At 53.9% G+C, this 233,929-nt stretch overlaps 12 protein-coding genes and 2 long non-coding RNA genes across 40 annotated transcripts; 8 read left to right on the plus strand and 6 right to left on the minus strand.

The window, feature by feature from the left end:
* The first annotated feature begins 990 nt into the window (after positions 1–990).
* On the plus strand, positions 991–46,223 carry SHANK1 (SH3 and multiple ankyrin repeat domains 1). Of its 7 annotated transcripts, none has more exons than XR_012490388.1 (26): positions 991–1,453; positions 3,924–4,221; positions 4,420–4,623; positions 5,085–5,156; positions 6,216–6,324; positions 6,409–6,560; positions 8,195–8,362; positions 8,807–8,923; positions 13,163–13,240; positions 13,467–13,533; positions 13,816–14,146; positions 15,105–15,298; positions 18,917–19,030; positions 19,213–19,288; positions 19,756–19,785; positions 27,233–27,315; positions 27,522–27,646; positions 28,154–28,289; positions 28,547–28,627; positions 29,154–29,177; positions 29,370–29,438; positions 29,828–29,946; positions 36,166–36,262; positions 37,918–40,987; positions 42,396–42,472; positions 42,873–42,944. XR_012490388.1 is itself a non-coding variant. In XM_074315439.1 (26 exons), exons 2-25 carry the CDS (start codon positions 3,967–3,969, stop codon positions 42,435–42,437), a joined length of 5,817 nt encoding a protein of 1,938 aa, XP_074171540.1. In that variant the 5' UTR covers positions 991–1,453; positions 3,924–3,966; the 3' UTR covers positions 42,438–42,472; positions 42,873–43,010. The 7 variants fall into 7 exon arrangements, 6 of the variants coding, with proteins under 6 accessions (XP_074171540.1, XP_074171539.1, XP_074171536.1 ...); XM_074315439.1 differs by having other exon boundaries at positions 42,392–42,472; positions 42,873–43,010; XM_074315438.1 differs by lacking the exon at positions 42,396–42,472 and having other exon boundaries at positions 993–1,453; positions 37,918–40,329; positions 40,591–40,987; positions 42,873–46,223.
* On the plus strand, positions 19,802–20,521 carry LOC141567616 (uncharacterized). The gene is made up of 2 exons (XR_012490419.1): positions 19,802–20,220; positions 20,471–20,521. It is a non-coding gene; the product is annotated as an uncharacterized LOC141567616 (long non-coding RNA).
* Positions 46,224–46,328: 105 nt separating the features above from the next.
* LG11H19orf81 (linkage group 11 C19orf81 homolog) lies at positions 46,329–54,227 on the minus strand. Its single transcript, XM_074315594.1, has 5 exons — positions 53,711–54,227; positions 48,988–49,060; positions 48,766–48,886; positions 47,417–47,556; positions 46,329–46,529 (listed from the first exon to the last, which is right to left on the minus strand). The coding sequence occupies exons 1-5, from the start codon at positions 54,225–54,227 to the stop codon at positions 46,334–46,336; spliced, it is 1,047 nt and encodes a 348-aa protein (XP_074171695.1). The 3' UTR covers positions 46,329–46,333.
* Positions 51,407–59,112, plus strand: LOC109452597 (uncharacterized). Of its 2 annotated transcripts, none has more exons than XR_012490415.1 (5): positions 51,407–51,713; positions 52,521–52,653; positions 53,887–54,507; positions 57,019–57,168; positions 57,873–59,112. It is a non-coding gene; the product is annotated as an uncharacterized LOC109452597 (long non-coding RNA). The 2 variants fall into 2 exon arrangements; XR_012490416.1 differs by lacking the exon at positions 51,407–51,713 and adding an exon at positions 51,804–52,011.
* A 371-nt stretch (positions 59,113–59,483) lies between these two features.
* SYT3 (synaptotagmin 3) lies at positions 59,484–71,970 on the plus strand. Of its 3 annotated transcripts, none has more exons than XM_074315516.1 (11): positions 59,484–59,570; positions 60,206–60,333; positions 61,816–61,986; positions 65,112–65,637; positions 66,830–67,223; positions 67,584–67,802; positions 70,094–70,214; positions 70,382–70,553; positions 70,658–70,790; positions 71,216–71,284; positions 71,472–71,970. In XM_074315516.1, exons 3-10 carry the CDS (start codon positions 61,836–61,838, stop codon positions 71,279–71,281), a joined length of 1,782 nt encoding a protein of 593 aa, XP_074171617.1. In that variant the 5' UTR covers positions 59,484–59,570; positions 60,206–60,333; positions 61,816–61,835; the 3' UTR covers positions 71,282–71,284; positions 71,472–71,970. The 3 variants fall into 3 exon arrangements, with proteins under 3 accessions (XP_074171617.1, XP_074171616.1, XP_019597220.1); XM_074315515.1 differs by having other exon boundaries at positions 61,821–61,986; XM_019741661.2 differs by lacking the exon at positions 59,484–59,570 and having other exon boundaries at positions 60,045–60,333.
* A 26,460-nt stretch (positions 71,971–98,430) lies between these two features.
* LRRC4B (leucine rich repeat containing 4B) lies at positions 98,431–133,007 on the plus strand. Of its 3 annotated transcripts, XM_074315506.1 has the most exons (4): positions 98,431–98,837; positions 112,123–112,240; positions 114,283–114,613; positions 130,514–132,992. In XM_074315506.1, the coding sequence occupies exons 3-4, from the start codon at positions 114,317–114,319 to the stop codon at positions 132,353–132,355; spliced, it is 2,139 nt and encodes a 712-aa protein (XP_074171607.1). In that variant the 5' UTR covers positions 98,431–98,837; positions 112,123–112,240; positions 114,283–114,316; the 3' UTR covers positions 132,356–132,992. The 3 variants fall into 3 exon arrangements, with proteins under 3 accessions (XP_074171607.1, XP_074171606.1, XP_019597139.1); XM_074315505.1 differs by lacking the exon at positions 112,123–112,240 and having other exon boundaries at positions 130,514–133,007; XM_019741580.2 differs by lacking the exon at positions 98,431–98,837 and having other exon boundaries at positions 111,998–112,240.
* Positions 133,008–133,684: 677 nt separating this feature from the next.
* ASPDH (aspartate dehydrogenase domain containing) lies at positions 133,685–137,749 on the plus strand. Of its 3 annotated transcripts, none has more exons than XM_074315540.1 (7): positions 133,685–133,786; positions 135,977–136,121; positions 136,381–136,465; positions 136,559–136,708; positions 136,792–137,012; positions 137,082–137,236; positions 137,580–137,749. In XM_074315540.1, the coding sequence occupies exons 2-7, from the start codon at positions 136,063–136,065 to the stop codon at positions 137,621–137,623; spliced, it is 714 nt and encodes a 237-aa protein (XP_074171641.1). In that variant the 5' UTR covers positions 133,685–133,786; positions 135,977–136,062; the 3' UTR covers positions 137,624–137,749. The 3 variants fall into 3 exon arrangements, with proteins under 3 accessions (XP_074171641.1, XP_019597141.2, XP_019597140.1); XM_019741581.2 differs by lacking the exon at positions 133,685–133,786 and adding an exon at positions 134,966–135,760; XM_019741582.2 differs by lacking the exons at positions 133,685–133,786; positions 137,082–137,236 and adding an exon at positions 134,955–135,760.
* Positions 137,750–137,894: 145 nt separating this feature from the next.
* Positions 137,895–142,017, plus strand: JOSD2 (Josephin domain containing 2). 5 transcript variants are annotated; one of them, XM_019741587.2, is made up of 5 exons: positions 137,895–138,264; positions 138,762–138,924; positions 140,473–140,598; positions 141,487–141,681; positions 141,764–142,017. In XM_019741587.2, the coding sequence occupies exons 2-5, from the start codon at positions 138,779–138,781 to the stop codon at positions 141,861–141,863; spliced, it is 567 nt and encodes a 188-aa protein (XP_019597146.1). In that variant the 5' UTR covers positions 137,895–138,264; positions 138,762–138,778; the 3' UTR covers positions 141,864–142,017. The 5 variants fall into 5 exon arrangements, with proteins under 5 accessions (XP_019597146.1, XP_019597143.1, XP_019597144.1 ...); XM_019741584.2 differs by having other exon boundaries at positions 138,765–138,924; XM_019741585.2 differs by having other exon boundaries at positions 137,895–138,222.
* Positions 142,018–156,393: 14,376 nt separating this feature from the next.
* On the minus strand, positions 156,394–162,752 carry EMC10 (ER membrane protein complex subunit 10). 3 transcript variants are annotated; one of them, XM_019741553.2, is made up of 8 exons: positions 162,621–162,752; positions 161,545–161,617; positions 160,500–160,609; positions 159,401–159,505; positions 158,878–159,059; positions 158,664–158,757; positions 157,732–157,818; positions 156,394–157,507 (listed from the first exon to the last, which is right to left on the minus strand). In XM_019741553.2, exons 1-7 carry the CDS (start codon positions 162,732–162,734, stop codon positions 157,732–157,734), a joined length of 765 nt encoding a protein of 254 aa, XP_019597112.1. In that variant the 5' UTR covers positions 162,735–162,752; the 3' UTR covers positions 156,394–157,507. The 3 variants fall into 3 exon arrangements, with proteins under 3 accessions (XP_019597112.1, XP_019597110.1, XP_019597111.1); XM_019741551.2 differs by having other exon boundaries at positions 157,732–157,866; XM_019741552.2 differs by lacking the exon at positions 157,732–157,818.
* Positions 162,753–162,851: 99 nt separating this feature from the next.
* GARIN5A (golgi associated RAB2 interactor 5A) lies at positions 162,852–168,221 on the plus strand. Of its 2 annotated transcripts, none has more exons than XM_019741554.2 (5): positions 162,852–163,048; positions 163,259–163,374; positions 163,768–163,898; positions 166,929–167,187; positions 167,687–168,221. In XM_019741554.2, exons 1-5 carry the CDS (start codon positions 163,006–163,008, stop codon positions 167,741–167,743), a joined length of 606 nt encoding a protein of 201 aa, XP_019597113.1. In that variant the 5' UTR covers positions 162,852–163,005; the 3' UTR covers positions 167,744–168,221. The 2 variants fall into 2 exon arrangements, with proteins under 2 accessions (XP_019597113.1, XP_019597114.1); XM_019741555.2 differs by having other exon boundaries at positions 163,277–163,374.
* Positions 168,222–168,371: 150 nt separating this feature from the next.
* MYBPC2 (myosin binding protein C2) lies at positions 168,372–189,877 on the minus strand. Of its 4 annotated transcripts, none has more exons than XM_019741549.2 (28): positions 189,298–189,877; positions 188,098–188,202; positions 187,505–187,591; positions 187,218–187,366; positions 186,676–186,793; positions 185,900–185,948; positions 185,684–185,743; positions 184,771–184,964; positions 184,368–184,500; positions 182,843–182,967; positions 182,647–182,752; positions 181,294–181,466; positions 179,499–179,664; positions 178,371–178,477; positions 178,022–178,051; positions 177,689–177,828; positions 176,531–176,690; positions 176,337–176,441; positions 175,723–175,911; positions 175,132–175,266; positions 173,485–173,652; positions 173,221–173,309; positions 172,929–173,124; positions 172,540–172,679; positions 171,605–171,764; positions 171,309–171,445; positions 169,845–170,031; positions 168,372–168,493 (listed from the first exon to the last, which is right to left on the minus strand). In XM_019741549.2, the coding sequence occupies exons 1-28, from the start codon at positions 189,314–189,316 to the stop codon at positions 168,483–168,485; spliced, it is 3,438 nt and encodes a 1,145-aa protein (XP_019597108.2). In that variant the 5' UTR covers positions 189,317–189,877; the 3' UTR covers positions 168,372–168,482. The 4 variants fall into 4 exon arrangements, with proteins under 4 accessions (XP_019597108.2, XP_019597107.2, XP_074171546.1 ...); XM_019741548.2 differs by having other exon boundaries at positions 187,505–187,594; positions 189,298–189,491; XM_074315445.1 differs by having other exon boundaries at positions 188,098–188,199; positions 189,298–189,490.
* Positions 189,878–190,922: 1,045 nt separating this feature from the next.
* SPIB (Spi-B transcription factor) lies at positions 190,923–197,935 on the minus strand. 2 transcript variants are annotated; one of them, XM_019741479.2, is made up of 6 exons: positions 197,858–197,935; positions 196,903–196,930; positions 195,333–195,405; positions 194,839–195,053; positions 194,300–194,450; positions 190,923–193,082 (listed from the first exon to the last, which is right to left on the minus strand). In XM_019741479.2, the coding sequence occupies exons 1-6, from the start codon at positions 197,878–197,880 to the stop codon at positions 192,784–192,786; spliced, it is 789 nt and encodes a 262-aa protein (XP_019597038.1). In that variant the 5' UTR covers positions 197,881–197,935; the 3' UTR covers positions 190,923–192,783. The 2 variants fall into 2 exon arrangements, with proteins under 2 accessions (XP_019597038.1, XP_019597037.1); XM_019741478.2 differs by lacking the exon at positions 197,858–197,935 and having other exon boundaries at positions 196,903–197,098.
* Positions 197,936–198,644: 709 nt separating this feature from the next.
* Positions 198,645–218,810, minus strand: POLD1 (DNA polymerase delta 1, catalytic subunit). The gene is made up of 27 exons (XM_019741472.2): positions 218,686–218,810; positions 211,579–211,790; positions 211,130–211,243; positions 210,429–210,575; positions 210,218–210,343; positions 209,978–210,146; positions 209,815–209,896; positions 209,613–209,742; positions 209,181–209,347; positions 208,754–208,858; positions 207,263–207,403; positions 207,066–207,176; positions 206,477–206,668; positions 206,264–206,352; positions 206,072–206,188; positions 205,796–205,909; positions 205,326–205,473; positions 202,720–202,815; positions 202,486–202,623; positions 201,647–201,822; positions 201,051–201,203; positions 200,863–200,965; positions 200,177–200,309; positions 199,977–200,090; positions 199,579–199,631; positions 199,408–199,505; positions 198,645–198,831 (listed from the first exon to the last, which is right to left on the minus strand). The coding sequence occupies exons 2-27, from the start codon at positions 211,787–211,789 to the stop codon at positions 198,726–198,728; spliced, it is 3,333 nt and encodes a 1,110-aa protein (XP_019597031.2). The 5' UTR covers position 211,790; positions 218,686–218,810; the 3' UTR covers positions 198,645–198,725.
* A 1,217-nt stretch (positions 218,811–220,027) lies between these two features.
* NR1H2 (nuclear receptor subfamily 1 group H member 2) lies at positions 220,028–225,218 on the minus strand. Of its 3 annotated transcripts, none has more exons than XM_019741474.2 (10): positions 225,078–225,218; positions 224,836–224,966; positions 224,164–224,226; positions 223,951–224,082; positions 223,369–223,659; positions 223,022–223,287; positions 222,660–222,839; positions 221,909–222,008; positions 220,913–221,121; positions 220,028–220,623 (listed from the first exon to the last, which is right to left on the minus strand). In XM_019741474.2, exons 3-10 carry the CDS (start codon positions 224,204–224,206, stop codon positions 220,477–220,479), a joined length of 1,368 nt encoding a protein of 455 aa, XP_019597033.1. In that variant the 5' UTR covers positions 224,207–224,226; positions 224,836–224,966; positions 225,078–225,218; the 3' UTR covers positions 220,028–220,476. The 3 variants fall into 3 exon arrangements, with proteins under 3 accessions (XP_019597033.1, XP_019597034.1, XP_019597032.1); XM_019741475.2 differs by having other exon boundaries at positions 225,066–225,207; XM_019741473.2 differs by having other exon boundaries at positions 225,082–225,203.
* Positions 225,219–233,929: the final 8,711 nt, after the last annotated feature.

The following is a 233,929-nucleotide window of genomic DNA, read 5'->3' on the forward strand; positions in this document are numbered from 1 at the left end:
GCCAATCTACCTGCCCCTGATCTCTGGCACCACCTCTTTAAAGCTGGTGATCTTGGGTAAGTTGCTTAGCCTCTCTGTGCCTCAGTTTACCCCTCTGGAAAGTGGGAATGGTGAATGTCCCTAGCCTATGTGATTGGTGGGAGAAGTTGATGGGTAAATCCAGAACAGAGCCTGGCACACAGGAAGTACTCGAAATGCCAGCAATAATTATCATGGAGGGGAGCAATGGCCTGGCACTGTGCATCTAAATGGGCGTGTGCACACCTGTGTGATGGATGGTGAGGTGGGTGAGTGTGATGGGGACGTGTGCACACATCTCGCTACAGTGTGTGTCTGTTTCTGGGTTGCTTGTGAGCTGGTGAGTGCGTACTGGGATGCATGCCATGTGTGGGGTACATAAAGTGCACGCTGTGCGCATGTACACTCTGGTGCACCGGTGTGATATGTGCATGTTGTAGCTGAGTGTGTTTGTGGAAATGTATGCCCAGGTAGGTCGGGTCTGGAGAGTATGTGTATGTGGGGATATCTGCACCTGCAGAGCCAGCTAGAGACTCTATGCACCTGTGCCTTGGGGGAAGGTGTGTGTGTGTGTGTGTGTGTGTGTGTGTGTGTTGGGTGGGGGGACAGCACAGGAATCTATAGCTCTCACAATTCAATTTGAGGGTTTAGAGTCCAGCAACAAATATTTATTGAGCCCTGCTGCATGTAGAGAGGGTGGGGAGTGCTCTGAGAAGGGGCAGTCCAGGGGTGTGTGGAGGGGTATTCTTAGGGGGGCGGGGCCCCATCATCAGGGTATGGGGTCAAGCACACCCCGGTGCTTGAGTCCGGGGTCGAGGATCTGGTGGCGGTGAGAAGCAGTGGGGGACGACAGGGGGAGGGGGCGGAGCCGATTGTGGGGGGGGATGGGCGAGGTTTGGGGGCGCGGGGAGGGGCGATGTCTCCTCCGCCGGCTCCCGGAGGGAGGGGAGAGGGCGGAGGGAGGGGAGGGAGGGAGAGAGGGAGAGAGGGAGGGAGAGAGAGAGACAGGGTGAGGGAGAGACAGCGAGAGCCAGAGAGCGAGAAGGGAGGCAGAGGAGGCGCGGAGCCCGCGGAGCCCGCGGCGGCGGCGGCGGCGGCGGCGGTCTGAGGAAGAGAAGGAGGAAGAGCCGGCGGAGCCGGGCGCCCGGAGCTGGCCGGACCAAGCCGGGGGCGGGCTAGCCAGGAGGGGCGCGGCGGCCGCGGCGGAAGGGGGGGCGCTCTGCGGATGGCCAGGCACGGCCCGCGGGGGGGGTGAGGTCCTCGGGCCCCCCGCCCTCCCCCCCGGCCCCCGCCCGCCCCCTCCCTGGGCCCGCTCGCCCTCCCGGGCGGTGGGGCATGGCCTGAGGGTCCCCCGTCTCCGGGGGGGTGGGGGGTGGGGGGAGGGGGGAGGGGCCGCGGGCGCCGCCGACCGGGACTCAGCAGCCCCGCCAGGCAGGTAAGAGGGCCGAGAAGCAGAGGGTTTGGGGACGCCGCGGGGCGGGGGCCGCGGGAGGGGGCGGGGGCGCCCGGATGTCCTTGGCCATGCTCCGGGCTCCCGGCCCGGGTGTGCGCTGGGGGGGGGGACCAGGAGCGGAGCGTTGCCCCGGGCGACGCCAAATTGGATTACGCCCGGGTCCCCGGTGCCCCGTCCCAGATCGAAGACTTGATGGGTAGATGCGCCCCCCAACCCCGTCAGCAGAGCCCCCATTCCGAACCCGCCTCCCAGCCCTCCAAGACCAAGGGCTCGGTCGCTGTACCCGCCTCCTGGCCCTGCCCGGCCACTCCCCCGCCTCACCCACCCTGGCCCAAGGAGGCCGGTGGACTCCTCCTGCTGCCCCACCTTGCGAGGCCCCTCCCCCAGGTCACCCTGGTGCCCACCGCCTTCCAGCAGTGTTTGGGCCTTGGCCTCTTCCACCCCCTGCGACCCCCTTCTGGCTCCTGCTTCTCCTTCCAGCCTCCTCCAATCCGCACCCACCCCCTTCACAAGCTCCCCCTATCCCCACCCCGTCGCCTCTCCCTTCTTCACCGGCCGGCGCGCCCCCTCGGCTCCCGCCCCCGAGTGCCATTCCCGGGTGCCCCCGCCCCCTTTCCCCGGCCCAGGGCTCTCCCCTACCAGCTGCTCAGCCCCAGCCCTGGCTCCCTCTCCCGCCTCTCTCCGCCTCCATTCATTCTCCCGGGTCCCGCTCTTGGCCACGCCAGCCGCCCCTCCGTCACCCCGCAGCCTCCCAGGGCACCCCCTCTCTCCCATTCTCCAACCCCCCCCCTCCGATTCCTCAGCCGGTCTCGGTACCAGCTGCGTGCCAGCTATTCTTAGCCGCGGAGCGTTTGATTCATGCCGCCCCGGCTGAGTGTGCCGGCTCCCTCCTTCGGGGCCGGAGGGGGAGGGGCCGGAGCTGGTCCTGGGGGTTGGGGGCAGCTGCACGCACTGGGGGCCGGAGCCAGGTTTGCTTTCATCCCACTGGCCACCTCTTTAGTGTCGGGTGGAAGGTGGGGGTCAGCCAGGGTCAGCCGAGGGGGAGTGGCTGCGGGCCTCAGGTCGGGAGGTGGGGTGTGGAATCGCGCGAAGTGCAGGAGACCCAAGGCTCTGCTAGGGCTAGGCGGGGCAGCAATGCCCAGTACCTGGGGCGGGGTGTGGGGGGGTGTCTTCGAAGTCCTGGGCACTCGTGGGGGAGGGGTTGGCCGGCCGATGGTGATGTTGGCTCGCCCACAGCTCTTGGAACTCTTCTCCCCACACACACATTTTGTCCTCCCTCCCCCAACCCCCCAGCCCATCCCCACTCTCCCAAAGTCAGCAATACCCTCCACTGCTTCCCATCGCCATGGCAACGGTGCAGGAGCCGGGCCTGGTTGGGGGGGGGGAGGGACCAAACCAGACATTCTGGTTTCCGGTGCTGGGGTGGAAGCCAGGGGATAAGATGAGCCAGGTGGACCCCATTGGGGACCCACTCTCCTAAGGCCACTTCAGGGGAGAAGAATAGGGATTCGGAGATGACCTCTCACCCTAGTCCCCCAGACCCTCTCCCCACTCCTTAGTTTCCTTCCCAGCCCCCTCCATCTCCCTCAGAGTGGGGCCACCAGTACTGGGCAATGCTGATCCACCCACCCTGCAGTGCCAGTCCTGAAACACGCTCACAGGTCATCTGCAGCCACCCCACATTGACCCAGGCCACCTGGACAGCCCTCCCAGGGCCAGCCTCCTCAGCCACCTACACACCCTCTTAAGATGCCCCTAACAACCTGCATAGGCCGCTTCTTGTGGTTCCCTCGGGTATACCCCATGCATGATTCTTTGCCCTGTGACACCCCCATTCGGTGCCCTGGCTCCCTGGGCCACCCATTCCCCAGCCCTCTGCACAGGTTGTCAGCCACACTTCAGTGAAGTCATGGGCTCCACCCGCTCCAGGTACCACGAGGGCTCCTGCTGCCCCAGGCTCATGGCACCTCCCTCTCCCTCTTACAATATCTCAGTGCCCCCACCCAGCTATCTAGGAGGAAGATGGGAGGGCCTCAGGTGAGGGGCCAGGCTGGGGCCAGGAGGGCAGGATGCCGGTGAGTCGTCCACCTGTCTGTCCTCAGCTAATTTTAGCTGCATTTTCCCTGGCCTGGCAAAGTGGGCCAGTAGCTCCCGCGGTGATTCTGCGGTTTCTGGGACACTGCCACGCTGGGTCAGCGGCAAAGTGGGGCGCAGGAGGGGCGGGGGCTCGAGCAGGGCCAAGGGCAGGGAAGGAGACATGTGCTGGCAGCATGGCAGGGATGGGGTTGTTTGTGCAGGTGGCAGCAGGAGTGTCTGGGGGTGTGTCCAGCCTCCTTCCTGCCTGTCTCAGGCGGTGTGGGGCTGCTGCCCCTGTCCTCTGGGCCACTGAGTATGCCTGTGACCTCTGAGGGGTTGGGGCTCCTAATCTGACAGCCGCCCTTGGCCCCAGCAGCTGCCTGTGATGCTGCCGTCCCCCGTCGCCCCGTGGCCCCACGATGACCCACAGCCCCGCCTCAAGCGAGGACGAGGAACGCCACAGTGCCAGCGAGTGTCCCGAGGGGGGCTCAGAGTCCGACAGCTCCCCAGACGGGCCTGGGAAAGGCCTCGGGGGGATCCGGGGCCAGGGCAGCGGGGCACCTGGTAGCCTGGCCTCGGTCAGAGGCCTCCAGGGCCGCTCCATGTCTGTCCCGGACGACGCCCACTTCAGCATGATGGTCTTCAGGATTGGCATTCCGGACCTGCATCAGACAGTGAGTGACCCTGTCACTGGGCAACATGGGGACGGGTGCAAGCCCACACCAGGAGGCCCCTGGTGCTGGGTGTCCTCCCACTTGGCCCCCATTTCCAGACCCCCACATACTTACTCAAATCCCCCACCTGTCACCAGAATCACCCTCCAATCCCTCCCCAAACCACTTCAGGCTCCTCCCTGTCACCTCCCCCACTAGAAATGCCTGCGCTTCAACCCTGATGCCACCATCTGGACAGCCAAGCAGCAGGTACTCTGTGCCCTGAGCGAGAGCCTACAGGATGTGCTCAACTACGGCCTGTTCCAGCCGGCCACCTCGGGCCGGGATGCCAACTTCCTGGAGGAGGAGCGGCTGCTGCGCGAGTACCCCCAGTCCTTCGAGAAGGGGGTACCCTACCTGGAGGTGAGGCCCACAGCTTTCCCAGATGAGAGAAGGCGTGTCCCACCATCTGTCCTCTCCCCATTTTTCTCCCAAGACTGTAGCAAGGGAAAAACCCAAGGGGCCCTTCCAGATCTCCAGGCACCTAAGAGTCACCAAGAGTCAGAGTCAGAGACACCTGAGTTCACATTACAGTCCATGCTCTGACCAGGGGAGTGCCCCGAGCTTGTCCTCCACCTGTCAAATTGGGGAAAGATTCCCAATTACAGTAGGTATTCCAGAACATTCCCTATGGGGTCCATGCTCCTACTCCTTCCTGTTAAGGATTGCAGTTTGCACACCCCAGAGTGGCCCTACACCCCTCTGCCCACCCAGCGGACTGGGGCTGTTTCCACCCTAACCCTGAGCTCATAAGTGAGTCCAGCCTCCTCCCCAGGCCCCTGACTGAGTCTCTGTCTCTCCCCTCACCCCACCCCTGGCCTCAGTTCCGGTACAAGACCCGAGTTTACAAACAGACCAACCTGGATGAGAAGCAGCTAGCCAAGTTACACACGAAGGTGAGAGAATCCTGCTGGCATCTACCTGCTCTCTATAGCACTCCCCACCACCCGGAACCCCTTCCCCCAACCACTTCCTCTACCACCTTTTCCCAATAGCCCACCACATTTCCCAACCCTTTGTTCCTCTGCCAGGGTCCCCATTTGGAGATAATTTGGGGTAGCCCCAAAAGCTCCCCTATTTCTCCCATCATAACCCCTTCTTAACTTCCTTTTTTATCCCTTATTCTTCTGCCCAGACCCACACCACTTCCACTTGACTCCCACTTTCTTCATTCTTGAACTTGCCCGTCTCATCTCCTGGATCCCCCATGTCCACACAGGACCCCTCACACCTCGTAGCCTGAACTCTGACATCCAGTGTCCCTCTGCCTGGGGCTGTTTCATAGATACCTTGCAGCTTCCCCAACCGCATGGCCTAAATCTCTACTAGATCCAAGGGTGTCCCCGTCCCCAGCCACATCTCTTCTCCAGTCCTTGGATCATCTGTCCCTGTGTCTGTCTTGGTTCCCTAGGAGCCAGAAGGAAGCCAGGGAGCTGTTCTGGTCAGCAGTAAAGTGAAGGATTCTGGACACTTGGGAAAAATCCCCCTGGTTCCTCCTCACCACCTCTGCCATACGTTGGTCCTGCCCTCCCCAAGTATTCCATTCCTCCAGACCTGCATTACCCACTGTGGGAGCCACCAGCCACGTATAGCTTCTGAGTACTTGCAGTGTGGCCAGTTTCCAAGCTGAGCACACTGGGCGTGTGAAATGCAGGCCAGATTTCAAAGACTCAGTACCCTGCCCCCCTCCAAAGGTGAAATATCTCCTTAATAAATTTCATATGGATTACCTATTGAAATGGTGGACATAGTAGGTAAAAAAGAGATATGTCATTAAAGTGAATTTCAACACTATTGACAGTTCCCCTTTCTTTTTTACAAAAGTGGCTACTAGGGACTTTTTGATGTCATACGTGGCTCACTGTGCATTTGCATGGGACAGCAGGGCTTGAGACCCCAGCCTTCGGCCCCTGTTCCCTGATATGCCTGTCTTCTCTCCCTTGTCCACTGCTCAGACGGGGCTGAAGAAATTCCTGGAGTATGTGCAACTGGGGACCTCCGACAAGGTGGCACGGCTGCTGGACAAGGGGCTGGACCCCAATTACCACGACTCAGATTCAGGAGGTAGGGAAGGGGCTGGGGACCTTGGTGGCAGCACCCAGCGTGAGGCCTGGGAGCTGCATGTGACTGGCCTGTCCCGCCCCTCAGAGACCCCCCTGACGCTGGCTGCCCAGACTGAAGGCTCCGTAGAGGTGATTCGAACCTTGTGCCTGGGTGGAGCTCACATCGACTTCCGGGCCCGGGATGGCATGACAGCACTGCACAAGGCTGCGTGTGCCCGGCACTGCCTCGCTCTTACGGTGAGGTGCCACCTCCCCCAGGACCCTCCCCTAGATCTGAGACGCCCTCTAATTGCCATGTTTCCCACACAGACTACAGTATGTGAATTGCCCCAGACCCTCCCTCTTCCTCTCCTCCACTGTCACTCCGACTGAATCTGAGGCACTTTCCCCGGCTCACAAACAGCTATAGCTGATAGTCACACAGCCCTTTCCCCTACGCCCAGGTAAATGATATTACTCTCCCCACACCCAGACACTTGGTGTCCTCCATTCCCTCTGACCCAGCTCAATGTGAACCCCTACCTCTGTCTCGCTGAGGTGCAGACCTTCCTAGTGTCCCTTAAAATGCAGCTAGAGACCCTCCTCCATACATATCCCGCAAACACAGCCCCACGGCCTGCATCCCCAGACACTGGCCCGCGTGTTTCCCAACACAGCCCCTTGCCTACCCTTCCCAACCTAGTGTTCACTCCTCCAAACACATGCCCCCTTCTCTAATGCAAATACCGCCCTCTCCTCCCCAATGGATAAACCTCATATACCTACAAAATACATACACGAAGTTGGCTTGCCTAGTTTCATTTTAAAATACTCTTCCTTTGTCCCCACCGCCCCAGCTAAGGGCACTTGATCCCTCCTCACATACAGATCAGGATAAACTGCCTCATAGCTGTGGATAAACACCCTGATTCACAGATGCCCCAGCTGAATGGACCCTCCTTCCCCTTCTCCAACCCTTTCTTGAAAGACCCTAAATGCAGTCAGGCACCAGCCACAGAGACCTGCTTTATGCCCTGGAATCGGCAGACTCTCTTTATGGACCCCCAATGCGCTGCCCTGGCCCAGATCTAGATCTTGCTCACACCCCACCTCAGGCCTCCAGAATTATGTTGTCCAATCCAGTAGCCACTAGTCACATGGGGCTGTTTACATTTGAATTTATTAAAATGAGCTAAAATCAGAACTTCTGTTTCTTGGCCTCACTAGCTACATTCAAGAGCTCAGCAGCCCACATGTGGCTGCCATGTTGGATGGTGAAGTTATAGACTGTTTCCATCACAGTGGAATGTTCTGTTGGACAGCACTGCTGTAGGCTGTCCTCACACAAGGCCACCGCCAACACTCTCTCCTAATAATACTCGAGGCCACCAGCCTTCTGTGCACAGAGCTGTTCTTTAAGTGGGATCGCTCCTTGCCCCCAAGCCCCCGGCCCCAGTGAGGCTAGCCCAACTTGCCTTAACCCAAGCTTGCCCTTTCCCAGGCCTCCTTCTGTGCCCCATCTTTGGGATCTTGGTCCTAATAACACCTCCCACTTGACCAGGAGCCTCCTGCGTCCAGACTCGGTTCTCTTATTTGTCCCTACAACCATCCCACTGGGTAGATGGGCACTGAGGTACTGAGCTCCTTCAATGGCTCATCTAATGTCAACCTTGGGGGAAGGGTGGGCAGGATGTCAGAGTGGGAGGGTCCTCTGGAGGCCTCTTCCCAATTCCCTCCTTGTTCACGGGGGGGATGGGAGAGGCTTAGAGAGACCCAGGGAGCGGAAGGGCCAGGCTCAAGGTCACACAATGGCATCATGGCATTGGCTAGTTTGCCCCATCAGCTCTTCAGAAAGAGATGGTGCTCTTGTGACTGTCATCTGCTTTGTCTAGGCACTCCTGGACCTTGGGGGCTCCCCCAACTACAAGGACCGCCGGGGGCTGACCCCTCTGTTTCATACGGCTATGGTGGGGGGCGACCCCCGCTGCTGCGAGCTGCTTCTGTACAACAGGGCCCAGCTGGGCATAGCTGACGAGAACGGCTGGCAGGAAATCCACCAGGTGCTCCCCACTCGGCCAGGAGGGGCTTGGGGCTGGGTGGGGGTGCCTAGATTCCAAGGGGTACAGGGATCAGGGACCTTGGTCATAAGGGCTGGGGTTCCAGATGGTGGGTGCCTCACAGAGGGTGGCTGTGAGAGTTCATGGTCCCCAAAAAAGATGGGAATGTCAACACTGGAAGCTTAAGGGGCATGGACTGGGGGATGGGACAACTTGGTCCCTGAGACGGGTGGGGATAGCCTCTTAGGCCTTTCTAGGGGCCACACCAGACACCCAGGCCTTGGAATGACTTGTGAAGCTGACAACCTGGGTCTCTAAACAGGAGCAGGGGCTGAAAGGAGAAGGGGAGGTGGATACAAGGCTTCCTGACCTCGAGGCGAAGGATGTAGACAGACGCCGTGGTCAGGAGGGTCTGACCCAGCCTCCTTGGCTCCTTGTCGTCCCCAGGCCTGCCAGCGGGGTCATTCTCAGCACCTGGAGCACCTTCTCTTCTACGGGGCTGAACCTGGAGCCCAGAATGCCTCGGGGAACACGGCCCTGCACATCTGTGCCCTCTACAATAAGGTCTGCCTGGCCCTGCTCCTGACTCCAGCCTCCCAGCCTCCCTGTGCCCTCTGCTCCCTTACTGTTTCATTCATTCATGCATTCATTCATTCATTCATTCATTCATTCAACAAATATTGACTGGACATCTTCCCTGTGTCAGGCTCAGGCTCAGGGTGCTGAGGACCAAGTAGCAAGCAAGAAGGACAGACCCTCCAGCAGGGGACATACCTGCCATTACAATCCAGTGTTCAGAGGGAGGTCACAGGGAATCCAGGTCCCTGTGGGAGCCCAAATCTGGGCTTGGGCTTGGGGCTGGGGTGGAGGTGGCTCTGGAGGAATGCCACCTGTGCTAAGATGAGCAGCAGTCAGCTGAGTAGAAAGAGAGGAGGAAAGGTGTTCCAGGCAGGAGGCACGGCCTGGGCGAAAAACCTGAGGGGAGACAGTTGGGACCATTACCAGAAGGGGGAAAGGAACTCCAGGGTCCTATTTCCCTGCAAGTCATTGTTCAGGCGCCAGGGGAGCACCTGCTGAGCGCCACTGCAAAGGACAGAGAAAGGCCCAACCACAGCCCCCTGAAGGGGACAAGAGTGTGTTGCAAATTGTAGCAATTCAGGACTGGGGGGACGGTCCACACTTCAGGAGTGGAGGGGAGCAGGAAAGAGCTTGCAGGGAGTCTCACATGCCTGTTCCTGTGTTCTGTCATGGCTGGTTGGGTTGGCAAGGCCTGTGGCTTTCAGCCTGATGACCCTGGCCCCTTGCTACCTGTATGACAGACGATTCTAAGCAGGTCAGCCCCCTCAGAGCCTCAGTCTCCCCACCCACTTCCCACAGCTCCCTGTCCTTAGAGAGTTGTGGTGGGGACTTGGGAGGACAGGACCTGGCCCACTGCTGCTCGTTCATCAGCCCCTTCTACCCTCTTCCAGGAAGGCTTCCAGAATAGCCCCAGCCCCTTCTGCCTCATCAGAACTTGCAGTGCGGGGGATGTGGCAGGTAGCCACATGCCGCCTTGTGGCAGCAAGCAGTCTGCTTGGCGCCTGCAGAGGGAGAACTCAGTGTTTGTCAAACTCAACCAATGCGGTGCCTGTCACTTCCCCTCCCGGTGCTTCTGTCTTTCCTGCTCCCTGACTCTACCTCCTGTGTGCATGGCCTGTGGGCAGCCTAGGGACCCCAAACTCGCCCTGCCCCCTCTCTAAGGCTCCATTCTCTCTCTGAAATGGAAATGACATCAGCTGATTGAAGGGATGAAAGATCATGTATATTAAGTGCTCATCCCTAGAAGGCAGCTGTAATAATAATTATTATTATCATTATCATAACTATTATCAGTCAGGAGATGGAAACCATACCATTAATTTGAACAGGGAAAATTTACTGTGAAGAATTAGACAGCAGGAACGATTACTCTTGGTGAGACAGATGAGCCGGTTGTTTCCCCTCCTTTCACCCCCTTTCTCATCTGTAAAATGTGTCCATAACAAGTGGGTGAGGGGTGGCTGATTAGCTCAGTTGGTTAGAGCGTGGTGCTAATAACACCAAGGTTGCCGGTTCAATCCCTGCATGAGCCACTGTGAGCCACGCCCTCCTTTAAAAAAAAAAACAACAAGTGGGTGAATGTTTGCCTGCTCTCTGCAAGGTGCTTAACAAATAGATGCTTGGCTCACGTGAGGTCTTTTTCTACTTCTCTTCCCTTGTCTTTCCTCCCAGACTTTAAGCTTCCCAAGGCCCAGAACTGGGTCTGAGAGTTTTCCTCACTCTCTGCCCACCTGGCATGCCTGTCTGTCCCTGCTGCTGATGGTCTAGTCTGTCAGTTCATCAAGGCTGGGGCTAAGTCTGATCAACCACTCTTTCCCAAGGCCCCAGCACATAGTAGGCCTAGATGCATCTTTATGGAATGAGTGAGTGAGTGAGTGAGTGAGTGAATGAATGAATGAATAATGGGTCAGCCACTTGGATTTCCCCCAAGACTTCACAGCACCCAACTCAGAACATTCAACAAGTTTGCTTCAAGATGGATTGAATGACTCAACCAATGAATGAATGACTTGAGCAAATGACTTTCGAATGACTCAGCAGCACATCCTCCATCCTCATCCTCTCCGTGCATATTTCTTGAGCACCTACTGTGTGCCAGATGTGAGATGAATCAGATGCAGTGTGGCACCTGCCCTAGGGAGGGGAGAGGGAGTTCACAGTCTAGTGAAGAGGCAGATGTGTAAATAAATCATTGCAGTACCGTGAGATAAATGCTAGGACACCAGGAAGTACAGGGTTCTCGAGGAGGAGAGTGAAGAGCTGGTGTTGATGCTCTGGCCATGTGCTGGGCAAGATGGTGGCGGGGGTGTGCAGGCATGAAAAACACACCTGGCAGAGGTTAACAGTCTAGTTGGGGGGATGGCATGTGCACACACGGACACGCACACTCAGGAAACTCACTGGGCTGACTTTGCTGTCCAGTGAACTGACTTGTGCAATTGGAGTTGTGTATTCACAGGAGATAGATGAGCATAGGATTAGAATGCCCAGTTGGAGTTCTAGCTGTTCCACTAACTGGCTGTGTGACCTTGGGTACAGATTTGCCCTCTCTGAGCGTGTTGTGTGGGATAAGCATCCTTGGTGGGTTTGTTGTTTGGAGAAGGTGAGACCAAGAAGTTGCTTGGTGAATGCTAGTTCGGTTAGTATCAGGAGAGGTGAAGAGGAGTTGAGCTAGGGGCCAGGTTGGGTTTGGCCAGGCCAAGACAAAAGGCAGAGGACCATCTCTCATTCAGCACCTGTGATTGGACAGCTCCCATCGGCCAGGCACTATTCCAGGCCGTGGGTGCCACAGACAGAATTATGCTCCTATGACACAAACAGTGTCGTGAGAGGGATGCTCAAGAGACAAATAAAATAGAAATGTCATTTCAGGAAGACAGTGTTATGAAGAAAATGAGCTAATACTGGCTTATGCCTGGGACATAGCAGGTGTCATAAATAAAATAAAGTGGGGAACAGAACAGGGGGTTATTTCTGACAGGGTGGTCAGAGAGCCCTCTTTGAAGAGGTAGCATTTGAGCAAAAACCTAAGTGAAGTGAGAAAGCGAGCCACGTGAATATGGCAGGGCAAAGAATTCCAAGTAGAGGGAGCAGCAAGTGCAAAGGCCCTGGGGCAGGAGCATGCCTGTCGAAGGAGGCCAGTGTGGCTGGAGCAAGGCGAGATGGTAGAAGATGCAGCTAGTGGGGCTGGGGGTGGCGGGGCAGGCAGATCATGTCAGATGGTGCTTCTTAGGCTATGGCAAGGATGTTGGGTTTGATCCAAAGAGAGAGTGTCATGTGAGTGACATGGGTAAGGAATTGATCTGATGTGGATGCCATCCCTGCCAAACTGCCCCCGTCCTCTGGATCTAGCAGAGTGTGTGACTAAGAGCCTAGGCGCTGGAAGCAGGCAGACCTGGGTTTGAATGTGAGCACTGACGCACCAGCCCTGTGAGCTTGAACTCCTTTTGAGGGCTTAGTTTCCTCATCTGAAAAATAGGGACGATAATTTCCATCTCATGGAATTTTGGGGTGATTCAGTGAGCTTTTGCCTCTGAAGTGCTGAGCAGCTGGCATGCAGTAAGCCCTCTGTGAGGTTTACATAGGGGGCCTCAGCTGTGAGGTTTCTGCCCTCCAGCGGGGACATCTGTCACTGTCTGCAGCCATTCTTGGTTGTCACCATCGGGGAAGGGAGTGCTACTGGCATCTAGTGGTAGAGTCCAGGGAGGCTACTAAAATCCTATGGTGCATGAGATGCCCGGATACAAGGAATTACCCCGCCCCAAATGTCAGTAGTGCAGAGGCTGAGATGAGAAACCCTGGTTTAGGTGGATGTCATCCCATAAGGACAACACCAGTCACATGTGAAATTTTAAATGTCCCAGGAAGTCACATTTTTTTTAAGAGGAAAAAGGAAACTGGTGACATGAATTTTAGTACCATGTTTTATTTAACCTATTGTATGCAAAATAGTGTCATTTTAACATATAACCAATATAAACATTATTAGAGATATTTAATGTTTTTTCATGCTGAATCGGGTATGTCTTTTACTCGCACAGCACATCTCAGTTTGGCCACATTGAAAGGGCTCAGGAGTCACACACGTGGTGAGTGGCTGCTGTCCTTGGCAGGAGAGGTTGAGATCAGATTGTTCTGAGGTTCTTAGCACAGCGCTTGTCTGCTTGTGGTGACCTTAATTGGTTTCTTTCCCCTTCACGCTCTGCCACCGACCATGGCCCTCAGGAGACTTGTGCTAGGATCCTCCTCTATCGGGGGGCCAACAAGGATGTGAAGAATAACAATGGACAGACCCCCTTCCAGGTCTGGGGCTGTTGGGGCTGGTGTGGGGGTAGGAGGAACAGAGAGGGTCAAGGAAGGTGGGACAATTAGGAATGCTGGGAGAGAGGGAAGGTGGAGTTGCTGGGGTGAAGGCTCGGGTTTGGGGGCAGAGGGGTGGAGGGAGCAGCCAGCGAGGTACTTCACAGTGCTTCCTGCCCACTTTCCCGGGTGCCTGGGCCACCCCACCTCCTATCACCCCTCCTTCCAGGTGGCAGTGATCGCTGGGAATTTTGAGCTGGGGGAGCTGATCCGAAACCATCGAGAACAGGATGTAGGTGAGTGGGGCTGGGGCTGAGGGAGAGCCTAGGGTACTGCGGGGTGCGTGGCAGGATCAAGGAATCAGAAGACCTGATTTGTGGGCCAGGACGGGATCAAAAAAACCTTGAGAGACCTCAAAAGTCTGAGTAGTGGCAGGGGCATGATTCCAGGCCCCTCACTCTTGCTCATCTCGATCTTTCTCCCCTCATGCCTCTCCCCACCGTGTCTTGCCCACATGCCCCCCACACCTGCCTCTGTCTCCCCTGCCACTTCTGCCCCCTGCCGCTGTGCCCTCTCAGTGCCCTTCCAGGAGTCCCCCAAGTACGCGGCCCGTCGACGGGGACCCCCAAACGCCGGGCTCACGGTGCCCCCCGCGCTGCTGCGGGCCAACAGTGACACCAGCATGGCCCTGCCTGACTGGATGGTGTTCGCTGCCCCGGGAACCTCGTCCTCCGGGGCCGCTGGCCCTACCTCAGGGCCCCAGGGCCAGTCGCAGCCCTCAGCCCCCAGCACCAAGCTCAGCAGTGGGACCCTCCGGAGTGCCAGCAGCCCCCGGGGTGCCCGGGCCCGCTCCCCGTCTCGAGGGAGGCACCCTGAGGAGGCCAAGAGGCAGCCCCGTGGACGGCCCAGGTAGGGGGGGGTTCAGCCCTGGTCCCACAGACAGACCCCAGTCCAGCTGAATCCCCTCTTCAGAGCCACATCATCCCCAGGCCAGCCCAGTTACCTCCCTTCTGTCCCACATATGACTGGTCTTCCATCCATCCAACTTCTTGGTCCCTCTCTCAGGCCTCCAAATCTCTCTCCTGACCCTTGACTAAAGTGGGATATTGTGAGCCACAGTTTTGCACCCATCCCGAAATGCATTAAACTTTAGCTGAGAACCTGCTCCATGCCAGGGGCCTTGGGGTGGACCCCAAAAGAAATGTTGGTTCTAGTTCCTGAAGACAGACAGAATGACAGGGTGAGGGGAGAGGAGGACGAACAGGGCAAAAGCTGTTGAGGGACTTAGGGAGAGGAGTCCAAGCTTGGACATGAAGCTGGAGGAGAGGAGGGTGGCAGGGGAGCAGAGAGACCATTTAGGGCAGATGGGAGGATGGGAGAAGGCATTCTGGGGTAAAGAGGCCAGGCAGGCCGGGGGTGGGGGGGAGGGGGCTGTGGCTGAGCAACGTGTCCTAACGATGTGGGGGAGAGGAAGCTCATGGCGGACTGGGAATGGCAGGCAGGGGAATGAGACCCGACCCAGGAGGAAGCTGGGAGTCACTGAAGGTTCTTGAGCAGAGGGATGACACAGCTCAGCGTCAAGAGGCTAAATCAGGTGGAGCAAGCAGGAGCAGGACCCTGGGAGAGCGCTGAGCCAGAAGCCAGGAAACTTAGAAGGAGCCTCGGGGGCAGCAGTGGGCAGAGATAGGGAACCCCCCCCAGATGCCCTCTTCCCCTGCCCTCAGGATGCCAGAGCTGGGAACCCACTCAAACCCCCTCCCCCACCCTGATGCTCCATCTCCTCCCCGCCCCTCCAAGGACCCCTGTTCTCCCGGAGGTGCCCCCTCCTTCCACTCTCCCCTGCCTCTCATACCCTCTGTGTATGCAGCTCCAGTGGGACGCCCCGGGAAGGGCCGACTGGGGGCACCGGGGGCTCAGGGGGGCCTGGGGGCTCCCTGGGCAGCCGTGGGAGGCGCAGGAAGCTTTACTCAGCAGTGCCCGGACGATCCTTCATGGCTGTGAAGTCCTACCAGGCCCAAGCCGAGGGGGAGATCTCCCTGAGCAAGGGCGAGAAGATCAAAGGTAAGGGGGCAGGCAGGGTGGGCTGAGGGCAAGGAGAGCGGCAAGTGAGCTGATCATTCAGGGAGAGACAGTCAGGACAAACAGCAGTGTACTCTGGAGGCCTCAGAGAGCCCCGAGGTGCCCCCTCCTGCCTGGAGGAGCACAAAGTATAACTGTGATGATGCCATCAGGAGAGTGGGATCCTGAAACTACTCCAGTCACTGGAGCACTTCCGGGTGCGTGGTCTCAGCCCACTCACAACTAACAGCCCTTGTGGGAGGGTGTCATGAGCCCATCTTGCAGCTGGAGGACCAGAGCCTCAGGCAGGTCAGGTCCCCTGTCCACACCCGCAGCCTTTCTCTGCCTTGTGCTGCGGGCCAGGTCAAGCCGATTGCCTCTGCCAGGTGTTCTCATCAGAGAGGAGGTGGTACCTAACTTACGGGGCTCTGACGCAATGGCTGGTGTGCGAAGCCGGGTCCCTACTGAGGGCTCCCCACATGGGAGCCGCTGTTATAGGGGTTCACCTTACTTTGGTTTTCCTGTCTTCATCTGGAAAACAGTGCTCCTCTAGCTCCTCCAGTAGCTCCTCTGTGCAGACTTGGCGGGACAGGATGGTGTTGGAGACGGGAAGTACGCTGCAGGTCCGGTAGCTAACACAAGGCGGGTGAGCGATTCTTTGCCTGTCTCTAGGCTACAGAGCAGTTGAGAGCCAGGCTGCCTGGGTTCAAATCCTGGCTCCACTCCATCTTAGCTGGGTGACCGCAGGCAACTGATTTCTCTGTAAAATGGGGCCCTTGAGAGGATGAAAATAATTGGCTCACGTGAAGCACTTAGAACAGTACTTTGCACATAAGTACAGTCATCCTTATCATAAGCAGCCCCCCACAGCAGGTACTTAGAGAAGAGAGACCCCGGCCTCCTGGGGAAGCCGGGAGTGTCCTCACATAGGAGACAGAGTTTAAGTGGGGCAGGGATCAGAGAATTGGGTGGTTGTATAATTGCATCTGTTTTGTAATCTGTCTCCCCATTGCCTAAGTTCCTGACATTGGTCTCTGGGTCGCTAGGGTCCAGTTTAATGACTGCACACAGGAGACCTCAATGCACATTTGCGGAGCGGGTGACTGAATGAGTGAATGAATGATCAAATTCAGGACTTAACAGTGGGAACAAGGCAGTATGCCTGGGGGGAGAGAGAAGGAGGGAAGGAGGAAGGAAGGGTGGGAGAGAGGGAGAGAAGGTGTGTGTGTGTGAGAGAGAGAGAGAGAGAGAGAGAGAGAGAGAGAGAGAGAGAATGTATGGGTCAGGGGTTGCTCTATGATTTGGAGGGTGAGAAAGAAGAAATGGAAACTGAGGCCAAGGGTGAGGGACCTTCTGGGCAGGCCGAGGGCCATGGGCAGTATCTTCTGTGTGTCTTTCTGAACTCTGAGCCCACTACTTCTATGCAGGGGAAGGACACACTGCCCTGTTTTTAGATCCTTCCCTTCTATTTAGAGACACTTCATTGCCTCAAAGCATGCCCACATCTATGATGTCACTAAGTTTCACCACAGCCAGAGAAGGCAGCGGGTTCCCTTTGCTCTCAGGACACAAACTCAGTGCCTTAGACTGGCCTGCAAAGCCCTCCCCTGCCCATATACCCACCTCATCTGATGCCACTCTTTCTTCACTCACAGGGTTCCTGGGACCCCGTCCTTTTTCCCAGTACTCAAATGCCCCAAGCCCTTTTCCACATCAAGCTCTTTGCATATGCTGTTCCTTCTGCCTGGATAACCTTTCTTCCCTTTCTTTGCCTCCTCAACTCCTAGGATCCTTCAGGTCTCAGCCTATGGGTCACATCTTCTGGGACACTTTCCTGGTCCCCCTTTGCCATCCAATTTATATGCTCCCATCTGGCCTCTCTCCAGACACCCTGTGTTTTTCCCTTGAACGCTGATCTTGATTTCCAATCATGAGGTCACTTGTAGAGTTACGCCTCTAATGGGCACCAATGTGAGAGCACGAATCACATTTGTTGTGTCCAGCAGCTTTACCCAGTGTTTAGCCTGTCTCATGATGGGCACTCAATAAATATTTGTTCAGCGAATGAATGACTGAGTCCAGGACCACCCAGCCAGGCATGGCAGAGTCAGCCAAGAGCCCAGACCCTTTGTCACCCTATCTCCTGCTCTTCCTTGACCTTGAGCATCTTCTCCATTTTATTCCCCAGCTCCTCTCAAGATACGTGGTTTTGCAGGGCAAAGCATCAGATGGCCCATCTCAAATCCTAGCATGACTCGAACCATCTCTGAGCAAGAGACTTCGCTGCTGTAGCTTTAGTTTCTTCATCTCTAAAACGGGAAATCAGTTGTTACCTGTCAGGGTGGGCTGAGGATTGAGCGAGGGAGGTACGTGAAGGGCCGAGTGGGGACAGAGTCGTGAAAATGCAGGAGAGATGGAAGACTTTGTGTTGAGCCAAGTGCTTGAACAGAGAGGTAGCAAACATGAGTGACTAAAAGCATTCACTCTGGAAATGGCCAGAGCTATGTTCAAATCCAGGCTCTGTCCATTACAAACCATATAACTTTGAGCAAATGACCTTGGATCTCCAAGCCTCAGTTTCCCAATCAGCAAAATGGGGATAATAAAAGGACCCCCCACCACCCCATGAGGGCTTTGGTCCGGAGGAAGAGTTGGATAAAAATTAGCTGTCTCTGCCGTCCACATTTGAATGGCAGTGATAGCACAGCAGCACTGAGCACGTGGCAGGCTATCAGTAAGGTGGAGACAGCAGGAAGGGGCTTCCAGTTATGGGTGGCGGAGAAACAGAAACAGGTGATTCTAATCTCTTCTCCCTTCTAGAAGCAGGGAGGCAGAGAGGGGTCTCGGAGCAAATTACAGAAGATTAAGTGGCAAGGAGACTTGGGAGATGGCAGGGGCAGGGACACAGAGGCTGGGGGGAGGGGGGTCTGCCTAGGAGGGTTGAGGGAAATTACAGAACTGAGCTGTGACTGGTTACCAGGGGAGATGAGGGCCAGTTGTGGATGTGTCCCTAACCTATGGGGACCATGTCACGGGACATGGCCCTTTTCCCCAGTGCCTCTTTTTTTTTTTTTAATTTTTTTTTTTTTAATTGGGGAAGGGGAACAGGACTTTATTGGGGAACAATGTGTACTTCTAGGACTTTTTTTTTTCCCCCCCAAGTCAAGTTGTTGTCCTTTCAGTCTTAGTTGTAGAGGGCGCAGCTCAGCTCCAGGTCCAGTTGCCGTTGCTAGTTGCAGGGGGCGCTGCCCACCATCCCTTGCAGAACTCGAGGAATTGAACTGGCAACCTTGTGGTTGAGAGCCCACTGGCCCATGTGGGAATCGAACCGGCAGCCTTCGGAGTTAGGAGCATGGAGCTCTAACTGCCTGAGCCACCGGGCTGGCCCTCCCCAGTGCCTCTTGATGTCCCCCATTGGATTAAAAAAGCTAGAATGCAAGAGTAACATGATTTGCTTCTCCCCCCACCCCTTTGCCCCTTCCTGGGATATTTACTAAGGATGCCCTTGGGCCAGGCCCTGTGACAAGTGCAGGAATTGTGAAAAGGCATAAATCAAGTGTGGTGGGGGTGGGGGCAGCCTGGAAATGTAGAAATGTTTCTATGTTCCTGCTCCCCACCTAGTGCTTAGCATCGGGGAAGGAGGCTTCTGGGAAGGTCAGGTCAAAGGTCGCATCGGCTGGTTCCCCTCTGACTGCCTGGAAGAGGTGGCGAACCGCTCCCAGGAGGGAAAGCAAGGTAATGAGGAACCTCTGCCTATCCCCAATTTACCCTAGGGTACTCATATCCCTTCCTTTCCCCCCCCCCAGGGGGGTGGACTGCTGGGAGGCAGATGGGAAGGCATGGGCCAGGAGGAGCCCTGGGCGTGGGCTTGTGGTTTCCAGGGTGAGGGTCCAAGGTCATCCCTTGTCCCCCTACAGAAAGCCGCAGTGACAAGGCAAAGAGACTCTTCCGGCACTATACTGTGGGCTCCTACGACAGCTTTGATGCCCCAAGGTAAATGTCCTGACACTCTTGGGTATCCCCCACCTCCCTTCACACTCCACCTTTTAAATAGTTCCACCACCTCCAAGCCCCCTTTCTAGCATCTGCTCCCTCTAAAGTTTGATCCAGGGGTGGGGGAAGGCAGAGCTAGCTAGCTTCAGGCCACACAACCCAATCCCAAATCTGCCTTGGCAGCCACTGGACTGCCCAGCTCTGGGGTGACCAGAAACCAGCAGGGTAGATGCTGCGGGGGGGGGGGGGGGGGAGGTGTTGATGCCCGGGGAGCTCGGTGTGTATGGCTGGCTGGAGGCCCTCATCTCCTTCATGTGCCCCATCTCTGTGCAGTCATGTGCAGTGGAAGTGTATGTATCCCATACCTCAAACTGGGAGTGGGCAGAGCCCTGCCAGGTGGGGTGGGGGCAGGGAGAAGGGCACACTGACACCTTTCCCCTCCCTGGCTGCTGGCTGACTTGCTTCAGAAGCTTGATGGATGGGATTGGCCCAGGGAGGTGAGATGGGAGGGGGAGGGAGGGGATGCTTCAATAATGGGAAGGAAGGGGTGCCTGGGGGTGTATGGATGTGTACGTGTGCACGACTAGAGCTGGTTTCCCATGAGTGAACGTCTTACACAGGCGAGCACCTTGTCCGATTTCCCCGAGTGTGTTCTTGCCTGGGTGTCTCGTAGGTGCGCATGACACGTGTCTATGTGCATGTGTGGCTGGAGGCCCCTAGATGTATAGCCCTGTGCATATACCCGTGACAGCGAGAGGGTCTGTCCCGCTCTGTAGAGATGTGTGCATCTGTGGCTGTCATTTATGGCTGCACGATTGGGGCACATTCTGTGCCTGGCTCTGCACATCTGTGTTTCCTTGAATCAGTACGTCTGAATATGAGGGCAAGGGTTTCTAGAGATGGCAGTGTGTCTGCTTACCGCATACGGACAGGTGGGTCTTTGCACAAGTCTGTCCCTCTCTATGCATGTCACTGTGTGTGCACATTAGCACATAACATTGGGTGCATGCATTTGCATCTGTCTGATTGATCTGGAATTCAGTACCTGGGGTGTTGGGGGATAGGGGCACAAGAAGGGAGGGCTTTAGGGCTTGGGCTTCCAGAAGGGCAAGGCTGTGGTGGCGGGATGGTCCTAACCGAGCATCAAAGATGATACCTTCCCCTGCTATTCCCCCCATCCAGGGAAACGTCTCCTTGTTCGTAGCATCCTTCCATTAAATGTGTCCAAACCTGTGTCTGTGTTCTGGCCAGTGGGGATGGGTTGCGGGTGGAGAGAAAGAGAAAGGACAATGTGGGGAGAGAGGGTGGGGTTGGGGTGCCACCCCGCGCCCTGAATGTCTGAGGCGCTTGACCATTGTGCGTGTTTGCCTGGCACGTCTCCGGCTCTGGGCACCGGGTGAGTACGGAAGTCAACCCCACCTGAGTCTCCCCATCAGCCTCCATTTCTTGTCTTTGTCACTGTCTCTGTGGGTCTCACTTTGGCCTTGGTCTGGGGGTCACTTGCTCTACCAGCTGTATGGGGGTGGCCTCTCTCCCCCTCACCTTCTTCTTTCTCCCCCAGTTCCGTCCTGTCAAGTGCATTTCCTCCCCTTCTTTTCCACTTCTTGTGCCCGCTGGCATGTGCTGCTATGTGTGTGGTATGTGTGAGCCTCTCCTCCTCCTGCCTCCCCCATGCTCTACGGGACCCTTTTTGTGGTGGCCTGGCCTCTCCTGTGTTGTGCTCCTGCATCCCTGCTGGAGCTGTGTGGTCCTGCCATGCGTAGCCCCTGATGGCCTGTGCGGCCCCGCTCCTCTCCTGGGGGCTCTCATGTGACCTGTGGTATGTGTATGTCCCTCTGCCTGGGCTTCTTTGGGGGGAGGGGTGTCTCTCACTGCCTTGGTGCCCAGTCTGAATGACCTGGCCTTCCCTTTCCGGGCCTTCCAGACTGTGTTGGGGTGCGTTTTATGTCAGTCTGCGGTGGTGGGCTGTGTGTCCCCCCCGGGGCCTCTCTCACCATGGTGTCTCCGCGCTGGAAGCGGGGCTCGGTCAGCGCGTCCCAGCACGCGGTTGCAAGGCATCGTGTGTGATGTGCGTCCCTCTCCGCGCTCTCTCGCTCTGCACCTGCGCGGGAGGGCTCTGGATGCGGGAGGGGGGTTAAGGGGGGGCCCAGACCGGAAGTGCCTCCCCCTTCTCCTCCCCCCTAGCCTCGCCCCTCCCCCTTCTCCCGCCAAGGGGGGGCCCTGCGTTCCCCTCCCGGCCCCCTCCCCTCTGCCCGGCCCCCTCCGCCGCCCGGCGCAGGACGCCAAGGGGTTAAGCCTCGCGTCCGCCGCCCGCCGCCCGCCGCCCGCCTCTGGAGCTGTCCGCGGTGCTGAAGCCGGCGCTGTCCGCGGTCCTCGCGCTCCCGCGGCGGCCCGACCCCGCGCCCCGCGCCCCCGCGCCCCCCGGCATGTGAGCCCCCGGCCCTGCCCTCCCTCCCACGGGAGGGTGCGCGCCCCCTCCCCCTCCCCCCTCCCGGCGCGGGTCAGCATGAGGCGGGGCCTGGGGGCCCGGACACGGGGGTTCGGCCGAGCGGGGACGGGGACGCGGCGGCGGCGGCGGCGGCGGGGGCGGCCGGCACCGGGACCCGGGCCGGGGCCGCGGCGGCGATGGCTTTGTCTGCGGTCGGCGGCGGCCCCAGTGGGGGCTCCCTGCCGCAGCCGCCCCCCGCGCTCTCCTCCAGCTGGCCGGCCCTGGGGCCCCGGCGGCGCAGCGTCTGGTACATCTACAGGTAACGGAGCGGGCCGCCCCTTTTCCCCGCGGCGCGGCCCGCGGTGACGACCCTTCCCCGCCGCTGGTCCCCGACCCTCTCCCCTAACCTCTGAGCGCTAAAATCTTTCCGGGCCCTCTTCTCAACCCTTCTTCTCATCCCTCTCCTTGGGCCTTGCTTTCCGAGGCCCCCCCAGCCCCGGAATCGGCCCTTCTAGGCCCCCCTCAGTTCTTCCTCCAAGACCTTGCCCTCCGCCTCCCGCCCCCCCCCACCCGTCAGGCCCTACGCGCGGACCCTACTCTAGGGTTCAGACCCCATCCTCCCTTTCTACTGCCCTCACCGCCCCCTCTGTGGAGCCCTCCCCTTGGGGGAGCCACAGTGGTTCTCCCTCAGGCACCTACACCCCAGGCCCCTGCTCCCCATATCCCCACACCCCTCCTCGGGCTTGGCAAGTCCCCCCATTCATACCCCTTTCTCCCATTCACAGTCATCCCCCCATTACACACGCATCCCGCCCCCGGGCTCCCCTCCCCTCCTCTTTTTCCGCTGCGTGTCACTGTGCATGTGTCAGTGTGGCTCTGTCGATATGCGTGCGTGTGTGTGACTGCCTGCAGCCGCGCGCGCGTGTGTGCGTGTGTGCGCGGGAGAGACAGAAACACGGGATGGAGAGGTGCTGGGCTCCCAGCCCACCCCCCAGCTGCGTCCATCTGTGTATCCCTGTTTGACGGCGTCTGTCTCTGTGTGTGACTTGGAGTGATACAGAGGCTGTCTGGGGAGTGTGCGTGTGTGTGCGTGTGCGTGTGCGTGTGTGTGTGTGTGTGTGATGGAGTGGGTCTGTCCCAGGCACTGCGGCTGTTTCCCCACACCCACCTTTTTGTGCCAGGCTGGCCCCCTCTCCCACAGTCCCCCTTCACCAGTCCCTCTGTGTGTCTCTGTCCCCATGTGCCACTGTCCCTGCCCCCAGGGGCTCTGTGCCTGTGTGGGGGCACGTGTGCGGAGCCATGGCTGAGCTTCTGCACGGGGAGCTGCATCTGCTATGTGTGCCACTTCTCAGCATGGGAGGGGGCTGGCTTCCCTGCGTGGGGGCCTCTGTGCCAGCCGTGAGGATGGGTACATAGGGAAGGGCTGAGTACTGGAGGGGGTGCCAAGCACAGCAGCAGGCTCTGGGCTGTGGGATCCTGGGTGTGTGAGAAGGACCTTCAGCGTGGGGGTGGGGGGAGTGGACACTGCTGCAGTCTCGGCGTGTGGGATCCAGGGAACAAGAGCTGGCCGCTGAGCGCCAGAGGCTTCTCAGGGTCGCTGAGGGGTGGCCTGGGGGAGAGCATTGTGTGTGCTCCTGCAGGGCAGGCAGTCAGCAGTACAGAGCATGAATGGGGTGCTGCGTGGGTCGTGAAGACTGGAGCAGGGGGTGGGGTTAGAGGGTCTGGGTGGGAGGGTGTCAGGATGAGAATGGAACAGGGGAGAGTGGGGGATACGGAAGTCTGGGGAAATGGGGAATACCTGAGTGTGGAGTGTGCAGAGAAATGGGGTAAGGAGGGGATGCAGGAAAAAAGGGGAAGATTTGGGGGTGGGGATTTAGGCAGTGTAGAGAGAGGGTGCAGGAAATGGAAATGAAATGCAGTTGCAAGTAACAGGAGGTGGAAAGGTGTGTGGTGGAGTGAATGGAGGATGCTGAAGGAGGACGAGGCTTTACACCGGTGAGAGTGGGGGGGTGACTGGGGAGTATAAAAGGAACACAGGGTACTGTAGGTCACACAGTGGGGTTCCATGCAGAAGTGCAGGAGGATATGGGGGGGATGAGGGCAAGGGAGGGGGAGAGGGGACATGAGAGGAGGGAGACATCACAGAAGTCTGAGGAGGGCACTTTGGTTTGCAAGGGGATGTGGATGTGAGCAAGATCAAAGTGGGGGGTGGAGGGATGGCCCGTGGGTGTGATAAGGGGCTTTTGGAAGTGAGGGCTGACAGTGGGTTAGGGGGACATGCAGCTTTCAGATGACATGGAGGAGTGGGGGGCAAGGTGCAGAGAGGGGTGGGGGCACACACAGGAGTGAGGGAGAGGGAGTATAGAGTCACAGGAAGCTGTGGGGTCAAGAGGGCTGTTGGGAAGTTCAAGGAGAACGTAGTGGGATGAAGGAAACACCACATACAGCTGGGGGTTAGGTGAGAAAGTCACAAGAGTGGGGAGGAGACAGGAGCGTGTACCTGATGGGGACATTGGGGAGGGAGGGACAGAGGGGCGTGCTGTGATGATCTAGGTGTTTGGACATTATTGGGGGCTAAGGGTCGTCTATCGGGATTCAGTCTTGGCTTTGACACTTCTCTAGCCTGGTGTGATCTTGAGCAAGTTAGTTTTCTGTGCCTCAGTTTCCTCATATATAAAATAGGAACAATAATAGTCAATCCCTATCCCCCAGGGATGTTGGGAGGACTAAGTGAATAAATAAATGTAAAGTACTTGGAACTGTGTCAGGCATTCAGCGGTGGTTCAATAAATGTCACCCGTTGTTATTGTGCTATGGCACAGCCTGAGCCAAATTTCAGGCACTGGAGGGGTGCTCGTGGTGGTGAATTTGGGGCAGATGTATCTGTGCTGGGGCATTTGGGTGCTGTGGAGTGAGTGGAGGGTATTACTTCTGCAGTTGCCCAGCTATTTTCTTGGAGATTGTTGAAGGATGTTATTCACTGTATGACCTCAAGCAAATTGCTTAAGTTTTGTGGGCCTCTGTTTCCTCACTTGCAAAGTGGAAATAGTACTCATATCTACTTCAGAGACTGGCTGTGGGGGACAGTTGAGTTATTTAGCTGTGAAGGCTTCAAATACTGCCTCACACATAGCAAGTGCTTCTTCTTGGCTTTTAGTGGATATGGGAGTTTTATTGAATTATAACTGGAGGACGGGGTATTTGGGGAGGGCCTATGTATGGGGTGTCAGGATAATGTGGGGGTAAAAGAGAGATTCCAGGGGCAGGGGAAAGATGTGGGAAACGTAGGGGTTTGTGTCATGAATGAAGGAAAGTGAAACTGCTGTAAATGAGAAATAAAGGAGAACTGAAGGGCACTGCTGGCCGCTGGGGGTGGGGGCTGGAAGTCTGGAAGGGACATGGGGGTAGCAAGGACATGAGTGCTTAGAGGAGGTTGTCCGGGTATGTGTGGGGGGACAAAGGCGGGACAAGGGCATCACAGAGTGCGCGGTCAGGAGCAGGGAGCTCTGACTTCTCCACCAATTTCTGTTAGCCTCGTCCATTCGTTGTTTGGGTCTTCTTGGCCTCCTTCCTCCCCTCTTCTCTCTTTCCCTTCCCTCCCTCCCTCCTTTCAACCCCTTCCCTACTCTTCTCACACCCCCTCCACCCAGCTACCAAGGTGGCCCATCCCTGGGTTGAATATATGACCAGGAGGATATGGGTGTGGTGTGGACCTGTTTGCGGGACCATGGTGAGCTTGGAGCAGGGGCAGTGGCTGGGGTGAGACTATGTGTCCCCGTGCACTGTTGAGCAAACCGAGTTACAGTGAGGGGGGCTGGGCAGAGCTGGCATAAGGGTGCATGTGCAGAACACTGGCTGCGGTACAAAGTATGGGATTTGACAGTGGAAGTCGTGGGGGTGTCATGGGAGTACACAGGGGTGCTTGTGTGGTGTTGGTGGGGTGCCGAAATGCAGTGAGAGCACATTAGCGACCATTGGTGTGTGCTGGGATGTGTTCAGGGGGCAGTTATGGTGATATACTGAGATCCGAGTAGGGGGGAGCTACTGGAGCATACTGGGAAGTGTGGGGGTGTTACTGAAATATACTGGAGTATTCCTGGAGGGCTGTTCTGCCGAACCTGTGGTGGTAGCTAATTGGAGTGCACAGGGAGCATGCTGGGCTATTCCTGGAGTGTGGTGGGGCTGGTGGAGGTTATTGGAATATACTAAGGGGCTCTGCCTCTCCACTGGGAGGGCTACAGACGTGACTGCAGGATACTGGGGTGCAGCCGGCCATGCATTCTGCTGGATCTTGGTGTTCTGGGATATTCCAAAGGAAGTGGGGCTGGAGCCAGGGTGTTTGGGTATCCCTACTGTACATGGGGTGACTGGAATGGAGGAGACGTGTGGTCTTCAGGTACCATGGTGATATCCAGGTTTGGGGACAAAATCGGAGGGAGCACGCAGGTGTGGACGTGCACGGGTTACGTTTGTGCTCCCTGGGTGTGCGAGCATTACCTGGGTGTGTTGGCGGGCTTTGGAGGCCTTCCTGGTGGTCATCCCCATCTGCACAGGGGTTTGCATTTTACTACAATCTACCCACTGCATGGAGATACATTTGAGACACACTGGGGAGTACAGAAGTCATTGCGGTCCACTAGAAATGTCTGTGGTGATGGAAATGTTCCGTACCTGCACTGTTCAGCATGGCAGCCACCAGCTTCACGTGGCTACTAGGCACTTTGAAATGTGGCGAGTGAGACTGAGGGAATGAATTGTTTTCAATTTCATCTTTAACTAATTTGCATATAAATAGCCACATGCAGCTAGTGGCCACCATGTTGGACCTTGCAGAATAAGCAATGTTACAATATGCGTGGGGACCTGGGGAGGTGTTACTGTAGTACATTCCCATAGTGTACATATAGTCAAGGACTTGGGAGGGGGATCATCAAAATACATGTGTCCTCTTGACTTAACTTGACCAGAGACAGCGAAGGAGTTCTACTGAGCGCATAGGATGTGGCGGGCACTGTGCTGAACGCTACGTGTGCTAAGCTACTATGGTAATTCTGTCGGGTAGAGCCTTCCATTGCCCCCACCCGCCCCCATTCTAGATGCGGAAACTGAGACCCAAGAGGTTAAAGTCTGGGCTCAAGTTCACAGACAGGAAGTGGCTAGCAGGGCTCCCAGCCAGGCTGTCTGGTGATGTGGTGGTGTCCCTCCCCATCTCTCGCACTGTGCCTGGCGCACAGTGGGCTTGGTAACTGCTTGCTGAATGGATGGGTGGATGGGTGCACGGATGGATGAATGAGGAAAGAGTGAGTGGGAGAGCAGGCACTCTGGGCTTGCGGGGGAGGCCTGTCAGGGCTGCTGTGAGCAAACGTTCATTCCCAGAGTGGGTGAGGAAGCTCCTAGGAGGCGGGGTGAATGGTCCTGGAGCAGGGGATCAGGTCACTGGGTTGCGGGCTGGCTCAGTGTCTCATGATCCCTTCTCCACCTGCCCCACCCCCACCCCTCCCTCCCCTCCCCTCCAGCGATTACATCATTAAGGAGAAGACGGTATTGCTGCAGAAGAAGGATAGTGAGGGGTTTGGGTTCGTGCTCCGGGGGGCCAAGGGTGAGTGCCGGCCGGGAGGGGATGGGAGAAGGGCAGTCTGACCCAGGGGGATGGATAGGGGAAGGGACCCCAGCCTGCCCACCACCCCACCTCCGGGTGCTGGTCCCTCAGCTACCGTGAAGCCTCTGTGACTTGGGTCTGAGCCCCATCCCCTGCTCGGCCTCTCCACCCCCGCCCCCGACCCCGCCGGCTCCTCCCATCTGCAGCGCAGACCCCCATCGAGGAGTTCACCCCCACCCCGGCCTTCCCGGCACTGCAGTACCTGGAGTCTGTGGACGAGGGTGGTGTGGCATGGCGCGCCGGACTGCGAATGGGAGACTTCCTCATCGAGGTGAGGCCTGGGCCCCAGCCCCAGCCTCCAGCCCGCCCTCCACAGACTCTCCTCTCTCCCCTGGGACCCTGGTGACAAATCCCAAGGCCCCTTGTAATCCACATCAGGATATGGCTGCCCAAGTCCAGATTCTCCTCTGGCACCAGGCTTCCCAGCCTCTACTTTCTTCACAGATTTTAATCCAAAGGCCTTTCTGAAGTATCTCAAAAGATGACAGAGCTGTCCCCAGCATGCACTCACACACACACACACTCTCAATGCAAGGGGGTCAAGGAGGGAGAGAGGGGTGAATAGGGTGAGCCTAACCCCTTGCCCCACCCTGAGGCCAGGAGAGTTACAAGAACAGAGAGGTGGGGCTTTGCAAGAGAAGGGGGTGGTGGGAAGGGTCAGAGGGTGGGACAAGTGGCCTACAGTACAAGGCAGGAGGCCACTCTGCTGGGGACTCTGAAGCTGAACGCACCCCTCCCTCACCTACTGGGTGTGGTTTGGGGGGTGTCTGTGCCACAGGTGAATGGGCAGAATGTGGTGAAGGTTGGCCACCGACAGGTGGTGAACATGATTCGCCAAGGGGGCAACACGCTGATGGTCAAGGTGGTGATGGTCACCAGGCACCCGGACATGGATGAGGCTGTCCACAAGAAAGGTGCTCCTCCCCCACGTGTGCGGCCAGGCCTGGCACTCCACTGCCACCAGACTAAGACCCTCAGAAACCCTGATGGCGGGTGTTCCCTTCCCCAAGGCTGCTTGTTCATGACCCTTATGGGGAGAAACTGAGGCAGGGAGGGTTCAGCATGCTGGTGGTGGCTATTCTCTGAGCTCTGGGAGCACTTTGGTGGTGGGGAGGGGTGATGGGGTTCTATCCAAGGTACTGATGCCTGCCCCCCGCTGTCACCTTTTCAGCACCGCAGCAGGCTAAGCGGCTCCCGCCCCCAGCCATCTCCCTGCGTTCCAAGTCCATGACCTCAGAGCTGGAGGAGATGGGTGAGCCTGTGGGGCTGCTGGGCCCAGGTGCCGGGAGGGAGAGGAGCAGGGGGGCGGGACCGTCCCTTGAGTTTGTTAGTGTTGTTAGTGACCAGGGGTCCTGTCCTCATCCTGTCCCCGTCCATGGGCCAGACTCTCTGGCCTGCGTGTGTGTTGCTGGGAAAAGGCGTCCGAGAGTCGATTTACCTCTGTCCTCTTGTATCTGTTTCTCTGTCGGGGTCTCTCTGGGTCTGTATGTCCCACTCTGCGGGTCCCTGTTTCTTTTCTAGCCCCTATCTGTTCCTCCACCCCATTCTCCATTATCCACCACCAGCTCCCCCAACCCCCACTAACAGGAAGGAAGGCGAGCCCCTCCCTCCAGACAGAGTGGACCTGGAGGGTCCGGTTTCCCCTGACAGGGGCGGGTCGGGCAGCTGACTGCCCCAGCCCAGGGCCCTGAGGGAGGCGGGCGTTCCAGACAGGGGGCCCCTCGCCTCCCCCTGAAGTCCTAACTCTTGACTCCTCTACTGCCTCTCCCCCGGGCTAGTCTCCCCCTGGAAGAAGAAGAGTGGTGAGTGGGCACAGGACTGGCGGGAGGGGACCCCGTCCCGATTCCGCCGGCGGACTCGCCCCTCCCCGCCCCCGGCCCCTCACTGCCCCACTCGCGCTTGCGCACGCACGCTGGCCACGCCCACGGGCCGAGCCCGCTCCGCCCCGCCCTCCGGGAATGCCCCTGGGTTTCAGCCGCATCCTTTGCCCACAGAGTATGAGCAGCAGCCTGCGCCAGTGCCCAGCATGGAGAAAAAGCGGACCGTGTATCAGATGGCGCTCAGTAAGATAGCCCAGCCTTGCTCCCCGCGCTGCCCAGGGCCCCGGACCCCACGCTGCCTGGGGTGCCGCTACTACTCTGTCCCTCTTCCCGCCAGCTGATCGCCCCTTACCCCACCATGCCCCAGCCCGCAAGTCTGAGCGCCCACCTCTGTCTTCTATCCTCCCTGCCATGATGGCTGTCCTGTTCGCCACTCTCACCCCTTCCCATCACTGGGTCCTGCCTCCTCGGCTGGAGATTCTCAGGGCTGCCCATCCACGGGGTGGACACAGGGGTGTCCTTTTCTTCTGGTTCTTACAAGACACTATGTGGGCTCCGGGCAGCTCTGTCTCTGCGCATGGCCAAAGCAATTTTAATTTCACTGTCTCCACCCCTTTTCTGCCTCCCCCTAGACAAACTGGATGAAATTCTGGCAGCAGCTCAGCAGACCATCAGTGCAAGCGAGAGTCCTGGACCTGGTGGCCTGGCATCTCTGGGGAAACACCGGCCCAAAGGCTTCTTTGCCACTGAGGTAGGCGGCCTGGTCTGGGGAATTGCGGTCTTGGGGGTAGGAAGCTTGATGGGTGCATAGATCAACCTGGAGCCTCCATCCCTGTCTTTGCAAACCCTTCCTGACCCCCTGTGTTTAATGCCACCCCTGAAGGGCCACCACCCTTCCTGCGGTCCACTCTGGGGCCTCCTTTCCTCTCTGCCCAATCGTCTTCCCTCTTATTCTACCCCCAGATCCCGTCTCCTCACTCCACTCTCCAGTCCTGCTCCTCACACTCACTCCCTCTCTTGTCCCACCTCTTCCTGTCCACCTCTGTCCCACCTCAAGAGTCTCAGGGAAGGTAAAATGATGTCATGATGGATATTCGTGGCACAGACCCAGCACATAGTAATAGGTGTTCAACAAGTGGTAGTTATTAAAATATTAATCATATCTCTGCCTTGCCTCTGCCTGCTTTTTCCTATGACAGAGGCTAACCCATAGTGGGTGTTGATCATATTTTGGACACTACGTTTTACATGGATTATCTCATTCATTTCTTAGAACCTGTGAGTTATGTATAATAGCCCATTTACAGAGAGCAAACTGAGGCTCAGAGAGGAAGCTGGGATTTCAACCCCGGCAGTCAGGCAACTGGGTCCATGATCCAGCCACAGCCCTGGCTCTTCTGGTGGGGCCCCGTTGGACCCTCCCTGGATGTTGTCCCCATTGGGCTGTGCCCCTTTACGGGAACACATCCTCCACCAGACCTGCCAGCTCTTCCCTCCCCCCTCCAGAGGTCACCTCTGTCCTACTTCTCTCTTAGCACTTCCTTCTCTGCCCAGGCCCTGCTTTCTGACCCTGCCCTCCAAACCCCTCTTCTCACAGGCCACACCTACCACCTGGTGACCAAGGGGCCATTTATTCTAAAACTACGTTCTTTGGCTCTTGGGGGCTGTGGTCCCCCTTGGTGGGCTGGCATAGAGCTGAGAATTATGCTTATAAAAGCATAAAGTAAAATACACAAGGTAACAAAAGAAGCCAGTTACACTGAAATGCAGTTATCAAAATATTTTTAAAAACCAAATTTGTGATATAAGAATATGGGTGCCTTTTTGTCAACACACTAGCCAGCAAGATCTCGTGGTGGATGGATCTTAACTACTCTTAACTTCAAAGACATGAGGCGCATAAACACTATTTTGAGAAACTGCAGCCAGTGAGATGGGATATGGAAATATCTAATTTCTATTGGGAGTACAGTCACACACAGGTCTTGCTAACACTAGCATGCTTTGTGGCTACATTTTTAATTGAGGAAATGTTGCACTTTAAACAATAAAGATGTGATTTTTCTCCCATCCAAGTGCATATGCCCCCTGAAGTCTGTCCGCAGCCCCCCTAAAGGTTTGACTACCTACTCTAGAGGGTCTGGTAATTTTACGAGAAGCAAATGCAGGTGGCACATTTTGTTCCTGGACTCCTAGAATTTCTTTCTGATTTAGAGGCTGAGGGTCATTGGCTATTTTTCAGGGCTTGGCAGAGTGCCCTGCAGGCAGTAGGTCCTCATTTCACACCTGTCCTTGGTTTCACAAGGAATTGGAGGTCCCTGGGGCTGTGAGGGTCATCTTCTGTGTCCACTTCCCCCAACCCCTAAGGTCAGTGTAAGAATTACAAGTGCGTGGGCCGCCACAGAACCAGGCAGACCTGCCTTCAAATCCTGACTTCTAACTTACTGTGTCACTTGGACTGTACTACTTAGTTTCTCTGCATCTCAGTTTCCTGTTTTGTAAAATGGGACTAAAGCAAGTATTGCTGGTTCTTAAGAGGATTGAATGATAGCAGCTTCTAGCACAGCAAGCTCTCGACAGATGCTCAGCCCCCCTAGGCCATAAAATAATAAACTGGAGACCCCATTGGGACTCAGGCACCCCAGAGGCCCCACAATAGCATGTCAGCCTCAGTGCAGAGTCTCCAATACACATTAGGGCATTTATTCTATGAATGTCTGGAGCTCCCACGATGTGCCAGGCAGCCCCAAGGTGCCAGCCCTTCCCTGTGTTACAGGACAGACATGATCCCAACCCTTACAGAATTCACTATCTGAGCTCCAAAGACACCCCCAGATGGGCCCAGACAGCGGCCAATACTAACACCAGCTGCCTGCCTGCCCCCACTCACCTGAGGTTTTCTATGGGGCCTCCCTTCCCTCCAGGTCCTGGTGGCAGTGGTCTTTTTCCCTGTTGGACCTCCCCTTTTCTTGTCTCCCTCCTGGGCCTGTCCCTGGGCCTTCCCGAAGCCCTCCCTCTCATGTTGGGGGCTCTCTCTTCCCCTTCCCACCAGCTATCCTGACCTTTCTCACTCTTAGTCAACACAGGGACCCCGTCTTGATGTTCCGTGTCTCCTCTTCCTGGGTGGTCTCGCCCTCCTCTCCCATTTGTTTCAGTTTCTGTCCCCTCTTTGCTCTCCCGCTTGAATCCCTCTGCACCTAGACCAGAGGGGGCAAGCACGCAGTGTGGGGCCCAGTGGGACCCCAAGGCCTCATTTATTGGACCTGCACAACAGTGAGCAAGAGCAAACGATTACCCAAGACTACTGAAAAACTTAAGAATTGGGAGATGCCAGCCCTCCCTGAAAGACACACTTCTGCATACAACTTAAGGGGGTGGGGAAGAGCCGCAGATGCCAGCAGTGGGGGTGCAGACCCCAGGCTGGTCCACTGTAAGTCAGGGTGCCTCTTGGGCCTATCTCCTCCCAGGGCTCTGCTGTCCATGTTTCTGTCCTCCCCAAAGTGTGGCTTTGGCTTTCTCAGTTACTGACTGCTGCCTGGTCACTGACCCCCAAGGGGTCCCCTTCCTCCCCCTCCCCAGTCTCTGTATGGGTGCAGGTTTCAGCCTTTCTCTGGACTCTTTTTCTCCCTCTGATTATTTTTATCACACCCTCTCTGCTGCGTTCTCTGCCTCTGTCTTGCCCCTCTGGGACAGCTCCAGCCATCTCCATGTTAGGACCTCTCAGGAACGACTTTCTCTCCCTTCTTTGGACCTGCATCTCTGTCTCTTGTCTCCCTCATCTATGTCTTTGTCTACCTGTGTCTTTCCATCTGTCACCCCCTCTACTCTCTCTCCCCTGACCCCTTTCAGGGGCTGTCTCCCTGGCACATTTCCTAGCCCATCGTCGCCTCCAGCCCGTGCTCAGCAGCAGGCACACACTCTGCTACTGAGGCACCAGACCCAGGGCTGACCCAGGATGGGGACGGACCTCTGGCTAACTCGCTGGGGAGGAGTCTGCTGGGCAGTTGGTGACGTCATGTGCACCTGGTGCGCTGATTGGCTGCCTCCCCGAGGGAGAGGATGCTCCCCGTTTGTTGATGGAGGTCAGCCTGTCCCACCTTGAATCAGTCTGCCCCTTAGGCAGTCAGTTCCACGCCTCTTCAGATGCTTTTATGGCTCCTGGGTCAGTCTGACATCTCCTCTGCTATTCAGACCCCTGTTACAACATCAAGATAACCCATTGTTTGATCCCTCCTTCCAATTCAAAGTGTCTTCTGTCAGTTTGCAAATCTGGTGCCTCTCCCTTCATTCTGCACCCTCTTCAGTTAGGGGCACCATTCCTCTATCACTCTGAATCCTCCTCTCTCTTTGACCCCTCTCCTGTCACTCTGACCCATCCCTCATCACTCTGACCACCACCCATGCCTCATGCAGGATGTTTCCTCCACCTTCCTTCCCTTCTCCCAGTTATCCCCTTGCCTGCCCTCCCCAGCCTGGATGCTACTCAGTATCTCTCCAGCCTGTTTCTGCCCCTCAGTGGTCCTTGCAGCCTTTCGGACTGGCCACACCCCTTTTCTTCACTCTTCGTAACCCTTTCTTCTTCCCTCTTATTTAATCTGAGGATTTTCTAACCACTCCAGTTTGTTTTCTCTAATGGCTCTATAACCTCCTCCTTACTCACCCGCTGACCTAGGACACGACTTTTCTCCTTTGGTCTACAGCCTCTTTCGCAATCATTAAAATGGGTATAATCAACCTAACGCCCAAGTTGAGGATTCAGTGAGGACTTGGACGTAAAGCAGATGGCAAAGTGGTTTGCACAAAAATGGCTCCCTTCATTTTTCATGACTCTCTCTCTCTCTGCACCGCCACACAATCTCTATCTTTTGCGGGGTTCGGCTTCTTGATACCACACAGATCATTACGAACTGCAGGACAGGATGGAAAACCAAGCGGGGTGGGTGTTTGGCTGAGGCTTAGGGAGAAAGGGCTTAAGGAGAATGTTTGAGAAAAACATTTGGCAAAGTCAGGAAGGGTTGGCAGGCTGAGAAGCCTGCTCCGAGAAGAGCAGAATGGGAGGAAAGCAGTGAAATGGGGGTGTGTTCAGGAGACACTTCCTGACTCCTTCTTGGGGCCAACCCTGTGCTGTTTCATGGGGATGTTCAGGAACAGGACCGGGGTTTTGCCTTCAGGATGCTCCCTCCATCTTTGCAGGGTGTCTGTATCGCTTCCAATCAGTCCTTCATGCTACAAATATTTATTCAACACCTACTATGTGCTAGACCTGCTGCTGGGCTCTGGGGGTGTAGGAGTGAACCAGTCAGACAAGGTCACTTCCCTCAGAAAAGTTACATTTTAGGGGGATTTTGCAGAATTGGGTTCTGCTGTATGTAAGAGAAACCTCCAAATAACAGTGCCTGACGTTGGCTCTTTCTTAGTCACTTGTTCACTTGACAAGAACTTGCAGAGCATTAGGCCCTGTTTAGGGACTGGGGACTCAGCAGGGAACAAGACCAACAAAGTCGCCACCCACAGGCAGGCTGCGTTATGCCTTCCTTGGACCTTTGGCAATTTTGCCTGCGTGAGCATCCCCTTCCGGAAAAAAAAAAAAAAAAAAAATTTCAAAATCTATATTTTATGACTGTGTTGAAACAAAGATGAATATTATTCAGGTCTTTTCTTTTTCCCTTCCAATTTTAAAAGAAATGAAAACATTTCCCCAAAAAGTATTGTGGGCCCTAGGCACTGTCCCCTTGCTGCTTGGGATAATATATGCTGCCTTCAGGGAGCTGACATTCTAGGTGAGAGACAGACAATAAACAAGCAAACCAGATCATTTCCAATGGAGAGAAGAGCCAGAAAGAAAACTGGACAAGGACATGCAGTAGACAGTGATGGAGGGGAGAGTGGAGTGGAGAACTTAAAGATGGAAAGAATCTGGACAATTAGGGGGAAACCATTGTAGAGAGAAGATCCGGGGCTTGCAAGTGTTCTGCAGGACCTTGGGGCATTGGAGGAGCAGGGAAAGGGGGGACGTGGTGAGACCAGACTGAGCAAAAAGGAGATGCAGGCGGGACTACATCGTCCGGGACGTCTGAGTCTGGGTCTCATACAATCAGAGCCAGACAAAGGGATTCTTGTGCGAACAGTTCTCTGAGGAGGAACCTATCACAGAGTGAGGGAGACAGGATAGGCTGTGGAGAAGGACGGCAGACCTGGTTCCTGCTGGAGTCCCCCTTCAGTCTGATCCCTCAGGGAGCTCTGGAGAGTGAATTGCACGAGGGAGTTGATCCTGCATCGCACCTTCACGTCCCTCAGTCTTTGGCTGTGGGCGGCTCCCAGAAATGGGGGCATGTCACTGTTTGGGCACATCAGATCCTTTGGGAGAGGGTGATTCTCCAGAGCAAGCGGCAGGTGACACTCACAGCAGCTGGGGATGGGCACAGCATCCCGGCCAACGGGATCTGAGTGGCTACCAGCAGAGGGGCTTGAAGACCAGCGTTCAAATCCCGTTAATGGTGGTGTGATATAACTGTAGGATTTTAAGCGGGCAATAGCATGACCTGAATTTATTTTTGAAGATTCCTCTGACTTTGTGTGGGAAGCAGACCATAAAGGGGTGGAGGAACAAGGGTGACACCAGGGAGACAAGGGAAGAGGCTACTGCAGCCATCAAGCCAGTGATGGCGGTGACTTGGACCTGGGAAATGACAGCAAGAATGGAGCAAAGTACCCAGATGAGTGATCAATATGGGAAGTAGAGCAAACGGAGTTGACTGAAAATATGCTTTTTCTTTCTTTCTCCCTGCTGCCTGGACTCAGAAAGCCATCCCCACCCCACATTCCTTTCTACCTCCTCTACGCCCCTCTCCCTTCCTGCAGAGGCTTGGAGGAGGAATGGGGCGGCCTTGTGAGGAAGCCTTGACTCTCCATGCCCTGACTGATCTCTCTGCTGTCTTCTCTCTCTCCTCCCCTGACTGCCACCCTGAAGTCGAGCTTCGATCCCCACCACCGCTCACAGCCAAGTTACGAACGTCCTTCTTACCTGCCTCCAGGACCTGGGTTTATGCTCCGACAAAAATCTATCGGTATGTCACTAAAGGGTGGGTATAAGGGATGCCAGTGGGGAATGGGAGGCTGGGAGGGTGACAGTGTGCAGTGGGGGAAAGAGGGGCCTGGAAATGTTCTCTTCTACTTCCATACGTGACCACATTTCCACCAAGTCAGAGAACTCAGGCTTTGCTGTTGGGCAAACCTGGGTTTGAATCCTGGCTCCTGTCCATCCCAGCTGTATAACCTCTCTGGGCCTCAGGTTCTTCATCATGAAGATGAGGAGATTATTGGCCCTCTCTGGATGCAACGAGTCAAAGGCCCCACCACAAACCCTGGTTCCTTCTCTCTTATACCTGACTCCATTCATTTACTCATTTATTCCACAAATGTTTAATGAGTACTACCATATTCCAGGCTAGACTTCAGGTGATATGTCAGTGAACAAAGCAGAGTAAACAGTCCTGCCCTCATGGAGCTTACATGAGGGGAAGACAGACAACAGATTATAAGGATAAGAAACAAGAACATTACATAGTATGTTAACTGTGGTAAATGCTATGGAAAAATAGAAAAAGTAGAGCAGGATAAGAGAGGTCAGGACTGCTGGCGGGGGCAGGTTTGAGTTGAAAATGGGAGATGAAGCAGGGAGCCTTGGGGATGTACAAACATAAGGTGTTCCAGGCAGAAGGAGCAGCCAGTGCAAAGGTCCTGAGGTAGGATTGAGTTACCGTTTGCTCCACTGGAAGATACCGTGGAGTGGGAGGAGATCAGGAGCTCACATGGGGGCCTGCTGGGTTTGAGATGCCAGTGAGACATCAAGTGGATGCAGCATTTGGATCTAGGAGCCTGGAGCTCAGGGGTAAAGATAGGGCCCAAGGCAGAGGTCTTCAGCAGAGAAGTAGTGAATGAAACCATGATACTGGTTGTAATTGTCAAGGGAAAGAGTAGTCAGAAGCGAGAAGAGGCTCCAAGACTGAGCCCTGACAGTTGATAAGCAGGCGAAAGACTTCATTCCACACTCTTCTCTGAGTCATCTTGATGATTGGATACAGCTTTTCCTCAGCTTCCAGAGTCCACAGTCCGTCAGTGTGCATCTTGCCTCTGTGAGATTCATTTACTTAATATCGTCATTTACTTAATATCGGCCACCTGTAAATCTACCTAACTTCACTTTCTTATCAGTCAGCTCCTCTTTTGAACATTAGCCTCATCCTAAGCAGTTCCGTCAGTGAAATCACAGATTTGACGTGCTAACTGCATTCTGTTTTGCCTATCCATGAAAAGTAATCGATAACTACGCACATAAACGTGGTGTCTCTTCCCAGCTCAAGGCGCTTTTGCTCACCCCAAACCATCACTAGCGTATACTTTGCCTTTGTGTGAATTAGAAAAGGCCCCCCCCCCTGGCCTGGGGAGGAAGTTCAGCTGAATTTTGCTGCAACCTCCCCACCCCCACTTGCTCCCTCTGCTGTTTGCTGTTGTGCAGTGCACAACCTGTATTACTGTATCAAGCAAATTAGGATTTACTTGAGCTGTGAAGGTTCTGGACTAATCCATGTGAAGCTCTTCTTACATATAGTGGGTGCTATTATTATTATTATTATTATTTATTGTATTTAGTTCAATGGGATAGGGGAGAAGGGAGACCCCCACCCCAGGCCCTGCTCCTGGATCCTCTGTGTCTTCCCAGGGGCTGCAGAAGATGATAGACCCTACCTGGCACCCCCAACCATGAAGTTCAGCCGCAGCCTGTCTGTGCCTGGTTCCGAGGACATCCCCCCGCCTCCCACCACGTCCCCTCCGGAGCCTCCCTACAGCACACCTCCAGCCCCCTCCTCCTCCGGCCGCCTCACCCCCTCCCACCGGGGAGGGCCCTTCAACCCCGGCTCTGGTGGCCCCCTCCCCGCCTCTTCCCCGGCATCCTTTGATGGGCCCTCCCCTCCTGACACCCGTATAGGGGGCCGGGAGAAGAGCCTGTACCACAGCGGGCCCCTGCCCCCCGCCCACCACCACCCACCCCACCATCACCACCATCACGCTCCGCCCCCCCAGCCCCACCACCACCACGCGCACCCCCCTCACCCCCCGGAGATGGAGACGGGTGGCTCCCCCGACGACCCCCCACCCCGACTGGCTCTGGGGCCCCAGCCCAGCCTGCGCGGCTGGCGGGGCGGTGGGCCCAGCCCGACCCCAGGAGCCCCGTCCCCATCGCACCACGGCAGCGGGGGCGGCGGCCCCTCCCAGGCCCCTGCCCTGCGCTACTTCCAGCTGCCCCCGCGGGCGGCCAGCGCGGCCATGTACGTGCCCGCTCGCTCGGGCCGCGGGCGCAAGGGCCCTCTGGTCAAGCAGACCAAAGTGGAAGGCGAGCCGCAGAAGGGCGGTGGTCTCCCACCCGCGCCCTCGCCCACGTCCCCGGCGTCCCCGCAGCCGCCGTCGGCTGCGGCCGCCCCGTCGGAAAAGAACTCCATCCCCATCCCCACCATCATCATCAAGGCTCCGTCCACCAGTAGCAGCGGCCGCAGCAGCCAGGGCAGCAGCACCGAGGCCGAGCCCCCGGCCCAGCCGGAGGCTGCGGGAGGCTCCTCCGCGCCGAGCCCCGCCCCGGCCATGTCGCCGGTGCCGCCGTCCCCGTCCCCCGTGCCCACCCCCGCCTCGCCCAGCGGCCCGGCCACGCTCGATTTCACCAGCCAATTCGGAGCGGCCCTGGTTGGGGCGGCTCGGAGAGAAGGGGGCTGGCAGAACGAAGCCCGCCGGCGGTCCACGCTCTTCCTCTCCACCGATGCGGGGGACGAGGAGGGCGGCGACAGCGTGCTGAGTGCAGGGGCGCCCCCCGGCCCCAGGCTGCGCCACTCCAAATCCATCGACGAAGGCATGTTCTCTGCGGAGCCCTACCTCCGGCTGGAGTCTGCAGGCGCGGGGAGCGTCGGCTACGGGGGCTACGGGGCCGCCAGCCGCGCCTACGGGGGCAGCAGCGCCTTCACCAGCTTCCTGCCGCCGCGACCCCTGGTCCACCCGCTGACTGGCAAGGCCCTGGACCCAGCCTCCCCGCTCGGGCTGGCCCTGGCGGCCCGCGAGCGGGCGCTGAAGGAGTCCTCGGAGGGCGGTGGGACTCCCCAGCCCCCTCCCAGGCCCCCATCGCCCCGCTACGAGGCCCCGCCGCCCACCCCGCACCACCACTCGCCTCATGCCCACCATGAGCCCGTGCTGCGTCTCTGGGGGGCTTCCCCCCCCGACGCCGCGCGCCGGGAGCTGGGGTACCGGGCAGGGCTGGGCAGCCAGGAGAAGTCCCTTCCGGCCAGCCCACCAGCTGCCCGACGCTCCTTGCTACACCGCTTGCCCCCCACAGCTCCCGGGGTCGGGCCCCTCCTGCTGCAGCTGGGGCCCGAGCCCCCCGCCCCGCACCCAGGGGTGAGCAAGGCCTGGCGGCCCGGAGCCCCGGAGGAGCCTGAGCGGCTGCCCCTGCACGTGCGGTTCCTTGAGAACTGCCAGCCCCGGGCCAGTGGGGCGGGCGGAAGGGGGCCCTCCTCGGAGGACGGGCCGGGGGTCCCGCCGCCCAGCCCACGCCGGTCTGTGCCCCCTTCGCCGACCTCCCCGCGGGGCAGTGAAGAGAATGGGCTCCCCTTGCTAGTCCTGCCGCCCCCAGCCCCCTCGGTGGACGTGGAAGACGGCGAATTCCTCTTTGTGGAACCGCTGCCCCCGCCCCTGGAGTTCTCAAACAGCTTCGAGAAGCCAGAGTCGCCCCTCACGCCTGGGCCACCTCACCCGCTGCCTGACCCACCCACCCCGACCACCCCCTTGCCCCCTGTGACACCCCCTGCCATCACTGCTGCCCCTCCCCCCCTGGACTCCACAGCATCCAGCCTGACTTCTTATGACAGTGAGGTGGCAACGCTGACCCAGGGGGCCCCCGCGGCTCCTGGGGATGCCCCTCCGCCAGGCCCACCGGCCCCAGCGGCCCCTGCCCCTCCAGCCCCGCAGCCTGGCCCAGACCCTCCACCTGGCACGGATTCTGGTATCGAAGAGGTGGACAGTCGGAGCAGCAGTGACCACCCTCTGGAGACCATCAGCAGCGCATCCACGCTGAGCAGCCTGTCTGCCGAAGGTGGTGGCAGTGCAGGGGGTGGCGGTGGTAGTGGGGCCAGTGTGGCCAGTGGGCCGGAGCTTCTGGATACATATGTGGCCTACCTGGACGGCCAGGCCTTTGGGGGGAGCGGTACTTCTGGCCCACCATACCCTCCGCAGCTCATGACTCCCTCTAAGCTCCGGGGCCGGGCGCTGGGGGCCAGTGGAGGCCTGCGACCTGGCCCCAGTGGGGGACTCCGAGACCCTGTTACTCCCACCAGCCCCACTGTCTCTGTGACAGGGGCTGGAACCGATGGGCTGCTGACCCTGAGTGGTTGCTCAGGACCCTCGGCAGCAGGTGTGGCTGGGGGTCCAGTGGCTGTAGAGCCAGAAGGCCCACCGGTGCCCTTGCCATCTGCTGCCTCCCTGCCTCGGAAGCTGCTGCCCTGGGAGGAGGGCCCGGGCCCACCACCACCACCCCTGCCTGGGCCCCTGGCCCAGCCTCAGGCCTCAGCCTTGGCCACAGTAAAAGCCAGCATCATCAGTGAACTCAGCTCCAAGCTTCAGCAGTTTGGGGGCTCCTCGGCAGCTGGTGGCGCTCTGCCCTGGGCCCGGGGAGGCAGCGGGGGAAGCGGGGACAGCCACCACGGGGGAGCCAGCTATGTCCCCGAGAGGACATCCTCCTTGCAGCGGCAGAGGTGAGCAGGGTCTGGTGGTTGGTAGTCAAGGTCAGAGGGACCGATGCTGTGGGTATCAGAGTCACCTTCCCCATAGCTGTGTCCCTTTAGGGTCCCAGGTGGTAGAAGGAAAACAGAAATCATGCTGGCTTGGCGAAGTTTGCCATCAAAGAAGCATGCTTTCACAGATGCTTTAAACTTCCCTTTATCAGTGGCTTCTGTGGCATCACCATGAGAACCCACATCCCATAATGAACAAAAAGAGTTATTAACAAAGAAGATTGGAACACAACTTGCCGATGTCTGTTTCCTTGGTGGATTGTCAGTTCTGACAATCCCTGAAATCTGCAAGTCCCTTGAGCCCAGTGTGGCTCAAAACAAGATGCTTTAGGGCACAGTGGTTACATATGCATTCTGGAGCTGGGTTTCTTGGGTACTGGTCCCAGTCCTGCACTTTCTAACTGGGTGACCTTAGGCAAAGGAATCCACCTCTGTTGAAAGGAGACAGCATAGTATCCACCTCAAAGGGTTTTTGAGGCCATTGTTATAACATGAGATGGGGGAGGGGAGAGGGCCTTTTCCTAAAGCCCAGCAAGTATAGATGGAAATATGATACGATGCAGTTTTCCAAAGCAGCTAGCAAGCTGGAATCGCCACAAAGTTCAAGTTCATTCAAGATCTAGGAAAAGTAGAGTCACAGTCCTGGTTCAAACACAGAGAGTAGAGAGAGGTTTTTTAATCCCCTTGTCCATCTGCAGAGCCCACTCTAATTCTATTTGATGGTCTGATGTCCTTATAGTTGATATTCGAGTATGGTTTTATCACACCTTTGAAATCTTAAGGCAAATCACTGATCATTCTTCAGTATTCTGGATAGAGAAAAGGATGCTGAATTTAGGTGACAGCTGATCCAATTGTTGATTTACCACCTACTATGTACTAGGAGTCCTTCTGGGTGAGAGAGGCCCCCACAGTGGACAAGACAGGCAAAGCAATGCCCTCATAGCCCAATGAGGCAGAAGTGGAGGGCAGATGACAAAATAATTGCAATTATCCTAGGGAAAAAAAATACAATAATGGATGGTTAGAGAAGGTCTCTCAAATAACGGGCAAGATGAGCAGAGACTGGAGGAGGGGAGGAAGCAAATCACAAGGTCGCTTTCGGGAAGAGTGAGCTAGGCAGAGGGAACAGCCAGTTCAAAGGCCCTGAGACTGGACTGTTCTGGAGGGAGCTAAAGGGATGAGGGGAACCTTTTTCTCCCCTTGTTTCTTCTCTCTTTCATCTCCCTCTCCTCATCTCTCTCTCTCTTTCTCTCTGTCCCCTGTCCCCTTCCATCTCTCTCCCCTGAATGCTCACCCTCTTTTTGTTCCTCTCTCACCGTCTCCCTGTCTTCCACTCTGCTGTGACTGGCCATAACCCGAAAGGCAGTATAGAATAGTGGTTAAGAGCTCAGACTTTGGTGCCATGTAACCGGGCTCTGCCACTTCCTGGCTGTGTGTCCTTAGGCAAGTTGTTTAACCTCTCTGTGCTGCTGATAATAATAGTAACCTGCATCAGGGCTGTCATGGGGATTAAATCGAGATGCGGTCTGTAAAGAGCACTTAGAACAATGCCTGGCACACGTGAGCATCAGTAAGTGGTGGCGATTATTACTATTATCACTTAATGTCTCTTTTTCTTTCATCTCTCTTGACTGTCACCCTCTCCCTGTCCTCTCATTTCTCTTTCCCTTCATTTCTGTCCTGACATCCATCTTACCCCTCGCTCCTTCTATCTCTTCCCATCTCTACCCCGCCCCTATGTCTCTCTTCCTTTCTCCCTATATCTTGACCTCTTCCTCTTTCTCACCCTGCCCTTACCCCCCAAACCCCTCTCCTCCACCCCTGCCCACTTGTCACATTCCAGACTCTCGGATGATTCCCAGTCCTCGCTCCTCTCCAAACCCGTCAGCAGCCTGTTTCAGAACTGGCCTAAAACACCTCTGCCGCCACTCCCCACAGGAACCGGGGTCCCCCCTTCAGCTGCTGCGGCCCCAGGGGCCACCTCACCCTCAGCCTCCTCTTCCACGTCCACCCGTCACCTCCAGAGTGTGGAGTTTGAGATGCGGCCCCCTCTGCTCCGCCGGGCGCCCAGCCCCTCGCTGCTGCCCGCCTCGGAGCATAAGGTCAGCCCTGCACCCCGGCCTTCCTCCCTGCCCATCCTGCCTTCTGGACCCCTCTATCCGGGCCTTTTTGACATCCGCAGCTCCCCCACTGGAGGGGCAGGAGGCTCGGCTGACCCCTTTGCCCCAGTCTTTGTGCCACCGCACCCAGGGATGTCCGGGGGGCTTGGTGGTGCCTTGTCAGGGGCTTCCCGCTCCCTCTCACCAACCCGCCTGCTTTCGCTGCCCCCGGACAAGCCGTTCGGCGCTAAACCTCTGGGGTTCTGGACCAAGTTCGACGTGGCTGATTGGCTTGAGTGGCTGGGCTTGGCTGAGCACCGAGCCCGCTTCCTGGACCACGAGATTGATGGCTCCCACCTGCCCGCCTTGACCAAGGAGGATTACGTGGACCTGGGCGTGACCAGGGTGGGCCACCGCATGAACATCGACCGGGCTCTCAAGGTTTTCTTGGAGAGGTGATGGCTGGCTTGGACGGACCAGCCCGTCCACAGAACCCTTGAGCGCACTGGCCTCTTGACCTCTGACCGTCATTCTCTCCCGGGGCCAGGGACTCTGCTAAAACTGCACCCTGCCATCATCTCCCAAGGCTGGAGGTCACCAGGTGGCCTGATTCCTGCCAGACATTTGCACCTCACTGGAGGGGGCAGCTGACACAAGACTGTGTGTGGAGCGGAGGGGGTGGGAATTGAAATCACAGAAGGGGATGCAGAAGGAGAGAAGGGTCGATTCTGGGGAGGAGACAGACAGAGCCATAGAGGGCCAGCCCTGAGCCTGACTGGATGGGGGTCGCCCCCAGGCCGCAGGGGAAGGGGGTGCCCTCAGATTCCACCACCTGCCACCCCTCTAACAACCCTTTCCCCCTCTCCAGGCCCCTCTGTTTTTCCTGCCTTCCCCTCTCCCTAGCACACACAGCAGCCCCCAGCCTCTTGCACGCTCCTTTGCACGCCTGCTTGCCTCTCCCCTCCCTGGGCTACAATTTTGCACAAATTTGCCCTCTCGCTGTCTTGCACACTCCACCTTCGCTCCAGCTTGCCAGCCCTCTCAGCTCTGTTTCCCTTGCACACATTGCATTTCTTTTCTCACGCTCCATGCCCTGTTCTCTCCGACTCTTGCTTGCACACTCTTCCCTTGGCACCCTCCCTTACACACCTCACTTCTGAAAATTTCTGGGCCCTTGCTGCAGACACACTTGGGACACCCTTTTCCCTCACCAACTCACAGGCTCTGTGCACACGTATTTATTCTCTGGAATACCCTTCTCTTTGTTCAACCCTTGCACATTCACTATCCTGTGCACCTCTCCTGAGGTGCCTCCATTTTCTTTAAGCACTTTCTCCTCTCATTCTTGAACCCCCACATTCTTACTTTACCCACCTGTCTGTCACAGTGACTCTCTGATGCCCCTCCTTCTCCTCCTCTTGCACCGTCACTGCTTATGGCACAGCTTGCACACTTGCTTCCCAGGAACTGTTTCTCAAATGCTCATTCCTCTCCTCTTCACCAGACTCCCACTCCTTTGCCCTCTTCATTTCCTAATCTTTGTCCATCACCGTCCTTAACCCTTGTGGACTTTCTTGCACACTCACTCTTGCACACACCTCCTCGCTGGCACGTCCACTGCTCTCTTGAAGCCTTTTTTCTTTTCCTTAACAATGTTCTTACACACCATGGCTTTGCTGCCCATTCATTCTTGAATCCCTACTTGTTCTTGTCAGCTCCTGGGTGACTTTCTCCAGCTCCCTTGGGGAACACTACCACCTCGCTCCTACCTTTTGCACATGCAGCCTACTTCACACACTCTTGGGCTGTATTAGCATTTCTTTCCCTGGCACCTTTAGTTTTTGTCCCTGTGAAGGAACAGCTTTTTGCAGCCATTCTCTACCTGTTCTCATGTCTTTATGCTCTTTTCTCGTTCTGGCAAGAGAAGACCCGAGGCACACTCACTTCTTGCTCACCACGCTTCCTCCTCTTCCTGCTCCAGTCTTTGCCCTCTCGCACATCCTCCCTCCTTTCACTCTTCCCAGTCCTTCCTGGGCCATCTGTCCATCCATTTTGCTCGAAGATGCCCTCCCTCCCCCCCCAACCCTTCCATCTCCCCAAGAAATTCCTCCCTCTGGCATGGCTGTTCCTTCCCGCACGCTTCACCCCTCCCTTTATTCCTGGGGCTTGGGAATTTTAAGCCACCCCTTCCCCTGGGAAGCCCCCTCCCCTACTGTGGGTAAAGGGGGGAGGGCATCGCCCTCAGGTCCCCCCATGTTCAGCTGCCAAAGAAGGGAGCTCCCCCTCCTCCCCCCAAACCCATTCCCCCTCTGCTGCCCCCACCTCCAAGGGGGGGCTCCGTCCATGGGGGGAGGGTGCTTGCAGCCCTCTCCCCTCACCATGTCAGGGATCTGCGGGGAACCTTGTGGGAGGGCCATGGGAGGGGGGAGGGGTGGCGAGGAGGGGGGCGGAGGTCGCGCTGGGCCCCTACCCGCCCCCTCCCCCTTGTCGGCTGCCCCCCGTCCGCAGGGGGGCCTGCGCGGCGCCCGTCTATCAAGGGCTTGTTCATTCTGGATGGGTGCCGCGGGGTTGGGGAGGGTGTAGGGGGTGGGGAGGGGGGAGGAGAGGTTGGGGTGGGGAGGGGAAAGGGACTGGATGGGGGGCAGCGTGGGGCGGAGAGGAGAGACAAAGCAAAAAGAGGAACAATAACAAAAGAAAATACAAAAAAAAAAAAAAAAAACCTAGAACACAAAAAAATCCAGAAAAAAACCTGAAATAAAAGCCCGGAGAATTGTCTTCCAAGGGGGGGCAGGGAGGAGGAAGAAGGGGGGAGGATGAGGACGTCTGGTTCTCTCTGAGACAGTGGGCGGCGCGCGTTGAAAGCCCGGACGCCCGGGTCTTCCCTCTCGCGGGCCTCAGTTCATCCCTTAAGGGATTGGGACCCAGGCGTCCATTTGTCGGGACTGGGGAAAGATTAGGGAGGCGGGATTATATTATGGGGGCTCGTCCCTACCTCCCATCACCTCCCCTGACTCCCCACCAAGATTTTGCAGAGAGAAATGGCTTTTGTACCAGGTCATTCTTTATAATTAAACTCACAGTATCCACCCCCTCGAGCCGGCCCCGCCTCCTTCCTGGGGAGGCAGCGCCCCCTTCGGATTTCCGGGTGGGTAGCCCGAGCCAGTTTGGGCGGTACGCAAGTGCACCCGGCGTCTGCCCTCACGCGTCAGTCTTCCTCGGTTGGCTCCGCCCCCAGAGCTTCAAGCATGCGCCGTCGGACGAGGGAGCGGCGCAGGTGCAGGCGGTAATCTCCCAGCAGCAGTTCGTCGTGGCGCACGAGCGGGTGCGTGAGTCCGCGAAGGCGGATACCGGAGCGCAGCAGGCGCGAGCGAGTCTGGAAGTCTGTGACCGTGATCAGCCACCTGCAAGGGGGCGGAGCCAAGAGGAGAGAGAGGGGCGGAGACGGGAGGGGAATCGCCGGTAATACTAGCCCCGCCTTTGAGTGTCGAAATATCCCTGCCTGGTCCCTATTCGTTTACCGACTCTGGTCCCTCACCTGTCACCCCATGCCTAAACCCGTCCCCAACCCTGCCTTCTCGCCTAGGTCAACCTGTACTTCGGCCTTCACCTGGGTCATTCTAGGCCCCATCTTCTCTCTCAGTCTAGTTCTGCCCCCTAATCGGGGTCTATCGAGGCTCTAACCTTCAAACCGCCGCTCCAGGGCCAGACCCTCATCCAGTAGCTCTAGGCCCCGCCGCTTCTTCGTCCAGCCTTGCCCCTTAAGAGTGCCTCTGAGGCTTCTCCCCAGTTGTCGATACCTCCTGCACCCGGCCCCAATTAGACACTCCAGGCCCCACGCCCTCCAATTACTGCGGGCCCCCCCATAATAAGAAAATTCCAGGCTCCGCCCCCTCAGCTGCCTGCGGTGTCTCCGACCCCACACGCACCCCTGTCACTTCCTCGGTCACTCTAGGTACTGTTACTCCAGATCCCACCTTCTCTCGGATCTCACCTGGGCCTGCACCCTCACCGCACTCACACTTGGTTCCTCCCCTTCCTCATTCTTATCCCCGTCGCCCCGCCCTTAACATCAACCAAGCTCTTTTTGGGTCTCTCCATTCCTTGCCCCACCACTACCTTAACTTCCAGGCCCCGCCCAGTCAGCTCCTTCGCCCCGACTCCGCCCCCTCCCCTATGCTCACTAGACCCCCTCTCTCACCGCCCTCACTCCTAGCCCCGACCTCTCGCCGCGCCCACCATCGCCTCGCCCCTCCCGGTCGCTCCAGGCCCGCCCCCGTCGCGGGCTCACCGGTCCCTGCGTCCCGCTGTCCCACAGATGACATTCAGGTTCTCAAAGCGGATGCTGCTGACGCGGCCGCTGTCCATGGTCCCGGGCAATTGGGCCTCCAGCGCCTCCAGCACCTCCAGGTGGGTTAGGTCCTCCTCGGGCTGGGGGAATCAGAGAGCTTCAGATCGTGACACCCGAGTTCAGTACGGATTCAGAAGTCCCCACCCTAAACCCCACCTGCAGAACCTCAGTGGTGGCATTTGAGGATCAAGGATCACTTTTGATCACAGGGTCCTGGCCCTGTCTCAGGCAGAAAAGCATCTACTGACTCATTCAAGGTCATTCTCCAAAAAATCAATTCTCACAAGCTGATTTGTCAAAAGTCAACGAACAGTTGGCTGAATGATTCACCCATTTGGCCAACTCGACCAATCCACTGAAAACTTTTCCAGCAACCTGCATAGAATGGCAAGTTTTTAGCAGCTCTTGAAGATTTCCTCAAGGATTTAAGTGGTACACTTTTACTTTTATAGTCATATTAGCATTTTAAAGAACGTTTACTTGTCAAAAACTAAGAGTCATAGGGGGTTTTGACTTCTTGTCAATCTATTTAACATTCAGAGACATATATTAATCACTACCATGTCAAAGATGATATGCCATTGTTATAGCATATAAAATTGCTGAGGTCATGAAATTGGTCACCGCCAAGAAGGCAAGTCTTGGCTGTGTGTGTGTATGGGATAGGGGGGAAGTCTCATGTTCAAAGTCATAAAGAAGAGCAGCGATGGGGTGGGGATTTGTCCTTAAAACAAGGACAGCAATCCTTGTGTTGGGCTAAAGTCACCCAGGTCAGCTGAGGGAGAGCCTCTGAGCCATGTGCCTGGCACACAGTAAGCGTCCCATTAATGTCTCCTCTTCTCATTTAACTCCTGCATGAGTGAGACTCTAATAAATACATCCTCTGACTGAGGGCAGGGAATACCAATGGATTCATACATTAAATGACCAGTTCACTGAATCTATCAAAAACATGGGTTTTTTCTTATGCTTTTGCTATATTTGTAAACTTTACAGAATTTCATAGTAGATGGATTAGCAGGACTCCCTTTGTCCTCAGTCTTTCCCTTTCAATCTCTGCCCTTCTCTACCTCTCGTTCTTCCCCTCTCTCTGCCCCTCTGGGATCTGCAGTGATAAGTTTGACAATTGACTCCTTGACAAATTCACAGTCAATTTTCAGCAACCTGTCCAGGTGCCAAGCCTACAGCTGGTAAGCCCAGAGCCTGGATTTAGAGTCTGTCTGCTTGGCTCTATGCCTGAGCCCTTTCCACCACCCCAGCCAATGCCACAAGGGCTGGGGGCCACTCACCGAGGTCTCCACGCACAGGCAGAGGGGCTGGGCAGTGGGCGGCGTGGGGAACTTCCTGATGCATGGGAGCTCTCGGTCCAGTGCCTCGTATTCTGCAACAACCTGGCGCAGGTGCTGCTTCCTGGGGAGAGAGCGATCGGGCAGGGACCTCTGAGGTCGGAGGTCACTGCCATCGCCTTCCAGAGAGCTGAGGTCAGAAGTTATGGCGCCAGGGTCACTCACGAGGATTTGGTGGACCTGCCCAGGCTCCAAGCCTGTGTCTCCTCTGGGGTCTTGAGGTCCATATGGAGGGCTCCTAGGGACATAGAACTCAATGTCAGCTGCCCTGAGCACTCCTCACACATTATTCTGCTTAAATGGGCATCACCAAGTGCTATCAATGCCACCCCCAGAATAGATCTTGTGCCAGTTTATTAAGCTACTGTCTCTGAGCTCCAAATTCCACCCTTCTACACCCGGCTCTGTGATAGCAGGAGGACGACTCTACCAACCTCATTTCCGTTCTGAAACTCCTATGAGGTTCCTATTAGGCTCTGCCTAAAGGTGGTACTAGGGGGAGACAGCAAGGCAGGAGAAAGACTTGCCCCTTTTTGCTTCCTATTCCAGTCATCCCAGCCTCCCTTCTTCCCCACAGCAGTACCAGTTTGCTCCAGCAGCAGCATTTGAATCCAAGTGTGGTTTTTCCAACACTCAGAATCAGCTTCCTGATTAGAACTTGACTGATAACAGCTCTCAGATCTAGGCCCTTCTAGACAACCCCTCCACTGGCTAACTGGTCTTTTATGGCCAGCTCCTAGTTGTCCCACATAATCCATCTTCCCCTTCCTCTGCAATCATAAAGTTTTAGCTGCACTTGGCCACCCAGCTAGAGACAACAGTTCCCAGCCTCCCTTGCAGCTAGGTGTGGCCCCATGACCAAGTTCTCACCCACTGTGTTAGTGGGAGTGGAGATGCATCTTTGGAGTAATTTGCTTAAAAGAGATTGTTTGTCTTAGACTTGTTGTCCCTTCCCTTAGACCATAATGTGGATGTGGCAATAAGCCAGCTTCAACCATACTAGAGGTAACAGAGCCACAATACAGAGAGAACCTGGGTCCCTGAGATCTCAGGGGCTGAGATCTCCCACTGACCTAGACCACCTGTCTCCCATTACATAAGAAATAAACTGTCTTCTTAATGCCATTGTGTTTGGGGATCTCTTTGTTACAGCCCCTGAACAAAGCAGCCCCTGACCCCTGACAGCCAGGAGCTGGCCTGGCCCTCCTAACCAGGCGCTGGTGCTCTCCTGTTGACATAAACAATTTCACGGGACACCAGCATCAGCCAAGGCCACACTGTGGATCATGATGAACCAAGGTAAAAATAAGATTACTCTGGAATCATGTCTCAATACAGCAAACTGTGAACATTGCCCAAATCATAGAATGACCAAACATCCCCATCTTGGCTGAGAGCTGATTCTTTTCCAATCATAGCATTAGCTCCATTCATTCTTCCTGCTCAGAGGTTGCCTCCACTTCCTGCCGGCACCTGATCCAGAGCAAAGCCCCACTTACCTGAGTCCTCCCAAAGTCACCTAACACAGCCCAGTTCCTATAAAAAGTTCTGACACCCTTTCACTCAGACTTTGCAGGTGTTAATTACGGTCTCCCTCATTACAAGTCAATAAACCCAGTAGTGTGTTTCTCTCTCTCTCTCTCCCCCACCCTGTGCATGTACGTGCTTGCACACACACACAGATTGCAGCATTTGCCAGTTTTCATGGTATCAATACCCCCACCATGACCAATTGCACGCTACCCACAGTTTTAACAACCAGTTAAACTCATGGGCTCTTGTGAGCAGGTACAGGCTGTTACCAGCACACAGCTATGTCACAGCTATGCTCCTGGTGGTCTGTGACTTCAGGGAATCAACATAGCTTAGCTTGTAACATAGTAAGCCCCCCTCTCTTGTCCCTGTCCTCCCACCTCCCATATGTTCCTGCAGGGCAGCTGGGGTAATCTTTTCATCTCAGCACCCCATGCTTACAAACCATCAGAAACTTCCTTTACCTTCAGGACCAAGTCCCCTTGTTTGAAACACAACATTTCAGGGTCCCACCCGAGATCTACTAGATCAGAATCTGCATTTTAACAAGATACCCTTTGAGAAGCACCTACCCTGCATGTGCTCACCCCTGTTGACCTCTCTGATCATTTTCCTCCAGCCATACTGGCCTCCCCTCCATTCTTCCAACACAATGATCTAGTTCTCAACTCTGTCCACTTAACAACAATAATAACTACATGTTTACAGTCCCTTTTTAAAAGCCAAGCACTTTTAAAAGTGCTTTCCAGTGCATCCTCATAACACCTTTCTGAGATAGTGTAGTTTAACAAATAATGAAACAGAAGCACAGAAAGATTAAGTGACTTGCCCAACGTCACACAGTCCAAAGTGATGGAATCAGGATGAAAGTCTAGGTGTCTGGATCCAGAGCCTGTTCTCAATCTCCCCAGTCTGTTGCCTCTCACCTCACTCTTGTCTGAACAACAGCCTCCTAACTCCTCTTAAGTTCTCTCTCTCTCTCTCTCTCTCTCTCTCTCTCTCTCTCTCTCTCATCACCCCATCAGAATAGCATTTGGAAATAAGAATCTGATCACATCTTCCTCTTCCTCAAAAACCTCTGAAGACATCTCATTATCATTGGGATAAATTAAGCCCAAAGTTCTCCCTGTGGCTCACAAGCCCACACATGATCAGACCCTGCTGATGTCTTAAGTCTGTTCAGGCATCGTTGTGGTCCTGATTTGCTGCATTCTGGAAACTGTCCTTCTGTGACTGGAACTCTCCATGCTCCCTCCTGCCTCAGGACCTTTGTCTTTCAGCAAAAGAGAATATGGCCATCTGCAGAAACGTCCCAGAATTCTCTTCGGCCTCAAGACTAAGGAGCACTTATGGCCATTGTAAGTTATTAATTATTTGTGAGATGGTGTGTCTTATGTCTGCCCTCCCTGCATGAGAACCGGCTGCGTCATTCCGTTCATTAGGCTCTACAGGTGAAGTATTTGGGACTCATGGACTTCCTAATAGCCTATGCCAAAGTTTGCAACCTGATAAGCTAAAAATGGTATTAGTTCCAAAATACCACAAAGAAAGCAGCAAAACTGAAAGTGAACAAAATATTGATCTACAAAACCGGCCAACTGGTCAACTCAATTCCACTCAACTTTTCTGGAGCTAGACACAAATTATGTTGATCAGGTGGGTGCCTCAGTCTAGATTAAAGGTGGTGTGGGGTGGGGTTTCCAAAAGATAGAGGCCTTCAAAGACACTAAAAGAAAACTAAGGGCAGAGAAACAGTGTGTGTTTTGCCACCAGGACATTTGCTATGCCTAGCATAGCACCTGGTACACAGTAGGTTCTTACAGCGGACACCTAGGAAGGAGACATCTTGAGCCATTCCCATCGTTTTTCCTCCATTTGATGGGGGTCCATTCCTCATCCATGTGGCTCAGAGGAGGCTTACCAATCTCCAGTTCCGTCAGGAACATCCCCTCCAGTTTAAACCAGTGCCTTCCAACCCTTACTATTCATCATAATTACCTGGCAAACATTAGAAAAATATAGATGGTAGAATCCCAGACCTAGAGATTCAGGTTAAATTGGATCTGAGGTGGGATTAGATATAAATCTTAAAAAATCCTCCCACCTGATGTGTAGCCAGAATGAGGACCACTGACTAAAATAATCAATTTAATTCCTTTTCCCAGCAATTAAAATAAGAGTGAGCAGGTGACTTAGTGGTGGCCAGTGAAATGTGAGGAAAGATCATTTGGGAGTTCTTAAGATGAAGACCCTTGGAAGTGATACCTGGAACTATGGCAGCCAACATATGACCATGAGGTAAGAAAGCTGGTGTGAAAAGAGAATATATCCCAGACCAAAAAGCAAGGAAATAGAGACTGGGTTCTTAATGACATCATTAAACTGCTGGCTCAACCAAACCCAAATCCCACCCCACCTGTGGGCTCCTTTTGGGGTGGAAAATGACTTTCCTATTCTTTACACAAGTCTAGTTTTCTATTACCTGCTAGCCAAATGTATCCTTACAGAGATATTACTCAACATATATTGAATGAATGAACGAATGAATGAATGGACTGTGCTAAAGTAGAGTGCAGGTAGGGAGCCCTGGAACATGAGCCTGAAGTTGTCAGCTGTTGTCACGCCACACAAGGCCTTGAACACCAGGCTGAGGGGCTGGGACTCTATCCTGGAAGTGATGAAGTAGGAAGGAAGCTGTGAGGAGGGGAGAGACAGAGTCAGCGATGGGTGTCAGAATGAACCCTCTGGAGCCATGTGGGGAATGGGTGGAGGGGAGAAACTGGAGACCGGGGAGTTATGTGGAGAAAGGGTCCATATGGAAGAGGACAAGAACTGTGCTGGGGCTGTGGGGATGGAGAGGCAGAAAAAGTGGGTAGGAAGATGGGGTTAGGGACTGATGGCTGTGGGAGCGAATGGGGAAAGCAGCACATGGGGTGTAACCCAGTGACGGGGTTGGTGGTGGAGCCATTAGAAGATGGGAAGCAGGGAGGAAGAGTGGCTTTGGGGGAAGACGCTGAGCTAAGAGTGGCAGTCAAGAAGAGGGTGAGGGACCAGGGTGGGGCGTCTAGGGGAAATAATGGCCTCAGAAGAGTAGTTGAGACCCCAGAGGTTCATGGGAAATGTAGTTCTGGGTCCAGAGCATTGGCCAGGGAACTGCAGAGGCTCACTGGAAATGTAGTGAGTTTCAAAGGGTACTGCCCAGGAATCTGGTCGACCTGAGTCTGGAGTGGGTGGTGGCTCTCTTTTTGGAAGGCCAGTGACTTGCTTAAGAGCACACTGCAGGTCAGGACTATGACGCAATGCATGAAAAAAACCCTTCCCCCGCCCTACACAAACACACAGACAAGGCTCATACCTGCCTCCCTGTGCATGCTGGGTGTGCCCAAGGTAGAGGAGCACAGGGTCTCCACCTCTTGCTGCATCCTGGGAAGGTGGGTGGGGGATGTCTCAGGAGAGTGGAGAGAAGAGCTCTGACTAGGCCACCCACCCCAGCTCCTTCTCCCTGCTGCTGTCTCCTCCTTTTCTTTGAAGCCCCAGGGAACAAATATGGAAGAACTGGAAGGTTGAGAAGACCACCTTGAGATCCTGGTTCCCCTAACCTCTGGGAGTCTCTGTGTGCCCCAGTTCCTTCTTTCGCACTTTCCTGTGTCTTCCTCTACCTCTCCCTGTCTCCTTGAGTCTCTTCCCCCAACCCTCTCTCTCCCTCTCTCTTTCGCATTCTCTTTCCATGTCTCTGCCCCCCTTCCCCTCTCCCTCTCTCCCCCTTGGGTTCCCCTGATTTCTCCTAATCTCTCTCCCCATCTCTCTCTAACACGTTTCCTTGATTTCTCTGTTCCTTTTCTCTCCACTTCTCTCCCCCTCCCTTGTTCCATCTCCCCAGTCTCCTCCTATATCAGTTTCCCCAACATCTCCCCAGCCCCCTGTCGCTCCCTCTCTTTAGTTGTCTGCCTCTGTCTGACCCTATCACCCTCTCTCTGTCTCCCCACCTCTCTTCCCATCTCTCCCCAGTCTCCTTTTTCCATCTCTCCCCATCTCTCTTTTCTCAGCGCTGCCTCTGCCCCGCTCCTTGGCTCTCCTCCCCTCTGTCATCCCCTTTCTATTCCCACTTGCCCTCTGCTCATCCCTGTCTCACGAGGAACTGGTTAGACACAGGTGAGATTCAAACAGAAACTGGATTCTGTATGGGGGAGGGAAAGGTGGGCAGAGGGCCTGGTTGCCGTGGTACCTCCAGAGGGAGGGGGAGGGGCTGGGGGGCTCAGACTCCAGGATCTGAGGGGAGGGGGCTGGGGTCCTGAATTCCTGGGTCTGCAGGGGAAGGGTCTGGGGCCTCCTGGGCCCCAAGTGCAGGAGTGAAGTGGTCTAGCCCCATGAGTGCCCATTAGGCCTCCCTTTCTTTGTGTCTACAGAACAGTGGAAGAGGAGGCTGGGCTTTCTCAGTTACTTTGTCTGCCCTCCCAGTCTGCCTCTGCACCTGTATCTCTAGTCTTCTTCTGTCCACTTCCAGATGGTCTCTATCTTGACTGTCCATTACTCTTGCTTGATAAGCATCAATTTCCTGCTTCCTAGGGAACCTTGATTTTCTGAGTGATTTTTTTCAGGGGTGAGCTCAAAAATCAACCAAAGAGGGGTGGCCAGCTGGCTCAGTTGGTTAGGGCAAGAGCTCTGAACGACAGGGTTGCCAGTGCGATTCCCACATGGACCAGTGAGCTGCGCCCTCTACAACTAGATTGAAGACAACGAGCTGCCGCTGAGCTTCCAGAGGGGTGGCTGGATGGCTCAGTTGGTTAGAGCGTGAGCTTTCAACGACAAGGTTACCGGTTCAATTCCCTCATGCCTAAAGCCCTTATCCACGCAATTAATTTTCCCTTATGTTTAGGTCATTTGAGTTTCTGTCATTGGCAATGAAAACAGTCCAGACTTAAATAGATTCATTTCCAGACTCAGTTCCTCTGTGGCCAACACATCCTCATGTTTCTTTGTCTCCCATCAGGCTGTCCTCCATTTCCAGTTGCCAAGTCCATCCCTATGGGAAAGGGGACATCTTTCATCCCCATGACCAGGCACCTATCCCCCAGAGCCCATCAGACTTCAGGCTCCATCGCTTCTGGCTCCTGACTTGCTGCTTCCTCTCCTCTTCATTCCCATTCAGGACACCACTCAGGCTTCATTCTCTCCTGCCAGGGCCCTCACCCTGGCCTCATTCCTTTTCCCACAGGGTTCCAGAGGGGTCTTGCTGCACCCAGAGCTGCCACTGCCCCTCCCCTGCTCACAGCTTTCCCATGGCTCCCCAGAACCTCTGACAACATTTCATCCCCTCAGCCAGGCGTTTGTGATCCTCATGATCTGGTCCCACCCTCCTCTCTCACCTCACCCCTTCAAACATTCTCCAGTCACCTTTTATTATAATAATTATTTTATTTAACGAATCCCTCCAAGCCCATTCTTGTCTCCATTCCCCACATGCTATGCCTTCTGCCTGGAATGCCTTTCCAGACTCCCCTTTTCCTGATGGCCAAATGCCACCATCCTTTATTAAGAAACTCAAATGCCCCCTCCTCCAGGAAGACGTCTTTGACTCCAACTCCTCCCAGTTGTGTTTTATGTCTCCTTCCTCTGCACATTCTTTATCTGCTCCTTTTCCAGACCTCTGAACACTGTCCACTTCATCTGTCTTATTCAGGGATTTGAACCTGTGTCTACCTCCCTTGCCAGACCAGCAGCTCCTAACTCATCTCTGGGAATCTGGCATCACCTCACTCATGGAAGTGCAGGACGTGTATGCTGAGTGAATAAACAAGTGACTATTTCTCTCTATTGCTATAGACCACACTTAACAGCCTCAACCCCATCTGCCCTCTCCCTCTTGGTCCTCCCAAAGCAACACAGGGTGAAGAAGAGAACATGGACTCTGGAGTTCAACAGAGCAGTATTGAATGCCATATCCAGGCTGTGCAACCTTGGGCAAATGTCTTCCCCTTTCTGAGCCTAGCTTTAGTTGCCCCTTCTGGAGCTTCCTCTTTCTTCCCTCCTTGGAGGTCTCTCTCTTTCTCTCCTTCCTTCGAAAGTCAGGGTCACTATATTCCCATCTCTGTGTCTCCATTTCTCTCTATATCTTTATTTTTCTTCCTCTCTCTGTCTGTCTCTGGAACCCGGTCTTATTTTAATATACTGTAAGACCTCGTCTTGTATAATATAATATAAGACCGGGTATAATATAATATAGTATAATATAATATAATATAATATAGTAAATACTGGGTCTTGTATTAATTTTTGCTCCAAAAGACGCACTAGAGCTGATAGTCCAGCTAGGTCTTATTTTTGGAGAAACAGTATATCTATGTCTTTCTGTATCAGTCTCTCATTCTGTGTCTCTCTCTCTCTCTCTCTCTCTCTCTCTCTCTCTCTCTTTCTCTTCCTCCCTCACTCCCTCCCGCCCCCTCCCTCTCTGTGTGTCTTTGTCTCCATTGCTCTATTTCTCTATCTGTTTCTCTGTGTCTCTCTATTTATCTCTCTGTCTCCTTCCCTGTCTCTCTGCCTTAGCTGCACTGGCCTCCCTCTGCCACTCACCCCATCTCCTTCAGGCCATATCTGTCCCACTCCCTCGCCTGGCACACAGCTTCAGACACAAATTCCTTTATCAGCATTTTCTTCCTATTCTAGAAATCATGGCAGTGCTGCAGTGGGGCTGGGGCTGCATATATCCCTGGTCAAAGGGTTTCCCTCCCTACAGCCTCATCCACACAGACCCTGGCCAGCTTGGCCTACCACTCTTCTCAGTATTTGTTCTCTCCAGGGGGAGCGCCAGAAGAGGTAAATTTGTCTTTACACACGTGTGCATTTACTTCCAGGCATATTTGTGTGCAAATCAGTAGGTATTTGTGCAAACTCATCCATTCCCTCATCTATCCATCCATTCATCCATCCATCAGTCCATCCATCCACTCTTTCATCCATCAGTCCATCCATCCGTCCATCCACCCATCCATCCATCCATCCACTCACCAATCCATCCATCCATCCATCCATCCATCCATCCATCCATCCATCCATCCATTTACCCATCTACTTGTTTATTCATTCAACCAATGAATATTTATTGAGTGCCAGATAAACAAAACGAAGTGCTGCCTCCATGAAGCTTATGTGCTCGGCGGTGCCCTCAATGAGCCAAATCTCCTCCTGCCCCAACCCTTGCACAGGCTGTTTCTTCTCCCTGGAGCAGTTCCCCTTACCACCCCATCTTCACCCGCCTCATGCCTACTCACCCTTCTGAGCTCAGTATAAACATCATTTGCTCAGTGACCTCCTTCTCACACACACAGGACCCTGGGCTTTCCGTCATGTCCCCTGTCCCAAGGCTGGGATTTTTGTCTGCTTTGTTCCCAACTGCATCCCTGATGCCTAGAACAGTGCCTGGCACACAGTAGATATTCAGTAAGTATCTATCAAATGGCTGCATGGATTGAATTGAATGAATACAGAAAACTCTCTCTGTCTCCTGGTTCCCTGTCCAGGGCTCTGTGCTATTCTACACTCCCGGTGGCTATGAGAGGCAAGGTCCTCAAACTTCCTGGATGCAAACAAGGTAGTGGATGAATGCAAGGGCTCTAGATTCAGACCCATATGGCTTTGAATCTCAGCTCTGACACTTCCCAGCTGTGTGACCTTGGGCAGAGTACTTCCCCTCTCTGAGCCTCAATTTTCTCACTTGTAAAATGCAGTTAAAGAGTACAGAAGCAGATGCATGTAATTGCTAATTAAGACAATACTACTAAATACTAACCATTTATCACCTCATATGAATTTAGTCCTCAAAATACCTTAATGACAGAGAATCTGGGTTTTTAAAAAATTATACTCGTTTACAAATAGGGAAACTGAAGCATTGAGAATATAAGTAATTCACCCAAGGTCACACAGCAACGACAGAGCAGAGCTGAGATTTGAACTTCAGTGCTTTGCCCCCAAAGTCACACACATCGACCAGAGCATGAGAGCTGCCTCTCGATGCTTGGGCAGCCTCAGAATCTGAGTGTCTCTAGGAACATGTCACATGGAATCTGGTATTTCCATCTGTGCAAATACCTGTGAATATGTGCATTATGGCGTACTTCCTTCTGTGTAGCTCTCCCTGTAGACGGAAACTGCCTGTGAACCCTTGGCAGGCCCCAGCTAGGTGTGAGGGTCGGGGCTGTGAAAGTGGGCTTTGGGGTGCCTGGACCTGTGTACATACGTCTTTGACAATGTAGCTCTGGACGTTCTCCAAGGGATTTAATTCCATGGGCCTCAGTTGTCTCCTCTGTGAAATGGGGATAACATAATTGTACCCATCTCCTAGGGCCAAAGTGAAGACTAAATAAGAAAACTCTTTCAGAGCACTAAGCCAAGTGCCCAGAGTCAGTGGCAAGTATCATTAACTGCTATTAATATACCAGTAACTATTTCTTGCTGCTTTTAATAAATATTCATTAAGCACCTACTTGGTGCCAATGCTTTATCTATATTGGCTGTTTTTTCAAACCTCTGCACCCCTTAGGAAACAGATTTATTGCCTATATTTTGTTGATGAGGAAACCGGAGCTCAGAGTAAAGAGTGCAAGATGACAAAGGCAGGAGCGGTTTAGGCAGGATTCAAACCCAGGTTCCTGCTGGCACCCCCACACGGGGCTGAGACTCTGACTGCTGGCTCTGAGGCTCTGCTTCTCCTCCCACTGCCAACCCTAAAAGCTCACCAGATGCAGGACTTGAAGTCCCGGGTCCTGCTTGAAGGGTGCTGGGGGGACTGAGACTCCTGGTCCCGGAGGAGGAGGGGGTGGGAAGGGGTGGATTCCTGGATCTGAGCATGGAGGTGGGTGGGAGCTCGGCACCCTGGGACCTGGGAGAAGAGGTGACTGGGGTCCCCGGCTTCTCCGTCTGAGAGAAGAGGGGCTGGGGGCCAGAACCCCTGGATTCTGGGGGGAAGAAGGTCACGATCTCAGATCTCTGGATCCTCTAAGGAAGCGCTCTGGGTCTCTGTCTCGTCAGTCCGGGGAAGTCTCCCTTCTTCCTTGATGTGGCCGCGCGATTTCGGCTTCCAAGCCTCAGGTTTGGAGGGGAGGAAGGGGGGGGGGTGCAGGGGGAGGAGCCGCGGACCTGCGCCAGGGGTGAGGGGAGGAGCCGAGCGGGCACCGCGGCGGGCGTGCGGGGCTGCTGCGGCTGCGGCGGCGGCTCCGGTGAGTCCGCTCCTCCCCTCCCCCTGCCACAGCCCCCGCCCCAGCTCGATCCTGGGGGGCGGCCGCGGCGCGTGAGGGCGGCGGTAGGTGCAGAGGCGCGCAGATCCCCGGCCCCGGAGTGGGAGTGCTGCAGAGCTCGCTGGCCGCCCCGGGAGAGGGGCATGTGTCCCTGGAACTGGGGGACCCGAAACACCTGGGTATACCCCAACCTCGCCCACCGATCCTTTGGGCGTGGAGATCGTTTACCCATTTCACGGCCCCTAAAGACTTAGGACTCTGCCACTTGTCGCGGTCCCAGACTTCATTCCTGTCCCCTGCAGTGCCTTGGGACCCCGGCATCTCATAACCCCCACCACCACCACCACCACCTCCAAAAAAATCACCATCCTCTCTGCAGCCGGTAGAGGCATTAAGGACTTCAACTCCCAGTAGTCTTTGCAGGGCCGGATCTGTAAAGCCGCAGCAGCGCGAACGCAAGGCCCGCCGGGAATTGTAGTCTCTAAACTCGAGCTGGGGGCCCGGAGGTGGGAGGGGGTAGCTGTACCTCCCGGGTCGCCTGGGGTCGAGCAGCCGGCCCAAATAGGACAAGATGTGAGACTCGGGCTAAGGTTTTTTTTTCCCGGCCACGACCTCAGATCCGGCACCCCGTCTCACCACCTGGCGCGTGGGGACGGGTCTGCAGCCCCTTGTCCTCCCTGCAACCCCCATGGGCTGCCGCCAGCCGCCTCGCCTGCCACCCAGGACACGGCAGGGATAAGCGCAGGTGAGTCTGACCATTTCTATCGCGGAGTCCTTGCTTCTGCAGCACCCCCACGACACCTGTCTATCTGTGAGCCCTGATCTGTCTGTTCCCAGGCTCCCCGTCAATGTCTTTCCAGTCCATCTCTGATGTCTGGCTCCAAACCATGTGTCGCTAAATCCTCCTTCCTCGTATCCACCTTTCTCCTGGTCCTGTCTCATTTATGCTCTCCCCATTCAATGCCAACCTTCCTTCTGGACTCATGTCTGTCTGCCCAGCCCTCCTCCGTATCCTTTTGTCCAACCGTGATCTCTGGCATTATCTGTCTCTCCTTTATTTGTGCACTCCTACATCCATTCTCCTGTCCACTGTTTCTCTCTCAAAGATATTTTTGTCTACACTCTTACCTGGCCCTCATCATTGCCCCTCTGCCCACCCATCTTTCACACTCCTGTGAATTACACACCAGCCCATTCTTTACCGCTGTCCATCCCAAGTCTCAGTCTCTGACTTCTGTCCGTCCATTCATCGTCCCTCTCTTTTGAGCCCCAGTTTGCCCTTCCATTACTTCTGTCTTTCCTCCCCTCAGCTCTCTGTCCCTCAACTTAGTCCCCATCTCCGCGTACTGCATCTACATCCCTCCCCAGCTACCACCACACATAACCATCTCATCTCTACTGCCATCCATCGCTCTCTCTTGGTCCTCTCCCTGTCAAGTCCAATCTGGCCTCCTTTCCTTCCCTTGGACCCGCCAAGTCCTTTCCCCTCCTAGGCCGTTGCTCATGCTGTTCCTGTTGCTTTGAGTGCTTTTCCCACTCCAGACTCACTGGTCAGCTCCGTCTCTTCCTTCAGGTCTCAGAGAGCACCCTCCGCAATACACACCCCCGCCCTACCTCCTGGTTCCTTTGTGGCCCATCCCCCCACTATTTTTTTAGAGCACTTCTCACAGTCTGAGAGTGTCTTGTTTGTTTATGTGTGTTTGTTGATTTGTTTACTCTTTGTCACCTCTCAGTGGTTGTGACTCCAGGAAGTTAGGGAATGCGTGGATCGTTCCTTGCTGGATCTGCAGCAGCTGGCACAGTGCCTGGCATGTAGTTGGCTCTCAATGACTATTTGTTGAATTCATGAGTGATGAATGGCTGTCCCCTTGTCTGTCCATCTCTAAATTTTGTCCCTTCACATCTGCACCCCTAATCTTTGTCTCCTTGTCAATCACCCCTTTACTGGTTCCTCCTAATCTCTGCCCCTTGACTGGCCTTCTCAGTCTCTTCTTCCTGGTCCATTTGTCCCTATTCTCTGTCCTCTTGTCTATCCATGCCCATATCTGTCTCCTTGTTGTCCATCTTTTTGCCTGTCCACCCCTAATCTCCATCCCCGTGTCTAACTGTCCCCAATCTCTGTCCCCGTTGCCCATCCTTCCTTTCCTCTCTCTCTCTTTCCACCCTTTTTCCACTCTCTCTCCCCCAACCCATTCCCCATCTACACACTTGCCTGGCCCCTCCCAAGCACAGGACCCACCGGCCACCATGTCAGGAGACTACGAAGACGACCTCTGCCGGCGGGCACTCATCCTGGTCTCGGACCTCTGTGCGCGGGTCCGAGATGCTGACACCAGCGACAGGTGCCAGGAGTTCAACGACTTGCGAATCCGAGGCTACCCCCGGGGCCCAGATGCAGGTCAGCACCCCCGCTGTCTCGGCCAGGGCCCTGCTTCCACTACAGCCAGGATGTTCAGAGATTCAGAGCAGACCTGCACGGTTTTCTGTTCCCTGTGGGCCTAGCTCCTCTTAGAGTCTTGCCTCCATCCTGCCTACTGCTGTTCCCGAAATCTCTGATCTAAGGAGAAGGAGCTGTGTGATCCATTTGGCCCCTGACCTTTTGGGTTTTGCCCCATGGGCCTCCCCCACCCCCACGCCCCCTCCACACTCCTGCCACATGCACCCTTCAGACATCTTTGTACATCTCACACAGTGCTTAAAAGCTGAGGCTCTTGAGTCAGACTGACTTGCCTGGTTTCAAATCCCACCTCCCCTATCTACAAACTTATGGCTTTAGGCAAGTGACTCTTCTGTGTCTGTTTCCTCATCTGAACAATGGGATAATGAAAGTGACTACCTCATGGGACACCTGAGAGATTCAAATGATGTAACATATGTGAAGCACTTAGAACAACCTGGGCATACAGTGGCCATTTAATAAATGTTGGGATGTACTTATTAAGCACCAACTGTCCCAAGCAGCATGCGAGGTCCTTCCCCTATCTCATCGATGACTCACAGTGACCATTTGTGGTACATATAATCCCCATTTTCGGTGGGAGAAGCTGAGGCTCAGAAGGGTGAAGTGACTTGCCCAAGGTCACCCAGCCAGGAAGCAGCAGGGTTCTAAGAGCTAGGAAGTATTTTGAGTGCCATTGTCGATGAGGACTCCTGCAGAAGCATGTGTTGGGAGGTTTAATGATGGTCACCCTTGCTGAGTGCCAGGGCAGGGCTTGGCACCTAAGTGCAGGATGTCCAGGAGACAGGGATGGGAGGCCCAGAGAGCTGCAGGTGTTTGCTCAGAGTGTCACAACCTATAAGCAGAAGAGCCAGAACTTATCCTGGGAAGTCTAGTACACTACTGCAACTTGGGGTGTTCCCAAGACCACACTGAAGTTCAGTGATTTCCTAGAAGGACTCACGGAACTCAAAAAAGCTGCTATACTCACAGTTACAGTTTATTACAGCAAAACGATGGAGATTAAAATTAGCAAAGAGAACAGACACATCAGGTAGGGTCCCGGGGAGACCACACAGGAGCTTCCATTGTCTCTCCCAGTGGAGTCATACATACAGTGGCCAACGATGTGTGAGAACACACACAGAGTACGACCCACCAGGGAAGCTCATCGGAGCCTTAGTGTCCAGGATTTTTATTGGAGGTTGGTCACGTAGGCATGGCTGACTGCCCATGTGACTGACCTTGGTCTCCAGCCCCTTCAGAGGTCAACTGATAGCACGTGTCCCAAGGCCCCACCATCAATCACATTGTTACACAGACACCTGGTGTGGCCCAAGGTCTCTCAGGTGAACAAAAGCACTCTTTCAGACAGGACATTTCAAAGGCTTAGATGTTCCCTCAAGGGCCAGGCCTTTCTTTGGGCAAGGTGAATCTTTTACTGCATGACTCCGTTGCCTCGCCAAGCCTAGTGGCTTCCTAGTCCTGGCCGACAGGAAGCAGAATTTTGTTAGCGATCTGAAAATTGATGTTTTTACTTGGAGAGGGTCTGGGTCAGGCTGACAGTGCGGGGAAGCATCTGTTCAGTTTTCTCCTGTCTTCTCTGTCTTGTCCTCCCAAACAACCCCTTTTTCTCAGTTCTTCCCATGTTCAGGAGGCTGAAAAGTCCTTGCTCTGGTACCTAACAGACCTCCAGAATTCAGCAGATGTTGGTCGCTTAGAAAGGAACATCCTAACGGAGACAGGAAACTCAGAGCTCTGCCCCTGCCTGCTGTGTGGCCCGCGGGGTCACTTCCTCTCTCTCAGAGCATCAGTTTCCTCATCTGTAAAATGGAATGTTATCTCTAGGGTACACAGTGCCATGAGGATTAACACTGGGCCACTGACTTATGTAGATTTCCTGGGCAATTCAGGACTGGAAGGCATTCCCTTGCTGCCCAGCATACCCTGAAGTGACAGGACATAGCCATTCTTAGCTGTCCTTGCTGCCAATGGCTAGTTACCTGCTCCCCTGTCCCGTAATCCAAGGTCAATATGGAGCAAGAATTTTCCCTCTATTCTATCTTGAAGAGACGCAGGTGTCAATCCCCAAACAAATTCACATTTCCTTGAAGGTCTTTTCTGAAAAACCCCACTCCTGGTACCAATTACAGAATGAACCAGAACCTTTGGTTCAAGAACTAGGCTGTACCTGGGTTTCTCTGAAGGGCACACCAGTACACAGTAGGCATTCAGAATGTCTTGGCTGTGGTGGTGGTGGTGGTGGTGGTGGTGGTGGTGGTGGTGGTGGATACACATGACGGTAGCGATAAGTTTTAGTATTCTAATAAAAGGTCACGTTTGAACTACCATTTATTGGGACCTATTGAGGTGTGGTAGCATAATTGTAAAGACCATGGACTCTGGAGCCAGGCACACCAGAGAGGCAGGACTGATTTCTCCTATCTGGACAATGGGGAATATACGGCTCAGAGTGCTTAAGATATCGTCCCCAGGCCACAGAGCAAGCTAGGATTTGAACCCCGACCTGCCTAACTGTGCTATGAACTCTTCTCTCTGATCATCGCTGAGCATTTTGGGAGACCTTGGTCCTACTTCAGACGGTGTATCCTCTTATAGAGAAGCAGTGTGGGCTAGCTATTAAGAAAATAAAATCTGAAGACAGACTGCTAGTTCAAGTGCCAGATCTGTCATTTGCTACCTGTGCAGCCCAATACAAGTCACTCAGCTTCTCTGCCTGTTTCCTCATCTTTAAAATGGTTATATGGAAATAAGCACTGCCTCATGGGGTTATGGAGTTTAAACTAAACAATATATGTAAAGTGCTTAGGACAATGCATGGCAAATACCAAAATTTATTTTTTTAATTTATTTTTTAAAAATTAGCTCTTTGGGGCAGCTGGTTAGCTCAGTTGGTTAGAGCGCGGCGCTCTTAACAAGGTTGCCGGTTAGATCCCCGCTTGAGCCACTGTGAGCTGCGCCCTCCTTAAAAAAAAAAAAAAAAAAAATAGCTCTTTGGGGACAGCAGGGGGAGGATAAACTCTGACCCCACCCTGACCCCTGACCTCTGTCCTCACTCTCTTCAGACATCTCCGTGAGCCTGCTGTCGGTCATCGTGACGTTCTGTGGCATCGTCCTTCTGGGCGTCTCCCTCTTCGTGTCTTGGAAGTTGTGCTGGGTGCCCTGGCGGGACAAGGGAGGCTCTGCAGTGGGCGGTGGCCCCCTGCGCAAAGAGCTAGGCCCTGGGGTCGGGCTGGCAGGCCTGGTAGGCGGTGGTGGGCACCACCTGGGGGCTGGCCTGGGTGGCCATCCTCTACTCGGGGGCCCACACCACCATGCCCACACCGCCCACCATCCACCCTTCGCTGAGCTGCTGGAGCCAGGCAGCCTAGGGGGCTCTGACCCCCCTGAGCCCTCTTACTTGGACATGGACTCATACCCAGAGGCAGCGGCTGCTGCAGTAGCCGCTGGGGTCAAACCCAGCCAGACATCTCCTGAGCTGCCCTCTGAGGGCGGGGCGGGCTCTGGGCTGCTCCTGCTGCCCCCCAGTGGTGGGGGTTTGCCCAGTGCCCAGTCGCACCAGCAGGTCACAAGCCTGGCACCCACCACCAGGTGAGACAGGGGACTGCGCTGGGGATCCACTCTGAACTTCTGCTCTTCCTCTGTGTCTGTTTCCTATCTATGGCTCTCCTGAGTCCGGGAGGAGGAGAGGCCTGGAGGACCAGAGCTCTGAGTCCTGGGACAGTAGTGGGCTTGGCGTATGGACTCCCGGATTCTAGAGATAAGGGAGACTCAGGCTCCAGACTGCTGGGTTGGGGCTGAGGGGTGGGAGCCTAAGTACCTGAATCTAAAGGAGGAGGGGCTGGGAGCCTGGAGTCCTTGGACCTGAGGGCTGGGGGCCTGTACTCCTGGATCCAGATGGAGGAAGAAGCTGGAGACAGGACTCCAGAGCCAGAAAGGTGGAGAAAATGAGGGTTAGACCCCTGAGTTCCTGTTGCGCAAGGCAGTTCCTCCCTTTCACCTTAAGCCAGGACTGGTGGTGGGACCTGGGGGCTCTGCTCATTAGTCCTCATTCTGCTCATGTGTGTTGAGCACCTAATATGAACCAGGCCTAAATGTCGGAACCACAGAGGGGAGCAGGCAGACAGACTGCGCTCTCAGGTCACTCGCAGTTCAGGGGAAGTGGGTTCCTAAATCAGCTGTCTTGGTCCCCCCAGGCCAGAACTGCAGTAAAGCAGCTTAGGAGACTACAGCTGTGGGATATGATGTATCACGTTTCTTGATTTCTGGGTGCTGAACCATCCTTGTGTCCCTGGGGTGAATCCCACTTGGTCATGGTATATAATCCTTTTAACATACTGTTCAATGCAGTTTGCTAATATTTTGAGAATTTTTGCATCTATGTTCATCTGGCCTGTAATTTTCTTTTTTCAACAAAGAAGAGAGGACAGATTGGGAAGACCTGGAGAAGGGTGGATGAGGGTCGAGGGGTTTTGGCCTGTGTGGGGTCCATAGGGAAGTTATTCTGGGTCACCAGCTTTAGGTCCAGGAGGAGGCTTCTGGAGGCTGCTGCCCTCACAGGTCTGGGCTGGAGCTAGCTTACAGAAGGGGATAACCCCCAATACGGATAGGGAAACAGACTCAGGGAGTGCAAGTGGCTTGCTCCAGGTCACAGTAAGCAAAAGTGGGGATTTGTGGCCCCCAGGCTGTGGGGTCTGGGGAAGGGATGGGGGGAGTCTCCCATGTCTTAAGATGCAAAGATTGGAGCCACCCACCCCACCTTGGTCTCCCCGCCCCCCCGCAGGTACCCGGCCCTGCCCCGGCCCCTCACCCAGCAGACCTTGACCTCGACCTCCCAGCCAGACCCGGGCAGTGAGGAGCGGCCACCTGCTCTACCTTTACCCCTGCCAGGCGGCGAGGAAAAAGCCAAGCTTATCGGGCAAATCAAGCCGGAGCTCTACCAGGGGACAGGACCCGGTGGCTGGCGGGGTGGCGGGGCCCCAGGCTCCGGAGAGGCCGGCACAGGGGCACCCTGTGGCCGCATCAGCTTCGCCCTGCGATACCTCTATGGCTCAGACCAGCTGGTGGTTCGTATCCTGCAGGCCTTGGACCTCCCGGCCAAGGACTCCAATGGCTTCTCAGACCCCTACGTCAAGATTTACCTGCTTCCTGACCGAAAGAAAAAGTTTCAGACCAAGGTCTGGGGTGACAGGCTGGACATGGGGTCCCACAGAGGTGGGGCTGAGGGTCTGGACCCCTGGGTCTGAGGGAGGAAGGGCTTAGGGGTCTCATGAAAGTAGCAGCTGGGGTCAGGGAATGAGGGGGCTGAAGGAACGGGGCTAAGTGTTGAGGGGACCTGTGGTTGGAGAAAGCCGGGGCCAGGGTTTTTGTGTCTGAGAGAGGAGGGGCTGGGAACCTGGACCCCTGGGTCTGAGGGAAGAAGTGGGGGCCTAGACTCTTGGGTCTGAGGTAGGAGGGGCTGGAGGCTGGGAATCCTGGGTCCTGGGGAGGAGGGGCTCATGGGCATGGTGTCTGTCTCCCTCACCACCCCCTGCTAGGTGCACAGGAAGACCCTGAACCCTGTATTCAATGAGACATTTCAGTTCTCCGTGCCCCTGGCTGAGCTGGCCCAGCGCAAACTGCACTTCAGTGTCTATGACTTTGATCGCTTCTCGCGGCACGACCTCATCGGCCAGGTGGTGCTGGACAACCTCTTGGAGCTGGCTGAGCAGCCTCCCGACCGCCCGCTGTGGAGGGACATCGTGGAGGGTGGCTCGGTCAGTGGCCCCTGCGTCCTCTTGCCCTGCAACCCAGCACCCGTCCGTTGGTGACCTCCTTCCACTTGGGCTTCATAGCCTTCTAACTTCTTGACCCTGGAGTTTTCTTTTAAAATTTAATTTTATTACAAAATATTGCAAGTGTACAAACAAGAATAGAGAATGATATAATGGGCCCCCATTCCCCCCACATTTTGTCAAATAGTAACATCAGATTTCCCAACTTTTGACCCCCACTGACATCTGGTGGTAACAATCAAAAAAACTGTCATAGACACCCATGTACCCACCAGCCAGCTTTATCCAAACTTCATGCCATGATCCTGTGACTTCTGCTCTCTGACCCAACTTCCTGACCCAAGAGTTCCCAGCTTTTGTTTTTCCAACTTCCTTCCCCTTCCAACCTCCTGATGTTCCACTTCCCAGGTTTCCTGAAAGCCCAAACTCTCTGATCTCCAAATGTTTTACATTTCCAACCCTTGACCTCCAAACTCTTTGATCTAATCCTGTTTCTTCAGTTTCCACCAAAGTCCTAATAGCCTGATCCCCCAGGCCTCAGACATTCTGGGATCCCAATAGCTGACACCCCCAATTCCCCAACATCCCGATTATAAGACCCGTCACCCTGACACCCCCACCGGCCTCCTTCCTCATCTGTTGTGATCCTTGCTTTCTGGACTCTCATTCTCCTGTGTGCCCCCTCCTTCTCCAGCCTGCTCCTAGGTCCTTGTTGGGTGCTGCGACCCCTTCCTCCCCCAAGCCTCAGACCCCCAGCTCCTCGGCCCTCTTGATTCCAGTCTCGGGTAGCTATGTGTGTTGGATGGGGGTGTCAGCCCTATCCTCATGTCAGGAAAGAGCTGGCTGCCCACCAATGGCTACGCTCAAGGTCCTTCCTTTCTCTGAGCCTCAGTTTCCCCATATGTACACTGATATAGTTGAACCGGGTGCTTGTGACTCTTCCTGCAGTCCCCTTCAGGGGACTCCATAGCCCGCTTGCTCAGTGCCCCAAGCCCAGCTTCTGAGAACCAAGGGCCTAGTTCCAGAGTCCCTGTCGCCAGGGCCCTAATCGGTCCCACCAAACCCCACTCCCTGTCATAACCTGAGGCAATCCCACGCGATGGCCCTCTATCTACATCCATCTTTGTTTTTTGTACCTGTCACTTGTTATTTTCTCTACCCCTCATTATCACTCAAGGTCTTTATTCATTCATGTTTTCATTCATTCCTTCAACAACTGGTTTTGTTTTTTTCAGGATCAGGATCCGGGGACCCCAGACAGTTCTTGGGAGCTCCGGGTCTAGGTTGTCACAGTTTGCTCTCAGGGACCAGCAATGTGGGGGACAGGAGAAGCATCTGCTCGGGGCTGCAGGGGCTTTGGGAGCTTGTGGGAGGAGGTGACTGCTGAGCTGAAGCTTGGAGATTGAGAGGAGGGAACAGCCTGGGCCAAGGCCTGGAAGGGAGTGAGTAGGGGGGTCAGGGACCCAGGCCTAGGTCAGTGAGGTCGGGAGGCCTGGGGCCCGGATGAGGCTGCAGGGCTGGGTGGGGGGTTGTAGTCCCTGGCTGGTTCTGGCCACCGCTCTGGGTCTGTCTTCTTGTAGCCTCATGCTGGGTCTGGGGGTGTCTCCTTCCCTCCCTCAGACTGACTTCTCTGTGTGTCTCTTCTCAGTCTCTGTCTCACTGTCTCTGGACTCTGTCCTTCTATCTGGGTAGGTCTCTGTTTTCCTGTCTCTCTGGGTCTTTGCATGTCCCCTCCCATTCTGCTCTCTGGGTCTCCGTACTTCCACCAAGTCTCTTTCCCCCTTTCCCTGGATGTCTGATCTTGCCCCTTGGGACTCCGCCCACCCCCAGGACTCTGCACTCTCCCCTCTTTGGAGTCTCTGCTCCCCCTTTCTTGTTCTGGGCCTCTGACACTCTCTCTGGATCTCCATATTTCTGCATCTCTGTTTTTCCTACTTTAGAACTCTGTGGGTCTGTCTTTCTAACTACATTTCTTAGTGTTTTGGCCTCAGTCTGTTTCTCACTGCATCCTTCTCTCTGTGTGTCTGTCTCTCACTTCTCCCCCCACTTATGCCTCTTCCCATCTACCCTGCAGAACAAATAGGCTTTGACGGTGGCGGGCAGCTGTGGCCGGGGAGTTACCAGGTTTGGCCCAGAGTCAGATTGTTAAGTGGATCGGAAACGTGAGTCCTGGATATCAGGGAGGAGAGCTGGAGCTCGAGATGAAAGAGGAAGTCAGGGAGAGACGGGGAGACTGAGGCAGGGCATTGCTGAACCCCTTTCCCAAACTGCAGGAAAAGGCGGATCTTGGGGAGCTCAACTTCTCACTGTGCTACCTCCCCACGGCGGGGCGCCTCACGGTGACCATCATCAAAGCCTCTAACCTCAAAGCGATGGACCTCACTGGCTTCTCTGGTGCGTTCCGAGGAGGCGCGGCTTTGGGATCTGAGGGGGGGGGTGTCGGCTAGATCCTGGGTCTGAGGGAGGAGGGACTAGGGGAGAAAAGGATGGGGACCCCGACCTGGGGGAGAAGTCCGAGGGAGGAGGTTGACGTTCAGTGCCGTCCCTGCCCCCCTCTCCAGACCCCTACGTGAAGGCCTCTCTGATCAGCGAGGGGCGGCGTCTCAAGAAGCGGAAAACCTCCATCAAGAAGAACACGCTGAATCCCACGTACAACGAGGCGCTGGTGTTCGATGTGGCCCCTGAGAGCGTGGAGAACGTGGGGCTCAGCATCGCGGTGGTAGACTATGATTGGTGAGGGGCGCTGCCCGGCACAAGCAGCAGGGCGGGGGTAGGGGGCCGGACCGCCACCCCCTCCCTGCCTGGATGCTGATTGCCCACCCCACCCCCGCCTCCAGCATCGGGCACAACGAGGTGATTGGCGTGTGCCGCGTGGGCCCAGACGCTGCGGACCCCCATGGCCGCGAGCACTGGGCCGAGATGCTGGCCAACCCCCGCAAGCCGGTGGAGCACTGGCATCAGCTGGTGGAGGTGAGTGGGCAGCCAGCCAATGCCACTCCCCACGGCATTCACCTGTTCGCCTCTGCACCCCTTCATTCACCCAACCCATTGCATCTTTAGGGGCTGTGGAATCAGACCAATCCCTCTCTGCTCACAGCCCTCCAGAGACTCCCCAGCACCCCCAGGGCAGAGTCTTAGCCCCCCTGAGGCCCTGCACGGTCTGCCCCACTCACCTCTGAGGCCTCATCACTCCTCACGTTTTGATTGACTTCTTTGTGCCTCAGTTTCTCCATTTGTAGAACAGGACTGTAATACCACGGGTCCCATCACTTCAGAGTCAAGTGAAAAAGAGCACTGTGAATGAGGAAAACAGGATTGCTGTCTTATTATGTGATTATTAATCATTGTTTTGCCTTTGTCCCCCATTCCTGAACCTTTTGGATTTTCCACTTCAGGAAAAGACTTTGACCAGCTTCACAAAAGGCAGCAAAGGGTTGTCAGAGAAAGAGAACTCAGAGTGAGGGGTAAGGAACCCAGACTAGAGGGAGGGAAATGGGGGCCTGGACTCCCGGGTCTGAGGGAGGAGGGGCTGGGGGCCTGGACTCCTGGGTCCCTGGGGTGGCGATGGAGCTACAGGAGGTCATGGAGATACAGGAGGTCGTGGGTCTGTTCTCTGCCATCACTGACATCTTCTCCTTGCTGATTCTACAGGTCTGGCCTAGGGCCAGGATCGGACCAGGCTCTCTCTGGACCCCATCCCTTCCTGCCCGGACTGTGAATTCATCTCTTCAAAGCCATAACGTCCGAGCTGCGTGGTGCGGGGCAGCCCTGGGCTTGCCCATCCTTTTACCCCCAGAAGTGTGAGGGTGGGAGGCAGGTGGGCCCAGCTCCCTGCTTCAGGGTGGGGGGCATTCAGTTTCCACTGCGTCTGTCTGTCCTTTCCTGGGGCTCCCCTTCCAGGTGAGGGGCCGTGCATGTCTGGGGGACCCCAGCCCCCCAAACCCTCCGTCTCTCTGTCTCTTTGCTGTTTGTTCAAGATTTGGTGCCCTGACCCTCATTCTCACCGTGAATGTCAACAGACCAATCCACCGTGTCCTCCTAGACACACATACCTGTGTCTGTCCCTTCTGTTCACCACACCCCGCGTCTGGCCGATCCCCCAACTGCTGCTGCTATCAACACCCGAATAAACACACGTGGGTCTCACTCAGCCTGGGACTCCTGTCCTCTCTGGGAGTGGGGAGCTGGGCTCGGTTCAGACAAGTGTTGCTCGGTTCAGACAAGGTCACTGGCTGGGTGACCTTTGCCATACTTGATGTCTAAGCCTTAGTTTGTAAATGTTACATTGGCCAGGACCACTATGATTCTAGGACTCAGAATGCAACCCAAACTACCGTAAGCCACAAGCAGAATTGAAAGACCTCTGTATAGGGCAAGTAAGAGACTACAGAAGGACTTCAGGCATGGTTGGATTCAGGTGTTCAAGTGACTACTTCACTCTTTATTGGCTTCATTCTCAAGCATATCTTTGCAATAGTACTAAGATGGCCATGTGGAGCTCCAGGCTTATAATGCTGCATCTGTTATGATGCCTTCAGCTGCATAAAACAGGATTCCAGTGGAAGGAGTTGAAATGATAGACTTCTTTTGCTCGTATAACATAACTTTCAAAGACACACAGTCCTAGGGTTAGTTCAGCCGCTCAGCAACATCAGGTGGTGGGTTGGCATCTCTGAGACTCGGTTTGCCTTCCCGTCATGAGTACAAACTGTCTGCGGTAGCACCACACGTTATGTCCTTACACGGTGGCATCTAAAGCAGGAAATGTGGACACAGGCCTCCGCTTATGTGTGCATCTTTTTTCTCCCCGGAAGAGTTCTACTTACTTCTCATTGCCAGAACTGGGTTCTGTGGCTACCCTGAGTTGGAAAGCAGTCTGGGAACGTGAACATCTGTCATTTCTAGTCTCCAGCTTAAGGTGCGGGCTTGTCAGCAAGGCAGCACAGAGGGGGGTGACTGTCAGAAATTAACAGGACCTGCTGTAATCACCCTCAGAGCAGATAATTTCAGAGGAAACAAAAACTCTCTCTCTCTCTCTCTCTCTCTCTCTCTCTCTCTCTCTCTCTCTCACACACACACACACACACACACACACACACACACACTCAGGAAAAGGATTCTGATCGGTCACCTCAGGCCAATCGTGCGTTCAATTGGCAAGCGTGCTCTTGGTCCCGCCCCTGCCATGACTGACTCCTCCTCCCCTGCCCATCTCACCGGGGATTGGCTCAGGATCCCTCAGGACCTCATCCTTTCTTGTCCAGCTGTGAATTCATCTCCTGAAGTCGTAACAGTTTTTTAGTAGAGAACATAGGAGTCCCTTGATTGACACCCCAACAGACTCCATGGCACTGGGCGGGGAAAAGTCCTTCAAAGTAGTAGATGTCCAGTGCATTCTACCCTTGGCTACTTGGCGTTAATTCACATCCACTTGCCCATAACCACCACTTGAAAACAATTCTACCATGAAAAATGGTACAACTCCCATTGTTCATACAACTGGTATTAGTCTGCTAGGACTGCGTACCAAATAACCACAAACTGTCCAGCTGAAAACAACAGAAATTTATTCTTTCATAGGTCTGGAGGCCAGAAGGCTGAAGTCACGATATCAGCAGGGTTGGTTGTGGACTCTGGGAGAGGCTCTCCCAACTCCCGGTGGCTGCCGGCACTCCTTGGCATTCCTTGGCTTGTAGACGCATCACTCCAATCTCTGCTCCCGTCTTCACATCGCCTTGCCCCCTGTGTTTTTCTGCCTCAACTCTCACTCTGCCTTTCTCTTTTTATGCACATATAACACTGCTTTTTTTTTTTATTGCCCTCTAACTAGGAGTATATTTACTCTCTTTTCTCAAGGAGTGAGCAGCACTTTTCAAACCCTAATAAATGTGAAGCTTATAAAGGTTGTAAAGTTCAGCTTTAAGATAAACAGGGCAGTCTATTAGCATCCACAAGAAATGCAAGTAAATTTTAACCTAATAAATATCTTGAAAATACCCATAAGAAGACAGTCTGGCATGTCAAAGAGACTTATCCTTTAAACCAATGTCATACTCTATTGCTTTCTTGGGCAGGCTGCTAGTTTACTCTTTGCAATCTTTGATGATACCACTATCGTCAGCAAGTGTTTATCTGGTACACAAGTGAGCATTGAAGTCAGACAGCCTAGATTCAAATTCTTTCTCCCCATGTATTAGCTCTGTGACTGGGCAAAGTATATAACTTCTCTGTGCCCTAATTTCTTTAACAGTAACATAGAGAAAATAATAATGCCCACTTCATAACAATGTATTGCAGGTTAAGTGAAATAATGTATGTGAGACACAGCACAATATTTGGCATGTATTTGGCAGCTCAAATGTTAGCTATTAATATTGATAATAACAGTGATTATAATTGCTAATGATTATCATGTATTTTTAGAATGTATTTGTGTATTAGGAATCTTTGTAACCACTTCAATACTGACTGACCTAATATATAAGTATCAGCTGTTCCAGAAAGGAGCAAGATGTAGGGAAACCTAAACAGGATAATTTTTTATCACCAGTTTGCTTTGAATAGGCATAGTTGGTTATAATAATTCCTACATAACTTATTTTTTTCTGCCTTTCTCTATAAGGACACCTGTCATTGGATTTAGGTACCACACTAAATCCAGGATGATTTCATCTGGAGATCCTTAATTTAATTACATGTGCAAAGACCCTTTTTCCAGATCAAGTCACATTCACAGGTTCTGGGGGGTTAGGTCATATCTTTTTGAGGCCACCATTCAACCCACTAAAGCTACCTTGAAAAAAAAACAGTTTATCAATTTCTTATAAAGTGAAACCTGAATTTACCATGTGACTCAGTAATCCCACTCCTAAGTATTTACCCATGAGAAATAATAACATAGGTCCATGCAAATATTTATAGCAAACTTGTTCATAATAGTCCCAAGCTGGAAAACTGGAAACAGTTGACATGTCCATCAACAGGAATGGATAAACAAATTGTGGTATGTCCATAGAATGGAATACTACTCAGCAATAAAAAGAACTACATACTGATAAGTGTAGCTCCATGGCTAAACCTCAGAAAAAAATGTGTCTTGTGAAGGAAGCCAGACACTAAAAAATACCAACTGTATGACTCCATTTATGTGAAATTGTTGACAAGGGAACACTACACTATAGGGACAGAAATCAAATCAGGGCTGCCTTGAGCTGAAGGAGAGGGGATAAGGAGTGACACGCAGGCAGGAAGGAGCATGGCATCATGGGACCATTCTTTCTCTTGATCGTGGAGGTGGTCACACACTGTACACAATTGTCAAAACTCATTGAAAAGTACACTTAAAATCGGTATATTTAAAAAAAATTTAATTGTAAATTTAAAGATACACAACATAAAATTTGCCATCTTAACCCTTTTTAAGTATACAGTTCAGTGGTGGTAAATACATTCGCATTGTTGTGCAGCCAGTCTCCAGAACTCTTTTCATGTTGCGCAATGGGAACTTCATACCCATTAAACAATTCCCTGTTCTCCCCTCCGCCCTGCCCCTGGCAACCATCATTCTACTTTCTGTCTCTATGAATTTGACTGCTCTAGGTACCTCATATAAGTGGAATCATACAGTATTGTCCTTTAATTGTAACAAAGGCACCACACTAATGCAAGATGTTAATAATGGGGGAATTGGGGTTCAGGGTTCTATTATACCATATTCTCACTAGGGTATATGGGAACTCTCTATACTTTTTGCTTAATTTTTGTATAAACCTAAAACTGCTAAGTCTATAAATTAAAAAAAAAAAATCATGGGGCTGGCCCGGTGGCTCAGGCGGTTGGGGCTTTGTGACCCTAGTGCCGAGGGCTGCCGGTTCGATTCCCACATGGGCCAGTGGGCTCTCAACCACAAGGATGCCTGTTCGATTCCCTGACTCTCTCAAGGGATGGTGGGCTGCGCCCCCTGTAACTAACAACGGCAACTGGACCTGGAGTGGAGCTGTGCCCTCCACAATTAAGATTGAAAGGACAACTTGACTTGGAAAAAGTCCTGGAAATACACACTGTTCCCCAATAAAGTCCTGTTCCCCTTCCCCAATAAAATCTTAAGAAAAAAAATGATAACAGATGTCAGTCAGGCAAAAACAACAGGTGTCCATTACACGGGTCCATAGCTGCAGTAGGTGTCCATTCTAATAATAGTTTGCACGACTAGGGGTGATTATGGGATAATAAAGGTGAATGCCCTTTGAATATTTAAGGTTTGAGACCAAGGTCATACATTGTTCTTGGGCACACAGTTTCTTCCCTTCTATGATACAATTTTCTAGGCCTCCCTTGTGACTTTGCTATTGCAGAGAGACGGAGCCAATCAAGAGTAGATCACCAGTGACGGCTACAGTCACCATGGCCTCCAAGGGCCCGGCACACTGTGGTGCCCTCTGGCGGGGAAAGGGAGGCTGTATCTGTGAGAGCCCCACTAGTCCCCTGACTCCGGCAGAGTTCCAGTGCCCTGTGCAACACCCCTCACGCCCCCTGGCGACTCAAGTCACTTTCCATAGCCACTTTGCCAGTGCTTGTGGGAGAGACCCCAAGAGAGAGAAATGCTGAGAAGCAGGGAAGATCAAAATTCCCTGGCATCCAATCAGATACAGACATAGACTCGACAAGCGTCCAGTGAGATGAGCGGATCCAACCAAATAGTAGCTCAGGTATCCAATTGGATAGGGTAGAGTTGCCATGACGACACGAGTCTCTGTAAGGTTTACAGGGTCCAAGAGCTCAGACGCTGAGTGCCACCTGGTGCTTGGCAACGATTGGCCACCTACTCCACATGCTGATCAAAGGCAGCCAATAAAGCGGGATAGAGCCTCCGTGACGTCACCAGTTGCTGAGCCGACCATCCGGAGCGTGTGAGCTCCAGCGAGCCTGCAGGCAGGTCGTGAGCACTTTCTCCAATGCGCCAGTTCATGCGCATGTGCTCGTGGTTTTCTTTTTTTTGCTTTGTTTTGCTCGAGGGAGCGGTAAAGGGCGGGAAAGGGCATAAGACGAGGCGTGAAGCGAGAGGAGTTACGGAGACAGCCACGCTGACTGAGAGATGGACCTAGGTGGGCCGCTCTGTCCCAGGAAAGGCCTGGGAGAAGACGTAGCCCCATAAAATTCTTGTGGAGGGACAGAACCCTGACGAGAAACATCCAGAGACAGACTTGGAGAAACAGAGCTCCAAAGGGACAGAGACCTCCCCGCCCCCACCCCCCACATACGTAAACCCACAGGAACAGAAGATGATTCCGTGATGGAAGAAAAGCCACAGCGAAGGAGAAGCAGGAAGTGACAGGGGAAGAGAATGAAGCGGCAAAGGGAAGGGCCCAGAGGGAGACAGGACTGATGGTGGTCATGTTATAGAGATGGAGGGGACAGAAGAAGAGCCCATGGTCACAGACAGAGGGCCCGAAGGCACAGGGGGTACAGAGGTGAGGGTAGTGAGGATAGTAACAGAGAAAGAGTTAGAGAAGACAATAGAGGGGACCATGTCAGAAGTGCAATTGACTACGTTGAAGAGGATTGTCAGAGGCAAAAGGAAAAGTAGCAAAGACAGAGAAGACAGTGAGTTAGGTAGAGGTGAAAGTTCCAGAGGAGATGGAGGGAGATCAACAGAGACCGAGGGGACTGAGACAAAGACCCCAGGATTTCTGGACAGAGTCCTAGGGGTCTTAAAAAGAAGGGCAAAAGATCAAGAGGCTAGTAATAGAGACAGAGAGAACAGTGTGGTGGAGAGAGAGAGGACAGTGACAGAAGGGACAACTACCAAGGGGACAGTGATAGAGGGGGAAGAGATAAGGGGGACAATGGCAGATATATAGAAGGTGACAATCATAGAGCAGAGAAGACCAGAGAATCAGAGGTGACAAAGATTGAGGACAGTGAGGGAGGGACGGGGGGGGAGAGAGAGAGAGAGAGAGAGAGAGAGAGAGAATAGAAAACAGAAGTAATATAGGGGAAAGTGACAAAAATAAAGGAAAAGGTACCAGAGACAAAATTGGAGGCAACAGTGGCAGAGGCAAAGAGAACAACTGCAGACAGAGGGGGCAGCAATAAAGGTAACAATGTTAGAAACACAGAAAACAATATTAGATAAGGAGTGGAACAATATACAGAGGAGACAGAATGGAAACAGAGCAATGGAGGGAACAGAAATAGTGGGGACAGAGACAGAGCTAGAAAGTTCAAAGAGAGGGGACCATGACAGAAACGGAGGAAAAGAAGAACAGAGGACAGAGATGGAGGATTCAGAGTTGGAGGAGACAGAAGAGACAGAGACAGAAGAGGGAAGGGCAGTAATGCACAAACTTAGAGTGGAAAGCAATAGTGGTGACATCCAGAATGGGAGTAACGGCACATGCAATGACACAGCAACAGATGAAGACATAAAAGCAAGAGGGATGGTGACAGAAAGGACAGTGATGGAGACATGTGGAAACATAACAGGCATAGAGACAAGAAAGGGGAGTGGGGCAGAGACAGAGGCATTGGTGACCAGGAGAGAGGTTAGCTTGGCAGATATATTGGAGATAAAGTTAGGGAGTATGGGTGCGGACAGAGTCAGAACAGTGGGAATTGTGTCTTATACAGGGAGTTAGAGACAGAAGGACAACTTTACCAAGACACAACAGAGAAAGACAGGGACACAAAGACAGAGATCAAGTCAGAGAGATGAATAGAAAGACAAGAGCAAAGAGAAAGGAAATGGGAGAGTCAGAGTTACCTGAGACCCAGTGAGAGGTAAGGTGACAGACAAAAGCAAAAATTGGTGGGGAAGTGAACAAAGTCCCAGAAAGACTAAAAGGGACATACCAATCCATGAATACCAACTGTGACCCACTATCCAGCTTAATACCTGACCCTGGAGAGTACTGAAAACCAGGGAGGCTCGAGCTTACCTCTTTACGCCACTCTGGTAAGTTGTGACCTTGATTTGGGATTGTGCTTTTAAAAGTCTCCACACAGATTCTAGATTTATAACTGTGTGTCTGAATCTCCCAGTTGTCTTGCTTTGGCCCATTGTAGCCTCAGCAAAAAGAGATTGCATAATTGCTCTTTTTTTCATTCATACATTCAACAAATGTTGAGTACTCACAATGTGTCAGGCCGTAACTGAAGGGAAATTTAGAACCCAGAGAGGTAATCAGAGTATTTCAGCCCTGAGGGAATGTTACACTCCTGGCAAATTTGAACTTTTATTTTGATGGTTTCTTAGATGAGAATGAAAAAACTCAGGGCTCACCCAAGGTTGGGAGTCCACAGTAATCTGGGAAAGCAATGGCTATACCTTCAAGGTAAGGGAAACTAGAAGTAAATTAACCCTCATTTGTGAATTTCCAGTCCATTACATGGGTGGTCCAAAAGACCTCAGGTTGTGAATTTAGTTTAGTCTCAGACCAGTAGTGTTTCTAAGCTTTGATAATAACACACACAAAAAGTGTTCTCTGGTGAAAAGATACTTCATTAAAGGCCTCAAATCATTCTTGTAAACATATTTTCCAAGGAACACAGGTCAAAAGAAATTATTCACAATGCATCATGAAGAGACAGGTCAGAATACGTAGAAAAGAAGTTAAGAGACGTGAAGAATAAAGTGAGAGAGTATTATCTATATTTATTCCAAGACCCCAAAAGAAAGAAGAGTGAAAATATGGCCAAAGGAATATTTAAAGAAGTAATAGTGGAATTTTCAAATTTTCTAAAATTGATGAGAAACTAATCTGAAGATTCTAGAAACCCAATGAATTACAAGCAGGATAAATATAAAGAAATTCACACCTAGAAACATCGTTGTATATTTGAAGAATACCAGAAGCAAAAAGATCTCAGTGGAGAAAACAGATGTTCTTCAAAAGACCAATAGTTAGATAACAACTGACTTCTCAACAATAACAATGGAAACCATGATAAGATCAATATGCGGATAGAAAATAACTGCCAATTTTATACCCAGTGAAAAATAAATTTCAAGAATAAGGTCAAGATACATTTTTGGTTTTAAAAAATTGAGGAGAGTTTACCACTAGGAGCAGATCCTTAGCAAAAGATATTCTAAAGGATATAATTTAGGCAGAAAAAAAAGTGGATCCCAGATGGAATATCTGAGATGCAAGAAGAAATAAAAAAAACAAAGAAAGTGAAAAATATGTAAATAAATCTGAACAAATTTTGTCTGTGTAAAATAATAATAACAATAATAATGATGTCTTGTATATTAAAGAAAGATAAAATGTAAACACATAACAAAAACACGTTACGAGGGGTTATATGTTGTCTAAGAAACAAGTAAAGGTGTTGATTACTTTTAAGATTGTTAAGTTAGTTTGTCAGTTTTGATTTCTAGGATAAACACTAAAAGAAATAGAATTTATTACTTAAAAACTAGTATCTGGGGTAATGAAATGATAGAAATTAATGAATTTGAAAGGAAAGACATGAGAAAAAAAAAAGAGCAGATAGAAAAATAGCAAGTGCAAAAATATTAGATTGTAAATTTCAACTTAGATATAACAGTAATTTCATTATATGTATATGGACTAAATACTCCTGTTAAAAGATTGGCAGATAACCATCAGTTATTGCCAGATGGGAGGGGGTTAAGAGGCTGGATGAAAAAGGTGAAGGGATTAAGAAGTACAAATTGGTAGTTTAAAAATAGTCACGGGGATGTAAAATATAACATAGAGAATATAGTCAATAATATGGTGATAACTATGTATGGTGTCAGGTGGGTACTAGACTAGTCACAGGGATTATTTATTAAATTATATAAATGTCTAACCATTATGCTGTAAACTAATATAAAATAATATTGAATGTCAACTGTAGTTTAAAAAATAAAATTAAGGACATAAAAAATAAATATATTAATATAAAAAAATGATTGGCAGATGGGATTTTTAAAAATCCAACTCTGGATATTTACAAGATACATTTAAGACACAAGAATATAGAAAAACTGAAAGTAAAACCATAGAAAGGGATATATTGTACAAATATCAAAATAAAGCTACTGTGCTATAATTATCACATGAAATATAATTTAAGGCAAAAAAATTACTAGAGGTAAAAAGATATTTTAATGACAAAAGGTTCAATTCACCAGAAAGTTTCAAAAATTTTAAAGTTGTATGCACCTAACAATACAGCCTCAAAACATATAAAGTAAAAATTGACAAAACTTAGAAGAAAACTAGATAAATCACAGTGAAAGATTTGAACCCACTTCTCAATAAATAATAGAACCAACAGAAAAAAATTATTTAGGTTACAGAATATTTGAAAAACAAAATTTTGACCTCATGAACATGCATAGAATGTAACCACTAGCTGCATTCCATTAAAAGGGGGAAAAAAAGGGCCGTCCCCGTGGCTCAGACAGTTAGAGATCCATGCTCCTAACTCCAAAGGCTGCCAGTTCGATTCCCACATGGGCCAGTGGGCTCTGATCCACAAGGTTGCCAGTTCAATTCCTCGAGTCCCACAAGGGATGGTGGGCTGTGCCCCCTGCAACTAGCAACAGCAACTGGACCTGGAGCTGCGCCCTCCACAACTAAGATTGAAAGGACAACAACTTGACTTGGAAAAAAATCCTGGAAGTACACACTGTTCCCCAATAAAGTCCTGTTCCCCTTCACCAATAAAATCTTTAAAAAAAAAAAAAAAAGTACCGACAGTACGTTTAGAACAACTGATCTTATTCTGGGTCATAAAGCAAGTATCAACAAATTTCAAATGTTTGAAATCGAACAGAATATGCCTTTTACAACAATAAAATTAAGTTAGAAATTAATACCAAAAATATAACTTTAAAATCCTCACTTACAAATTAAGAAATGCTGTTTAAAATAGCCCCTGAGCCAACAAAGAAGTCTTAATGGAAATTAGAAAACATTTTGAACTGCACAATAACAAAAATACTACCTATATACTAAAATTTGTGTGATACAGTAATGCAGTACTTAGAGGGAAATTTTTAGCATCTATCTCAAGGAGTTAGAAAAAGAATAGCAAAATAAATCCGAAAAGAGTAAAAGGAGCTAAGTGAAATAAGTCAGACTGAGAAAGGCAAATACCATATGATCTCACTTATATGTAGAATCTAAAGAACAGAATAAACATGCAAACTAAACAGAAAAAGACTCAGATATATGGTGATATGAAATACAATATGGGGAATATATATAATCAATAATGCTGTAAAGATTATGCAGGGTGTTAGATGGGCACTGGACTTATGAAGGGGATCACTTCATAGGCTGTGTAGATGCCTGACCAGTACGCTATACATCTGAAGCTGAAGTAAAATAATATTGAATGTCAACTATAATTAAACACACACACACACACACACACACACACACACACACACACACACACCCCGAGGGTGCCAAAAAATATATACAAGTGGACACTTTGGTCAACGTTGCTCAAGCAGTAGTTCGCCGTAATCAGAAGTGTCTGGACGCTGATGGGAACCACTTTGAGCACCTCTTGTAATTGCAGAAGTCAAACGTGACTTGTATTCATCTTTAATTTTCGGTATAAACTGAGTATTACAATTTTAACAGTTTTTTCCTATCTTCAAATCTGTATACATTTTTTTGGCACTCTCTCTATGTATATGTGACCACAGGATGTGGAGTACAGCATCATGAGGACAGGCAAAGGAATTGTAACAGCTGTATACGATGTCAGACAGGTAGTAGATTGGGCGGGAGCGTTATCACTTTGTGACGGGTGTAAATGTCTAACTATTACATTGCTTTGTACACCAGAAACTAATTTAAAACAAATCCTGACTCCGAGGAAAGAAAGAAACAGAAAGCAAACATACAATAGGGATGAGCAAATTACCCAAAAGTTGGTTCCTTGAAAAGTCTAGTAAAATTGTCAAACCTCCAGTGATAAAGAGAGAAAAAGGACAACTAGCCAATATCAAGAATTACAAAGGGAACATTGCTACAGGTGCTACAGATACTAACAAGGTAAAAATTGGATATTAAGAACAACTTTATATTAATTAATTTGAAAATACAGAAGGAATGGACAAATCCCTAGAAAATTATAACTTACCAAAAATGACTCAAGAAGAAACTTAGCATTAGTCCTAAAACTATTTAAACAAATCAAATCCATAACTTAAAAAAAAAATAACCACAAAGAAAATTTAGGGTCCAGACATTGTCACTGCTCAACACTTAAGAAATAATTCCAGTATCGTGCAAAGTCTTCCAGAGACTGGTCACTCTAAGGCTAGCCTAACTTTGATAGCAAAACCTGACAAGGAGAGTATAGACAATACTAGGCCAATATTCATTTTAAAAATACTAAATAATGAAACGAAAGGGAATCCATGTTCTGGTTTTTCCCGTAATGGCTTCTTTGCAATATTAAAATTTGTCCTAAAGATCTTTTTTTTGGAGAGCCCATCCTTTGCTGGTCCTTGAATATGTACTTGGTCTGCTCCTTGGATTGTCCAGTATTGGTTCCAGGCAGAAGGAAGGGCAGCGGAAAAGGAGCATGTTTGGGGCATTTGAGGGACAGAAAGAAAGCCATTGTAGCTGAAGGCAGCATAATGAATAAAAGGGACAGGGACTCAAAATAGGCACTTTGAGGCTGGGGCCAAAGTACATATGTGAGGCCTTTGGCCATAGTGAAATGTGTCTTTCTTAGTCTAAGGAAAGGCAAGCCATGGAAGGATTCCTTATACGTAAAAGCAAACTAGGCCAGAATTGAAAGCGAAAGCCTTTGTCACACATTAGCTGTGTATCTTGGGTAATTCACTAAACCTCTCTGATCTTTAGTTGTCCCAAGTGTGAGAGGAGAGAAAAGAGAGAGAAAAAAATCCAGGAAGGAGATTCAAGAAATGTTGACTTTTCCCCATCCTACATCCTCCCTCCAGTAGATCCCAAAAGAGGGGTGGGGAGGGTTGAGAGATTTTCCTCAAGGAAGCTAAGAGTGAAATTATCCCAAAGAACCTTTTGCATCTTCCACAGAGAGCTCCCACCTTTAATTCCCTGGTCCAATCATTAGACTATGATCAAAGCTCCTCTGCAGGAATGCAGTGAGGAATTCTGGACTCCCTGAAGACATTCTCTCTTCTCTCCTTCTCTTTGATGCTTTGCTGGCGGCTTGTGTTTGGAACAGAGCGGAACTTCATAACCTGGGGCCTGACTTCAGGGGGTCAGAAGCTCCCCCAAAATTGTATACGAAGGGTTGTCTGCATGTGTTTTTCTCCAGAGAAAGGGTTTCTAGCTCATCAGAGTCTCAAACGATGATTTCACCTGCGAAGGACAAAAACTCCAATTCAAATTGGCTTTAAAAGGGGAGGGGTTGATTTTTTTGACTCATGTAAATGAAAAGTCCTGGCTAGCCCAAAACTTCAAGCATGGATCCAGGCAGGAGTCCACATGATAACATCAGGAAGGTACCTCTTTACGTTTCTGAGCCCTGAACTCCTCCGATTGGCTTCTCTTCACACAGGCTCTCTCCTCCTGGTGGAAATACGACCTTGTGATTACATTGGAGCCCCCTTTTAGATAATCCATGCTACTCTCCCTACCTGAAAGCCAGCTAACCAGCAACCTAATTCTCCTCCACCATCTAAACTGACATACTCACAGATTCTCGGGATTAGGACATGTTTGGGGAGCCTTTGTTCTACCTACCATAGATGGGATAAATGCTGAAGAGGTACCCACCGAGCAGCCTCCGTGTCTGACTCCTGGTTTAGAAGCAAGGTTCGGGTTAGGAGGGGCTGGGAAACCAAAGGGAAAGGAATGAGCACTTAAGTGAATACATACTACCTGTCAGACACGATTCTTGGAACTTTACATGCATTATTATATTTTCTATGATAACCCTATTTACCATAACCCCATTTTATATATGAGAAAACAGAAGTTCAGAGTGATAGAGTGACTGGTGTCACACAGTTAGCTGGTGGCAAAGGCAGGATTTGAATTCAGACCTGTCTGCCTTTAAAGGACTTTTAAAATGAACCTTAGGTTTCTATCCATAGAATCATGTATATATGTATAGTCATATACAGAGGGTGAAAAAAAAGTATACACATTTTAAGAAAAGAAAAAACTGTATTAAAATTATAATACTCAATATATACTGATAACAAAAGATGAATACAAGTCATGTGTATACATATTTTTGGCACCCCCAGTATATTTCTTTCCTTTTAGGGAATTATTTTTCAATTGTGTAAGTAATATACAGATAGATTGTCTTTGCTTTTTAAAACCAGTGTTACAATAAAGCTAAAGTCCCCTTTGGTCACCTCTTGCCAATCTAGGTCTCTTCCCTGGCAGTAACCATGGTTATCAGCTTATGGTGGGTCATTCCAGATCTTTGTCTAAAAGTGTGTATATATTGTATATTTAGGAATATCGTGTATGCATAGTACTGTATAGTAAATGAGTAGAATTGTTTTGAGCAAGCATGTGAGTGTGTTTTAACATAAATGGGATCATACTGTACATATTGTTCTGCAGCTTGCTTTTTTAACTCAACAATATGGCTTGGAAATCTATCCAGATTTATTTAAATCGCTCTGTACCATTTCTTGTAAGAGCCACAGTGGTACTGCAGAAAACTCGTGTTTCTTTATTCATTCTCCTGTTGCTGGACTTCTGGGTTCTTTCTGGTTTCTTTGCTCTTACAAAGAGTGTCGCAAGTTTCCTTGGGTACATGCGTGTTTCTTAGGGTCACTAAGAAGGGGCATTATCAGATCATGTGGATATGTTCATTTTAATTTCAATAAGCACTTCCTGCAACTTTCAGCTAGTGCCATACAATGAACACCAGAAACTCAGGAACTTCAAATAATAATCATGTGTTATTGCTTATGTATCAGCTGATCAGCCTGGCTTGTCCAGGGCCACTCTGCCCTCAGCTGCAGGGCTAGCTGGCTCAGGGCTGCTCCAGGGGGAGCGCTGTGGGGCCCAGGCCGAGGGAGGGTCAGCTACGACTGAAGGCTTCTGGAGGCCACAGCAGAGACACAAGAGGACTAATGGCAACATGCAAGACCTACTAAGTCCTAGACTCAGAATGGACACACTGTTGTTTCCACTCACATGCCATTGGCCAAAGCAAGTCATGTGACCACGCACAGAGCTAAGTGCTGTGTTTGTTTGTCCAACTCTCCCATTCTAAAGATGGGAAAACTGAAGTGAAGGGATCCTTCAGTGAGGTCCATCAGTCTCCTAGTAAACATTGTGAGCTTCACGATGGTAGCTTCTTTGTTCCGCGCTGTTTCGTTCTTCACTATATCCCCAGCTGCCAGCACAAACTTACTCCATCGATGACCTGAATGAATGAATGAATGATTAACAAATAGATAAGGCAAGAGTGATTAGAAATAAAAACAATAGGATACAGGTACCACGACTTCCCCAAGATCACACATACTCTATTAATTTTTAACACTTAGGTTGTTTTCAAATCTGGCTATTAACAAATGATACACATCTCTGTACGTATATTTTTGCCTACCTCTCTGATTGTTTCTTTAATGTAAGTTCCTAAGAGTTGAATTACTGCATATTAACAAAACTTTGCAGTGAAAGCTAAAGTGATTTTCACATTAACTGTTTTGTTTGGTTCCTTTTGACAAAGCCCATGGGCACAACATTAAAGCAACTCAGTGGTTCTTTTTTCTGCCCATCAAATGAGCAACAAATGTTTTAAGGTTCTCCTGCACGCTGGTGAGAGAGCAGCAAAACAGACATTCAGGCCCATACACACTGTCGGAATGTAAATTGCTATCACCCTTCTGGAAAGCAATTTGGCTGTAGATGTCAATGTAGGAAAAATGTTCATGCTTGAAAAGCCTGGAAATCTACCTGAAAGTCACAGAGACTTATATACAAAGAGGTTCACTGTGATGTATTTATAATAGGTTTTTTGTTTAATGAAATTACCAGGGTATCCAACTAGAAGGGAATGGTTAAGTTAACTAACTCAATAGAATATTACACAGCCATTTCAAATGACATTTTGAAGAATACATGTTAGCATGCAAATGCTGGGAAGGTAATGTTCAATGAACAAAAGCAGAATGCACACATTTTATACAAAGTATGACTGTAACTATGCTTTTCAGGACTAAGTGGAAATGCACCAAGCTGTTAAGGAGTGATTGTATTTGGAAGGTGAGAGTATGGAAATTTTTTTCTGCTTTCCTCTATTTTCCACCTGTTCTTCCATGATCACGGTGGCAGACAGTTTGTTCTGCCCGGGTCCTAATCCCTGGGACCTGGGGAATGTGTTGATTTACACAGCAAAAGGGACTTTGCAGATGTGACTAAATTAAGGACCTTGAAATGGGGAGATGATCCTGGATTGCCTGGTGGGCCCAATGTAAACAGAATCAGGAGCGTCCTTATAAGAGGGAGATGGGAGGGTCAGAGTCAGAGGAAGCCATGTGACGGGGGAGCAGAGGTTGGAGTGATGTGAGGCCACAGCCAAGGAATGCACGTGGCCTCTAGAAACTGGAAAAAGGTAGAGCTTCCAGAAGGAACACACCTTGGTTTTTGCCCAGTGAGACTGACTGTGGACTTCTGATCTCCAGAACGCTAAGGCAATAAATCTGTGTTGTTTTAAGCCACTAAGTTTGTGGTCATTTGTTATAGCAGCCTTAGAAAACTAACACAATTATGAATTACTTTAATTTAAAAAGTAAACGTTTTTAAATATATATAATATGCACAGAGAAAATGTACAAAGTACAAGTGTCCAGCTCAGTACATTTCTATGAAGTGACTACATCCGTGTAATCAGCAGCCAGATGGAGAAAGGAACGTGCCCAGCCTCCCAGAAGCCCTTCCATCCCATCCTCCCTCCCTCAAAGGTACTCACCGTCCTAACCTCAAACCCCATACTTAGTTTTGCCTCTTTTGTGATTGGCTTCTTTTTTGTTTGAAATAATGCTTGTGAGATCCACCCAAGTAGTATGTGATTGTAGGTCACTCATTTTCATTGCTGCGTGGGATGTGGCTATCCCATAATTTACTCATCCATTCTATCGTCCGTGCATATTTGGACAGTTTTCAGGTCTTGGCTGTTATGAGCGGTGCTACTACAAAAGTCCTTGTGCGTGTTTTGGGTGAACACCTGTATGCATTTCTGGTGGGTATGTATCCAGGAGTCATAGGGTACGCAGACGGTCAGCTTCAGAGGACACTGCAGGGCTGTTTTCCAGCATGCTCCCTCCGGCAGGGCTGTTTTCCAGCATGCTCCCTCCGGCACTGTAAGAGTGTGCCTGTTTTTCTGTTTGTTTGCCTGACTTTTCCTTAATGATTAGAGGGAATCCTTTACATACTGAGGTCTGCCAATTAAGTTTGCAAACTTTTTGCAACGATGTTGCTAAACTTTTTTTATATCAGAGGTGTTATTTATTATGAACTTGTATCAACTGGACAAACAGTGAACCAAGTTGACTACTTGGAAGTGCTGCAAATGCAGCATGAAAAAGTTAGACGAAAACAACCTGAACTTTTCACCAATTCATGGCTCTTGCATCACTACAATGCCCAGCTCACACAGCACTGTCTGTGAGGGAGTTTTTAAGCCAGTAAACAAATAACTGTATTGGAACACCCTCCCTATTCCCCTGATCTGGCCCCCAGTGACTTCTTTCTTTACCGAAAGATAAAGGAAATATTGAAAGGAAGCCATTTTGATGACATTCAGGATATCAGGGTAATACAACGACAGCTCTGATGGCCATTCCAGAAAGAGTTCCAAAATTGCTTTGAAGGGTGGACTAGGTGCTGGCATCAGTGCATAGCTTCCCAAGGGGAGTATTTTGAAGGTGACCGTAGTGATATTCAGCAGTGAGGTATGTAGCACTTTTTCTAGGATGAGTTTGCGAACTTAATTGTCCGACCTCATATTCTGGGTAAGAATCTACTCTTGTCTGTTGCCTGCCTTTTCACTTTCTTAATGGTGTATTTTGATGAACAGAAGTTTTTAATATAGTCCAATTTGCCAATTTTTTTCCTTTATGATTCACTTTGATCTTGTTTTAGAAATCTTTTCTGCTCCAAGTACATGAAACTGCTCTACTATGCTTTCTTTTAAAAGCTGTATTTTAAAAGTACATTGTATTTTTATGAATGCACTACAATTGGTTTATCTATTCCAGTGTCGATAAAAGTTGGGATTGTTCCCAGTTTTATGTTATTCTTAATAAAGATGCCCCACATAGTCTCACCTAAGTCGTCGTGTGGCCTGTGTGGATACATGTCTTCATCTCTCTTGGGTAAATACCTAAGAGTGAAATTACTGGGTGATAGCGTAGGTTATAAGAGCATAGTCCTCTTCTTATTAGTTCAGTGGCTGTAAACAGTGGCCTCGTGCACTTTGTCCAGTTCTATAGTAGTTTATCTCAGGAGGGCAGGTCTGGTACCAGTTACTTCAGCATGGCCATAAGTACAGATGCTCCTTGATTTACAATGGGGTTATATCCTGATAAATCCATCATAAGTTGAAAATATCTTAAGTCAAAAATACGTTTAATACATCTGACCTACTGAACATCATCGCTTAGCCTAGCCAATATTAAACGTGCTCAGAACACTACTTTAGTGGAATGTAACCCCATCGTAAGTCAAAGAGAAGCTGTAGTTGCCCTCCTCTTCTCGCCAGAAGCAGGAGAAACAGACTGGTGTTTTGTAGACATGATGGGATGCAAAAACAAAACACAGTATCCAAAAAGTGCTGGCAACGCAGTACACTGTGAACTGTCAATTGTTTACCCTCGTGATCGTGTTTGGGGGGTGCTGAGGCTCACAGCCGCTGCCCAGAATCACAAGAGTGTTGTACTACATATTGCTAGCCCGGGAAATGACCAAAATTCAAAGGACAGTTCCTACTGAACGTGTATGGCTTTCACACCATTAGTAAAACCAAAAATTGTAAGTCATGCTGTCATAAGTCAGGGACCGTCTGTAGTACATTTATGATGAAAAAAATTCAATTGTGCCCCAAACAGTATAGTGGGGCAGAAAGAACATATGCTTCCGACTCCAATGGGGCAGGTTTCGAACCCCAATCCAACACTTCTTCACCCTGTGGTCTTAGACACATACTCACATCTTTGGACTTGAGTCTTCTCATCTGTAAAATGGGGAGGATAATGGCTCCTTCCTGGCAGTTGGGAGGGTTAGAGAAGATTCAAGTGCCTATGTAACACGTATAGATGCAACAAAAACAGTTAATGTTTGTAATGCTGTGGGTGATTGTTTCAAGAACAGTGGAAGTACATAGCAGACTGGATGGATTGTGTACTCTATTCAACACATTCAATGAAAATACACAATTTTCTTGACACTTTCGAGACACTGGGGATGTAATCACTGAGAACAGACCAGGTCTCTGTTCTCAAGAAATTTGCGTTCTAATGAGAGAAGACAGTCAGTGAGTAGCAGGTAAACAGATATGAAAATGTGTTATGAATAAATGCTGTGATGAAAACAGAATAGAGAAGTGTTGTAGAGAGTGGCCAGGAGTGGGGGAGAGGGCCTTTAAATAAATTGGACAACGAAGGCCTCTTTGAAGAGGTGATATTTGAACTGAGACCTGAAAACTAGGAACCAGCCATGTGACAATCTGGGAGAAGAGTGTTGCAGGCAAAGAGGAGCTAGTGCAAAGGCCCTGCGGTAGGAACGGGCTCACTGTAGTGGAAAAGGTTGCTGGAGTGTAGTGAGCGAAGAGGAGAGTGGCAGGAGGTGCGGACGGAGTCGTATCTTCTCCAGACCATGCAGGGCCTCAGAGGCCACCACAAGGAGTGCGGATTTCACTCAAAGGAGGGTGGGAAGTCCTCAGAATGTCTTAAGTTGAGGGATAATATGATCTGGTTTACATTTTAACAATATCGCTCTGGCTGCTGTGTGGAGAATGGATTGTAGGGAGGCAGGAGTGGCAGCCAGAAGGCCAGTGAGCGGGCATTCAGCTGGCCCTGGGAGAGAGGATGGTGGCTTTTGCTATCGTGGTGGCAGAAGGGATGGAAAGAAGGGACTCTTTGCAATATATTTTAGAGGTAGAGACACAGGACTGGGTGTAATGGATTGGAGTTAGGGGTGAGGAAAAAGGCACCATTGAGAACAATTTCTACATTCTTTTCTCAACAGTGAAATGGAGGGTGGTACAGTTTTCTGAACTGAAGGAAGACTGGAAGCAAAACAGGTGTGTGTGGGTAGGGGCTGGGAGTCGAGAGCTCTGTTTTGGACAAGTTGCATTTGAGAAGTGGAGACATCAAGTAGCCCTTGGTGTGCGTGCTGGGAGGGCTCAGAGCAGAGGTCAGGGCTGCACCCAATGGCGAGTCATCAGCAGACTGTGGCTTTTTAGCTGTGGAACTGGGTGAGCTCACCTAGGGAGAGAGAGAGCAGAGCACAGAGAGGGCCTGGCCCCTGCGGCTCTCCCCCAACATTGAGTGGCCAAGTGAAGGTAGAGAAGCCCAGAAAGTCTGGTGAGCGGGGAGGAAATCGAGGAGGGTTTGGAGTCACTAAAGACAGGAGAAGAAATGGTTTCCAGGAGGTCCTGTGTCAAGTCCTGCTAAGTGGATGAGTGGGATGGGGGTCGAGGGGCAGCCCCTGGGTCTGCACCATGGAGGGCACTGGTGACCTTGACCTTGACCTTGATCATGGCAACTTCATGGAGGGGGGGCAGAAGCTCAGCCAGTGTTTGAAGAAAGACTAGGACATGAGAAAGTTGAAGTAGTGAGTCTTTCCAACTCTTTCAGAAGTTTTGCTGCAAAGGACAAAGAATGGGGTGAGCTACAGAGAGATATAGTGTCAAAGGAGGGGATTTGAGTGATTTTTTTAAAGATGAGAGCTAGTAGGGCAATCTTTTTTTTAATTATTTGTTTCAGTTACAGTTGACATTCAATATTATATTAGTTTCAGGTGTAGAACACAGTGATTAGACATTTATATAACTTACGAAGTGACTCCCCCCAATAAGCCTAGTACCCCCCTGGCACTGTACACAGTTGTTGCAACATCATTGACTATATTCCCTGTGCTGTACTTTACATCCCTGTGACTATTTTCTAACTACCGATTTGTACTTCTAATCCTTTCCCATCAAGTGCTGATGCAGAAAGAGAGAAATTGTGTATGCAGGAGGGAGAAGGGGTTAATTGCAAGTGACAACCTGCCCTAAGTATTGCTTCTATCAGCCGAATCTCGCCAAATTTTTTATGAAAAATGTCAAATATACGGAAAATTGACCAAAAAAATGTAATGAGCATCCATATACCCACCATTTCGACAATTAACATTTCAAATGCTGAATTATTTGAAAGTTGCAGACATAACTATTTCCACATGAATCTCCTAATAATTATCTCCACATAATCTCCTAATAAGAACACTCTCCTACAAAATCACAATATCCTATCCTTATCACATAAAAGAAAATTAGCATTAATTCCCTAATGTTTCTGAGATCAAGTCCAAATTCACATTTTTTCCTAATTGCCCAGAGACTGTATTTTAGGGCTTATAAAAAAAATGTTTGACACTAGGTTCCAAGCAAGTTTCAAGCATTGCATTTGGTTGTTACATCTCTTTAACCTCTTTTAATTTAGAGCAACTACTCCAGCACATTCTCCTCCACGATGTTGACTTTTTGAAGAGCACAGGCTGATTATCTTGTAGGATGCCCCGCATTTTGGACTTGTCTGATTGTTTCTTCATGGTGTGTTTTAACTTGTGCCTCTATCCTGTTTTCTGTAAGAAAGGAAATTAGGGCTGGAGCACAGCTTCCCAAGCATTCTCACTGCACGCTGGTGCCTTGAGCATCTCGGTCACTTTGTCATGGTGTACCTAGACCCAAAAGAAATGCCTTGCACCTGTTAAATAGTTAGGTCCAAACAACTTAACAAATATTTATGTCCTAACCACTTAACACCAGTTGAAAAAGTAATGTACATAAATGGAAAGAAAAAATATTTCATTCTGAAATGACACTAATTGCTTACTAATGGGGTGTGTGCCTCTGTTGGGCGCTGTGCAACTTCTTAAACTTCAGAACCCATATTGGACACCACGCCCTTCATTTCCTGTTCCACAGAGACTTTCAGGACAGTGCTTGCTTTTAATTACAGAACTGCCAAAAACTCAGCTGCACAAAGATATATCACCCACCCCACCCCCGCAAAACGTAGCGCAAATCTAACGCCGAAACTATCTAACAGATATCAAGTATCGCTGTTTCACTTGCAAATTTGAAATATTCTGTAACCAGTTGTGTGCTGGAGCCGGCCAGTACCGGCTTTCCAAGGAGGAGGAGGAACCTCTTCTCAACTGAACATTGATGTCAGGTTCAGTGACAACTTTTTTCCCAGAGAACTGGTTGTTAAGCATTTGCCAGTGCAACACAGTTGTGGCCCACTGTGAATTTGCTGCCTTTTCCCCCAGGGTGCCTCAGCATACAGTTTGGGAAACTGTATGAGGGTCTTAAGGCTTAATTAAGTTCAACTTAAACATTCTTGACAAGAAAACTTCATAAATGATTCTGTGTTCTTCATATTGCAACACATCAGGAGGCACATGTCAGGCTGTCCACCCTGAATGATGCTACGTTTCACCACTTTGTTAAGATGGTGACCACTATAAAGGTATGAGAGTAATCTGTAGGGTCAGACTTTAGCAACATGTGAATATCCAGGTGATCCTTGCAAGAATGAATTTGGGGGTCCAAAGTGGTGATTATCATTCTATTATATGTATGTATCATCACACACACACACACAAAACATATTACCATCATTACAGTCATTCCTTGTGAAGCTCGGACTGTCCCAACTTTTGCCAGTAGGAGCCCCTTCAAACTGGCTCCTGTGCCTTTTGAATGTGACCCCATTAGTGTAGAGCACTTGCTTGCCTTTTTGTCACAAAAGATGTCCCAGGCTTACTTTGTACTTGGCCCTTCTAAAACCTGGAAGCAGTTACTTTTCCAAGGGGTCTGGTTCCTTTTGGGTGCATGGTATCTAGAAACCAGACAGGTATACATGCTTATTTCAGCCACGCTTTCAACCACTGATGGAAGCAGATGGTTTGAGATTGTCCTGGCTGGTAAAGAATTAGAGTGCTGTCATTCTGTGCTGCTGACCCTTGCAGTTATCCATTGCTATGTAACAAATCACCCCCAGTACTCAGTAGTGTAAAACAACCAAATCATTTTAGTATTGCTTAAGGTTTCTGTGAGTCAAGAATTTTGGAAGAACTCTGCTGGGTGGTTCTGGCTCTGGGTCTCCAAAGATGATGCAGTGAAAACGTGGCTAGAGCTGCAACAGAGGAGAGCTATAGCAGCTGTGTGCTGGCCTGGCATCTTGCCCTCTTCATTGTCAGGACCTCTTCACATGGGTTAGTTGAGCTTCCCCCCAGCATGGCAGCCTCAGGGCCATCAGTTAGCTATATAGCTGCCAAAGTCTCAAGAACAAATATTCCAGCAAGTAAAGCAGAAGCTGCATCTCTTTTATAACCTAGATTTGGAAGTCACATGGCATCACTTCCGCCACACTCCATTGGTCAAAAAGTCACAAAAGCCCTCCCTCTTCTGAAGGAAGTACACTTTGAGGACTGTCAGAGAGTGTGGGGTGGGGGAAATTGTTGCAGCCAAGAATCTTTGGGAAGTAGGGTCAGCCACACTGACTTAGGACAAATACAGCTGTTTTAGAAACCAGATAAGTAGGTGACAGAGATGTTACTCTGCTCTGAAAGTTCAGCATCTGACTCCATGTCCCTTCTTCAGTGGTTGCCATCTCTCCTACGAGTTAGGGTTAGGGTTGGAAGCATGGTGAAGGTCAGAATTGGAGGTAAGGTCTAGGGTGTAGCTTAGCACCCACTCCCACTCTTAGATGTTCCTCCTCTTCTAGAACTCTCTGCCTTCAGTGACAATCTTGATTATTTACCAGCAGAGGGGAAGGCCCATATTTAACAAAATACATGAACACTTGGGGAGGGGGGGTTCCCACTTTGAAAGAATTTTCTGAGCAAACCAAACTATATTAAATGAAAATTTCCTTCCTTTGTCCATATTTGACTTATCAAAAGTATATCTCACTGCCCATCAGAACTTCTGACCAGGGTGGGACAAGCAGTTAAAACACGGAGTGGATTAAAACACAACAACTTTTTTTTACAGCCTGAAGCAGAGAAATTTGATGTTTGGTTTAACCTCTGAAATGCCATCCCAGAGGAAACCTATAATTTACATTTGGTTTTTGTTTTTTTTTTAAGATTTTATTGGGGAAGGGGGACAGGACTTTATTGGGGAACAGTGTGTACTTCCAGGACTTTTTTTTTCTAAGTCAAGTTGTTGTCCTTTCAATCTTAGTTGTGGAGGGTGCAGTTCAGCTCCAGGTCCAGTTGCCATTGCTAGTTGCAGGGGGCACAGCCCACCATCCCTTGCGGGACTCGAGGAGTTGAACCGGCAACCTTGTAGTTGAGAGCCCACTGGCCCATGTGGGAATTGAACTGGCAGCCTTCGGAGTTAGGAGCACGGAGCTCTAACCTCCTGAGCCACCAGGCAGGCCCTACATTTGGTTTTTTGAAATAGTAAACATACTTTTTGTGTCTCCATTACTATGGGGGGGTGGTCCCTGAATCACTGCCACCCCTTCTTAGGTAATATGGTTTCTGGTATATCATAGGCCCCAGTCAATGTTGAAAATGTGAATCAAAAAGATGAGGTCAGGGTTTAGTTTGCTCAGGACTGCCACTTGAGTTAAGCTTTTGGGCAAAATTTAGAAGACAGAGAGTAGCATCGAGGTTTGGTTTTGAGTTTAAGCTAAACCTGGGGCTCTGTCCTTCTCTTTTTCCACTCTCCTGGTCTCTCAACATCCTTCTGCCACACGTGTCTTATTTCCTCTCTCATACAGGCCAAGCTTGCTGCCAGTCCCCGGGCTTCTGCTCTTCATGTTTCTGCTGTCTGGGGGTTCTCCCCTGAGCACCCACGTGACTGCCTCCTTCTCATCATTTAGGTCTCATCTTAAAAGCCACTTTCTCTGGGAGGGCCTCCCTTGATCACCTCAACTCTGTCACCCTGATGCCCCACCATCCCTCTCCTCCTTAGAGCCCTCATTTAGTTCTCTGAAATAGGTCCTTGGGTTATCTCTTCTGGAAGGCAAGCTCCCTGACAGCAGAGACCCGCTCTGTCCTGTTCTCCAGCTGATTCTCAGGGTCCTGAACAGCGGCTGGCATTGATTAGGCCTTCAGTGAACACTGGTGTTTGATGGCAACTCATTTCTCCTTCAGTCACACAGGGACAGTCCCCACAGGGAAGCACACACCACAGGCAGTGCTTCAGACTTCCAGGGGGGCTCAGGGATGGGTAAGATATCGAAATTCTTCCATACTTCCCTGCTCTGGCCTCTCCCCACAGACCTTCTAGTAACTAAAGCGTTAATACTGGGCACAGTAAGGGCCTGGAGCCCCTCTTCTGCTTGTGCCCACCAGTGCCCCCTCCCTAGGAGTCAAGTTCAGGGTGGTTGTAAGGAATCAATGAGATGTTGCTGAGGGGCTCAGCAGAGCATGTGACCATAGCAAGAACGCAGGACACCCTGGCTGCTCTTATTATTGTTTTACCAGCGCCACCACTGACCTTGGGGCCACGCTCTGCTGCACCCTGGGGTGAACACACATTCACTCCTCCAGTCTCCCAAACCAGATTTTAGCAACCCAGGTGGGAACCCAAAGCTCCACAACCCACATGTTGCACTCGGGCCCTCTCCAGTGTCTCTTTTCCTCAGTTTCCCCTCTCTGTAGCTCTCACATCTCTGCATTAACCAACCCCACCTACAGCTGCTTCTTGCACCCAAGCATGATCTCACTTGTCTTGTGAACTCCCGGTCTGTTTCCCCGCTCTGGCTCCTTATAGATATCTGTATGGCCCACTTTCCCTCCCTATATCCCAGCCACTTCATTCCCCAGATGGCCTCCATTTCACCCCATTTCCGCCTTTGGGGTGGAGGGACCACACTTTCCTCACCTTGGGGCTCTCAGAATGAGAAGATCAAAGAGGGAGCATCAATCTCTCTGGAACCCTGGCACGGAGGGAAAGAACCCTTATCTTTTCTCTCTCCTCCATGTCTGAAGTTAGTAGCCAGACTTTTTGGGGGGACCAGGAAGAAGTGAGTTTTCTTCCCTAATTTCAGAACCTGGAAGGAGATTCAGTGCCCTGGATGGGGTCTGCCTCCTTTCAGCCGCCTTCTGGGTCCCTTTGTCCTCTAATTTCCGATGCCCTCATCCTTGGTGCCTAAGCGTTTGGGGGTAGTGGACAGGGGGAGTTGATGGGGCAGGTGGAGGCCAAGGTGACCTCCCCAAGGCCTCGGCATCCTCCCGCCTCCGCCCTGCATGGGAGGTGTAGAGCTGGCTTCACAGCTCTAAATATCCCCACACCCGCTGCCAACAACTGGGGGAGGTGAGAGAATAGGGGGCAGGGAGGCTGTGGGGCCCTGTCCTCGGCCCCCTCCCAGGGCCTCCACCTGACAGGCCTGGTCCAGGGGCTCCACACCAGAGGCCAGCCTCTTCTAGCTCCTTCAAGATACCCTGTTCAGAGTCTGGACTGTGGGTTTCGACGCTGCCCTAGCTCCATGGTTCTTCCTCTGCCCCCTCAGGCTCCTGCTGTCCCACCTTGTGCCTGCCCACCTTGTACCTGCATGTCTTGCTCCCGGTCTCCTCTCTCCAGGCCCTGCACCTCTCCCCTGCCCCCACCCTGCACTGGTCTTCCCTCCAGGCTCCGCTCTCTTCTCTGTCCAGTCTTCTTCCTCCCTGCACTCTTCCCCAGCCAGTCCTGCCAGGTCCCCTGGCTCTTCCAGACATCTCCCCCCTTGCTCAGCCCCTCTCCCCACATTGCCCCAAAGCTTTGCCTCCTCTCCTCCTGTCCTCTCCAGGCCTCTCGCTCCCCTTCCCTCCCTCCCCCCACTTCGGCTCCTGGGCCTGCCCCTGCCTAACCATCTCTCTTTCCCTCCATCATTTCTCTCTCACCTACCTCCCCTTTCTTCCCGCATTCAGAGTCACCCCGTAAATTTTTGCCCCAGTGTACTAAGACTCTCTCCTCCCCGACATTCTCCTCTTCCCCCTCTTTCTATCTCTTCCCTCTTCTACCCTCTCTTCTTTTCTCCCTCCCTCTCTTTCCTCTTCCTCTTCCCTCCCTCCTTTTATTTCCTTCCTTTCCTCCCTTTCCTTCTGTCTTCCCTTCCCTTTTCCTCCCTCCCCTTTTTTGTCCCACTCCTCACCATTCCTCTCCATCCTCCCTCTCTTCTCCCTCCCCCACTCTCATCCCTCCCCCTTCCCTCCCTCATCCATCCTGTCCCTTTTTCTCCCTCCTCTTTCTTCCCCCTCTTCCTCTCTTCTCTGCCCTCCCTCCCCTCTGCTCTCCCCCCTCCTTTCCTTCCCCGGCAGCCTCCCCCATCCTGCTCCCTCCCTCCCCTCCCTCCCGCTCCCCCTCCATCATCAGTATTCCGCTCCCGTCTCCGCCGCTCTCGGCTGCTCTCGGTCGCTGCCGCACCGTCCGAGGCGGGGGCCGGGGCCGGGGCCGGGGCCTGGGGGGGGTGGGGTGGGGGGAGAGCGGCGCCGGCGGCCCGCGGAGGGGGGAAGGAAGGAGGGAAGGCTGGAAGGAAGGAAGCAAGGAAAGAAAGAAGGAAAGAAAGGAAGGCAAGAAGGAAGGCGGGTGGCGGGCAGGCAGGCGAGGGCGCCGGGCCGGGCGGCAGGCGGGCGCGCGAGCCAGGAGGCAGAGCGGCCCCCCGAACCCCGCTGCTGCAGCTGCGGAAGCCCCCTCCCCATCCCGGAGCCGGGGAGGGGGGATAACGTGCGAGACTCGGGCCGGCCGCAGCCCCGCCCCCCGCGCCTCCCCGCAACGGGCCTCGCACCCCAAATCCCTGTGCCTCATTGGGGGGGTCCTCCCCCCGCGGGCCGGGCATGCTGCCTCCCGGAAGGAGACCCTTTCATCGCTGTGAGTAGATACCGAGGGGCGCCGAGCGGGGGCGGGAGGCGGAACAGCGGGGAGCGGGTGGGGGACATTCTCTAATTAGGGGACAGTGGTCTTAGGCCTCCTCCGGGATGGGGGGCGGCGGCAGAGGACAGTGGGCGGGGTCTGATGGAGAGCCGAAGCGGGTGGGGGAAGTAGCCAGGTGGGGGTTCTCTGAGCCAAGCGAGTTCTGTGTTGGGGGGTTCACAGCTGCCTGGGGACGGGTCGGGTGGGGGGTGCACGTCTGGCGGTCGCTGCGTATCCAGCTGTGGGGTTGAGGATGTAGGCTTGGGATGGGGGTCTCCTGAGCGTAGGTAGGTCTGGGCCCCCCTTTCTGGGGCGGGAGTCCGGGTACTTCTCCTCCATTGCCCCTCCCACCCTCCACACCGCTGCTGCTTGGGATGGGGGGGGCACGCCAGTAATGGGGAGGGGGGGAAGAGGCGGGCACGGGGTTTCCTTGGTGACCGCGCCTGGCAGGAGCGGTTGCCTTGGCAACCGGGGAGAACCGGGGAGTTTGGGAAGTGTGGATGGGAAAGACGGAGGGGGTGACTGGGAAGCAAGACAACCCCTCCCCAATCTTAAGCCATTCTCCCTCTGGAGTCCCCCGACCCCTTGATGGTGGGCAACTGAACCCCTGCCCCGCCCTCTTCCCAAGACCCTCTTCCTTGACTCCATTCTGCTCTGGGGCCCTCTATCCTTGGGCACGTGTCTCGCTGGGACCACTGCCTCCCTCCCCCGTCCTTAGCCTTGGCCTCTTGGGCACCGCCCCTCCCCCCAGGTGCTGCCCTCCAGAGGCTTCCCACCCTCACACCTGCTCTTCCAGGACTTTCTAACTGCACCTCACCTTCCCCTCAGGATTCTCTCACCCCTCATCTCTGACTCCCCACCTCAGATGCCTTCCTCCCTTGACCCTCTCCCCAGGACACCCCAACTTTAGCATCTCTCAGCACTCGCAGCCTCTCTCTCTTAGACGCGTCTCTGTCTGGGACCCCCTCTATGACCTTTCTTCACACAGAGCCCCTGTCTCTTTACCCCTGGGAGCCCCCGATCTCAGACTCTCCAGTACTAGGGCCCTTCTCCCTGGAACCTCTTTCTCCAACCCTCGGCTCCTCCCAAGTCCCCATCAGTCCAGGAAGCCAGAGGCCCAGGCTCTATCCAGGGTTCCGCCCACGTTTTCAAGCCCCCTCTTCCATGGGCTCTTCCCCTGGGCCAGGGGCCCAGCCAGTCTCAGGGCGGGGTCTGAGTCTGGCTGCCCTGGATGCTTCATCGCCCACCCACCCTATCCTCTTCTCTCTGCCACTCCCATCTTGACCCTCGTCTCCCCACCCCCACCTCGCTGCTCCTCCTAAGCACCCTCCCCTTCTCCCTGCCCGGCTCCCTGCAGCCTCAGCCCCACTCTCCTGAGGACACTTTCTCAGGGTGGGGAAATCCCCCGGGGAGAGCCCAGCTGGGAGGGGGGAGGGGACAGGCGCCTCAGGGCTGCCCCTCAGCCCCCTCCCTGCCCCCCCCAGCTGGGAGCTGCAGTGGAGCCTCCGCAGAGCCCCATTGCTATGCGCCTCACATCCCAAGTCCCAGCCGCGCAGCCGCCAGACAGGAACTCAGGCTCCAGCGGCAGCTGGGAGTAGCCAGAGTCGCTTCCCTCCTGGTCCAGGCAGCCGGCAGCAACCTCTCCCCCCTAAAAACTCCCCACCCCCCAGGACCCTGGCCAGGATCAGCCCCTTCCTCTTCCTGTAGCATCTTCTGGCTCCTCGCTCCTTCTAAGGAAGCCTCCTCTTCTCCTTCCCACCTTCCTCCTGCTCTTCCCTGGGTCCCATCTAATCTTGGCCGGCTGATTGTCCAAATGCACACTCAGAAAGGAGGGTCAGGGAGCAAAGCAGCAGACAGGCATGAGAGACTCTCAGACAAGGCAGGGAAGGTGGGACCCAGAGAGATGGAGGCCCAGCCACAGTGAGATAGGGGCCCCAACTCCCAAACAGACACACACACACAATTAGAGAGCCAGACAGACATGGTTACTTAATTTCCAAAAGAAAGGGAGAGTCAGGGAGACAGGGCAACTCCATCTGCACACACACAGGAGCGACAACCAGCGGGCCAGGCAGAGACACAGGGAGCCACAGACTCAGGGATGGTGGGGACAAACGCAGGGTGCTGGCAAGAAGGATCCAGAGAACACTGGCCACCAGGTGTGGGGGTGGGGAGGATGGAGGCATAGTATGTGACTTGTCAGAGCAACCAGAGAGACCAGGGTCAGCCATAGGCGGAGGGTGGGAACGTGTGAGAAAGACACAGAGGCACGCGTAGGCGGAGGGTGGGCAGAGGGGCGCGAGCACACACACACACACACACACACACACACACAGTCATTCACTGGCAGCCAGAGACCCAGATGTGAAATCGGAGACCCAGTGACACATGCAGCTGTGGTACCCAGAGTAAGCCAGAGAGACCGGCTGAAAGACCTGGAGTCTCGTGCATACACAGAGACCTGGGGGGAGAGACAAAGGCAGCTCCTCATGGAGAGAGCCGCTGGCCCGCGACCTCCCACTCACAGAGAGACACAAAGGAAGAGGCTCTAAGGTGGACTCAGAGCTACAGAGGTGCAGCCCCACTGGCAGCAAATGCAGTTGCACCCAGAGAGAGCCCAGTGTGGGGGGCACCCGTGCTGTGTGTGCTGGAGGGACAGCCAGCCCCATCAGACCCAAGCAGTCCCCCTTAATCCCTCCTAGAGGCGGTTAAGAGAATGCTCCCGCGGCAGAGGGCTCCCAGGGGGTGTCCTCAGGATTGGAGATTTCTGGTGTCAGAGGGCCACTGACACATCTCTTGAAAGCAGCCAGAGCTAAGCACACTCGAACAAGCGCACAGAGGCCACAGAGTGAGAGGCAGATCTTCAGGCCGAGGTGCTGTGACAGGGAGGGGAAGTGCCAAATTCTCAGCCTCTTAAGCGCCCTGGCTCAGTCTCTGGCCATGGTCCCCACCTCTGTCTGCTCTTCTCCCCACCCTCATTGCTCACCTGTCCTGCCTGCTGGGATCTTCATCAGCCCTCCCCTCTTTCACCCCTTCCCCATGTCTCTGGCCCAGCATCTGTCATAAGGTGTTACCTGGGCTTCCTGTCTATGAAGCCGCTGGGTCTCCCACCCCACCCCACCTCACCCCACAGCCCAGTGCCTTCCTGTCCTCACTCATCTGTCTGTGCCCTGGACTCATTCATCACGCTTTCTCTCTCCCACCCCATCTTCTGCGAACCGCCTCTATTTCCATCTCAGCCCAGCACCATCTCTGCTCCTGTGTCAGTCTCCCTCTCATCTTCTTGTCCCCTCCTCCTTTTGCCCCGCACTCACTTCCCCACATCCCTGTGCACATCCACTGGTGTCATCCTGTGGGCCATGAATTTATTTCCCCTAACGCTATCAAAACGTTCAATTTGTTGCCAACATTTTCCCCCCCAAAATTAGCGATTTCACATAGAAATCTATTCTCATCACAAGAAAAGAAATTTGTGACTGTATGAGTGTGTGATGATGGATGTTAACTAGGCTTATTGTGGTGATGATTTCGCAAATATTGAATCATTATGTGGTACACATGACACTATGTAATGTTGTGCCAATGGTATCTCCAAAAAGCCCAGACTATCAGCTCTTTTGAAACAACCGTTCCTCCCCCGGGGAGCAGTGGGCTGTGCTCAGGTGCAGGCCACCTCCTACTCGCCTCTCATCTGCCTCACCCATAGGTCTCACCGGCCCCTCTACCCCTCCACCTCTGTTGTTTCCTCTTCTCTTTGCCCTCCACATGGGACTCCTGTTGCCCTGTCACTCTCTCCACACTCCTTCCCTTGGTTTCCTTCCAAAACCTGAGCCTCTTTTCCAGGCCTCTCAGCCCACCCTTCTCCCTCCATCATCCCCAGGCAGTTTTGTCCCAGCTCCTAGCCTCCCTGTAACTGTGCCCTGCTTCCGCCTACACTGCCTCCCTGCCAGGCCCAGGATGGGAAGACTTGTAAGACCACCAGGGTGCAGAGCACACGCAAGTGCCCCATGGTCACTGTGGCCCCTCGCTATGTTCTTGTGTCAGCACGGCATGAAGCCACCATGGTCAGCCTGCCCTCAGCTGGCTGACAGACCCCACACTCTTGTCCCTCTGGAGCTGTGTAGGATCCGATGCACGGCGCAAGCAGGGGTAGGTTTCCCTGTGTGGTGGTGGGGAGGGGGCACCTTTGGAAGCTCATCAGAGAGCGGGTCTCGGAGGACCCCGGGTGAGCTCAGTGCTTCTCATCAAAGTACAGTAATGGGCCTGGGGCTCCGGTCAGAGGCGGGGCTTCACTCGGTCCCACCTCCAGGCCAGGGTTCCGATGACCACTCAGGCCCGCATTGGTCCTTCACATCACCCTGTGGGAGGAGGGGGCACAGCTGTGCGTCCTCTCTGGAAGGGTGGAGGGGCAGCTCATCTCTCAGTTCAGGAGCCGTCCATCCCCAGTGGGGAGATGAGAGTGGGATGGGTCTGCCAGACAGGGGGATGGCAGGAGAGTAAGAAGAGTGGCAGGATGCCCCCTCGTTGCCTGGAAACCTACCGGCAACTGTTGTCATGACAGGTGGAAGCGGAGGGGCTGCATGGGAGGCCTAGGAGATGGTCTGTCTGGGCCCTGGTGGGGTGGACAGACAGGAGTCCGCCTCAGGGGACTGCTAGGTCCCCAAGAGGGCTGCTGAGAGGGAAAAAGCTGGGTCCTGGTGGGGGACTGAGGAGCCTGTGTATGACCCAGACACGGAGGAGAGAGGGAGTATGAGTGAGCTGGGGCAGGGGGGCAAAGCCCAGGCCACTCCTGTCTCAGTTGTGTCCCCCTGAACTCCTCAGTCCACATCCCTGCCCGGGAAGTTGAGCGCAGGCCCCAGAGCTCTTGTTCAAATACTGCCACAAAGGTCAGAAAGCATTGCCAGCTCCAGCTCTCCGGGAGGGGCAAACCCCAGGCAATGAATGCAGAGATTTGCCCTCCTCTGGCCTAGAACCCCCACACACGGGGTGGAGAGAGTAATAATGAGCTCACACCCACTGAGTGCTTCCCAGGAGCCAGGCTCTGTGTTGAGCACCCTGTGTAGTTTGTCTGTCTGTTTACACCTCACGGCAGCCTTGTGAGGGAGGCACCATTATGATCGTTAATGTGACATATGGGGAAACTGAGGCCCAGAGCCATGACGCCCCTTGCCCAAGATCACATGGCTGGAAGTGGCAGAGCTGGGACTGCAAACCCAGGCATTGGCCTCCCCCAGTTGAGGCCCAGAGAAGGGAACACACTTCTCCATGTGGAAATAGAATCGCTGATAATAACCATTAGATTTTTACTAACAGCCAACACATAGAAGATCAGACTTTCAAATAGACAGTGGGGTTGCTGGAACTCTGGCCTCTCAATCTTCTTCGTGCTCTGACAGCCCCAGAGGGGAAAGGACCCCCCCCCCCCCCCGTTCGGCTCTCACAGTTGCCTGTCCTTATCTAGGTGGAGGATCCAATCCATGTCCAGCTGGCAGGGGCAAGGCCTCTCAGGTGCCTCTAAGAGCCCCCCAACCTGTAATGAATGACTGCCAGAAAGGCTGGATTAATGTATGGGGAGTGATGGGGGACAGTCACAGAATGAGGCAAAGATTTGTTCTTCTGACCCAGAGGGAATAAAGGATGACCTTTAATATAGTAGCTGTCATTAGACTGGACAGGTCACCATGACTCCCCACCAAACTAGGTGTCATCATCTTCACAGACAGAGCCTGGGGGGCAGGAGGGGGATGCCAGCAAGAAAGTAGCAAGTCAGAGTTGAAGCCCAAGGTTCCTGACACCAACTCTCTTTCCGCCTCCCCCCCAAGCAGGAGCACCAGTGTGACGGGTGTGCACAGTTATAGAATCACTTTATTGGCCGCTTCTCTTTAAAAAGAGCAATGTGTGTGTGTGTGTGTGTGTGTGTGTGTGTGTGTTTAATTTTATTGGGGAACGTTGGGGAACAGTGTGTTTCTCCAGGGCCCATCAGCTCCAAGTCGTTGTCTTTAATCTAGTTGTGGAAGGCGCAGCTCAGCTCCAAGTCCAGTCGCCGTTTTCAATCTTTAGTTTCACAGCCCAGCATCCCATGTGGGAACTGAACCGACAACCTTGTTATTGAGAGCTCTCGCTCGAACCAACTGAGCCGTCCGGCGCCCCTATTGAGCGCTTTTTATGTGCAGGGCACCACACTCGGCCCACCACAGGTATTGGACCACCAAAGCCCTGCCGCCTTGGGAGGTAGGTTAGCTATTTTCCCTGTTCTAAAAATGAGCAAACTGAGGCCCTGAGAGGTGATGTCTCCTTCCCAAGGCCACAGGGCTAGTCTCTGTGGCAGTTGAGGTTCTGACTGGGTCTGGCACACCCCTACACAGAGCAGGGGGCAGGGCGGAGGGGAGGTGGTTATTCATCCGGAAATAGAATGGGCAGCGAGGTGCCCTTCGAGGCCCGTGGCTCCTTGCTCCTCAGCTTGTGTTCCGGGCCACATCCTCTGGGGAGATCTCAGCCCACCATGAGCCACCCAAACACCAGCTCAGCATCTGCACCTTCACAAGGTCCCCAGGTGATCTGGGCGCACATTGATGTCTAAGAAGCACTGCTCCGGTTCAAGTAGTTTTTCACTTTTTATTGCTTTTAATAGTAATGCTCTTTTAACACACGAAATAGTTGTGCACCACCCATTCCCACCCCAAGACAGGCAAGAGATCTCAGCCTCGCCCTTCCTGGGGACAGCAAGGTGAGAAGGAGCCAAGGAGGCCAGCTCGCACCATGCCCCTCCTGGCCTGCAAACTCAGCCTCACACACCCCTGCAGAAGCCTTGGCAATGACCTTGGCAATGGCCACTATTTTCAAAACCACCCACACCAGGCCAGGTCCTAGCTCTCTCCCGGTAAATTGAATTAAAGGGAGTTAAGTTGCCCCCATCTCCCAGAGGGGCCTGCCTCTGTCTGGGTGTCCCTGCACAGCCAGGACCTTGGCCTCCCCAATATGCCCTTCTGTGTAGTGGGGCTGCTGTGGCTCCTCCCCCCGGAGGGGTCGGCATGTTCCCTGTAAGAGCCCAACAGGGCAGCTAGGCTGGGCGGCAGAGCAGAAAGAGTCCCAGCTTTGGGGACTCAAGCAGAAGCAGTTCCAAGCGCCACTGGGGTTTAGCTGGGACGTCCTGGGATGGCCGTGCCAGTGGCTAGAACCACACTGTCCAAGACAGTAACCACCACAGTCATGTGTGGCCATTGATTAAACTAAATTAATACTTCAGTTCCTCGGTCACACTTACCGCAGGGCAGGGGTAAGAGCACCGTCGCCACACGTGCTGGTGGCCACCATATTGGACAGTGCATTGTGTTGCGGATGGCGACGCATCAAAACATCGCAATGATTGCATACTGGCGGGTAAACAGCTGGTGCTCTAAGGCCTTCATATAGTGAGTGTCTGGTCATAAAGTATCTTATTAATTCCCATGTCGCCGATGAGGAAATGGAGGGATCGCAAGACACAGTTCCTAGCACTCTGTCAGCACGTCCTGTTTTACAGAGAAGGAAATGGGAGCCCAGGGATGACGGCAACCGGTCAGGCTTGTGTCCCTCCGCCACTGCTCCCCAGTCAGGCCTACAAGCAAAGATTGGGCTGGGCGGCCTGTGTCCAGGGACCTCTCCATTCTCTTCCCCCAACTTCCTGTCCTCTCTCTCCCCTTTCTATAAGAAGAGCCTGGCCCCTCCCTCTCCATCACCTCTTACATCTCTTCTATGTTCTGCCTTTGTAAAGTTCTGCTTTCACTGTAGTTTTTCATTAATTCCCTCCTCTCCATCCCCATGGCCCCAGCAGTGGCCTTATCCTCTTCCCCAGACCCTTGGCCCAGCTCCTCCCCGGCCTCCAGCCTCCCCTCTCCAGTCCCCTCAGAGGGGTCTTTCTAACCCAGAGGTGACCCTGCCCTCCCCTGTCACAGCACCCCCCCCAACACCCCAGCCTCTCAGCCTGCTGTGGAGGTGGCACTGTAACTGGGCTGGACACCATGCAGCTCCCTGACCCCCTCTACCTCTCAGGCCCCCAGGCCTTCGCACACGGGTCCTTCCCCTTCCTGCTTGTCCTCAGGTCTTAGCTGCGACATCACCTCCGCGGGCCAGGGGCAGTGCCTGGCTGAGATGGGCCCGGGCCCCCACCCGTGCTCAGCCTCTCCCTTAGCCTTTGAACATCTCCCATCTGTACCACTAACTCCCTAAAGACAAAAAAAAACAGGTCTCATTGGCCCCTGTGCACCGGGTGCCAGCAGGGGACCCAGCATGAGGTGGGGCGCTTGCCAGCTCTTTCTTCATTCAGCAAGTATTGACTTGTGGGGGGTCAGTGTGTCCTAGGCACTGGGGACGCAGTAGGCACTGGCCACACAAAACTCCCTGCCTGGAGAGCTCACCTTCTAGTGGGGAGCTATCTAGACAATAAACAGAACAAATCGCTGTCTGTCAGGGGATGCCAGGCTGTAGGAAGGCTGCGAAGAAAAGAAAGTAGAGGAGATGGAGGTGGGGGCAAAGAAACCCTCTCCAAGGTGGCATCGGAACAGAGACTAGAAAGGAGACCGAGAGAGCCTGTTAGATAGCTCAGAGCAGAGGGAACAGCAGGCGCAAAGGCCCTGAGGTGGGAGTGGGCCTGGTGTATGGCTGGAGCCTGGGGCAAGAGCCACCAGCCAATATTTGTTAAATGAGCATATGAAAGACCAAATAAAAGACCAGTCAGTGTTGTATATACCGCCTTTGTTGACTTTTTTTTTTTTTTTTTTTTTTTTTTAGTAAAGAAAGACCAGTTAGTGCCTCTGAGTGGAGAGTTGAGGAAGATAGGAGAGGACCATCCCCCTCCTCCAATCAAGTCACCCCTCCCCAGCTCCACCTCTGCCCCTGAGAAGCTTGGTCCCATCGCCTAGTGGCTGGTCACCTGGGCAGGTCCTGAGCTGACTCCCCAGCCCTGTGTCCTCATCAGCAACTATGAGGGGCCAGGGCAGTCCTTTTCCCAGGGTTCTTCTATCTTAAATGTTAGGGGCCTGTCAATTCTCAGGGCTTTGGGGTTGATTTGATCTTTAGAAACATTTAGGACACGGGCTGGCTCAGAGGGACACACATGTGAAATTGTTTCATCCATCCCCAAAGCCTGTGCCGCCTATACCCTCCCCCCACACCTCAACAGCTCCCCTCCTTGTGCATATGACAGGCATCCAGAGAGAGAAGCATCAGCTCTCCCTGGATTATATGTCTCCCCACCTTCCTGGCTCCAGGCTCCACTTCTGCCTCAGTCCCTCACAGTTGGGAAGTTCTAACCTCCATCTGTCTTGCTGCGATGGCAGTCAATTTCCTATCTTTTCTCTCACCTTCTGAACTTCTTCCCCCAAAATGAGTATTCCTGACAGGAATGTTCCCTGCCTCCCTTTTCTCCTCGCCCCACCTCCCCTGGGCCCCCCGAGTTTCCAATCTGCCATCTACCTGAATCCTTTCCGGCACAGTGCCCGGGATTTCTCAGAGCTTGGGCTGAGGAGAATGGTAGGCCTCCGGCCCAGGCCTCGAGCTCCTGGACCTCCATGCCTCTGCCTTCCTATGGATCTGCACTTCTCTGTCCGCCGGCCCCCTACAGTCTCCCCACCGCCACCCCCAAGCACATACTGCTCTCCAGTTTTTGTCTTTGTTTCTGTCTCACTGTGTCTCTGCCCCTTTCATACCTCTCCTCTCTTTGGGGCCTCTTGCATCTGTCTGCTTTGTCCCTTGCACCAGCTGGGGGTGAAGAGCAGGTATGCTGTGCTGAGGCCTCTCCCAGAGCACTGGGATGAGAAAGGCAGGGTGGTGACCTGGCCAAGTTCTGGACCTTGGGTTCCAATCCCTGCTGTCCCGTGCAGGCTGTGTGACCCTCAGCCAGTGCCTACAGCCCTCTGGGTCTGTTTCTCCATCTGTAAAATGGACACAAGAACAGTTGCCTCCTCCTAGAGCCACAGGGAGGAACCAGTGGCCCAAGGCGTGCACCATGCTTATTAGTGTGGCACTAGACACGTAGCAAGTACTTGGTTAATGCTTGCCATCACTATTAGGGGTTCATGGGTGGGGGTGGGGGGCATCACAGAGGGCAGGTCACAAAGCCTCTGCAGCAGGGTGTGGAGCAGCGGCGGGGTTGTCACATCCTGTGCAGTGGGGATGAAGGCAGGGGCTTGTGGGCGCACAGCTGTTGAACAACATACTCCCCAGGGGACCTCCGTGGGGATTTTTGCAGCCATCATGACAAGCTTGGGGGTCCCTGGGGTCCCTTGACCCTGGCGTGGCCAACCAGGAGGGGCCAGTTCCTAGCTGTGCGTTTGGCCTCTGTGCCTCAGCTTCCCCACCTGTGCAGTGGGGATAATAGCAGCCTACTCTCAGAGGACAAATGGGGGAACTACAGAGCAGTGCCTGGTCAGTGTCGGCCGTGTGGCAGACGTTACCGCTATTGGTAGTGGTGTTATTTAAGGAGTTGGTACAAATTAGAAGCATACACGGTGCCTGGCTTTGGGAACATGCTCAGAAGAGGAAGGGTGAGCCAGCACTCCTGTCGTGGGTGGTGGAGGGGTGTATCTGGGGACAGCCGAGTCCAGACTCACAGTCCTACCTAGGAGTGTAGCTCACAAAAGTGGTATCTGAGCTGCAGCTCCCTTCAGGGCATGGCATTTAGTGGGGTGCACTGGGGACCTGCTGTTTGGAACCTGGACTATAGTATCTGGGCAGGTCGTTGAGCTGGGGTCAGTGGTGTTTGCGGCCTGTGCATGTGCTGCTTCCGCTGGGCAGGCCTCCTGGGTTGGAAAGGGACCTCAGGATCGGGATAAGTCTGAGGCGTGAGCCTGAGGTGAGCACCTGCTGGAGTGTGTCCTGGGCTGGTGTGCAGAGTGGGGGTCGTGGCTGGGCAGGTGTGCCTCAGTGTGATTATGTGAGGGAATGCGGTGTAACTAGGGAGAAATAGGGACTAACAGCAATGATAACTTATCCGTTCATTCCTGATGTTTGCTGAGCACCTGCCACGTGCCAGGAACCATTGCAGATGCTGGGAACCAAACCTCGCACAAAACAGACGCAGCCCCTGCCCTTGGGGTGCTCACACTCCAGGGTGTGGGCTTATAAGAGGTCAGGTGGCGAAAAACAATATATAGAAAAATAAAGCAGTGAAGGTTCTGGAGAGGGGTGGGGGGGTGAGGGCTATGTGATGCAAGGTGGTCAGGGTGGCCTCACTGAAAAGGCCACATCTGAGTAAAGACCCAAAAGGAGACAGGGACAAATGGGGAGGAGAGGACCAGGCAGAGGGAAGAGTGAGTGCAAAGGCCCTGAGGCAGGCATGTACACAACCTGTTGTGGAAGCGGAAGAAGCCAGGGGGGCCTGAGGTGGTAGAATGAGGAGCAGGGGGAGGATGTAGGAGCTGAGGTCACAGAAGCCCCCGGCCTGGGGCGAGGGGTCTTGTAAACCAGTGATGTCTCTGCCCCGACACCCTGGTGAGATAGACGGAGCAGGAGCGCCTGCTGAGCAGAGGAGGGCAGGGTCCGATTTGGAAGTTGACAGGACTCTCTGACTGGCGTGGAACAGACTGGGAGGGTGGCAAGGGTAGAAGTGGGGAGACCACTGAGGAGGTGCCTCGGATCATTGGGAGGATGGTGGCTGGGCCAGAGTGACGGCCTGGGGCGGGAGGGGGTGAGAAGTGGCTGCCTGCCTTGTAAAGTGGAGCTGTGTACGGAGCACTTAGCTAGTCAGTCCCTCAAAGGCCCGAAGAGACAGATACTATTATTATCCCTGTTTCACAGCCTTTTCCTGCAGCTCAGAAAAATGAAGTCCGTGGCCTGAGGCCGCATAGCAAGTAAACAGCGGACCCAGGATTCAAACTCAGGTCGTGGGACTGGAGCATGGTGCTGTCCTCTGTTCTTTCTTTTTTTTTTAAATGTATTGGGGTGACATTGGTTAGAATGTGCTCTCCTCTTGCTGCTTCTCTTTTGTGGCCTGTGGGTGTCCTGGCTTTGAGGGTGAAGGTAGCATTTGTCAGCACCTATACCAGTGTCTGCACGTAGTAGGACCTCAGAAAATATTTGTTGCATGGATGGATGGACTGACGGTTGGGTGAATCAGATGAACAAATGCAACCTCCCTGCCCATTTTACAGAAGTGTATGAGGAGGCAGATATCAGGACCAGGCTGGGGTCCAGGGCAGAGAGCTGCATGTGGACATGGGTTTCTGTGCGGCATGAATGGGAGCTGGCCCTCAGCGGAAGGGCTGGGGTATTGGTGATATGGGCCCCAGTTCACTGGTATATCAGGGGTGGGAGTTGGAGTAAATGGCTGTGCAGTGTGGTGGGAGCCTTTGGAATCTCCTGGGGAGCACCGTGTGCTAGGCTGTCTACCCTAGGGCTGGGGGACAGGTGCAGGAGGGGTGCTTGTGGCCAGTGGAGGGAGGGGGCCAGCGGTAGTCCTGCCTGGTTATGCAGCTGATGAGGCTGTCTGTGCCACGAGGCCAGGCTTGGCATGGCCCAGACCCTCCTCCCTGGGCAGCCCAGCCGTCAACGTCCTCCCCCTTACTTCCTCGACCTTCCCTGCTGCCCAGAACCAATGGGTTAATTAGATAACGGAGCCTTTGATTAGCGGAGGAGGGGGAGGCCTGGGAGGACTGGAAAGGAAGGGGGGCCGAGGAGGAGGGGAGGCGCCCTCCCCGTTCAGGAGAGAAAGGCAGAGGGAGGGGTGAGAGGGAGGGAGCTGAGGCACAGCTTGGCTCTGCACTGCCGTGTGACTAGAAATTGTAATCGCGGAGAAAGAGAGAGAGAGACAGACAGAGCCTGGCTGAGAGAGACCAAGACAAACGGACAGACAGAGAATCTGACTGAAACCGGCTCCCAGACACAGAGAGGGTGATGGGGACCGAGCGAGAGTGAGGAGGAGATGGAGGAGAAGGAGAGAGGGGGCCTGGTGGTCCCAAGGGAAGCCAGACAGTGAGGGGGGAGCCTGAAGAGGGGGTTGAGGCCTGAGGACAGGAACAGCGACCTGAGGTGGAGGGGCTGGGAAACAAAAGAAGGGGGCTGGGGTTGGCGGCTGGAGAGAAGAGAGGCTGGCAGTGGGGGGGAGAGTCGAGGTAGAGGTGGGGGTGGGGGTAGGAGACAGGAGGAGGCGAGCAGGGAGGGGAGAAGACTGCTGCAGTGGCCTGTGACAGCTGCCCCCCCAGGGGTGGGAAGGGCGACAGGAGGGGGGGGCGCGGGGAGACCCAAGAAGCTCCTGCGCCCCCCCCAGCACAACCTGGACAGGAAGTCCCAGAGAACTGGGGAGGCACAGCCCCTGGCGGACTGGAGCATGTGGAGGAGGGGGCCTGGGGCGCAGGGAGAGGCCCAGCGGAAGCCGAGCCACCGGGGTGAGTGTCCCCCTCTCTGGTCGGGGGACAAGGACAGAGATGGCCGAGGGCACAGGAGGGAAGGGGAGGGAGGCCCAGCCGCTGCAGGAGCTGTGATGGGGTGGGGGCTGGTGGCAGGAAAGGTGGGGACAGATGTAGAGGTAGAAACTGACTGGCAGGCATGGACCTGCGGTGGGCTCTGCAGGCTCCCATGGCCCCAGGGGCATCCTGGCCTATGGGTCCCCCAGCCTCAAATCCTGGCCCTGGTGGGCTCTACCAGTCTTATGAGGAGGGACCGGAGTGGTGGGCTAAGGACAGGAAGGAGAATTGTCTCCCTGTCACACTCGGGGAAGCAAAGACTCCACAGCCCTCACATCAAATAGAGGCACACACAGCCCCAGCCCTCCAGGGAGAAAAATGAGTCCAGGATACAGGCAGAGAATAAACCCCCTCTCTCTCGTCCCTGTCTCTGTCTCCGTCTCTGTCTGTCCCTCTGTCTCTGTCCCTCTGTCTCTGTCTAGCTCTCGCTTGCACACTCGCACTCAGGCACACAGACATGCACATGCATTTTGATCTGAGTAGAAATGATCTAGGAAACCGCAGAACGAGAGAGAATGTGTGTGTGTGCACGCACATGTGCGCGGGGCCTGTGTCGGTGGGTCTGAGTCCACTGTGTGAGGGCGTGCCCCGTCGCTGCTGGTGGTGTGAGTGGGCAGACAGCTCATGGGGAGCTCTTTGGTCAGCCTGGCGGAGCAGAGCCTGCCGGCCCGCGTGGGTGCATCTGTGTGTGCCCTACACTGCATGGAAGGGGGGCTGGGAGCCAGAGGATGGCCCCAAGGCCACCATCCCCTTCCATCCCCACCAACCAGCTCCGTGCACTGGGACAAGCCGCTTTACCTCCTAGCGCCTCACTCTCCTCATCTGTAAATCGGGCCCCTTCCTCCTCTGGTTATTGTAAGGCTTCTTTCAGTGAGACAGCAGTGGATGGGGTCTGGTGCATGGGAAAGGCTTACGCAGAATTCCAGAGCCGGTGTTATTATTGTTGTTGTTATTGTCGCTATTAGTTTATCTTCCTTTCCCTCTCTTGTCCTGTGGATGTAGGGGTGGGAAGACCTGACCCCACACTACCCACCTCCTCCAGAACTCAGGCACAAGGTCCCCAGCCCCCAGCACCGTCCTGCGGCAGCTGCTGGCACAGGCCCTCCACACACTGTCTTGGCCTTGAGCACCTGCCACTCCAGGGCAGACTGGGCCCCCACCTCCCCCAGCACTGCCTCCTGTCTCATCCCCCACCTGTCACCTCCACAGTTGCCTTGTCTGGCACCTCACCTTCTCTCAGGTTCCCCTGTGAGACTAACTGAAATCCCTGCAGCTGCTTCGAGGCCCACAGAGCCTGGGCTGGGCCAGAGGACACTGAGGGCCGAGAGTGATGGAGGGTGTGTGGACTGGGAAACTCGGCCTCCTTGCAAACACTCCAGGAGAGAGGAGAGAGGGGAGGGGGCAGGAGGCTGGGCACCCCTCCTGGAGGCTCACACTGGCCGCTAGAGGACTAGGGTGGGTGCTGTGACGGGAGCCAGACCTACACCCAGATTTCCTGCTGGGTTCTTCCCCCTTTCTCTGTTATTGTCTGTCTGTCTCTCTCTCCATCTCTATCTTTTTATCTACCTTTTTGAAATCATGCACAGAACTAAGTTTTGAATCTGGCTGACTTTTCCATTTACTGGCCAAGAGACCTTGGACAAATACTTCCTCTCCCCCAGCCTCAGTTTTCGGTTCTGTGAAAAGGGCATACAATCTTCCCAGCAGGGAGAGGATGAGATGAGAGGAGTGCAGGGGGCGGGGCCAGCCCTTCCCTGGGCCTCCCTCTGCCTGCTGGCTTGCCTCATCTGGGTCTATCTGTCCCTCCATAGGGGGCTGGGAGAATGAGCCTCTGGGGGCTTGAGCATGGGACAGGGAGGTAGTGATGGTGGCAGCAGCGTCAGAGGGCTGGATGTTGGGGAGAAGCTGGGCCACACAGGTCCCTGACCTTCACTAAGCCTCTCCTTCTTCCCCTCACCCCACAGCCCCCGGCACCCACACGGAGCATGACCATTGAGGATGGCGCACGCCCACGGCTCCCTGTGCCCCCCACTGCCGCCCGGTAGGATGTCCTGGCCCCACGGGGCCCTGCTCTTCCTCTGGCTCTTCTCCCCACCCTTGGGGGCCGGCGGGGGTGGTGTGGCCTTGACATCAGCTGCTGCAGGGGGCTCCCCGCCCGCCACCTCGTGCCCCGCGGCCTGCTCCTGCAGCAACCAGGCCAGCCGCGTGATCTGCACGAGGAGAGAACTGGCCGAGGTGCCGGCCAGCATCCCTGTCAACACGCGGTACCTGAACCTCCAGGAGAACGGCATCCAGGTGAGCCGGGGCCTGTGTGGGGAGGGGTACAGGTGGTGGCTGGTCCTCCACCCTGAGCAGGCGAGGGCCTTCTGGGTGTCCCCACCCACTCTTCACGCCACCCCCTGGACATTCACGAGATGCTGTCTGCATCCCATTACCCTGAACCAAAGCTATCTGGGTTTTCTCGGGCACGAGGCTCCCTGTCTCTGTGTCATTGTGCTGGGGCCCAGACAGGACCACCTGCCCATCTCACACAGTGGGGGACAGGCAAGTGCTGGGCCTGACCTGGTCCTGGAGTCACAGGTTGTGCCAAGAGCCACGCTCCCACAGGGCCTCTGTGCGGTTTGCACCGCACCCAGCCCTGCCTTGCGTGGCCTCAGGCGCGTGATGGCATGACTGTACCTCTGGGTCTTCATCTAAAAAATGGGGGTAATAAGAGCCCCTTCCCGAGGGTTTGGGGTGCAGACTGATAGGTTTAAAATCGCCCTGGCGCCTGGCAAGCACACATTCTCTTTCTGTATGGCTCGCATCTCTGTTTCCAGGAGGGGATGAGACTTGGGGAGTATCCTGTGCCTGGAGCTGTGCTGGGACAGGGCGGCGGCCGCCCCATTAATTATGACTGGCTCAGATGGGCCCTGAACGGGGCTTTGGGGGCAGAGCTGTGCCTGTGTGAAGCTGGGTCCCTCCTCCTCTTCTCCCTTGCTGCTTGGGGCCTCCTGTGCTGAGCAGTGTCCCTGCCACTAGGTACCAGTAACACTAGCCCTCAATTCCAAAAAACGTCTCTAGATGTTGGCCCATACTCCCTGGGATGACTTGCCCCGGTTGGGATCCACTGTTGGTCAGTCCCCTGCCCCCATCGCTGCAGACCTCTCCTGCCCCAGCTCATAAAGCCAGGAGGAAGAGGGCTCTTGTGCAAATGTCCCAGGTTCCCTGGGCTGACATTCCCCTCCTCCACCACACTTCCTGCTCTGTCCCTCTGGAAGGGGGTGGGGTCTGCAGCCCCCATCTGACCCTCCTAGAAAGCCTGGGGACCAGGGCTCCCCTCTGCTAGGGAAAGAGGGGACCTGTTAGGGGGGCAGTGCCAGGCGCACTGCCACAGGCAAGAAGGCTGTCCTCTCCTGGGTGGCCGTGGGGCAAGGAACAGTGAAGCCAGAGTTGGGGTCCGGAAACAGAAGGGGCCGGCTCACATCACCCCACCCCTGCTCCTGCAGGATGGTGTCCTCTGGCTGCAGGCCACCTCACCAGTCACATCCTTACCTCTTCTACCAGTGCGCTTTGAGTCCGCCTCACACCCCTCCAGCTGCAGTCCCAGCTGACCTGTCATGTCCCCCTGAAGGGGGTGACACTCCCCTTCATTGTCATCATACACCTGCCTCTGACTCCATCCATCCAACCTTCATTTATTCACCTGACAGTCAGCAACACCCGTTCTGTGCCAAGCCCTGTCCTAGGTGATGACTATGACTGGCAAAGCCTTTCCCTGCCCCTGGCTGGCTTACATTTTAGGAGGGAAGCAGCAGTAAACAAATAAATGAGCCAGCCGTCAGGCTGGGACAGCTGCGCTAGAGAGCTGGCGGTGGAGGTTAGAGCACCAGGCGGTACATCTGTAAGAAGGAGCTGCTGAGTCCACTCCAACAGTGGCCCAAGGCCATGGCAGCATCTCTTTTTCTCTTTGGGGAGCTTGATGAACAATTTCATCCTACAAATATTTGCTGAGCGCCCACCGAGTGTGGGGCCTGCTCTCAATGCCGCCCACAGACCTGTGGAGGGCACGTAGCTGACAGCAACCGAGCAGCACCCCAGAGCCCTGCCATGTCCTACCTCCTTCAATGCCCGGCCCATCCTCCCAGCGGCCACCAAGCAGCCCTCCGAAACACAAGCGACCAGGTGCTCTCCTTTGCCTAAAACCATCTGCAAGCTTCTGGACTCCAGAATGAAGTTCAGGCTCTTTATTGCAATAACCGATCCCCTTAGTTTAGCCTGACCCAGCCTCTCCGGCCGACTGGTCGCTCTCCCGGTGCTGAGGAGTTGCTCAGGCTGTCGCTCTGCCTGAATATGCCTCTCTTTGGCCCTGGGGTCTCCCAGGCCAGCCTTCCCTCACCGCCTTCCACTCGGGGTCCACAGCCCACCCCAGACACCCCAGCCCTTACCCTAAACGCTTCTGTTGATTAAATGTCTCCCATTTTCTTGTGTGTGGGAGGCAGGGGTCTGGGCACTCAGGACACATCAGTGACCAAAACCAGCAGCCAGCCCTGCCCTCACTGAGTCTGCGGTCTATGGTCTAGACATAGGTGTAGTCGGTCAGTGGTTTGTGTTTGTTAAAGGAAGTGGGGAAAGTAAGTAGAGGGGGAGGGGTGGTGGGTGCAAGAGGGGGATTCTGGCCGCAGCTTTGCAGACACATAGATCAGGGTGGCCTCGTGGAAAAGGTGACATTTGAGCACATGTTTGGGGACGGTAAGGGAGGGAGCCTGGGCACATCTGGGGAAGGGCATTCCAGGCAGGGGGCTGCAAGGTGGGAGGAACAGCCAGGCCTCCAGCTGGAGCAGAGCGAGGGGCCAAGTGAGAGAGCGGGAGGGGAGGGCTGAGAGGGGACAATGGGGGCAGATCCTGCTGGGCCTCATGGTCACAGTGAGAACTTGGGCTCTTCTCTGGGTGGCTCCGGGCAGAAGACAGGCAGGCTCTGACTTGGTCTCTGTCCACGGTGCTGGGCACAGACTGCAGGGGCAAGGGTGTCTTGGCTCAGACAGGCTGGTTGTGGTGGAGGTGCTGATAAGTACGCAGATTCTGGGTCTGTTTTGAAGGTGTAGGTGAGCGGATTTTCCTGCAGAGTGGATGTGGGAAAGGGGGAAGAGAGAGACGGTGACGCCAAGGTCTTAGGTCTGAGCTGGTCCCTTTGGTTGGACCTGTTTGCTCGTGTCTCCATCTCCGGGCTACTGGCCTCCAAAACTTTTTGATCCGCATCCCTGACAGAATACACATGTGAGCCCGGTGGACATAGATGAATTTATTTGTAAGTCAAACATCGTGTATGGCATCCATGCGCTATGTACATTATAAAGCACACACACAAGTGGACGCTGTTAAAAGATTAGGGAACATGCTCGAAGCCCTAACACTGTCATTTCTCATCCTGGGGGTCCCTGCACCCCCACTCTGGAAACCACTGACCCCCCACACTGCACATTCCATGAGGGTAGAGAGTGCCTTGTCCACAAGAGTGGGTGCTTGTGAGCGTTCAGTCGAATTGGCCTCCTTAGTGGACACTTTGCAGGTGGCAGGATGGGGCCACCTTGGGACCTATTAGAGGAGCTTTAAAAATAATAACTTTTTAATTATCTAAATTAAAAAGATGAAAAAAGTCACCCTAGTCCCACCATTTACAGTTGATATAAATAACTACTGCTACATCTTGTTTTAAAGCCTTCCTCGCTCTTTTCGGTGCCTCTGTACATGTATTTTTAAATTATTGATTACAGAATGAATACAAATTAATTTAGAAACACTAGAAAATATACCTGAGTAAAAACGCAGGTACAAAAGCCAGCTGTAATTTGACAGCCACAGGTAACGCCTATGAGTCTTGGTGTCTGCCAGTCCCACACTCTCCACGTACCTTCTCAGTCTGTACGCAGTAGGCTCCGGTCAGTAAACCGATTTCTTGCTGTCCTTTTTTTTCCCAAAGAAAAAACGAAATCACAGAATTTCCTGCTGTTTGCTACTGCTTTTGGCACCTAGGAGCTTCACCGTGAAACGTCCTTGTCCCTGACACTGACCCTCGTCTGTCATGTCGACTCCGGCGCTAGGCGTCCTGGTATTAGGCAGTCCCTTCTTGTTTCCAACGTCTCCACTGATACAATGTCCTTGGTGCTGGTTCTTCCACACATGCTGGATTCTGCCCTTGGGATCAATTCCTACAGGTGGAATTGCAGGGCCGGAGGGCAGATCAGAGAAGCGCTGCCCCGTCAGCCCTGTGTGTCCTGCTCATTTGAGTGTTGTCTTCCCTCGCGGTGGCAGTGAGCCTCCCAAACACGCATGCACACAAGGGGTGTGGCACCAAAGCTCTGTAGAGATGGTCTGAGTTCTGGAGACTTGAGAGCCTCCCCTGTCCATGGTCACTCACTTGTCATCTGGCTCCTGCACAGACTGTTTTGAGGGCAGGGACTTCACCCATTCCCTTCTGGTCTCCCCAGCACCTGGAGCAGAGAGAACCTGGTGCACAGTAGGTGCTCAGCAGACATTTGTGGGTGAATAGAAGGAAGGCACTCTTGCAAGCTCCCACCCAGGGGACTTAGCAGAGGCGGGGGACCATCTGTTAGCGGAACAAGCGTCGAATCCCTGTGGCGCTTTGAGAATGGGGGTGCCCTGGGGCTCCCTTCACCTGTTCCCACTGCCCTGGTCTGTGGAGCAGTGAGGATCGTGGGCTACACGGGAAGTGCGGGGGACTCCAAGTGCACCGACCAAGTGGCTACGCTGAGTGGCCACACTGGCCTCTCACTGGGACAATGGTGGCGACGTTTGGGGAGGGTCAGAATGCCCTTCAGTGACATGATGGGGACAGCAGGTGGTGGAGGTGGTTGTTTGAATGCCCTTCATGGCCAAAATAATATTTTTCAAAATCAGCACTTTTCCGTGCTCCCCTAACTGTGCTTGAGAGCAAGCCCAAAGCCCGCAGAGACCCCTTCTAAGGTGGAGGCATGGGGATGCACCTGCCCTCTGCCTCGAAGCCCTGATGCCACTCAGGCTGAGCCACGTGCCACTGTCCTCACAGCCCCCTGGAGAAGCAGGGGTGGAGCCGGGGCACTGGCTGGGGAGGCATCCTTTGGCCAGGCAGGTCCGGTACCACCCTGCTCCTCTGTCTCCTGGTGGGTCCGGGTAGACCCACTCTCAGCCAGCCCACTCTCCTCCTCAGTGAGACCCCCATCCTGTCGGCTTCCTCCCTCACTGCTTGTGTCCTGGTCCTGCTCTGGTCCCCTCATCCCCAGAGCCAACCACCCTAATGTGTTTATTGTGGATCTTTCTGCTTGTGTGTGTTCTGGAAAATGCTTATTGTTGCTTTGTGTGTGTATATTTTTAATTTATGTAAATGAAGCTGTGTTATAGATGGCTTTCTTTGTCTCACTGTTTTCACTCGGCCTGGGTTGTTAAGAGCCATCCACATGGCTCTGTGTGTGTGTGTGTGTGTGTGTGTGTGTGTCTACTCCATTGCTTTAACTGCTATAGAATTCCCCTTGATGGACACCCCCCCATACCCTGCCCACCTACCCCCCCAATTAGGACAGACACCCAGGAGGCTTCACGCTGCCCCCACCACAAATTCTCCCTTGGGAACCCTTTGGGACGTTTGTGATAATGTCTTGGAATATACACCAGGGGGATTGGTGGCTCAGAGGACATGCACTTAACCTAACAAAGTACTAATCCCAGAGGTTTGTAGCGGGCTGCCGTGGGTCCCTCGGGGGTCTGCCGTGAGGTCACGTGGGCAGAGCGTGTGAGTGCACTTGGCCAGGCGTGTGCTTCTGACCTGAGAAACCAATCAACCCCTCCGAGGGACATACTCAGAGGCACTGTAGAGTTAGATCGGCCCAACTGGAGCAGCCTGTGTCCCTTACAGTCGTGGCCTCAGTTAAATAACTCACGGCATTTTCACCACACGTGATGCAACCACGTAGAGCGGAGTTTCGAAGAACAGCGAATGACACAGGAAAATGCTCAGAATACAGTATTGTGCTTTCAAAGAATTCAAGTAGGATGTCCAATTCGTTTTTAAAACTTAATTTAAAAAACAACAACACACAGCGACCACCCAGAAATGTTAGCAGCACTTATGATTGCAGGGGACAGTTGAGTTTTGACTCAAACTTTCCTCAGGTGTATTGTCAAGCCCGTCTGGGCCTCAGTTTTATCACCACTAAAATGGGGATGATAAATCTCCCTGTCACAGAGCCGCTGAGAAATTTGGTGCCACCATGTGCCAGGCGTTCTTTATGGCCCCAGGGACACAGTGGTCGCTGGTAGATCAGATGAGGCAGCACATGTGTGATGAGTTAGCCTGGCAAGTGGTCAGCTGCCGAGGATGCCAGAGAATGTAGACAGTAAGACCGTTGTCACGGTCGGTCGCCATCGTCTTTCTTGACTCAGAGAAACGGCAACCTCAAAAGCGCGTTCTCTGAGCTCCCGCCCAGCCCAGGCAAGCCCCGCTGGTCCCACAGCCCACCGACGGGACCGTGGATGCCAGCCTCAGTCACTGCTGGCTCCGACACTCAGCACAGAGCCTGCTGTCCTGTTAAATTACCGAATCAGAGAAGCCATGTGGCCTCTAAACCTCATGACAGCCCCAGGGGTGGGGAGTGGTGGCAGTCTCATCTCCACTTTTCAGTTGAGCAAACTAAGGCAGAAAACCCATGTTCCCCTTCCATTAATTACATTCCCTCTCTGAGCCAGCGACCCGCCAGGAGGGTGGGCTGGGAGGATGCATGCGGCCCCCAGTGTCACTCCAAGTCCTAGTTCCATGATCAGCAAACTTCACCCTCACAACCATCCCATGAGTGGTCCTCTCCTTAGCCCCATTTTACAGATGAGGAAATTGTAGGAGAGCGAGACTCTTGTGCAAGAGGCAACCATTAGTGCATGGGGTTGGGACTTAGCCCGGCAGGCTGGCTGCAGAACTTGATTTCTTAATGCTCTTCTGATGCCTGCGAATTTGCAGCTCTGGGTCCCGCGCCCTGGTGACTGGATTGCTGTACTGGCTCTGGCCTCATCCTTGCTCATCAGGATGTTTGCCTCTGCTGCCTCCTGGCCTTCATCTGTCTCCCACCCCCAGCCAGAATCACCACATCAGCCCTGGGCTTTAAACCGGCCCCTGTTCCCCTCCCAGTGAAGACCTTTCCCAAACTGACTGGCCTGGTACCAGCCACACCGCACTCAGGGGCGCCCTCTGCTGGGCCCAGACGCCGCCCCAGCCCTTCGCTTTCAGTCCTTCCAGGTCTCGTCCTCGAATGGCCACACTCACTGTTTCCACTTGCCTCGTCTGCCTCGTACCAGTCACTCCTCCTCTCAGTTCCAGATACCGGTGCTTTAATCCTCACACCACTGTGAAGTGGGTCTCGTTTCCACGTGGAAACAGGCTCCTAGTGGGGAGCCCGGCTGAGACCTCGAGTCCCTCTTCCTCCTGCGTCTGACGGACCCCGCTAGTGCGTCCACAGCACCCAGTTCACGGCCCTGATTGGTTTGAGCACCTACTTCTTGCCAGGTGCTGCTCTAGGCGCAGTGAGCAGGACAGGTACACATTCCTGCCCCCGTGAAGCTGGGTGGACAGACAGGGCAGAAGGCACAGAATACAGCTGACCATTGACCAATGCGGGGGGCTAAGGGTGCTGACACCTGCCCAGTCGAAAGTCTGTGTATAACAAAACTCCTCCAAAACTTTGTTGTCCCTCGGTATCCGCGAGGGGGTTATTCCAGGACCCCTTGCAGATACCAAAATCCATGGATACTCAAGTTCCTGATATAAAAATATGGTGAACAACGCCTGCAGTCGGCCCTCCACATCCACAGGCTCCCAACGTCAGATTGAATACAGTGCAGGCATTTATCGAAAAAACACCCATACGGTTCAAAGCCGTGTTGTTCAAGGGTCAACTGCATGATGCAGCGCATGCTAGATGGAAATGAGAGGCGAAAGCCAAGCAAAATAGGCAAGACGGGGTGGGGGGGCGCGGGGACACCATCCTGGGAAGGGAGATGGTTGATCCCTGAGCCCCCACCTAACCTGTTTTCCACTCCACCCAGCTGCTGCCTTATGCAAAGCTGGGGTGCATTTAGACACTAGTGCATTCTTGTGATATAGAATTACCCGTGTATTATTTGCACCCAGGTTTAGATGCCTGTCTGGGATCCTGGGGGTGGGGCATCAGGCCTGGCTCAGCACCCAGGACAGGGCCTGGCCCCAGAGGCCTCAGGGGACAACTCCTAGGTGGATGAGTGAAAGAAAGTGAGTGGAAGGGAGGGAGGGAAGAGGATAGATGCGTGGATGGATGGATGGTCACATAATTGAATGAGTGGGGCAGGCATCAGGAGGAGAGGTCTCACCAGGCAGAGATGGTCAGGAGGCTTATCCAGGAGAAAGGCTTTCTTAGGAAACCTTGAGTGACGAGGGCCTTGTGGAAGTGCAGAGGCTCAGATGGTGTTCTGGGAGGGGACTGCAGGAGCTCAGGTGAGGAGGAGGGTGACAAGCATGGACATGGATGGCACACCTACTAGGTGCTGGTGGTGAACTAAGCCCCTGACATGTGAAAAGGCATTTACTCCTCTCACCAATCCCAGGGGTCTTACAGACTCCTTTGTAAGCCCCAAGAGGTCTCAAGTTCACCTCAAGTCACACAGGTTGTACAGGGACAGCCTGACCACAGAGCCTTTACCACGTGGCTGCCCGGCTCAGCTCGACACGGCATGCAGAACAGCTGGGGGGGGATGGGCACAGGGGTCATTTGGGGTGCTGAAGGCCAGTGGAGTTCGGGCTTTTTCCTCTCCAGGAAAGGGTGGGGGCTCCTGGGCTCGGGCCAGACTCCTTCCCCACCCCCACCTGGTGTATAGGTAGAGGACTAACCTGTGGTGGTGGGTGCCAGGGGAGCTGAGCGGTTGGTTGGCTCCAGCTGTCCTCACCGAGTATGGCTCCTCCAAAGTGCGCATGGAACCTCTAGACACCCTACTGCTTAGAGGTCAATACCGGCGTGGCCTGGAGCCTCCTAGCAGGAGCAACTTTAGGATTTGTTGTGGGGTTGGGAAGGAATGATGCAATAACAGACTTCACTGAAAGAGGAGACGCTGTGGTCTGAGTGGCAACCTGCTGCTGGGCTGGGCTCGTTCTCTCTTAGTCCTCAGGGCCCCAGGGGAGGACGCCAAGGTCGGGAGGCTGAGTCTGGGCCTGAGTGGCTCAGAGAGTGAGGTGGAGGCCTGCAGTAGTCCCCACGCCTGCCAGGCTCCAGCCACATCCTGGCAATCAGGGAAGTCCCCATTGAAAAGGGAGGGACAAGTCCCTCATCTCAGGGAAGGAGGAAACAGGAGAGGTCATCATGGAAGCAGCTGGTACAGAAAAATAACAATGTTTTTAAAAATTGTGAATATAAAAAAAAATTGACTCAAAAAGAAATACAAAAGTAAGTTCAGTGGTACCTCGGTTTTCGAACGTCTCCGTTGACGAATATTTCGGTTTACAAGTGCCATAAATTTTATGAATCTATGGTATCATTAGATAGTAAAATTCACGTTAAATTTGCAGTTTTAGGGGTTGATTTTAAAGGTCTGGAACGGATTAATCCATTGTGCATTACTTTCTATGGGGAAACCACGCCTCGGTTTTCGAACGTTTCAGAACTCGAACAGTCTTCCAGAATGGATTACGTTAAAAAACCGAGGTACCACTGTTCACTACATTTTTGTTATCAGTTCATTACATTCAAAATGTATAAAAACAATTTATCTTAATAGTGTTAAGATGAATAATTCACTTAATCATTTTCCCATCACAGTTAAATTTTTGATAAAGAATTTCTTGACAGTTTTATTTTCTTAAAAATTCCAACAGAACACAGTGGGGTTTTTTCAGCAATAGTAGCATTTACTTTCCATGAATGAAGTTGCAGAATAAAAGAGAGGGGAGAAGCCCCCCCTGGGGGCAGGAGGTGGTCACTGATGGAGCCGACATCCCTTGCCTGACTGGTGTCTGTGTCCTTGACACTCGACACGGAGCCGGTGTGGGTGAGGGTGGGCTTAGCAAATGTGGGTGAAGAAGTGAGGGGCCTGGGAACTCGGGCCATAAGCGGTCATCAGAGGTAGGACCCCAGGCCTCGTTCCTCTGCCACATGGCAAAATTTCAGGCCAAGACGTCTGGCTGAGAGGCTGGGGGCATTGGTCTGCTCCAAGAACCACCGCGTCCATCCCACTCTGTCAGCGGCCACAAGGGTGACCTGGCCCCCGGCCTCAGAGAGGGTTTGCGATCACCTTCTCTGGATGAGGGAGGTTTAAACTGCTGTGGAAGCCTGTGTCTCCCCCTGCAGCCAGGACAGCGCCTGCGACCTGTTACACTATTGCGCTTAAAATGATCATTCGTGTAATTATTACGTTTAGCGTCTCTCTTCCCCACTCGAGGTCAGGCTCTGGGTAGATGGCTGTGGCTGTCTTGTCCACAGCTGGCCCTCCGGAGCCCCACATGGTGTTTGACACATAGCAGGCACCTAAAGACTGTCAAATGAACAAATTAACGCACAGGTAATGTTTGAGTGACGAGCTGTGTTGCTGAGAAAAACACACTGAAACCTGCGAAGAGTCCCGCCCTCTCAGTTCAGGGTGGGGACCTTGTGTTTAGATTCTGGAGAAGCAGACTTTGAGGCCTGGTCCCGCTACTTTGGAGCTGTGAGGCTGAGGACAAATGACGTTGTGATGTCCTTCCACAGATAATGGGCCTTCCCTGTCTGCTCCCTCAGAACTGCTTTATCAATCAAGAAATAAACAGTGACGAAGAGGTATTTGGGCCGGGAGAATGAGGGGTAAGCAGGAGTTTTCCAGGTAGATTAAAAGGGAAGGGCCTGCTGAGCAAAGAGAACAGCCCATGCAAAGGTGGAGGGCCTGGTAAGATAGTTCCAGGAGCTGATACAGGCTGAAAGGTAGCTGGAGCGAGGGGCCGTGTGGAGGGCGAGGCGAGGCAGGTACACTCCAGGCCAAGCAAGGCTTCCGACACAGGCTGACTTTCCTCTGAGGGCACTGGAAAGCCACGGAGGGCTCTAGAGGAGGACAGCGGCAGGGTCAGCTCTGGGTGTAGCAAGACCCTGGAGATGGAGTGAAGGGGAGAGACTGGAGGCCGAGCAAGTTGAGGCCTGAGCTGGGTGGGCCATGGGATGGAGAAGAGATGACTGTCAATGAGACATTCAAAAGGGCTAGAACCATCAGGCTTGCCGGCTGCCCCCACAGATGAGGCGGTGGCTGGTTCCGGATTCAAGTCTGCAGGTCGGCTTTTGACTGGGAGGCTGGACTGGAGAGGCTGTGCTGAGAACAGGAACCCTGCAAGGAGGAAGGGGCAGGGGGCCCCCGGCAGCACTTCCCTGCTTGGTTTGCAGAGGGGCTTCCTGGGAACTGCCCCCCCACACCCCCACCAGTAAGTGACTAAGACGGGAAGAGGGCGCCACTTCCTCAGAGTTCTCTCTGGCACCTGGGCCAGCAATCCCTCTGTTCTCAACTTCTCAGTCCAAACTCTCAAGTCTAACCTTTCAGAGTCCCCCTCGTTCTCTCCCTGGTGATCAGCGATGATGGGAATGTCCTCCTCCTATTATTATTATTATCATTATAAATAACAGAAATAGCAGTGAGGGCCTGCTCTGTGCTTCGCCAGCATTTGCCGGGGCGATGAGAAAGGCATCCTGTGCAAAGGGTGCTGTGGTCATGACGTCCTGGAAACACAGGGTGGGGCAAAGCAAAACCGTCCTCTCCCGAAGGATGAAGGGCATCTGGGAACTTTAACCCACTGAGCACTGGAACCTCTGGGGGAGACACGCGGGCTCCCAATGCCTTTGACCAGGAAAGATTTTGTCATGTTCCTGTTTAGCACCTCAAGGGATGGTCCTGTGAGAAGCTGTGCTGGGAAATGTGCAGCCTGGGCTGCACTGCATGTGTCCTCGGATAGATGAGGAAACCAAGGCCCCAGGCACCCACACAGCAGAGCCAGGCTTCCAGAGCTCAGGCCCCTGTCCTGCCCCTCAGCCTCCTGCACAGACAGGCACAGCCCCAAGGCCAGCCAGCGCAGAGGCCCCAGGCCAGCGGGGGGCCTCCCGGAACCCTCCTGCTGCCTCCCAGGCCAGCCTGCCGTCATGTCTGCCCTTTGGTCCCAGGGAAGTCAGGTACTGCAGTGGCCACCTCCCCAGTGGCAGGAGCCTCCTTAGGCCAATCACCCACCAGCTTGTTTTAGGTGAGACTCACCGCCTCCTGGGTGCAAAATGCCACTTTGTCCAGGTTTTGTCCAGCTGAAGAGTCAGCCATGTTCACCGCAGGAAATTAGAGACCGCGGAAGCATAATAAGGACAATAAAGGACGGGCCCTGTCCGTTCCATGTCAGCATCCAAAAGTAGGGGTAGCCTGGGAACAAGTTCTAGACAGCCAGGACACGGTTTCTGAAGCATGATTCACGATATGGGAAAGTGCTCACAATATAATACTGTTACGGGGAAATGCAGGGCCCAGGAGAGGGTATCATATCACCAAAATGTTGTAAAAACATGAAAAAGATGATGGAAACTACATCCCTGCATTGTACGCGCAGGGAAAGAGATTGGAGCTGTACACCAAGGTGTCCACATAAGTGAATTCTGGGCACAGGCCCTTTGGCTGATTTTTCTTTTTTTCTTATGCTTTTTCTTAAAATGAGTATATGTTGCTTTTATCAGAAGAAAGAGAGTTGCTTCGTTCTTCTATCTAACCTGCTACCCAGCACAGGCCTGGCCCCAGGAGACTTCGGTTGGTGTTTATTAGAGGAAGGAGGGCTGGCTGGGAGGGGACGTCCCTTCCTGGACACCTACTCTGTGCTGTGTATGTCCTCTGTTATCCCCATTGTCCCTATAAGCCGTTCAAAGTGACTTGAGCAATCCAAAGTTTTGAGAGCCCATATATCCCTTGTCTGTCTGTCCCTTGCACCTTGAGGTCACAAGGACCCTCCCTCTGGCAAAGTGCCAGGTTGTTTTCCAAATTCCCAGGAATCTGGTTTCCACCTAGGGAATGGACCCCAATTTTGGTCAGGAAGGACCCCAAGAGGGGACAGAGGCAGACAGACAGCTGGGGCAGCGGAGCTCAGGGCGGGGGCCGGGGTAGGTAGATGGGGTCAGGACGTCCTCTGCAGCAGGTGACAGACCCTGAGCTGGGTGTTGAAGGCAGAGGAGAGGTAGCCAGGAAAGGTGTTCCTGGCAGAGGGAACGGCAAGTGCAAAGGCCTAGAGGCAGAGATGAGTCTGCCTTGTTCGGGGACTTGCTAGGACGGAAGGGAGATGGGAAGGAGGAGGGGAGAAAGGCATGCCAGGCAGGGACTGTGTCTTAATGGGGGGTGGTACCCTCCTGTCATCCTGGTTTGTGTGGAGAGGAAGAGTCTTGTTCTGGGAAGGATGGGCCTCTGGGACGGCTGTACGCTGGAGGGTCAGGGAGCTATGGGTGTAAACAGACCTCCCGTGGCCAGGTGTCCAGGTGGGAGAGGGGCAAGCTGGGCTGGGGCTGGGGCAATGGACTGGAGAGGAGGGGACAGAATGGGGAGCCAGAGAACGGAGGGTCGGGCTCGGGAATTGGGGACAGCAAGTGTCACACTACGACCCGATTTTTGCCACCCTGGAGCCGTCCTCCATAGGTGGCCGCAAGTAGCCTTGGGATAGAAGGCTCAGGGCTCTAATCCCAGCGGCACAGCAGCAGTTACTCAACACCAGTAATAACAGTAATGATGACGATGTGATGTGAGCCCCTGAGCACTCTGGAGGAGCTGGCACTGCCTGTGCGCTGGCCCTGTGACCTCCTTCCCCCTTCCTGACTGCCCCCGAAGTGGCTGTCATCATTGTCCCTTCAGGGCCAGCCATGGACCTAGGCCCCAATTGCTCAAGTGATAGACCCTACAACCAGGGCAGGGACATGGGATGTAAATGGAGCTCTGTCTTCATGGCCACATCTGTGGCCACATCTGGAGCTCTGTCGAATGGTCACAGCGATGCCATCCGTCCGGTCAGTGAGAGGTGGCTGTGCGGGTGGGACCCTGGCCAGTCTCCACCTCCCTGTGCCTCCATTCCCTCCTTCCTGAAATGGGGCCCTAACGGTCCTCTTCACAGGCTGCTGGGGGACAAAATGTGATTGTGCTGTGAAGCACCGTGGCGTCAGGAAAGCACCGTGTGACGCGTGCAACCCACACACCGAGCACGTGAACTGTAACACACACGTGAGATCGGAAGGCCGGGTGTAAAGAAAGTCAAACTTCTCATTCAGTTTTCATCTTGATTACATGTTGAAATCATAATATTTGGGATCTACTGGGCTAAATAAATGTATGATTAAATTGGTTTCACCTGTTTTGGGTTTTCGTTTAACGTGGCTTCTGGGAAATTTAAAATACATAGTTCGCGGGGTATTTCTGCTGGATTGTGCTGGGGTAAATAGTGGCAAACTGTTTTCTGAGTGTGATTGTACCAGGAATACTGCTGTTCCTTATGCTGGGTGCCTTTCAGGTACGGTCTCGCTTTTTAAACTTTTTAAAAAGTGCTTTTCTACTGATTATAAAAGTAGTTTTTGTCCATTGAAGGAAAAAAAAAATAACTAAGAGTAAAAATTGCCCATAATCCCCAACAGCTGGAGTTCACTGTAAAAAGAACTCACACTATTTCCTTACAGTCTTTTCCTGACACTTATGTGCGGCTACCTAATTCTTTGGCCTCTTTTTAAGTTTTACAAAGTGTCGACCGCACAGTACGCTGTTTGGTGCTCTCCATTTCCCCTTAATATTATAATGCGAGCATCCCCCATGGCATTGACTAGGCTTCAGAAATGCCATCCGATGGCTATATGGACTTCTGTGCCTCAGTGTACCCGGCACGGTGATCAGTGAGGAGAATCTGGTGAGACTCTGCCTTCTAGGCCCAGCACAGCACTGCCCCTTCTGGGGCCCGGCAGCCTCAGCCCCAAGAGTGGTGGCCACGTTCAGGGGTTAAGAGCCTGGACTCTGGAGCCAGACAACCTCAGTCCAATCCCAGGTCTGCTGTCTCCTCCTGTGTGACCTTAGGCAAGTCGCTGTACCTCTCTGTACCTCTGTTCCTTACCACATAAATGGGGAGAATTCATAATCGCGCATGTGAAACACTTGAGACCAGATGTGTTTTGCCTTTCTGGTAGCAGAAAGGTAATAATGGATAGCACACCTTTCATGGCACCGCAGTGCATCTCATGCCCCTAATCAAACGTGCGGATGTTTCTAGAGTGGAAGGTTTGAACAGTCACATGAGTGGGACCAATAAAAGGCCTAAACAGCTTGTATGAGTTCTGATCAGGTTTTGCCACCAAATGGGATTTGGTGCCAAAGTAATGAAAAATCTGGTTTTCTGAGCTTATGGATTTCAGTTTCAGGTGTGGAATAAGTACCTATTGCACAGGACGGTTTGTTGGATTGAATCAGTTGTTGCCCACGAAGCATTTAGAACAGAGTCTAGCACTGAAGACGTGCTCAACACGTTAGCTGCTGTTTAATCTTTTTTATTGAGGTGTAATATACATATAATAAAATGCCCCCGTTTTATGTGCACAGTTTTAACAGCTGCATTCACCCATGCAACCACCACCCCAATTTCTATCACCCCAGGAAGTTCCCTCATGCCCCTTGCCGGCCTGTCCCACACACACGCCCAGAGACACCGCTCAGCAGGTCTAGAGCGAAGGACGAGTCGGGTCCCACCGCTTGTACACTGTGCGTCTGGCTTCTCGTGCTCAACACGAAGCCGGTGAAATTCACCCAAGCCGTTGCGCGTGTTGATAGTTCGTCCCTTATCACGACTGAGCCGGCGTGTTCCACTGCACGCGCGCTGTCCTTCCCCCTTTACGGACATGTGGGCGGCCTCCGGTTTAGGCCAGAATGAACCCAGGTGCTGTGAGCACCCACCATAGGCAGTGGGATGGGCCTCTGTCCCCATTTCTCTTGGGGAAAGTCTCAGGAGTGTGAAGGCAGGGTCATGGGGTAACTCTCAGGTTGATAAGAAACAATCAGACCATTTTCCAAAGTGGCCTTCCGATCTTACTCTCCCACCAGCAAAGATGGAGAGCTCGGGACGCTCCGCCCCTCGCGCGCCAGCACGTGACGGCTTGGCGCTCCTTACGTTTCCTTGTGCATCACTGACCGGTGTCTCTCGCGCCCCCACCCCAGGTGATCCGGACAGACACATTCAAGCACCTGCGGCACCTGGAGATCCTGCAGCTGAGCAAGAACCTGGTGCGTAAGATCGAGGTGGGCGCCTTCAACGGGCTGCCCAGCCTGAACACGCTGGAGCTGTTCGACAACCGGCTGACCACGGTGCCCACGCAAGCCTTCGAGTACCTATCCAAACTGCGGGAGCTCTGGCTGCGCAACAACCCCATCGAAAGCATCCCCTCCTACGCCTTCAACCGCGTGCCCTCGCTGCGGCGCCTGGACCTGGGCGAGCTCAAGCGGCTGGAGTACATCTCGGAGGCGGCCTTCGAGGGCCTGGTCAACCTGCGCTACCTCAACCTGGGCATGTGCAACCTCAAGGACATCCCCAACCTGACGGCCCTGCTGCGCCTGGAGGAGCTGGAGCTGTCGGGCAACCGGCTGGACCTGATCCGCCCGGGCTCCTTCCAGGGCCTCACCAGCCTCCGCAAGCTGTGGCTGATGCACGCCCAGGTGGCCACCATCGAGCGCAACGCCTTCGATGACCTCAAGTCGCTGGAGGAACTCAACCTGTCCCACAACAACCTGATGTCGCTGCCCCACGACCTCTTCACGCCCCTGCACCGCCTGGAGCGCGTCCACCTCAACCATAACCCCTGGCACTGCAACTGCGACGTACTCTGGCTGAGCTGGTGGCTCAAGGAGACGGTGCCGAGTAACACGACCTGCTGCGCCCGCTGCCACGCACCCGCCGGCCTCAAGGGCCGCTACATCGGAGAGCTGGACCAGTCTCACTTCACCTGCTACGCACCGGTCATCGTAGAGCCGCCCACGGACCTCAATGTCACCGAGGGCATGGCCGCAGAGCTCAAGTGCCGCACGGGCACCTCCATGACCTCGGTCAACTGGCTGACGCCCAACGGCACCCTCATGACCCACGGCTCCTACCGCGTGCGCATCTCCGTCCTGCACGACGGCACCCTCAATTTCACCAATGTCACCGTGCAGGACACGGGCCAGTACACGTGCATGGTGACGAACTCGGCGGGCAACACCACTGCCTCAGCCACGCTCAACGTCTCAGCCGTGGACCCGGTGGCGGCCGGCGGTGCTGCTGGCGGTGGGGGCGGCCCAGGGGGCGGTGCTGGCGGAGGGGGCAGTGGTGGTTACACCTACTTCACCACGGTGACCGTGGAGACCCTGGAGACGCAGCCCGGAGAGGAGGTCCTGCAGGCACGGGGGACAGAGAAGGAGCCGCCGGGGCCCACAACCGACGGAGTCTGGGGCGGCGGCCGGCCCGGGGATGCGGCCGGCCCCGCTTCCTCGTCCACCACTGCACCTGCCCCACGCTCCTCAAGGCCCACGGAGAAGGCGTTCACGGTGCCCATCACGGACGTGACAGAGAACGCCCTCAAGGACCTGGACGACGTCATGAAGACCACGAAGATCATCATCGGTTGCTTCGTGGCCATCACGTTCATGGCCGCCGTGATGCTTGTGGCCTTCTACAAGCTGCGCAAGCAGCACCAGCTCCACAAGCACCACGGGCCCACACGCACGGTGGAGATCATCAACGTGGAAGACGAGCTGCCCGCCGCCTCGGCCGTGTCCGTGGCCGCGGCTGCTGCTGTGGCCAGTGGAGGTGGCGTGGGCGGGGACAGCCACCTGGCCCTGCCCGCCCTGGAGCGTGACCACCTCAACCACCACCATTATGTGGCGGCCGCCTTCAAGGCGCACTACAGCAGCAACCCCAGCGGTGGGGGCTGCGGGGGCAAGGGCCCGCCCGGCCTCAACTCCATCCACGAACCTCTGCTCTTCAAGAGCGGCTCCAAGGAGAACGTTCAAGAGACGCAGATCTGACGCTGCCACTGCCCGGGGGGGCCCCGGGCTCGGGACCTACTGGGACCCTCCCCACAGCCACAGCCCCTGCGGACCGCCCAGGGAAGGTCGGGGAAGACGGGCGCAGAGCCCATCTGGACCCCAGGGCGGCTGGCCCAGCAAGGACAGGGTGGGGCCCCAGGCATGGAGCCCCGTGGTTCTGGGTGCCCCGAGGCGATGTGGGATTCAGGAGAAGTGGCCGGAACCCTCCGCTTTTCCTCCTCGCTCTCCTGACCAACCATCCTGGCCCTCTACCTTCCAGGGGAGAGGAGCTTTTTGGAGGGGCGTCCTTTCCCCTCACCCCCAACAACCCTCCTTTTACGGTTCATTTTTTGCAGTTTGACGCCTGTCCCCAGTCCCCACCTGTCCACCCTCGAAACTGAAGAGAGAGACACATGGTCGTCAGCACCTCCAGACCCCCTGGCCCTGCCCTCTACTGAATCCATTCCTGTCCTTTAGGCCCCTTGGCTGGGGGTGGGGCAGCCTCAGCCCACCCCCACAATCACCCCAGCCCTCACCCACACCACAGACTCTTTTGATACTGAAGGGAGGTTTGCGTCAACGACTACCTGCTCTGTAATTACTTTAAAAAAAAAAAACACGGAAAAAGTAAAAAAATATTTTTTTTGGTCATGAAAGCATGGAGGAGAGAAAAAACGAAGTGAATGTGGGTGGGGAGCAGAATGAGAGGATGTTTCAGGCCCTTAAGGAAGGTGGGGGTGCTGTCCCCTCGGGTGCTGAGTACCCTCATCCTTGAGCTCAGAGGTCCCACAAGGAAGGGCTCGGTCACCCGGCACTAGTATTTAATCTCCCCACTGCTCTTTTGAGGTAGGTACTGGGGTCGTCTCCCCTGTCCCCACTTCTCAGCAGAAACCAAGGGACCCCTATTAGTTTCCTGGGGCTACTGCAACAAGTAGTAACAACTGGGTGGCCCAGGACAGCAGGAATGTGGTGCCTCACAGTTCTGGATCCGGGAGTCTGAGCTCAGGTGTGACAGGCTCAGCCCCCTCTGGAACCTGTAGGGGAGGACCCTTCTCTGCCTCTTCCAGCTTCTGGTCGCGCCAGACGTTCCTGGCCTGGTGGCAGCGTCACCCCGATCTCCACCTGGCGTTCTCCCTGTGTCTCCACATTGCCTTCCCTCTGTGCATGCTTGTCTCTGTTTCCCAATTCCCCCTTTTTATAAGGACATGGGTCATATTGGATGATGGCCCTTCCTACTCCAGCATCACCTTGTCTCAACTTGATCGTCTACAAAGACTGTTTCCAAATGAGGTCACACTCAGAGACAGGCCCTGGAGGTCAGGACTTCAATACATCTTACTGAGGGACACAGTTCAGCCCATGACAGAGCCAACCCAGAGAGCGTCCATCCCCACTGCAAACCCACTGAAGACACTGCCACAGAGAAAGCGGGTCAGGCGGGACACGGGGAAGGGGAAGGTGAAAGGGAGGGAAGGAGTAATGTGGTGTGAGATGCTACAGCTGCAGCTGGGACCTGCAGGGCAGGGCAGAGCTGCACTTCCATCTTGTTAACGCAGAGGCAGGACGGATGGGGTCCGGGACTGGGAGGGGCCTATGCTGGTGCTCAGAAGGGCAGGGGGCCACATGCAGAGCCCCCAGAGCCAGCAAGTGGGAGCAAACCCAGGGGCCACCCAGGACAGTGGGCAGCTGCTGGTGGGGCTGGGGGAGGCCAGGGTGCTGGCATTTCAGCCTTGGGGGGGCTGGGCTCCCCTGGGCTGCCATCTCCTGCTGTCTAGACAGGCAGAGACCGATGGAAGCAGTGGGGCCACTCTGGATGAGGGGCCAGTCCAGGCTGACTCGGCCATGGACACACAGAACTAGGCCGGGGAGTAGGCTGGATCTCAGCCGTTTTCTCTCTCACCTCAGCCCAACCTGGCAGCACATACAGCAGGCGTGGGAGCTGTGTGCGACACTCAGGCCCCATGGAGTTGAGGACTGAATGCGGGGCAGGCAGGAAGCCCCCAGGTCCCCACCAGGGCCCAGTGTGCTCTGTGAGGGCCTGGCTCCAGTCCAGGGTGGCCCTGCCCCTCTTCCCTGTCTGTTTCTGCCCCACAGCATCTTATCTCTTCCCCCTCCTGAGGCTAAAGCAAATTCTTCCCTTATCAGCTGCCCGGCTCTCTCTGTCTGCACGTCTGCTCTGTCGCCTGTCAACTTGGGACTCTACCCCTCACTCCCTCTTTCATGCTCTCTTTCTCCCTGGTCCTCTTTCAGAGCCAATCCTGGTTGCCGTGGCAACGCTGCAGCGGGTACCAGGTGGCAGTTGGGGGCAGGGAACCAGCACTGCCGCAGCCTCCACCATTTCCAATGCCGGGCACCCATGAGGTGCACTGGCTGAGGCTCATTTTGGGGGGCACTCATGGCCTCCTCAGGCCTCAAAGGCTTCTCACTGACCTGTGGGAAGTGGGGAGTGGGGAGGGACAGGCTTGGGAGTGAGAATACAGCACAGGGTGGGGGGGCCAGATGGCACAGCTGGGGAAGGGGAGGATGAAAGATGAGAAGTCAAGGTGAACTGAAGGAGGTTCTGGAGAGGGGCTGGGGTGAGGGGAACTCCATCTCCCGCTGCGATGTGGGGAGACGACAGGGCATGACCAGGCCAGGCCTCCCTCGGACCTTGCGGACCTTGCGGTGGGGAGGAAATGATGTCTTGGCCCAGCTGGGGACAGAATGGCAGCCAGCCCAGAGGAGATGGGGGCAGGGGCTGGAAGGATGGCGATCCAGGGTGGAGAAACAAGAGATGGAGACGGAGAGAGATCGGAGAGATACAGAGACCCAAAGGGAGGACAACATGGAGGACCGTTGACAGTGTTGACAAACACGGTGCCAAGGTGCAGGGCAGCGGCCACAAGAATGGGAACTGGAAATGCACAAAGGGCACTGAGAGCCCAGAGGCCCCATCACCATCTCCTCTCCCTGCTCCCAGCCCTCTCAACCCCCACCCCAAGCAGGATGCAGTTTCCATGACAACCTGGCCGGCCAGAAGGGGGGGCGGGGGACTGCAGAGGAAATTTTCCACATCAGCAGGAAGGAAGGAGGGAGTGATGCAGAGAAGGAAGCAGCCCATACAGTGGGGGCCACGCAGGGCCACTGGAACCCCAAACCATCATGCCCACTGCCCCCAGGATTGTCACCCCGCCCCCACCCAGCAAATCTGCACCCTCACCTCTGGGCCTCTGCTGGGAAGGGGGAAAGCTTGGGAAAGGCTCAAGGGTCAAATGTCCAAAGATCAGCGGCTGCCCAGGTCTGGTGTGTGTGTGTTGGGGGGCAGCCAGCAGGTGACGGTGCTCGGATCGCAGACCACCAGATTCAAGGACATGGCCCTCGACAGGGTCCCGCAGAGGGTGGGGGTGGTGGGCTACGGCCGGCTTGGTGAGTCCCTGTCTGGGGCCTCTTCCCCAGGCCCCCTCCTGAAGCCCCCAACGCCCCCATGTCCTCCACAAACACACCTTTCATCTGTGCCTTTATCTGTGCCCTGGCTGTCTGTCTGCCTGATCGTCTTCCATTCCCCACCACAGGGCTGCCTCCTTCTCTGTGTCTCTGTCCCCCTCTCTCTGTTCCCCTCTGAGTTTCTTTCCCTCTCCCTAGGACAGTCCCTGGTCTCCCATTTGCTGACTCAGGGACCGGAACTGGGCCTAGAACTTGTTTTTGTCTGGAATCGTGACCCAGGACGAATGGCGGGGAGCGTGCCCCCCTCCCTGCAGCTCCAGAACCTCGCTGCTCTTGGGGAGAGGTCAGTGACCTCGCCATGAGAGAGTGGGGCACCCTGAAGCTCCTGTTTTGGCCTTCCTTAGCTGCTGTGTGATCTCAAGGGAGTCCCTTACACTCTCTGGGCCTTGGTTCACCCAAATGTGAAATGAGACAAGCCCATACATCCTGTTCCCCCTCCCAGGCTAGGGTGAAGAATGACAGGCCTCTATAGACTAAGGAAATCTGGGGAGGGGAGGCCTTATACCTCTCCAAGGCCCTCCCCCATCTCTCCCCTCTCCCAGGCACCCTGACCTTGTGGTGGAAGTGGCCCATCCCAAAATAATCCACGAATCTGGGGCACAGATCCTGCGCCACGCCAATCTCCTGGTGAGCCCTACCCCTTCCGCCTCGGCCCCACCCCACCCCAAAGTGGGACCTACCCATCCCGACCTCAGTCCCTCCCACCTTCAACTACCCCAGGTGGGGTCCCCGTCAGCACTCGCTGACCAGGCCACAGAACAGCAGCTCCTGGAGGCCTCGCACCGGTGGCACCATGCTGTGTTCGTGGCCCGGGGGGCCCTGTGGGGAACTGAGGACATCAGCAGACTGGATGCAGCTGGAGGCCTCCAGGTGAGGGCCTGTTGGGCTCCCCAGGATCCAGAGGGGGCCTGCAGAGACCCCAGGGCCCCCTGACCCTGGCTCTTAACTTCTAGAGCCTCCGTGTTACTATGGCCACACATCCTGATGGCTTCCGGCTTGAGGGACCCCTGGCGGCAGCGCACAGCAGCGGGTCTCGCACTGTGCTGTATGAAGGCCCTGTCCGTGGACTCTGCCCATTTGCCCCCCGCAACTCCAACACCATGGCGGCTGCTGCCTTGGCTGCCCCCAGCCTGGGCTTCGACCGTGTGATCGGGGTGCTTGTGGCTGATCTCAGGTGAGCTAAGCTGGTTGGGAGTTTGGGCTGGGACTGGGCCAGCCAGACTGACCACCCTGCTTGCCCCAGCCTCACCGACATGCATGTGGTGGACGTGGAGCTGAGCGGACCCCCAGGCCCCACAGGACGGAGCTTTGCTGTGCACACCCACAGAGAGAACCCAGCCGCGCCAGGCGCTGTCACCGGCTCAGCCACGGTTACTGCCTTCTGGCGCAGCCTCCTGGGTGAGGCCAGGCCCCTCCCCAGTGCTAGCGGCCCCTGTCCCGAAGCCATGGGCTCTATGCTCTGCAGAGCTTGGGTCTCGATCCTGCAGTTCTGCTTTTGTGATTGTTGGTTGATCTTTATTTCTGAGTCTCCTTAACCTTCTATGCCATGACTTTGAATCTTTTTATCTGTGTCTCTGTCCACTCCCCAGGTCTTTGTCCCTTTTGCTGGGTCTCTCTCCCACTCTGGGTTTTGGTCCCTTTCTCTAGGTCCTCCACCCCAACCTTGGTCTGTCCCTTCCTCCAGGTGTCTCTCTCTCTCATTTCTCTGTCTCGGCCTTTCATCCCTCGTATCTGCCCGCAGGCTGCTGCCAGCTCCCCTCAAGGCCGGGGATCCATCTCTGCTGAGAAGCCTTCCGTAGAAGACATCCTCCTCTCATTTACCTCCCCACCACCACCGTCCTGCAGCTGCCCTGGCCTCAGTTTCCCCGGACCTCCCTCCTGTCTCAGTAAAGATTGGAGGTTCTTACTGCACAGCCTGGTGTCTCTACTCCCTTGTAATTCTCTGTGACGTAAAGCTGCGCATTCGCACTATACATTAGGCCATATCAGGGGGCAGGAACCCCAGGAGCAAAAAGCCTGGAAGCTATCGCGAGAGCGTACCCACTACATTTCCCAGAATCCTCTGAGCACTAGGGGGCGTGGGCGTGAGCGAAGGGGACTCTGTAGGGCACACTTCCGGGATTCTCCGCGGAGAACTACAGTCCCGCGTTCTCCGAGCAGTAGCGGAACTTCCGGGCCATGTTTGCCTAGACGTTCCGTGCGGAGTAAGAGCACTTGCAGGGACCGCCGGGAGTCGTAGTCCGGCACGCGGCGGCCGCCGGGAGCTGTGGTCCGTCCGGCCTGCCCAGTCAGCGCCGTGCTGCCCGCCCCACACTCGGAGCCTACAGTCGGCGCCCAGGGGGATGCGGGAGCCCCTGGTTCCGGCCAGGAGAGAGGCAGGCGGGGTGAGGGGCGTTGCTGGGCAACGGGCAAGCGCTGCGGTTGGGGTACGGGTTGGGGAAAGGGCTCTGTTACTTGGTGTCCGGGGAGGGGGCCCTGTTGCCAGGTGACAGGAAGAGAAAACCCTGTTGTTTAGTGACAGGGGACGGGAGTCGTCTTGTTGCTAGGCGACCAGAAGAGACCCTGTTACCTAAAGACAGGAGAGGAGGATTCCTCTGTTGCTAAGTAACCAGAGGAGAGACTTGTTACCTGGTGGGGGGGGTTCTCTGTTGCTAGGTGACCACCATAGGACCCTTTCACTTAGGGATGTGGTGGGGGTATTCCTGTGTTGCTAGGTGAGCAGAAAAAGGAGGCTTTTTCCTAGGAATGGAGGATGGAGGGTGTACCCTATTGCCAGAAGAGCAACCCTGAAAAAGGGTCAAGGGCCCAGTGTTCCCTCAGGCTGCTCTGAGCCCCGGTCTCAATGGTCGTGCCCCTAGGGCCTGCTGACAAGTTGGGCCTCTAGATCCCAGTCCCCTGAACACTTTCTCCCCCACCCCCAAAGCAGGAGCCGAGGGCGGCATGTCCCAGGGCCCGGGAGCACAGCCGAGCCCGCCTTCCGTGTACCATGAGCGGCAGCGCCTGGAGCTGTGTGCCATCCACGCCCTCAACAACGTCCTCCAGCAGCAACTCTTTAGCCAGGAGGCTGCCGATGAGATCTGCAAGAGGTGACCGTCACCCACCCAACCCCTGGAGAAGCGGGGCTCACAGAGGCAGAGCCACCCACCTGGGTCTCAGCAAGGCAGGGGCAGAGCCCAGCGGCTTTCTGCTACCCCATCACATGCCTAAGCTGGACCCTGGGACTCAGAGATGGACATGTTGCCTCCCTGTTCATCCCCAGGGCCTCACCCCAACTCAGGCCAACTCAACTCTCTTATCTGGGCCTTGGTCCCCACTTTCCCTCTAGCCTCCCCATTTCTGGTTATTCTCCTCCAGTCCCTCCTCACATGCCGCAGTGCTACCCCTGTCTCTCCCCTGCTCACAGCCTTCCCGTGGCTCCCCAGCATCCCGGGGAGAAGTCCCAAAGCCTGCAGCCTGGTATCCAAGCCGCTCCGTGCTCTGTTCCCCACTGGCCTCTGCAGCTTCACATCTCACTGCTCCCTAAAAACCACATTCCTCTCCTGTCCCTAAAGGACCCCCACTATGATGCCCCTGGGCCTTTGCACAAACTGTTCTTTCTGCCTGTCATGGCTTCGTCCTCTTCGCAGCCTGGAATGTTCCTCCTCACTGTTCAAGATTTCAAACATCACTTCTTCATTATCTCTCTGCCTCGTCCCCCTCCTTTTCCCACAGCCCTGGCCCCAGCTCAGTACCCGTTGTCCCTTGGATCCTCCCTTCAGCCTCCAGTCTCTCCACCCCTGGCAGGCTCCACAGGATCCTATACCCAGAAGAGACCCTGTCTCCCTCTCTCTTGCTTGAAGCCCTCCCATGGGCCCCCAGCATCAGCATCCTCAGGCTGAGTCTTAGCCCCTCAGATTGATTATTAGAGAATTGACTCATCTCCTGTGTCATTCAACACAGTCGTGCCAAGGCCATGCTGGAGACCTAAAGATGTGTCCGATACGAGCCCTGCCCTGAGGGGGCCAGGCAAACAGAATACACAGAAAACTAATATACAGATTTTCTCCTTTCCACCCTCTCCCACTGCCCTGACCACCAAGAGCCCAGAGAGAACAAAGGTGCTGTTGTTCAGAGGAGGCAGGGCCTGAGAGACGAGTACTGGCGGGTGACAGTCCTGCTCTGGGGACAGCTGGAGGGAAGGCTGGGGCAGGATCACAAGAGATGTGGTTGGAGACAGGTGGCTGGGAAGGGGCCAGCAGGGACCTGACCATGTGGGGCCTCTAAGGCCAGGCTGAGGGGCTGGAACTCTATCCTGGGGTGACAGGGCACCAGGCAGGGCTGGGAGCAGAGGAGGGCAGGGTCAGCACCAGGTGTAAAAGATCCCCTGGTCCTGTGGGAGATGGACGGGAGGGGGGAGACGAGGCTGGGTGAGGGTCCCGGTGGCAGAGGACAAGGCCTGAACAGGAAGATGTGGTTGGAGGAGAGAGGGCAGAGAGCAGGACAGGCAGAGTAGGGCCTGGGGCTGATGAGTCGCAAGGGTTAAAGAGAGGGAAGAGTTCAAAGGGTGGGTGACTCATGGACCCTGGGACTCTCCTGCTTTGTGGGGAGGCCTTTCCAGTGACCCTGAACTCAGACTCTGATCACCCCCCAACCAGGTTGGCCCCCGACTGCCGGCTGAACCCCCATCGCAGCCTCCTGGGCACCGGCAACTATGACGTCAACGTGATTATGGCCGCCCTGCAGGGACTGGGCCTGGCTGCAGTGTGGTGGGACAGAAGGAGGTGGGAGGCTTGGTGCCGTGGGGGCTGCGTGATAGTGAATGCCTCATGATGGTGGCCAATGTGGATGAAATTAGGAGGAAGGGGATGGGTGGACTGGAGGGAGGAAGAGGTAGTTGGGTGGAAGGTTTACGTGGTGGATGATGGCTGGCAGACTGATGGGTTGGGAGGTGATAGAAGGATGTGTGAATTTCTGGATGGTTGATGGATGAGTTGATGGATGGATATTGGGTAAATTAATGGTAACTGGATGACTAACTGGAAGGTTAATGGTGCTTGGATGTGTTGAGTAGATGGTGATTGGGTGATGGGCTGTATGAAGGGTACGTGAGTGGTTGAGTGAATAAAGGATGGATAGTTAGTTGATAGGCAGTGGACAGCAAATAGGTGGTTGGGTGGATGGTAATGGATGGGTAAAGAATGGGTGAGTTGGGTGGATGTTGAATAAGCTTGTGGGTAGGTAGGTGGCCGGTTGGATGGTGGTGACTGCATCAGTGGGTGGATGGTGTTTGGGTGAACAGTAGATGGGTCATTGGATGGTGAATGGTTGTTAGTTGTTTGGGAACTTTGGATGGGTGGTGGGTTGGTGGTGTATAATGGATAAAGGACAGATCAATGGTAGATGTGTGAAGAGTGAATGGAGAGTTGGGTGGATGGTGGTCGGAGGCTTGGATGGGTGGGTGGTGGTGGGATGAAGATAGAAGGAAGTTGGATGGTTGCTGGGGGTTTTGATGGGTGGGTGGGTGGGTGGGAGAACAGGTGACTTAAAGGAAACAGGGTGGGCTGACTGAGGAGGGTCCTTGGTGGGTTCAGGGCCGCCGCTGCACGTCAGCCTGGGCCGCACACGCTCAGTTCCGCTCAGCCCTGCCCCGTGTCCGGCCCTGCCCACAGGCCCCTGTCCCAGCTGGCCCTGCCCCAAGTGCTGGGGCTGATCCTGAACCTGCCCTCGCCCGTGTCGCTGGGGCTGCTGTCCCTGCCCCTGCGCCGGCGGCACTGGGTGGCCCTGCGCCAGGTGGACGGTATCTACTACAACCTGGACTCCAAGCTGCGGGCGCCTGAGGCCCTGGGGGATGAGGACGGCGTCAGGTGAGGGGGGAGTGATGAGGCCCCTTCCCCCAGAGGCCAGCGGAGGCCCCCGGGACCTCAGTCTCCCTGTCTGTCCGCCCAGGGCCTTCCTGGCAGCCGCCCTAGCTCAGGGCTTGTGTGAGGTGCTGCTGGTGGTGACCAGGGACGTGGAGGAAATGGGCTGCTGGCTTCGCACAGACTGACGCCGTGGAGGAGGGAACCACTGCCGTCCACCCAGCTCGTCCCTGTGCGGCTCCTGTGCCTGCGCCTCATGGACCCTGCGGAGGCCCCTCCCCCGTCCCCCACCTCTGCTTCCCAATGCCACTGCTGCCTCAATAAACCTGCAGATTTGCTCCAGGCCTGGCCCGAGTCTGACTGGGGCCCCCTTTTCTTCAGTTACTCCTGTTTATCACAGGCCGGACACCCAGGCGGGCCATGCCAGGAACCCTAATGCTGGCTCTCTGCTGCCCCCCAGCTTTGTGACCTCCTGCGAGTCACACCGCCCTGGACCTCAGCTTCCTCCCTGCCCTCGTGAGGCCCACATTCCGGTGGCAGGGAGAGACCAGAAGTGAACAAATAGGTGCCAGTAGAGTGTTCAAAGAGATAAGTGCCAAGGAGAAAGCATGGGTTTATTTCTTGACTCTCAATTCTATTCCTTCAGTTGCAGTAGTGGCCTCAAAAGATGTCCCCGGCCTAATCCCTGGAACCTGGGGGTATGTTCAGTCACATGGCAAAGGGGAGTGAAGGCTGCAGAGAGAGTCAGGGTTGCTCTGGGAGTTGACCTTGAGATAGGGAGAGGATCCTGCGCTCTCCGAAGTAAGGATGGTGAGGGTTCTGAAAGGTGGAGAGGGAAGTAGGAGAGGAAAGCCAGACAAAGACGTGAAGAAGGAAGCAGGCAGGGTCTGAGAGCCAGCCCCACATGGGGGCTTGGAAGACACTGGCCATGAGCCAGGAAATGAGAGCGGCTCCTAGGAGCTGGCACAGGCAAGGAAGCAGACTCCCCCTGGGCCCCCAGAAGGAACTCATCCTGCCCACACTTTGACTCTAGTCCAGTTGGACTTATTTTGGAAGTCTGGCCGCCACAAGTGTTAAAAGAATAAATGTGCATTGTTTCAAGCCATGAACTTTGTTAGAGCAGCCATGGGAAACAAATGCAGTGTTAGGGTTCATGTAGGGCGGTGGGCCTCCAGGAGAAGGTGTCATTTGAGCAAAGACTGGAAGGAGGGGAGAGAGGGCACCATGGGCAGGTCTGGAGGAAAAGCATTCCAGGAAGAGAGCAGCTGAGCAAAGGCCTTCGGGCTGGCTGGTGCCTCGTGTGGAGAGGGAGAGGAAAGGAGGGGAAGGTGGAGAGGTGACAAAGGGGGACTACAATGCCCAGGGTGGGCAGCGGGGACCTGAGAAGAGCAAGGCCAGGGTCCCATTAGCTGTCTTCCCCACATTCTCACCAGAGCAGGCCCCCCACCCCCGTTCCGTGTCCTTCCCCTCAGGGCTTGTTGTCCCTTCCTGCATCTCCCTGTTCTGTCAGCCTTTCACTATCTCCTGAGCCCCAGCTCTGGGTCTGGCCTGTGCAGCCCGGCTCTTGCCCTCCACAGCTCAGGTGGGGAGGAAAACACAAGAGGACACGATTACCCCCTGTGGGGGGGCTTTAACAGGTTCCATGGGTTCCTTGGGGTGCTCCAGGGGCCACAGGAAAGTGAGAGGACCTGGGGGGGGCTAGCTCTAGAAGGCTGAGGGGAGCTCTCCAGAGGGCCAGTGGGAGGGGAATGGAGGGTAAGGAAGGGGAGGGGCCTTTCCAGAATTGGAAATAACTCTGAGACCCAGAACACTGAGGGAAGCCATTAGCCCTGTAGTTACTCGAGGAGGTGATGAGAGATGATGGTGGGTCCTGGCTAGGCCCAAACCCACAGCGTCTCCAAGAGCCAGCCAAGGGGTGGAAGGTGAGGGGGCTCTGTGCAGGGGGCCAGGTCAGTCCTGGGTGCAACCCTCTGGGGCTATGTGGGGGCAGACTGGGGACCGGGAGGCCTGGGAGGAGGCTGTGGAGGCCACATGGGAGAGGATGAGTCCTGAGCCAGGACCCTGGGGACAGACAAGGTGACAGAGGAGAGCTCTGGGCCTGGCAGGCTCTGGGAATGAGGAAGAGGGGGAGTAAGAAGGTACCCAGGGGTCTGGCCCTGGGACCCTGGGAACAGTGGAACCACCTTCAACAGGTGGGACCCTGGGAGGAGGAGTGGGTTTGGGGGACACGCTGTGCTCACTGGGATGTAAGGGATGTGACAGGCCAGGTGATATCATGGGAGAAGGACTAGGGACTAGGGAAATGGCTTCAGGGGTCACAGGCCTGTCCTAGGAGACTTGAGTGTGTGTGAGCCCAGGGAGGGAAGCAGGTAGAGAGGGGCCTGGGCAAAAGTGGGGTTCCCCATTAGGTGCCAGGCTGAAATGGGGGAGGCAGGTGGGCACAGCCTGGGGCATGTCTCCCCCATTAGGCCTCAGGCTTGGCCCCACCTAGACAGTAAATTCATCCAAGGAGGACACAAGCTAAACTCTGACACCCCAAAGAAGGCAGAGAGCAGACGCCAACAGGACACTCTCATAAAAGCCACTGGTGATATGGGGATTTGGGCTTGGTGAGCTCTGGTTCCCAAGACTTCCAGACATCAAAGGGCAACTTGTAAAGTGAAAAGTCATACAGCACATAAGGGAAAAATGGCTGGGGTCCCTGGACACCCCAAATCTGGGGGCGGTCCCCATTCCCCACCCTGCCCAACCCAGGCTTCCTCCTAGGGTCTTCCTCCCTCTGCCTCTCCAGCTGGCTTTCTCTCCCCAGTCTGGGTCTCTGACCACCCCCCACACCCCCCACCCTCCACCCCCCGTCCCCATCTGTGTCCCTGTCAGTTTCTCTTTCTGGATGTTTCTGTGTCCCTCTTGGCCCCTGTCTCTCTCTGTGCCTGTCCCCCTGGGCCCCCTGGGGCCCCCTCCTCTGTCTTGCCTGTCGCCTGTCCCACCCTGTCCCAGACAGCCTGGCAGACTCCCTAAGTGTTTCTATTTCTATTCTGAGGCCTGAGTGACCTCCCCAGGTGCCTTCGCAGCTGTGGCCTAATATGGTCCGAGCCCTGGAGGAGCCAGGGAGGGTAGGGGAAGGGGCAGGGGCCCAGACCCGTATCGCTGCTAACCCTCCGAGCTTGGGGCCTGCGCACTCACTGAGCGCTGACGGTTTGCCCCACGGTGAACAGAACACCCCCACTTGCTGGGGCCCCCACGTCGAATGGCAGCAACACCTGATTCAAGCTGCCCCTCACCCAAGAATGCCCAGTCAGGCTGGTCCCAGAGCGTGGGTGGTGGGGGCTCCAGGAGTGCCCTATGCAGACACGCAGGGTGCTCCCAGCCCCGCCCAGCAGCAGGAGGGGAGGGGAGGACGGGGCCCTGTGGTCACACGGCAGGTGCAGGCGGAGTGACAGCTGTCCTGCGTCCTATGGTGCTGACAGCTGAGGCCCGATTTAGCTCGCAGAGCCAGGGACTGACCTGATAAGGCAGTGAGAGGGAGTGATCCCGCCCCCAGGGCACCCCTTAAATCGGCAGGCCGGGCCTGGGGTGACTGCCGACGCTGACGCCAGGTGAGAGGGGCGCGTCCTTCCTCGACTTCCCTGAATCCCGCCCGCACAGCGGTTCCAGCCCCTTGGGCTCTCTGCCTCTCTCTGTCGCTATCTCTTGTCTCTCCTTCAGGCTCTTTCTGTGTCTCATCTCCATCCCTCCTGTTCTGCATTTCTCTCCCCCTCTCCTTCCTAAGTCTGTCTGCCTCTGTCCTTCCTCTCTCTTCCCCATCATCTCTCTCTTATCTGTCCTGTCTTCCCATGTCTCTCTATTTCTCTTATGCCTTTGTCTCTTTCTGTGTGTCTCTGTCACTGTCTTTCCATTTCTCGCTTCCTGACTTTCTCTCTGCCTCTGTCTTCCGACCTGTCTTCCCATCTCTCTCTCACCATCTCTGACTCTTCCTCCCGCCTGTCTCTTGATCTCTCCCTGTTTGTCTCTCTCCCTTTCTCTTTCTCTCTCCTTGTCTCTGTCCCTGCCCCTGTCTCTCTCTCTCTCTCTCTCCCTTTCTCTGTCTCCGTGTCTGTCTCACTCTCTCTCCTTGTCTCTATCTCTCTGCCTCCATCTCTCTCCGTCTCTCCCTTTCTCTTTTCTCTCCTTGTCTCTGTCCCTGCCCCTGTCTCTCTCTCTCTTCTCTTCTCTCTCTCTCTCTCTCTCTCTCTCTCTCTCTCTCTCTCTCTCCCTTTCTCTGTCTCCGTGTCTGTCTCACTCTCTCTCCTTGTCTCTATCTCTCTGCCTCCATCTCTCTCCCTGTCTCTCCCTTTCTCTTTCTGTCTCTCTCCCTCTCTCCCTGTCTCTCTCTGCCCGTCTCTGTCTCTCCCTGTCTCTGTCTCTCTCTCTCTCTCTCTCTCTCTCTCTCTCTCTCTCTCTCTCTCTCTCTCTCTCTCTCTCTCTTTCTGTCTCTCTTGGTTTCTCTCCCTGACCCCACCTCTCTCTCCAGCTCTCCGATGGAGGCTCCGCCCCGGGCCCTCTGCGGCGGTGGTTTCTGCTGAATAAAGCTGTTTCTGTCCTCACCTCTCTTGCTCCTCTCGCCTCCTTCTTCCCTTCCTCACTCCTCCACCTCTGAGCTCAACACCCCTACCCTGATCCCAGGTGGGTGGGGGGGCAGGAACCAGGGCTGGGATTGGGGGTCCTTCCTCCCAGAGACAGCAAGACACAGAGGCCCAAGAGACAGATGGAGAGATGGGACAGAGAGACAGAGAGATAGATGCAGGAGCCCCAGAGACTGGAAGAGACTGTGGGACAGCAGGACAAAGAGTGATATGGGAGATGTTAACTCAGAGAGGGAGACACAGAGCCAGAGAGAGACTCAGAGACCAGGTGGTGCCCCAACACCCCCATCCTCTGCCCCAGACACAGCAGACAAGGGCAGCCCCTTCCCTCCTGCCAGGCTGTGCCAGGCCCAGGACAATGCACCCTTGTCCTGGCTCCAGTCGAGGCAGCTGGAGGGTCGGGCCGGGCCCTGGGGGGAGGGGCAGCCAGCAGGAGGCTGGGCTGTGGCCTCTGCCCTCAGACTCTCCCTGCTCCCCCTGGCCTCCCTTCCAGGTCTCTGCCTACTCCCAGCATGTATGGAGCACCTGCTGTGTGTACCTGAAATGTCCCCTTGCCTCTCCTGGCATTCTCTCATCTCCCCTGTCCCTTCCCGTGCCCTCCGCTTGTTCTTCCTGTGCTTCTGACTCCCTTCTTTGGAGGAAATGGTCATTTATTAAGTTCCTAGTGTTTGTGAAGCAATTTCCACACACTGCCTCTGCACCTCATACCGTCCCTTCCACCCTGATTCCTTTCACTTCTTCCTGATGTGCCTGGTCTCTCCTGGGAAGGAAATGGGCATTTACTGAGCACCTACTTTGTGCCAGGAAATTTACACTGTCTCCTCTCATTACACTCTTTTCTTCCCAGATTCCTTTCCTCCCTCGCTATTCATGTCCTCTCCTTCCAACTTTCTGCTCCCTCCTGGGGGAGGGAATGGACACATATTGAGCGCCTACTGTGCTCTCGGCAGTTTACACCTCTTCTCTCCCTTCCTCTTCCTCCTGTCTCCTCTATCCTCTCTTTCTGGCCACTCTGCTCTCTTCCAAGGCAAGGAACACACATTTATTGAGCACCTGTGGTATGCCAAGCAATTGCTTGTGCTTTCTCTACCCTCTTCTCGCCCTCCTGTCTCTGTGGTCTCTGCTGTCCTATGCTTCTTTCTGCTCTCTGCCAGGGAAGGAAAGAGGCATTTATTGAAGACCTACTGTGTGCCAGACAATTTTCTTACACTCCCTCCCCTTCGATTCTTCCTGTTCCTTCATCTCTGACTTCTCCATCTGCTCTTTCTTGGGGAAGAAAATAAGCAATTTTGGAGCACCTACCGTGTGCTAGGCAATTAACACCCCACCTTATCTCCTTTGCCTCTTTCTCCCTGCCCCTCTCACTCTGCCAGCTTCTCCCTCCCTGTGTTCTCTGGGTCCTCTTCTGGGGAAGAGTTGCAAGCATTTATTGAGTGCCTCCTGTGTGCCCACCAGCTCACCTGCACACTCTCTTCCCCATTTCCTCTCTTCACCCTGGCTCCTTCTCAACTCCAGCTTCTTTCTCTTCCTCCTCTCTGCCATGTCAGTTCTCTCCTGGGGGAGGGAATAGGCATGTATTGAGTGCCTGCTGTGTGCTGCTCCTTCATATACGTTGCCTGTCATTTCCTGCCTCACAGGTTCTTCTCCCTCCTCCTTTCCTCTCTGCTTGCCTCCCTCCTCCTGCCTGCTTTCTGTGCTTGCTGCCAGGGAGCTCAATGGACATTTCTCAAGTAACACTGTGTGCCCATTGCTTTACATATATTCCTCCCCTCGCAGCTTCTCCTACTCGTTCTCTGTGCTGGAGTTTTCCCCTCCCACCTTTTTCTGTCTCTCTTCTTTATCCTGGGAAAAGAACTAACACTTAACAAGCACCTACTGTATGCCTGGCAATGTCCACCCACAGCCCTCTCTCCTTAGGCTGTCTTTCCCCCCATTTTTGTTCGGTGGTTTCTTTGCCTCCTTTATCACTTGCCTCCTCTCTCCTGAAGAAGGGAATGGGCATGTATTGAGCACCTATGGTGTGCCAGGCTCTTTATAAGCACGGCCTCCCCTCCTTACACTCTCTCATTCCCCTTTCCCTTCCTTTCTGCTGCCTGTTCTCTTCCTTCCTGCTCTCCTTCAGGAAAGGGAAGGAGCACTAATTGAGCACCAACTGTGTGCTGGGTAATTTACACATTCTGAAGCTGCTCCTTCAACTCGCTGTTCTTCCCTGTCCCTCCACTCCACCAGCCTCCTCTGTTTCTCTTCTTCCTTCTCAGCAGTGGAAGCTCTGCATCTTCCAGACAGAAGGGTTTGGGTGTCCTCTAGGAGCCTCAGTCACCACCACTGTAGAGGGAACCAATCATCTTCACCTCACGGTGACAGTGACAACAGACTGGGGCTCCAATATTATTTCTTCATTTGGAAAATAACGTGGATAATAATAGCCACTCCCCCAGTGTGGGGAGGTGGGGGGAGAGGGGGACTGAATGAGACCTCAAAGAAAGATAGAAAAGTGCTAGAACTGTGTGTGGGGTGCCCACCAGGGGGCGCTGGTTCTCTGGTCCTTAGACGTCCTGCGTTATTACCTCTCCCACCATCTGGAGAAGCAGATGAGAAAACGGAGGCTCAGATTAAGAAGAGAACTTTCCTGTCGCTCATCTCCCTCTGTCTCTCTACTTGTCCCTCCTTCCATGAGCCTCTGCTCCCTCTCTCCCCCATTCTGGGTATCCATCCACCTCTGTCTTCTTCTCTCCACTGTTCCTAGGTCTCTCACACACGGTCTCGTCTGCCCCGTCTGTCTGTCTGACACACACTCTCTCCCCCAGGCACCAATTTACCTCACGTTTCATTCTACTTTCCTCTGCTCACACCTTGATGGTGTCTTTTTCGTTCTCTCGTCATGCTGCTACTCCACTCCCCTCCTGATCTGTGAATCTCTCTATTGTCTGTCTGTCTGTCCACACCCCATCCCACAGGTTTTCTTCATTCTTCTCACCCTTGTCTTTCACACTGACCCTCACGGTTCAGTCCTCTTTATTTTACACACACCTCTCCCCATTTCTCTTCCGCCAACGATGTTCCTGTCCTTTTTTCACCTTCTTCTCAACCCCACCCTCTCTGGAAGCTTCCCTCCCCTCCTCCTGACTTTCCCGCCCTGCCTCTCTCTGTGTTTCATCTCCTCCTTGTCCGTCTGTCCGTCCGCCGGCCCCCCAGGAGGTGTGAAGGCACCGTGTCCCCAGGCCCAGAGGATGAGGGGAGGGGATTCCCAGGGTGGGTGAGACCGTCCTCCACACCGTCCCTTCCTCCATCTGCTTCTCTGTCTCTCCTCTCTCTCCTCCTGTCCCTTCGCTTCCGGTTCCTTCCCTTCTGTTTTCGTCTCACATCAGCCTGGTGGCTTCTACTGGTTGTGCTCAGGGAGCTCGGCTTTGCCTGCTGCTCTTCACTTTCCCTCTTCAATTCTCCCCTCTGTGTCCCTCTGTCTCTACACACACACACACACACACACACACACACACACACACACACACACACACACACACACACACACACACCATGCCTGTCCCTCCCCCTCTCCCCGCCAAGGGCATCTCCTATTTTTTCCCTGTCTATCCTCTCCTCACTCTTGCTCATTTCCCCCTGTACCTTCTTTTCATTGATTTTTCACTCACTCTTTCCTCCTGTCTTCCCTCCAACCCCGCTCTTCACCCCCATTGTTCTGCCAGCACTGCCTTTGCCGCCATCCTGTCGCACCCCCCTCTGCGCCCCCTTCTCTCCTGCACAGCTATACCCTACCCCACCCCTCACCATTTCTCCCTCCATATCTCCTCCTTCCAATCTCCCTGAGCGGCTCCCTCATCTCTCTCATCTCCCTCTCAGTCTCTTTTCCTCCCACACCTGGTATCTGCAGTGGCTCCCTCTCCCCTTGAGGCCCTCACACCCCTGCCCTACCTCAGCCCTCCCCATCCCCATCCTGTCCTCCGTACCCCATCTTCTTGTTACTCCAAGAGCTGGGAGACCCCGTTGTACAGCTGGATAACTGGGTAATCGACAGGGCAGGCAGGCATCTCTGTGTGCTGGTGACATTCTTATCCGCCTCAGAACAAACAGTCTTGTGATTTATGTTCCAGTTTATGAAAATCATGTCCTGCCCGGTCCAGGGACCATCAGCTCACCGGGCCCTGCAGCTGCACATTTTCATCTGTCTGCAGCTCGTTATTAACTGGGACAAGGGGACACAGGGACACTTCCCCTGACTTGGAAGGGCACGTTCATCTTCCCTTCCTCTTCTCGGTCTTCCTCCATCTGTCTCTCTCTCCCTTTCTCTCTTTCTTCCTCTATCTCTCCCTAAGTCTCTCGCTCCTTCTCTCCTTTGCCTCCTTCTCCCAGTCTCTCTCCTTCTCTGTCCCCTCTGTCTCGCTCTGCCTGCCTCTCCCTCTCTCCTTTTCTGTCTCTCTCCCTGTCTCTCCGTCTCTCTCCATCCCTATCTCGCTCTGCCTGTCTCTCCCTTTCTTTCCTCCTCTATCTCTCCAAGTCTCTCCCTTTCTCTCTGTCTCTCTCCCTCTTCCTCTCTGTCCCCTCTGTCTCTGTCTCTGTCCTCCTCTTCTTTTTTTCCAGTCCCATTCCTTCCCTTCCCCCTTTATTCACCAGCTTTTTCTGTCACACCTTTGGCTTTGCACAATCTCTTTGTTTTCCCAGTTGTCACTCTTTTCTCTCCCTTGGTCACAGAAATGCCCACGGGGTGGCTGCCGCGGGTCAAGGAGAGAGAGGCATCTGCGACCTGAGCAGACCCGCTGCCCACCCTGTTTCCCCCCCACCCCCCACCCCCAAGCCTCAGGCTGCTTCCTGTTCCTGCCTCATGGGCCACTTTCTCCGGCCTGATTCCTCAGTCTCCCCCTCCCTTCCTTCCATTACACGCCCCCCACCATCCTCCCTCCACCATCCTCTGTCCGGACCTCCCTCCCGCCTAGCCTCTGTGTGCACGTGTGCATGTGTATGCCCCTGGAAGGACCTCTTTTCCCACTTGTTTCCATGCCTCCCTGTACCCTGAACCTCTCTGTCCCCACACCTGTCTTCCACACGTTCTCCTTACTGTACACACACACTCGTCTCATTTTTCCTTCTTCCTCAGCCTGTCTTCTCCCCTCCTCCCCTCTCCCCACTGTGACTTCCTCAGCATCCTCTTCCTCCTCCGTTCCCCTCTCCTCTCCTTTCTCTGCCTCCGTTTTCCTTTCCCTCCCACTTCTCTCTCCCCGCCCCCCAGCCATCTCCTGGCACTCTCTCCATTTTCTCTCCATGCTCTTCTCTCCCTTTTTCTCACCTTTTTTTTTTCTATCTTGCTTTCTGGACACTTTCTCCTCTCCCTTTCCTTTTCTACTTCTCCTGCTAACCCCCCTGCCCTTTTCTGCTCTCTCTAGCTCTCTCCCTCCTTTGAAAGCACTTGCTCTTTAATCCCTCTCGCTGGTCACACTTCCTTCTCTCTCTCCCGTGCCCCTTTCCTGTCATTCTCCCCCGCTTCCTCTTCTCTTCCCGTCTCACTGCCTCGCCTCTCTGTCCTCCTCCTCTCGGTCTTCCTTTTCTCCCAATTTCTTCCATCTTTCACCCCACCCCCTGCTCCTCTGCGTTCCCCCTCCCTCCATGTCTCTCTCCCACCCGTCTTCCTTTTCTCTCCCTCCTGTCTGCCTTCCTCTCAGGGACTCCGTCCACATCTTCTCTCATTTCTCTCCTCCTTTTCTCCCAAATGGCCCCCCTTCTCTTCTCCCTTTTTCTTTCCTCACTCTACTTTTTCCTGCACTTTCTCGTCCCTCCTTTCTTTTCCCCCTTCTATTCTCACTCCCATCTCTCTTCACTTTGTCCCTCTCCCGTTGATTTCTCTCCTCTCTGAATGTCTCCTTTTCTTCTCATCTCTCCTTTCCCACTCTCTGACATCGCTCTTCAGTTTCTTTCTTCTATCTCCCCCTCCCTTCTTTCAGTCTCTTTCCTTTTCCTCCTCAATGAGTCACCCCTTCTCTCCTGGCCCTCAGGTTCTCCCCTCACTGGCCTCCCTCCCTCTGCACCCCGTCTTTCCCGTCTCCCTGTCTAAAGGCCTGCCATCCTGGCCCCTGCATCCTCACCCCGAGGGCTCCTCTCTCACTCTTTGCCTCCCTCTCAAGCCCTTGGTGCTCTGAAGTTTCCAAGTTCTGAGCAGGAGGCCGAAGTCTACCCAGGGATCCTCACAGGTTTTGTGGCAGGAGGTGGGACAGCCCAGAGCAGGGCTGCCAAGCCAGAGGCACCAGGGTGAGAGGACTTTTGTGACACCCATTTTCTCTCTTTTCTGTCTGTCCTGGACTCTGGACACCGCCTGGAGGAATCAGGCCTGCCCCAGGCCCGGGAAGGAGGAAACGAGGAACAGGCTCAGAGACAGGGAGCAAGGTGCTCAGAAACACACAGCATGTAAGTGGCAGGGCCAGTTCTGGGCGGGCCTCCCTAGGGTTGGCCAGGAATTGGCTTCTTCTTGACTCTGCTGATTCCTAAACTCTTGTCTGAGCTTGGCGAGAAGGGGGCTACCTCCTCTCCGCTCCATTCTCATCCCCAAGCCTTCACCATCTTTTCTTCCTTCTTAGGCAGCATGGAGCACATCTGCGTTGGACCTCACCTGACTCCAACTTCACAGATGAGAAAATAGGCGCCCAGTGTTCCTGAGGACCAGCATCTGTTAGGACATAGGCTTCCTGGGAACCCCGACCTTCAGGAAGGACTACCAGTGCCCCTGCAGAGCACTTGTCTCCAGGGACGGGGACCACATGGGTCTGCATGAGGCCAGAGAGTCTCAGATGAAGTGGAATGCGTTATCGCCTCCTAGTGGCGAAGGATTGAACTGCACCCTAGTTGTATTAGACACTGGGTATGGTCCCAGCAAGACAGTGACTAAGATTGTGGAAAAAGGTGGAGGGGGGAAGGGGGGAGGGGAAATTTGCAAATTTCTGTAAAAATGGAAAAAAATGATCCTAGTCAATATATATGTACACCATACTCAGCAGCTTCTCGTATGCCAACTTAAACCTCTGGATATCACATTTCCAGGTTATTCTGCGGATAGATTCTCTCCTGTGCTGCCATGGAAATATATATGGGACTGTTATGGGAAACAAAGGAAGGTGGAATTTGGTTTACACAGTTTGCCTGGGAGCCTATTTCTAGGAATTTGGCCAGATTGAGTTTATTTCCTTTTGTAATTACACTATTATGCCTCACTGAATGGAAAGTGGGTGCAAAGGTGAATGACAGCTACAGGGGCCCCAATATTTGGTCCATGACCCTCACCATGGAGTATCTCAGATGGGTTAAATAAAGGAGGTTATACAATTGCTCCCAGAAGCCACATGCTACAATGCACAATTTGGGCTAGTAAAGAGGCTTTTGAAGATACTCAGATTAGCCTTATGTATTTTAAGATTGTCATACAACTCTGTGCTAAGGACACCTAAATGCCAGTATAAAACCCTAGGCTGGGAAAGGGGGTTTCCTCAATGCCAGGGAGCAGGTGACATTTTGTAGGGCAAAGGGCTTCCAAGGGGTGAGACAGGAAGTTCAGGATGGGGGCAAGAACAGCGTTTACCTTGTAGGTGCTCTGCCATCTTAGACCAGAAGTCAGGAGGCTGGGGAGGAGGTCCAGGAGGGAAAATGAGGGCTGAGCTCAGTGGGAACAGAAAAGAAGGGACATGGCATAAAGAAGAGGGATGGGGCTGTGGGGAGATGGAGGGTGAGAACAGTGTGTGTGGCCTGGCCTGGTGGTATCTAAATGACTCATTAATAAAGGACAGGGAGGAGAGGTAAGTAACAAGGAATAGAAACTAACAGGCCTCCAAGGCCAGGCTGAGGAGCTGGGACTTTGTCCTGAGGGCACTGGGGAGCCATGGGAGGGCTGTGAGTAGGGGAGTGGGGTCAGCTCATGTCAGAAAGCCCCCATGAGGAGAATGGACGAGAGGGGGATGCTGGAGGTCAGGAGAGGGGTGGGTGAGAGGCCAGGTAGGAGAGGATGAGAATGGGGCTGGGGCCATGGGGATGGAGGTGAAGGGATGAGGCAGGAACGGTGAAGTAGGGCCAAGCAGCACTCTGGTCAGTTAGGCTGGGTAGGTGGTGGCACAACTCGGTGGAATGTCATTTCTATAGAAGCTTTGACGGGGCAGATGGGTGGCAATGGCTTCCTCTGTGGTCCCTGAGGTACTTCCTGGGGCAGGAGCCATGGGTCTGGAGACCAGCAGGGGCATCTGAACTGAAGATAGGTTTGGGAATCATCAGTAAAGCAGAGCTATTCGGAACCCCCAGTGTGGACGGGCAAGGGCTGAGACCATCCCCCAGCAAGTCACCATCTGGTGGTGTGGACTGAAGACACACACACGTGTGCAAAATGATGCAGGTACCTGGCGATTCCTGCAGGAAACCCAAAGGTCCACTGACGGAACCAATGACATCAACTCAGATTCAGCCATGTCACAAACGAAGATGCACTTTATATCAGAGGTGGAAACCTCTCCAACTTATGTCAAGTGGGGGGTGAAAAGCAAAAGCAACACACTTTTGCAAAACTACTGACATACACATTTGCTCATCTATGTAGAGAACATCTCCAGAGCAATGCACCTGAGACTGAAACTCAGGTAGCGCCTGATGAAAGGGTGTTGGGCCGGGCTAAGCAAAAGACCCTTTGATTTGGACCCTCCTGTGTCTTTTGAGGTTCGGCTATATCCCTGGGTACCAACCAATAAAATGAAACCATGAATCAGCTCACCAGGGACAGGAAAGAATTAGAAGTTTAATAAGGACAGAGCCCTGGGGTGCCTGGACTAGCTCAGACAATGACTAGAACATACCACAAAATAACTGTGCCAGCTTGATAGTGATCGAAAAAGTTGTAGAGAAAAAAAATGTAATCAGATAGACTTAAAATCACAATCCATTAAAAAAAACAACAAAGTGGTCCGGCAAATGACTGGGGAGAGAATGCAACTGCAAATCAGACAAAGGGTTAAGAACACTGAGTTGGGAATGCTGTCCAAGAAAGCATCCCCTCTGGGGTCATCTAGGAAAAGCAATAGAATTCACGTGGAGCACAGACAAGAAAAACATGCGCAGTCTCATGCTGGCAGAGAAAGAAATGCCAGTCAGAGTGACAATTGAACACGGTTTTATGTATGAAAGCTTAAAAAAGAAAGTTGGTGAAACCGTAACTCCCAATGCTGACAGGTGTGTTAACACAAGACACCGAAGAAATGTAAATCAGTGGGACCCTCTAGGACTCTCAGGCCATATGTCACAGTGCAGCAGGCATGGTGGGTTTTGAGCTTCCGCAGGGCCTGCCCAGGGAAGGGTTGGGGTTGAGGGAAGGGCCACAGCCAGCCAAGTGCAAGGGCATCAGAAACCAGAGGGCATGGTCAGGTCTCAGCAACATCAGATGACTCCCAAGAGGCATTCAAAAACACAAACACTGCCATTGGGCAAAGGCCAAGGACAGTTCTCAGAAGATACCAACAGCGTAAACATGACCCACCTGAAATGGAGTAAATGCACGGGGAAGTTTGCACAGTCCGTGGGAATCGAGGACGGTGGGAGTTTGTCCCATGGAGGGCAACTTAGCAACTTGGCTCGTTTGCAAAGGCCATCTCCCTCGGCTCCAGCCATGCCAGTTCCGGGGTTTTATTAGTTACATCTGCATTCATGGCAATGGCCCTGGTTGACTGAGCTGCAGGGCACCTGCCTGCGGGAGAGCACAGGGCCAGGCCACTAGGCACTGGCAAGGAAGACTGTGCAGGAGCAAGTAAGTGTCAGATGCTGTGTGGGACGGGTGACTTTTATGTTACAAAGTAGGGAGAATAACTGTTCCCTATTTGCTTGTGCTCCATAAATACTCTCCAGGAGGAAAATAAAGCAGAAGTGATGGAGAACGAGACCCTCCACCACGCCCCTTCATGTGTTGTTTTGACAGATGAGCCACACACATGCATTACCTGCTCATACAAATGCTTCTAATCCCACTTTTAGTCATGCGTCCCCAGGAAATAATTCACTCACCCCAAACGGAGTCTGGCCAGTAACGCTCACTGTAGTGCTATATAACCACACAGAGCAGGAAGCAAGCTAAATGTCCAACATTCGAGGAACAATTTAATAGGCTGCCACCCGACGGAGCAGCGTGTCATACAGCCATGCCGACAATGATGAAGGCCACGTTTCTGAATAATTCGTCAAGTGAACAGCAGAATTCACTAACTATATATACATATATACACACACATCAGGACCGCCTTGAGCCACGTCAACAGGTACATTTGGCTGGAAGTTGTTTAACTTCTCAAAACTTCATATATTTCAATATATTCTCTCATCAGTGTTTTTAAATAGACAAGGGGGAGGGGATAAATAGCAAAGGCCCAGCGGTCCTCACCCAGTGCTGTGCTGTATCCCAGGGAAGATGGTCCACGCAGGAAAGGGATTCTATTTACATCGCTGGGCCCTGAACTCCACTAAATGTTATCACTTGGTTTTGTTCTGCTTTTAAACATTTTCTCGAGCCCAGAAGCCTGTGGAGCGACTGGTGTCCTGGGCAGATAAAGGGCAGAGCAGGGCCACAGGGTTGTGGGAGGAACAGAGCTGGGTGTCCATGCCAGCCCAGGCTTGTTCTGTGCCCTCGAGGTCAGAGGGGAGTGTGGGTCCCCCACACGAGTTAGGGACCATCTAGGAGTTAGGGGGCCATCTAGCCCGGCAGGGGCAGGCAGGGCAAGAACAAAGGCACAGAGGCACAGAGGCTAGAGAACTGGCATGTTCCTAGGCTACAGGGACTGGGAGTGGGGGGGTGGGGACCGACAGGCGGACACACGGTCCCAGGAGCTTGGGCTCCATCCTGTGGGCAAAGGGAAGCCTTTGGAGCCACAGTGGGGCCACTGTGGCAGGGAGGGTGCGGCCGCCCCTCTGCCAACAGGAATACCGAGGCCCATAGGGAAAGGACTCCTAGGGAGGAGTGTCCCCCTCATGGGAGGGGGACCAGCGACTCCTTCTTGGGATGACAGAGGTACTCTGGGCAGGAAGGAAGTCCCCGGGGAGAGAGAATGGGGCGCTGACTGTGCCCGGGCCCCTCACCGACCACCGCCCCCACCGCCACCAGCGCCACCACCGCCTCCACCGGCCCCCTGGCCTCCAGCGTCTGGCGTTCCCGACATCATGAGAAATAGGACGACAGGAACGATGTACATCCACTGTGGGCCGGACAGGAGGATGGGACGATGGACAGACAGACACAGAGAGACAGAGAGAAGGAAAGTGAGTATGAGCAATGTCCCCCCCCAGGGCAGGGAGATGGGGGCCGGCATGAGGGGAGGCCACGTGAGGAGGGGGGCCCAGGTCCCCTACGTCACTACGGGTTGGGGGAGGGCCGGTGGGGTGCAGGGAGGGCGGAGGTGGGAGGGGGCTCAGTCCTCACTCAGGCCTCCTGCGGTGACGATGCAGGCCCAGGGGCGGCAGGACGCAGGGCTGTGAGCAGCACAGCCCCCCCCAGGATGAGATGCCACTGAGGAGGGAGGGTGCTCGGGTCAGGGCCAGCGGTGGCGGTGGGGTCCTACAGCCATTGGGGAGGGCAAGGCAGGCGAGCTCTTGGCCTCTCTGGGCCTCAGTTTCCCCGCGGCTCAGCTGTTAGGCTACCCTGAGGCCGGAGGCCTGGCAGGCACAGTGCCCAGCGCAGGGCTCCTGCCCACAGCCCCAGGGCCCCAGTCACACTGGCCTCCACCGCCCCTGGCCCTGCCTCGGGGGGACCAGCCTCCTGCTGCCCCAGCACTCCAGCTCCTCAGTGCTTCTCCGCAGCACAGGCCCGTCCCTTAGCTCCAGACCGGCCTCCTGGGCACGTCTGCCAGAGCACTGCCACACCCATGCCCCTTGTTCACCTCCTGAGCCTGGCTGGAGGGCCCCACCTGCCCCTCCTTTCCAAGCCATCCTGATCCTTTGAAACCTCTGCCACCCCCCTTCTCCAGCCCCCCAGCCCCAGCCCACCTCAGGCTTCATCTTCTCCCTCAGACCCTGGTCCCAGCCTCCTCCAGGGCCGTCCGTCCCTTCCGACCATAGCCGTCCTCACTGCACTTCCTCCAAACAAGCCTCGGGTCAAGACTGACACTGCCTGTGCCGCATCTGCCCCTAACCCGGGCGCCCCGGCTCCCAACACCACTAGCTCTGGGACCACCTGAGTGGACACGGGCAGGGCAGGCGCAGGGCTCAGCCCAGGTGCCAGGGGGACGTGCATGGAGGCCGCTGGAGACAAGCAGGACCCACACACAGGAGGCCCGGAGGACGAGGAGCAGGGTGGAGGCATGAGGATGGGGAGGGGCTTGTCAGGAAGACGGTGGCGGGCGGAACCCCACTCACATATTTGGCAAAAAAGGACTTCTGCTCCTGGGGGTTCTTGGCCTTCTGGGCCTGCTCCATCTCCAGGCGCTCGATGAAGGCCGCTGTCTCAGGGCTGGAGAAGGAGACAGGGGAGGGGCTGGAGTCAGCAAGCGAGGAACCGGCAACGGCAGGGGATGGCCAGGCCGGGGCTGTCTGTGCCCCCCACCCTGCGCCCAACCCCTTGAGCCCTCACCCTGGAGCCGTGACCGGCGGCTGAAGCTGCACTGAGGTGTTGAACAACTCCAGGTCCACATCCTCCACCTCGTGGCCCCGGCAGCCCCCAGGGTGCGTCACCACCGACACACCCACCACGTTGCCAGCCACGTCCACGTGCAGGGTCAGCTGGTCCGAGAGGTGCGACTCCACCAGGGAACACTGAGGGCAAAGGGGTCAGGAGAGGAGAGAGCAGAGGCTGTGGCACAGGCCTTGCTGGCACTGGGACCTGAGCCTCCTGCCCATCCCACGGACCAGAAACACCTTTCAAAGTCTCCATGGCTACCTGCCCCCTCCGGCACAAGCGCAAGCCCATGAGGCCGTGTGCTGCCCCCTCAAAGCACGAACCACCTGGATTGTCCCCCTGCAGCCCAGGAGATCCTTGAGGGCAAGGTCAGGTGCAAGTTTTCCCTGTCTATAAACACCGGGGCATGAATGGTGGAAGCCAGGCTGAGATGGGCAGGAGGAGCAAGGATCGGGGCTCATCCTCGTCACTGACTCACTGCGGGGACGAAGGAGGAGACATAGCCACCAGCTTCTGGGCCATCAGTGGCCCCAGGCCGCCGCGGGACCCGGACACGGTATAGGCCATTCAGCGCTGCCACATCCTGGAGACAGGCAGAGGGGGTGGTGGTGAGAGGGTGATAGCCGGCCCTGCCAGGCCCGGCGCCCCACTGGACCCACAGCCAGGAAGAGCACTTTTGTTCAGTTGGCTGGGTGACACTGCCCTTCCCCAGTCCCACCCAGACAGTGTCCCCCACTCCCTGGCTGGCCACGCTGAGTCTGCCCAAGACTCTTCCCACAGGGGTGACCCTACTGGTGGGTAAGGCCAGGAGCTGCTGGGTTGTCCCACCTGGGTAAGAAGCCACCAGCAGAGCAGAGCCAAGCCCTGCAATGAAGTAAGTCCCGAAGACACTTTTCTCACGCCTAGATCCAGCCACACCTGGCACCCGCCCCACACCTGGACTCCCGTTACACGAGCAACAATGTCAATTAGCAGGGGGCTGTGATAGAGAATCATGTGGGCACCACATAGGAAAACAGGATGGGATGGACTTCACCCTGACATCTCCCACAGGGAGGGTGCCCAAGGGCACATGGGCACGCGAAATAAAGCCTGTGCCCGAGCCTCCCTTGCAGCTATATCTGGCCAAAGGGATAGAGTGGAGGTGGATTGTGGCAACTTTCACTGTTCCCTAAAATATGTCTGTTCCCTCAACCCCTTCTTTATCTCCTTTATGCTGCTGCCTGGAGCCCCACCAAAGCCCCAGCAACTCCCTACACCATCCTTAGGGAGGACCGAGGAGCCTGGCGCTTGAGGAGGCTGTGAAGCAAAGCTACAAGGGAAGTAATGTTCTCTTGTTCGGCCATGAGTATTGTGGGGATCTTTTCTCCTTGCAGGCAAGTCTCATTCTAACCAACTGTGAAGCATCTTGGCTGGATCTGGAAGGGTGAGAGGAGCTGATCATGTGGTAAGTGTGGGGGGAGAGGGTATGCTGGGCAGAAGGACAGCACAGGCAAAGGCCCTGAGGCATGCATGTCACATTCTAGGGCACACATGCCCCCCACACCCACTTGCCAAGACGTACGTCCCCTCCTCACCCGAAGTCTGCCCCGCTCCTCCTCATTGAGCTGTCGCTGTGACAGGGACAAGGTGCCGTCCTGCTGGTTCCAGAGCAGCGAGCCCCGCTTCCGAAAGTGGGTGTTGTCATCTGTAGGGAGCCTGGGCTAAGCGAGCACCCCACCACAGCAGCCTTCAACCCTTGCAGTGACCAGGTTGCTTCCCCAACCTGAGACCCCATTTTCCCACCTGCAAATTGGGGACACACCACCACATCCTCACAGAGCAGCCCAGGGCAGACAACTGAATCCCACAGTTCCTAAGCCCTGAGTGCCTTGCCAGGTGACCCAGGGATGGTCACATAACCGCTCTGAGACTCAGTTTCCCCTGCTGCAAAATATGGGGGCTGCGGGGCTCAGGGGCTCCCAAGAGTGGCAGCGGGCCGCGTCACAATTAGTGGGGCTTTCTCGGGCAGCTGCCTTCTGACTCAGAGGGTCTTCAGAGGCTCCTGGTTTCAGTGTTTATAACAAGTGCCGCAGAGTTTGGGACCTCAGACTCGATGATTAACCCCAGGGCCGCACTGACATCTGTGCTCTGGGAATCTGGACACCTGAATAGTTGCAATTTACGCTGGGCTTTGGAGTGGGTCCCAGCCCTGCCATTCACTTACAAAAGGACCTTGGTGGTGCCTCTCTGAGCCTCAGCTTCCTCTTCTGGAAAATGGGATTATCTCTAACACCTACGACCTTGCATGACTATTGTGAGAATGTTTGAATTTACATACAGAACATCTAATCACTTATGCAGGGCATGGTCGACTGGTCAGAAAAGTCTGGTCTGAGGTTATTACTGTTTTGTTGACCTTTCTGAAACATGTGTCTTACAGGTACAGGACTGGCCAAAAGCAGAGTTCCTATTTTCTTGTCCCTCCCCATCACTTCCCCATTGTAATGCAAACACACTCCAAGGGGCAAAGCTAAGAGTAAATGGATGGTGAGTCTCAAAACTGCACAGCACCAAGACCTGAGTTCCCGACTTCACTAGGTGCTGGGTTAAGTGTCCAGGCGAGGAGGTTGCTGGACTCACCAATCTCAAATGAGTGCTCCAGCAGCAGCCCCACGGTGCCGCAGCCTTCACCCTCTCGACTTTCAGCCCCTGCCTGAAGGTGACAGAGAGAGCCCCAAGTGAGGACCAATAGAGCCCTTAGCAGTGCATGGCCCAAGCACTGACCGGCAGGCTGAGAGATGAGACTCATTTTCATACTCATGTCCAAACACTGACACGTGCCCACGATTCCACCGGAAACCACCCATTTCATGAAAATTCAGGATCTGGATGGTCCCCAGAAAACCTGAGCCTACAAACAAGCACAACCTCGTTTCCAAGGTAACTGTCTCCAGGTCATTTTGATGCCTAATATCATAAATATTCCTGAGTTAAAGGGCACCCTGCGATTCCTTCCCAAGCTAATATCCAAATGGCCTTGTTTTCACCTTAGGAGCCCCAATAGCCACGATGCCACCCGAGTTCCGCCTCGTATCAAACATAAGCAAGGTTCCACACCGTCCTGTTCTCCAAATCTCCAAGTTTCTTCTACCTCTGCTGCATCCTCCACTCTACATTCCCGCACCTGTGCAATCTCGTTTCTAGATTTTAATCCTAAAGATGAAGATCCCGCCCTGCCATGCATATCCAGGAGGCAGAACTCCTCCCCAATTTCAGGAGAACCTCCCTCGCTTTTTTTCATTTTAGCCGCCTCGGCGTTTCTCTCATTGCCCCAGGTTCCATCCGGGTCACAGCTCCTTATGCATATTCACGACTGCGGATCCCTAGTTTTAGAACGAGGAGAGGACATTCTGGCCCCAACCTTCTCCTTGGTTTCAGCGCCTCGTTTTCACTGCACCCAACGCCCAGGTGCCAAGATTCCATCCGAGCCCCGCCCCCTTATGCATATTCACCACTACAGCCTTCCTAACTATCCTCTCGCTTTCTCCCCGTCATGCGACCTCTGCCTGTGCAGGACTTGCAGCCTCGCTTTCCACGGTTCTTTCACCTCTTCCTTCTCTGCCCTGTGCAGCTTCGTTCATTCCTTAAACGAACTCAAGGCCCGAGACCCAAGATTTCCATCAGCCCGCCCCTGTGCTGAGCCAATGAGTACTCACCCCCCGCACAGCGGCCCCGGACCGGCAACCACTGCCCCGCGCCCGGCTGGGGGCTGCGGCCGCCATCAGTAAGAGCAGGAGCAGCCTAGTCGTCCCGGCTCCGGCCGCCGCCATTTTGGCCTTTTCCCACCAGCCAACCCGCGAGAGTGAGCCGAGCGCCGCAAAGCACGCCGGGAGGAACGGACTGCATCTTGCGGCTCAAGAGCCTGTGCCCGCTCCTGGCGTCTGCGCACTAGCGCCTGCCCGCTGCGGAGCCTGATGTAAGCGGGGCGGCTGCTTTCTCTCCGGGCACCGCCCCTCGGGTGTCGTCACATAGTCTGCGGCCCCGCCGGCCGGTTTTCTCCCCCGGCACCTCCCTCCGCTCCTCAAGGGGCGGGACGTTGCGATGAAGCGGGGGCGCAAGCCTAAGCCGGCCCTGGGTAGAGCAGGTGAGGCGGGACCTGGTGGGATGGCAGGTGAGAGGCAGAATCAGGCCTGGAGGGGTTAGACCAGGTGAGGGAACTGAGGGATGGGGCCGGAGATGCGGAGGCCGATAGCCCGGAAACCCCTATCCTCAGCGTGAGTCTGCCCCGGACCTTACCAGCCAGGGATCCCTTGCCCAGCCTCCTGGAATAGACCCCCGAACTTCGCCCACCTAGAACGCACCCTCGTTCCAGCCTGCCCCACGGGCCGGCCTGGACACCTCCAACGCCACCTGAGCGGCGAGTTCGACCAGCTGCGAGACTTCCCCATCTTTGAGAGCAACTTCGTGCAGGTGTGGAGCCCCAGGACCCGCTGAGCTGGAACCTGGACCTGAGTTCCGACCTCCTTACTTGGGAACCCCTGCTCTCCCTGCCTGTGACCACTTCCCCATAAAAGCCATCTCTTGGGATTCCTAACCAGTGCCTCCACCTCAAGTCTCCCCCCCCCCCACCTCCAGACCTTTAGCTTCTGTTTGAAACCTGGCCTCTGATTCCCTTGGTTCAGTTTCTGTGACTTAACTCCTGTATGACTCTTGACCTTTGACCCCAGGAGATCTGACCCCTTACTTGGTGTTTAATTCTCTTGGTTCATGACCCTTAATCCTACCAAGATTCCTGACTTCTGATCCTTCCCCAATCCTGCCCCTCCCTCTATCCAGCTTCTAACCTTTGTCCCCTGACCCCAGGTGACCCGGTTAGGAGAAGTCGCCAATAAGGTCACCATGGGGGTGGCAGCCTCCAGTCCAGCCCTGGAACTCCCAGACCTGTTGCTGCTTGCAGGCCCTGCCAAGGAGAACGGACACCTGCAGCTCTTTGGGTGACTGTCCCCACCCCAGCCTAGACCTCCTTCACCAGCTCTGGGAATCTTGTGCCCCCTGTAGCACCTCCTCTCACCCAGACGACCCCTAGGGCCAGGAGCCTTGGATGGCTACCAGCCCTCTCTGGGCTGCTGGCCACCCAGGAGAATGAGGACAGGGCAATCCACAGGGACCAGAAACCAGGGATAAATAAACATGAGGGGGACAGCCCTCAACCACACCCTGGCAGGGATCAAGAGAATGACCTTTCAGGCAGCGAGTACTACATGCCAGGTACCCCCTTGGCCACGCACGTAATCTCATCTCTGATATCATACTCTCATGCAGTGGGGGCCCTTAGCCCCCATCCTCCAAAGGGATAAACTGAGGCCTAGAGAGGGGAACTGTTTGTCCAAGGTGTCAGTGGGTCAGAGGTGGGCTGGGATCAGAACCTCAGGCTCCTTGTAATTGCCAGCCTCACATTTCTCGAGCTCCTGTGCCATGCTGCACACTGCCCTTCAGCCGCCTCCAACTCCAGCGGCAGATACCAAAACATGTACATGTGTATGGTGTATAGAAATATTCTGCCAGTGGCTGTCACTTTTTTGACTACATCTCATAGAGAGAGAAGGAAGGAAAAAAGGAAGATGGACTCACATTGTCTCACACACACACACACACACAAGACCACAATCTTTTACAGTTCTGAAATCCGCAGATTTTTTTTGTAATGCAGGTAGTGGCAGAATCTGCTTCTGACCTGAACTAACTTAAGGCTACATACAGCCTTTATTTATCCCCTCTATAAGTTTAAAACATTTCACAAAGTGGTATTCAGATGCCCTATGGTGTACTGGGTATTTTCTCTTCTACACTATTCCTTTTGTCTTCAGTGCTAATTGGTGTATCCCTCCAATTGATCTTACGGTTCACAGAGTCATGACCTGCAGCTGGAAGGACACTAAGGACAGTGCTGAGGGGCTTTGACCCTTGTAATCTCCTTCAGCACCCTCCTCCCCCCAAATAAACATACCATTGAAGTAATAATATTGAGCTTGCTCTGCAAACTCAACCTGAGGACTCACCCCTGTCCCCTCCCTTCTAACCAGCTTATAGCCCAGAGTTATTCTGGGCCATTTCTGATGGGCATTTAGTGTGTGTTGGCCCTTTCTTAAAAAACAGCCACAGACACATGCTATACGCTACTTTTCCTTCTGTTCACTCCCTCAGCACGATATCAATATTCATGTCATAGCAACACGGGGATAGATAGCCACCAGGTCCTCTTTTGGACATACATGATTAAACAAACTGTCCCTTGGATACCAAGCTTACATCTGTCCTCTTGCTGTTACAATGTAGTAGGAAAATCCTTGAATGAATGTCTGTCGTTAGATGGCTGGGTTCAAATCCTGGCTTCACTTCTTCACTGGCTTTGGCCAAGTTCCCTACCTGTCTGTGCCTCAGTTTCTTCATCAGGGACTTAAGGATAAAAGGAAAGCCCACATGCAGGGCTGCTGGGGGATAACCTGAGTAAATGTGTGTAAAGCGCTTGGAACAGCGCCTGGCACAGAGTGAGCACTCTGTAAATGTCAGATGTTATTCTTCCATTTCAGGAACATAATAGATGGAGTCCACTGAGGGACACTGAGGTTGTGTCTGGTTTCTTGGGCTTACAGCTTGTGTGGCAGGCAGGGGACATCTGTGTGAGGGTGTCTGTAAGATCAATTCCAGGAGGTAGAATTGCTGGGCCCCAAGAGGCAATGTGGTTCCCCAGTGTTGTGGTTAAGAACATGGACGGCTTGGGTTCAAATCCCGCTGTATGACCCAGGCCAAGTTACCCACCCTCTCTGGATTGTTTGCTGCCTTGTTGGACCTTGAATCAGGCCTGAGGGGGTGAGGCAGGGACGACGCTGAGCAATTCATTTATTCAAATAACTCAACAAGCATCCATTGAGGATCTACTATGTACCAATCTGGGTACTGGGGAACCAGCAGTGAACAAAATCGGACAAAAATTTCTGCCCTCAAGCTCACCTTCTGGGAAGGCAGACAGAATAAATGACAATTTGTCTAATGGGGTAAAAGGTCTGTGGAGACATATCAGACAGGAGCCAATGGGGAGGTCTGCAAGCGTGGTCATGGTTGTAAATAGGCCAAGGTTGTAAACAGTCCCCCTTGAGAAGGTGCCTCTTGTGAAAGACGAGAGAGAAATGAAGGGGCCAGGCCATAGGGGTGGCTGGAGGAAGGTTTCAGGCAGAGGGAACAGCCTGTGCAAAGGTCCTGAAGTAGGACAAAGCCTGGCAGGTTTATGGAACAACGAGGAGGCAAGTGTGGCTGGAGCCCGTGATCGAGGGGAGTGGGCAGGAGGAGAGGGCACAGAAGGAACAAAGGAGGCAGGTCCTGCAGGGGCCTCCTGGTCAAGGTGCGGACTTTGCCTTTACTCTGAGCCACTAGAGGGCCGTGAGCGAACTCAGGTGCTGACGGGCGCCCTCTGGCGGCCGCATGGGGAACAGACGGGCCAGGGCCCGAGGCAGGGAGCTCTGGAGGGAAATTACGTTGGCTGGATCCAGCTGGAGGCTGTGGAGGGAGTTACAAGTGGTCGGATTGTGGATATAGTTTAACCGTGGATGAGGGTGTGAGAAAGTCAGGTCAGGAGCGACTCCACGATTTCCGACCGAACAAGTGGGAGGAGGTTGTTAAGACCGGGTCGGAGAGGAGCCGGTTTGGGGTGGGCGAAAGGTCAGGAATTTGGTTGCTGGACCTGTTATGTGTCCGATATCGGTCCAACATCCAGACGGAATTTTCAAGGAGGCAGCTGTGTGTTCGAGTCTGGGATTTAGGGGACAGGACAAGCAGGAGACAGTGTGCTCTGTGGATAGAAGTTGGGGATGGATAAGATTCAAAAGGCAGAGGAAGTAACAAAGGACTCCTTTCCTGGCAGAGGGGTAGGCGAGGTGGGCGACCCCCGACCCTGAGGGCACAGGGGCTCGAAGAACTGCGGAGCCAGGGAGGGCCGGAACCTGAGGCCGCCCCTTCCGCCCACGCAGGCTGTTCCCCTTGCAATTCGTCCAGCTCTTCGTCCACGACGAAAGCCGCTGGCAGCTCAAGGTGAAGTTCCGCACCGGCCGTGCCTTCTACCTGGAGCTGCGGGCCCAACGCGAGACCCTTGATCGTGAGTTTGGCCAGTGGGTGCGGCTGCTCTACCGCCTGCGCTTCCATTCAGCCCAGGGTGCCGTGCCCTTCACGCAGGAGTACTCGGCGCAGGAGGACGAAGACGAGGATCTGACCAAGGAGGAGGAGGAGGAGGTGGGGGCAAGGGCGGGGCTTCGAGGAGAGAGGAAGGCAGCGAGTGGGGAGGGGCTGGGTCAGACTCCTGGGTGTGCGGGCGGAGGGCCGGAGGCCTGGACTCCTGAGTCCAGAAAGAGTATGCCGTCTGTGTGGAGAGGACAACAGGATCTCAACATAAGGCAGGGTCTTCCGGGCTTTGGTACGCTAGTTTAAGGTGGCTGTATTTCCCTAACTGGCCATCACCCGCCCCTGCCTCCCTCCGTAGTGGAATCTGGGGAGGGAATGCCTGGGCCCTGAAGGTTGAGGTCCACCAGGCCAGAGGCCCAGTTCCCTGTCAGGCCTGGGGAGGGGAGGGATGCCTGTCCTTGAAGGTGGTGGTTCTAGAACCTGTGGGGCCTCTTCCTCTGGAGACCTGCTCCTCCTGCCTTCCCAGTAAGTACAAAGTCCCCCCACCCACCCCCAAACTTGGCTACATCAGCAGTCAAGGCCTCTGAGACAAATTATCTCTTGTACCCAGCTCCGAACCATGGAAGCCAGACTGAACCCACAGGCCTCTGAACTCTGGAGACTGTGATTCCCCCAACACCCTGGAGGTCACCAAAGGGCCAGAGATCTCAGTACCCAATTTCGGTGCCAGACAGATGAATTACTAACGTTAATAAAGACCGGCCACTTAAGAACCACCGACCAAGTCACGAACAGTTTCATCACCATCACCAGTACAACATGGCCGCCTGGCGGAAGTGGCTTTTCCAGTATGGTCACCTCAATGTGGTCTTCAGTTCATCGTGTCTGGCTCCTTGGGGCCACTCCTGAGAGCTTGTGACACCCCCCACACACACACTCCATCCTGGTTACCTCACCAGAGTAGCCTTCCCAGCCTGGCCTTTGGTTCCTCCCACACTCACTGCATTGGCCATAGCAGCCAGCCTGCCTCCTCCTTCTGGGTAGCTAGCCTAAGAAGGCTGCCTCCCCTCAGTCATGCATTCCCCTCTGATGCTGTGTAGTTGCCATGACAGCACAGTTGCCTCACTAAAGTAGCTGTTCCAAGATGGCAGCCTCCATGTGGTCTGTTTCTATCAGGGGGTTGCCTTATGGTGGTTGCCACGCCAACCTGGCTGTCCCCATTACCCATCCCCAGGTGACAAACCCCTACAGATGAGGAAGGCGGAGCTACAAATTCAAGAACAGACAAGTGCAACTCCAGACAAGACTATTTATCTTCTCAGTGATGATTCAGAAAAGGGAAATACTGTTTGGGAGGTCCAGGTTAGAACTCAGCAGCCAATTATCCGAACTGGTGAAAGAGAGCTTCATTGCGGCACTGTGGAGGACACGAGAAAAGGGTGGGTAAGGGGGACCGCAGGGACCTGGCTTCCCCAATGCCTGTGCCCTTGCCAGGCCTTTTTGCCGGCTGGATTACTTGACCAGCAGGGGGAGCAAGTCTCCCCTTTACCACTCTGCTCCACCCCCCACATGGGTGGCCAACACAACATCATGGTGCCAGTAATTACTGTAGTTTTGAACCCCAAACTTGAACATTCTGATCAGGGATTTCTGAGCAGCTGTGGACGACAAGCCGTCTCTGGAATCCTGAAACGGGGATATTCAATTGCTGATTCAATTGTTGATAAAGGGGACAGCAGTACATAAGAAATTGAGTCAGCCTGCAAGAATGACGATGTGAAAGCTGGGAGAGTGTGCCCTCTGAGCCTTTGTGGCCACTTCTATCTGCTAGGTTGTCATCAGGGCCAGGGGAAGTCACAGTCAGGGAGGGACTATGAAAGCCGCCTCTGAGGGACTTGGTTAGTGGCAAATATTTGATGGATGGGAGCCCAGGGTTGGGAAGGTGAGGAAGAGTGTTCCATATAAAGGGAACAGCATATGCAAAGTCCCAGGGGCAGGAGGAAGCATAGCCAGTTTGTCCAACTGCCAACAGCTTGGTGTGACTGGAACAGTGTGGAAGAAAACGAGCACGTAAGGCTGGAGAGGGGTGGGGGTGCCAGATGCGGGATGCTGACATGAGGCTGAGGGGCTCCAGGGCTGCTGGGGTGTCCAGGCAAGGCAGGTCAACCCTGCATAGAGAGAGCCCTGTAGAGCCCTATGTGGTGGACTGGAGAGAGAGAGACGGAGGTGGGGAGGGGCTGGGTAAGAATTCAGGAGAAAGGACGAACAAGGGTGGGGCTGAGAGGAGGGGACAGGGCGGAGGCAGGAGGAACAGAGTTTGAGGACAGGCTGTGCGGGGGGTGGGGTGGGGGGGAGCGGTTTTACTGGGTTCCCATGGCTCCCAGTCCTGGGCCACCACCCATGTTTGCTTTGACGCTGTGTCCACATATCTGCCCATTGGAAGACTTAGCGATCATTTGCTAAGCTCCCCTCATTCACTTATTTGTCCTTCAACTCCAAGGTTTTCCAAGGGAAACCTTGGACAGCTGCCCAGGCTGAGTCAGGTGCTCCCTCCACCTCCACTCCGATGCCCTGTGTTGCCTTCACTCCGACCCGTCACCCTGCGTCATTCCTCTTGGGTCTGACTCCGGTTTCCCACTCCTCCTCCTGGAGGGCCCCATCTGACAGCTCTGACCTCAGCTCTGCTCAGAGCAGGGCCTCCACTTAGCTTTGTAAAGGGCATGAGTATAGGTCAGCCAGGCAGAGGGGCCGGGACGCCACCTCCTCACCTCGGACATCCAGCTTGCACTCGGCCAGTGCCTCCCCCAGCTCATTGACAGCCAGGCAGGAGTACGTCCCCGAGTCAAAGGGGGATGGTCGGCGGATGTTCAGTGTCAGGATCCCCTGGTAGTTGGTCATCAGGAATTTGGGATCTTCACGGATTTCCATCTTGTTCTTCATCCAGACTACCTTCGGCTGTTAAGAGGAGTGGGAGAGGAGGCCAGCTTAGAAAGTGTCCCCTGGGTCATGTCCAACGGGCCTTGGCAGGGAGAGTTGGAGTCTAATATTGGCTGTGCCACTTCCTAATTTTGTCTGGATGACCTTGGACTAGTCACTTCTCTGACCCTCAGTCTCTTCTTCTGTAAGAGGAAGAGCTCACTCCTCGTTGCAGCCCACAGGGCCCTAATTACTCCTCTGGTCTCACCTCCCACTCCCCTTCTTCCCTCCCTCTGCTCTAACCACACTGGCCGCCTCGCTGTTCCTGAAACACATGGGACAGGTTCCCACCTCAGGACCTTGGCACTGGCTGTTCCCTCTTCTAATTCTGCTCTCCCCTCCTCTTTTCTCCTGTCTCAGGTCTCAGCTCACATGTCACTCCCTGGCCCCTGGGCTGGAGCCCAAAGGCCTTTTCCACACACTCATGACTGCCTGCACTTCTCTGGCACACTTGCCACCCTTTATAATTTTGTAGTCATTTGTGTGACTTTGAATTAGTGTCAGTCTTCCTGTCTGATTCATCAGCACATACAAAGCCCCCAAACGTGTGTTGAAAGAATAAATGGAGTGAATGATGTAAATAAACAAATGCAATGAATGCATGAACTGAGTAAATGAATGGATTGGGAGATGAATAAATGAGTGGAGTAAATGAGTAAGTGGAGGATTTAGAGAACAATGCAGAGAGATAGAAACGGAGGAGGTGAACTAATGAATCCACAGTGTGGTTATAGGGGCCGAAGCTAAAATCTTAGCATGTTAGACCAGAAGGTGGCAAACTGTCTGTAAAGGGCCAGGTAGTCAATATTTTAGGCTCTGTGGGTCCTGTGGTCTCTGTGGCCATGCACACTATGCAAGTATGCAGGGCCGTGTTCCAATAAAACTTTATTTAGAGAAACCAGTGGCAGGTAGCTTTGGCCCACCGAGTACCGTTTGCCAACCCCTGGTCCAGGTGAGCCACAAGTGTCCATGTTCCCAAAAAGCAGTCATGAAACCTGGTGGCACAGGAAGAAACAACAGGCCCTGGAGGTTTAGACACTCCGCCCTGCCCCCCCAAGGTTTCTGTTTTGGAGGGAAATTTGAGTGCAATGATCTGAGACTTGGGCTCTAGTCAGAAGAGGAGAGAGACAGGAAGTGGGTTAAAAGAGGAGAGAGAAGTCAGGGAGGAAGAGCCAGTATGGCGGGAGGCGTGGGGCTTCATCTTGGCGAACATTTCCCTCCACGGGCACACACACACGCATGCGCGCACACGGCACCTTCGGGTAGCCTCTGACGGCACAGTAGAGAGCAGCAGCATAACCAGCCACGACCACCCGATCCAGCAGCGGCGTCAGAAACTTGGGAGGCGTCCGGAAGTCATGCTCCTTGTACTCAAGTGGTTTCCAGCTGATACCTGGGGGAGATGCACTTGTAAGGCAGCTGATCCTGACTGCCCCCCAACCATCACCAGGTGCCATTAACCTTGAGTATGTGTGTGGGGGGGTGCAGAGAAGTCCCGGTCAGACCCCAGCCAATAAGGGGGACCGGACCACACGGAGGTCAGTGGTGATACCTGTCTTCAGGATCTGGGCTGTATTCTTAGAGAGGCCAGCGGAGTCGCTGAGCCCACAAATGTTCTCACTGAAAACGCGGAAATAGTATTCATTGCCCATGATGAGGTCGGACACGGTACAGCAGGTGGGGCGGCTGTGCTCATAGACGGTGAACCACTCCTAGTGTGGAGACACGGAGGGGCCGGGACAGTTGGAGACACAGACACAAGAAGAGTCAGGAGATGAGGAAAGCACACCAAAGTGTGCGCAGAGCTAAGAAAAGCCACGATTCACAACAGCACCATTCACATGACTGGAAGATGGGACATCCCAAGTAAGTGCCCAGCAGCAGGTGAAGGGAGACTCAAAATGTGGTAGCTACAAACCATGGAATGTTAGCCCAGAGCCATGAAAAGGGATGAAGCACTGACACCTGCTACAGTGCAGCACTGATACCTAGAAAACATGAGGCCGAGTGAAAGAAGCCAGGCACAAAAGGCTACCTATTGGCGCTGCTTTCATAGGAAATGTCCAGAATAGGCAAATTCATAGAGAGAAAGCAGATCCGTGGTTGGCAGGCCTGGGAGAGAGGGAATGGCGGGGTGACTGCTTAGTGGGCACAGGGTTTCCTTCTGGGTGATGGAAATGTCTCGGGACTAGATAAGAGGTTGTGGTTGCACAACGGGGAATGTATTAAATGCCACTTTAAAATGGTTCATGCTTAATTTTGTTATATGAATTTTACCTCCATAAAAAGAGAAAAAGAAAACCCATCATGCACCAAATCTCAGCCAAAAGTCTTCCCTCCCAGCCCCAGCCCATCCTCCCAATCTCTCGGTGCCTTGGTTTCCCCAGTTGGGAAATGAGTACAGCAGCATCTGCTCTGACAATCAGCCAGCTTTTCTCCTCCCACCCCTGGCTCACCCCACTCTGCCCCAGGCCGCTCTGGACTCACCATGGTTTTCTTGTCGGCTTTCTGGATGACGTACCCCGTGACCTCACTGTTCCCGTCATCTTTGGGGGGCTGCCACTCCACCATGGCATTAGTGCCCCACACTTCCTTCACCATCACGTTCATTGGTGGCCCTGCCTTTTCTGGAAGAGGGGGTGGTTGTTACATGCCAGCCCAGGTGTCCTCTCCAATGCCAACCTCCTCACCTCCTATCCCTATTCTGATCGCTTAGGCCTTCCCCCCACTCCAGTTTCCTCACCATTTTACTCCGTTCTCCTCATACACACCCCACTCCGTCTCTTCCCCCCCTCCTCCTGAGCCGTCCTCCTCTCACCTCCCTCCCTCCATCCCCACTTGGCCCATGGTAGCCCGGCCCGGCCCCCACTGCGCACCCACGACCAGGATATGGATGGTGGCTGTGTCCTTCATGTTCTCTATCTGCACGTTCAGCTCGTACTCCCCGGAGTCCGAGCGCGCTGCCTGCCGTATGAAGAACACGGTGTCCGTGTCGCTGGTGCGCACGTTCACGCGGGAGGAGTCCACAGGCGCCCCGGCCTTCTTCCACACCACCTGGGGCCGCGGCTTTCCCTGCGGGGGGCGAGGGCAGGCGGCAACAGGGAGCAGAGGTCAGCTGGGGTCTCGCCAGCATGAGCTGACCCCTGACCCCAACACCAACCCACGCACCTGGAAGGGGATGAGGAGGTTGACCTGCTCCCCCACTTTGCGGATGTAAGTCTGGCGGAGATGGCGGGGGAGTCGGATCTTGGGTTGCTCTGAGGACACAAACACAGGGAGGGCTCAGCGCTGGGCTGGGGACACTTGCGGGAGGGATGGGGAGACCATGGTGACGAGGTTGTAGGGGGCGCCCTAATGACGGCGGGGAAGGGCAGGCTGAATGACACCAACTTGGTCTTTAGAAGGGCAGGGGCAGGGTCAGGGGTTGCTCACCCACAATCTCCTGAATGGTGACTGGCTGAGCCAGGGTGGCTGGCTCACTGCGCCCTGCTATGTTCACCCCAACGACCCGGAAGATGATTCTCGCTCCTGTGGGAAGATCCTTGACAGTGAAGCCACAGCGCTCGACGAGCTCCGTGTTAGCCGGGATCCAGTCTTCAGCTATGGGAGAGGAGCGATGCTGACAACCTTCCCTCAACACCTTTCTGCAAGTCCCTCAGCTTGTTATCCCATCCCGCACACTGAACTAGCACCAGATAGTTATTTATTAAGCACTTATTATGACCAGGTTCGAAGAGTGGCGCACACATTAGCTCATCATTCCCACTGCCACCCTATGTTGTTCCCATTTTAGAGATGAGAAAACTGAGGTTCAGAGAGGGAAAGGAATTGAGAGTAGTGCTTAGAGACAGTTCCTCAATTTCCTGCCCCTGTGACAAGTGCCTTTCCATTTTGAATTTATTGCCATGGGTTGGTGAACCAGTGTAAGTCAGACCAACAATCAACAGAGTAAAGTCTAACAAGAGTAGGTTCTGAAGCATCAGGGTGGTGATGACACAGATTGGGGAGGGGTTGCCAAGGGTAGGAATGGGGTAAAGAGCAATGTGAAGAGGAAAAGGGAAGAAGCTGACCAGAGTCCTACCATCCGTCATGTGCTTGCATTACCAAATGCAGTCATCACTGTACCCTGTCAAGATGGGAACTGTCCACCATCTTTAAATGAAGAAACTGAGGCTCAGAGACCTGCCCAAGGTCACACAGTTAGAAAGTGTAGGGGCAGGATTGGAACCCACACCTGTCTGACTTTAAGGCCTGGGACATGGTGTCAAGATGATCTTGTCTGTATTCCCAGTGGGATGACCATGTTGGAGATTGCCCCATAGCCACGGCACTGGGCCTGGCACGGAGTCAGTGCTCAATACATATTTGTTCCATGGAGGATGGAGAGTTGGATGTGTGGAAATATGGATGAGTGGTTGGATGAACACGTGGATGGATGGATGGATAGATGGATGGATGGATGGAGAGACAATAGATAGATGGTTAGATGGTCAAACAGATAAATGGATGGGTGGAGAGAAGGAAGGAAGGGGGGCGGAGAAAGATGATGGTAAAGAGAGATTTATTGATTAAAAAAATGTTACTGGAGAGATGGACAGTTGAATGATCCAAAATATTTTTAGGGAGATGATTGGATGGATGACTAGGTGGGCAGTGGAAGGAAGGAAGGGAGGGAGGGAGGGAAGTAGGGAGGGAGGGAGAGATAAAAGAGGGGGGAAGGAAGGGGAAAAGAAAGGAAAGATGGATGGATGGATGGATGGATGGGAAGAAAGAATGTAGGTAGTAAATACTTGGATGGAAGGATAGATGGATAGATGAAAAAGTATTGCTGTGTGGAGGACGGGTGTAGGGAAGGGAGGAAGAGAAGGGCGAAGGGAAGAAGAGAGGAAAAGCTGGTCACTGGGGGCCTGGCTTGACCCCTCCCATCCCAGGAATTCACGTTCAGTAGAGAAACCACAAGGCAGCACACTGCACCAGAGACGAGTCCCTGCACTGCCCTCTTTTCAGTGCCCTGGACTGGATACCCACTAGGGTCCATGTGAGCCCCTGCCCCCCACCAGGCCAGACAGTGTCACTCACACTCCTCCAGGCAGTACTCCACCATATACCCATCGATGCCGCCTGCCCCAATCCTATTTGGGGGCCTCCACTTGAGGGTGGTGGTGGTGTCTGTCACATCCTCCACTGTTAGGTGTTGGGGTTCACTTGTGGGAGCTGTAAGGATCCAGAGAAAGGGGAGGTGGGAGTAAATGAGGGGTCAGGGGTCAGCAGGGAGGATCAGGGGTCAGAGTTGGAGTTACTGGTCAGAAAATCGATCAATATGGTAGGCCAAAGGTCAATGAGCAAGGACATGTCACAAGGGTCATTAAAACAAGATATCAAGGGATAGTGAGGTCTCCAAGGGCAGGGATAGGTGTTAGTCTGCTAGCTCAGAGGTCAGTGGGCTATCCAGGCCACAGCACAGAGTCCAGGAGCATAGAGGTCGGAAGCTGATATACTAGGTCAGGAGGGTGGGTGAGCCTGGGGGTCAATGTGTTAGTTTGTTGGAGGAGAGAGGACAGAAGTCAGCAGATTCCATAGGGTCAAAGGCCAGGGTGTAGGGTCAGAGATCAATGACAGGCAGGGCATGGGTTAGAGGTGGGGGTTCAGTGAGGTGTAGAGGGGCATCACCAATAGGCATGAAGGGCTTGGAGTTGACGCTGGGCTGGGACACCCCAATGGCATTGACAGCAAAGACCCGCATCTCGTACAGGACGCCCTCAATCATCCTGGTGACCTCATAGGTTGTCTCCGTAAAGACCTCAAAGTTCAGCTTCATCCAGCGATGAGACCCCTTCTTCTTCCGCTCTAGGAGGTACCCTGGATTGCCGCAAGCAGAGAGGCGTGGGTGGTCGTGGAGAGGCCATGGAGGGGTCACAGGTCAGCTGGGGCAGTGAGTCAAAGGTTACATGGCCCAGAGAGACCTGAAGCCATGAATCTTGGGTTGATTTCAAGATCACAGAGCAGTCAGAGGTCATGGGCTCAGGGATTAAGCAGAGTCACAGGTCATGAATCAGGGTCAGGGGTCACAGAAAATCCCAGGCTATTGGCCAAAATGAGGATTCCCAGGTCGTTAGGGAGTAAAAATTGATGCAAAGACTGAAGGGATTGCAAGATGTCAAAGGAGGAAACCAGGCCCCAGAGGGGGGAGGTCACTGAGAATGCTAAGGACTCTTGGAGGTCAAAGGGAAATCAGGGGTAAAAGAGGTCAGAGGTCATGGGAACTCTGGCACACAGGGACTCACCGGTGACTGCTTGCCCCCCATCATACTTGGGTGGCTCCCAGACAACAGTGGCGCAATCCTCTCCAACCGAAGTAACGCGCACAGCCTCTGGGGGGTCTGGGACATCTGGAGTGGGAGGCAGGAGAGTCAGGGGGACCCTGATGGCCTCGGGGAAACCACCCCCAAGCTCAGCCCCTTCGGCTCTCTCTGCTCACCCACAACCCGCAAGAAGATGGAGGCCACGTCTTCGCCAGCGGGGTTAGCGACCTTGATGGTATAGCGGCCCTCATCTGCCCGCTGGGCACTCTCAATCACGAAGCTGCTGCAGTCCACTCGCTTCTCGATGCGGATCCTGCCCTCGGTGGCTGAGAACACCTGGACACAGCCGCCAGGTGGCCTTGCCCAGACCTGCCTCTGCCCCTCCCCTGCTAGGAATTTTCCAGTGCCTCCCCATCACCACACCATGCACAAGGGCCGGCAGTAGAGGACCTGTTGGACCTGCACCAGCCTCATCACTCCTCCCTACTGCCCTCCTCGCCCTCCAAACACCACCCTTCATTAAAAACACTGGACTGGCTCATCCTCAGGATTTTGCATGCAATGCCCTGACCCACTTTTCTGTCTCCTCTACTATTACCCATCCTTCAGAACCTGCCCAGAAGTCGCCTCTTCCAGGAAGCACTCTTGGATGCCCTCAGCTGAAAGTGATGGTCCCATCCCCTGGATTCCAGTACCTCCCTTTATATCTCATCCCCGATCACCATGGACTGTGACTGTTTGGGCACGTGTCTGCCTCTCTCCCAAAGTGAGGGCTCCGGGAAGGCGGGGGCTGCGTCTGATTCATGGCTGTATCCTCAATGCCTATGCACAGAGCCTGGCATAGAGGAAAGCTCAGGGGGTGTTTGCTGAGCGAAGGAATGAATGAAGACTGAGTCTATCCCTTTTACAGAAGAGGAAACTGGAGCCCAGAGGAGAGAAGAAAAATTGAACTGTCCCAGGGCCTGGAACATACAAGGTGAAAATATTTGTTGGATGGATGGATGGACAACTGTGTTGGTTGATGGATAAATTGACAAATTGATTAATTACTGGATGAGTGGATGGATGGATGAATTAATCAATTAATTGATGAATGGAAAGATGGATGGATGGATGGATGGATGGATGGATGGATGGATGGATGGAACACCCACTATGTGCTAGGACAGTACCGCATGATGGACAAATATAATTGCCAATCTTCAAAACAACTCTCCGAAGAAGGAACCACAATCCTCATTTTACAATGAAACTGAAGCTCAGAGAGGGAAAGCAACTTGCCTAAAGTCACCCAGCAGAGCTGAGAGAGACAGATAGGGGAAGCTCCACCATACCTCATCCCCCTTCAACCACGTGGCAACAGGAGGGGGCTCCCCTGTGATGGCCACGTCCAGCCTCAGCTTGTTTCCAGCCACAACCATAATTGTATTTTCTGTGGTCTTCCCTGAGCAGTCCAGGTGGATCTTTGGTGGCTCTGGTGGCAGAAAAGAGATTCTGGGGAACTTGGAAGTGGGCAGCTGGGCCCTCCTGATCCCCTCCCGACAATCTCTGGAGAAGCTGGGTTCCAACAGCCAGCCTTAGAGACTCAGGAGTTCAGGCCCCCAGCCCCTCTTCCCTCAGACCTGGGAGCCCAGGCCATGGTTACCACAGCAGCCCCTGGCCCTTACCTTGCTTGGGGACGTAATCCACCTTGATTTCTGGGGAAACAGAAGACTGAAAGGTCAGGTGTGAATCCAGTGGGCCCTTCATCCCACCATCACACCCCAGAGGCAGAGGGGTGTCTGGCATCACCCTGAGACCTTGGGTGCTAGGGTGGGTTCAGGACCACGAGTGTCCCTTGTCTCATGTATCTCCCACATGGTCACTCTGCAATATATACAGTGCTCTCCCTCATCTTCTCATCTGACTGCCCCCGTGATCAGCAGATGCCCGCTATCTCCCCAAGTGTGCAGTCAGGGAAACTTAGTCCTGAGGGGAGCATACAGACCCTGGGGGAAAACGAAGGGGCCTCCTCACCCAGGAAGTTGAGCTTGGCTGAGAGGGACAGGGCATAGCCATCCGGCACGAATGTGTAATCTCCCTCATCCTCAGGGCGGACATCATCAATCACCAGTTTGTGGGACCTAAGGGGTTGGGGGCATAGAGAAGGAGTCAGACCAGGTCACCTGGGGGTCACCATGGAGAAACACCCTCCTCAGTGCATCTACATGTCCACATTCTAGGCTCTGGAATGCTGGATTCAAATCTCAGCTTTGCCCCTTACTAGCTGTGTGACCTGGGGCAAGATACTTAACCTCTCTGTGCCTCGGTTGCTTCATCTATAAAATAGAGGCAAGGATAATAATCTACACCAGGGTTGTAAAGCATATAGTGAGTGCCCTTTAAGCTTTAGGATTCAGTCTTGCCATTATTGACACCACCAGCAGGCAGGGTTCCTCACACTTGGAAGTGGGCAGCTGAGCCCTCCTGATCCCCTCCTGACAATCTCTGGAGAAAGACTACATTCACCAAAACCTTTTGTCAGGAAACCCACCAGGACTCAACGTTCTATGGACATCATGGTGGCTCTCTGCATTCCCCAGATAACCAGGTATTTCTCTCGGGTGTCCATGTGCTACCTGTTGAATTCCAGCCCCTATTTCCTTAGCTAGCGCCCCTGTAGTAGACTGCAAATATGGCCACAGATTTTGCTCGCCCTGTTTCCATGCCCTGGCAATGAGACCTTGCAGCCTGTGACTCCTTTGCCCAATAGAATATGACTGAAGTAACATGGGGACTGTTCCCAGCCCAGGCCACAGAGGCCTTGTTCCCTGGCACTTTCTTGGGACCCCTGCTTCTGCCACGTGACAATGCCAGGACTAGCGCGACTAGGAGATGAGGCCTCACAAGGACCAGAGCAGAAGCAGCCGAGTTCTCCCAGCTGAGGTCCTGATAAATCACAAGCTCAGCAGAGCTGACACTCAGCTGACCACAGAGGCACAAGAAAGGCAATCCTAAATCAGCCAGCCTCCCACCAACCCACAGATTCACAATTAAATAAATCCTTGTTCTTTTAAACCACTAAGTCTGGGGTTAGTTGTTCTGCAGCTAGAGCTAGCTGATACACACCCCACCCCCCAGCCACCTCCCCAGGCTACTCCGCACCTGCCCACATGGGATATGGTGATCCTCTTGCTGGGCCGAACTTCGATCCCATTCTTATACCATTTGCCCGTCACCTTCTCATCAGACACCTCACACTTGAATACGGCCTGATCTGAGGCCTTCACCGTCAGATCGGCAATGTCTTGCAGGACCTCCAACTGTTTCTCTGGACAAGGAGAGAAGGAGATGGGGCTGTCACAGCTTCAGTCGCCTCACAAATATTTGTGAGCACCCACTATGTGCCAAAGACTGTTCCAGGCACTGGGGATACAGCCATGAACCCAGAATCAACTGCTGGCCTTGTGGACCTCCCATTCTAGCTGGGAGACAGACAGTGAACAGGGAAACACATAAATGTATAAGAAGAGGGCATGAGGGAAGACAGGGAGGGGTCCACAGGAGGATGCAGGAGTCCCCAGGTAACAGGAACAGCATGTGCAAAGGTCCTGTGAAGCAAAGCAGGCTTGTTGGTATGTAAACAGCCAACAGGCCAGTGCAGATGAGCGAGGTGACTGTGGTAGATGAAATGGGTGGGGCAGACAGGGCCCGATCATGTGCCTTGGAGGTCACGGAAAGGACTTTGCGTTGACTTTGAGTGAGGCAGTAGGGTGGTGGGAAAACAGCTGGGATCTGATTTACATTTAAATTTTCCCCCAAAAAAACAATGCATTTACATGGTTTAAAAATAAAATGACAAGAGGATTTACATACAGAGGGGGAAATCTCACACCCAACCACTTCTAATCATGCAGATCTAGGTCCCTTCTCCAAAGGCATCATCCAGACAGTCTACAGCTATGAAAGCAAATGTGCATATACATTCTTTTTCCCTTTTCTTTCCTTCTTTTCTTCCTTCTTTCCTTCCTTCCTTCTTTCCTTCTTTCCTTCCTTCCTTCCTTCCTTCCTTCCTTCCTTCTTTCCTTCCTTCCTTCCTCTCTTTTCCCCCTTATACAAACAGTAATACATTTGTTTTTTCACCCAAAAGCAGGTCCTTGAATAAAGTCATTTTTTTCAATGTTATTTTGTTATAACATTGATCTTAGCTCTTGTTTATGTTGATTAGCCTATGGTAAAATTGGTTTCATGATATGTCATTTCACTGCAGTTTTAAGAACCTAGCGGCGACATTAAGTGAGGACTTACTGTATCTTGGAAATCCTTCCACAACAATAAATTTAAAAAGTGTCCTTTTTTATGGCTACATATGAATATACCATAATTTGTTTGGCCTATAATGAATTGAGTTTTTATTTTTATTTTTTATTTTTTATATTTAAAGAATTATAGATTCACAGGAGTTTACAAAAATAGCGCATAGAGACCTGTGTACACTTCCCCCAGCTTCCCCCAATGGTGACATCTTAGATAACTACAATCCAGTATTCAATCCAGGAAATGGATGTGGGTACAATACTGTCACCTAGACTACAGAATGTGTTCAGTTTCCACAAGCTGACTTAACGTTTTATAGGGATCACTCCGGCTGGTATGTGTGTGGGTGGGGGGTGGGGGGCAGGTATAGAAACAGAGCAACCAGTAAGGAGACTACTGCAATAGTCCAGGCATGAGGGGATGGAGACCTGGGCCAGAGGAGGGCCGTGGAGGTGGGGAGAAGTGCTTAGATTCAGATCTCCTTTGAGGGCGGAGCCACCAGAACTTGCTGGTGAATTCCATGTAGGGTATGAGGCAAAGACGGGCGTCAGGGACAACTGTGAGATTTAGGGCCTGGGCAACTTTTGAGTTGAGAAGAGAAGCATGCTCAGTGCGGCCCCAGCCCCACCTGAAGGCCCCATACCTTCCACAATGAGCTCGGCCTCGCACTGGCCGCCGTTGGTCATGACCTTATAGCAACCCCTATCCTCCATGCTCACTTCCGAGAAGATGAGAATGTGACGCTTTCCATCCTTCTTGAAGCGGAACCGCCCCTTGTAGGAATCCTCCCGCGTCATCTCCACGCCATCTTTCATCCTGGGTGGAGGGGACATGAAGGGGGAAGTGAGGGGTCCACACAGCCCTGGGTCTGGATATCAGAGGGTGAGTCAGGGGCCAGAGAGACAGTCCTGAGCAGGGGTCAGGAGTCCGAAGGGAGGGAGGAGAGATTAAGGTTGGCAGAGTCATCTTGAATGGGTGGGTCACAGGTGGGGGTCAAGGGGAGAAAAAAGAGGAGGTCATGGGTCACAGGGAGATAGATGCCTCAAGGTCCTGGTTGTAGGTGATGGAGCACAAAAAGAGGTCATGTAGAGAGGTCAGAGCATGAAGGAAGTCCTGGGATCACAGAAAGATGTCAAATATCGTGGCCTATGTAAGTGGTGGTTCCTCTATCAGGAACACTCCTCCCTTCCCACTGCACTTCTACCTCCTCATCATTCAAATTCCATCTCAATCGTCACCTCCTCCAGGAAGCCTTCCCTGACTTCCTGAGTCCCTTCTTCCTGTTAAAAAGTGGTTACAGCATCAGTCACTGCTCCTCTGAAACACTTGTCAGAAAATAGAACTTTCATATATAGTCATATGATGACATGACTAATAACCTGTCTCCACCTCTTATACATATACACCACAGCAATTTACCAGATTATAAACTCCATGAGGGCAGGTACCATGTTGATACAGCTTCTCTCCATTATATTTCCAATATGTAGAAGAGTGCCATCACACAATAGGTGTTCAGTAAGTATTTGTTGGATGGGTGAGTAGATGTGATGGAAGAATGAATGGGTAGACAGGTGGGTTAGTGGATGGGTGGGTGGATGGATAGATGGATGGATATGTAGATGGATGGACTGATCAATGGGATGGAAGGGTAGATGAATGGATGGATGAGTGGGTGTGGGGACAGATGGGTGGATGTGTGAGTGGATAGACCAAAGGATGGATGATTGGTTGAATAGATGAATAAATAATTTAATGAATCTGAAATAGCAGGGATCAGGAAAAGGACCCTGAAAAGGATGGAATGAGTATAAGTCAGGAGTTCTTGTAGAATTTCTGGAGGTCCTGGGTGAAGGTCAGGATTTATAGAGAAAAGCTGACTACTAGTAACTACTGGGTAAAGATCCAAAGTCTCCACGAGAGACCGTAAAAATCAGGGTTGATGCAAAGAAGCCGTGGGCACTTGTGTGGCGATCAGGACTCAAGAGTCACTTACCACATGACCTGGGCTCCCTCTTCCGACACTTCCACTGCCATTTCCACCCGGTCGCCCACAAACACCTGCTGGTCCTCAAGGGGCGTCACAATCAGGATTGGCGGTTCTGTGGGGCATAGTGGAGACTGGAAGTCAGCAGTTTCAGGATCTCTCCAGAACCCTAATCCCCAAGCTCAGGTCCAAATCCCGGCTTCACCTTTGACAAAGACCTCGGTGACACACTTCTCATCAGCGACAGCGACTTCATAAGCAGCATCATCCGCCATGGTGCACTTGTTGATGGTGAGAATTCGCTTCTTACCAACATTCTCAAACACATACCTGGTGCAAAAATCTCACCTCAACCCAGAGCCTAGCCCTGAGGTAGATCTACCCTCTCCCTCCAAGTCACTCCCTCTCAGAGATAAATTACGCAGGAGGGGATAGATGATCCAATTTCCACTATTTAAATAACCAGGGATAAAATGCTAACTGTCCATATCCATCTTCTCCTTCCACTTAGCAGTGGCACACAGCAACCCGCCTAGAGAACTACATTTCCCAGCCTCCTTTGCAGCTGGGGTGGCTGCACTACTGAGCGTGGGCCAATAGAATATGAGTGGATATGATGCGAGTAACTGCTAGGTCATCTGCAACTTTGAATTGCTTGCTCTGGCCTTTTCTCCTTCCTCCTTGTCTGCCAGACACTGATGTGCCCATCACCCAGCTTCAGTCATGCAGATGACAATGCCACAGGAAATGGTGTAGCCAAAAATAAGAAAACTGGGTCCCAGAAATGTCTCTAAGAGGAGAGCTGGCCCACCTGCCTCCATCAACTAGAAACACAACTTCTCTTTAACTTAAAGTAATGTATTCTAGGAACTCTGTCACCACAACTTAACCTGTACCTTAACTAATAGAACTTTTTATCTTATCCAGAATGCTCATGATGACAAATTTAGAAAACACAGCCAAGGAAAAAAATAATTTAAAAAGAACACATCCGTAACTGTCCCACCAAGAGATCACTGCTGCAAACATTTTGGTCTCTGCCTTTCCAATCTTTTTATCTGTACATATGTAAATAACATTTTGTGAAGCAGAAATGGGAACTATGCTTCTGCGTGTAATAATTGTGAACAACTTCCCAAGTTAGTACATGCATTTCAGAATCTTTTTTAGTGACTGCACAGCACCTGAGTATGAAAGTGTGCATTTTGGTTGCTTTCCATGTTTTGCTACAACAGCAAATGCTTTGGTGAACATCCTCGTGGCTAAATAAGCATAACCACAGTAATTCCCTTACGCTAAATACCTAGAATTGCACAATCTAAAGGCTTTCTAATACACTGCCCTTTTGGAGAGTCAGCAATTTACATTCCCACCAGCAGCATTTGTGGACCTATTTCCCTATGTCTTCTCCAGCACTGGGTTTTACCATTTTGTAAAGTCTTTCTGCCCATTTGGAGAGCAGAAAGACTGTTGTTTTGATTTGTGTTATTATTATTATTGTTGTTATTGGCAAGGTTGAATGTGTACTTCACAGCATATTGGCTATTTGGGTTTCCTCTCAACTGAATTCTTGGTCTTTCTTGCCTTTGTCTATTTTTCTACTGAGGTATTTGCAATTTTCATATGGGTGATGCAGTGCCCTTTCTTGGTTAAAAGTGGCCAGCGTTATTTCTGGGCGCTCTCTCTGGGCCCTGGATCTCACCCACCCAGACACTGACCCACACACATACTTGCTACTTGGTTTGATCTCCTGGCCATTCTTGAACCACTTGAGGGGAAGGTCTGGGTTACTGATCTCCACCATCAACTTGATCTTATTGCCCCTGTCCACTTGGTAAGCTGGATCCAGCTTCTTGATGAAGGCTGCAGATGGAGGAATAAGGGGTGGCTGGAACTGAGAGGTTCTCACTGCCCTGCTAATCCCCAGGGCTGCCAAGTCTCTCTCCTCAGACCATGGGCTCTCCAAGGTCAAGATCAAGAAGCCTCCTACAAACTCGGAGGTCTCTGAGAACAGGATTCTATTATCCCTCAAATTGAGACCTCCGAAACATAGGTCCAGGGTCCAAATATCGAATACCCACAAAGCTGGGGTTCCTACAGGCAGGACCCATCTCCCCTCAGGCCAACACTGACCTTCACTCTTCTTGACCTCGACCTTGGCCTTCTTGAGCCGCTTCAGCATGCCCCGGAGGTCGGTGATGCCATATTGGAAGGCGATCTTCTCGTATTCACTCTTCTTTGCCCCTTTCAGGAGCTCCCAGATCTCAGGTGGGATGCCTAGGTCATCATCATCTTTCTTCTTTTTCTTCTCCTGCTCAACCACCTCCCTGAGGGTGGGGAGAGCAGGCTGGGCCACCATGGGGTCTCCCTCTGCCTTCTCTGCTCACTTGCTGTGCATCTTGCCTGAGTCACTTTCTCTCTCTAGGCCTGTTATCCTGTGTTCTCTTCTTCCTGGACCATTGCCCCAGCCTCCACCCTGGCCTCCTGAGCTCCATCCAATCTCTTCCCCTCCAGTCTGTTCCGCACATTGCCCCAGAGGGATATTTCGGACCCCCACATCAGGTGCCATCCCTTCCTCATTCAGAACTGGGTGGCTGAGTGTAATGGCAGATGGGTAGATGGGCAAATGGGCCGATAGTTGGATGGATGGATTAGTTGATTAATAAACAGGTAGCCGGTTGGATGGATGAATGAGATTGGTGGGTGTGTAGACAAATGGATAGATGGATGTTTGGTTGGGTGAACAAGTGGGTGAGTAGGTGAACTGGAGCCTGAGTGGGCAGGAAAGTAGACGTGAGGATGAAGCGTTGAAGGGTGGGGAGGTAGGTGAATTGATGGGCAGATGGTTGGGTAGGTGTGGGTGGAGGGGTGAATGGACAGGTGGCTGAGTGGGCAGGGAGTGGGTAGAGGGAGGAGGTGGTGGAGGGGTGAGCAGGGGGTCCATCGATGGTAGTGGGAAGCAACAAGGGCAGTGGGACCTCACCCACCATCCTTCTCCTCCTTGAGCCCCCATCTCCTCTCTCTATGTCAAGGGGGGTGGGCTCACCTCTTCTTCAACAGGCCGCTGAAATCCAGCTCACCCGTGTCTTCTGACTTCTCTTCGCCCCTGTGGCCATTGAGAGGGGGTGTGAACTCCACTGAGGCTCTGTCCCCCTAGACTCACCTTGGGTCCCCAACTCCTTGCATTGCCCGATCTTCCCTTCTCCCACACTCCCCCTCCACAGGGAGACATCCCCTCTCCCCAGGGTACATGGTTACTCACGAACGCTTGAAGGCTTCTAGAGTCTGCCCAGCGGAGTCTTGACAGGGCGCTGGGGAGAGGCAATGGGGTGAGAGAGAAGGTGAGCTGGAGGCAAGGTCTGATCTAAGACCAAAGGCACCCCTCCAGGCCTGTGCAACCTATCCCAGGCCCCTTTTCTTTTACCTCTTGCACCAGCACACCCCCTCACTGACACCCACACACCCTCTACTTGCAGACTCATTTCCCTGGCTGCCATGTAGTACCACCCTCTCTCAGCAGCGTACTGCCCCTCACACCTGGGCCAACACTCCCTTTTCCTCAGGCCTGGGCAAACTCATTCCCTATGCTCTCCATATTTAAGCCCCCACACATCCTGGGCTGCAGACCCCCAGAGCTTGTACACCCTCAGGACTCCATACATGTACCCCCATATCTGTGTAATTTCCCATTAATCCTGTACGCCCTCACCCTAAACCCATACACCCTTACTCTGTAAACCTGGACACCTTCACTTCCCAAGCCCTTACTGATACTTTCTCAAGCCTCTATGCTGTGACTGTGGAATCTACAAAACTTGCCCTCTGAGCCTTCACAAGAGCACTTGAAAATTCTGAACACTCTCATCCCCAAATCTACACCCGCTCATGCTCTAAGCCTGTAGACTCTCTCCCCAATTTTGAATACCCTGGCCCCTGAATCTGTACTCCCTTCTCTAAATCCTTGTGTCTACCTCACCCCACATCTATTCCCCTAACCCAAACCCACAACCCTTGGCTCCTACACCCCCTCCAGCGCACCCTCCACGTCGATGTTGAAGCCACAGCTGTCACAGATGTCCTTGGCTTTGACCTCAAGGCGGTAATCGCCACGGTCCACCAGTAACACCTTCCCAATGTGCAGCTCCACGTTGTACACCTGGGGGCCGAGGCCAGGGGTGTGGGTGCACGTGTACACCCCTCAGTGCCACACCACATCCCCCAGAGCCCACCCACAACTCTCCCTTCAAGTCCCAACCCCCGCCCCACAGGAGAGGCCAGCTGTCCCATGCCTACACAATCTTGACCTTGGGAGCCCATGTCCTTGATTCCCTGAAACTTTTCTGGAGATGCACATGCCGTGCCCAAGAGCAACATGCAAAACCCAAACACTCTCCTCTCCTGTCCAGTACAACCTCTACCAAGCAGCCCTGAATAACTTCCACCTTTGGAGGTCCAAGTCTCCATCTGTGGGGCTCCAGGCCCATGATTACACCTCAGGTGTTCACAGGCCTTCTGAGAAGTGAGGCCGACACAACCTCCAGTCCTGGCCCCCACGCCCTCGCATCCCACGGGGTCCTCACGTTGCTGGCAGAGTCATGGGTTTCTTTGAAGGAGAATCGGGTCCCGCTCTTGATATCCAGCTCCATCCACTTGCCCTTGAACCACTTGATGGTTGGTTTGCTGGGGAGATCTTTCCCATTCACCTTGGCCACAATCACCACATCCTTTCCTGGGTGGGGGGTGGAGGAGGTAGAGGATGGAAGGGAGACTCTATAGAGAGGACTTTGAAGCTAGGAGGCCCCAGCGCCTTCTCTCTCAGACCCAGGAGTCTGGGTTCCCTTCCCCTCCTCCCGCCAGGCCCCCTCACCATTCTCCACTGACACAGACTCTGGCTTCTTCAGGAAAATGCCTGTGGGCTCCTCAGCAGTGGGGGACTGTTCCTCAGGTGGGGTATCTGCTGGGAGACAGGATTAGGGGGCCTTAGGTAGGCTGGAAAGGGGCAACAGGCCACTTTGGGGACAGGGCTTAGAGCCATTGAGGGGCCCTCTGCTCAGAAGCCAAAGGCCATGGGGCAGAGTGGCTTTTCCTGATCTGGGAAAGACCATGTGTCACCCAGGGGGCTGCGTGACCTTGGCCAGGCCACCCCATCTTTTTGGGCCTCAGTTTACCCATCTGTAAACTGGAGGGTGGTGGACTGGAGGGACTTGGATGGGGCTTTGTGGTGGGAGAGGTGTAAAGATGGACTAGGGCGTTCTGAGCTGGGAGCTGCTGGGTGGGGCTTGAAGGCCACACTGGGGCACTGGCCTATGTCCTGGGGGCGCTGGGGAGCTGTGAGGGCTGTGAGGGCTTTGAGCAGGGGAGGGGCCATCGGGAGGGCAGGGAAAGTGCCTAGGGGCGAGGGGCGAGAGGACCCTGGGGATGAGGTCCAGGTTCTGCTGAGCCTGTTGGACACCATCTCACCTTTGGGGGGCTCTGCGGGAGCCTCCTCGGGGGGAGCCTCCTCGGGGGGAGCCTCCTTGGGAGCTGGTTTGTCAGCATCTTTGTCTTCGGGGGCCTTTGGGGCTGCTGTGAGGTAGATGTTCACAACTGAGCGCACGCGCACCAACTTTCCTCTTCCAGAATCCAGGAGTCCAGGCCCCAGCCCCCTCCTCCCTCAGGCAGGTGTCCCGACGGTGCAGATAAATTAAATTTATCTCTGATCCCGAGAGTCTGTGGGATCAGGTTTCCCTTTGCCTCAGGCGGGCTGTGTCTCATCCACCCAGGCCACCAGGCCCTGACCTTTTGGGACCTGGGGGTAAAATTAGCTCTTCCCCTGGGCTGGAAACAGAACACCTTGTGCTGACCACAGCATCTCTGCCCTGCCCTGCCCGCTGGCTCCTGGCCCACTGTGGGCCACCCCAGCTGCAGTAAGGGGCTCGACGCCCACTGTACAGCTTGGTTGGCCTGGTGCCAGTGGTCCGGACACCCGGGGAGGAGGGAGCCCTCCCCGTGGACTTCTCTCTTCTGTTTACTTCCCATAGAGAAGAAGCCCCATCCCCATATAAAGAAATGCTTCCCCTGGCCCATTCAAAGAAGGGCCCAAATCTGCACATAAAGAAAAGCGCTTAGCCCCTCTATGGAGAAGATCCCCTAATTCCAACATGGGGAAGCCCCAATTCCCATAGAAAGGAGATCCCCTCATCCTCATACAGAGTTCTCTTCACCACGCAGACAGGGGCCCCATTACCCCTACAGAGAAAGGCTCCAATCCTCACTCAGAAAAGTGGCCGGATCCCCATTCAGAGGAACCCAAATCACCAAGCAAAGACTCCCCAATCTACACACACAGGACTCCCAGCCCCATCCGGAAAAGGGGCTCAAATTCACAGAGATTCTCCATCTGCGCCCAGAGATGGGCCCCCAATGCCCTACAGAAAAAGGAACCCCCTTTTTGCACAGGGAAGGGAACCCCCTCCCTACAGAGATAGGCGTCCCAACTCTCCTCAGAGAAAGGAACCCCCTCACCACACAGGGAAGGGGCCCCCATGCCATGCAAGGGTGGGAACTCTGCACCACACGGAGGAGGCACCCCATTCTCCCAACCCCAAAGACAGGAGCCCCTCGTCCCTATTCAGAAACAAGGACCCATCTCCATGTAGGGGAGGGAGGCCTGAAAGCCACCTGGTTTTGCCTCAGGCATGTCGGCGGATCTCCTCCTGCTCCTCTGACCGCAGCTGTGTCCGGCTGGGCCCTAGGGAGGACAGGTGGGCCCCCAGAGGGAGCCCTTTAAGGAGTGCCGTGACTCCCAGGAGGCTTCAGGGGGCATCTGGGGGGCCTTCCCACCCTCCCCTGCCGCCTCACAGTCCGCCCCGCTTGTTCTAAAGGGCGAGAAATAACAGCTGGACAAGGAGAGATGGCGGAATGCCAGGTCCCCAGGGAGGAGGGGGCTGGGTTCTGACACCTGGGTCTAAAGAAGGAGGTGCTGGGCTCCTGGACTCCTGGGTCTGGGGGCAGAAGCGACCTGGGGTCCAGATTCTTGGGCCCAGGGAAAAGGACAAGGATGACGGCCTGGACTCCTGGGTCCTAGGAGGAGGGAGAGGAAGGAGCTGGGGTCTAAAGTGGGTGAGTGGCTCGGGGGTGGGGAGAAGACAGGGTCTAGAAAGCCATTCTTAGTATCTGCCAAGTCAGGACTTTTGGAGAAACCAGAGCCGGGAGGGAGGGTCCGATTTCCCAGCGAATGCAGGACGGCTGCAGGGGGGAGGTCTCTGTGACCGCAGGGAGGGCACCGAGTCTTGGGGACTCCGGAGTCCCGCCCCTGAGTGTGGGCACACCGGAAGGCCTGGGGCCCCAGTCACCTGGGACCCCGGACTGGCCGCCGCCTCTTCTGGGACAGCGCCCGGCCCAATCCCCGCGACGATTCCGGGAGCGGGCGCGGCAGGCACCAGGCGTGGGTGCCCCCAGCGGGGGCGGGTCGGGAGGACGGGAAGGCCCTGGAGGGCTGCCCGGACGTTGGCTCCCTTCCCGGCAGGGGGACCTGTGGCTTTCTTAATGGCGGGGGTGGTGGCTGGACGCCGGGTGGGGGTAGGGGGTTGGGGGAGGAGAGGATCTCGTGGACCCCAGGTGTTCTGAGACGAGGACGAGGTGGGTGTGAGGGGAAGGGTGTGGGGGCTTGGGGTTAAGGCGAAGGACTGGGGGTGGAGTGTCGCAGGGTGAGGGATCCGGTGTGACGAAAGACAAGTCCCTCCCGGTTTTCTTCCGGACCATCTCCCCCCCTCTCCCTTTTCCAAAACCCCCTATGAGCCGGAAACTTTCCCGCCTCCAGGGAACACTAAGCCAACCCGGAGGCAGCCTCCATATGACGTCACGGGTTGCCACGCGGACTGCCACGCCGCTCCCGCGGGCCTAGCATGTTGGTTGAGCTGTTGGAGCCAGGAGGGCGGCGCTGACACCAGGTCCCTAGCGCCCTGCCCTACCAACCCAAGAGCTAAATCCAGAGAGAGGAGGAGTGAGATTCAGAGAGGGAAGACAGAAAACCAGGGAAGGAGGCTAGAGACCCAGACAGAAAAGGAAGCAGGGAGAGGGCGGGGAGGAACTCTAGTCGTCAGGAAGAGAGACAAAAATTGAACTGAACCACCAGCGCCTGTAGCTCAAGCCCCTTACCCTGGCCTTCAAGGCTTAGCCTGGTCTGACTCTGCCTCTTCCATCGTCTGTCTCTCCCCTCACTGTCCCAGTGTCCCTGAGGGCCAGCAGGCCCCGGTGGACCGACAGCATTGCAGTCCTTGACAAAGGGTCCAAGGAGATCCGTCTACCTTGATTTGTTTCGTTTATTTTATTCCACACTTGGCGGGATGATCGTTTTTTTGCAAAAGGTACATCATTTGCAAGAAGTGGCCTATGGAGGACATTTTGTCTCCCACAAGCCCCTCCCACCCTGGCCCCCACTCCAAGGTGAGGGGACTGTCCTCTTGAGGGCAGGTCCCACCCAGCCTGGGCTCTGCTACCAGCTGTGCACCCTGCAAGGACCTTTTCCTCTCTGGGTCCGTGATACTCCTTTTTATCTTCCTCCTTGACATCCGTGGGTGGCGGGGTGGATTTCAGATGTATGGAAGGCCTGTGGACGGTGCTGCAAGGGACTTTCGCGATCTTCCTCCTCCTCTCCCCTTTCACAGAAGGGACAAATGAGGCCCAGAAGCAGTCTTTGACCCTAGATCCCCCAGCCATCCAGTCTCAAGGACCTGGCACTATGGGTCAGCCACAGCCTTTTATACCCCCAGGGGTTCTCATCAGAGCTCCCACTGTTCATCTGCCACTTCACACCAGGGATGGAAATGGAAATGGTTGGGGGCCAAGGAAACTGAGAGAAACCAGAGGTGTATGACAGCCAGAGGCGGTGGGGTCCCCCACAGGTTGGAGAACAGAAGCCAATTGTGTGGGGGGAGGTGCCACCCTGCTCCAGCCTCTCCACACTGAAAAGCCTGCCCATTGTCGCTGGATTGTGCAGTTTTAAGTGAAGGATTTTGCAAAATCTCCCTCTACTGAAATGTCAGCTAATTTGAATCCCCCCTCCAAAACAACCTAAACAGAATTGTTGCAGTGAACTAAAGACAATCTCACCGAGCAGGGGGGAGGGGCCTGATTTGCACCGCGAGGGGCAGGGGATGGGGTGGGGAGTCATCAGTTTGAGACCCCTTATTAAAAATGACATGGGGGGAGGGGCAGGCAAGATCACCCATAAATCTGCTGAATGGCCAGAATGACCCCCCCCGCATGGCCCTACGGAGGACGCCATGACAACTCAGGGCTACAGGTTGGGTCCCCAAAAGGGCATATCGGGTGGAAATCCTGGGGTGGAGGAGCAGATGTCATTGGAGGATCCCAGACAGATGAGAGGACCCCAGAGGTGGCCCGGACAAGACAAGGTTCACCGAGGTACTCCCAACCCCCTCCCCCCCACAGGACAAGAGTGTTTTCAGACATGACCAAAGGATTCCAGGGCCATCCTAGCTGTGAGTGGAGAATTCCAGACATAAAAAAGTGATAGCAGGGTGGTTCCAGAGCATTAAGGGATCTCAAAGATGACCAAGGGATTTGAGGGGACAGACAGGACAACAGTCACAGCTGGGCACAGAGATCCGAGACATGATAAAGGTGACCCAGAGGTCCCAGACATAACTAGGAGATCTCAGGTTTGACAGGAAGGAACCAGAAGTGAGCAGGGATCCCAGAGAGAGCCTGGACAAGGCTTAGGGGTGCTGGCAGCGCCCCCTCCTGGTGTGAAGATTTGTGGGCTCACCCTCCCTCAGATGAGATTGGGGGGTCTCAAACACACAAGAGGTCTCAGAGGGGTCCCCAGCCTGGTCAGAGGACTTCCGACATCACAAGGGGATCCCAGAGAAGCTCTTGGGGTTCTGGAAGCACTGCCCTACGCCTCCACACAGACACATTGTATAGTCGCCTATGGGTCCTGTGACCCAAGCCATGCGGATCCTGGGGATCCTGGACATGACAAGGAAATCCCAGAGGGGCCCTGGGCAGGGCTTAGGGATTATGGCAGCCCCCCCTCCACCCCAGTGTTGGGGGATCCACAGGTCCTATGACCTAGGGTGTGGGGACACCAACGTGACACCGGCGGGGAGCTCCTGAGAGCTCCGAGAGCCCCCCTCGGGCTCAGGCCCGGCGGACGGCGGGCAGCAGCGCACTGTCAAACTGGTAGGTGAGCTTGCGCTTGACCTTGCGGATCTCTCCAGTCTTGGCGTAGTTGCGCAGGGCACGGGCCAGCTTCTGGTAGGTCATGCGCTTGCGGTTGCCCTTCTGCTGGCCCCAGCGGCGCGCCAGGAGCTCCTTGTGCTTGGAAGAGAACTGGAAGACACCGGCGCCTGGCTCCACCCACCACACGCACTCACGCATGTCGCCGCGCGTCAGCAATCCCAGCAGAAACTGGTACAGGCGCAGCTTCTTACGGGCTCCTGCAGCGGGTGGGGGCGCGTTAGGGGAGGTGTCCTGTGGGCCCCGCCCCCACGCCCACCCTGCTCCCGCCAAGTCTCAGCCTCCCCAGGGACAGAATGGGGGTAAGAAAGGTGGCTGTTAGATACACCTGCCTGAGTCTGTCTGTGCCCCTACCCGGCTGAAGCAAGTCGCTCTACCTCCCTGAAGCTGTTTCCCCAGAACCCTCATCGTCCTTCCGTGCTTTCTTTTTCAGTATCTGCTCCTAGCCTATGCTGATGGCCAGCGCATAGTAATACATATTTGTTGAGCCCATGGGTGAGAGAAGCTGTGAAATGGGTTGACCTCTAAGTGATCCTCTAAGTCTTATAACAGAGAGCTAACTGGTGGTGAAGAGACATGGAGTGGGTTTGAATCTGCCTGGCCTTTTCTCCAGCTCTGGGTCTCCCAACCTGTCAGCCCCAGAGGAACCCGGATCCTGGGAGAAGTCAGGGGGTCTGACTCCTGGGCTCCTACAAGCAGTAAGGATCCCACAGAGCTGGGGAGGGGTGGTCATAGTAGGGCACTGGATACAAGAACCCCACCTCTGCCATTTCCCAGTTGTGTGACCTTGGGGTGGTGACTGAACGTCTCTGAGATGGCATCTCCTCAGCTGTAAATGAGACTAATGCATGTGTGTGTTTGTTTTACTTTTACAAACTTTGTGTCAGGCGCGTGCCAGGCACTTTACGATTATGAGCTCATTTCATCTTCATCATAACCCCAAGAGACGGGGTGATAGTGATGACGCCCATTTTACAGATGGGAAACTGAGACCCAGATAAAGTTCCTAATGATGCCAACTTCCCAGGGGTTGTGCATAATGGATGCTGGGCCATGGGTTGACTAGATGGGAGTCTAGTGATTATTTCTGTTGCTATGGTGTGAATAATGAGGGTGAAGACTTAGTAGGAGCTCACTCGGTGCCAAGTGCTGCTATCTCATTTACATGTATTCTCCTCCTTAATCCTCTCAACCACCAGTAATAGACACTCTTACTGTCATGCCCACTGTACAGATAGGAAACCAAGGCACAGAGAGGTAGATAGAGGCCCATGCCCAAGGTTACACAGCCAGCAGGTGGCAACCTGGGAACTGCCCTCAGCACTGGAGTATTGTAGGTACTTGGGAAGCCATGGTCCTTTAGTTCCCTCCTCCCATCTACAGTTGGAGTCTCCCCACCCCACTTGCTCCCACATACCTGCCTCGGATCCCCTCCCCTCGGGGCTGGTCACAAGGGCCTCATCTGACTCGCTGTCTGAGACCTCCAGGGGGGGACTGTCCAGCAGGAGGTCCTCTTCTTCCGACAGCACGGGGCTGGGATATGGGGCATATGCCGGGGGGCCCAGGGTCTGTGGAAGGTCAAGGTCATCTGCAGTTTGGGGGCCCCCTTTTCTCCCTCCCTCTGCTCCTGTCCCTTGACTTCTTCCTCCCAGGCCCGTGTGGTCCCTCCCAGCTCTGTTTACAGCCTGCACCCTGGCCTCAGGGCTGATCTCCAGCGTGTGGACGGGACACTGGACCACGTCCATGAAAGCCTGCCCCACACAGATAACGGGGCGTCTCTGGTGCCTCTTGGCTCATGTCTGTTCCTCTGTTGGCTGGTTTGTGCAATGCAGTAATAACGGTACTCAACCTCAGAGGGAGGACGGAGTTAATACATGCACAGGTTCTAACGCAGGGCCTGGCATCAGCAAACCTCAATAAAATGATGGGGATTTCAATTGTCTTCCTGCCCCTTACCTGGGTGGTGAAGTCCTCAGTGGGGTATGCTGGGAAGCTGGGCCCCGGGGCCTCTATGCTGGGTGCAGGGTCGAGGCTCCCTGAAGGGCTGTAGGTTGAGGGTCCGTAACAGAGCTGGACACCCTGGGGGTGGCCAAAGGTAGCCACGGCAGGGTCGAAGGCTTCATAGGAGGAGGGAGGGACAGCTGGGGCCTCAGTCCAGCCCCACAGGGAGTCTGGGGAAAGGGCACTGAGTCAGAAGCCAGGAGGTCTGGCCTCAGCCCCCTCCCACTGGAAACCCCTGGCACAGAAGGGCCATTGTGGGTCTTGCAAATCTCTCACCCTAGGATTTGCATGGGTGAGCAGGTGGGTGGGAGAGGAAAGGGAGGAGGCTGGAGGCCTGGGCTAATCTTGACCTGCTGTGTGAGGGGACAACTTCCCCTGGGCTTCAGCTCCCCCATCTGTGAAATGGGCCCAAGGGGCAGGTGTGGGGGTGCTCAGGCAGGGTCACTCACCAGGAGCCCCTTCTGAGTCAGAGTAGCTGGGATGTTTGCAGCTGTCCAGGTCGTAGAAATTTCCATCTGGGTACTGAAGAGGGGGAGACAGAGGGGTCATCCAGGCTGCAGGGAGCCCCCACGCTCACCCTGGACCAGCAGGGAGACTCCAACAGGGACGGGGAGAGGAGACAAGAGGCTGGGACAGGAAGAGAAAAAGAGAGACACAGGAACTCAGAGAGAAACACAGAGAGAAAGACGGACACAGAAAGACAAAGTGAGAGGTGTAGAGAGACACAGAGACTAGTCACCAGAGACAGAGGCAAAGAGAGAGATGTACAGAGATACAGAGAGAAGAGACAGAAGCAACATGGCAGAAACAAAGACCCAGAGAGAGTCAGAAGGAGAGAGACACACAGTAGCCAGTCCCCGCTAAGATTGTGGGCTCCCCGGAACCGCAGCTCCTCCCTGGTACACAGGCGACACATTATCATGCCGGGGAGGTATGGAAGGATTTCCCAGCGTTGCCTGCCTGGCGGCAGGAGGGTGAAGGCTGATAGGGTAGAAGGACTCTCGCTGAGGCAAAGTCTCAGTGCTTCCTTTATCCACCTCCATATCGCTTCATGTCTCACTTTAGCAGTTAAAGTCTTGTAAAGACTAAAGCGAGGTACAACCACCTCGATAACCCTGCCATCTCACTCCTACCGTAGTTATTTACCCAAGAGAACTGAAAACGCATGTCTACCGAGCAGCTTTATTAGTCGCCCCAAAGGGGAAAGAGCCCCAGCGCCTGTGGACAGGAGAATGGACACACTAACTGGGGTGCGGTCCTGTGACGGAGTACTAAACAGCCAGGAAGGAAGCTAGACCCCAAAGGGACACGCTGAGTGATCACCTAATGGAAAGTTCAAAACTGGGCAAGACTAGTGCGTGGTAGAAAATATCAGAGTGGGGATCGATGGATCGATGGGAAAGGCACGTAAGGGAATATCCTGGGGTGATGGAATGTTCTGTCTTGGTCTAGTTAGTGGTTGCACAGGTACGCGCTTAATGTAAACCTCACTGAGCTGTACACAAGATGTGTCACTTTACTGACTTGGAAGTTATGCCTCAATTTTTTTAAAAAAGCAAACTCATCACATTGGAGGAGGGAGAGGCACCCGAAAGGGGTGTCTTTCAAGGCCACGAGTGAGTATTTTTTCTCAGCTTGGACTGTGGGTTTTAGGTGTAGTATCCTGTGTATCGGATATATTACAGATCACATTTTTGAAAACATAAAGCAAAGAGAAGGAAGTAAGGAATAAATAAATGTGCTGAGTGTGGGATAGACAGAAAGAGAAAGTCAACGATACAAAGATCCCCACATCCCAAGGAAGTGGACCCAGAGACTGAGAGAGGGAAAAAGATATTAGAAAAACATCTGTGATGGAGATGATGGGGGGAAGTGGGCGGAGGAGAGTGGTGGGAGACACAGAGGGAGTCAGAAAGGCAAAGTGACAGGAAGGAGCAGAGAGGGAAACTGAGGCAGGGAGGTCACAGTGGGCCACGTGAGTCCCCCCACTCCTCTCTGGTCCGCAGGACCCCAACTCACCAGACAGCTGAAGTATGGCCCGTCGAGCCTGGAGGGGGAGAGACACAGGGGCATGTCAGGGGTGCCTTCAGCCACCTGTCTTGAAGTGGTTGGGGGGCCGGTGGGAGGGAGGCGGCTGCAGCTGTGACCACTGCAGCCTGTCCGCTATGTGTTCATGTGTGAGATCAGCCCCACCACACTCACCCCTACTCCCCCATTGGGACAGGAAGTGAGGGGTGGGGGCCAGGCAAATGTCCCCCCTCCCCTGGGATTTGCATAACCAGAGGCTGTGGGGGGGGCAGGGAAAGTGAGGGAGAGAAAGTCCCCAGAGAGATATGGGTGCCAGTGGGCGAGTGGGGGCAGGGAGGGAGCCTTTGTTAGCCAGTTGGTCAAATGTGTCCACCATGGAACAGAGGAGATGGAGAGATGCCTGGGCAGAGATGGGGAGACAGAGGGAGACTAGAAGGGGGAGTAAGGAGAACATGTGGAGACATTTACAAATGGATGCAGGAAGTATTTACTGAGCCCCAGAAATAGAGACATGGGTGGGGGAGACACTGGGGACAGGAGAGAGAACACAGTCAGATAGAAAATTGGAAAGTGGCTGAGACAGACAGAGGGAGCAAGGGGTAAAGAAAGGCCCCGAAACATAAAGATGAGGCAGGAAGCAGAGAGAAGCAGACACAGTGAGCAGGACCCAGCGGGACCATGGGAGAGACAGAGATGGATCCCCCCTGGGAGAGACATCAGCTGTGGGGGAGAGAGGCAAGCCCCCCATGGAAAGGAGGTCCCTGGGGTCCAGGGGAGACAAAGACGAGCTGGAGGAATCGGAGGTGGGAGGGGACAAAAGAGACCCAGAAGGGACAGGAGTCAGCGTGGACCCCCACAGTGGAACTAAGACCACTGCCTGGGGGGAGCCCCGCAGAGGGGAGGTGTGGGCCAGGGTCCCGAGTGCAGGTTTAGGGGCCCCACTCACTGTGCAGCCTCCAGGGCGAGCATGATGGTGCTGGGCTGGGTTTGCTGCCGGCTGCAGCCACCACCCCTATTTATACCTTGGCCCAGCCCCCTGGGGGGCAGGGGTGCCAGGAGCTCAGCCCTCCTCAAAAATCCCCTCAGGGAGGGGGTTAGGGGAGGGGGCTGGATTGCACAACCTCTTGGTCACATGGTGGGGAGGGCGGGCCCAGGAGCTGCCTGGATTTGGGGATCCCCAGTTGGGAGTTGGGGGTGACTCTGAGGGGTAGAGATGGGAGGGGCACTGAATTTGGGAGACGCTTAAAAATAAAGGAGGGGCCAGGGGGTCCTTGGTCAGTGAAGTGGGGTCATAAATGGAGGGGGGAGGTGTTTCTGAAGAAAACCCAGGCCAGAAGCAGATGAGGACCCCAAGGTGGAAACATCATGGGTTTGTGACGAGGAAGGGGAGTCCCTTGGGTCTTACGGGGAGTGGGAGCCTCTGTGCCAGGGGCTGCCCCAGGCTTGGAGGAAACAGGTCAGCACCTGGAGGGCTGGCTGGCCCCCAGGGAGGGTGGGCTGAGCGGAGAGGAGCTTGTGCCTATAGATGTTCACTCAGGGCCTCCGGGGGAGACTGAGGCAGATTTGGTGTGCTTGGGCTGGTAGCAGAGGCAGCAGCCCAGGAACCTTACATGGAGGAGAGGAGGTTCCGTGGTGGCCTCCTGGGGATCAGGGGACCCCGGTGAGTGGGGATGACCCACCACAGTCAGGACCTGACAGTGGACCTTGTCCCTCAGACACCACAAAGCACCAGGTAACAAAAGGCCTGAACTTTATTAATTCTCCACCAATCCCAACCCCCAAGGCCCTCGTGGGAAACCCACTGAGGTCAGAGGTCACCAGACCTCGGGGCCAGGGGGTCCAAAGCGTCTCAGAAGCTGCTCCTGGTCCTCTAGGTCCTTCCGCACCTTCTTGCGCATGTAGAAGATGGGGCAGTCCCGGCTGTGGGCAGGGTTAGGGGTCAGGGCTGGTTGCCCGAGGCTGCAGAGTCCCTCTGCCCAGCCCAGTGATGGGGCGGGGGCAGTTCCCAGGACTTTGACCCCGGACTGCTGCCCACCCACCCCCTCCCGTGTAGGGCTGTTTGCTCAGCGGGCATGGGGGGGTGCCGATAACAGCGGGTGCCCGCTGAGGCGCTGGGCCACCAGCCGTATATCACCTGTCACCTGGCGTGGGAACCCACCCCGCCCACCCGTTCCCTGGGGAAAGCCCGGCACCGCCCTGAGGGAGGGGGTCAGGACTGGGGGGGCAGCAGTGCGGCCATTTCCCAGGCAGATACAGATGCCCAGCCCTGCCCCACTCGACAGCTCCCCAGCCCCGACCCCTGGGAGGGCTGGGTCAGGCACTGGCCCATTACTGGCCAGGACACCAAGGGTCGTGAGACCCCACAGCCTGAAGGGGATGTGGGACAGGGCGCTGCTTGAGACCTAGGATTTGGGGCACTGGTCCACAGGCCTCGGGAGCTTAGGGGGACCTGGGCAGGCCAAGGCGAGGGCGGTGGGGGCGGACAGGTGTATGTACCTAGTGCAGATGACATCCTCGTGCAGGCTGCCCTGACAGCGCTGGCACTGGGTCCAGAGGCGTGAGAAGCGCTCCTCCAGGGCGTTCAGGTGGGACACCTGGGGATGGTGGGGCTTAGCAAGCAGCCGGAGCCTCAGCCCTACCCCTGAGTGCCCTCCCCCGACCCCTCACCTCCTTCTGATACAGCTCTGACTCCCGGGGCTGGCAGAACTTGCACACGGCTCCTGGGGGTGGGGGGGTCAGCACAGGGCGCTGGGGCCGAGCCAGGGCCCGGGCGGCCCCATCCCTGTCCCTTCCCCGCCCGCTGCCCATCCCGGCTTCTGAAAGTCCCCAGAGATGAGAGAACAAGGGAATGAGTGTGTGGGGAAAACTCCCTGGGGAACTCCCAGGTCGGGGGTCCAGGACCCCCTTGGGGTGTGACTGCAGAGAGGAACCCCCCACCTAGGGGCCAAGGCCTACACAGGCAGCAGTGCCAGCTTGTGGGGCAGGTGCCGGGGACCCCGGGCAATGGCAGAGGAGGGTGAACGGTGGGGAGCAGGGTCTGGGGTCAGAGCGGGGACCACGCTCACCCTGGTGGCTTAGGACAGTGCGGCAGCCGATGCAGCAGCTTTGGCGCCTGGTGAAGGCCAGGAGGCCGCCCACCTTGCCCGTGAGCACGGTCTTGCACCGCGTGTGGTCCCCGCCTGCAGGGGAGGGGTGAGGACAGGCATGAGCTGCTGCCCTCTCCCCGCTCCCTGGACACCCCCAGCCGCCCTGGGCGCCCCCGTACGCAGCAGCACGGCCTCGGCGCGGCCCTCGCCCAGGATGGGCTCGAAGATGCGCAGGAGCGGCTTGGCGAGCTGCTGCTCCAGGTAGTACTGCGTGTCGATGGGCAGGCTGTGCTCCAGCACGAACAGGGGGTCCTGCGGGCAGAGTGGCCAGAATGGTCCCACCTGGGGCCGAGGGCTGTGGTCAACAACAGGATGCGGGGTGAAGAGCACCAGGAGCCACCAGGGGCCTCCGGTCATGAATGGGACCATGGTAACAGGGCAGTTACTGGGCCTAGAGCTGCCCTTTGGAGAATGGCATCAGGGGGAGATGTGGGTCTGGGATGGGGTCAGAAGTCATGGGGGGGGTCCCTGGCCATGGGCTCTGTGATCCATGCTGGGGTCCACAGGTGGAGCCCTCAGGTCACCAAGGAAGGTCAGAGTTCATAGCGGGAGGATTGGGGCGTTAAGGTGGACAGGGGCTGGAGTGGGAGGCTCGAAACTGAAAAGAATGAGGGTGGGGGGTAAGGGGGGCCTCCAGAAGGCGCAGGGTGGCCTGGGAACAAAGCGTCATGGAGCTCTTGGTGTGCTGGGGGCGGCTGTCAGGGGCCCGTGGAGCCCACAGTGGGAAACACCCTCCCCTGGGCTCGGAAAGCAGAAGTGAGAACGGGGAGGGCCGGGCAGTGCGGGCAGCCCAGGTGGGCCTGACCTCAGACTTCATGTAGGCAGCCACGCCCTTGGCAGCGCTGATGATCACGTAGGGAACCCGGTCGCCCAGGCTGGGTGCACTCCCAGGGTCCCGCTTCCTCATCCTGTGGGGAGACCAGTGGGTCAGGGCAGGGCAGGGCGCAGGAGTGCTGGGCACAGCTGGGGTGGGCCAGCCCCCACTGGGCAGACCTCTCAGCCAGCTCCACGTGGGCCTGCTTGCCAGCGTAGTCGGCGGCTGCGCGGGTCAGCTCCTTGGTGATGACCAGTTGGGAGATGTCGATACGGTTGCACAGCAGGTCCGAGATAACATCCTGTGCATGGGCCACGGCGCCCGTGGGGTCTCTGAGGGCCAGATGTGGAGGCATCACCAGTGGCTGCTGAGGGCCAGGCTGGTATCTCTGCCTCCCCAAGGCTGGGGGACCAAGACAGGCTCTGAGGGCTGAGATCCAGGGCGGGGAGGGGCCCTGCCCAGCCATAGGCTGCACAGTGGCAGAGACAGGGCCTGAACCCACAGCTGTACAACCTCATACTCTTTCCACCACTCCGCCACTGAAGTCAGCCTGACACCTGTGTCCTCGAGGGAGGAGGGGACTGGGGGCCTGGACTCCTGTGTCTGAGGGAGGAGGGGACTGGGGGCCTGGACTCCTGGGTCTGAGGGAGGAGGGGACTGGGGGCCTGGACTCCTGTGTCTGAGGGAGGAGGGGACTGGGGGCCTGGACTCCTGGGTCTGAGGGAGGAAGAGGGGCCAGGAGCCTGGCCTGGTCTGGATGGAGGGTCCCACACACCGGTCAATGAGCAGGCGGCGCAGCGAGGAGGTGATGAGATTGGCCACTAGGGGGCAGTTGTCCCTGCGCACAGCTTCCAGGCCCTTGCAGTCCATGCGGTCATGGGCGTCAGGCCGGGAGGAGAAGAGCAGGCCTGCGTAGCGCTTCTTGCTGATGAGCAGGTAGGGGAAGTAGACCTAGGGAGGCCTGTGGCTGAAACCCCTGAGACTGTAGAGGCCAGTGCCCAATCCTGACACATCCCCCAGAAACTGAGGACAGACAGCGCTGGTCCCTGTGACACGGGATTGGGGTGCTTGGGGGATGGACCCTGAGGCCCCAGCACCTGAGCCCGGGAAAATCCTCAGGACACCAGGGCCCCCAAATCTGAAACAGACTGAGATAAACCTAGAGACAGGACCCAAACATGATATCCAGATGCTGGGGTGAAGCCTGGAGAGCCCCAAATCTGGGTCTGGGACAGACCTGAGGCAGATGGGGAATTCAAGGGACACCACACAAAAATGGGAGGCTCTGAAACCAAGAGAAGGTCTGCCCCACAGTCTGACTCTGGTGTGACCCCTGTGGATCAAGTCCAGTGTGAGAGCTCCCGACCTGAGCCTGCCGCACGCAGGGTAGCGCTAGACAACGGCGCCCTGATCCAGGGTTCGCCCAGGGCAGTCCCCACACCTGACAGATTATCAGGAAACCCCAAACCAGAGACACTCCCAAGACTGATAAGGTTGTTAAAAAATAGACACTGTGCTACGTGCAAAGCCCAGGTACCTTGAGAATCAGAGGCCCCTCGAAACTGGCCAGACCCACAGCTGCCCACTCCCAGCCCAGGGATGGGGAGCACGTACCTTCTCAAACTCGAGCCGGATGGGCGGGGGGAAGTGGCCCGACACCCAGTCCGCAGCCTCCCGCCCCAGGGCCATCGCGTCGGCCACAGAGGAGACACCAAATCGGCACATGACGGAGTCAGTGTCACCATATACCACCTGGGGCAGGGTGTATGTGACCAGGAGGCCTCCTGTGCTCCCCCCACCGAAGCATTTCCAGGCTCATTCTGGGTAGCAGGCAGGGCAGCCCCTGACCTTGGCATTGGCGCTGTAGCCATTTTCCACCGTGTACTTGGACTCCACCAGCTGCTTCGTTTTCTCAATCATCTGGCGCCCGAACCCAGTGACACTCTGTTGGGGACAAAATCATGCGATGAGGGCCCAGGGGCTGCCTGCTGTGGACATAGGCTCAGGGTCCCACCTCCACCACCTTCCAGAGGTATGGGCTTACGTGAGCCACTCTGCCCCTTTGGGCCTCAGTTTCCAAATCTGCCAAATGGGACCATTAAGTTGCTTCTTAATGGTTGCAAAGAGTGGGTCCCTGACCCAGAGTTCTGGGCACAGAGGAGGAACTGACTGCGGCAAATGAGTGTTGGAAAGAGCAGAACCAGAAAAGGCCATCGGCTCAGTGTTTCTCTCCACAGAGGTGCTGTGACGTCTGGTGACATCACAGGCAGCACTCTGTGGTGCAGGACCACTGACATTCATGCCCCCATTCCTGAAAGTCAGCATGCCACCCCTGTCCTTGGGCAACAGGAAACGACCCTACAGGTTTTTGAATGGCCCCAGGGAAGGGGGCCGCAGCAACCCCATGGAGAAACCATTCCTTTCCAAGTCTTATTTTACAAATAAGGAAACTGAGGCTGGGGGGCGGGGCACACACCAAGGCGAGATGTGTGTGACTCTTGTTTTCGTTTGTTTGGATCCAGTCAGAAAATCATTGTCTTTTAACTACGGCATTTAGGCCACTTACATTTAGAGTAATTATTGATTAGACCTGGGGTACAATCTACCACTTTACTACTTGCTTTCTATTTGTGCCACCTGTTCTGTGTTGCTTTTTCTCCTATTTTTCTGGAATAATTCAGTATTTTTTAATTATTCCATTCCCCTGCCCGCATAAGCTACAGAGATGGAAATAAGTGGCTAAGAAAGAGACACAACAGAGAGACAGAGGGTAGGGGCTGAGAGGGAAAAGATAAGAGACAAGGCCAGGAAGCAGCAGTCCTGCCGAGGGAGCCCCAGGGGAGCAAAGCCACATCCTTCCACCTGGCCTTGCTTAGGGGCTGGACTCTGATGGCCGTACATCAATTTCTTTTCCCCAAAGAGGCTGGGGGAGCCAATGAGAGGGGCATGGGGGGCATACAGTGAGGGGTATACCTTGCCCAAGAGAGGCCTGGGAGGGAATTTCTAAGCCCTAGAAATGTCCTGCCCTTTGTTCACCTGAGGCCACAGGCCACAAAGTATCAGCTTGACCTCTACACGGGCCACATGGTATCAAATTGACCTCTACAAGGGCTGGAGGCCAAGGTCAACTACGTGGCAGTCAGTCATGCCTATGTGACCAACCTTTAATAAAAACCCTGGATACCAACGCTTGGGTGAGTGTTACCCTGGTGGGCAGGACTCTGTATGTGTCATTATACGTCACTGCCAGGAGAAATAAGCACTGTCTGCACAACTCCACTGGGAGGGACAACTGGAAGTTGCTTGGTCTCTCCTGGACCGTGTCCCACGTGCCTTTCCCTTGGCTGATTTTAATCTCCGCTTTTACTGTATTAAATCATAACTATGAGTGTCATGGCTTTTCTGAGTTCTGAGTCCTAGTGAATCAGTATGCACAAGCCCCTCCCACTGGCAATTCTTCCAAGCCTTTTGCCAGAGGCAGGAGGATTAACACAGTGCACAGGTAGGAAGGGAGCTCCCCATGCCTGGAGGTAACCAAGTCTGGGATATGTCAGGGTCCAAATCCCAGGGAAAGAAGCTGAACTGGAACACCTTTCTAAGGCTCTCGTAGGCCATGAACTCAGGCACAGCTCCCAGCTGGGCAGAACCTCAGACCCTCTGTGGTCTCACTGTAGATCTGTTTTCCTGTCGAGCAGCACAGATGCCTCCACTAAAGAGGCCTAGGGCACTGCTGTGGGTGGGGAGGGAAGCAGTGGGCCCAGTTTCTTCTTGGCGGAGAGCACTGAACAAGCACCCACCGAGCATCCTTTCTGGGTCCTCATACCAGAGGCAGGAAGGGGACCCCCCATGTCTGACAGTGACAGTGACTGAGGGCAAATCAAGTGCCAGAGCCTGACTGTGCTGTTGGGTAACCCCAGCCCCACACCAGCCCCCCTGAGCAGACTGGCCTTGTTCTCCCATCAGCAGGAGGGAGGGAACCTGCCCTCTCCTGCCTCAGCCTCACGGGGACCAGGGGCCGAGACTACCGTGGATGTGGGGTATCAGGGTAACTGTGTGGCAGGTGGAAGAATGAGTAACACTGACGCTCTGCCACACGTCCCTTAGCCTCTGCCTGCCTTGTCCGGTCCCGCCCGGTCCCACCCTACTGTTCCCCACCTTTCCTTTATTTGTCTGCAGAGCCCTTGGTGACAACTGTCTTCCCGTACACCTTTACTGCTGTCACCATCTATGTCCCTACTAGGCTGGGCACTGCACGAGGGCAGAACTCTCATCCATTGCGTCACCTGCTAGACCCACAGGGCACAAAGCCTGACCCAGAGTGGATGTTTGGCCAATGTTTACTGAACAACTGAATGAACCAATCACTCAAGCACCCCCTGTCCAAAAGGCAGCGAGTTCTCCCAGAAAGGGGCTGTCTGTCCCCTACCTGCGCACGGTGGGGACTGAGCACTCACCTGTGAGATCTCCAGGCACGGCAGCTTGCCCACCTGGGCACCAGTGAAGCCATACACAGAGTTGGCACTCACTTTAAGTGCCAGCTGCCGCCCATCTAGGACCTGCCGTCGCAGGGGGTCTGTCTCCTTGGCCAGCTCGGCCTTGGCCCTGGGAAGAGGGGGGAGTACGGGTCACTCAGGCAGTGTCCCAGGACTCAGGGGGAAACGAGAGACCCAGGCTTGGGCACTGGTCAGGGAGCCTTTCTGTAAAGGGGTGCCATGTACAGTTGTGCGTCCCATGTGCTGCACAGAGGCAGCCAGTGGGGGGATGAACAGGGGCTGCCTGGAGGAGGCGTCTTGTTCTAATTCACACACAGCTGCAGTTAAGTGGTGCCTGGCAGCCCCTGGGTGACCCACAAAGACAGGGATCACCAGTAGCCTCACTAAATCTGAGCTCTGAGGAGGGGTGGGCGGGGGGCTCCAGAGCCCACCTCTTCCGGGCGCTGAGCAGGTTCTCCAGGATCTGGGGCAGCAGCCCCTTCCGCACCGACGTCTTTACAAACTCGTCCCCAGTGGGTGTCTTGATGAACTGGTCCTCAGTCAGGCTGTGTCGGAAGATGGTGGGGGGTGATGCTCGGCCTCCCCACTTTCCCCCACCTCTCACGTGTCCCCTTCCCTCCCCACTATATCTGGGTCCCCAGCCCCACCCTGCCTGCGTGGGCCCCTGGGCAGTGTAGGGTTCCACGTGCTGAAGGAGGGCGCCATACCCCAGTTTCTGGGCAGCCCCAGGCCGCAGGAGCGTGGTGTAACACAGGTTATGGGCCATCATGATGGATGGATACAGCGAGGAAAAGTCCAGGGTGGCGATGGGGACGTCATAGTACCTGGGAGGGCCGAAAGGAGTCAGGGACGAGACCCGCACCATGACCCCACCCAGACACACGGCTGCAGGGCCTCACCCTTTGAGGGGCTCAATGACTGTGGCTCCTGTGTAGTCCTCGCCGCCCTCTGTCTTTACCACAGGCATCAGCAGACCCTCGCGCATGGCCTGGGAGAGCGGAAGGTGGCAAATGGAGTGTGGGCATGGTCACGATTGCTCTGACTGGAAGGAGGAGGAGACGGGAGGGGCTGCCACGAGTGACCAGAGGCCGCCCTGGGGTCTGCCCACTGACCTGCCGCAGCAGCTGGGACACAACTTTGACCTGCTGGCCACGGGTGAGCAGGTAGCCGAGGGGTACACCAGTGACACGTGCCATCTCCATGGCGTTCACCAGTACCATGAGCCGCTCCAGCAGCCGCAGTGGCAAGAAGGCATCCTTGAGGCAGTACACTGCCAGGCGGCGGCGTGTCTGGTCATTTCCGTTCTGGGGACAGGCACCAGTAGTGTCAGGAGGGCAGGGAGAGGGAGAGGGTCTGGGTGGGGAGCGGGTGGAAGGAGGAGGTCAAGGAGTTGTCAGGGTCAGAGGGAGGAGGGAGCAAGCTGAAGGGCTGGTGTGGATGAGACAGGGGCAGGTGGCAGCATCAAGGTCACGTGAGTGGGCAGGACTGCGGAGTCACACCTGTAAGGTGAGGTCAGAGGTTGGGGGCAGGAGGTTAAGGTGAAGGTCAGGAATACAGATGGGAAGTGGAAGTCCAAGGTCATGAGGACAGGAGCAAGGCTGAGGTCAGAGTAGGTGACGGGGGGAGAGCAGGAGCAGGATGCGGCTCAGCGGTTGGGACAGGAGGCGGAAGGTGGGGTCAGTGGTCCCGGGCTGGGGGCACCTGCAGGTCGGTGATGATGCTGTGCTGTACGTCCTCCTTCTGCTCGCCCAGGAAGTGGAAGCTTACGGCGTTGAGCGTGTAGGAGCGGAGCTTGTATTCCCGCAGCAGCACCTGGGGTGGGGGGGCAGGGTCGGTCCACGCCCTGGGCCGCGGCCCCACAAGGCCCGGGCCCCTCTGCCCACCGGGACCAGCCGTACCTGCAGCATGTCCATCTGCACGCGGCCCACCATGCTGACCACCTTGCTGTCCCGCCGGCCGGTCTGCTTTGACTGGAAGGACGAGTCCCGGATGGTAGAGCGGAGGTTGATCACGCGGCCCAGGAAGGGGAACCTGTGCACCTGGGGTAGAGCACGGGGGCAGCTGCAGAGGGGGCCCTGGCCTGGAAGCCCCAGGCCTGTGCCAAAGGAACGGAGACCAGGACATGCACTTCAATGCAGCCCTCTGCCTGCTGGGGGCAGCTCTGGTGCAAAGACCCTCAGGGGCTGGGCGGGCATGGACTGGACAGGACAGACAGGAGACAGGGACCGGAAGTCGGGGGTCTGACAGCTATGGGGGAAAGGCAGTAAGGATGGTGCCCAGTGGCTGGGGGGCTGCACCCAGACAGGAAGCTGGACGAGGAGATGGGACAATGCTGAGCTCAGTGGGGGGGCAGTGGGTACACGGGGTAGGGGTCTGGGGGACAGCCAGGCAGCAGCACAGAGAGCTAGGTTTGGGTTCAGGAGAGGGGTCTGTGCTGGAGACGGGGACCTGGGAGGGACCTGGAGAGGAGGCCTGAGCTGGGCTGGAGCAACAGGGTGGAAGGGGGGAGGGGAGCAGTGGCCCAGGCTGACGGGAGGACTCGCCCTGGAGCTGTTACGGGCCATAAGTATGGTTTTCCTTGTTTCATTACAAAATTGGCCACACATGGAGAAAAGGAGAAAATAATACAATATACCCCCTGTTATAAGTTGAACTGTGTTTCCCCCCAGAAATGTTGAAGTCCCAACCCGCCCCTGAACCTCAGAATGTGACCTCATTTGGAAACAGTCTTTGCAGGTGATTAAGTTAAGATGAAGTCACAGGGTGGGCCTGGTCCCATATGACTGTGTGCTCAGAACAAGGGGAAATCTGAGCAGAGACGGGCAGAGGGAGACATGATAGAGACAGGGAACGTCCGAGGCTACCAGAAGCTAGGAGAGAGGCCTCAGGAGGAACCAACCCTGCAGCACCATGACGTCAGACTGTGAGACGATGCAGGTCTGTGGTACTTTGCATGGCAGGCGTAGCAGGCTAACACAGCCCATACACTCGCACCCAAGTTCAACAAGCACTAGGGTTTTGCCACATACTTCGAGGAAACCCCCCCTTTCCTTATTTTTGCTGATGTATTTTAAAGCCTAGAACACAAGGCCATGCACCCCTGCACGCTTCAGTCTGCACCCCTGAATACACAAGCCTTTTCTTACTTAATCATAAATGCCCTCCCTGCTTTTGCAAACACCACCGTAACTTTCTGGACTTTGAGCAGGGCCGGGACAGGGTAAACGGGCTTTTCGGGGATGCCTCTGGGGGTGGCGGGCTGCAGGTACACAGCCAGGTGGACCTCTGAGGGGACAGCCACCAGGGAGTAGGTGAGGCGAGGTACACAGTAGCCGCCCACACCGAGCCTCAGGGCGAGCCTCCCCCCTCCCCCCCACCCCCGGCACTACCTTGAGGGTCTGGGCCCGGGAGATGAGGTACGGGAGGTCGAAGTTCTGGATGTTGTAGCCAGTAATCACGTCGGGGTCCATGGTGCGGATGAAGGCTGCCCAGGCCTGGGGCGGGGAGCACACAGGGTCACGCTGCTGGTAACCGTCATCACCCCCTGCCATGGGTCCCTCCCACTCCTAGGATGTTCCAGAAGCCCCCAAGAGTAGCCCTAGAGCCCTCCTGCCCATGGTAGAAAGATCGGGCAAGTGCTCCTGGGAATAATGCAGAAGCCAGAGGGGAAACGCTGAAGGGATCTGAACCCACGGACACAGCTCTCAGGAGCAGGGGCCATGCCCACGAGAGCTCAGAAAACGGCTCCGCACCTGCGATGTGGACGTCAGGGTGGGGAGTGCTGAGGAAAAGGGGGGGACGTGGAACAAGAACCACCTGGAGAAGCTCCTCCTCCCGCTCGTAGCTCTGCACCTTAGCGCCCAGGATGGGGGCGCAGGGCCTCAGGGTGAGCGCCAGGCGCAGGAAGGGTTCCGGCTCGCCCCAGCGCAGGCCCAGCGAGCAGATCTGGATCACAGGGTCCCGCTCGGGCTCGGGGAAGATGCCTGCACAAGGAAGGGGATGCAGGGGACCTGACGCCTCCTCTCCCTCATGACACACCAGGTGGCTGAACCTCCAAATCTCCCTCAGCCTGTCCACTCCTCTCCATCTCCACTGCCTGCAGACCCTGTGTGACCCATCCTGGCTTCCCATCGCCCTTCATCTCCTGCCCTCTCCCCTCCCTCACTCAGAGTGGGATGGTCCTGCCTCAGGGCCTTTGCACTTGCTGCTCTCTCTGTGGGGAATGCTCTCCAGGCCCCAGGGACAGACCTTTGCGGCCAGCGCACTCAATGTCAAAGCTAAGTACACGCAGGGGTGCGATTCGCTGCCACTGCCCTTCTGGCGGGTGACTGACCACGTCTGACCACAGCACATCTACCTCCAGCTGACACAGCGTGGCCTGTGGGGACAGGGTGTGTTAGTGGCTGCAGGGTCCTGGATCCATGCCCCCTACCCCTGGGGAGCCCTGTACCTTCTTCTCCAGCCTCAGGACGTATTTCCCAGCAGGGAGTTCCAGCCAATTGCAGCCCACGATGTCTGCGTCTACCATGAACCTGGGGAGGAATGAGGTCAGTGGGCAGAAGCCAACCTGGGGAGAGTGGGCAGAGGGTGGAGAAGTGAGGCAGGGGCTGTACCGGATCTCAAAGTCAACGTTGGCCTCGTATGGTGCAAAGCTGGGTGTGCCCAGGCCTGCCACACGGACACCCTGCTCCAGGAGGCGGCGGGCAGGCGCCACGAGTCGGGGCAGCGCCAGGGTGATGCGCAGAAACTGGGAGGGGCCATGCCCCTGGTACCCGAACATGCCTGCAGACAGAGGAGGCTGGCACCAGCCCAGAGGGACCCCTACCCGCTCGGCCCCCGGGGAAGATACTTACTCTCCCGGGTGCATAGCTCCACAGCCAGCACGGCTGGCCCTGTGAGCTCCTTCCCCCCTCGATGGTCCCGGCTGATGGCTGTGTTCAGCTCCTGCTGCAGCTCACTCAGGTGCTGGGGCCCAAAACCTGGGGTTGGGAGGTCTGGTCAGAAGCACAGGGGCCACCAGGTGGCCAGGGGCCAGGAGGGATCTTCTGGGTGGGGGCCACTCACCAGGAGGCGCTGGAGTGTAGAAGTAGGGCGCAAAGCCGTGGATGTGGCAGCAGACAGACACGCCCTCATCAGTGACCCCAAATGCACGGAGCACAGGCACAGAGCTGTGGGACAGCGGCGGTGCCCCAGGCAGGGGCTGCGCTGGGCCTGGGAGTGTCACATGGTAAGGCAGGACTGCCCCTCAGATTCCTCAAAGGCTCACCTCCCCAGCCTCTCCTGTGCTGGGAACACAGCCCCACGGCAGTAGCTTGGGGCACTCCTGCCGAGATCAACCTTCTGCACTGTTCCCTCAGCCCTGCTGCTTCCCCTAGTCCCCCTACAGGCCATTTTCCACCCCACAGCTAGAGGGAACCCCCGCCTGTTTTTGCAAAACAAAAAAAATTTTCTTTTAAACAGTAAAATCAACTTGGTGTGTGTGTAGTATCATGAACTTTAACGTATGTATAGATTTGTGTAAACACCACCAAAATCGGGTACAAGACCATTCTGTCGGTCTAAATAGCTCCCTTGAGCTGCCCCTTTGCAATCACATGTCCCTCCCACCCCAAGCCCGGCACCTGTGCCCCGAACCCCCTGCCACTCTCCTTGGTGCCCGTCCTGGGCACCCCATCCCTGTCCCTCCCTCTCACAGCCCTGGGCACTGGGCAGAGACTGCCTGTGACAATCTCCTCCCACCCACCAGGGCGCTCTCCCAGTCTCACCCACATAATGGTCAATCTCCAACTGCTGGAAGATGAGGGGTTCGGTGCAGGGGTCCAGGTGGGGCGGGGTGGGCCGACGCCAGCGGGCATCTAAGGCTGTTGCAGAGAACTGCCCTGGGTAGGGAGGGGGATGTGGGGCTACGTAGAGTCATGGTCCTCTCCATCAGTAACTGCCCTCCCAGCCAATTGCACGAACCCTCGGGGGCATCCGAATTGCGAAAGGAAAGTCAGGTAGAGGTCTCTAGATCAGACAGGAAACTGGAGATTGCGAGGTCAAGGGTCAAAGTCAGAATAGAAGTGGCAGGCAACAGAGGTGGCATACTAGCAGGGGTCAAAGGTCAGACCTTTGTGGTGCTCAAAGTGGGCCAGAGGTCATAGGTCTGCTGTGTGACTGTCAGTTCAGAGGCAAGATAGGTAGGGGAGCAGAGGGTTCCCACGCCAGGTCTCACCATCCGCAGCCCCCTCCAGGAGTGGTGGCAGCTGCTCCTCCTCCTCCCGTTCCTGCAGCCTGCGCTCTGCCTCCATCTCCTCCATCAGTGCCAGATCTTCCTCAAACTGAGATGGCCGAGGTGTCTCATCCTCATCCCAGAGGCCCCCACGGGTCCGCTTCGGGGGCACCCCAGGCCCTGGGCCTGGGCCTGGCCGCCGCCTACCATCCATCCTGCTGGGCAAGTCAGGGCTAGATGAGAATTCCTGTCTTCTCCACGGCCTCCCGTGCACCCACCATGACTGTGAGCCTTTTAACGTTCTGGACTGCCTGAGAAGGCACGCCACCTACAGGCTCATGGGGTGCTGGCACATTCCAGGGGCTCAATAATCATTAGCTCATATAATTACATGCCACTCCCCACCCCGTCTAACCCTTTCCTCACATGCTCAAGCCCCCCACATCCTTTTGTCCCTGTTTAGTTGTCTCTGGCAGACCCCGTCCTGCCCTGCACACCCTCTCCCCATCACAGACCTGGGCCTTAGCATAGCCCTTTCTTTCCCATAAACCTCTGTCCTCAGTGCCCTCACCTACCCATCACCCCATCAGCCCAGGCCTTCATACAAAAAGCAGCTAGGAAGGGCCTCCTTCAGGACAGCTACTGTGCTGGGTGCCAGGGAATGGCCTAAAACACGAAACTGACTAGGCCCCTTCCCAGCGCAAAAGACTTCAGAGGCTTCCCATCCTATTTAAACACAAAACATAAACAGGAGCCCTTTTTATTTTGAATGTATACCCTTCGCCCATGTTCCCCAAGTGTCAATATATTGCCCCTTTTACTTTCACTCCTCCTCTACCCTCTAATATAACATGCAGACATCAGATTACTTATTTTCCTGAACCATTTGGGAGTTAACTGCAGATACTCTGAAGAACAAGTACATTCTCTTAAATAAACACGGTGCAATGATCAAATCCAGAACATTTAACAGCAACTCAATAATAATATAAAGAGCCCATTTTCCAATTTCTCTAATCATCCCCAAAATGCCCTTATGGTAACCGCCTCTCAATCCAGGATTCAATGTAGTAAACAAAACAAAAACCAAATAGAGACTTTTATATGTTTGTATGTTTTCTTAGTGGGAACCTATAAGAAGTTATTTTGAGGGTATATTTTGACAAGATATGTGGATATAAAAGTACATATCCTCTGGTGGACTAGACAAAAGACTGTATTCAGATTAAGCCTATTCGCTGTGGTTCGGTAAGAGAATATTAAGTAAATACACACTCAAGTATTCAGGGGTAAATGGCCATGGCATATGCAAGCTATTCTGAAAATAATTTTTTAAAGCGTGCATGCAAATCATAAAGTACACAGGGTAAAATGTGAAAACAGGTGAATCTGGGTGAAGGGTACACAGGTTCTTTGTACTATGCTTATTCTTTTAACCTTCCTGTAAGTTTGAAAATATTAAAAAAGAAAAAGAAATTTTAAAGCAGTACACGTCTCCCAGTATCAAGCTGAGAAAGAGGGGATTATGGGAACCTAGAGCGGACCCCAGACACAGCTGGGAGGAAGAAACAGGAGGGGACAAGTCAGCTGTCCCAGGTTCAAGGGAACACTCTGGATGCCCTAACTATCCCCCCACATCCAGTCTCCCCTCGGTCCTTTCTGCAACATGCCCTGGGCCTTGGAGCTGCCACAGGTAGCCCAGCTCGAGACATTTCCCTGAGCATGGCTGGGGGCAGTCACACGACTAAGTTCTCTCTCGCAGACGAGGGTGACTGTAAGGCGTGGAAGTTCCAGGACAGCCTTACGAGAAAGCCTGCGTCCAGCCTTTTCCCACTTGCGGATGGCTAGCGCATGGATGTGGTGAGCCCACCTGGCTCCCTGGACCAAGGTCAACACTGCAGGGGACGCACAGATGGAAGGAATCTGGGCCCTCGACAACCTTCTGGAACACGTCCGCCTACCTTCGGATGGTCACGTGGAGAAAAAAACTTGTATCTTGCCTGGGTCACTGTGCTTTGGGGTCTCTGCTTTAGCAGCTTAGCCTAGACCCTGACAAATATAGCACAGAAAATTCTGAACTGATTGGAATATGTTATGGCAAATGTTTGGAGGTGGTATACAACGGAGTACTTGTCAGCGTTAAAAAGGATATACACACAGGGTGGACGCATCTCAAACATGTGTAATAGAAGCCAGACACACAAGTACACACTGCGGGAGTGGGGAGTGACTGCTAATGGACATGGGGTTTCCTTTGGGGTGAGGAAAACGTTCTGGAACTAGACAGAGGTGGGGCTGCACAAGACTGTGAATGTACTACACGCCACTTACTTTACACTTTAAAATGGTTAATTTCATCTCAATTTTAAAAATTAGAGTATATAAGTATGTTGTATGATGCCATTTCCACAAAGTTCTAGAATCAGCTGAACTAATTTATGGTGCTAGAAATCAGGTCAGTGGCTACTTCCAAGATGGGAGACTAACTGGGAAGGGGCACAAGGGAATTTTCTGGGGTGATGCAAATGTACTGTACATCCAACTGTATGCTTGAAACGGTCCGTTTCACTCTATGTAAATTAGACCTCAATTAAAAATATAAACGTGAGGAGGCTGCAATTTCACATCCAGGGGTTTATGCCTCAGATATACTATCACATGATGAAAAACTGCCTTTACAAGGTTATTTCCGGCAGCATTGTTTGTAATCCCAAAAGACTGGAAACTACCTAAATGTCCTCCCCTGGGGGACTATTTAAATAAATCACATTACCTCCGTTCCACGGAATACTATGCAGCTGGATAAAGGAATGAGGAAGCACTCTATGTACTGATATGGAGGGCTCTCAAAGACGCATTGTTAGGCAGAGACAGCAAGGTGCAGGTGTATTTAGTGTTATCTTTTGTATTAAAAAAATGTATCTGAGAAAATGTGGGCAGAGGAAGCTGAGGGGCTTACAGGAGCCCAAAGGAGAAGCCAGACCTGCCCTGGCAGAGGGAGGAACAAGAGGGCCAGCTGGCTGCCCTAGGTCAATGGGCTGTGGCCGGGAGGTGCGGTGGGAGTGAAGGTGTTACTGGGAGCAAAATCTAGATTCCTCTGCTAGTTCCCTATCACAGGCACCATCCCTTGTGCAGTCAGGTAAGGCAGCATCAGAAGGAAGGTCGCCCGTGTGACCCCTCTCGGCTGTCCAGGCACAGTTTGGCAAACGCTGTGCTCACTTCCTTTCTTGACCCTTCAGTAGCAGATACTGACCAGTGTCTGCAGCAGTAAACGCTGAGGGCCCACTCTGGGTCAGGCGCTGGTTTTTCTGTGACCCTTGGTGTTCTCATCCCATCTCACCCCATCTCACGTCTTAAATGCCATCTCTGCTGATCACTCCTGCCTTTGTCTCCAGCCCAGACCTCTCCCCAGGCTCCAGGCTGACAGATCCAGCTGCCCACTGTGAGGACATCTCTTCAAGCACCTGAGACGCCAAAGCCGGGCTCCTGATCTCACCGCAAACCTGCTCCTTGCACCTCCATGGTCTCCCCCAATTTGGTAAACAGCAGCTCCCATCAGGCCAAAAACCGTGGAGTCACTCCAACTTCTTCCACTCAGACCACACGCTCGCTCCATCGGCAAATCCTGTCAGCTGCCTTCCAACAGACCCAAGTCCCACGGCTTCTTAATTCCTGCCCGGCTCCCAGCCTGGCCCTCCACTCTCTAGACCCAAGTCCGACGGCTTCTTAGCTCCTGCCCGGCTCCCAGCCTGGCCCTCCACTCTCTAGACCCAAGTCCGACGGCTTCTTAGCTCCTGCCTGGCCCTCCACTCTCTAAGACTATTTGCATCTTTATTTTGTACACTGCTGTTTGTCTGTCTCCCCCTGCTGGAAGAGGAGCTCCATGAGGGCCCGGATCTGGCTGTTTTCTTTACTGAAGCACTGCAGGGGTCTACAGCTGTGCCTGGCACATAGAGAGCACTCAAGAAATATGTTTAATGGAGCCTCCGCCGTCTCCCTCATTCCACCCTGCTCCTCAGTGTATTCTCCACATGGCAGTCAGAAGGCTCTTGTACAAATATGTCGGATCAGCCCATCCCTCCTCTGCTCAGAGCCTGCTCCTATTTCCTGTCTCATTCTGTTAAAGCAAAATCCTCACCGTGCTGCACAAGCACAAGACGCTACATAATCACCCATTTCCTTTTGGATACCACCTCCGGCCCTCTCCCCCACCGCTCACTCGGCTCCAGCTACTTGCCAGTTCTCTGTTCCTTAAACACTCCCAGCTTGGTCCTACCTCAGGACCTTTGCACAGGCTGTTCCCTCTGCCCTGCCAAATGTTCTTCCCCAGATGTCTCCATGGCTTCCTCCTGCCCCTCTAGGTCTTTAATCGAATGTCACTTTTCAGTGAAGCCTGTTTAAAATGGCAGCCCCACTGTCCCATCCTGACGCTCTCCAATCCCTTTCCCTGCTTTATTTTTCTTGATGGCACTTATCGCTGTCTGGTGCATAGTACCAGTTCTTATAGTTCTCCAAGTGTGGCCCCGGGTCTGCAGCAGCTTCAGCTTCAGGTGGGAACTTGTTGGAATGCTAACTGTCAGGCCACTGCCCAGAACCACTGAATCTGGCCCTCGGGGATGGGGTTCAGCACTCTCTGGACTCAAGTCTAAGAATACTGATGATTTATCTTGTTTACTGCCCATCCCCACAAGAAGAATGGGAGTTCTGTGAGAGCAGGGGTTTTGTCTTGTTTCTGGCTGTACATCATGCACCCAGAAGAGTTCCTGGGACAGAAGACATACTCAATAAACATCTTCTGAAAGAATGAATGAAGGCACTCACGGAATCGTTATGAAAACTTCTGAGGTACGTGCTGCTATTACTTTCTAATACAATGACTGGAACCGAGGCCCTGAGAGGTGAAGCCACCTGCCCAAGGTGGCACAGCTACCTCAGAGGAGCAGCGCCAGGGTTCTAACCCAGGGAGGCTGGCTCCAGAGCTCCACTGCCAACCCACACTCCAGACTGTGTTAGGCAAGATACATAGGTGAACTGTCCTCTGCCCTGCGGGGCAGGCAGACTGGGGACGGTTCGTCTGTTTGCTCACCGCTGTATCCTGGCTCACACACATCTGCTGAGGGAATGATTAAATAATTACAAATGTAACTATTCCCTCTTGCCCCCAGAAACATACATACTTTCCATGCTTCGGCCTTCCCCTCCTCTGGGTCTCCCTGACTCCCACTGTCCTTGTCAAAGGTCTGGGACCATCTGGGCCTGTGTCTGACTCCTTTACCAGACAGGGACCCCTTGACAGCAGGGCACGGTCTGGGACTTCTCTGAGTCGCCAGAGTGGCCCAGCACAGGGCCTGGCCTTGGGGTGTTTGCTGGATAAAATCCTCCTTTTTCTTGGCCACGTAACTCCTCTGCATCCTCAGAGACTCAGCTCTGGCTCAACACTGCCAGGTTGATCCACTGTCCCTGGGGTTCCTACAGTGCCCTGTGCTACTTCCGTTACTGCAAGTATGTGCCCCAAGCCAGGACTGCTTCAGGCTGTGAGCTCCTCAAAAGCAGGGTCAAGGTCCCCAGCACAGTGCCTGGAACACAGGCCCCTTCAAATCATGTCAGTTTAGACTCCTCTTGAGTGTCACCAATCCTGAGTCTTCCCTGAGACCCCAAGGATGAGTGTTGCTTCATCACAGTTCAGAGTGCTCTGAATCGAGATTTCCTGTCCTTCCGCCAACCAAATTCAATTATCACTTGCTCAGAGCAAAAAGCCTGCCACAGAGCAGCTGACTGAAGGACTCGAGAGGGAGGAGCATCACAGGAGGGCGGGCGTGGCAAAAGCCAGCTGGTAAGGAGCCTCTCTAAGGGACAGGAGAGGCTTGGGTGGTGAAGTGCAGGAAGGAGAGGGAGAGACACAGCAATAACACATTCCTGGAGTGGGTGGGGCTAGGAAGCTGGGATACTACATCACCCTGCCCTCTCTAAACCCTGCTCACTCATTCCATCTAAGCTCTTTCCTCAGAGTGGCACCCCCAAATCTGCTCTCTCTCAGCCTTCTTCACCCCACCTGTTGCTCAAACCACAAACCCCAGCCATTCAGGGCTCCTCTTCCCTACACCCCCACATCCTGCTGGCTTAATCCCCCAAAACAATCTGAGCCTGACAGATCCTCTCCACTTGCACTGCAGGCTGAGCCACCTACAATCATCCCCTCTGCCTTCTAAGTGGTCTCCCTCCTTCCACTCTTGCTCCTGTTACAATTCCACTTTCACTCAGCAGGTGAGTTTTGCAAAACGCAGGGCAGGTCATGTTGATCTAATACTCAAAACGTCTCATGGCTCCCTATGGAACCCAGAATAAAAGCCAAACCTCACACCAAGGTTTACAAGGCCCTACAGAATCTGGTTCCCCACATCGCCACCCTTACCTGTTTCCTCTGCTTCAGCTACAAACATGCCAAGCTCCTTACTACCTAAGGGCCTTTGCACTTGATGGCCCTTCTGCCCTTTTTTTCTTTACATGGCTGACGTCTCCTCAAATGTCACTTCCCCTGAGAGGCAATTTCTGATCACTCCAGCCAAAGAAGCAGGCTACCCTGTTGCATTTCACTTGGGAAAACATATCACAGCCTGAAAGCACTGCTTTATCGTTATTACTCATTACTTGTCTACTGTCTTCCAGAGGCAAGGACCTTCTCTGCCTTGTTCGGCCTGTAGCCCATTTCTACAACAATGCTTGGAAGAGTACTCATTATTTAGTGAATAAAGAATGACACCATGCCCCCACGTGCACCACTGTCTCCCAATACCTCCGGGATCCACCCGGTGGCCCCCAAAGACCCTCTAGTGTGCGTCCTCTACCCCACCCCGGGACTAGGTGCCCAGTGCATGCACCCCCTGCAGGCCGAGGGACCCCAACACCCCACCGTCATTTTCCCGCGCCGCAGGCGCCCAGGCCCACTGGCCCCTGACCCTGCTCAGCGCGTCCCCTAGCCAAGGGAGGTCCCTCCCGCCGCCACGCCCCACGCAACCTCTCACAACCCTCTGAGGCCTACGCGCCCAGCTCCTCAAGACCCACTCCCTGCGAGGCCAAGTTCCCTACAAGTTCCTTTCTTCCTTTACTCACCCGCTTCAAACAGCGTTTCCCGCCACAGCCTACGCCGCCGTGACCCCTGACTCCAGGCGCGCGCGCAGGCCCAGAGCCGCCGCGCGCGAACCGGGCCACGCCCCTCCCGCCCAAGTAGGGCAAGTCACGCCCAACATTTGGCTGGGCCACGCCCCGCCCTCCCAACTGGGTGTGTGGCCTCGTCCTCTGGCGGACAAATTCCCGACAAACCCCGCCCCCTGTTGGCGTATTCAACGCAAAGCCCCGCCCCGCCCTGGAGGCTACGTCGCGGCCACGTGCAGGCTGCTTGCGCATCAACCCTGGGGTCCGCCCTCCCATCCTCGGGCACGCGCGTGCAACCTCCGCTCCTCTCGGTCTTCTGCTGGAGGACGACACTTTGAGAGGATCACCTGAACAGTGTCAGTCCTTCCGCTGGCGGCTTGACGTCTGCCCTTCCCTGCAGAGGCTGGGCGCTCGGGTCCCAGCCTGGTCTGTTCTCCAGGCTCACGGCCAAAGTTTCTCCATCTGTAAACTACACTCAGCATGGGGCGGGCACACCTGTTGGGCGCTGGAACACACTGCTTGGAATAGGGCGATCACTTACAACTACCTCATTTCTGCCGTCCCCTCTCCCCCGTCCTAAATAAAAACATACCTTTCAGTACCCAGCCCATCCCCCCAAACGACAACCCTTTCACCCTCAGAGTCATCCTTCCGAATCACCTGTGTGTCCCCTCAGGGCCAGGCACAAGGGAAAGGGGAATGAAGAGAACTCCAAGGCCTGTCCTTACTGTGACTTCACCAGGGCCTCTCACCTTACAGACCCAGCAAGTGCCCTTATTCAACTTGGGGACCAAGGCCGATTCTTGTGGTTTAGCTCCCAGCTACAACACAATCTTTGAGGCTTTGTCTCACTTCCTCCTCCGGTTCCCACAGTCACATGCTGTCCCCAGTCATCCCCCGCAACTGCCAGCCCTGATTGGTAGCCACCTCTGAGGGATTTTATTTTGTTCACTGCTTCCAGTGCCTAAAATTGTGTTTGGCACGTAAGTGCTTCATACATCTTTGTTGGATAAATGACATCTGCGTCCCCAAAATGGTCCTAAGTGCCCAGGCTACAAGTGGCTGCAGCAAATATTTGTTGACTGACTGAAAGCCTCGATCCCCTCATCCTCTTCTTGCCTTTCATGAGCAGGATCTAGCTCACCATGTACAGGGAGGTGACCCAAGGCCATCAGGGGCCTCCCCTGAACCCCCACAGCACCCAGTCATATCACCAGCCTAGCACCAGGTCCAGGGGGCCAGTTTCAGTGAAGACCCTAGCAGCCCATCTGTCCATCTCGGACTCAGTCTGGCTCAGGGCGGGTTTCTATTCATATTTTATTTTCCTGTTTTTGTCTTTTTTTTTTTCTTAAGTTTTTATTAAATAAAAAGAGCAGAGGGAGAGGGGAGCCTGTGGTCTCTCGGCTGTGGGGTAGTACCATGGGCCCTCCCCTCCCTCTGTTCAAGGTGCATTGCGCAGTGGGCTTGAGGTGTAAGCTGGGCAGGGAGGGCAGCTGGGAGAGCTTGGCGAGGTCAAAGGTTGGGACCTGTGACCCATCCACACCTCCCAGGAAGACTTGGTGGGCAAGAAGCCTCCTAGACCCTGACTGGGGCTTATCCTGAGGGTGAAGGGCTGGCGGGGCCAGGGCCTGTACTCTAAGCCACAAGGTGGGACCCCAGGTCTGGCCCCTTCCCACCCAGGAGAAAGAAGGGGTGACCATGTCCGTTCATTGGAGGGTGCAGGGCTGTGGGGCAGACTGGCCAGGCCCCTCACTCATGGACGTCCCAGATCTCAGACAGCAGAGGTGGCAGCTTCTTGTCCTGGAGCCGCAGGGCAAAGACCTGCTCCGAGTGCACAGAGCTCAGCGTGCGCAGGCTCACGAGCTTCATCAGCATGCGAGGGAAGCGCAGCTGGTCCTGCAGGAGACAGGAGGGAGGTGGGCGTTGTCTGGGCCCTGCCCTGGGAGGCGCTGGTCAGCCCTCTCTGGGGTGAGCCAGGAGAGCCAGTGGGGGGAGCGGCTGGCCAGAGCATGGGGACCCTGCACTTTTGAAGGGCCAGGTGCCTGAAGACAGGCTCTACTGAGAGGACATCGGTCAGACCTGAGTGCTGCCAGGGAGCAGGGGTGGGGGGTTGGACAGAGTCAGGCTCAGACAAAAGCAAGACGCCAGCCCCAGGCTGACCCCAGGAGGGGCTGGGCTCAGGTACCTGTGGCCTCTTGATGCGCGTATAGGAGAGCAGTGCCTCCACGTAGGGCTGCTGAAGGGCCTCCACACGGCTCGGCTCCTGCACGTTGGGACGGTCGGCCGAGAAGATGTTGATGGCAATGAGGAGGGCATACTCGGCGTCATCCAGGCCCAGCCGCCGCATGGCCCGTGAGAACTCAAAGATGGGATTGATAAACTCCACCTGCAAGCCTGGGGGTAGGCGGCCTGTCCGATAAACTCGCCAGCTCAAAACCGGCTCCCACCTCCCTGACGATGCCCACTATCAGCGGAGTGAGGGAAACAGCAGCCATTATAGTGTTCTCCTCACTTCTGTTCACCTGCGTTCCCACTGCCTGTCGGAGTACCTGACATGAAGTAGGTGTGCCATAAATCTTGCCTGAGTGAGGGGATGAGTAATGACAGCAAACATTTATTCAACCTTATCTCTGCGCTCCAGCTGCCTGGGTCTCCTTGCATTCCTTAACACTGTCCCATTCTTCTCAACCTCAGGGCCTTTGCACATGCAGATCCCCAGTGGCCAATGCTACTCCCCACCTCCCTTTTCCTAGGTGATGCCTCTCACCCCTCAGGCTGCAGAAGCCCACCACCCAGGTCACATCCCCAGGCAAGTGCTTTTGGAGGGCAGGGATTAGAGCTGCCCTGCACAGTTGGGTAGGCTGTCTACTGCACAGTGGACTGAGATCCAGCCTCCCTTGGGTGAGATCAGGTTGTGGGAGGAATGTCTCTTCCTAATTCCTACCAGGATGTCCTACATGCTAGCAGAGACCCCTGTCTCATCCTGCACTTTGTCCCACCGTGCAGTCGGTGCTCAATAAACGTGCTCTTATTTCACTGCAAAACTGACTCAACTCTCACCCCACTTTGGAGATGATGAAACAAAGGCTCAGACAGGAATGAGACAACCCGAGGTTTCCCAGGCAGCAGGGCCTGTCAGGGGTGCCAGTCCTGCCCCCACCCCGAGCCTGCTGGGCCATACCCGCGCGGTGAAAGTCGTCCTTGCTGTAGGTAAAGTCCTTCAGGAAAGTGATGCACTCTGTCTCATGGTTGTAGCGTCTGGCCGTCTCCAGCAGCATGATCTGAAGGCAGCAGGGAGAGGGGTGGGCAGAAGCAGGGGCGCAGGGAATCCCTGTGGCCCTTTAGCCAGCAGTCCCTCCTCTCCTGGCCTGAATGGGGGGCCTGATATCATCAGGATCATCCCTCACCCTGCTGCCCCCCATTCTTGCAGCCATGCCAGCCTATAGTCTGCAGGTTGGACAGCACACTCTCTCTCTCCTCCAGCTTCAGCACACACAGCTCCCTCCACTTGGGACACTCTCCCCAGGTGGTTACAAGGCACAGGAGCAGTATTTTTGCCTGTTTTGTTCACTGTCATGTGCCCAGCACTTGGAGTATAGCCTGACACACACTAGTCATTCAAACCTTATTTATTACCGATCTTTTATTTAAATGTCAACTCCTCTAAAGAGCCTTTTTGTCATGTTCTCTAAACTGTGTCCCTCCAGCCTAATTCTCAGCCTCTGCCCGTTTCTTTTCTCTCTCTGGCCCATGGGAGACTCTGATTATCTGTTTAATATTTTGACAGGCCCCCGGGGAGTATCATCCCCATAAGGGCAAGGACTAGAGAGGCCTTGCTCATCGCTGTGCTACGAGCATTCATCCTCAGGCTCATTTCTGGGGTTCCTTGAGGGCAGAAGAGCCTCGCTGAGGATGGGTGGCCTGGCCATTACCTCAATGGTAGATGCCTTCAGGAGCGCAATCTGGTCCTCACGGCCCAGCTGCAGGAAGCCGGGCACCTGCTTGGCGAAGTCCACAATCTCCTGGACTGAGATGATGGCCAGCTCCGTGAAGTGGGCGAAACGCTGTTGGCGGGCATCGCGGGACTGGGGATCTGCGCCCAGGGGCCAAGGCTAGGACACGGGGGTCCAGGATCACTCTCAGGACGCCTTCCATAAGCCCAAGGCTATGGAGGCACACTGAGGCAAAGCCTTCACCCCACAAGACCCTCCTCTCCAAGCCCCTGCCCTCTGGAGCCCCATTCCCTCCCCATCCCAGGCCCATCACCCCCTCAAGGCCGAGGAAGGGGCAGTACCGTGACTTTGGGCTGATCAGAGAAGGAGCGTTTGTTGCACTGTAGCTGGGCCGCCACCAACTGCTGGATCATTAGTTCCTGAGCGGCTGTTAACTGGACACCCTCGCCTTCCCCAGAGCCCTGGCCACCCCCGTCGGACCCTCCAGGGGAGGCCCCAGGCCCAGAGGCTGAGCTGCTGCTGACCCCGGGCACTACGGGTTGCTGCTGCTGCTGTTGCTGTTGCTTCCGAATCTTCTTCTTCCGGATCTGTTCTTCAGAGAGGACGCCTGTTGGGGAGACACAGGCCTCAGTAGAGGCCCGAGAGCTGGGCAAGGCCAGGCTGGAACTGCTCCCTCCTTGACACTCACACTGCTCCCTCATCCCGGCCTCCTTGCACTTGCGCAGCCGGCACTGCTGGCACTTGCGTCGCATGAAGGCGTCCATCTGGCAGGTTCCACCACCACGGCAGGTGTAGCGTCCGGCCCCACCTCGGACCACACTGCGTCGGAAGAAGCCCTTGCAGCCTTCGCAGCTGAGCACATTGTAGTGGAAGCCAGAGGCCTTGTCCCCGCACACGCGGCACAGCTCGTGGCCCAGCATCTTTGGAGCCGGGCCCTTCTTTCGCTTGCGCTCTGGCTCCTCTGCTGGGTCTGGGATGACTGGAGTGGGTGGAAAAAAGCCATGAGACACAGCCACAGAGAGAAACAGCAGCCAGAGAGACAGGCCCGTGAGAGATCAGAGACAAGGAGCCAGAGTACAGAGGGTGACCCAGGGAGATAGCAATTCAGAGGGAAAGATGTGTATGTCAGTGAACTCCAAAGAGGAACAGGAGAAAAAAAGTCAACAAGAAACCGGGGCCTCCGGTCCTCATTTCTGATCTTTCTCCCTTCCTGGATCTCTCCCCCAGCCCCTCATACCCACTCCCAGCCCGTCTCTGGACCCTGTCTCACCCACGCTGCAGGCTGAGCCAGCCCCATCAGTGCCCGGGACATCAGGATCTGGACCCCCAGGCCACGGCTCAGGACGCTCCTCCTTTACAACGGGTTTAGAAGAGGGGGCGCTGGGCTGAGGGGGGACATTTCCTGGGAGAGGGAGGCACAGTGAGTTTCTCCTGACAAGTGTGTGATGGTGCGGTGGACTGAGCTGGGAAGGGGGTCACTCACCTGGCAATGGGATATCCTGGGAACTTGTGGTGGGGGTGGACATGGTGGGGGTCACGGAGCAGCCTGCAAAATACAGTGGAACTGAGAGTCTGTGGGGCTAGGGAAGTTCAGGTTAGGTCAGCCACAGGTCTTGAAGAAGTCACCTGTTTCTTCCATCTCTCTCAGGCTCCTTCCTTACTGCATACAGACCTCACCCCAAACCCCTGCCCGTCTACAAAAGCTTCCAATTCTAACAGGGTCCCCCCCCCAACTTCTGATCCAAAACAACCTTTTGCATGACCTCAAGCCCCGCCCCTCCTTTAGGTTGTGTCTGATCCAGATACCGCCCACCTGCTCTTTCAAGGTACTGCCCCTTCTGCTTCAATCTGGCTCCACCCTTACTTCCTCTTTTCCACTGTTTCACCCCACCTACTCTCACTACATCCCACCTCTACGCGAAAGCAAACCTATTATAGCTCTCATTTTGACCCCACCTCCTACTATTATGCTCCGCCCCCATCCTTTCCATCTAGGTTCCGACCAATCCCTTCCACATTCCACTCTGACTCCTCCCATAATGCGCTTCCCCATCACTTTGCTCTGCTCCATCAGCACCTCTCCCCTCCAGGTCCCGCCCCATCTCCTCCCATTATGCCCCGCCCCACCTCCTCCCACCATGCTCCGCCCCCACACCTCGCTCCAGGTCCCGCCCCTCTCCGAACACCAGTGGGGGGCGGGGCTCATGGCTGCGCGCGGGGGTCTCGTGGGCAGTCTCTCGCGGGGTCTCCTCCCGTTTCCCTGGAAACAGTCGGGGGAGACGCGAGCTATGGAGGGGAGGGGGAAGAAGGAGAGAAGGGGCTCAGCGGAGAAGCGCGGGCAACTCCGAGAGGCTCCGGGCCGGGGCTCCTCCCGCGTCTCCTCACACTCGGGTGCACCTGCCTCCGTCCCCTTGCTCTGCTTCTCCTCCTCCTCCTCTGTATCCCCTGGCACGCTGCCGCCGCTCGGGTCCCCTCAAAAGTAACTTCGCCACTTCTTCCGGCAACCCCCCTGTGCGTCACTTCCTGAAGGGGGCGGAGATTCACGGGTGACGGACTTCCGGTCCGCCTAGGACTAACCAAGTCGGCTGCCCCGCACGGAAGTCGTATACCCACCGGAAGTTTATCATCGGGCGTACCGCGTTTGGGGACCTGCGGAAGAATTCCGGACTCATTCACCCTATCGTGGCCAATTCCAAACTTTCCCTCTTGGCGCTATGTGCTTTTCTGTGCTCCCAGCAAAAGATTTATTTGGCATAAGTCTCCCCAGCTATAGTTCCTTTTCGCATTGGGCTGGTTGAAAGCATGTTTGTCCTTTTTTGATACCAGATTTCTGATTTTGGAGGTGCTCTACTTGTTAGTTTTAAATAAGTTAAATTGCAACCCTAGACCCAGAATAAAATATTTTTAAAATAACTTGGTAATAGGAAGAATTTTTTAAAAAAGCATAGCCTTCCCTTACCAAAAAGATGCAACTGATAGCTCTTAAAAATACTTTTTTAAAAATGTGTTTAAGTGTGTTTTTCCAGGACCCATGAGCTCCAAGTCATGTTGTTTCAATCTGGTTGTGGAGGACGCAGCTCACAGTGGCCCAAGTGGGGATTGAACTGGCAACCTTGTTAAGAGCACTGCGCTCTAACCAAGCGAGCTAACCAGCCACCCCAACTAGGAGCTTTTAAAGAAAACTCAGAATACTTAAATGGGTAGAAGATGGAAATTGTTCCAAAGTCTTGATGATGATAATCAGATTATAGTGAGCATATACACATTGTTTTAAAATACAATATACGATCCATGCTTTTTGTAGCTTGTTTTGTCCATTCAGGCATGGCCTTGAAGCTGTGGAATTTCCATCTGAGGATGTTACCAATAAAAATGAGTGGTTAACGTGGGCGTGGGCGTGGGGGGATGGCTGAACCAGGGCTTCTGCTGCTTTCTCGCTGTGTGATGTTGAGACAAGCTATTTACCCTCTCCATGCTTCAGTTTCTTCACCTGTAAATTCGGAATAACAATTCATTGCATTGTCATTATGATTAAATGAAGTAAAAACTATGAACTGGGTCAGGCTCAAACAAGGAACCCAGCATGTGGGAGCTATGTTTATTCCTGCAGATGTTCAAGTTGTTTTTAACTTTATTAGAACAGTGCAAAGGGCTGAAATAGACTAAAGATGAATTGCAACAGTTTGGGGGTAAGTCACATCACTCTCAGTCTCAATTACCTACCTGTAAAATGGGGGGAAATATTTGAATTTCTTATGAAAGGTGCGAAGATTCAGGAAGAGCATTACCTGGCATATCTAAGCATCCAGTTTTGTTATCTGAACCTAATTGCAGACCAGTGTTCTCATTTATAACTCACCTAATAACCCTATTTTTTAGTAACAGCTTTACTGACATAAAGTTCATATACCCATACAATTCACCCATTTAAAATGTACTATTCAATAGTTTTTAGTATATTCATGGAATTGTTGCAACCAACACCACAAACAATTTATAACACTTTTGTCACCACCCCAAAAAAGAAGCCCCAGGCCCACTAACAGTCACCCTCACTTATCCCATCCATTGAGTCCTAGGCAACCATTAATCTATTTTCTGTCTGTATGGGTTTGCCTATTCTGGACATTTCCTATCAATGGAATCTTAGACTATATGTCCTTCAGTGTCTGGCTTCTTTCGCTTAGCATGATGTTTTCAAGGTTCATCTACGTTGTAGGATGTATTAGTACTTCATTTCTGTTGTGGCTGAATGCTATTCTATTGTATGGATAGACCACATTTTATTAATTCATCAGTTGATGGACATTTGGGTTATTTCTATTCTTGCCTGAAGTGTTGCTATGAACATTCAAATACGAATTTTTGTGTAGATATATGTTTCCATTTCTCTTGGGTATATACCTAGGAGTTGAATTGCTGGGTCATATGGTCACTCCATGTTTAACTTTTTGAGGAATGGCCAGACTGCACACATCATTTTACATTCTCACCAGCAATATGCAAGGATTTCAACTTCTCTACATCCTTACCAACACTTGTTATTATCTGCATTTTTTTATTATAGCTATTCTAGTGGGTGCAAAGTGATATTTCATTGTGGTTTTAATTTGCATTCTGATAGCAATTCTATTTCTTTTAATCATAAATAATTTGTAACATGTAATTCTGCTTTTACTATTCTGAAGTGAAATACAGAGATAATACAGCTGAACTATGTCTCCAACAACAAAATAGCATCTTAATTCACCAACTGAAATACAAAAGATGAAAAATAAAAGCTAACTTGTAATAAAGTCATGTGTACTTCAACATAGGTACACGAAAGACACAATATGGCAGCCAGCTCTTACTTCAAAATATGGAATTACTGTGAATTTGAAAGCTACAGTGCAGTCTGACACAGGACTGTTGTATGAACTCACATGCCTTAGACAGCATTGTCATGGGAGATGTGATGTTTTCCAAAATTGTGGCAAAGTCTTAATAATGTTATCAGTAAGATTAGGCAGGAATAATTTAGGCATATTTAAAAAGCAACAAGGAAGCTAGGGTGGCTAGAGTGGACAGGGGTCGTGGGAGAGTGCTAAATAAGATCATAGAGGGAGCACGGTTAGATAATGAGGTCTTGTGGGCCACACTTGTCCAACACTGGCTAAGCAGTCACAAAAAACAGTCCCTTTCCCTTGGTGACACAAGTGACTACATTTCCCAGCATCCCTTGCAGCTACATGCAACCCACCTGACTGCATTCTGGCCAACGGAAGGAGAGCAAAAGCAATAGATCACTGCGAGGGAAAGCAAGGCATCTGGGCTGATTCCAAGGTGTTTGGAGCCTCAAGACCGAGGTTCAACGCCCCACTGAGTATACCAGGGCTGTTCCTTTCCCCAACCTCTGACCTCAGTTTCCCCCTTCTATAAAATGGGGACAATAGTTCCTGTCTTATAAGGTTGCTAGGCAATTAAATAAAATGGTGAACTGAAAAATCTAGTAATCTTTATCCAGTCGTGAGATTGTGCTGAATGAGTTTGGAGACCCAAAAAACAGTCAGGCCTGAGCCTTAGGTTGAGGGCCTTCTAGTCTGGTGGTGGAAGTCGACCTGGTCACAAACCACTTTGTGACAAAATAGTGACGATCGGGTCCCATTTGCTGATTGTATTCAGAAGACATCTCCCAGCCTCCTTGGGCAGGTGGCAGTCAGGCAGGAAGCATTTATTTGGCTTCTCTTCCCATGGAGTCAGCATTCTGGGCAGTGGGAACCTCAGGGGCAAAAGCAGGGAGGCTTGAAAGAGCCTTATGTGTTCCAGGATTTCAGCTTAAGACACTGGGGAGGTAAAGTTTAAAAGTGAAATATTAACAGGAAAAATTGCTACCCTGGAGAAGGTGCTTAAAAAGTACTTGTTGGATGTCAGGAAATTAAGTTGAACTAAGAGACTGGTTCTTCATGGTTACAAGAAAGCTCACCAAATATTATTGCCAATGGAAAAACGTTGTGCGTAGCGTCAACCATTTTCATAGCGTCTATACTAATTTTTTAAGATTTTCAGGAAGTGTATATTGAAATTTCTGTGAAAAAACAAATGTAACTATTATCAGAATTCATGTAAAACAGGTTGATCAGAAAATATTTTCCCCATACTAAATAGCGAATAATCACAAAGCTTTACATTTATATCTGTTAGGAACATGGTTCATAAAGTTTGAGTAAGTCATAAACTAGGACTCAGAAAAAGAAACTTATATGGGGAGTCGGGAAAGAACGGTTATTGACTGGGAAAATAGGCCCACACCACCACCGTGTGGCCATTTTGGAATTTGCAGGCTGGGCCTGGATGATGCAGAATCTGGTGCGGATATTCTAAGGAGTCAACACTGAGGATTCCAACTGTTGAGACAGAGGAGTGGGAGTTGTAGTGAGAGTTACTGTAGAGAAACTGACTCCCCGTCTGCTGTGTCAGGAAAATCCCCCAGAGCAATGGGTGCTCACGGTGGGTTATTAAAATTATTTATTATTTGCTAGATGCCAGGCACTGTCCTAGGTGCTGGAGAGACAGTGGCAAATGAAACACACCAAGACCCCTGCCCTCGAGGAGATTACATTCTAATGGGGGAAAGGTAATAATTGCCGGTGTACACAGTATTACTGATTCTAACATGCGCATGGCTTACAACTGATGACATCTTATAGTTAATGAAATGTTAGAAAGTGTTGAGTCTATGAAAAAAATAGATCAGGGTAAAGGAGATTGGAAATTCTGGGGGGAAATAGTTGTCATGTTTTCGATAGGGTGGTCACGGTAGACTTCTCTAAGAAGGTGATATTTAAGCAAAGATTTGAAGGAAGAGAGGGAGAAAGTAAGGTTTTCTGGAGGGAAAACATTCAGGAAGAACAGCCCGTGCAAAGACCCTGAGGCAGGAGCATGTCTGGAGTGTTTCAGGAACTGCAAGGAGGACAATGTGTGTAGATTGGAGTGAGCAGGATGGACAGGGAAAAAATGAAGTCAGAGAGGGAATGATGCCAAATCATATAAGCCTTTCAATTCTGTAATGCCAGTGGTACCTCTGATTCTTTGATCCTACCCATTTTTCTCAATTTCCTTCACCTCCTGCCATGTCCTCTCTTCCTTCTTTAGAAGCATAGACTCTACGGCCAACCATGATAATTGTGTCCTTGCACACATAATATTAACTCCCTTGCTCTTTCTCCCTCAATCATACTTGCTTGGCAAAACCCCAACCCTGGTTAAAATGAACTCAACCTTCTCTGTGCCTGCTCTCACCCAGCAGAGCTTGTGAGTGGACACACTTCAGATGTGTGACTGCACAATTTGAGTGGACACTCAGAACCAATCCACAGTTTTCTTCTCCAGTCTAAGAAATCATTTTCTCACTTTCTCTCTCTAAAGCTCCAGCACCCCGCCCTTCATTCTCATTTCTTCTTTTGCTGAAAAAAATAGAAGCAATCAGAAAGACACTTCTCTATGCTTACCCCAGGGATACTACTAGCCCACCTGCAGGGGGATACATCCACTGCTGCCTCTCCCATGTTTGGACAATCTGAAGGAGGCCAACCCCTCCACTTCTCTCCCTACTCCAAACTTCCTTCTTGCAGTACTTCCTTCTCTCTCTTGCATCATTATTTGCACAACCCGTGACCGTTTGTTCCTTTAGGATTCCCCTTTACTGAATGCCCACAATTCCTCACGGTGCTGCTGAGGATGCTTCCTGAAACTTGTGGGTTTTAGACCTGTCCCTCTGCCTGGGCCCTCCCCCCTTGCAACTCCATCCTTGAAGATTCCTTTCATCCGGCATCCCCCTAAGGGACTTTCTTGTTACAGCATCTTAAAAGAAACTGAAGTTCAAGAGTTGGGGCTCCAACCATCTGGAAAGCAGATCCTCCAGCCTTAATGAAGCCTTTGGATAACAGCAGCCTCAGCTCACATCAATCAGCAGCCCCATGAGCCACAAGTGCATGGCCAAGCTGCTTTCAACTTTCTAACACAGAGAGACCACAAAAAATAACAAGTGATTATTTCTGTCGTAAGCCACTCAGTTTTGGGGTGATTTGTTACATAGTACTAGCTAACTAGTACACCCTCCTAAGACTGCTTATCTCTAGGTCTTTCCAATCCTTGTAAATGAGAATAGCATTTACATAGTTGTAATAATGTAAACACTTTTTTTCTGGCAACTATCTCTATATTTATTTTTAAGTTTTTTGGTGGTAAAACTTACCTAAATTGCAAGATTTTAAATGTACAGCTCAGTGATTTTTTACTGATATATCCACCCAAATAACCACCACTCAGATTGAGGTACAGAACTTCTTCCGCGCCCGTGAAGACTCCCTGGTGTCCCCTTCTAGTTAATACCCTACCCAAAGGGTGATCACAATTCCAACTTCTGTAACTATAGTTTCGTTTTGCTTGTTCTTGAACTTAGTATGAATGGAATCATACAGTGTTTTAGTCTGTTTGGGCTGCTATAACGAAATATGACAGGCTGGGCAGCTTATAAATAATGGAAGTTTACTTCTCACGGTTTGAAGAGCTTGGAAGTTCAAGATCAAGGCGCTGGCCAATTAGGTGTCTAGTGAGAGCCTGCTTCTTGGTTAATAGATGGCCGTCTGCACTGTGTCTTTACATAGAGGAAAGGGTGAGGGGGTTCTTTGGGTTCAATTTTATAAGGGCACGAATCCCATTCATGAGGGCTCCACCTTCATGATCAATCACCTCCCAAAGGCCCCACCTCCAAATACCATCACACTGGGGAATGGGTTCCAACATATGAATGGGGAGAGGGGCGGAAGGCCACAAATATTCAGTCCATAGCAACAGTATATACTCTTTTGTGTCTGTGTTCTCCACTTATCATTATGTCTGTGAGAGTTACTCATGTTATTCTGTGAATTATCAGTTCATTCCTTCTTATTGCTCACTAGTAACCCATATGAATACACACCATGGTATGTCTATTCTCATGGTAATGGACATACAGGTTGTTTCCAGTTTGGGGTTGTCATGAATAATATTCTATAAGCATCTTTCTGCCTAGCTTTCGGTGACATAAAAACTCATTTTTCTTGGGTGTACCCAGGAGCAGAATTCCTATGTTCAGCTATAGTTGATTCTGCCAGCATTTTCCCAAAATCATTATATTTCATATTCCCACCTGCAATGTATCAGAGTTCCAGTTGCTCCACATCCTCACCAACACTTGTCATTGTCAGTTTTTTTAATGTTAGCCATTCTGGTGAGAGTGCAGTGGTATCGCATTGTGATTTTAATATGCATTTCCCTGTTGAGAAATGATAATAAATGCTGAGTATCGATCTGACCAAAATTATTACATAAGTATACAAAAGAAGAAAGGGGAAGAATGTGTGTAAGAAGTGTGGAAAGAGGGAGGAAAGAGAGTTAAATCCTTATTTTCTATAGTGGGAAGACAGAGGATAATGTCTAAAATTGATAGATCAAGAAGTAGCAATACAAATGTGTTCCCTAGAGAAATGGAGATAATGCCAAAATTATCAACTAAAAGAAACGCAAGTGGTTGCCTCTTGGGAGGGGAAAAATGGGAAAAGGAATGGTACAGGATTGCTTTGTCTTGTAGAATTATTTGAGTTTTAAGTCTCAAAGTGTGTTTGTGTGTGTGGTTCTTTGTGTTTGTTTGTATCTATGTATACAAAAGATAAATTCCTGAAGGAAGAAAAATACAAGTGACAAAGAGAGAGAGAGAGAGAGAGAGAGAGAGAGAGAGAGAGAGAGAGAGAGAAATGCTCAATAGCATTAATCAGGGAAATGAACATTTCAACAACAATGAAAAAGTATTTTTCATTTTCACGCATCAAATAACATGGAGCATTGGTGAGGCTGTGGGGAAAAGGGTTATTAGTGCCCCTGCTTTTGGAAACTTACCTCATTAAGAGCTCTCTGGGAAGGAATTAAGCAATATGTGTCAAGATCCACAACTTACGTCTGGTGGTTGCATTATAGTTCTAGAAACTGACATGCAGATATTATTGAGCAAGTACACAGAAAAATACATACGTATACTGACATTACCCCAGTGTTGTTTGTAATATTGAAAAGAGAGAACAATTTACACAGGGTGTGGGTTATACGGTGTTACATTTCTACTCTGGGATACTATGCAACTGTTTAAAGAGTGAGGCATATGTAAGTATAAGGGGTGAAGGACACATGTCTGCAACTTAATTGGGAATCAAGAAAATGAGGTGGATGGAGGAACGGACAGAGCAGTGTGTCTCAAACTTGGCACTATTGACATTTGGGGTCAGGTAATTCTCTGTTGTGGGGGGATGTCCTGTGCATAGTAGGATGTTTAGCAACTTCCTTAGCTACTACCCACTAGATGCCAGTAGCACCCACCCCAGTTGTGACAGCCAAAAATCCCCTGGAGAGAAAAGAGCTCCTCAGTTGAGGACCAGTGGGATAAAGAGATGGAGAGATGGCTAGAAATGTGATAATGCAAATATAGCAAAATGTTATTGTAAAATTTAGGTGGTATATAAGTGTTCATAGTAAAATTCTTTCACTTTTCCAGTATGTTTGAAATATTTCATAACTAAATGTTTGAGAAAAAAAGAATGAGGTAAATTTATATGCTCTGATTTTTAAAGACATGCAAAAACATAATGTTAAGTGATAAAACTCACACCAAGGAATTCAAGTGAACCATTTTATGTGACATTCAAGAACAGGCACAACAAAGCTGTGGTCATGGAAGTCAGGGTATTAGTCGAGGGGAAATTGACTGGGGACAGGGACAGAGAACCTTCTAGGGAGCTGGCAATATCCTGTATTTTGATCTGGATGGTAATTACTCAGGTATATCCATATGTACAAATCCATTAAGTTGATGATGTAAATGCTCAAGTGGTTTTTTGTTTGTTTGTTTGTTTGATTTGAAGGAGGGTGCAGCTCACCCTTAAATTCTCCAACCGGCAACCTTAGTGTTATGAGCACCGTGCTCTAACCAACTGCGCTACCCGGCCACCCTTAAATGCGCAAGTGTTTAGAGGTGAACAATATGATGCCTGAAACATTCTAAATACAGAGAGTGCCCAAAAAATGTATACACATTTTCAGAAAGGAAAACTGTATTAAAATTGTAATACTCAATATATACCAACAACAAAAGATGAATACAAGTCACGTTTGACTTCTGCAATTACAAGAGGTGCTCAAAGCGGTTACCATCAGCGTCCAGACACTTCTGATTACGG

This window comes from Rhinolophus sinicus, linkage group LG11, assembly GCF_036562045.2.
Source record: "Rhinolophus sinicus isolate RSC01 linkage group LG11, ASM3656204v1, whole genome shotgun sequence".
Taxonomy (NCBI): Eukaryota; Metazoa; Chordata; class Mammalia; order Chiroptera; family Rhinolophidae; genus Rhinolophus; species Rhinolophus sinicus.

Excerpts from the sequence above, each read along its gene's own strand:
- SHANK1 (XM_074315435.1), top strand. The coding sequence starts at position 3,967 with ATGACCCACAGCCCCGCCTCAAGCGAGGACGAGGAACGCCACAGTGCC. Across the intron at positions 4,222-4,419 it reads TTCCGGACCTGCATCAGACA|AAATGCCTGCGCTTCAACCC; the intron begins GTGAGTGACCCT and ends CTCCCCCACTAG. Across the intron at positions 13,241-13,466 it reads ATGGACAGACCCCCTTCCAG|GTGGCAGTGATCGCTGGGAA; the intron begins GTCTGGGGCTGT and ends CCCTCCTTCCAG.
- GARIN5A (XM_019741554.2), top strand. The coding sequence starts at position 163,006 with ATGAAGCGGGGGCGCAAGCCTAAGCCGGCCCTGGGTAGAGCAG. Across the intron at positions 163,049-163,258 it reads GCCGGCCCTGGGTAGAGCAG|AACGCACCCTCGTTCCAGCC; the intron begins GTGAGGCGGGAC and ends TCGCCCACCTAG. Across the intron at positions 163,375-163,767 it reads TTGAGAGCAACTTCGTGCAG|GTGACCCGGTTAGGAGAAGT; the intron begins GTGTGGAGCCCC and ends CCCTGACCCCAG.
- SPIB (XM_019741478.2), bottom strand. The coding sequence starts at position 196,956 with ATGCCCCTGTGTCTCTCCCCCTCCAGGCTCGACGGGCCATACTTCAGC. Across the intron at positions 195,406-196,902 it reads GGCCATACTTCAGCTGTCTG|TACCCAGATGGAAATTTCTA; the intron begins GTGAGTTGGGGT and ends CCCCCTCTTCAG. Across the intron at positions 195,054-195,332 it reads TGACTCAGAAGGGGCTCCTG|ACTCCCTGTGGGGCTGGACT; the intron begins GTGAGTGACCCT and ends CCCTTTCCCCAG.
- LRRC4B (XM_074315505.1), top strand. The coding sequence starts at position 114,317 with ATGGCGCACGCCCACGGCTCCCTGTGCCCCCCACTGCCGCCCGGTAGG. Across the intron at positions 114,614-130,513 it reads TCCAGGAGAACGGCATCCAG|GTGATCCGGACAGACACATT; the intron begins GTGAGCCGGGGC and ends CCCCCACCCCAG.
- JOSD2 (XM_019741587.2), top strand. The coding sequence starts at position 138,779 with ATGTCCCAGGGCCCGGGAGCACAGCCGAGCCCGCCTTCCGTGTACCAT. Across the intron at positions 138,925-140,472 it reads GCCGATGAGATCTGCAAGAG|GTTGGCCCCCGACTGCCGGC; the intron begins GTGACCGTCACC and ends CCCCCCAACCAG. Across the intron at positions 141,682-141,763 it reads GGGGATGAGGACGGCGTCAG|GGCCTTCCTGGCAGCCGCCC; the intron begins GTGAGGGGGGAG and ends CTGTCCGCCCAG.
- POLD1 (XM_019741472.2), bottom strand. The coding sequence starts at position 211,789 with ATGGATGGTAGGCGGCGGCCAGGCCCAGGCCCAGGGCCTGGGGTGCCC. Across the intron at positions 200,091-200,176 it reads CGCCGAGGCCGTGCTGCTGC|GCGGGGACCACACGCGGTGC; the intron begins GTACGGGGGCGC and ends CCTCCCCTGCAG. Across the intron at positions 198,832-199,407 it reads GAGGATGTCATCTGCACTAG|CCGGGACTGCCCCATCTTCT; the intron begins GTACATACACCT and ends CCCTGCCCACAG.
- SYT3 (XM_074315516.1), top strand. The coding sequence starts at position 61,836 with ATGTCAGGAGACTACGAAGACGACCTCTGCCGGCGGGCACTCATCCTG. Across the intron at positions 65,638-66,829 it reads AGCCTGGCACCCACCACCAG|GTACCCGGCCCTGCCCCGGC; the intron begins GTGAGACAGGGG and ends GCCCCCCCGCAG. Across the intron at positions 70,215-70,381 it reads GGACCTCACTGGCTTCTCTG|ACCCCTACGTGAAGGCCTCT; the intron begins GTGCGTTCCGAG and ends CCCCCTCTCCAG.
- NR1H2 (XM_019741474.2), bottom strand. The coding sequence starts at position 224,206 with ATGTCCACCCCCACCACAAGTTCCCAGGATATCCCATTGCCAG. Across the intron at positions 222,009-222,659 it reads TGAAGGCATCTACCATTGAG|ATCATGCTGCTGGAGACGGC; the intron begins GTAATGGCCAGG and ends TGCTGCCTTCAG. Across the intron at positions 221,122-221,908 it reads GGACGACTTTCACCGCGCGG|GCTTGCAGGTGGAGTTTATC; the intron begins GTATGGCCCAGC and ends GCCTACCCCCAG.
- LG11H19orf81 (XM_074315594.1), bottom strand. The coding sequence starts at position 54,227 with ATGGAACAAGGGAGGGGGAGAGAAGTGGAGAGAAAAGGAACAGAGAAA. Across the intron at positions 48,887-48,987 it reads GGCAGGTCCACCAAATCCTC|GAAGCAGCACCTGCGCCAGG; the intron begins GTGAGTGACCCT and ends CTCTCTCCCCAG. Across the intron at positions 46,530-47,416 it reads ACAGCGGGACGCAGGGACCG|GTGGCTGATCACGGTCACAG; the intron begins GTGAGCCCGCGA and ends GCCCCCTTGCAG.
- MYBPC2 (XM_019741548.2), bottom strand. Across the intron at positions 184,501-184,770 it reads CGAGGTCAAGAAGAGTGAAG|CCTTCATCAAGAAGCTGGAT; the intron begins GTCAGTGTTGGC and ends CTCCATCTGCAG. Across the intron at positions 173,310-173,484 it reads CACCATTCAGGAGATTGTGG|AGCAACCCAAGATCCGACTC; the intron begins GTGAGCAACCCC and ends TTGTGTCCTCAG.
- ASPDH (XM_019741581.2), top strand. The coding sequence starts at position 135,031 with ATGATGTCTTGGCCCAGCTGGGGACAGAATGGCAGCCAGCCCAGAGGA. Across the intron at positions 136,466-136,558 it reads TGCGCCACGCCAATCTCCTG|GTGGGGTCCCCGTCAGCACT; the intron begins GTGAGCCCTACC and ends CAACTACCCCAG. Across the intron at positions 137,237-137,579 it reads CTTCTGGCGCAGCCTCCTGG|GCTGCTGCCAGCTCCCCTCA; the intron begins GTGAGGCCAGGC and ends ATCTGCCCGCAG.
- EMC10 (XM_019741551.2), bottom strand. The coding sequence starts at position 162,734 with ATGGCGGCGGCCGGAGCCGGGACGACTAGGCTGCTCCTGCTCTTACTG. Across the intron at positions 161,618-162,620 it reads CCGGGGCCGCTGTGCGGGGG|GCAGGGGCTGAAAGTCGAGA; the intron begins GTGAGTACTCAT and ends TGTCACCTTCAG. Across the intron at positions 159,060-159,400 it reads TCTCCTCCTTCGTCCCCGCA|TGTTCCCTGGTGGAGTCGCA; the intron begins GTGAGTCAGTGA and ends CTTTGCCCTCAG.